Source organism: Cavia porcellus, unplaced genomic scaffold (assembly GCF_034190915.1).
Source record: "Cavia porcellus strain 051 isolate PalLab524CR breed Dunkin Hartley unplaced genomic scaffold, mCavPor4.1 scaffold_3, whole genome shotgun sequence".
Lineage (NCBI taxonomy): Eukaryota > Metazoa > Chordata > Mammalia > Rodentia > Caviidae > Cavia > Cavia porcellus.
Genome location: NW_026947486.1, coordinates 79,418,039 through 79,675,499, shown reverse-complemented (window position 1 = coordinate 79,675,499; position 257,461 = coordinate 79,418,039). Strand labels below are relative to the sequence as shown.

Sequence of the window (257,461 nt, the reverse complement as noted above, 5' to 3'; positions counted from 1 at the left end):
TTCTACGATGTCTTCATCATTATTCCTTTATACTAAGTAGTTATATCTGCTATGGAAAGTCCTCCCATATTATCCTTCAAAATGTATTACTTTTGGGCATTTTTCTCTTGGATTTGAATTTTTAAAAAAATACCTATGCCAATTTTGATTGGACTTGAAGGAGCTTTTTAAGTCAATAGAGAAGAAATTGGTATCTTTATTGTACTAACTCTTTCCACCATGAAACATTATATACTTGTTTGTTTGTTTTTCTGTTTTGGTAGTGTTAGGGATGGAATCCAAAGCCTTACATGTCAGCCAAGTGCTCTATCATTGAGTTACAACCCTAGGCCTGTATTTCTTTTAATTTTCACCATGAAGGATTAAAACATCTTTCATTATTTACTAGCTTTTGTCTTGTTTTGAGTGTGATTTGTGTGTATGTGTCTGTGAATTCAACCCAAAAGGCATTGAACTATATCCCTAGCCTCATTTTCAAATTTTGAGACAGGATCTTGCTAAATTACCCAGGCTATTCTTCATTCAGTGCAGGGGTTACAGGTGTGTGCCACCACACCCGGCTACCCTGTTGATTTTCCACACTGACTTTTGTTTCTACTAATCTGTCCGAATTTTCTGTGTTCTAATAGCTTATGTATTATCTCGCATTTTGTAAATACAAAATCACATCATTTGCTAGTAACAATGGTTATGTTTCTTCCTTTTCAATTCTTATATGTCTTTTGTTTTTTACTGCATTAACTAGGACCTCTAGAGCAATGCTCAACAGTAGCAACAATTTCTAAATTAATGAAGATGTTTCTAAAGTATTGCTAATATTAAAGATTACATGTGGTGTAAGTTTTTGCTCGATTCTCTTTATCAACTTGATGTTCCTTTTTATTCTGTTTGTCATAATTTTTATGTGTGTGATGAATTTTATTAGGCAGTTTTATCCTGGATCTATTGATACAGTCACATTTATTTTCTCTTCAATCAATCAAATGATGATGTATACTAAATGATTTTCTAATGTTGAAATATTCTTACACCCTTGGCAGAATTTGTTTTTTCTATACAATATGAAGTTTCCACTTCTGTTTTTCCATCCCCACTGTCATAACTCTATCTGGTCCTTGCTGACTGCAGCAGACTGCAGTTTGCCAGCAGCTAAATCATCCCCATGACTGTTTTTATTGTCTTCCTGCTTTGAAATCCTCATAGGTTCTCCTTGTCTAGAAAACAAAGTGAAAGTATTTTTACCTGATTTCCAAAGGTCTTTCAAATCATTTAAATCATTTCCTCACAGCTTTTCCAACTGTATTTATTTTCTCATTATCCCCCCACAAACCCACCCATCCATTCTGCCATTCCTATTTCCACACCTATGCCTTGCCTCATAGCGAGCACAATTTTAAGCCATAGGAGATACTGTAGAATCTTTGTTTTTGTTTGTTTGTTTGTTTAATAGGTACTGGAGATTGAACTCACGACCGCCTGCTTGCAAGGCAGGTGCTTATGCCGCTGAGCTAAATCCCCAGCCCCGATACTGTTCAATCTTTAACCCTTTCAGTTTTCTAAAACCAAAGAGAATCATGGAAGTGTTTTAAGACGAATACTAGTATAATCCAATTTACTGTTTTTTGAAGATTATAATGGCTGTTTTGTAGCGAATGGCTTGTAGGAGACCAAGAAAGGAGGCAAGAAAATGAGTAAGGAGGCAATTACAGGAGCTCAGGAGAGAGACGGTGGTATCTAGGACTACAATGGGAGCAGTAAAGATGAAATTTATTTTTTTACTGAGAATAAAACTCAGGACCTCATGCTTGCCAGGCAGGTGTTGTGCTACTGAGCTGTATCCCTGTCCCCAAGATGAAATGTTTAGACAAGTTTGAGAGATAGATAGATGATAGATAGATAGACAACCCTTTATAAATAGGTATATATTTCATTTCAAATATGTATGTTCAGTTCATTTAGCTGAAAGGATGACAAGGTGAATAAATGGTCCTAAATTTTTTATCAAGGAAGAAAGGGATTTAAAGTAGAAACTTCAGCACAGTGATACAATATTTTCAAGCCTCTATGAATATTAAATAAAAATTATCCAATTAGCCAAATACATAAGCTATGATTACGATACTATATTTGGTGAATGTTTAAGTTTTTAAAAATTTATTACAGTCAGAGACATATTACCATTAGCATCCTTCAAAACACTCCTTCTTATTTTGAACACTTTTATCCCACATTCTCGACACTTTCTGAAGCAGCTCTGGTAGTCCTCTTTCCTCAGTGTCTTTATAGGGTATGATCAAAAGTACAATGAATGCTGCTACCAAGTGGCATCCAAAATAAAGAAAGGTTCATAAGAACATTATGGTGTACCCCATCCACCTTATTCATAGGATCTGGCACCATGTAATTTCTGACTCTTTCATAAAGTCAAAATGACCATGGAATATATGTATAGACAGCCATGACAGCACACTAAACATATTCACAAGAGAGCACTTCCAGAACTGCTTCTGAAAGTGGCAAGAATGATGGGTAAGTGTGTTGGAAGTGAGGGGGAGTATTTTGAGGGGAAAAAATAGCAATGTGCCTTTTAGAATAATAAAATTTAAGAATTCACCACATTTTTTTCTCACTGCCTATAGAGGTCATATATTAACCACTCTATACAGATATACTGTACAATATCCAATGACAGAAAATAAATTTCTCTTCTTATTAGACATATGAACCTCAACAATGACTGTGCCTTCTAATTGCATCTATTTCCACATTCCTCTGCTGAAATAAGGGGCTACAAAGAGGCTGGGAACCAAGTTCACTCTCATATAAAAGCAAGATCAAATAATCAAGGAGAAAAAAAGATAAAACAAAACAAAAACACACACAGCACCATGAAAGAGGGGGAAAAAGAGAAAAAAGAAAATAAAGTCCACTTTCAGGTTTCTCTTTGGTTTCACTAGTAGACAGTGTGTGGAGATGAAGTTCCAATCTGTGCAAAACTATTCCAGCAAACCAGCAATAGCTTTTTAGTGGGTTGGTAGATAATCTCATTAATGATAGACTTTCTAGCTAAGACTAGACTCATTGGGCCCACTGCCATCTGAGCATCTTCCTCAGGTCTGATCCCTGCTGGGAGCTACTAAATAAAGCTGGTAACAGTTCTGAGCTCTATGCGCAGCTGACCTGTCTCCAAGATGACTCCAGGTCAACTGGTCTCTCCCACAGGAGGACTAAGCCCTCCACACTTACCACCAGCCAAGGAAGTCCTCCAGGGTCACCATCAATGTTAATGTTCTCAATTCACTCAAAAGACACAGACTGTCAGAATGGATCAAAAGGCAAGATCCAACTATATGTTGCATACAAGAAATATTTAATTCAAAAAATTCATAGACTGAAAGTCAAGGGATGAAAAACAATACTTCATGTGACAGGAACCCACAAAAAAGGAAGGGTGGCTATTCCATTTGCAGACGAAATGAATTTCAAGCCAAGACTCATTAAGACAGATAAAGAAAATTTCCACATCCTCATAAAGGGAACGATCCAAGAGGAAGTGATAACAATCATATGCAACCAATATTAGTGTACCCAAATATATAGAACAAATAATAACAAGCATGAAAAAGCAAATAACCCTTAGTAAAATTGTACTGGGGCATTTTAGTATCCCCACTGTCCCAAAAGGACAGATCAACTAGACAAAAAATCAACAATGAAATATTAGAACTGAATCAAACTGTTGAACAAGTGGACTTAGTGGAATATTCCACCCCACAACAAAGGAATATACATTCTTCTCAGCTGCATATGGGATGTTCTCCAAAATAGACCATATATTGACTCACATAACATACTTAAATAACTGCAAAGGAATTGAAATTATCCCATGAATACTATCAGACCACAGTGCAGTGAAATTGGAAACAAGAACATAAGCACATGGAAATTAATTAGCACATGCCTGAACAACTAATGGGATGAAATTAAAGAAGAAATCAGACAGTTTTTATAGTTGAATAATAATATATACAATATATCAGAACTTATGAAACATAATGAAAGCAGTCCTAAGAGGGAAATTTATAGCAGTAAATACCTATATCAGAAAAATAGAACAAGCATGTATAAATAACTTAATGGTGACCCTCACGCTAGAAAAAGAAAAGCAGGCTAAGACAAAAGCTCATACCAGGTAGGAAATTATCAAGTTCAGAGCAAAAATAAACAAATTAGAGACTAAAAAACAATACAAAGAATCAATGAATTTGAGTTGGCTATTTGAAAGATTAAATAAAATCACCAATCCTTTAGCCAACTTTATCAAAAAAGGAAAGAAAAGACTCAAATTCAAGCAACTAGGATTTAAAAGGGTGAAATCACAATGGACTCTGCAGACATTAAGAAAATCATCTATATCTACTTGGAAAACTTGTATTCTAATAAAACAAAAAATATAGAAGAAATGGACAGACTCCTAGATATATATGAATTACCAAAGCTGAATCAAGAAGATATAAAACCCTGAACAATCCAGTATCAATCATTGAAATAAAAGATGTAACTCAAAATTTATCAACAAAGAAAAGCCCAGGCCTTGACAGATTCACTGCTTAATTCTACAAGAAATTTAGAGAAGACCTAATACAGCTACTTCTCAAACTCTTCAATGAAATTGAAAGGGAAGCAATACTCCCAAAATCATTCCTGGAAGCAAGAATTACTCTGATATCAAAACCGGAAAAGAACCAAACTAAGAAAGAAAATTATAAGCCAATATCCCTTGTGAATAGATGCAAAATTCTCGATAAGATACTGGCAATGAGAACGCAGCAAATCATCAAAAAGATTATACACCATTATGAAGTGGGATTCATCCCAGGGATGCAGAGAAGGTTCAACATACATAAATCAATAAATTTGATACATCATAATAACAATGCCAAGAACAAAAATCATATGATCATCTCAATAGATGTAGAAAAAACTTTTCACAAAGTCCATTCATTCATAATAAAAACCCTATCCAAAATTGGAATACATGGTCTTTATCTCAATCCAATAAAAGTCATCTATGACAAACCAACAGCCAACATCTACTAAATGGCCAAGAACTGAAAACTATCTTTCCAAAATCAGGAACAAAACAAGGATGTGCACTGTATCTACTCTTATTCAATATAGTCCTGGAAACTTTAGCCAGAGGAATTAGATAAAAGAAAGAAAGAACTAAAGATAGGAAAGGAAGAAGTTAAATTATCGTTATTGGCAGATAGCATAATATTCCACATAGAAGATCCCAAAAACTCCACTAAAAAACTAGTAGATTTAATAAGCAAACTGAGTAGCATAGCTGTATACAAATACAACTCTCAAAAATCAACAGCAGTCCTGTACATAAATACAAAATCTCATTTAGAGAGAAATCAGGGAAATAACACCTTTCACAATAGCATCCAAAAAATGAAATACATAGGAATCAATGTAACAAAGAATATAAAATACCTCTACATTGAAAACTACAGTACTCTGAAGAAGGAGACTGATGAGGATATTGGAAAATGGAAAGACATCCCTTGCTCTTGGGTAGGAAGAACTTATATACTGAAAATGGCCATACTTCCAAAATTGCTGTACAGATTCAGTGTTATCCCAATCAAAATTTCAATAGCATGTCTCACAGAATTAGAGAAAACAATCCTAAAATACATCTGGAACCAGAAGAGACCTAGAATAGCAAAAGCAATCTTGGGCAACAAAGGTAAGACAGGAGACATCACAATCCTTGATTTTTGAATATACTATAAAGCTACCGAAATCAAAACAACATGGTACTGGCAAAAAGCAGACCTGAAGATCAGTTGAACAGATTAGAAGATGCAAAAACAACTTGACACGATCAGCTACCTTATTTTTGACAAAGATGTCAAATATATTCACTGGAAGAAAGATAGCCTCTTTAATAAATGGTGCTGGAAAAACTTTCTCTGCACATGTCAAAGATTAAAATTGGGGGGCTGGGGATTTAGCTCAGCAGCATAAGTGCCTGCCTTGCAAGCAGGCAGTCGTGAGTTCGATCCCTGGTACCAATAAAAATGAAAAAGACAAAAAAAAGATTGAAATTGGACCCATATCTTTCAAAATGCACTAACCTAAATTCAGAATGGGTCAAAGATCTTAATATTAAGACAGAAACATTAAATCTTCTGGAAGATAGAATAGGAAAAGCTCTTGAAAACATTGGTGTAGGCAAAAACTATGAATAAAACACAACTACACAGGAACTATCACGAAGAATCAACAACTGGGATCTCATCTTATTAAAAAGCTTTTGCACAGCAAGGAAAATCACCAACAGAGTGAACAGACAACCCAAAAGTTGTGAAAAAAGGTTTGCCAGCTGTCATGGTTTATGTCAGTGGCCCCCAGGCCTCAGATGTTTGCATTATGCATTTGTGATAAGTTCATTGTCTAGAGCTTGTCACCTGGCTGCATAGAGCTGGAACAGGTTAGGCTGTTCTGTAGAGGAGATTCCGGTCAGTGCTCAGGAGACCAGAAGGCTGATAGAAAAAAGGCTGATGGTAAAGACCAGGCTTGGGAGGTTTCTGCTGGGAAGAAGGACTGAATTGGTTGTTGGACTCCCCATGATGTGTGTTATGGCTTGGCAGAAAGTTTGTCTGCATTTTGCTCATTCCCAGGGACTTTGCCTGAGACTGAGACTAAGGGCAAACTTGAGACCATACTCATAAGTGAAATAAATCAAACTTGCATGTGGAAACATCATATTGTCTTCTTAGGTTTAGAAACTGAAAGAAATAATATAAGTATGTATATGAACATATATATATAAGTAGGTATACAAACATATATCTATACATATATAGTTAAGATATATAGTTAAGATATAGTTATGCTAATGATTTCTCTGAGTTTATTGAAGAGAAAGTTTTGTGCTAGTATTGTTTGAACAATTAAATATAGTTATCTTGTACTCTGAGTAACTGATTTGAAGATAACAATATGCAATGTGTTAACCCTCATTACCCTCTAATTACTGTGTTTTGAAATTTTGGTTTTTTTCTCTTTAAAATATAAAAAGTATTTTCATGGATTGGTTGCTCAGATGTAAATATTTTATGTGTGATAGACATCCCTTTTAGTCCTAACTACTGATATCTATCAAGTTTCATATCATATTATATCAAATTTAGAAAACATTTTTCTCATCTGCACTGTACACATGCACAGATATGTAACCATAAAAATACTAAGAGAAAACTATAAGGTATATTTTCCCTGGTTGCTATTTGGATTTCCAATAGAGATATTTTAGAAGTTAGCTTCCAAATGGAGACTACTACAATACACTTAATGATGAGTAGATGTTTTTCTGAGGTTTTCTTTTTATTTTTCTTTTGTAGTACTGGAGATTGAACCCAGGAGCACTGTACCACTGAGCTGCAGCCCCTAGCCCTTTTCATTTTGTTTATTTTGAGACATGGTCTTATCTATAAGTTGGCCAGGCTGGCCTTTAACTCATGATTCTCCTGCCTCTCATCCTCCAAAGTGACTGAGATACAGGTATGTGCCACCACCCCAGCTTTGAGTTTATATATATATATATATATATATATATATATATATATATATATATTATTGTAAACCAGAAACAAAGAAGTTTTTCTCCCTCTCAGTTTCACTGAAGCTTAGTCATTATTTTGCCATTTTGTACTGAGTTGTGAATTCTAACTCCTGTCTGACTGAATAACTATTACTTATATTGCACAATGTGTGACCCACTTAACTAAATGCTTTACAATATTAAATTTAAATTTCAGCTGGGCACAGTGGCACTTGCCTGTGATCCCATGTACTCAAGAGGTTGATGCAGGAGGATCAAACTTTGAGAACTGCCGGGGTAATATAGGGAGACTCCGTGGCAAAACAAAAATTAAAAAGGGCTGGGAACATAGCTCAGTGGTAGAGCAGCACTCAGTTTGATCCTTTGTACTGAAAAACTTTAATTTTTATAGCAACTCTATGGAATGTGTACATTACTATGATAATTTTACAGATTAGTAAACTGAGTCATGGAAAGTCAGTATAATAAGGATCACAATCCAAAGTCTATCTCCAGAGTTATAAATAAAAACACTACACTGACTCAACTGAAAAAAATCAGTTAATATACAATGAATGTGACCTTTTAAAAAAGTTTGGGAAGCAGGGCTGAGTGGTACATGGCTACAGTCCCCGTTATTCAGGAGGCTGACGCAAGAGGATTTCTTGAGCCTAGGGGTTTGGGACGAGCCTGGACAACACAGTGAGACCTCATACTCCTGCTCATAAAAACTATTTGTGAAGATTCCAAAAGAGAAATAACGAAGAATATGAAGGCAAATTGGGACTTTACACTGAGCTGTGTTTCACATGACAGGGTGAGTGAATTTGGTGAACAAATTTTTCTCTGATTTAAACAATTGAAGCACAGAACAGCACAGCCTGAACATAGAGTAACACGACAGTGAGATTTATTGCTTCTATTTTGGGTCTTGGAAGGGAAAAGATATAGACAGCAAAGCTAATGGGCACAAGAGAAAATAAAGGCAACTCGACTGTTTTCAAGACTTGTAGAAATCATTACATGGGTTCTTTAGTGAAGAAAACCCTAAGCATTATGTGTGAGAAACTTAATGAAAAAGATACTGTATTTGACTTAGGTGTATGTGCTTCTCTAAATCCTGTTGTAAATTCTGTAGTGAATTTGTTTTATTGATGTTGAGGTACTGGGGACTGAACCCTGGGCCTTCAAACTGAGTTACATCTCCAACCTTCTTTTATTTTTTGTTTTATGAAATAGAGTTTCTGTATATTGCTAAGTTGTCCACAGTGGGCTGGAACTGCCTCAGCCTCCCCAAAGGTTGGTATTAGCTCCTGCTCCTGTACTGACTCTTTCTAAATAGAGAAATGATTATTGATAATACTGTGTTATACTAAAGTATAAAGTATTTATTTTAGAGAGATATACAACTTGTGGGGGAAACCTTTCCCTCCACCACTTGTCATCTAGCTTGAGGCAGACCATGTGGCACAAGGGATAGAATCCTACTATGTGCTTCACCATAATGGCTATATGGTTCTTAAAGGTGAAGAGAGGGCTTTTGAAGGTCTTCACTTATAAATCTAAATACATAAAGTGATAATCCTATTATCTGTGTCCATTGGTTTTAAATCACAATGGACACAGATCTGCTAATAAAATGAATTGGAAGGGCTCAATGCTGTTAGGTAATGGGACGATAAACATTTTGAAAAAGAAACTCAGCAGATCTTATTAGAATAACTGGTTAACTGCTTAGAGAAAGGTATATTTAATTGTTATCCTACTCCAGATACATTAAAATATAAGAAAAAATAAAATAATACAAAACTAGAAGAAAATATATTATCCTTTTGCCTAGTCTATTACTTACCTTCTAGATTTCAATCTTTTTATTTACAAAGGTTTTTTTTTAAACAAGAGATTTTATAAGATCAAATCTTCTGCTTTTTCCCACACTTAGAACAGTTTTATTATTTTCTTCTAGTTCTTTGTCCAATTCTTTCTTTGAAGCAAAAAGAACCTGGAATACTTTTGATTGGTGAGTCATTTCTAAAGAAACTCCCCTATACCATTTCTGTTAGTGTTACCAGGTTTAACAAATAAGAATACAGGCCACCAGGTTATGATTGAATTTTAGACAAACAAAAATTTTTTGGTCTGCCACAAATCTTTGGGCTATATTGAAAAGTCATTCCTTGTTTATCTGAAACTGAAATTTAATCAGGAGTCCTAGACTTTTTTTTTGTATTTTCTGCTTTTTTTGTTTCTATTTGGTGGTTAAGATGGAACCGGTAGTCATGCATAATGAGCTATCCCTTCAGCCCCAACCATCCTGTATTTTATTTGGAAACCTTACTTTCCGTACTTGTGGAAACTGCAAGTTTATACAGCTCTTCTAAGATTTTTCTTTTCCTTTCTTTTTTCCCTCTAAGATTTTCAATGTCCTTTTGCTGTTAGCTTGCAAGCACATGGCCTAGGTTTTGCTTTCAGGCTTCTTAGTCAAGCTGATGATTAATCCAGACACTGCACGGAGCTTCTATTTGTGCGGTTCCAGATGAGGAATCTAGGGGTCTAGAGGGTATTTTAAATAGCAAGGCTCAAGGCCACCAAATGCACAAGTCTAGGGAGTGTCATTTACATCAATTTTGATGTTTCCATTAGATTCAGCCTGTGACCTGGTTTGAGGCATCATTTCTGGCAGTTTAGCCTTGATTAGCCCTCTGATTAATTCTGTGAAAGACTCAACATCCTGCAATAAACAGCTTCTGTACTCAGTCTCCCACAGTCAGATTCTGTTGCTTGTGACTAAGAACTCTGACAGACGCACAAGAGCTTTAAGAAGGCTGTGTACAGTGGTTCACACTTATAATCCCAGTTACTTGAGAGGCTGGGGCAGAAGGTTCACAAATTCCAGGCTAGATTGGCAATTTATCAGGAGCCACTCTCAGAATAAAAAATTGAAATTAAAATTGGCTGGGAATGTATCTCAGTATTAGATCACCCCTGGCCTCAATCTCCAGCATTGCCAAAAATGAAGCCTTAAAAATGTACAATTTTGGGGCTGGGGATTTAGCTCAGCGCCATAAGCACCTGCCTTGCAAGCAGGCGGTCGTGAGTTCGATCCCTGGTACCAATAAAAAATGAAAAAGACAAAAAAAAAGTTAAAAAGATGTACAATTTTTTGATTCCCTATTCTAGGACATTTACCTAACTGTGCACACTATGTGAATAAAATTTTGTATACAAAAATGTTCATTCAAGTTTTTGTTTTGAAAACTGAGAAATGTAAATAATTTAAACTTTTAACATTAAGAAAACAGTTGAGTAATTTTGGTGCATCTAGATATTGGGATTCTATGTAGTCATAATCATGATAGTAATACTTAGAACATGGGAAAATGCTATTATATTAAGTGAAAAAATCAAGATGAAAACTTATATAAGTGCTAAAATCTCTATTATGTTAAAAATGTGGAAGAATATATGCCAAAACAGGATTGCTTTCAGTCATCAGCTTATTTTTTCCTGGTCTTCCAATTTGGAACTCAATGGAGAAGAATTACTTTTATAGTCATAGAAAAGCCCCTTCTCTAATCCCATTGGATGATCTATTCCCCCATCAGTTTTGCCCCGTGCAAAACAGATGATTCCTGTAGAAGTGGACATTCAAGAGACACGGTAGTGTGGATGGCACAACTGTGCATGTGGGACCACTCCGCCTCCATTCCCTGAATTTGGACAACACAGCAGGGCCAACCCTCCATTGTTCTAAGGAAAGACAAAAATAAGAATAACAAAGTCTCAGGAAATTCCTAAAGCTACAGGCCAAGGTACATGCATGTTAAATATAGTGGTATGACCTACAATGGCCTTTCCTCACTGGAAATGCATTAAAAATTCATACATATGGGCTGCATATCATGCATGTAATTATAACACATTGAAAATAGGAAAGGCTTTGCGCAGTAGATACAATTGAGATGACTCAGCATCCTGTCAGTCATTTTGTCAATCATATCCTGAGAGATGCACTGAGAGGCACCCTAGGTGCAGGGCTTAGTTTTTCAAGTCCAAAAGCTTAACTTACCTCTACTCTTTTTCTCACTGCCACCCCATCCCACTTCTTTCTGTGTGGTACTTTTTGTTTCTGCTGGCAGGAAATCACTGTCTCTGAGCTTATCTTCCTGTTAACTTCAATAAATGGAGCTGTTTTTTCATTACCTTTGAGAGCAGCCTTCAGTGCTTTGTCTCACACAAGAACCTAGAAACCAGCTGCAGGGACTCCTATCCTCCATGGTAAGAATAATGTTTTCTTTTCTTTTTTTATTTTAAAGAGGGTAAAATTAAACACAACAAAACAGAACATAAGAAAGCAATGTAAGAGGCATAAATTTCAAAGCAAGACAACCAAAGATCTTCACTATCTATCATATTGTCTCTTGTTTTCTTCTAAAGAGTTGTCCATATCTTCATATTCAGAGCACTCATACAAAACAACATAGTACAGAACTGATCTGAACAAGATGAGGAAGGTGTTTTAGGTCTTCAAGATCAGACAATAAGGAAGTCAACAATGGCTGTCATAGTGTCTCTCATTCTCTTCAAAATAGCTGTCCATTCCTTCATGTATGTTGAAATTAAACAAAAAAAAACAGGCTAAAATCATTCTGAGCAAAGAATAATAGTATTGCTGGATTTCACATCATGATGCTATGGAATCAGCACTGGGCACTGTAATGTTTCTTTAAAGTAGTTTTATTTCACCATGTGTTATTTAATCAGTTCTCGTAAACTGTTTATAGGTTCTACGTATGCATGAGTCTCTACATGTATTTCTATCCTTTCTGTATCAGAGGGAAAAACAAAAGAAAGCAATACAAAACAAACAAAACACATTCCTATAAAAACATGAAAAAAAGTGATATAAAACCACAGTACAAGGTGATCTACAATGGTTACTGTTGTCTCTTGTTATCGTCAATAGAACCGTGTATATCATCAGACATAGTATAATTGAATAAAGCAGTACATAACAATATTAATAAAAGCAAAACATTATAGACAGTGTAAAACTACAAAAGCAGGTAATAATCAAACCAGAGTGGGTATCCTAGTGAATCTTGTCATTTTCAGTGTAGTTACCTATAGTCTCAGACTTGACACTATCAATCATAACAGATTTGAATAAAATCCATCAATACAAAATAGCAGTCTAACAAACCATATTAAAATAAGATCAGTCATGAAAAGTTATACAGGCTTCAGATTAATTTAATAGAAAATTAATGATGATTACTATACTATATCCTGCTGTTTTCGGCATAGCTGTCTGTGCCCTCAAATCTAGTAGTCAAATCTAGGTAGACAAATTGGAACAGAATATAATCCATCTAAACAGAGTGGTGTGAGTAATGTGGATTTTAAATCCTGATACACTATTAACAATATCCTCTGCCTTCTTTTTTAAGACTATTCCTCCCCTTTCGCTCCCACAGGATGCACTGTGCATTTTGGGTCCCACCAACTCACTCAGTCTTTAGATTGGGGGGACAACCTGCTATTTACTTAAGTGGTTCCGAACCTTCTCACTCCTGGACTTGATCTCTAGTTGTATTCCTTTACCTACAAAAGCCTCAAGGTTTTCCTTTGTTATAGCTGAGTAGTTCTCTACTGCACGTAAGTAACCTATTTGCAGGAGCTGGTTGAGTTGCCCCTGTTTCTCTCTGGTTCCTTGTCACACATATTTGATTTTTGATCCATAAACCCTTTTTCAGGTTAATTATATTTCCTATATAGACCATCTTGGTGGACCTTACCTCCTGATCTACTCTGCCTGTGTTTCTTTCTTTTTTTTTTTTTTTTTTTTTTTAGTGAATCAAGACCATCTATGTTAGACATTATAGCCAACGTTCTCTGTCTCATTTCTGCTATGCTATTTTTCTGCCATTAGTTGTTTACTTTGCTCCTTCATTCCACTGTCTGCCCTGTTCTTTGAGGCCTCTCTGCCACTGTTCCTGAAATTCGGGTATTTTTTTCTCTCTCTTGAATGTGCTTCAGTATTCTCTGTAGGGTTGAATTGGTGATCACGAATTCCCCCAGTTCCCTTTTGTCATGGAAGCATCTTGTTTCTCCATCAATTTCTAGAGACAGTTTTTCAGGGTACATTAATCTGGATTGGAGGTTATTTTCTTTCAGGGCTTGGAATACTTCACTCCAAGCTCTTCTTGATTTGGTGGTCTGTGTTGAGAAGTCTGCTGTGATTTTGATAGGTTTTCCTTTATAGGTGATCTGTTTCTTTTCTCTGACAGCATTTAATATTACGTTCTTGTATATCAAATTTCTGGGATCTTGATTATTATATGTCTGGGTGTAGCTCTGTTTTGGATGTAGGTGGCTGGAGTTCTGTATGCCTCGTACATCTGAATAAAATTTCCTTTTCCTATGCTTGGGAAGTTTTCCTTAATTATTTCTGTGAATAGCCTTTCTATTTACTTTATTTTTACCTCTGCTTCTTCACTCACATTTTTTATTAAGTTATAGATCCTCTTGCTGTCTTTTAGCCTTTATATTGTTACTGCCTGTTTCCTTATTTTTGAGAGATCTTTCCTTTCATGATTATACATTGCAAACCTGTCTTCAAGTTTTGATGGTCTATCCTTAGTTTCTTTCAAGCAATTTTGCCAGCTTTCAATGGCATTTTTAATTTCCTGGTAATCTCTTTGAATCTTCTTCATGTTTTCTAGGTTTTCTTTAAATTCTTCATCGAATGTTTCTCTCCTTTTTGTGTTCTTCCATTCTTCCATATGTGTCTTCTTGAGAGGTGCTTAGCATTTCTTTTATTAATCTTCTTATATCTTGCCTTACTTGAATATTTCAGTTTTGAGCTCATCTATGAGGTTGTGAAGATATCTCTTTATGTCTCTTGATGCTATGTCTGATACTGCATGTTTACTGCCCTCAATTTCTTCTGTATTTACTTCTCCTAGATCAATAGTCACAAGGTTGGGGCCTGGGGGATTTTTCTTATTTCTGGTTCTTGTCATGTTTTTGGTTTCTTCCTTACAGGTGTATAGTGGAGGTCCCAGCTCCTTTCCTTGTTGGCTATGGTTCTTCTGAAGCACGCTGACTAGGGATTTCTGCCCCCAATTTGCTGTTGGTTATTGAGATGCAAACAAGGGCAGCATATGCTTACTTCTCCCCTCCAGGACAGTCAACCTGCTGGGGCCTTCACCACATTAGTGTGTGCCATGCATACGGGATTGGTTTGGGATGACTTATTGGTTCCCTGCCAGAGGCGTGACCCAGGCCAAGCAGTTCCCATCAATCTGCTCTGGGTAACGAATAACCGACTGAAGTCACTGCCTCCTAGTTCAGGCCTGTCCTGCTGGATTCCAACATGTCATCCAGTTGGTCGCCCCTTTCCCTTGGGAGGGTCTTATTCCAAGCACTCACCACAGGTTAGTGCAGGTCCCTTGCCAACTCCATTCCCCATTGGGTTGCCGACCCCTGACTTCAGCACAACCACATCTCCAATGAGTTGTGGCAGTGCAAGTTCAGCCACTCTGATGAGTCACAGTGGCGCCAAGAATAAAGTTTTAGAATAATATCACAAAATAGATCAGGGAGGCAGAAATGCTTCAAACCCCCTTAAGGAAATATCACTACTATTTTTAAGGGGCTTTTAATGGGGTCTTTGTTGTTGTTGTCATCAGTACCAGGAATCAAACTCAGGGCCATCTGGCATTGTTTTTGGAAATACCTCTGGTGTAAGGTGCTAAAGTCTACCTATGCTAGTCTAAATTCAGTAATTTAGTTAAAAGCTTCAACACAATGATTAAAAGTTCTGACTTTTTCAGGATAGGATGGGAAAGAGGGTATCTTAGACAAAGTCTTGTCACTGAAACAAAATACCTGACACTCCAAATTAAGGAAGGAAAGGTTTATTTAGTTCACAGTTTGTGAAAGTTTCAGTCCATAATCAGCTGGCTCTAAGTGTGGCATGGTGAGGGGCAATATTTTAAAATGGCAGAAGACTGCAAAAGCAGCAAGAGCAGAATGGGTGAGGAGCAAGTCTCTTTTCCTCCCTTATATTGTGTGCAGGGTAGTCCCTCTCTCACTGGGTGTAGCACTTGCACCATTTCAATGTCCTCCTCTTGAACACGATGAGGATGTTTACAAAATGAGGACCCTGGGCCCCTGCTGAGTCACTTAAATTTCTAAACTTCTCAAGTTGACATAATGCATCAACCATTACAGAGGGTCATATGTAAGCAACATGATGCTTCTTCTGGAGTGTCTATTTTGTTAATGGATATATTTTGTTTTGTTTGAGACAGTGTCTCACTATGTAGCCCAGGCTAGCCTCCAACTTGCAGTACTCCTCTAAGATTACAGTATAGGTATGTACCACCATGCCTAGCAGATGGTGAATAATTCTAAATTGTATTTATATTAAAACAAATTTGGAGCTGGGGCTGGGGATTTAGTTCAGCGGCACAAGCGCCTGCCTTGCAAGCAGGCAGTCGTGAGTTCGATCCCTGGTACCGATAAAAAGGAAAAAGACAAAAAAAAAAAAAAACAAATTTGGGGTGATGGGGTTGTAGTTCAGTAGGGTGGTTGCCTAGGATGTGGAAGGTTCTGAGTTTGATTCTCAGCAACACATACACATACACATACACATACACATACACATACACATACACATACACATACACCAAAACTGGATATAATACGTTGCAGAAAGCAAATTTTGTGTGGATTTTTAAAAATAAAAGCTGCGACTCTGATGAAATTTAATGCTTGTAGCGTTCATGTGTCTGTATTTTGGGAGACTACTGTCAAAAACATGGGACATACAGGAGAGTGTATTTCTGCTTCTCCGCTGGTAGGCATTCAATTTCTCCCTATATCTCAGTTAGGCTCTTCATAGATATCTCATTTAAGTGCTCATGGAACCCCTGGGGGTTTAACTGAGAATTTCTATTTTATTTAAAAATTGAAAATTTCTTCTATATGAGTAGATTAATGGGCAGTAATGGTTTATTTTTCCTCTCAGAGTTCATGCAAGTAGTTTTCTCTTTTCCCTGCTTTATTTATGTCCTGGAGTTGTGTAATTCTGGGTAACATGTTTCCATTCAGTTTTACTTGATGATGCCAGAAACCAAGTGTCATCGGAGAATTGTTTCTTATCAAGGCTTCCGAGATACCATCTGTGATTGCAGAGTCAGACCTCAATTCCTGCCTGTAGGTCTCTCTTGCAAAATTTCTTAAAATGTTTGTCCATTTGTAGTATTCTTTTCTAAACCGTAACAGTAACCTCTGTTCTCCAAAATGATTGCAGAGCATTTCTGAACACAACTGTGAAACACTCTCTGGTTCCAGGAAGAGATAAATGATGTAATAGTCTAATGGAAACAGAGATTCATAGTCCATCCTTTATTTCAACTAACTTATTAAGTGGCCACTGTCTTAGATGTTGGGAATCCAGTTACGTGTGAAACATGACACTATCCTGGCCCATAAGGAGCTCTTATTGAGTACAAGAGATGGGTTTTAACCACAAATACGTGAATAACTGCGATTGGGTTTACATATATAGGCCTTCACAGTCATCTCAGCTCTGCTCTGGTCTATGGACTAGAACTTTAAATTATATATTTATTCTCATCTTGTCCTTTCTATAGTAGAATTTTACACATGCAACTCAGTACATCCCACTCAGTAAAACAAGTGGACTATGTTTCCCCATTCCACCATCTTTGGGTTTGAGCATATGATCTATTTTAATCAATGGGAATGTGGGCCAAAGTGATAGTGTATCAGTTCTAAGCTGTGGCTCTAGGGGGCATCATGTGTTTTTGCCTCTTTATTGTATGTCTGCCATCTACTAAAGAAAAGCATGTCACAAGTCCTGGATTGAGAGATACATGGAGCAAACATGAAACTGAGCCTAAGAAGCCTCAGTGAGCCTAGTAGACCTGCAGGCAACACACAAAGCCAGGAGGAAGAAATTAAATGTTTGTTATATATATGACATTTGAAGGATAGTTTGTTACTGGAGCACAAACTGATAGTTCATCTATTAAAATATTTCCTGAATTGCCGCTGTAAACCCCACACTTGATTAGACACGAATTAAACAACAAAAACACATACTATTCTCATGGAAATCATACACTACCTCTTAATTTTGGGGCGTGACCTTTGTATCATTGCTTTTTATTTCCACCTTCAAGTAGGGTCCCTACAGTGTGCTCAGAACATGTTTGTAATCTCAGCATTGTTTAGTCTGGTCCTCAGTTCCCACATTCCAACAAGTGCCCTCCCAGTTTTAGCCTCTGAAACAGGTGTTACTGTTGGGCTCCTGAAACAGGTGTTACTGTCATATTTTCACTCTCAGTGGCGTGGAAAAATCTGTCTTTTCTTGGGGAGAGGAGAGAAGTGTTTCCTTGCCAGGATACAATAGTCAGAAAAGATTGAAAATTGCCTATATTGTAAAACTCTAAATTCACTTATTAAAAACATTCCTAGTAGCTTAGTGCCTTTAAATTATTTCATAGATGCAAATAGAACATGTCATATGGCCTAGACATTTTCAGTGTGAAAGTTCAATCCAATTACAAGTCTGCAAAGTCGAGGCCTTTCCACTTTTGATGTATGTGGAGAAAAAAAAGGTTCATTGCTCCCAAAACTTTGACGGGGACACAGAACTGATACAGTATCTGTTTGGCTCCTAATCATTCAGAAGTTGCAGCAGAAAATACCAGAAGTGCTATATAAATTATTTCACATATTCATCCAACATTCACATGGCATAAATATTCATTTAAAACATTGCTGAGTGGCCACCGTCACCTAGGGAATAGCCAGATACTGGCCTTTTCCCATGGATTGTGGAGAAAGAGAGCAAGAAATCAACAAGAAGCAAGCCCTCCCTGTGAACATGGGCCACTGCCACCAGGAGACAGCCAATCCCCAGCTCCCTCCAGCACGTGGACTGGGAAAGAAGAAGCACCAATTACCCCCCCCCCCACACACACACATACCTCCACCCTGCCCTAAGCAACCTGCTGATCCAGAGAAAAACAGGTTGCCACGATAGCTATTTAGATAAAATGCAATTTGATGCTTGTGGTGTTTGGCATTTCACTGACTTTGCAGGTCTAGGGCAGTGGTCTGATCATTTAGTCAGAGGATCACAGTACACAGTGCAGTTTCTAGGAGGGATCTCCTTCTAAAGGTGATGGCCATTATTAATTCGGTATGGTCTTGTTTTGAAGTCCTGTATCATTTTCATTGTTGCTGGGTTGGATTTTATTCTGTTTTGTTTGATTTTGTAATATCCAAAGGATGGGCAGCTATTTCAAAGTTAGTAAGCTATATTATGATAGCCATTTTGGATTTACTATTGTCTTGTTTTAAAGTCTTTTCTTGCATTCATTGTTTTGTTTTTGTTGATTCTACTCTGTTGTTTTGTTTGATTTGTACTATGTCTGAAGATATTTACATCTATTCTGAAGACAACAAGAGGCATTATGGTAACCACTGTTGATTTCATATTGTTTTGAAGTCCTGTGTCACTTACACTGGTTTGTTTTGATTGGACTTGTTCTGTCTTTTTTTTTCACTTGTTTTTATTCTCTTTAAAATAAAAAAAAATTGCTGAATACCTACTATATTAGAGAGTATTCCAGATTTCTGGGATACAACATTAAACAAAACAGAGAAAGAGTTCTACTCTCATAAGGAAAGACAGAGAAGAACATGTTGAAATGCTAAATAAATGCATGAAATAATATTGTAAAATACTAAAAATTCTATGTAAAAAGAAAAAAGTATGACCAACCACTATTACATTAAAAAGTATGATGAGGCACTATCATCATTTTTGGAAATTGGGTATTGGCATCAGATCTAGGTTTAAATCTCAACTCTACTACTGAATGCCTAGGTCACCTGGGGCAAATTAGTTAACTTTTCATTTTTTGTTTGTTTATTTATTTGACTTTTCAGAGTCTTCATTTTCTTATCTATAAAACAGGAGAAAATCTCCTCTAGAGAGTTGTGATACCTTGGATAACACTGGTAGTAACTGCTCAATGATTGATAACTACCTCTGTAATGAAGTTATATTTGTTGCTTGTGGTCTTAGGGACACAAGAGATTGTACCAGGATTTCCAACCACTTCCTTTTTGAAAATTTTAAACATTAAAATTTAGAAATAATTTCAAAATTGCAGGAAAGTTGATGTAAGAAGAATGATACAGCAGCACCATGTTCTCCTTGCCCAGATTCACCTATCATTACCATTAGCGCTCCTCTCTCTGTCTCTATGTCTCTGTCTCTGTCTCTGTCTCTTTCTCTTTCTCTCTGTATACATATTCATATTTTTTCTGAACCATTTGGGAGTTAAATTATTTATAACCTCTAAATACTTTAGTGTGTATTTTACTGGAAGGATATGCTTTTATGTAACCACAGTAGTTATCAACTTCAATTTAATATTGATACAATAACTTTATCTAACTTCCATATTCCAATTTTGTCTATTGACCCATGAATGACCTTTATACCATTCCTGTTTTTTGGGATCCAATCTAGGATCAAGTAAGCATGTAACTGCCATGTCACTTCAATCTTTTTAAATATGGAAACATTTCTGCTGACTTTGTCTTTTATGGCATTTACAGTTCCCACCTCCCTTTTTTTCACTAGAATGGACTTTATTTGGAGTTTCTTCATGACTAAATTCAGGTAATGCATTCTCAGTTGGAATACTACATGGTTATTCTGGGTCTCCCTCAGGGTTTCATACTGAGAAACAACTTTTCTCACCGGCAGTGTTCATTTTGATGATTTGGTCATGCTGATGTCCAATTTCCTCACTGAATTGTTATTCTTTTTGCTGTGCAATTAACAGACAATATGTGGGTTAATACTTTAAGATCACACAAATATCTTATTCCTAATTGAAATCAATTGATGTTTCTTAGTGGGATCGATATTTACTATGATGGGTGAAAAATGCTGCTTTTCCAATGCTAGCACTTTCATAGGACTCATTAATTCTAGAGTTTGTTGTAAACAAAATCCTTCCTGACAGAATTTTATTTACTTAGCTATTTAGTTATGTGCTTATCACTGGCATGGACTAAGGCTTTCTATTTTTCAACATTTTCAATTTTGTTTTGTTTTGTTTTTGAGACAGAGTCTTACTATATAGTTCAGGCTTGTCTTGAACTCACTATGGAGGCTCAGACTGGCCTTGAACATGTGGCAATCCTCCTGCCTCGGCCTCCTAAGTGCTTGTATTACATGTGTGCGCCACCACACCCAACTAATATTTTATAATCATCATCATCATCATCATTATTTTCGTTCTCAGTTTGTCCCAGATTAGATCTATGCTTCTTCAAGGTGATTCCTGTCTTTGTAACATATCAGGACATTTGTATACCCATGCACTTCCTTAATTTCTGCATACCAATGTGTTTCATGCTCAAGGTATGCCTTCCTAATCTAGTCCTGGGCTCAGCCATTTCTGTAAGAACTCTGCTGCAACAAGATCTTTTGACTCACCTTGCTGCTGTTTCTATTACATCACAACTAGGTCAGTCATGTAAACACTAAAGCTATATTTGCTAGATTTATATGGAAAGATACATCTCTGGGAGCACAGGATACTTTCTGGAGAGTAACTGAAACAAAGTTAACTAGATAGGTAAAAGTTTCTATGGCAAACAAATGAGAATCAATGAGTAGTTCTGATCACAATCTCTATTTGGAAAGGAAAGAGGTGGGCTTGAAGATTGACTTAGCAAAGATTGGGTTTATTTTCTGGGGACAGGGCAGTTTAGACAAGGAAAGTATATATTTAGTTTCTTTATATTGATTAAAAAATCATATATAATTCCTCTCACATAATTTCTATATTACAGGACAGCAATAGCTGAGACAAAAACAACAGAAATTTCAATTTTACTTTGTCCAGGTAACATTGGTTTCTTTTTATTTTTCAATTGTATGTGTTTATAATTTTTAAATATAAGAAGTAAAATAAAAGTTATCTTAGTTTCTGGGCATTCTTATTCTCAGTTATTCTATTAACACCTGAAAATGTTAAATTTGCTTATTTAGTTTTGTTTTTTTTGGTACCGGGGATCGAACTCACAACCTTGTGCTTGTCAGGCAGGCACTTATGCCACTGAGCTAAATCCCCAGCCCTAGATTTCCTTATTAACATATATTTTTTTGGCTAAAATTTATTTTCAAAAAGTTCAATTCACAAGTTCATTTTTGCCACTTACAGTCTTAACAGTAGCTTAAACATTTGTATGTTCTAGCAGCAACAAAAACTTATTTTTGATTTTATAAGAAAATACATGCCAATTAATAGCCCATAGCACTCATCTAACCTATATTTGTACAGCAAAGCATATTTAATTATATACTCCTTGTTGGTCCAATGCTAGTGTCATGATTTATGTTGGTGGCCCCCAGGCCTCATGCACTTCTAATTGGTTCATTGTTTAGCACTTGGATTGGGGGGGTGAGTGCTACACTGGTTCTAGGGGTGGAGCCAGGATGTGATGTAATGGCAGGAAGAAGGAATGTCTTACTCTCTTGCGGGTTTCTGCCTTGCTGTTTGCAGCCACCATGAACTGCAGCCCTGCCATGCCAGCCTGCCTTGGAGCCAACTGAGTGTGGACTGAAACCTCCAAAAACTGTAAGAAAAACCTTTCCTTTCCCAACTTTGGGCTTCAGGTATTTTGTCTCAGCAATGAGTAAAAAGTAACTGTAGCTAGTTTTGTTGGCACAGATCTACTGTTATTATCAAAGCAAGTAGACCTATAAGCATGTATGACCCCCAAATTGATATTCTCAGATCTGATTCTTCTCCAAGTACAGTCCAAACTGACTTAAACAGACCACTTGAGTACCTTGGGACAATTTAAACTGGTTTTTTGCTCTCTTTTGACCAGGCAAGCAATCTTGTGCTTGGCTAGACAAATTATTAGGTGAAGACCTTTCTGTCTGGTGAATCGGATGAGGTCTGTGATTGTTAAGTTGATGTCCAGGGATGATTAACAGCAGGACTTTCTAAATCTCAGTGAAATGCAAGTAAGGGGTTGTCACATTCTAGAAATTGAATAAACATATCTTATGTGGAGCACTAGGACTACTGAACAGAAGTGAAAGAGGCAGGTTCTAATTCAAGGTGGAGACTGACTTGTCAGGCACTGGAGCCCCTCAATATACACCTGCTAGGCAGCCCATGAGGAGGGCAAGCTGAGAGTGGTGACTATACGTTGGGAGTGGCAGCTGTCACTGATGTCCTTTCTCAGGCTTAATGTTAAGACAGAAGATCTCTGAAATCTTCTCCAACTTGATCATAACCTCTAATTGGGAAAGAAAAAGGTGGGCTTGATGATTTCCTCATCCTAAGAGATGCATCATGTCTTGACTGGTGTCCGAGCCTGCCACACCTGTGGCATCAGTTTCTTCCACTGATTTACTTTGATTTTTTTTTTTTTTGCCAGAACTGACTGCAAAAAAAATAAATAAGTAATGCAAGAAATTGATTTGAGCCTCATCTCCTTTCCCGGGCCACCCTCTAGTGGAAGTGAATTGAAATTATACAATGGTCCACAAACATTGAGCTGAATAAAAGGGCAAAAGATGGCTAAATGAGTTTGGAGGTGAGGGAATCACAGAGCTGGAAGGCATTGAAAAATCTTTGTGTCCAAAGAACTTCGTTTTCAGGAATGAAATGGGCAGTCAGTAGTTATTCCAAAATAATGCGACCACTCCATTCTAACCATCTTTAAAGTTGTGAAAAATGAACAAAAGTTTTTGTGTAGAGAAATGGAAGTTGAGGGAGATGGTCTTCATCCAAGTGACAATTCTGTGATGTCAAGTGACTTTTTAGCCAGTTCTGAATATAAGATGAGGTTATAAAGAGGTATGACATCTTAAGGTCTACAATAGATAAGCCCTCTAGTTGTAAATATAGAAATATTCTAAGTAGCATGCACCAATCCAAATAAAAATCTTAAAGTGCCTTTTATTTGGCGATGCTCCTGGGTGGATCTTGATGTTTTAAATCAGTAACAATGACCTTCTAAATGATATGCTGCTCTATTGCTAGTATACGAATGTGTTAAATAACTGATTGGTTTTCTTACTGATCTGCAATTAAGTTTAGCAATACCATGTTGCTTAATGAGGTTTTTATTTCATGATAGCAACAACAGCTTCCAGCTGTGCCTTACTCCATCCTTTTATGTTCATTATTTCATATTTTTATTTTAATTTTGAGACAAGGTCTCTCTAGGTTATCCAGACTGGCCCCAAATTCGAAATTCTCTTGTCTCAGTCTCCTGAGTACATAACTTTAAGTGGAATCTAACCACAATACCAAATTTTTTCTTCTTTTTTAATAACAACATTATTATTATTATTATTTGGCACTGGGGATTGAACTCATGACCTTGTGCTTGCCAGGCAGGAGCTTATGCTGCTGAGCTAAATCCCTAGCAAATAACAGCATTATTATGACATTCCATTAACCACTAGACTTACACCATAACAATTCAGTAGTTACCACCATTCCTTTCAAGCATGGGGACAAATTCTTCTTTTAATAGTCTTTCCTTTCTCTTTGAATTTACAGGGTTATTCTTTTCCCACACATTTTTACCCTAATAAAATATGTTTTTATTCTTGAAAGTGTTTATATTAATCATCCTGTTGTACTTCTTTGAAGCAATTTACAGTAATGTATGTGAAACTTCAAATGATTTTTAATTTCCCACGGCAGTAATGCTCTAAATTTTTCTCCTGAATTGAATTAGCTTTCAAATGTTATCATTACACACTCAACACAAATGTTTATAATTGTAGTCAATAATGATTAAGTATGAAAATTACATTTTTATTGGAAATCCATTTCTAAATGAAGTACATAGGACTTTTGTCAGGGTCTATGGCAGGCTTCTAATGAGGGTCAAGGGGTGCCTATTTGGTTCTATGTGGTCACTCAGGTCACATAGTAATAGCTCCTCTTTGCATTCTTACTGGTCAACCCTTTGCTAACCAGTTCCGTCTTCTGCCTTTCCCACACCTTTCTCCTACCTTACTTGGCAGATGATATTTCTGCAAATTATCATGTTGTATGGCTTTCAAGAATGGAAAGGAAGCAAGCAGCTCCCCTCCCTAGTAAGCAGCTGTGGTGTGGCAGACTGCGGCCCTTCCAGGGGGAGAACCACCAGTATCTCCTGAGAACTGCACCATGTTGGAACTTAGGAAGTGGGAAACCAAGCAAGCAGCTCCCCTCCCTGGTAAGCAACTGCACTGTGGCAGACTATGGCCCCTTCAGGGGCAGAACCACCATTGCCTTCTGAGATCCACACCATGTTGGAATTTAGGATGCTGGGAAACCAAGCAAGCAGCCTGCCTCCTTGCTAAGCAATAATGAACCTACTGGTGCACGGCCTAGAGTCAAACATCCCACTTCCCCTACCCCCCTTTCCTTGTCCCCCCATTAGCAAATGGAAACCACAAATCTGAGCATCACTTGGGAGGTTGACCATAGCAAATAAGGGGGATTTCCTTCTACCATCTCTTTGAAGGCAAATATTGTTATTACTGTTTTGCTTTATTCTGATTAATGGTACTGCTCTACTCAATATTCTGTTTTGATAAGTTCTATAATGCTCTGTATTTCATTTATTTTGATATACGTGACTGAAAGAACAACTATTGTAAAGATAACAAAATATACTGTGATACCTATTACTGTTATCTGGTAACCTGCTGTGAAGTTCTGTACCAATTTCACTACATGGTCTCAGTTGGCTTTATTCTGTCTTGTTCTGTTGTATTTTACTACTTTCAAAATAAAAAAAAAAGAATGGAAACAAGCAGTGATGTGCTAGTGCTGGCCGGTGGGAACTGTTAAAATTCGCAAGTCCGTGGGCATAGTGGCACACTCCTATAATCCCAACTACTCAGTAGACAGCAGCAAAAGGAATGCAAATTCAAGGCCAGTCTGAGTGATTTAATGAGAACTTGTCTCAAGACAAAAAATAGAAAGGACAGTGATGTAGCTCCAATCCCCAGTACCACCTCCCACCAAGGTAAGCCATTGCAAACCTATAATCTCAGCATTATAGGAGGCTGAGGCAGGAGGATAACAAATCTGAGACCAGCCTGGGCACATTAGTGAGAACCTGTTTAAAAAAATAAAAAAAGGCTGGAGATGTTTCCTCATCATTGGAAACAAAAAGTACCATAGCAGTGTGCTACTCCATACTAGGTTGGGTGATGTCATATTTTACACTGAACTTGGCTACTGTGGGAACATTTACCCTGACAAGTGCTATAAAACAGAAATATGCCCCCCTTTTTTGAGAGCTGTATTATACATTTACCAGCACACCAATGCCTGGTTGTAGGCTATGGGTAATCCATGACCTCACTTGCCTGTCTCTTGGCATTTGCCCATGTAAATTAACTTCTTGTACTCCTATTCCCAATTCAGAAATTCTTAAAATTGAGAGTGTAAAACAATCCCCTAGAAAGTCATTGAAAACTATTCCTGCCTGCTTCCCTCAGAGACTGAGATTCAGTGAGAATCAGAAATCTGCAGTTTTAACAAATTCCCTTGAACTTTTTGAAAAAATAGAAGTACACAGACCACCATTTCAGAAATTCCCATCAGAGCGAAAGGAAAGAACCTAAAAAAAGGAAAAACAAAATGTCCTTCTCTTAACACTAATGCATGTGAGTGAAAGGCTTTCATAGAACTGTTTATATTTATAGGCTTAAAATAAATCCTTCCCCTAATGGAGATGCATGAAAGCTTGGCTAACAGAACCCAGTCTCTAATAGTTCATTCTTTTGATTCAGTGAATTGCTCATGTCTAAGCAAAAATCGAGTCAGTGAAGCCACCCATCCTTTCTAATTTGTCTTCAGTGATTCCAACATTTTTCATATTGTCCTGACTCTGCTGTAGCAGACTCAATTTAGATTGAGCACATGTTGAGCACCTCATCTTTCTGAGGCCTTCTGATGTTCATATATACATTTTATGGGTGAAATTGGTCTTTGATCTGTAAAAGTCAACAATGTAGTGGAACGATTATCTTTAGTATCTATTTGAGATTGATTCTTTTTTTTTTTTTTTTTTTTGTCATTTTTTTTTATCGGTACCAGGGATCAAACTCACGACCTCACACTTGTAAGGCAGGCACTTATGCCGCTGAGCTAAATCCCCAGCCCTTGAGCTTGATTCTTAATGGTTTCTAAGCCACTTTCCATTCCCACTGCTACCTGTATCTGTCCCAGCTGTTGCTGCTTCTGTTACTGTCCACTCTCATTGCCTCGGGACATTATGGTTTACTCCTGATTCTTTTGCCATACACAGACTTTTATTATGACCAAAACTATGCCTTCCTTTTCGGCTTCATCCAAAACTTACCTTGGAGACAACTGATCTGATTCAGACTTCTGACTTTCCAAAGCTGTGTTCGATTTTAATTGTATTCCTGCTTTTCCTTTATTTTTGGCGGCACTAGAGATTGAACCTGGGACCTCATACATGGTAAGCAAGCACTCCCATTGAGCTACATTCCCAGATTAATAATTATTTTTTTGTTTGTTTTTAATAGCGTTGTACTAAGTTTCCTAGGCTGGTCTCGGATTTCTGGTCTTTCGGCCTCAGTCTTCTAAGTGGCTTGGGTTACAGATGTACACCACCATGCTTGTCTTTGGGCATACTATGGCTTGTGTCTAGATGTCCTCCCAAAACTTCATGAAATCATAGATGGGACTTTCTTAAAGGTGGCTGAATCTAAGTGTGTGATGCCGGGATTGAAGGTTTGTGATTACTGAATCAACCCACTGATTTAGTAAAGTGTTGATTTGGTATTCCCTAATCCCAGCAGCTGAGATAGAGTATAAAAGGGGCAGAAAGGAGCTATAAAGGCCCAAACTGGGTTGGTGGTGCAAGCCTATAATCCCAACACTTGGGAGGCTGAGGCAGGAAGATCGTTACAAATTCAAGACCAGCCTGGACTACAAAGTGAGTTCAAGGCCGGCCTGAATTGGATAGTGTGACCCTGTCTCAAAAAGACAAAACAAACAAACCAAAAAGAATCAAGAAGCAATGAAGCCGCATTGCTTGCTTTGCTATCTTTTGCCCACCATGAACTGTTTCTCCTCTGTGATGCCAATCTCCATCCACTCTGCCTTGGAGCTCACTGATTATAGACTGAAACCTCTGCAAACTGTGAGCTGAATAAATCTTTCCTCCTTTAGCTTTGGGTGGCAAGTATTTTTTCCCAACAAGTAAAAAGGGGCTGGGAATTTAAGCTCAGTGGTGTAAGCGCCTGCCTGACAAACACAAGGTCATGAGTTTGATCCCTGGTACCAAAAAAAAAGTTAACTAAGACAGGGCATAATTTTAATAGTTGAGTCTTACTTACGTTCAACAGGCTCATAAGACTGGTTCAGGTATGGTAAACACTGCTTTAGTAAACATTATTTTGTAAATAGGTTAGTTTCGTAGCTCACTAAAATTTAACATTTGAAATCTGGTTGTTCAGCAGATAAAATGAATTCATTTCTGTGTTCAAATCTATTTCTATTTGATTTTGATACTAACAGAAACAAAGCACAAACAGTGGCTGCAATGCTCCTCTCCTTGTTCCTACCTTCAACTGAAGGTGAAGAGTCTTAGGCATATTGTTCTTCTGCCAGGTTTCAATTGAGATTTGGTCTTCCTATCCAGGTAATGAACACTGCACTGTATACTGCAACATTTTACCTTATTTATTTTTTCCTATTATTTTCTTATTAGTTTAATTCTTTATTAGTACATGAGAGAAGTACACAACAACTATACTGATTGCGGAGAGTTGGTACATGTGCATGATGCATGGTAATTCCTTTTATGCTCTCCGTAAATACTTTGGTCCCCTTTTCATTTGTGAAAAATCTATCTTCCTTTTTTCTTTTATCTATCTTTTATTTTTCTCTTTAAATTACTTATACTTTAAGTTTCTCATATAAGAGAAACCATACAATACTTAAATTTGTCTCTAGTTTGTTTCATTTAAATTATGGTCTCAAGGTGCATTCATTTTCTTACCAATGATTCAAATTTATGCTTTTTTATAGTAAAATAGTACTCCATTACATACACATACTATATTTTCTTTATCCATTCATCTTTGAAGATTTAGCTATTATGAACTGTGTTGCTATAAACATGGACATACATGTATAATTGTAACATGATATCTTTACCACTTACCCAAAAACACATAGAAGTGGTAAGAAACAGTAGGATATTCAAACATATAAGAACTCACAGGATTGGCTTATAATGGTCACTCAGAATCAGATGTAGAAGAGTGTGGAGGGTGTATCTGCACAATGGAGATCCAAAGATTCCAGTTGAAGGTCTGGAGCTCATCACAATTCCCTGTGTGAGAGTTCGTACTAGGAAGCCAATGAATCTGCAAAGGAGGGCTGAGAGTCTGTGCTGGAAGCCAAAGAGTCTGCAGTAGAAGCCAGGAGCTATTTAGCTTAGCGGCACAAGCAAGCGCAAGGTCCTGAGTTTGATCCCTAGTACCAAAACAACAACAACAACAACAAACAAAGTGAAGGTGAAGTCTGGAGTTCCTCCAAAGAATCAGAAGCAGATATGTCCTTCTTCATTTCCCCTTTCTATCATCCAGGTGGATTTTCCGTACCTTAGGGCATGAAATTGCTGAGCCAACTTAGTTGAGCTTCTCTTACTCAAACTGACACATCAAGAGCCTGGCATGGTTGCACAGACCTGAAATACCATCACTTGGGAGGCTGAGGAAGGGGTATCATTGCAAATTCAAGATCAGCCGGACCATATAACATAGCATATGCTATGCATAGCATATGCTGCATAGCAAAACCCTGTCTCAAAAAAAATAATCGACACTTCAATCAACCATCACAGCTGAGTCAAATGGAATTTCTAATTTCAATTTATTGATGAATCTCCATACTGGTTTCTATTGTGGCTGTAAGTAATTTACATTCTTATCAACAATGCAGAAGAGTTCCTTTGTCCCCATAGCCTTGCCAGCATTTGTTATTATTTGAGTTTTTGAAATTTGCCCTTCTTTCTGGAGTAAGATGGAATCTCAGCATTTTAATTTGTATTTGTCTAGTGAGTAGAAACACTGAACTTTTTTTTTTTCATGTATTCACTGACCATTTGTACTTCTTCTTCTGAGACATGTCTGTTCATTTCAGTTGCCCATTTTTGGTTCTGTCTTATTTGAAGGGAGTCTATTTTTTTTAATTTTGTGTATATTCTAGATATTAGTCCTCTGTCTGACATGAAGCTGGCAACTTTTTTCCCTTCTGCAAGCTGTCTCTTCACTCTTTTGGTTATTTCCTTTGTTGTGCAGAAGTCTTTTAATTTGACAAAATCCCATTGGTTGATTATTGATGTTATTTCTTGTGCAGTTGGGGATCTATTCAGAAAGTCTTGCCTACACCTATGACTTCCAGCGTTTTATCTATTTTATCTTCTAATAGGTTATGACCTCATAATGTTTATTTATTTCACTTCCAACAAGCTAAGTGTTTTTGTTTTAATATTTAGACCTTTAAACCATTTTGATTTTAGTGTGGTACATGCTGAGAGATATGGGTATTCTAAATGTTTATAGTCACTTTTCTCAGCAACATTTACTAAAAAGGGTATCTTTCCACCAGAGGATATTTCTGTCCCCTTTGTCAAAGATCTGAATGTGGCTGAATGTGTCTGGGGTCATTTCTGCTTCTTTCTCTTTGTTCCAGTGATCCATATACTTGTTTTTGTGCCAGTGCCCTGCTGTTTTTTTTTTTTTTATCATTGTAGCTTTGTAATAGAGCTTGAAGTCCAGGATTGCTATGCCTTCTGTTTTGCTCTTTATTATTCTTCACTGTTTTTTGGAATTCAGAATCTTTTCCAGTTCCTTATGAGTTTGGGAATTGTTCTCTTTAGTTCTGTGAGGAATCTGATTGGTATTTTTATTGAGATTACATTAGATCTATGTAACAGTTTTGGAAATATGGACATTTTGACAGTGCTGGCTTTGCCTATTTAGGAACAGAGAATCTTTGCAGTTTCTAATATCCTCTTCCATTTCCTTCTTCACAGTACTGTAGTTTTCATTGTCATGGTAAAAGATCTTGGTTAATTAACCTTGGTTAGGTTAATTCTTATTTGATTTTTCTTAATAATTTTGTGAATGGCATTGTTTTCTATTTTGGGGGGAGTTAATTAGTGGTGTACAGGGATGCTGTTGATTTTTGTGTGTTTTTTTTGTATCTTGTTAAATTGCTTAATTTGATTATTAATTCTAGAAATCTCTTGGTGGAATTTTTGGGTCTTTGTCTAAAGGATCATGCCATCTTCAGATAATGACAATCTGACATTTTCCTTTCTTACATGTATTCCTTCTGGTTTTTTCGCTTGGCTGATAGCTCTGGCTAATGCTTTGAGTGCTATATTGAAGAGGAGTGGTGACTGTAGATATCCTTGTCCTGTACTTGATATTAGAGGGAAAGCTTTCAGCTTCTTTCCATTTAATGTGATGTTGGCTGCTGGTTTGTCATAAATGGCTTTTATCAGATTCAGATAAAGTCCTGGTATTCCTGCTTTCTTCGAGTATTTTATCAAGAATGGATATTGCATTTTGCCAAAAGCCTTTTATATATCTCTTGATATCATCATGTAGTTTTTGTCCTTGCTTTTGCTTATAGAGTACATTTATTAATTTTCACATGTTGAACCATCCTTGTGTCCCTCAAATAAGACCTACTTCATCATGATAAATAATCTTTTTGATGATTTATTGCATTTGATTTGACAATATCTTGTTGAGGATTTTTGTGTCTATGTTTGTTAAAAAATGGCATGTAGTTTTCTCTTTTTGTTGGGTCCTTGCCTGGTTTTGAAATCAAAATGATGCTGGCTTACAGGGATGAGCTTGGAAGTACTTCTTCCTTTTCAATTTCATCAAAGAGTTTGAGAAGTATTGGCATTATATCCTGCCTGAAGGTACTGCAGATTTCAGCACTGAATTCATCAGGTCCTGGGCTTTTGTTAGTTGGTAGGCTTTTTTTTTTTATTATTGGCTCAATTTTATTGCCTAATACTAGATTGTTCAGAGTTTTTATGTTTTCTTGGTTGTTTGTTAATTCACATATATCTAGGAATCTGCTCATTTTTTCAAGATTTTTAATTTGTTGGAGTATAATTTTTCATAATAATTACTAATGACATGCATTTCAACGATGTCCATTGTGATTTCACTTTTCATTTATAATTGCATTGATGTGGGTCTCTTCTTTCCTTCTTTTAGTAAGTTTGTCCAAGGGATTTTCCACTTTAGTTTTTTGAAGAACCATCTTTGAAATCATTGATTCTTCATATTTTTTTAGTCTCATTAATTTCGATTCTAATCTTTGATATTTTCTTCTTATACTAGGTATGGGTTTGGACTGTTTTTCCAGTATCTCGTAGTGCACTGTTATGTTATTTATTTTAGCTTGGTCTATTTTTCTAGTATCATGTTTCATCAAAATAAGTGCTAAAAATAAACTTCGCTTGTAAGTAATATCTAATGAACATTATGGTGATGTCCAGTGTCATGTAGAAGATTATACCTCACTATTTTCTTACTTGTTGCCTACTCTATAGTGCCAAGGAAGGCGAGGGTAGGCTGATTTGAGTTGGCATTTTTGATCTCTAGCTAGGTCTTATTTTCAGAGAAACATGGAATGAGCATTCAGAACAGCAAGCTTCCCTATTAGGACTGATTTCTTTGTGTCTTATAGGTTCTGATATGGTACAGTGGCATTATAATTTGAATGTAAGTATTGTTTAATTTCTTCTGGAACTTATCAAATATTCAGGAGTATGTTGTTTAACATCAGTGTGATTATAAATTTTCTCTGGTGCTTTTGTTTGTTTTCTAGTTTCACTGCATTATGGTTTGATATACATGGGATTCTTTAGGTTCTTTGATACTTATTTAAGCAGGCTTTACAGACTTGTATGTGTTCTATCTTGGAGAAAGCTCTATGTGCTCCTCAAAGAACATACATTCTGTTATAGTAAAACAAAACACCTTGTAGACATCTGTAAAGTCCATTTATTCAAAGATGTGATTTAGGTATGATATTTCGTGATTTTTCACTTAGTTGATTTACTTGCTGAAGTGTGGTACTGAGAGTTTTGTGTTTATTTGATCCTTACTTCCAGTAATGTCTGTTTTATGCAGTTAGCTACACTGATACTCACCACATATATATTTACAGTCATTATCTTCCTGTCAAGTTGTTTCCTTTACTAATAGATAGTGACTAACTTTGCCTTTTCTGTTCAGTTTTAGCTTGAAATCTACTTTGAGAATTAATTGCAAGTCCTCTTTGCTTTCAGGTTCCTTATACATTTAATAATTTTTCTATATTTTGATATTTAGTTTATGCATTTCTTTTTGAATCTAGATAAGTAGCTTGAATGCTTCAGTCCATTTGTTTCTGGTTTTTGATCTTGTCTGCTAATTTGTGTCTTTTCACTGGGGAGTTGAGGCACTCTACATTTAGAGTTATACTGAAAGGTATTAACTCGTTCTTTTCATTGTGTTCTTATTCCGTTGTTGACTCCTGTATTTTTCACTTTTTGTTTAACACATGCTTGCTGGTTTGAACTACCGGTGGTGCATGCATGACTGTCCCATTGAACCATGGGTAGCTAGTTAGCTGACATCAGCTGACTGGATTCATGAATGTTAACTGGTCACCTTGCTTGAAATCCTCATTCTGTCTGAGTTTTTGGCCTTGTTGTCACTGTTTAGGATCTTCTTGAGTATTTTTTGGAGTGCTCATTTGAAGTTCATGAATCTTTTGAAGTGTTTTTTTGTTGTAGAATGGCCTTATTCCTCCATTAAATTTTCCTTTTTTAAAATTTAAAACAATTTAGACTGAAAAAGATGGTTTCATGTACTCATGAACTCATGTACTCATTTAAAATATAAAGATGGTGCTCCAGGAAAAGAACAAATCACTGTCTCCTGAGATCCAGCCATGTTGGAACTTGGGGGGCTGAGCAAGAAAGCAACACAGGCTCCTTCCTGGCAAGGTGGCCGCAGCCATGCAAGCGAGCCGCGGGAGGCACCGGGGGAAAAACAAGTCAGTGTTTCCAGGAGCCTACTGGCGCAGGGGCTGAGAATCAAACCTTCCATTCTCTGCTCCCCCTCCCCCCACCGTTTAGCAACTGGATAGTGTTGAGAATAGCCGGAGTTGTTAGCAACTAAGGAACATAAAGCAACTAAATGCTTGTATTGTTGGGTTGATTATGCTGACCTGGGGCCAGAAGTCTGAGCATCTCTCCAGAGGATGACCATATGCAATATAGCATATGTTGGGATTTGCATCTATCTTCTCTTTGAAGGAAAATATTGATTTCACTGTTTTGCTTTGGTTGTATTAATTGTTTTGCTCTAGTCAATATTCTGTTTTAATAGGTTTTATAATGTTCAGATTTTGATTTAATTTTGCTATACCTGATTGAATGGGCAATTATTGTGAAGATAACAAGATATCCTATGGTACCTATTACTGTTATCCCGGGATCCTGCTCTGAAGTTCTGTACAAATTTCACTGCATTGTCTCAATTGGCTTTGTTCTGTCTTATTTGTTGTAGTTTACTACCTTCAAAATTTAAAAAAAAAATTAAAAATTTATTTTGAAATTGATCGGAGACCTTTATTCTGGTCCTCATCATTTGCAACCTATGCAGAACAATTTCCTCATCTCTGCCCCAAGCAGCAGCAGCTGCTGCATCCAGGTGTAAAGGACAAGACAAATACAAGTGGAGGATCTTGTGGAGAAAAGCTATCAGATGAGATCTCTGCTTATCCTAGCTCAGGTGTATATATGTGCAGAGACTCTGTTCTTCAAAACTGAGTCCTGCAGAAAGGGGTGAGCTGAAAGGTGCAGAGAAGACTCATAAAACGACCCAGCTCAGCAATCAATCTGAAGGACTTTCCAGAAAAGTAACTTCATCCAGTTCGATGGCATCATCCAAATCTATCCCCTGGAGAGTTTTTTTCCTTCCTTGGTGAACACTGCAGCAGGCATCTTTTGCAATGATCTCCACACATAGTCAACTTGTGTCAGAACAAATATGAATTCCTGTCCCCTGAACATCAGGTTGGAGTTTGCCTTCACCAACCCCTTCACTCACATCAGAGGGAGCCTCTAGAGATGAACCCCGGGCTAAAAACGAGTTTAGGATTGTGGGGCCACTGTGTTTTCTCTGGGTTGCTCCTCCTCCCAAAATGTCTAGCTTCCAGTTGCCACCACCACCATCCCTGCCCTAAGTGTGCTGTGTAAAGCCACCAACTCAATTTCTCTATCAATCTTGAGATAGTACTCCAAAATATAATCGTCTGGGTTGGAAGTTATATTAAGAATTGAAACACTTCACTCCAAGCTTTCCTAACTTTTAAATTTTGTGTTGAAATATGCTGCAATCCTAATGGGTTTAACTTTACAAGTTATTTTTCTTTCTCTGACAGATTTTAAGATTCTGTCTTTTGTGTTGGTCTTCTGGGATTTTGACTATGATGTGTTGTGGCTGCTTCTTTTTTCATTGTAGTTATCTGGCATTCTATAAGCCCCATTATCTGTTTAGTGAGTTTGTTCCCCATACTTTGAAAAATTTCTGCTATTGTGATAACTCGGACCCTGGTATATAATCCAAGGAAGTAAGAAATTAAAATTTGGGAAGCAAAGGCTTTATTAGGTAAAATCCAGGCCTGGTGACGAGTCTCCTGGAGCCAATTTGGAGACTGCGCACCTCACAGCTAAAAGTCAGGACTTTTTATCTTGTAAATCCACAAACAGCTGCTGGTCACACAATGTAAGGAGAGGGATGGGGGTGTGACGCACTACAAAGCAGAAACGGCAATTGCAATTCTCCCTGCATACTAGCAAGTTTAGATAAGAAGAAATCTTGTTTTTCTTAGCAAAGAATAGAAAAGTCTAACAGCAATTAACAACCTTAGTTACCTTACTTTAGCACCACAGCTGTTCTATTTGTAGAGGGCAACAATGGTTAACATATCAATTAGGTAAGATTTTATAATTCTTTACAGAGGAGAGCATTGATTAACATATCAATCCTTTACTCAGAGGAAAAGGAAAACACACATTTACAGTAAGGCCAAGTTACAGGTATTGCTATGATACAAAGGAAGCTATTTTTGTGAAGAATGTACAATCTAATACAATCTAATGTAATTAACACAATTTGTGACGGGCTACTGGGAAGGGAAGACCTGGGTTGTCAGGAGTATTACCTCAGGCCTTTAGGAAGTTAAAACTTAACCTAGTTAGATCTGAAGGGAGAAGGGGAGGGGAAGCAGCAGGTGGCTTATACAGAACAGACCTTACTGCAAGATAGTTAGGGGGCCTTAGGTTATAACACTATAATTTCTGAAAACAGATTATTTTATTCCATGTGTACTGTCCTCTAATTTTTAACTTCAGTTAACCTTTGGTTAGTATTCTTAGCATCATGTAGTAGCTGTTGGATGAATTTATCTTGCTCTCATCATTTTAAGGCTTCTCTGTCTACATTACCACATATTTACATTTTTTCATTGACTTTTGAAACTCTGTCTTCATGTTGGTCATTTCTGAAGCTTATAAATTCAATAGAATTATTTATCTCAGGAATTTTGGTTGGGCACCTTTTCATGGGGTCTATTTCTTTGGTAAATTTATCATTTGTGTTTTGAATATTTTGGTCAGCTCTCCCAATATTTTTTCTCCCATAAAACAATTGGTCTGTTACTTTGATAGTTTCTGTATTTTAGGTTATGAACACCTTGAACTTGCTGAGTTTTTATTTGTTTTTTTTTATACCTCCTTTTTAATCATTTCATGCAGCTCAGCTACCTGGTAGTTTTTTTTTTTTTTCCTTCTCCATCTGTGCCCTTGGACCTACTTTTAGAGAATTGAGAGTCTTTCATGGTATTTTATTGCTTTGTGTTTTCACATTCATCTGTGTGTGCACGTGTATATGCATGTGCTGAGGGTTGAGGTAAAATAGAGTAAAGAAAGTTTGTTGTTGATATGAATATGTCTCTAGTCAGGTTCTGTTTTCCAGTGATGTATTCTTGGCTGTATTTGTCAAGAGGTATTGTTTACCACTTCAACCTATAAGTAGACTGGACTGTGTCACTGTGTTGCAAGAAGATAATTTTTTTGGTGTAAGTGTGAACAGGTCAGACCATTCATCAATCACAAACGTTAAAACTTATTTTGGTAGTTTCATCCTTTTGTAAGTATCCCTTACAGACTATTTTTGTGGTTTCTCTAGAATGTGGAAGGTGGAGGGAAGGAGAGAGGAAGGGGAAAAGGAAAGGGGCTAGTGAGTAGGAAGACTGGAAGGTAAAACAATTGCCAGTAGGTGAAGAATTGACTGGAGGCTAGACTCTAACTATAAAGGGCTAGTGTTGAGGGAGCCCAGGAGGCATGCAGATGAGTGGGAGTATACTTAAGGATTGAGCGGGGCTATAAGACTGCTGGAATTTGTAATATATTTGTAGGTAGTTTTGTTTCGATCCTCTAAACCCAGTTTTGTTAAGGATTACTTTGTCATCCCTTGAATGGTACTGTTCAATTTTTAGCATTGGTTAATTCTTATTCTCTAATGCACTTATATAGGTTCCTGTTATCTTTATGCCTTGAGGGGGTAGAGAGGAGCAGGGAGAAGGCAAAGAGGTAAGATAATGAGGAAAGGAGAAGAAAAAAAGAATAGGAAGTGAGAAGAGTAAAAATAGAAGAAATGAAGTACTATATGATAGCCAGAGTATATCAATAAATAAATAAGAACCAGAAGAAAAGAAAAAAAAGCAAGCAAGCAAACTAAGAAATAAGACGACCAAAATCACACAAAGAAGCAAGGAAAAAATAACTATATAAACCAAAATAAAAACAAAACCTTTCACACAGTTGTTATAGTATTAACCCAGAGTGTTCGTGCAGCTCCCTCTACATTAGAGTCACTGCCTGATTGTGAATAGCCAAGCAGTTTTCCCCTGTGGGCCAGATGATTGCCTTATGCTGCAATATTTTAAATGCTGAGTACCACCTAGAGAAGACAATGTCTACAGATCCACCTGATAAGCAGATTTGGAGGGGAAAATATCACAAAGAAGAATTCTTAGTATACTTCTCTTGGGGTATGGTCACTTGTAATTACAAATTTCAGCTAAATGGGAGGCTGGGATGGGAGTATTGCAAGTTCAAGGCTGGCCTGGGTAACTTAGCAAGACTCTATCATAAAATTAAAAATATATTAGAAATATAAAAATATATTAGAACTCAGTCAGTGATTGTATCATTCTGGTGCCACTGCTGATGATCGTAATTTATACTGTCAGTAGGAATATAAAGAACTGAATGAGGAAGTAAGTAAATCCCCAAATACACTGCCTTAGAAAGACTGTTGACAGGTACAAGATCATTAGAGTCAGAATGAATCTTCATCCAAATGCCTTACTTTATTAGACATTCAGAGAACTACTGACCTTTCCTGAGTGCTATAAGGTGTCAGATGCACAACTACAAACCCTGCAACCAATTCCTATGTAAAAGCTTCATATAATCTATGATAATGCTTATCCTAAAGGGTTCAGCTTATGCTTCCATTTTAAAAAGATCTACCTTCTTAAGTAAACTGTTAGAAATTCTAATAAGATATATGCCTCTACTTCTTGTTATTCATAGTAATAAAGACAGGCATGCCCTGAATGTTAAGCAGATTTGCTTAAATTGTGCCCACGCAATAAAACCTTTATGCGCCATGAATACATATGAAAAAGGCACTTGACATGCAGCATGATTATTATTCCTGTCATATTGCATAATTATGTAGGCACTCAAAATATAAATGCCTAAAATGAAGATAAATATACTAAAATATTATCACTGGTTATCTCTGAGTTGTGGTAATATAGGTAATTATTTATAATTTTTGTTATCTACCAAGTTTTCTTGTTGCTGAAAATTAAATTGCTGGTAGAAATACAAAATGGCACAGGTGCTGTAAAAAACAGCCCGGTAGTTCCTCAGAAGGCTAGGCATGTAAGCTGGATACAGTGACACACACCTCTAATTCTAGCTAAATGGGAGGCTGGGATGGGAGTATTGCAAGTTCAAGGCTGGCCTGGGTAACTTAGCAAGACTCTATCATAAAATTAAAAATATATTTTAAATAAAGGTCTGGGGATGTAGCTCAGTGACAGAATGCTCTTTTCCTAGGATGGAAAAAATGCAATCCAACAATTCTACTCCTAGCTGTATATTAAAGAGAAATAAAAACAAATGTTCAAACCAAGAAGTGTACACAAATGTTCAGAACATCATTATTCATAATAGCCGAAGACTGGAAACAACTCATATGTCCACCAACCGATGACTATAACCGTAAACTAATGAATTGGTAAACAAAGTGTACAATGGATTGTTGCTTAGAAATAAAATAGAATTAAGTACTGATTCATGGTACAACATGAGCAAACCTTGATTATGTGCCAAATGAAAAAGCCAGTTACAAAGGAATACATGTTTTATGATTCCATTTATACAGTGTTCACAATAGGTAAATTTCTATAGAGACAAAAAGTAATATGTTGTTTCATGTGAATTCTCTGTATGTGAAGATATGGTCAACTATTTGGTAGAAAACAGACAATACGATAGATAGTGAAGATCTCTGATTGTCTTGCTTTGAATTTATGTCTCTTACATTGATTGCTTTCTTATGTTTTGTTCTGTTCTGTTCTGTTCAATGTTACTCTCTTTAAAAAAATAATATTCATTTGATGAGTAAAGTGTTTCTCTTGGAATAATGAAAACTTTAAGCTTGGTGGTGTTAGCTGCACAAGTCTGAGTATTAAAACCACTGAGTCGTTACACTTTACAGGGGTGAATTTTGTGTTACATAAAATGCATTTCAATAATGATAAGGAAAAGAATCCCAAAGTTATACAGTGTATATAAAGGAATGAATTTAGATCTTAGGGATTTATTTTAGTATCTGGATGTGTTTAAAGTTATGTGCTTATTCAACTTATTAGTTCTGACATTCTAAGCTAGCAATACATCCCATCTTTGAGCTTGTCTGGTTTACATGCAAAATACATATGATCTTAAACCCAAGGCTTATGAAAACAATCATGGGCTAGTAGGTGTTACATCCAATTTCCTGTTTCCCATTCTTATTATGGTTTTATCACTGTAAAACTGTATTTTAACGCTGAGTGCAGTGGCATGTGCTTTGTAAACCTATCTACTACTAAGAGGCTGAAGACAGAGGACAGTTTGAGCCCAGGAATTCAGGGCCCTATAGTGCGTAACATAGTCACATTGTTTCTTCCAAATATTTAAAATATAATAACTTTTGGGAATAGTGTTATAGACTGAATTGTGTTCCTTCAAAATTCATGTGTTGAGCCCAAACCCCTAGTACCTCTGACTGTGATTATCTCTGGTGGCAGGGCCTTCAAAAAGGTGACTAAATTAAAATGAGGTCATGAGAATTGGCTCTAATTCAATCTATCTGATGTCCTTATCAAAAGGGAAGGTAAGCTATATATAGAATACTGGGAGGTCATGTACACAGAAGAATAACTACTTAAAAGATGAAGCCATGTACAAGTAAGGAGCAAAGCCTCAGAATTAAAAGAATACCTTTTCAGGAACTTTCAGCCTCCAGAAGTGTAAGAAAAGTAATTTCTGTTGGGTAAAACACTTAAGTCTGTGAGATTTTGTTATGGCAGCTATCAAAACTAATATAGCAGAGTTAGGGAGTCTGTAGCATCTATAAAAGTCCTCAGCATGAATATCAGTGACCAATGCACTGAAATTTTATTGCCCATTACAGTAGGGTGACCTCCAATATCTTTTCATCAGAAGGAAAAACCAAGTTATTCATAACTCAATTAGAGGACAGATTTCATATATTCTAATGAAGTACTGATTCTTCAAGATTGCACTAAATTTTGTGAATTCTTAATATTTCTTTTTGATAATTTAGAACACGGTTTGTGTATAAGGATGAAAGAATTCTTGCATGCTGAATTGGAGAACTGGATTTCTATCTTTTTTCAAAGGATGGTTTATTTGGGGAAAACGATGGAAAAGAAAGAGGATAGACAGCTACTGTGAGGCAGTAGGGGACTTCAGAGCTGAAAGTCCTTGAATTTCTATTTAATGTGACTTTTATTCATTCTTTCATCCATCCACCCATCTATCCATACACATACACATCTAATTTAGTAAATAGTGTGGCACAGAGAGGTAACAAACTCAGAGATCCCTTTAATCATGTAAGTATATAGTCTGGACAATGTCTGTTTTTCCTATGTGATTCCTTCAATAACTTGACAGAGTAGTAATTAATGTTTGCTCAATGAGTACAACCTCAGTGTTTCTGGATTCACTGATTCATTTTCTCTGTCTCTAACTCTCTATTTCTGTCCCTGTTTCTCTCTCTCCCTCCCTGTCAACATCTCTGGTCTCTTCTGTGCTCTGTCCTATCTCCTGTCTCTGTCTCTGTCTCTCTGTATCTCTTTCTCTCTGTCTCCAGGTACTCCAGGTGGATCCTGAAGATACTATGCAGTCCAAGCTGATCTTGAACTCACGATTCTCCTACCTCAAACTGCTAAGTTTTGTGACTACAGGCATGTGCCAGTATACACAGCAAGGGTAATTTCTTGATGGAGCTATGGGTTAGCAATTTTGAAAGTGCTGAGTATGTTATGTTAGTATTAAATGAGTAAATGGATGGTAAGTGTCAGAAGCCCAATTTTTGACTGTCAGAGAATAAGGTATAGATAAACAAGGGGAGGCACTAGAATAATCTACATGTTAATAAGTTAGAGACATCAGCAAGAACTCATATTTAATAAAAATGACCAGAAATATTCATAGATATGTGTATATCCACAGATTAATACACACACATCTCCTTGCCATGTATGCTGAGAGAAGCTAAGAGAATCAAAACTTCAGTAGCAACATGTATGCCTGCCATCCTCAGCTTAGGATATAATACCACTCTTTAAATAGAAGGAACCATGGTTTCTTGAATAAGTAGATGCCTCCAGATCTGGGGTATGGAATATGCAAAATGAGCCTGGAATGTTGACACATGGCAAAGAAGTGCTTTAGCAAAAGAAGAAAAAAGAAACAAAGAAAGAAGAAAGAAGGGGCTGGGGGTTTAGCTCAGCGGCATAAGCACCTGCCTTGCAAGCAGGCGGTCGTGAGTTCGATCCCCGGTACCGATAAAAATAAAAAAGACAAAAAAAAAAAAAAAAAAAAAAAAAAAAGAAGAAAGAAGGCATATCAAAAGGACAAAAAAACCAACCTGAAAGAGCTCCCAATAGACAAAGCTGGAGCATGTTGAATAACAACAACTACAACTACAACAAAAATGCGGTATTGTTACTTGAAGTATAAAATAAATATTCATACATCCATGCTAACACAGATTAATGATCAAATGAATAAAAAAGGAAGGGAGCTGTCTCCTGTACAAAACAATTTCAAAAAAGTTATATAGATAGTTGCCTCTCAAAGAGATGGGGCTTAATTCCTCCCTATCATTTTGGTTTGTGTTATTCTTAGTGATTTACCTCTGCCACAGCTTGGATCTGGCAGAGGTATGTCCCCCAAAGTTCATGGTGCTCTTGTGAGGTGGTAGAATGTTTTAAGAGTTTGGGCCTAGTGGAAGGAAGTTAGTCACTGATGGTGTGCTGTTAAGAAGATATTGGGACTGCAGATCATTCCGTTTCCTGTTTGCTCCCTCACCATAAGGTGAGTGGCTTTCCTCCATCACATGATTCTATCATAACGTGTTCTCTCACTACAGACCCAAAGTAATGAACCAACAAATCATGCCCTATATTTGTCAGCTTTCGTGTTTCTGAGACACAATACAAGGTACTCACAGCTGAAAGGAAAAGAAGTTCAGTTCACTCATGGTTTTAGGGAATTCAGTTCATGGTTAGTTGGGTCCAACATAGAAACATTGTGGCAGAAGAATGTGATGGAGTAAAGCTGTTTAGTTCATGGCAGCTAGGCAGCAGAACAGAAAACTAGTGGCAGAGAGGGAAGGGGTAAGGGTGCACAAGGCCATACTTCCACGATCCAACCAGATACACCCAGAATTGTGCCCTACCAGTCTGTTAGATGTTTCTTAATCCATTCAAATTGATGTAATAAGATTACCAGTCAAAAACTGGCACCTTCAAAACAGTGAGCCAAAATAACTCTTCTAAATTGATTACTGTGATAGCTGTGGTGTCGATTTGAATAAGACATGCCGTGTGGATTGACATGCTTTGTGGCTGAATGTCTCTGGATGATTTGACTTACTGAAGAGGGAAGACCCACCCTGGGTGTTGGTGGCACCAACAAATAGGCTTGTAACCTTGGTGGAATACAAAAGGAAAGTAAAAGGAAATCTCACTTCTGCTTCTTTGGAGGAACTCCAGTCTTTGTCATCACCTTTGGATATCTGTCTCCAGGCTTCCTGCACAGACTCTTCAGCCTTCCAGTGCAGACCTTTGGCTTCCTGTCTTGGATTCACACAAGACTCTGTGATGAGGTACAGGCCTTCTAACTTTTGGTTGAATCCTCTGACTTTGTAGTGCACAGACAGGCCTTGTAGCCTACTTAGAGAAACCGACTTGATGCAGATTTTGCTACCAGAAGTGGCTCTAGAGAAACAGAATTGTAAGGATGTATTTCTTTAATAGCTTTAGTGGTGCCTGGAGTTGGCTCCCTAACTTAATGAGACCTAAAATTGCCATAGTCTCTCATTCTGATAATGTACAGTGTACTGATAGTATGCTGTCTGAACTGTTTAAATAAGCAATATACCTCTATTTATCTTAATTCACCAGTTTTGAGATGCAAAAACTTAGTGACACTATATACACTACTTCTGAATATTTTTGGCAGAGTGCAAGATATAATGATGCAGGTTGGTTGCTCTTAGCGTCTCTGGATAAAGTGGTAAGAATAATTCATGAGCATCAGGTATGCATTGTTTTTTTTTTAATTTTTGGTACAGGAGGAGGTCGAACAAATGATCGTGTGCTTGCACTGCAGGCGTTTATGCTGCTGAGCTAAATCCCTGACCCCTAGGTATGCATTAAAAAACAACCTAGTCTCCTAAGAATGAAGACAAATTAATAAAGGAAACTAAAGAACTCAAAGATCCAAATTTCTAGCTCTAGGCACACATGAAGAATCAAAATTTCTAAAGTCCTGAAAGACTCTTCTCCCTTTTAGCTGCAGGGCTGAAATTGAAGAAACCCCAACACAAGCCCTCATAATTTAATAGGCCCAAATACAGCATAAGTTTAATAGTCTCACAGGCTATCTGACGTGAAAGTGAGGGTGTAGATCAGAAAAGTGTGATACTGTAAATTGAGATACAAATATTTGGGAGGATCCTGATGAGGCTGGGGATACTGAGCTCCTAAATTCGAATGAGATTATTCCACCAGAGAAAGAGATTTCTCTACCCTCAGTGGCAGAGGCATCCCACGTTGGTCTCTCTTCCTATTGCTGAGAAAATGAATCCGTGCTTCCTGAGGTAAGTAACCAAGTCTGATAATGCTGACACTCCTTAGGATCTACCACTCACTTTTGGCCGTAGGCCTATAACCAGGTTTAAACTTCAGAAGGCTCCTAAAGGTGAGGTATACAGTGTGACCCTTGAAGAGGTCTATTGTACTCCCAAAGAACTTGAGTTTTCTCTATAAGCAGAAGTCCAAGGAACACATATGGAGAATGAATTTTAAGGTTGTGGGAAAACGATGGCAAATACATCTGGATCAGGTTGAGTTTCTCAATATGTAGACATTCTGAATTTAATGTTGCAGCTCAAAGAGTTTGACAAAAGTGTTAACAATTTGTTTGCTTGTTAACATAAGTATGGATCAAAGATGGCCCACTGAATGATTTAGAGAAGCCTGAGACTCCTTAGTTCATTGTTGATAAAGGGAATCAAAGGCTCAGGGAAATGGGAATTGCTTGAGTGAATTTGTCATGCTAAACATAATCCTCCACCTGGAATGACCCCACAAATGTACCTTCACTAATACCTGAAGAAATAAGATTCATGTGGTGAGCATCAACATCGCTGAAGAGCCCGTCATTGATCTTCTCTGTATGCTAGAGCTTATAGTGAGGACTGAAGTTACTCAACTGGGAAACTTAGGGGGAATGGGTTCAACTGAATTCTGGAGTGGCAGCGGTTCAGTGGCAACACTGAACGGCTGAAGACAAGGTGCAGGTACTTACTGTAATGGACAACAGAAGCACAGTAATGACCGGAAAGGTCTGATATGTGTAGACTTACAGCGTTGGAAGATTAGTCAAGGTGTTCCCAAAAGGAAAATAGGAAGCCTACTAAATTTTTACTAGATTGATATAATTTGGAAAAATTTAAGAGCAAATGAACAGAAATCTGCCTCAAATAGTAACAGTCATGGCCCCTCAATTAATTTCCAGATTTGAGTCATTTATAGGCCCAGATTTGAGCCAGTTTATAGTTTGGTCCCCTTGAGAAAGGACCTGCTGCACCACTAAAAATTTATATGATCAATCTTTCCTCTGTTCTTCATAAAAAGGATCTAAAGTCATTTACTAGGGTTACTACACTGAGGAAGGGGAAATGATCAATACTTCAGGGAATACTGGACACTGGTTCTGAACTAATGCTGATTCCAGAAGACCCAAAACATCATTGTGGTCTTCCAATAAGAGTAGGACCCTATTGAGATCAGGTGACCAATGGAATTTTAGCAAACGTCCAACTCACAGTGGGTCTAGTAGGTCTCTGAAACCATCCTATAGTTAATTTTCCAGTTGCAGAATGCATAGTGGGATATATACTTAGTAGCTGGCAGAATCCTCACATTGGTTCTTTAATCTGTAATGTGAGGGCTATTAAGGTTGGAAACGCCAAATGGAAGCCATTTAAAGTTGTCTCTACCTGGGAAAATAGTAAACTAAGAACAGTATCACATCCCTAGAGAGATTTCAGGCCTTAGTGCTACTATCAAAGACTTGAAAGATGCAGGGGTGGTGGTTCCCACATCCATGTCTCCGTTTAATTCTATTTAACCTTTTCAGAAGATAGGTGGGTCTTAGACAATGATGGTATAGTACTGTAAACTCAGTCAAGTAGTGATTCCCATTGAAGCTGCTGTACCAAATGTAGTTTCCCTGTTTGAGCAGCCTAACATTTCCTGGTACCCGGAGCTGTTGATTTCACAAATGCCCTCTCCATACCTATCTATAAGGCTCCCCAGAAACAATCTGCTTTCAGCTGGCAAGGTTGGAAGTACACTTTCATTGTCCAACCTCAGGGTTATATTAATTTTACAGCCCTATGTCACAACTTATTTTGCAGGGACCTTGATTGTCTGTCCCACAATGTATCACATTGGCTATTACACTGATGATATTGTGCTGATTTGGACCAAGTGTGGCAGAGGATGGGAAATAAATCTAACTAAAATTCAAGATCCAACTACCTCAGTAAATTTCTAGGAGTCCAGTGTTGTGGTACATGCAGGGATAGCCCTTTTAAGGTAAAGGATAAATTGTTACATCTGGCTCCCCCTGCAGCCAACAAAAGAGGCACAATGTGGAGTTGGAGGCAACACACTTCTGACTTTGGTGTTGCTAGTAGTGGAAACCTACGGCATGTGTGAGGCTGTTTGTATCAACAAAAGTTCTAAAAGGTTCACCATCACTGCTCTAGGCCATTTACTGAGTAACTTGAAAAGTTACTTGTTTTGAGTGGGTCTCAGAACTAGAGAAGGCTCTGCAACAGGTGCAGGATGCTGTGCAGGCTGCTCTGCCAATGGGGTTCTATGACCCAGGAGATCCAATGGTACTTAAGCTGTCACTGACAGATACCAAAGCTGTTTGGAGCCTCTGGCAGGCTCCCATCGGAGAAGTGTAGTGCAGGCCTTTGGGATTTTTTGAGCACTTCTACCATCATCTGCAGACAACTACCCTCACTTTGAAAAGCAGCTCCTCGCCGGCTACTGGTCCTTGGTGGAAACTGAATAGTTGACCATGGGACACTAGGTCACCATGTGTCCATAGCTGCCTATTATGAGCTGGTCATAATCTAATCCACCAAGTCATGAAGTTGGATATAAACAGCAACATTCCACCCTTAAATGGAAGTGATGAGCAGATCCAGAGGGCACATGTAAGTTATATGATGAAGTGCAAATGTCCAGGTTCTTATTTCTGCTACATTGCGTTCTGTCTCCCAGGACGTGCCTATGGCCTCATGGCATGTACCATGTAATCAGTTGAAAGAGGAAGAGAAGGAAAGAACCTGGTTTAAGCAATGGTTCTGCACATTATGAAGGCACCACCTGAAAGTGGACAGCGGCAGCACTATAGCCCCTTTCCAGGGCACCCTTGAAGAACAGTGAAATCTCCACAGTGGGTAGAACTTCAGGCAGTGCACCTGGTTGTATATCTTTCCTGGAAGAAAAACTGGCCAGATGTATGACTATATTCTTGGCTGTCGCCAATGGTTTGGCTGGTCAGGCACTTGGAAGGAACATGACTGGAAAATTGGTGACAAGGATATTTAGGTAAGATGTGGTTAGAGCACCCCCATATCAGTGATGGATATAAAGATATTTGTGTCCCATGTAAATGCTCACAAAAAGTTGACCTTAGCAGAAGAGAACTTTGGTAATCAAGTGGACAGAATGACTCATTTTATGGATAAGTCAACCTTTTTTTCTAGCCACTACTGTCATTGCCCGATGAGCTCATGAACAAAGTGGCCATGGTGGCAAGGAAAGAGCTTACATGCGGGGCCTCAGCAACATGAACTTCAACTTACCAAGGCTGACCTGGCCACAGCCACTGCTGTATGCCCAGTATGCTAGCAGCAGAGATGAATGCTGAGTTCCCCGTGTCACCATTTTCTGGGGTGATGAGTCTGTGATCTGGTGTGGGGTTGTGGAAAAGTCAGTGCTTCATCCTTACTGGCATAGATACTTATTTCTGGGCATGAATTTGCTTTCTCTGCATGTAATTTCTTCTGCCAAAACTTCCATGGACTTATAGAATGCTTTTCCCATTGTTATGGTGTACCAAAAGGCATTGCCTCTGACCAAGAAATATATTTCACTGCCAAAAAAGTAAGGCAGTGGGCTCATGCTCATAAATTCACTGGTTTTACCATGTTCTCACCACCTAGAAGTGGCTGGATTGAGGGAAAGGTGGAATGGTCTTTTGAAGACACAATTACAGTGCCAGCTAGGTGGCAATAGTTTGTAAGGCTGGGGCAAGGCTCTTCAAAAGGCTGTATATGCTTTGTTTATTTTTTGGTACTGGGTATCGAACTCAGGACCTCATGTTTGCTAGTCAGGCACTTAGGCTGCTGAGCTAAATCCCTGACCCAATACTATATATGCTTTGAGCCAGCATCCACTACATGGTACTATGTTCCCCATAGCTGGAAGTCACAGGGCCAGGGAGTAAGGCGTGGAAGTGCGAATAGTACCACTCGCCATGGCCCCTAGTGATACACTAGCAAGATTTCTCCACCCTGTTCCTATGTATTTTATGTTCTTCTGGCCTAGAAGTCCTGGTTGCAGAGGGAGGAAAGCTTACATGTACCAGAAAGCAAAATTCAGAAGCTAAGACTTCCTTGATTATTTGAGCGCCTCATGTCTTTTGAGTAAACAAGATAAAAAGTTACCATGTTAGCAAGTGTGATTGATCCAGACTATCATGGGGAAATTGGAGTGTTACTCTACAATTGAGGAAAGGAAGAGTACACTGTGCTTGACACAAAGATCCCTCAGGGTGCTTCCTAGTACTACCATGTTATTACAGTAGTAAAATCAAAGGAAAAGTACAACAACGCAATCCAGGCAGAATGACAAATAGTCCCAAACCTTCTAGAATAAAGGTATGGATCATCTTGCCAAGAAAAGAACCAAGACCTGCTAAGGTGCTTGTTGAAGACCAAGGGAATACTGAAAGGGTAGCAGAAAGTAACTATTAGTATCAGCTATGACCACACGACCGGTTAAGAAATGAGGATTGTAATTGTAAGTGTTCTATACTTTTGTTAATGTACTTGTGCATACATACAAATATGTTAAATGGGCATTTTTTCCTTTATAATTTTGATATACTTAATATTGGTTCTTAAGCATTGTTAAAACTATATAATGCTTAATTCATGAAATGTTATGACTAAACATCACCAAAGGAAACACTCTGTACCTTATACTCTGGGGAGGGACTTAGTATACTTCCATATGTACACAGGATAGCTGTACCACGTTAAGTGTAATTATGAACTTGCTATGGTTTCTGAAAACTAAGTATGGTTTAAGGAAATATGTCTGGTCATGAAGCTGACAGGGGATGGACTGTGATAGTTGTGGTTTGACCAAATTAAGATACACCTAGGGGGTTGGTTTAACACAGTTTTGATGTGCCTGGATGACTGACTGAAGAGAGAAGACCCATCCTGGGTATGGGTGACACCAAAGAGAGTCTTATAGACTTGACAGAATAAAAAGGGAAAGAAGTCTTGTTTGTGTTTCTTTGGAGAAGCTCCAGTCTTTGCCATTACCTTTGGGCTTGGCATCAGTGTCTAAGTTTCCAGTGTAGTCATCAGCAATGCAGCACTTCAGCTTCCTGATACGGATGAACAGGACTCTGCAGTGAGCTGCAGGCCTTTGACTTGGGACTGGATCCCCCGGCTCCAGTACACAGATGGCTATTGTTAGCCTACCTTGTAAACTGTTTTATATATCATTTATGTATTACATTCCCCTTTACTTGGTACAATTACCACAGGTGCTTGTTATAGGGATAGAAAGTTGACCACTGTAACTTCCAAAAAGTTGAGTATAGAATGGGAGGAAAAAAAGTAACTTTTATAGTGAGAACTCCTGACATGCACTACCACAGCCAGGTGATAAATCAGGTTGGTAGGATGTACCCTTGATATGGCCTAATAAACAGTTCACCTCAGTAGTATTCCTCCCCAAAAGTCAATATCCCTGGTTGGATTATGAGAAAAATATTAGACAAACCTAAATTGAGGGATGTTCAACAAAATACTTGGTCAAAATACTCTTCAAAACTGTCAGTGTCATCAAAAGAATGGAAAGTCTGAGACTCTGAGAGTGCTCAGAGGGGGAGCCTAAGGATACAATAAGACCAAATATAATGCATCCTGGATGGAATCTTGGAACAGAAAAAAGCCATGAGGCAAAACACTAGTAAAATCCAAAGAGAATGTGGAGTTTGGATAATCACAGCATATTAGTATTGATTTCTTAATTGTGATGAGAAGTGCAGCATAGTAATGTAAGATGTTAGCAAGGGAGGAGAAATGAGTGTGGGGATACAATAAATTTTTGCAAAAATTAAAAACTATTCTCTAAAAATTAAAAATTTGAAAATTAACAGCTCTGTATCTTCTCTATTTTCTGCAATGATGCAGATTGAACTCAGTGTTTCATACATGCTAGGCAAACACTTCTATGAGAACTCCATATTTTCAAGTTTTCAGTAAATCAAGTGATTCCAAAATAAAAAGTAAACAATGTACTGCAAGGAGATGAATATACATACAAAAGTGATCAGCTTGGACCACTTGATATAACTTACGTGAGAGCACTGGATTTATTTGGGACTCTTTGGTGCGTCTCTTCCCTAACATTACACACTGGCCTTGTTCAATCAATATGAATGCATCTCCCTAGAAAGCTTGGGTTCTGCAGGACAGTGATGACAAACTTTTTAGAAACTTAGTGCCTAAACTGCCACCCAAAACCTACTTATTGCAAAGTGCCAAAACTGCAATTAAACCTGAACACTGAGGTTTTAGTAAAACAAACAAAAACAACTGTTATGTGATGCTCAGCCACTGGGGTGACTTGGCTCATGTGCTAACAGAGAGGGCTCTGCATGTCCATTATGGCACATGTGGCATAGGCTTGCGACCACTGCCCTAGAAATGAGATGACCCAAATCTAGAGGACAAAACAAAAAGGGCCTAACTTCAGAATTAAGGGAAGAAGAGAGTTAGGAGAACAGAACCTTTTAATCAAATAGTTACAGCTAAGATTTTTTAGGAAAGAAGGCAATGATTTTCAGGTGGAGGGGGAGCGTCAGAGACCAAGCAAAATGTTGACATGATGGGTACTCCTTTCTCTCTGCCTTACCTATGGCTTACTCATAAACTTTTACCCATATAATCCTTGCTGCTTATAATATTACAGAAACAAAGACTGACCAAAGAACCAAGGGATTACCATGATTTAATTACATAGGGAGACTATACAGGGACGGGTAGGAAGGATATATCTAGAGCCACAGTCACAAGGTACTTTGTAAAGTTCTTCATTTGTGTCTGTGACCATCTTCTCAATCGGACTGTGAACTCTTCAGGTACAGGAATAATGCCTTATTCTCTACGCCCAGCAGTGTTCTGTACATAGAAGACACTCAAAGTCCATGTTTAATGAATAAGGCAGAAAGCTAGGAACCTGTGCAATGGGAAGGGTTTTCTTTTAAAAGCTATGAAGAATTTAAACCCATACGTGTCTTCACTTTTTGTCCCTATCATAAAGGCAATTAGAAATATTTTTGATAATTTAATTTTTCACTCCAATTGACAGATGTGTAACTGACTCTTGCAACTATACAACTGGAAAGAGAGTTTGAGGGATGGATATATTACTGATAAACACATTTCAGAGAATGAAAAGCCACTGCCCAGCTGTCTAACATGAGGACCAGTGAAAAATTGAATGCTAGGGCTGGGGACATAGCTCAGTGGCATAAGTGCCTGCCTGGCAAGCATGAGGTTGTGAGTTTGATCCCTAGTACTGGAAAAAAAAAAAAGAAAAAGAAAAATGGCATGCAAAAAATTATGTCATTAATATTTTCATTTCTATTAAGGCAAAAAAGACAGTATGACTCTTCAAAGAGCACTGAATGAAAGGCTAAATCATTCACCTAACAGCAGTTCTTGCTTTTCAGAGAAAGTCCATGATTATGTTTTCACCAAAGAAAAATTATGAAAATGGGAATATAATTGCTTTTTTCAGAGGCCAGGTTTATTTATCTTAGTGCATTGTTACTTTAAATTTATAAGATTATGCTTGACCTGTTTTTTAAACTACTGAAATGTTCTCTTTTATAAGGTGATAGACTGTGATAATTTTTAAATTGTCTTGAGTATACACACATACACACACACACACTTAATCCCTAAAATTCTCAGTGTCCACAAAAATCCTGGGTCTAAAAAATGTTTCCATATGTTACCTTTATTTTTCTGGTCTAGGAAGGTAGTCAGGGATTTGAGAAAGGCAATGAAAAATGTACATTTGTTGGGTATACCTTCTTGCTGGCCACTAAGCTTTATGTATACTTGATTCTTAGCAAACTTTACAATTTGAGTTAGATATCCCATATTACACATAAGGAAACAGAAGTTAACACAAGAAAAATAACTTGCTTAAATACTATAGACAGCTAAGTGAGGTAGAGGTATTACAGGTGGTCAGACAGGGGTTGTTCCTCAAGAGAGTCAGTGCAGAAGATGAAAACACATTACAAATGTGGCTGGAAGAGCATCTGTTTCAGGCCAGGTCTCAAGATAAGGATGGAATGACCAGGCCTACATGCTTCCCCAAAAGATAAGCAATAAATTAAAAGATTGTATTATAATTATTACCTAGTCTGATAAAGTCTAGATAGAATCAGTCACCCAGGTGAGTGACCTGCACCTGTAGATCCATACCTTCCATAAAAGGTCCTTGTTCATTCTATATACATTTGCTACATGACTTGTTCCCCACTGGATCAAGATTACCTAAGCACTGTACTTGTAATCATATTGGTCTATCATAATTTTGACCCATGTTTACCCACCTTGTGATTTTACTCTATAAAACTTCCTCTATAAAGCAGGGTTCGTGAAAATATACTTTTGGGTCCCCTCCTGTCTCCACTGTTCCTTAGAATTCATTCTTTGATTTTGGGGAACATGTACTTGGTGTATCTGACATCTAGTAGGTTCAGAGTTACATTAGTTTTCCTATATCACAAGGAATGTGCTCGTGGAGGGAACCAAATCCAAGATCATGGTGATTTTAGAACATGTGCTTTTTTCCTATAATATCATACATCACCTACAGACATTCCTAACACTCATTTTAGGGAGGAATAATACTCTATTGTTCTTTTTATCAGTCTCGATGCTATCTTTATAAACTGACTTTCTGATTGTAATTTTTTAGTGTACTTATATAGTGATAGCAAGTGTATTATCCTTTTTAGGCTTATATCCCAGCTATTCTTGTTCAAATAGCCATATAACACCTAAAAGAATGTTCATATGGCAACATCCTGATTTCCCGCAGTTAAAGCAACCAGCACTATGGGAGGCTACAAGTGATGAGGCAAATGTCAGAGAAAGCCAGGCTGCTTCAGAGAGCTAAGGACGTTAAGTTCAAACAAGTACACTGCATCCATCACATTACTGTCCAGAACTTGAGACTAAAGAATCTGTGACTGGTTAGAAACCCAATGGCATAAAAATTCAGTATATCAGATAGAGTATATGAGAGTGAGGTAAAGTAAGCAAAAAGATTACAAGGGAGAGAGCAGATGATGAGGAAGGGAAAGGGAGGGGAGAGGAAGACAGTATAGCACTGGGAAGAGGGAAAAGGCAGTCTAGGGGAAAAGCAAGGGATGTAATATACACTCAATAAGGAAGCTCAGCACACTCGGACACTAACTAAATTAACAAGGATATATATGACCATGGCTCCCCAGCTTTTCTCACTTACATACTGAAAATAAATGCAGTAAAAGATGTATGAGCATATAGCTGAACTCTTAGCAGTATTCATCCTAGAATTTAACATTAAAATATTTTTAAAAGCTTGTAGCTAATACATTATAATTTAGGGGTCTAAAATTTGGTCTTCTGTTTATAAAAATCAAATTATTAAAGCAAGAGGTTGGGGCTGCGGATTTAGCTCAGTGGCCTATGCGCTTGCCTGGCAAGCATGAGGTTGTGAGTTCGATCCTTGATACCACAACAACAACAACAACAAAAACAAAATCCAAGAGGCTGCTTTGATGAAGTCATCTAAAAATAAGTCACATTTAACAAGTATTGGCGACCAACTTTTAATAATACATATTTAATTTTCAGAAACATATGCTAACCATCAACAACATGATCAGGGTTCCATTGTCCCAGATGTTATTATTTCATTGGTACATTGTATTGATATTTACAAAGGCTTTGAAATTCAACAACACAAAACAAAACAGCTTAATCTTTTAAAAACTACAATGTTTTAAAAAATGTAAACAGTTCAAGTCTTTACAATATTGTAAAAAAGAAGACTCACTCCTTAATGTGGCTTATTTTTTAAGTGAGCAAAGCCTGGTGCTCATGGATAAAGAATGAAAAGAATACTTTACATAGAAACATTGTGCTCCAGTGTGGCAAAGAAAAAAATTATATACACATACAAAGAAAAGAATCTGAAGTCCACAATTTAGACCACAAAAAAATTTTGTCCCCAAATTGAGAAATTTATAAAAACCATTTACACATGGTTATTGACCTAATGAAAACCTATATAACATTTTCAAAACTATAACTCAAGTCGAAAGATACCACTTTTTCTTAAAAATGAAATTTTGTGCAAAAGAAACTGTTAAAGCTAAAAACAAGACTATCCCCCAATAAGAGGCCAAAAGAGCCACTGGAATAATTTAACTTGTTAGATTTAGTGCATGTAACCAAAAGGCACACACATATGATTAATATATTAATATCTTTTCATGCAAAAACCTGTGCATGTTCATAATTATATAACAAAAACACAAATATAACAAAACAAAGCCTGATGCTTGACAATGTTAATCTAGCCATATTTCTTTCTAGTCTATCAGTCCAGGTTTTCCTAGATTGTTACATTGCCTCTCAAAAAATATATTATATTTGAACAGCTTTCAATAAAAAATAAAAAGAGAATGTTAGGCAGAAACACTATAATATTTTTTTAGTTGATACATATAGAAACTTACTGATAGGCTTATTTTAAATGTCATTTCAAATTAAGATACATTTTTCCTTTTGTTAATAAACACTTTAATTGCTCCAGTGAAGTCAGCAGAGAGAAGAACTTCCATGTTATCTGTCTTCACAATACCTTAAAAGCACAGGAAAACAGATTTCAGTTGATTTTAAAGGCATATTACACAGAAGATTTTCACTGTATGCAGTCTTTCCATCTCTCAGTACCCTGCCTCTTCTCTGAGGCTCACTTCTACTTACCTTTAAAGTTTCCTGGAGCCTGGATTTACTTCCAGTTAGCATAGGCCTGTAAGTTTAATGCTTCCATTTCATGCAAAGGGGCTACGGTGTTTTTCAGTTGCAGGAACAGAAAGCTGCCAGAATGGGGTCAACTGGGCAAATCTGTTGCTAGTAGGGGTCTCTAACCAAGTAGGCAGTAAAACTTATTGTACAGTTGACTTACTGAAACTGCCATGATATGAAGCATACACATTTGCTCTGTGAATGCTGACAGCCCCTTTTGCCTGATTTATCATTCTGTACTGAGGATATATAACGGTGGTGACGAGCCTATTTCTTATATTTGTCATTTCTGTAAAAGTATTTTACATCCAAATTCCTTGTTAACTAATTTTATCTTACATAGGTAAAAGGAGATATTAAAAAACTGATTATAAGGAAAAGAATAATCTGCATTTTAACTTGAAAGTTGTGAACAAGAGGTGTCAGACAGAATGGTTTTTCCGCTTAGGTTAAAAATATATTCTAGGGCTGGAGATTTAGCTCAGCGGCATAAGCACCTGCCTTGCAAGCAGGCAGTTGTGAGTTCGATCCCTGGTACCGATAAAAAGGAAAAAGACAAAATATATATATATATATATATATATATATATATATATATATTCTAAGCCTTTGAACATTTCTTACTGCCCTCTTGACATATCCCAAAGTCATGCTGTGCAGCAATAGCAATAATAAAGGATTAAGGCGTATGAGAAAAGCTAGAGAAGAAAATAAATCTCATACATATATGCTTTCTAAGACTCAATGATAACAATGTCTATTAACATACCCAGACATTTTGCTAGGCACTTCACATATGTTATCTTAAATTCTCATCACAACCATATAAACCAGGTTATCACTACCATTTTAGACATGAGGAAAACTGAGGCCTAAACTGCCAAATACAGAGAAACGAAGAGAAGGGCATTTGGATACCTTTTATGGTCTCATACCATGGATATTTAAGTTTATTCTTAGATTACACCTAGAGAGGTACAAAGTAATAAAAATTTGAACATAACTCATTAAACTTGTGTCTCTTCAAAAGCGATCAAGTGAATTAAAAGAAGATTGTCACAGTGGTACATTTTTGAGATGGTTTCTAAAAGTATTATATAAATCACTTTTTCTCAAATTGCTTTAAAAACTAAGATTTCCTGAAAAATGTGTTGAGAAACTGTAGAGTTTAAAAAGACATAATCAGATGAAAAGTAAAAGAAAAAACCCTCAAATTACTTAACTTAGAAGAGAGAAAGTAGATTTATTTCTGAGAAAAAAACAAAAAAACTGCATTATTTCCAAATAGGCATTTAGTAAGTTTAATAATTCTGACTTGGTTTAATTTTAAATCTTGAAACTGAAAGAAATATTAGGGGGCTGGGGATGTCATTCATCTGCCTAGCAGTGAGTCCTTGGGTTTGATTCCCACTGCTGAAAGAAAAGAAAAGAAAAGAAAAGAAAAGAGAAGAGAAGAGAAGAGAAGAGAAGAGAAGAGAAGAGAAGAGGGCTAAAGTTCATCTTTGTTATCAAAAATTTCCTCCACAGAAGGGAATAGCATGTGGAGTAGAGAGTACAAATCATACTATAAAGGAAGTTACTTGAGATCAGCTCTTCAGCATTCACACATATAATTTTAGAAGGATCCTTTGCATACCCTAATGATTGCTGTGGCTTTATGGCTCTCTAAAGATCTGGATGTAGCCTGCAGAATGAAAAAAACCCATTTAATAAATTATTCTGATATTTATTTTTTGGCAATGGCGACTGGGCCTCAAGCATGATAGGCAAGCACTCTACCAGTGAACTAAATCCCCAGCCCCTTTTTATTTTGAGAGTCTCACTAAATTGCCCCAGACAGTTTCAAACTGTTGATTCTCCTGCATCAGCTTCCCTAGTAGCTGGGATTACAGGCATATATCATCACGCTTGGCTTCTATAGCTAACTTTTATAATACAAACTATTTTTACTAGTCTAAATTTGCTGGTCTTACCATACCCTTACTGAGTAGTAGGGACCATTTTATACAATTGTTGGCACTCACTAATGCTACTTGTTGATAGTTTTTTTACTTCCTAATCTGAGCATTTTATATAACTGGAATTCTAGTCATTCTTAAATCATATTCCACAAATGGCAAGAAATTATAGGCTAAAAAGTAGCTATCTTGAGAAGCTGAAAAATATGTAGCAAGTGGAAAAGAATTTTCCCTTCCTTTGAATTACTTCATTTATTCAACAAATGCTTATTAAGCATCTATTATATGCAGAGAAGCACAAAAGAACGAGGCAACAAAAATTAATCAGACATATAAACCCTGGAAATTACAGTATAATTGAAGGAAAAGATAATAAAACCATTTTTGTATTTCTAATATTGTTATCATTTAAATATGGAATGTTCCCCCAAAGACTCATGTATTGAAGACTTAATCTTCAATGCAGAAATGCTCAGAGGTGGGGGCTGGAGATTTAGCTCAGCGGCATAAGTGCTTTCTTGTCAAGTGCGAGGTCATGAGTTCAAAAAAACAACACAAAACAAAACAAAAAAACCAAAGAAATGGACCTAGAGAGGCAGTTGGATCATAAGGGTATTAGCTGAATGGGATGTTAGGGGGTGAGGCCCAGTTGGAGGAAGTAGGTAACCATGGGCACACCTTGAAAGATAGATTTGGTCCCCTGTCTCTTCCTCTCTGATGTGGTACCTTTGCTTCTTGGCTATCAGGAGCGAGCAGCCTTCCTCAGCCATGCACTTCTACCATGTTTCTACATAACCACAGGTCTAAAAACAATGGAGCCAGCTGACTATGGACTGAAACCTCTGAAACCCGTAGCCAAATAAACCTTTGCTGCTATAAATTTCTCAGGTATTGGTCATGGAGAGAGAAATCACACACACACACACACACACACACACACACACACACACACGTATCTTGTTCGTTTTTCTCTAAAGAGAATGCTTGCTTATAAAAAATTATGAACTTTAAATAAAAATTTTCATTAATTACTAGGTAAATTTAACCACTTAGCAGTCTAATTATTTAAACAAATAATGATGAACAAAAATTGCATCTGTAATTAATTTTATAAGGTAATACAAAAAATAAAAAAAAGCAATTTTATCAAATTTATTCAAAGCAAGAATTGACTGGTTAAAATGACTTGCACAAGTGATCCTTGGGATAAACTGTTAGGTAGTCTAAAGAAATAAAACTTGTAAGAAATATGTTATTGAAATGTTCAGAAATGGATCTATAAACAAAGGACATTTTTTACACTCATAAAAATCTCATTATATTCAGTACCAGGTCAGTGATAGTATTAAATGCTGACCAGATTAAACACAGGAAAAATAAAGTATTGGTACCTACCAGTGGATGTGGTTTCCAAAACTTCAGCATCTTCACCTTTTTCACTTCCTTCTGCTTTTTCAGACTGCGCATCCAAAGATAACATCAAACTTGGGTTTGGAGCAAAGATGGCTGATGTAACAACTGCATTATGTGCTGGGGAAAAATTTACTTCAGAATAACTGACAAAGTTGATACTCAACATCAAAGTAAAAATGTGCAAAATATCCTTTAAAATTACCACACAAGTATGTTATATGCCAAATATTCACAAAAATTACACAAGTACCTAAGAACAATTTAAAACCCAAACATATTTCTTGAAAAATATCACATAACAGGTTCTAAGATTCACTGACATTTCAAATTTTACACCATGGTAAATTCTTTCTTGGTACAGAAAAATCAAACAAGTATAGCTAAATACAAAGTAAATTCAGTTAGAATTGCCAAACGTCCTCTATGTAATGCCTACCCAAGTTTATTCTAGTATATCACTAGCTTATTCACTTATAAGATATACATAAGTAGTGATTTACTTACCTTTAATACCTTCCCAGAAGTCATTACGATCTCTCCTGACTGAAGTAAACTTGCTTAGATCATGGTAAGTACTCCAAATATAAACATATTTGTCTTCTGAACCACTAACGAGGTAAGTAAAATCATGGCTAAATTTGAGGAAGAAAGGTCAAAAAAATTTTAAATTAATGTTTCCTTCTATGAGTGCTTCCTAATTAGAAATGCTTAAAATAATACCCGAGGTCTGGGGTGGGTGGGTGGGTGTGTGTGTGTGTGTGTGTGTGTGTGGTGCTGGTGCGGATACTTTGTATGTATTTTAGGGTTTGAACCCAGTGTTATTATGCATGCTAGGGAAGCACTGAAGGAGTGAACTACCCCCCAGGCCAAGTATTTGTATTTTCAAAGCTCTGACAAGTGTGATGCTAGTTAAAACACACTGAAACAAACAATGACTTAAAGGATGAGAGAAGCAGTATATTATTACTGATTGAATTACAGGGTAATTACTGGGTAATTCAAGAAGAAAAGAACTGATGAGAAAAAGAGCTGAAAGAAGACTAGAAAGAGGGTATGTAGGCAATATTATTTCAGGAAAGCCTACAGATCCTAAATTAAGAGTTCAAATAATAATGATAAATAAAGGCATGAAGACAGGGCATTTTACTTTAGGGTAATAAAATGTTTTCTTAGTTTTTGTACCTAAAAGGATCAAGACAAATCGAAAAGGGATAAACCTAGTCTTAAAAGCTTACATGAAAGTACAAAAGCAAAGTTCTGGAGCTGACAAGGTTCTAATCCTGATTGTGCAACTAACTGTGACTTTAGGCCAATCACTTAATTTTCTAGGTTTTAGTTTCTTTATCCACAGAATAGAGGCCATTCTAATATTTATCTACCATTTAGGAAGACAAGGTAAGTACTGCATGACAGCGAATAACAGTTATAAAAGTATAAAAAACTGAAAATCCCTATATAAACCTAAGACACAGTTCTATGGAGGGGAAAATATTTTGATCTCTTTTAAGAATTTCAACGTCAGTTTACCTGAAACTTGCTTTGATCTGGCTGCTGCTATTGACATAACCCTTATACTTCATAGACAATGATAAATCTCTCAGATCATATAGTCTGATTCTAGAGTCATTTGAGGTTACCAGTATCTAAAAATAAAAGAAAAGTTAAAACAGTATCTCTTAATATAAAAAGTGTTACACATATATAAAAGGCAGTATATACCATAGGAAAATGAATACATTCTTTGTCTATATACTAAAAGTAATTTTCAAGAATCTATAGAGTACTGCAGGGCATGGTGGCACATAATTGTAATTCCAGCATGGGAAGGCTAAAGCAGGAGGATCACTTCAAGTTTGAGGCCAGGCTGGGGCTCCATAGTGAGTTGAAGGCCAGTGAGATCCTACCTCAAAAAACCCCAAATCTGTAGAGTTTGGATGCAAATGCTTTTGAATATTATAGTACCTTATTTTCTCCAGGTAAAGGTTCGATGCCAGTAATTTTTCTTCCCACCTTGTTGCGCCCTCTAGTAGACCGGACATGTATTTGTGTATGATATTTCAAATGCTAAATGAAATCATAAATTAAAAACATCAGAATTAGAAGAAACCTCAAAAAAATTTAACATTCAGATATGGCAGTTAATGTCCAAAAGGATAAAAAACTTGTCCAAAACTGCAAGTGTTTTATTAAGTATTCAATTATACAATTAACAAAGGATAATCATTTACCTCTGTATCATAGAAAATACATCTGCCATCATAGGTCCCAATTACTGCATATTTGCCATTCTGACAGAAATTTGCAGCTGTGATTAATTTTGTCTGACCATCTACTTCATTCCACAAAGCCACTTTTTTGTCAGGTATATTCCACAGGCGGAGCTTTCCATCCAATGACCCACTGAGAAAGTATCTGTCATCCTAAAAAGGTGGCAGAGAAAGATTTTATTTTACTACATTAAGAAAAAAACAGCAATCAAAACACTAAGTCTGTAAGAAATAATATTTTAAAATGTAAATTTCATTTACAAAGTATACTTTCTTTATTCCTCACCTCCTCCTTCTTTTTCTCTTATTGGGAACTGAACCCAGGGCTGCACAAATTCTAGGCAAGTGCTCTACCACTGAGTCATATACCCAAACCAAAATTATTATTTAAGCAATTGTTTTATACATTAAAACCAGTAGCAACAATTCAAAATTTCAGTGTTTGTAGAAAGAAATAACATTCTAATTGCTTTATTACATTCTTAAACTGCTTTTCCCAAGATACAGATGTTAACAGAAAATGTGCCAGTTTATATCTAATGGAAGAAGGTTCTGTAAGTGAACAAGTATGAGATATTCTGGGTTGTGAACAAGAGTCTCAGCTAATCTGTATTCTAAATATCCAAAAGGGGAATGATGTAGGTAGTATTTTCCAATTTATTTCATCATAAAACCTGCATTTGTGGGGGAGTGGGAGGGTATAAGCAAGTAGGAACATCTAACAGGGCTAGCACATTCAAGGACTGTGCTTTTGGGAAATACTATCCTATGCTACACTCTCTTTTGAGATACACATAATGCTGGGATAAAACAATATTTATTTTGCCCATTTGTGAAGTAAATTGGAATGACATTTTAAGTGGCTCTCAACTATGAGGTTAATATTTTTTTTTCCAGAGAAACTAAGTTCTTTCATCTTTCTTTTAGCGTAACAAGAAGTATATAAACAATTACTTACTCTTGGATGGAAGGCTATGGCAGTGACAAAATCTATATGTTGAAAACAGCAAAGGCATTCTCTTCTGGAAATGTGCCATAATCTGACTGTTTTGTCCATTGAAGAAGAAAGCAGAAAGTAGTTCTATGGGGAAAATAGTATTGATTATTGTCACATGATAAACTACTTATGTAATAAAAGTGAACTTTCAGTTTCATGTAACTTCAGTAGTGCTATTGTTATGTGCAGCATCAGAAGCACAGATTATTCAATTCCCTTGAAACATCTCATTTTTCTCAGTTTAATGCCACATTCTATCAAGGCTAAGACTTTTTTACTTTACCTATTCTGAAATTAGTATTAATCTTATGATTAATGTCCAACATATCTACCAGAGGGGGCTGGAGATTTAGCTCAGTGGTATAAGCGCCTGCTTTGTAAGCAGGCAGTCATGAGTTCGATCCCCAGTACCGCTAAAAAAAAAGGAAAAAGGCAAAAAAAGATATAAAAAGATATCTACCAGGTACAAGCAGGGCAGTAAGATCTATTCATTTGATTGCCATTTCAGTTCAGTTATTTTTCACATGGATAACACTGGTAAATTTTAACTCATGAGGATGCTAATTGTCATAACGTCTTCAATAATGTCTAAACACAACATGGAAAAAGTTATTGTGCCCGTGTAAAACTCAAGGCAAAAAAAATAGAGAATACAAATTGTCAATTCTCTCAGAACAGATTGTAGAACTTTCAAAGCTAAAAAAGGTAGTATAATACAGTTAGGCACAGTGATGGTACCATCACCATGGAAACAATCTACTTAAGTGAGAGAACTACAGGTTATGCTAAGTGAGAAAACTAATGGGACCCTAGTATTCTTCAGTATGCTTTTAGGTGCTAAACAAATCAAGGTAATAATGACATCAAGTACATACAATTTACAAAACATTGTTCTTAGCACTATGCATCAACTCTAAGGTAAATATGTTATTATCCTCTTTGAAAAATGAGAACAGCAAGCCACAGAGAGGTTAAATAACTTACCCTAAGATTACACAGTTTGTCAGTGGCAGAGCTAGGATTTGAACTCAGGTGTTCTGGCTTTAGATCCAGGCTCTAGCCACTATACTGTTTTGTAGAGTACTTAAATAGAATATGTCATATGTCATTAAAAGCACCAAGATGCTTTGTCATTTGCTGAAAGCAATTAACAATATTTATTCTTTGACTGTAAAAACTAACTGAAAATACTGATTTGGACGTATACTGAGATGTATATGCCATTTTGGGTATTGTAAAAAGTAATGTTTTATATAATATACCTGTTTTTGAAATACCTTACTGTACTTTAGAGTTAAAAAGTGGGTGGAGGGTGTAGCTCAGTGGTAAAGTACCTGGGAAAATGTGTGAGGCCCTGAATTTGATTTTCAGCACCATACACACACGCATACAAAAAGAATATGAAAGATTTACAACCTTTGAAACATATAATAGCAGTTACTTTTACTTTCAAGATCCAGTCAACTCCAGAAAAACTTTGCATTATACTTTCCTGTTGATTAATAACAACTATATAGAAATTAATCCAGTGGCTCACTATTCATTAAAACTGGATTTATTCAGGCCAGGCACAGTGGTACATGCCTATAATCCCAGCACTTGGCAGGCAGGCTGAGGAAGATCACAGTGAGTTTAAGGTTAGCCTAAACTATACAGCAAGACCTTGTTTCAAAACAAACAATAAACAAATGGCTTTATTCAGGGATGGATGTGTAGCTTAGTAGCAGAGCGTATTTTTAATATGTACAAGGCCCTGAGTTTAGTCTCTAGGACCAAAATAATACCCATTCCCCCAAAAAATAAAACTGGTTTTATTCAGATCTAGCTTTAAGCATTTCAAAAAGAGGTGACGATATCTTTAAAATATTAAGCTGCTTGCAACATGTTAATATTTATTATATTATGGCAGGAAATGTCTGTTAAATATTTATTGACTAAATGAAATTAAATTTCTTTCACTAAGCATACTGATCTTATTAGGAGTCAAGAAATTAGATACAGCTAGGATATAGCTCAGTGGAATGGTGCCTGCCTAGCAAGCAAATGCAAGGTCTTGAGTTTGAATCCTCCTATCAAAAAAAGGTATAAAACAAAAACAAAAAGAAATTAGATCCAAATCGAAGTTCATGATCTTAGACAGGTCACAAGCCCTGTATCCTCATGGTAACAAAAAAAAAAAAAAAAAAAAAAAAGGAAAAAGCCAAAAGTGTCTATGCATGGGCTATTACTCTAATAATTAACAAGAAATTTTTTAACACTATAGATTAAACCCATGGCCTTTGAACCGAGCTTGCCTTCAGTCATTTTTTTTTGAGACAGGGTCTTGCTAATTGCTCAGGCTGGATTTAAACTTACTATCCTACGTTAGTCTCCCAGAGTGCTCAGGTTACAGGCACACATCACCACCACACCTGAGTAACAAGTTAATCTTTATTACTTGGCATAAAATAAGCCTTCAACAACCAGAAAATCCACTGTACACACTGACTGTGATAAGATACTGGAAGTAAAGTAGGATCTTAAAACTTTGACAGTTGAAAGAAGTAGTGTAACTAATTTAAGCATTGTGATGTTCCTACCCTTCAGAATCTTTTAGAATCCTGCATAGGTAACAGTTAAGCAAAAATGCAAGTTTATAAGGACATAAGATAGGTGACACTGAAAATCAGTGAAACAGGTCAATATTTGTTTTGGTTGTCAGGGAAGGCATTAAGAAGCAGATAGGATACAAGAAAAACATTAAAGGCGGAATATATTTTGGTTAAGTGAAGAAAGAGAAAGGCACTCTACAGGTGAGGCTAGAGCAGTAGAAATTTGTTCCTTTTCTCCAGCTGAGAGTGTAGGGCGGGAGGGGCTGGGGATATGAAGATAATCCCTTAGGGATCATTCTTGTATAGAGTAGAGTTCCACTCAAACAAATCACCCTACCAGCAGTTCTCCAACTCTTTATGGCGGATTGTTTTTATTTTTTGCTTCCTGTAAGTCACTGAGAAGGACTATTAAAAATACAGAAAACAATTACTAGAAAAAATGAAAATAAAAAGCATATAAAATATAAGGCCTATTTTTAGTATTACAAAAGTAGATTCCCTGGTTTGAAAAGATTAGATTCAATAGGCATCAAATTACTTGAAAAACTTCTTCAACAACTTCTAAATAGTTTACTCTGGGTTTCTGTATTATTTCTGCACAGACTGGTATTGGTATTATCAACAACCAGAAAGATTCAGTTTATAAAACATAGCTAGCCCTTAAAAACACATGAGAAGTATTGTGATTGAGACAAGTATGTATCTGGATTGCTATGAAATCTTATGTCTGCTGCCTCCTAAGAGATTTGGAAAGAATGTCAGAAATAAAATCTATAAGAACTGTAAAAACTTTTGAATGTGTCCAACATTGTTATTTTTGTAATCCTGCTTGTATGTGGTCATTAGCTTTTGTGAAAGCAATGTTCCCAAGCCAAAGGTTTGAATCTCAAATCATTTACTCCTTAGCTTGTATGTCTTTAGGCACGCATATTCCTTGACTTGCCCAAACTTTCCTTTTTAAAAGAAATTCTCGATAAGGAAACAATGATCTTGTACGTTTGGAGGGTACAAATACAGAGTACATGTATAATACTTAAGTTTTGTGTCTTCAGTGTCTAAAATGCTATCTGGTACATTAATAGGTAATATTATGCACTTAAAGTCCAATTATTTAAATATAGTATGTTCAAAAATTGAGTATTTTTCGTTAATAAGATAACAGGAAATAAAAAATGACAATTTTGTCAAATGTATTTAATACAAGAATAAACTGGTTGAAATCACACCCTGCCTGAGCAATGCTCAGGATAGTCATTACAAAAGCTGCCCAGTAACTCAGATGAACTGTTAAGTGCTTAATTGAGTAACTGAACATTTACTGTGTTCTGAGTGCTTTGTGTTTACTTGCTCAGTTAATCTTCCCCTATACTTTGTGAGGAAGCTGTTTTTTAGATATGGCTTGGTGGAGTTAAGTAACTTGCCCAAGGTCACATAACTATAAAAGGCAAACTAGGTAGGTTACGAATTCTGGGAGTCTGGCTCCAGAGTTCATGTTCTCAGGTAGGTAGCAAATTGATTAGTGCATAAGTTTTGAGTAAGGGAAAAGTACCTGATATATAGGACAGTTCTCAGTACAATTTCTTCCATGAAGGAAAAAAAGGGAGTGGTCAGTGAGAGAGAAAGGAAACAAAGTACAAACAAGATTAATAGTATTAAGCAATAAAATGTTAGAGAAAGGCTAAAGAAAATAATTTCAAAGAATATATATAGATATTCTAGTTAAGGCAGTACTAATAATGAATAATTTTATGTAATGATTTGTCTAGGTTATAGAACCCAGCTATTAAATCAAATGCTGATTTGATTCAACTCTTGCTATTTCCAGCCTACAGGCTTGTTCCATAACTGTACGAGCTAAATCCTTAAAATAAACCTTCTTAGAGTAGAAGAGTGTTCCCTAGGAAGGGTACAGGAATAGGAGTATAGAGGGAAGTTGTATAATAGGTATTAAAGTGCTGCTAGATAGGAGAAATAAGTTCTAAGTGCTCTGCCATATAGTAGGGTATCTATAATTCACAATAATTTGTTAAATATTTTATAAAGAACCAGAAAAGGGGGGCATGAAGGTACTCAACACAAAGAAATGGTAATTATTTAAGGTGATGGAAATGCTAATTATGCTGATTTTATCATCAGATTGTATACATGGTTTGAAATATCACATTGTACAGGAACTGATCAAAAAATACAGTGCTTAAAGTGGGGGAATATTTTGAGAGGAATTAATGACAATTTGTTTTTCTTACAAAAAATTAAACTAAAAACCATTCATTGATTTTTGATCATATTTTATACTTCATAAATAAAAATTACAATTATTATGCAATTAAAATTTTAAAATATTAAAAAAACTTTCTCTGTATACATATAAAATAAAGTTGTTTTTCTGGAGAATCCTGACTGATATTGCAAATTAATTTCTTCCAGTTAGTGTCACATTTCAGACAAACACACGGTTTGTTTTTAACAAAGAAAAATGAGTGCAGGTTTCCAATTATTTGCTTTTTCTTATTCCAGGTGAATATGATTATCAGATTAAAGACCTATCAAACTTCCATCTTCTGACAACTTATGGGCACAAGGCAGGGAAAAAGTACAAAAGACAGAATTAGGATTGTTTTGACAGTAGACTACCATGTTAAGGGGAAGCTTGCTTTCGACAGTGAAAGACAGAAAGAGATTATGGTTATGAAAAGGATCCAGAACATCTAAACAGGTACAACAGGCACAGCAGTTCATAAGTGGAGCGACTGAAAGATGAAGTCTAGCTTTGCCAATGTATAGCTGTGACTTTCCAGTACACATTGGGCTAGAAGAGGTTCTCCTGATGCAGTTAAAATATCTGAGCACAACTTAAATCCCTGACATCATTTGCTAAACTTAGTTCCTTTTTCTCAATTCAAGACTTTTAAATACTTCTGTTATTTTTCCCTTCAAATTCTTAATGTATTTTAGATTCTGACTGCTGGCAAAATTTAATACAAAGAAAGTGTAGGGTATCACTCAAGGATTCCAAAAAGTATTTCATGCTTCAAATGTTGTCTATAAAATTTAAAACATCTCCTTGAGCTTTCATAAAACTGTTGAAATATTCAATGGTAAGATAGCCTCTATACTTGTGAAATAATTTTCTCTAGGGAAAAAAGTCGCAAAATGAATTGTTAAATGAAAATTGATAATTTCATGAGTTTAGCAGACAAGCCTCAAGGCAGACTTGATTAGATAATTTAGACTCCCTTTTCCCTTGTAGCTCAAGTCATATTTATTTTCTAAGGATAGTTACTTTTCATAATTATTGCTTATAAAAAAGCAAAAGGCAAGAAATACATGGACAGATCTACATAGAAGCCATTAATATAAACATTTACTTATTAGCCTAAACAATGATCTGTCTTTTTTTTATTTAAAGGAAAAAAAAACAAAACAGTATAAGGATACAAGTAATACAGAATTACCCCCCCCAAAAAAAAACCAAAACGGTAAGAAATCACTAGTTAATAGATTACATATTGTCGTCTTAAAAATAGTTTTTCAAGTTACAGGATTAAAGCATACAAAGTGGACATTCAAATAGTGAGACTGCAAACAGTTGTGTTCAGTGATCCAACAAAAACTCAGTAATATGGTCATCTAATGATCTGTCTTTTAAAACTTAACTTGATAACTCTACAAAGGATATATGGACATCCAAACACTTGACAGCATAATAATCATATGGAGACAGTTGTTTTTGTCAAGTCATAGCCATATAGAATGCACAAGTCAAGTAAGAATTTCTTACTTTAGACCATGAAAGATCAAGGAGATCAGCAGTGTGTCCTTTATACTTGCAAAATGGCCGTTGTCGAAAGGGTGCATTTTTGTCATCTGGGTCTTCCTCAGTTCCACCACATACCTATTTAGACAAAGACATAAACTGTAAAACTGAAGTGCAAAACTAGCAAAATAAGTTTCACACTATTCCCATCCCAGCTTACCACTCCACCTGTTCTCTCATCAACTGGTACGATGCCTAATTGAAGTCTTAAGCTCTTAAAAGGAAACCACCCTTTACAATGATCAACTGTCTACGACCTCTTTTTCACCTCCCTAACCTCCCAGACAAAGATCATTCCTGAAGGGATACATCCTACTATCACGATCTTTTCCCTCCCTAACAGAGTTCCTAGTTTATCCTTTTCTGAGTAACTGTTCCTTCAGGATGGGTGCCCCAGGGATGAATCATGATTAACCTAAAATAATTTAGATTATCTCCTTCCCTTTCCCAGTGGTTGAGGCCCAGGAATACGTGAATAATTTTTATCAATTAGATACAAGGCAAAGTTTATACTGGGTAGGGAGCACAAGGGGAGGTTTCAAGAGATTTCCTCACTCTTAAAAAGCGGCTGAACGACCTTCCTTTACGATGCCTCTGAAAGATGCTGCCTGCATGTAACACCACCCAAGACTGTAGCAGCTACTGAATCATAGGGCCAGGAGGGTGAAAATCTCAAGGGAACAAAACCAGAGTAAAAGCAGGAACACCATAGGACAGTTTCCTTGGTGACGCTATTAAAGTGCTAAATTAACCAACCCTGGAACTACTACCTTATCTCTAGACTTGCTTCTTCTTTGTTTAAGCCCTTTTCAGTTGAGTTTCTGTTATTTGAAATCAAAACCATCCCTACAGAGTTATATAGAAAATAATGTCATACATGTGTGCCGCACATTTGGTTGTAACTTGCCAATTAGTCATTATCTGGATGGTTTCTAGCCTGTCTTTGAAATACGTAGTAATGTTATGAAGATGAAATTAGAGAAAAACTAGGGCTCTTAGAGGTTAGAATAATATATTAAAGGACACCTAGTCATTTCTAATAGATACAAAGAAGTAATATTCTAATAGATATAAAGATATAAAATAGATATAAAGAAGTAATATAAATCCTGTCCAGATTTATCTCTCAGCTATTTCAGAGGATGTAACATGAGCAAAAATACAAAGCATTATTTAAACTTTGCATATTTAGGGAAGAGTGGATAAGATGATGAGGTAAGAGAAAAAAGGATAATGGAGATATACAAGACCACTTGTACTAAGATACGTACTTTGGAAACATAAAGAGCCTCCAATTTGTGGATTAAAAATTCAGGTATTCTACTTTCTCAATTATTAAGTTTATTGGTACAATTTAGATATACACAATGATCACTTTTATCATAAAGAATTTGTACCTGTATGATATATCTTGATTCTTTTTTCCCATTTCCTCACCTTTTCAACACTTCTCCTCTTTTACAAAGCTTTGTTTCCATTTTCTCCTTGTTTTCCTTTTTTTCTTTTCCCTTCTTTCCTTTCTCCCTTCCCCTCCCTAGTTCCCCTTTCCTTTTTTGTTGGTACTCAGAATTTAACTTGGGACCTAGTGTTTGCCAGGCAGGTGTTGTGCCACTCAGCTAAATCCCTGGCTCTTCCCTTTATTTTTGAAGAATTGCTTCTTATTTCACAATTTCTATTATACATTTTGTTTCTTATTTACATTTTCAGTTTCTCACAACAGAGACAAAATGTGATATTTACACATGTGTCTGATTTACTTGATGTAAGAGTACGGTCTTAACCTAGACTAGCAGAAGCAATCCTGGACAACAAAGACAAGACAGGAGGCATCACAATCTCTAACCTGACATTATACTATAAAGCTACTGTGATAAAAACAGCATGGTAAATGGGTAAAAAGCAGACCCGAAGATCAATGGAACAGATTAAACGATGCAGAGACAACTGCAGACACAGTAAGTCACCTTATCTTTGACAAAGATACCAAACACATTCACTGGAAGAAAAATAGCCTCTTTAATAAATGGTGCTGGAAAAATTGGCTCTACATATGCTAAAGATTAAAATTTGACCCATATCTTTCACCATGCACTAAGCTAAAATTTAAATGGATCAAAGATCCTAATATTAAAACAGAAATATTAAATCTGCTGGAAGTTAGCATAGACAAAACTCCTAAAGACATTGGTGCAGGCAAAGACTTTATGAACAAAATCCCAAATGCACAGGAACTATTACAAAGAATCAACAACTGGGATCTCACTCTATTGAAAAGCTTTTGTATGGCAAGCAAGAGAAACCACTATCAGACTGAAGAGACAACCCACAACATAGGAGAAAATATTTGCCAGTTATACCTCAGACAAAGAATTACTATTAAGAACATATAAAAAACTAAAAAGTATCAGTCCTCCCAGATTTAAGATCCAACCCGAAAATGGGCACTGAGATGAACATACACATCTCAGATAAGAAACAAAAACAGCAAAAAAAATGTGAAAAAAATGTTCAACATCACTGGTCATTAGAGGGATACAAAATTAAAACAACACTGAGATTCCACCTCACCCTAAGAAGAAAGGTTATTATCAAGAAATCAACCAATAACAAATACTGGAGGAGCTGTGGGGAAAAAGTATCCTTTTCCACTGTTGATGGAAGTATAGACTGGTGCACTATGGAAATCAATGTGGAGATTTCTGGAAAACTAAGACTATAGGTTCCATTTGATCCAGCTATTCCTCTTCTTGTTATCTTCACAAAAGATTTAAAAATATTGTACCATAGCACTATATGTGCACCCACGTTTACAGAAGCACAATTTGTAACAGCTAAATCTTGGATACAGACTAAATGCCCATTAGCTAAGAAATGGATAAAAAAGATATAGTATTTTTACATAATAGAGTACTACTCAGCCATAAAGAAGGATAAACTGAGGACATTTATAGGTAAATGGATGCAATTTGAGACCATATGGATATAAGTGAAATACATAAAACACACATGTGTAAACATCATACTGTCTCACTATTGTGAGCTGAAAAAAAACAACATATGTGTGTGTTACATATTTTTATATATGTATATAAAAATAAGTAAAGTAATTATACTACTGATTTCTGAGTTCACTGAAGAGAAAGATTTGTGCTGGTATTTCTGGACAAGTGAATGCAGATGTCTTGTGCTCTAAGCGAATTATTTGGGGATAACAACACACAACGTATGTACCACTGTTGCCCACTGACTGATGTATTTTGAAATTTTTAATTTTTCTTTTTGAAATAAAAAGGATTTGAAAAAAAATTACACACAGAGTATGCTATCAAGGTTCATCCATTTAGATATAAATGTCTCAATTTTATCCTTCTTTATGGCAATAGTACTCCACTGTATAAAAAATTACTTCTTTTTTAGCCATTCAATGGTTGATGGGCTCTAGGCTATTTCCAAGATTTAGCTATTACAAACTATGCTGTCAGAAACATGGGTGCTCATATATCACTGTGGCAGGTTGCTTTTAGGTCCTTTGGAAAGATACCAACAAGAATAGTGGGTAAAATGGGACTTTGAGGAATCTCCACACTGAGTTCCATAGTGGTTGTACCACTCTACACTCCCATCGACAGCGGAAAAGGATTCCTTTCTCTCCACAGTCCTGCCAGCATTTGTGATTAGTTGATTTCTTTATAACAGTCATTTGACTTATTTTTCATTGTTTTGTTGCAACAAAACATGTGATGCTCAAAATTAGGGAAGGAAAGTTTTATTTTTTATAGTTTTTTGGGGGGTTAGTCTATATTTAGTTGGCTCTAAGGCAGCGTGGCTGGCAGGGCAGCCCTTTATGGATGCTGCAAACAGCAAAAGTGAAAGCAAAAGCAAGCGACCTACCCTCTTCCTGCCACTATACTGGCTCTAGCCCTGGGTGGGTGAAACACTCACATCATCAATCTAGAGCACTAGACAATGAACCAATCACAAATGCTAGATTTAGTTGCCTCCATGACTGAATGAGGCTTTGGAGGGGACATTTAAATAAACCACAATATTCCACCCCTGGCCCCCCAAAGACTCATGTGTGTTTTATATAAAAGACATTTAGTCCATTCCTAAGAGTTGTCACAGACTTAATAATTTTAGCATTGATGAAAAGTATTCAGTCTCAAGTCTCTTTTGAGATCTATGGCAAGTGCTTAAATGTAATCCCCTGTATAAATGAAGCAAGGTTAAATATTTTTAAAATGCAAAGGCACAAGATAAACATTACTATTTTAAAAGTTTTAAATGGGAATACCAAGGATTAGAATCAAAACAAGTCTAAAATCTAGCAGGGCAAAAATTAAGTCTTGGGAGTTTTATGCTTAGCATCTGAAGCAGTCTGGCTGTGAGCTCTAAAAGGTTTGGGTGATTTTATCCCTAAGGTGTTTTTAAGAATTTTAACACCTGCAGCTTTTTCTGCTTGGTTTTGGAGGCTTTTTTTGGATGAATTTTGTTTTTGACTTTTTAAGCTTTACCCTTACATCTTTATACATTTCCCTTTCAGGGACACACTGCTTGGCCTCCTAGGCCTTTTGTAATCGGCTTGGAAGCTGTCTCACCCTCAACTTGTGTATTTTTTGCACCTAAAACCAGTGCCATGTAGATGCCACTGAGGTCTACTGTCAGCTGGAGCAGTAGTCGCTTATTTTTTTTTTTTTTTTTTTTTTTTTTGGCTGTAGAGGTCAAGTGTCTGGACTGCTGAGCTCTTTGAACCTGACTGAGGAAAACCTTTGTTACTACCATTGTGGAACCTGGTGTGGTCGCTGCCATTTTGAACCTCTTGTGGGCACTGTTACCACTCTGGAATGTGGTGCACTGCGGCTTTTTTTTGAGCAAAGTATTTCACTTCTGGTGGTTTCAGGCTGTAAAAGGTGAAGAACTTTTGCTTTCTGGGATGGCCCCAGGCTATCTTTTTTATTTTTTTGGTTTTTTTTTTCCAGCAATTGAGGCTTTGCCTCTATCTTTATAGTCTATAGCTTTACTGGAGTTTCTCTTTGTTTTTTTTGGGGGGGGGGGCAAACTCACAATGTTTTAAATTATCTTGTTGATCTCCTTGCTCTTGATTTGCAACATAAATCTGGCTAAAGGCCTCCAACAACAACCATGCCACCAACTCACGATTCTACTGCCTTAAATTTTTTTGCCAGATTAATCAGTCTATTGCTTTTAATCTCAGTCTCAGGCAAAGTCTCTAGACATGAACAAAATGTAGATGAACTTTTTGCCATGCCATAATACACACTGTGTGGGGTCCACAACCAATGTGATCCTTCTTCCCAGCACAAACCTCTCAAGCCTGGTCTTTATTGGCAGGCTTTTTATCGGCCTTTTGGTCTTTTGAGCTCTGACTAGAATCTCCTCTAAGAACAGCCTAAGCTGCTTTAATTCTATGTATTTAGGTGACATCTTCAAACCTTTTTAAACTCTGTCCATAAGCCATTTTTAAAGGTTCTTGAACCACGTGGTCAGGTGTAGTCACAGCAAGGACCCCACTCTCAGTACCAAATTGTCTTAATTATTTTTTATTTTTTTTTTGTGACAAAATATGTGATGCCCAAAGTTTGGGAAGTAAAGGTTTACTTTTTATAGTTTTGGAGGGTTTTAGTCTATATTTAGTTGGCTACAAGGCAGCACAGGGTGGCAAGGCAGCTCTTTTATGGCTACTGCAAAAGTTACAGCAAAAGAGAAAGGCCTGCCTTCTTCCCTGCTGTTACACTGGCTCCACCCCTGGGCAGGTGAAACACTCACACCATCAATCTTTGAGCACTAGACAAACAAACCAGTCACAAATGCTAGATTTAGTCACCTACATATCTAAATGAGGCTTTAAAAAGACATTTAAATAAACCACAACACCCTTCTTTCTGGAGATGGAATCTTAGCATTATTTTAATTTGCATCTCTGAAATGACCAGTGAACATTGAGTATTTTTCCATATATTTAATTGCTATTTGTATTTCTGCCTCTGAGAAGTGTCTACTGATTTTAGATGCCCATTTTTACATTGGGTCTTCAAATTTGGGAGAGTCTGATTGTTTTCAGTTCTTTATATGTTCTAGATATTAACCCTTTGCGGAACAACTGGCTACGTTTTTTCCCACTCTGTAGATTGTTTTTTCACACTGCTGCTGATTTCTTTTGTTGTACAAATCTTTATAATAAGATGAGATCCCAGTTGTTTATTCTTTATAGTGTTTCCTGTACAATCCAGGCTTTGTTCATGAAGTCTTCCCCTACACCTATGTCTTTAAAACTTCTATCTATTCTTTCTTCCAGCACATTTAGTGTTTCTGCTTTAATACTTAGATACTTGATCCTTTTGATTTTAGCTCAGTGCATGGTGACAGAGAGGGAAAGCAATCAAACAGAGGGGAAAACAAGGAATCACTGGAAGGAAAATAATATGATAAGGACACCAAGCTAATATGTAACAGTTGTAACTATCTAGGTAAATGGTCTCAGTTCACCAATCAAAAGTATAGATTGGTAGAACAGATCAAGAAACAATATTCAACAATATGCTGGGTTAAAGAAACAGATTTAGCACAAAAAGAAATTCACAGACAAAGTCAAAGGATGGAAAACAACATTACCGTGCAACAGGATAAAAGCAAATGAACTTCAAGCTAAGACTGATTAAAAGAGATGAAGGTCATTACATATTTGTTAAAAGAAATTTCCAATAAGAGATAAAAATCATACATATATATGCACCAAAAACAGGTATACCCAAATGTATAAAACAAATATTAATGGACATGAAAAATCAAGTAAGCACTAATGCAATTTTAATGGGGGACCTCAATACCCCACTGTCACAAATATGTAGATCAACTAGACAAAAAAATTATCAAAGTAGTATCACAACTGAACCAAACCTCTGAACAAATGGACTTAATAGATGCCTACGCTGTTCTACTCTATAACATCAGAATACACATTCTTCTCAGTTACGCATGGGACAGTCTCCAAAACAGAGTACATACTAGCCCACAGAACATACTTAAGTAACTGCAAAGGAAATGAAATCATCCCATACATATTATGACCACAGTGCAAAAAAATTGGAAGTCAATGGCAAAATAAATCACAAAAACTCCATAAGCACATGGAAATTAGTAACAACCAATTGAACAACTAATGGGTCATTGATGAAATTAAAGAAGAAATTACACAGCATCTATAGCTAAATGAAAATGCTAATACAAAAACTTATGGGACCCAAAGAAAGCAGTACTAAGAGGGAAATTTAAAGCAGTGAATTCTCATATAAGGAAAATAGAATGAGCTTAAATGAACCTAATGTTGAAACACAAACTTCTAGAAAAAGAACAAGTCCCATCCGATAGAGGATACAAAGATTAGAGCAAAAATTAATGTAACTCAGATTAATAAAAAAAAATCAATGAATTTAAGAGTTAGTTCTTTGAAAGATTAAATAAAAGGAATTTGAGCCAAAGGAAAGAAAAGACTCAAATTCATGTAATTAGGAGTGAAAAAGGAGAAACCACAATGGATCCTTTAGAAATTCACAAGATAATCAATATCTCCTTTGAGAACTTTTAATAAGATAAAAACCAGAAAAGAAATGGACAAATTCCTAGATACCTATGAATTACCAAAGTTGAATCAAGATACCAAAATTCCAAATAACCCAATATCATTCAATGAAGTGAAAAAATGTAACTAAAAACCTACCAACAAAGTAAAGCCAAGACCCTGATGGATTCAATTCTGAATTGTACAAGAAATTTAGAGAAGACCTAGTCCTGCCATTTCTCAGACTCTTTATTGAAATTGAAAGGAAAGCAATGTTCTGAAATTCATTCTTGAAGCAAGCATTACTCTAATATCAAAACCGGAGAAGAATCCAACCAAAAGCGAGAACTACAGGCCAATCTCTCTAATGAACATCAACACAAAAATCCTCAGTAAGGTGCTAGCAAACAGAATGCAGCAAATCATCAAGATCATTCACCATGACCAAGTAGGATTTATCCCAGGGATGCAGGTGTGGTTCAACATAGGCAAATCAAGAAATGCAACACACCATATCAATAGAGCCAAAGACAAAAATCATATGATCATCTCAATTGCTGAAAAAAAGCATTTGACAAAGTCCAATACCCACTCATGATTTAAAAAAAAAAACCTACAGAAAAAAAGAATATATGGTCTTTAACTCAATCTGATAAAAGCTATCTATAACAAACCATCAGCCAATATCATACTAAATAGTCAAAAAATGAAACCTTTCACTCTAAAATCAGGACCAAGACAAGCAGTACACTGCCGCCATTTCTATTCAACATAGTTCTGGAAACATTAGCCAGAGCAATTAGACAACAGAGAACAATAAAAAGAATAAAGATAGGAAAGGAAGAAGTTAAATTATCATTATTTGTAGATGACATGATACTCTATATAGAAGATTCCAAAAACTTCACCAAAAGACTTCTAGATTTAATAATCAAATTCAGTTGTGTAGCTGGATACAAGTCAATACTCAAAAATAAATAGCTTTCTGGGTCATGAATAACCAACTTGCTAAGACAGAAATTAGGAAACCATGCCTTTTATAATAGCACCAAAACAATTGCTTGCTTTTAATTAATTTCTTAGAATATTTCCTCTAGTAGTGATCCCAGCCTTCTTCTTTTCCCTTATTCATTTTTTCCTGTACTTTTTAAAAAATATTTTAAAAAGATTTTATTATAATTTTAATTTTAGGCTCACAGAGTCCACTTCTGATTTCTGTCTTTTAGGACTGTTTGGAAAATAAAGTTGTGTTATTTCAAACCACCAAAAAAAATTTCATTACAAAATAACATAATCAGCATAGACAGTTCGGGAAGTATAGAAATTAGAAAAACAAGATCTAAAATCACCCATAATCTAAATTTTGGCCACCTTTAGTCTTTCATATTTAAAGCATAATTGGAATCAAATTGAATGCACGATTTTCTATCTTCCTTTTTATTGTACTATGAGCATTTTCTACATTTTATATTTTGAAAATATTTACTGCCCTCATAATATGGACAACCCATAATTTAATCATTTTCCTCTTGTTGGTCACCTTAGATGATTCTATTTTTTTTGCTAATATAAATACCAATTAAATGAATGTCTGGGAATATGAATCTTTTTCCTGAATTGAGTGTTTCCTTATTGTCATATATTGTTATTAGATCACAAAGTTTAAACTTGAAACTTGTAAGTTAACATTAAATAATTTTCCTTACATTGTTGGGAATATCACATTATGTCCTTATAATAAATTATTAAAGGTAGAATTATTAAGTAAAATGATTCATGGAATTTACCACTGTGGCATCATGCTGATACTCAAAATGTTTGACATTTTTGAGTATTTCATGCTTCACAGTTTCAGATTAGGGATGGCCAACCTGTTTGTTGACTACCTAAAAATGTCACCTTAAAGTTGGACTGGTCTGTGAAACTGTAAGATTTTTGATAGTTACTAGATTTACTTTATACAAGATACTATTTTGGTGATTTGGGATATCAAAATGAGTAACAGACTTATCCTCTTGTGGCCTACTGTCAGTATACAAACCAGAATGATCCTTTGAAAATGCCTGATTATATCATTCTCTGTTTAAAAGCCCTTTATCATAGCAAATGCCAAGTCCTTGCAATGGGCTATGTATTTTAATTTCTCTATCTATACCTCTGTGACTTCATCACCACCCCTTAACTGGCTCCCGTTTTCCAGGTCTTGCCACTATTATCTGAACACACCACAACTGCCTAGAGCAAATGGTCTCATCCATATGATTACTTTCCTACTTTCTTTTGATTTTGTACAAATGATAACCACTTGCCCACCCTATTTAACTACTTTTCTTGTTCACCATATTTTACTTTATGTTTTATTTTCCTTCATAAAACTTATTACTCCCTGATACACACACATGTAAAAGAATGAAACTGGTCTCATTTTATGCTAGTCACAAAAGTCAACTTGAAATGGATTAAAGACTTATATCTAAGGCTAACACTATAGAAACTGAAAAACAGCAAGTAAAGAACCCCTATTTGACAGTGGGCTTAACAATGATTTTAATTTTTTTTGTCTTTTTCCTTTTTATCGGTACTGGGGATCGAACTCACAACTGCCTGCTTGCAAGGCAGGCACTTATGCCGCTGAGCTAAATCCCTAGCCCTTAACAATTTCTTAGGATACCAAAAGCAAAGGCAACAAGAGCCAAAGTAGACAAATGCAATTATAATAGCAGTCCTCCCTTATTTTTGATTCTGCTTTTTGAAGTTTCAATTATCCACAGTTAACTGTGGCTCAAAATATTAATACTTGTTTTGATTCTTTCAAAAGTAATTTATACTATAGTATATTGTGAAAATTGTTGTGTTATATTGTTTTATTACTGCTAATTTCTTACTGTGTCTCATTTATAAATTAAAATTTATCATAGGTAAGGACATATAGGAAAAAACACCACAAATATAGTCTGGTAACAGTCATGGTTTCAGGCATCCACTGGGTGTTTCTGAATACATACTCCATTGATAAAGGCCTACTGTACATCAAATTAAAAATAAAAGCTTTCTGCACAAGAGGTAAACCACTAGAAAGGGAACTACAGGAGGGAGAAAATATTTATTAACTAATTATCTGATAAAGGTTAATACCGAAAATATATAAAGAAGTCTTACAACTGAGTAACAAAAAATCAAACCAGTGCCAACCAAATAACTCAGTTAAAACTGGACAAAGGAATCGAACATTTTCTAAACACATACAAATGGTCAACAGGTCCATGAAAAGGCACTCACTCAACATCATAAATCACCAAGGAGATATGATTTGTAAAAACCATAACGATTTATCTCCTCATACCTATTAGGATAGCTATTATAAGAAAGTGCTGGAAAGAATGTAGAGAAAAAATAATGCTTGCACACTGTTCCTGTGAATGTAAATTGGCACAGTCAGTCTAGAAAGCAATGTGGAGGTTCCTCAAAACATTAAAACTAGAGCATCCATAAGACCCAATAATTGCTGTTCGCCTGGGGGCCAGGCTCCTCCAGCTCCCTTTTGATGGGGTAAGACCAGCTGAGGCAGGGAACCCCGCCCTAGGTCACCGAACTGTTTTCTCTGCCTGGGGCCCAGGATTCAGCTTCCTGTCGAAATCAGTGAGTAAGGAGGGAGCAGGGACCTCTGTCCCAGCCTGGCTGACCTCTCTACCTCACTTGGAACAAAACTTGAAGCGCAAAAATATAGGAAAATGACAAAACGAAAGACCAAAATGCAGTCTCAAACATCCAGCCCATCTCAAGAAAGCCTAGGAGCCATGTGTATGGAAGAAAATATATGCCACATACCTGAAATACCTGAAATAATAGTAACTGAAATAAAGAAGCAACTCTGGGAAGCCTTAATGGAAATCAAACTAGAAATAATCTCTCAGGTAAAAGAAGAAATGATAAAAGAAATGAAGGAGATGCTGAACATATCTAAAGAAGACACAGTTAAAAAACTTGAGGAGATAAACAAAAAGATAGAATCCCTGGATGAAAAATTTAAGAAACAAACAGAATATATAGAGCAGATGCAAAGAGATATACAGGAAATCAAAAACTCCATCGAAAGTTGTAAAAACGGCCTCAATGAATGTGAAGATAGAATTTCAGACCTTGAAGACAAGATTGCAGCCAGTGAACAGGAAAGATCTTTTAAAAATAACAAGAAATCAGGAAATAACAATTGAACACCTGCAAGATGACGCAAAAAGGAACAACATAAGGTTAATAGGGATAAATGAAAAACAAGGGAACAACATAAAGGATGTCAAGAGGATATTTAGAGAAGTAATAGCTGAAAATTTCCCAAACATGAGACTGGAAACCGATATCAAGATCAGTGAATCATATAGAACTCCAAACAGCCATATCCAAAATAAAACTACACCCAGACACATAGTAATGGCCATCCCAGAAATCGAACAAAAGAATAGAATATTAAAAGAGAAAAGACAGATCACCTATAAAGGAAAACCTATCAGAATCACAGCAGACTTCTCAGCACAAACAATAAAGTGAAGTATTTCAGATCCTAAAGGAAAATGATTTCCAACCCAGGCTGCTGTATCCTGCAAAACTGTCCTTCAAAATGGATGGAGAAATAACATACTTCCATGAAAAAGAACAGCTGAAAAACTACATGATTACCAAGCCAACCCTGCAAAGAATACTGAAAGATAGCCTAGATGCATCTAGGAAAAAACCACTAAACAAAGCAGACAATTAAACAGAACCGAAAGACAAAGATGCAACAGCAGAAAGATAACATGTCAACAATAAACCAACATATAACAGTTATAACCATTAATGTAAATGGTCTCAATACACCAATTAAAAGAAACAGACTAGCAGAATGGATCAAGAAACAAAATCCAACCATATGCTGTCTACAAGAAACCCATCTAACCCAAAAGGATACCCACAGACTGAAAGTCAAAGGATGGAAAACAATATTTCATGCAACAGGAACCCCCCAAAAAAGCGGGGGTGGCTATTCTGCTTGCAGACAATGTGAACTTCAAGCCAATAATGATCAGAAGGGACAAAGAAGGTCACTACATACTGGTTAGGGGAAAACTCCAAGAGGAAGAGATAACTATCTTAAATATATATGCACCAAATTCCAGAGCACCCAGTTATATAAAACAAGTACTAACAGAAATGAAAAACCAAGTTAACAGTGACACAATTCTAACAGGAGATTTTAACACACCATCGACACCAATGGACAGATCAACCAGACAGAAAATCAGCAAAGAAATAAAAGAATTGAATCACACCTGTGAACAAATGGACTTAATAGACATATACAGAGTATTCCACTCAACAACAACAGAATACACATTCTTCTCAGTAGTACATGGGTCATTTTCTAAAAGAGACCATATGATAATTCACAAAACATATCTAAATAAATGCAAAAGGGTTGAAATCATCCCTTGCATGCTATCGAAACATAGCGCTATGAAATTAGAAATTAATGATAAAAGATACTACAAAATTCCCACAAACACATGGAAACTGAATAACACGCTCTTGAGTAATCAGTGGGTCACAGAGGAAATCAAAGAAGAAATTAAACACTACCTACAAGAAAATGAAAACACAAATACAACTTACCGGAATCTGTGGGATGCAATGAAAGCTGTCCTCAGAGGAAAATTTATAGCACTGAGTTCACACATCAGGAAAACAGAATGAATACAAATAAATAACCTGATGTTACACCTCAAACATCTAGAAAAAGAAGAGCAAGTCAAGCCCAAAGCCAAAAGAAGAGAAGAAATTATAAAAATCAGAGCAGAAATCAATGCAATAGAGACTAAAAAAACAATCCAAAAAATCAATGAATCAAAGAGTTGGTTCTTTGAAAGAATAAATAAAATTGATAAGCCCTTAGTCAACCTTATTAAAAAAAGGGAAGAAAAAGCTCAAATTCATGCAATAAGGAATGAAAGAGGAGAAATCACTACAGACCCTATAGAAATACAGAAAATCATCAACACCTATTTCGAAAACCTCTACTCTCAAAGGTTTGATAACACAGAGGAAATGGACAGATTCCTAGAAGCATACGAAGTACCAAAGCTAGGTCATGAAGATGTAAAACTACTGAATAACCCAATTTGTATTAATGAAATCGAAAACATAATTAAATCCTTACCTACAAAGAAGAGTCCAGGCCCAGACGGATTCACTGCAGAATTCTACAAGAAATACAAAGAAGACCTAATGCCAACCCTCCTCAAACTCTTCAATGAAACTGAAAGTGAAGCAATCCTTCCTAAGTCATTCCTGGAAGCAAATATTACTCTAGTACCAAAACCTGAGAAAGACCCAACTAAAAAAGAGAACTACAAACCAATATCCCTAATGAACACAGACGCAAAAATCCTCAATAAAATATTGGCAAATAGGATGCAGCAAATCATCAAGAAGATCATACACCATGACCAAGTGGGATTCATCCCAGGCATGCAGGGATGGTTCAATATACGTAAATCAATAAATGTAATACACCATATCAATAGAGCCCAAAGTAAGAACCACATGATCATTTCTGTAGATGCAGAAAAAGCTTTTGATAAGGTCCAACATTCATTCATGATAAGAACCCTGCAGAAAATTGGAATAGATGGTCTTTACCTCAATATAATAAAGGCCATCTATGACAAACCAACAGCCAATATCATACTAAATGGCCAAAAATTGAAGGCCTTTACTTTAAAATCAGGCACAAGACAAGGATGTTCCTTATCACCACTCCTATTTAATATAGTACTGGAAATACTAGCCAGAGCAATTAGACAAGAGAGAGAAATAAAAGGCATAAAGATGGGGAAAGAAGAAGTTAAGCTATCATTATTTGCAGATGACATGATACTCTATATAAAAGATCCCCAAAACTCCATTGAAAGACTGCTAGACATAATAAATAAATTTAGTAATGTAGCTGGCTATAAAATCAATACTCAAAAATCAATAGCATTCCTATACACTAACAACAAAGTCACAGAAAGAGAAATAAGGGAAGCCACACCCTTCACACTAGCAACCAAAAAAAATGAAATATCTAGGAATTACTCTCACTAAAGTAGCGAAAGACCTTTACAGGGAAAATTATATTACACTGAAAAATGAAATTGAAGATGATCTCAGAAAATGGAAAAACATCCCTTGCTCATGGATAGGGAGAATAAATATTGTGAAAATGGCCATTCTCCAAAAACTATTATACAGATTCAATGCAATCCCGATAAAAATACCATCAACATACCTCATAGAACTCAAGAAATCACTCCTAAAATTCATCTGGAGTGAGAAGAGACCTAGAATAGCAAGGACAGTTCTAAGCAGCAAAGGCAAGGCAGGAGGTATCACAATCCCTGACTTGAAACTATATTACAAAGCAACCATAGTAAAATCAACATGGTACTGGAACCAAAACAGAGCTCAAGATCAGTGGAATAGATTAGAAGATACAACCACAACTGCAAACACACTCAACCACGTTATCTTTGATAAAGGGGCCAAACAGGTTCACTGGGAGTACGACAGTCTATTTAATAAATGGTGCTGGAAAAACTAGCTCTCCATATGTCGAAAACTAAAACTAGACCCATGCCTATCACCATGCACTAAAATAAAATCTAAATGGGTCAAACATCTAAATATTAAAACAGAAACACTAAATCTATTGGTAGACAAATTGGGTAAAAACCTTGAAGATGTAGAGAATTCATGAACAGGACTCAAACCACAAGGGGAAATACTTCCCAGAATCAATAACTGTGATCACCTCTTATTAAAAAGTTTCTGCCCGTCAAAAGAAGTCTCCAGTGTGGTGAGAAGAAAACCCACAAACTAGGAAAAAATCTTAGTGAACTGCCCCTCAGACAAAGGACTTCTGTCTAAAACATATAAAGAATTAAAAAAAAAAATCAGACCCCCAAAATTCAAAGACCCAATCCAAAAATGGGCTTCTGAGATGAATAGACACTTCTCAGATGAAGAAATACAAATGGCAAATAAATATATGAAAAAATGTTCATCATCATTGGTCATTAGAGAAATGCAAATCAAAACCACACTGAGATTCCATCTCACTCCTGAAAGAATGGCCAGGATCAAGAAAACAACAACCACAAATGCTGGAGAGGCTGTGGAGAAAAAGGAACTCTTCTGCACTGTTGGTGGAAGTGTAGACTAGTACAACCATTGTGGAGGTTAGCCTGGAGATTTCTCAGAAAACTAGGACTGGAAGCCCCATATGACCCAGCTATACCACTTCTAGGCATATTACCAGAAGAACTGAAAGCATCATACCACAGTGATATATGTGCACCCATGTTTATAGCAGCACAATTTGTAATAGCCAGATCTTGGAAACAACCTAAGTGTCCATCAACTGAAGAATGGATAAAAACGTTGTGTTATTTTTATATAATGGATTACTACTCAGCTATAAAGAATGACCGCATTGAGACATTTATAAATAAATGGACGCAGCTTGAGACCATACTCATAAGTGAAATAAATCAAACTCACATGTATAAATACTGAATAGTTTCCCTAGTATAAGAAATGATAAGAATACACAGAAGTATGTGGTAATCATGATTCCCAATCATATTGGTTTGAAGCCATATGTTTTCACTCATTAACCGCAATGGTTTTAACCTGGGTTGTTCGATTTAGTATCTATGATAGCACGAATAGCTATTTTGAAGAAAGCAACACAACATAAAAGCTAGTGCTGATTTAATATCGTCTTGTTTTGAAGTCCCATCAAGCTGTAGTACATCTGTTTCCACTGGTTTTAACATGTTGTACCTTACTATATTTTACTATATGCTATAGTATAAACAAAACTCTTTATAGGGAAAGAGATAATATAGAAACCATTATTTGTTTTCTATTAGCAGGTTCTAAATACCCTGTAATTCTTGCATTCTCTTGAAAGTCTTCACCCTGTCTAGATACGCTTGATTTTATAGCACGCGAAGTTACACTCAAATAATTAGAGGAAAGAGGCACTACGGTGACTACTATTATGTTAGATTATCTGGCGGTGAAACACAATGATGCTTGAATTTCTCAGTTCTGCCCTGCGTTGTTTTATTACAATGTCCTCTCTTATCTGTGTCTTCCCCCTATTTTTAAATTAATCTATTTTCTCTCATTTTTTTAATTAAGGGAAAACTAAATTTTTAAAGAATAACAGGACATATTATAGTAACTTTTTTGTTGTCCTATTAACCTGACTTGAACCCCAGTATTGCTCTCCCGATGTTGTTCTGTCTGATTATTATATATTCTATTTTGTTTGATAGTATCAAGTTTGAGGGTATAGGCAATCACTTTGAAGGCAATAAGATATACTATGATGCCCAATATGGATTGACTATCATCCTTTTAAGTCCGTATGGTCCTCAGTTTAGATTTTGTTGGTTTTGTTCCGTATTGTTTTGATCAATTCTATTATACCTGATGATATAGACAACTCAATTTAAAAATAGCAAGAGGCACAATGGTAACCACTTTTGATCACCTGGTATTCTATTTTTGCATCACATGCTATGCCCACCCTTCTGTTTTAACTGACTCTGTTTTGCTTAGTCACATTTGTTTTTATTCTCTTCAAAAAAGTAATAAGAACCGTGAGAGTAATAAAACCCTAAAAGTCTAATTGTTACTGTAAAAAAGAGAGGAAAGTAAGGTGGACTAAGGGATATAACCACAGATATGTTCGAGAGTGTAGGATGGAAAACCATATAACTGAGCCCTTGTTGGATCATTGAACGGAACTGTCTCCAATTTCACTGTATGAATGTTCACTTTATATTCTTTAATTTAGTGATATGGACAACTGTTTCTGGGAAGATAATGTGTAGCCTGTTAACTGGTGATTTCGTACTGTATATATTTTTCTAGAAATACTGTATTATTTGTACCCTTTTACTGCATTGTTTATGTCCTTTCTTTTTTTTTTTCTTCTCTCTTTAAATAAAAAAAGACCCAATAATCTACTTCCTTCTATGTAATATATACTAAGGAACTTAAGCCAGGATCTCAAAGATCTATCTGTATTCTCATGTGCACTGCAACATTATTCACAGCAGCCGAGACATGCAAGTAATCTGAACGTCCAAAGAGCGATGAGTGAATGGATCAAGAATGTATGCTAACTGAAAGTTACACAAAGAAAGACAAATACTAATATTACTTATATATAGTGAATATAGTCAACTTATAGAAGCAGAGTGGGATAATAGTTGCCGGGGTCAGAAGGGGAAATTAGACAATATTAATCAAAGAGTACAATTTCAATTATATAAAATGCCAAATTCCTAGAAATCTATTGTACAGTATAACAACTAATAATAATAATAATGTACTACATTCTTAAAATGAACTAGAGTGTTGGTCTTAAACAAAGAATAGGAGGAAATTTTTTAAGTTGATTGACAGGTTTATGGTGCAGATTTTGGTGATGGGTTCTTGGCTTTATTTTTTATCTCTTAATTCATCAAATTGTATGTATTAAATGTGTAAGAGTTTTTATATATCAATTATGTTTAATAAAGAAGTTTAAAAATTATCTTCTAATATATTACAAAACTTACTTATTTTGCTTATCTTCTTCCACTAGGATGTAATCTTTGTAACAACGAATAGTCTCATTTGTTCATTTATTAAATCTGTAATTTCTACAACAGTAATTAGCACATGCTAGGCACACAATAAATATTTTTGGACTGAATGAAGACAAAGTTCCAAATCTTAAGATGTCAACTAATAAAGTATAATAGTTAAGAGTGTATGTCCTAGAGAGAGAATAGAGCTGAGTTCTAATTCTTACGTTCTATGTAACAATGGGATAGAACTGGTGAGTTATTTGGTATTTCTAGACTCATTATATACCCCAGGCTGGTCTTCAACTTGCAGAGATCCTCCTTATTCAGCCTCCCAAGTGCTGGGCTGGAAGCACCACTATGCCCAGCTACAATGGGTACATTTATATATTCTACTTTATATGGATGATGAGAAAACAAAACTATTTCAAAAGAGAAAAGAATAGCACCGCAAGGAAAAAACCAAATGTACATCAGGAAAATAAACTCTGCTGTACTTACATTGGGCCTCACCTTACCTAGGTTAAAAGATAATTCCACATACCAAACTTCAATGCCATATGAAATACACACCACTTAATTGTTGCCAAATAGAATAACAGAAGTGAAAAAATTCCAAATGATCTTTTTCCCCAAACCAGATATAAGCTATTCAACTATTACAGAAAACAATCATAGTATACTAGAGGATTACTCATTATTGTGTCAAAGAAATATGACAGTCCTCATTTGAAGGGCTCTGTATTCATTCAAAATTGTAGTTATTTTGGATTTTTGAAGTAGATGGAAATACTCATCTGTAAGTAGGACTGTTAAAATAAGCATAATAGTAGTACAGACAGATTAATATCAATCAATGCCTGGAAATTGGTAAATTAAACTAATAAAAAAGCAAATTTTCATTTAAAGCAAAGCAGCTAAAGTTTTCACCACTGCATTGGTCAGTGAAGGCTTCATGAAGGAGGTGGGCCATAAATGAAAAGGAAGACTGAAGGCATCTAGACATGGGCAACATTATAAGGGAACAGAAACAGGGATGTTACACTGATTGTAGGCATACATCAATCACTATGGGGTTACATTTCAAGGGTACTAAATATGTTCAACACAATTTTATTTGCTTTAAATAAGCCCAGAGCTTAGCTATGAAGACAAACTGACAAGTAAGATGTGGTAAATAATATTAATATAAAGTATGTATGATACACTCTCAGAAAAAAAATGAAGAAAAATTTTGCTGTATTCAGGGAAAACAATACTAGAAAGTAAGATATTTGAGTTGAATGTTGAAGAATGAGTGGGACCTTGCTCTGAGAACAGAACAGAAGCCAGGTGTGGGAGCGGAGGTCTGTAATCTTAGTCTCTAGGAGACTGGTGCAGGAGAATCACTGTGAGTTTAAGGTCAGTTTGGGCTAACATAGAGATAACCTATCTCAAAACAAAACAAAACAAAACAATCACAATAAGAGTAACAATACGAGAGAGAGACAGAGACGACATTGTGGGCAAAGCAAACATCATGTACAGTGTTTAGGATATAAACCTATTATCTAAAAGGCAAGTAGGACACAGAGACACTAGGCAATTAGAATAAAGTTTAATAGGTAAAATAAGGCATTAATAGCTGGACCTTACTCTGAAGGTGATAAAGAACTATGAGAATATTTTAAACCATAAAATTGGTATGTACTATCATTTTTTAAATATCTAATATAGATCTTAGGGAGGGGATTTGTTTCATTTAAGTTTATATTCTTGTGTGGTATCTTAAGAAATACTGTCAATTACCTAGCAACCTTTAAATAGGAAAACTATTTAGTTATCAATTGCAGATATTCCTTGTTTAATAACTTACCTGATTAACAACTGTTTGGACTTAGGACTGAGAGGCACTTACGACTCATATATATATATACATATATATATATATATATATGTCGTATATATATGTACAATTTTATACATCTTATTACCTTGTTTATAGAGCCTTAATGCTTTTATGTACAGTATACCTTATTTATATAGTACTGTAGTTTTATGTTGCTATACAATGCAGTACGGCATGTAAGAGTTACACAAATAGAAGCAAAGTCATCAAGTTGGAGTTTCCTTTAACTATTTCTCTGTTCTGAATATTGTAAATGTACATAGTATACACAATTCCTAATTTAGCATACAAGTCAATTAATAACCTAGTTACAGGAAAGGAATTCCGTGGTTAAATAAGAAATGCCTGTATAATAGACAAAACTTATTTCTAATGACTATATATAGTTAATTTAATAAAGTACCTTCATGCAACTGTAATTTCTACAAAACAGAAAAGTACTTTATGGTAAACAAATCATTGTATTTCACAATAGTAACCATAAAATAATGAACATACCCCTGTATCTGTATCAGATTTTGATGAACTTAGACTTTCCTGAGAAGGTGATGGAGACACGCGTCCTAAAAATAGCATAACAGTTGTAAAAAAGCATATTGTGTACATATACTCATGCATGAAAAATATTCAGAAATCACACAGTAACTCCTAATTGTCAGAGAACATAATATTATGGAAAATGCCTGTTCTAAACAAGTATAATCCTGTAAGCACCAAAGTATTTGTTTGCATCTTTTGTGTGTGTTTGTGATGCTAGGGATTGATTCTGAAGCCTCATGCATGCTAGGTAAGCATTCTGCCATTGAGATACACTCCTAAACCCATTTTTAAATAACATTTTTATAAAACAGATTAATCACTTCACTAAGTAATCAAAATACTGCTAAACTCTCAGTATTCATAATGAACACATTCGCATTCACAGTAACAAGCGGCAAGAACAATCAAGGGGCAAAAAAAGGGTCTGGGCAGTGTTAGGTCTCAAGAGCCACTAAAATAGTTTTGCTGTCCTGACAGGGCAATAAAAGAAGTAAAACATAGCTAAAACCAAACAACTCATTGTATAGTAAACACAGTTTAACTTTTTGTCAAATTCATTGTTTTCAATTATGTGTTACAACATAATACAGAAGTAAATTCATAGTATGCAATACATTAGCCATTGTTAATTATTACCTTGTTTTGAAATTCTGTATCATTTTTACTATTTTTCTCTCTTTAAAATTAAAAAAAAGAGGGCCTAGCTTGCCAATTAAGTGAATCTCTCAAGACTTCTGTGTTCTGCAAACTAGTGTTCTGTACTCTATATTGTCACCTTGGCTACCTGTATTCTCCTTTCTACAAATTCCTTAAAATGTGCTTCCAGCTTTAGGTGATTGGGAGGAGAAGAGTTAGTGGAGAAAATTTATTACACATCAAATAACAACAAAGAAAAGAATCTCATAAACGTGAAGCTCCAATTTATACCAATTGCTTTCCTGATAACATCAAACATAAATATTCTTTCAGAAGAATAATCAGTGTTTGCATACATACTGTTCTGAGGTTTTTCTTTTCTATTTAACATTTTTTCATATATCCCTTAGTTATTTTGACAATTTGCCTTTGCTTTGCAAGGCTGTTTCCTTAATCATTCTTTACCCATTGTGTTGTATATATTATCATTCTTTTTCTAGTTTAACTATATCTTTCACTTTAGCCTGAACAGAAATAAAGATTACCAAAGAAAACTAAATGACTTTGTTTTTAGTGGTTGATGAAATAAATTACACACTACACTTGAAAAACAATAGATCAAAAGCTTTGTGGTAGTACTTCACATTGAGTTTAGAGGTTTTCTGCTATTTACTTCTGTCTTTCTACTTTTGGCTATTATGCTTAGTAGTGTTTACTGCAAGGGACTGTCAGGTAAGGAGGGTTTTTAGGGTGAATATCTCTTATCACAGTTTGGAGTTTCTTGGGTTTAGAATATATGGTACTGATTTTACATCCTTATCTAAGAATCACACACTTAAAATTCTTTAGAAATTTAAATTTTTTTGAGTATCATACTGATATTCCACAAATTTCAGATTACAAAGCATTCCAGATTTTGGATTAAGGCTGCTTAACCTGTGTTATACTTAAATGTAAAAATTCCAGATTTCACTAGATTTTTAAATAAATCAAAAATACCTTCAGTATTGTATTTCATTCGCATATTGTTGAAGTAATCAAAAGCATTTTTTAAAGCCCATATTCTCACTACATTGTCTTGTCCAGCTGAGGCTAGCAACCGGCCACAGTGAGAAAATTTCATGGTCCAAACAGCTCCCTATAAAAACAAAAGAAAGTTAAAAGGTATTACTCTGAAAAGTTTAGAGTCATTAAGCCAAAATTTTAAATTATGTTAAATAATTCACATTATTGGTACTGCTTTATGGCCAGAAGCTCAATGGCATTGTACTACTACAGAATAAGATAATTACAGTTTACTCTAATTCAAATTAGCAAGTTTAAGACCTTAAATCACGGCCACACATTGATGAATATGAAAATTCCAAGGTAGCTAGAAAGCATAATCTGAGAAGCACAGTATTAGTGTAAGATTTCAGTCTCCTAGTTGAACATGAAGGTAGAAGAGACAGAACACAGCATGACACTAAAAATCCTAACCAGTGCTGGGAAATAATAGGGGCCATCTTCTCCGTGACCTTCATGGCACCAGGCACTCAGAACTAAGTATCAGAATGGTGTGGTCTTATCTCACTTTTCTCCCTAGAAACAAGACTCGGCAGGATATGGCTAGAATCTCTAAATACTGAAACAATGGGGACGTGTGTGTTGGGAGGCAGATTAAAGAATAAATTCTACTGTGACACACATTCAGGTGTATCAAAAAGATTAGCCAATTTAGAAACAATAGCTCATTTATTACACTAATGTTCAACTCACAAAATTCAAGTACAGCAATAAAATGTCATTCAGAGGCTACTACAATGAGATTTTATATAAACAGGATACAATGAAGGAGTCTCACACAGAATAAGAAAATTCATCAAGTTCTATAATGAAAGTACTATAATCATGTATGTAGATTATAAGCACCAAAATTCAAATTCTAAAATTGGCTGCCATCTAATGTTTATGACTGCTTCCTTATTAAACCAACTTTTAGACTTAAAATTTGGCCAGATCCATAATCAAGCAGACAGAATCATGATCCACTTCTGAGTTTTCCTGCTACTTTCTTTCCCCATGTTCCTACATTTTCAGAGGACAACTGTGCACTGTCATCTACATGTTGGTACATTTGAATTCTGACAGAGAGCACAAACTTCTACTTATCTTCTTGCTTTAGCTGTCTTACTGTAAAAATATATTGGAGTTCTGAAATATTTGTTTAAATTATTAAAATATAATACAGAACATGTTAAAAATTTTTCAAAGTGACAGACCACCCTAAAAATTAACTGTCTTAGGCTTTGGTAACTGTATAGTTTTCTTAATGACACAGGCCTAAAATTTAAGGGTATCTTACTTCTTGAAAAATAGCTCAGAGATTTATTCTACATTATTACTGTTATGACTGAGATCTGTTCCCCAAAACTCTTCTGCACGCAGAGGTGGGGTTTTTGGAAGGTCACTGCATCATAGGAGGGCCAGACTCATCAGTGCCTTGATTAATTCACTGATGCTTTCCTAACTGACTTGCTGTTAGGAGGTGGAGCCTAGTTAGAGCTGGGTCAATAGGGGAGTGAGCTGTATGTCCCTCTCTGGCTCCTCCTTTGTCTCTCTGCTTCCTAGCCAGCAAGGGTTGAACAGCTGTCATATGCCATGCTTTTTAACCATGCTTATTCTATTTTACAGACAAATGACCAGGAATTATAGCCAGGAGCCTCTCTTCCTTTAAGTTGTGGATGTCGGGCATTTAGTCCTAGTGATTCTGGAATTTATATGTTCATTATATCATATTAATATAAATGTATACTTCTTGAGTCAAAAGTAGAGATCAGTTTTATAGATGCCAACATATTTTTCTCAAGAAAAAAATCTGAAACCTAAAACATTACTTACCATATGTTCCCCACTAAGATCTTGCACCACTTTGATTTGATCAAAATCATAAGGCCCTTTAAAACCATGTGCTGCTTTGAATTTAACTGGTCTTGTATAGGGCATTCCTTCATCATCACTTGATGAAGGATCATCTTGATCAGTATGAAACACTGAAGAGTAAGCAACAGAAATTATTATCAGCTAATATAGATACAGCTACTCTCACATTTTCATATACTTATCAAGAAAATTCATTCAACAGAGAAACAAAATTTTGTCTATTACTATATATCATATCAAAAGCCCAGAGTCTTGTGCCAGATTAACTTGGTTCAAATCAACTCCTGTTATTTATTATCTGTGTGACCATAGGCAAGTTATTCAATTTTGCTATGCCTGTTTTCTCATCTACAAAATGGAAGTAAGGATGGTACTTACCACAAAGAGATTTTATAGGATTGAATGAATACAGGTAAAAATGCTTAGAATAGTGTCCGAGACAGAAAAAATAATACATAAGTGCTCATTAAATTAAAAAATCAGTACAATAATGACAAAGGAACAGGGAAATAAGATCTATGCAAACTTACAAAATTTATCTAATTTTGAAAATATTTATAAAAACTGAAATAGGACAGGGATATAGCCCAGCAACACAGTTCCTGGATGGCAAGTGTGAAGTCCTGAATTCAATTCCCAGTACACACACACACACAAAATAAAAACTAAAATCACAAAACTAATTTATAACTGATTATTAAACAATCAATCCTTGTTGGCTGTCACAATGAAAAAATATGTACAAATTCATATTTAAAACATATAAATTCATTTTTGTACTCACAAAATTAAGCAAATTATGATTTCCTAAAACACTTAAGATATTAGCTATAAAAGCATAGGCCAATAAAACAGAATGTTCCATATTTTTTATTTCATTTACCTTCATCTCTTACACTTTTAACCTTATTTATAGCACGTTCACCATATTCCTCAGCAAGGTGCTTTGCTCTCTTCACTGATTTTCCAAGGAACTTCTTTAATTGAGTCCTTAATAAAATATTTAAAAATAATATTAACTAATTGTTAAAGCTTAATAATTCACATATAAACTAAATATTAAAAGATGTGGTCAATATGTAACAGCTAAACTATAAAATCAACCCAAATGCCCAACAACAGAGGAATGGATAAAAAAAGATGTACTTTTTTATACAATGGACTACTACTCAGCCATAAGGAAGGATACACCTGAGGCTTTTATAGGTAAATAGATGCAACTTCAGATGATCATCTTAAGTGAAATAACTCAGAGTCACATGTGTAAACATCCTATTGTCTCCTTGGTGTGAGAAACTGAAACAGTAAATAAAGTCCAAAATGTACAATAGATATTGTGAAATAGGAAGAAAGTGTTCAAAAGGAAAAAGGAACTAAGATGCGGGTAAGGGTAAAGGAAAGAAGGGAAAAGGAAAAAAATACAAGATAGTTGTGCTATTAGTTTCTTAGTTCACTGAAAAGAAAGGTTTGTGTTAATTATTGTCGGTAGAATTTTTAATGCCAATATCTTGCACTCTAATAATACTTTAAAGATAAAACTACTCAACAGATTAATTACTGTTATTCTCCTATTCTGGTATGAAATTTTGTTTTGCTTTATTCCCACAAAGTAATAAAAAAAGATGTGACTGGTAAAGTACATTGTTTAGGAATAACCTTTGTATTGCTTCACGGCTTTTTGGCTAAGATAAAGTGTAGGAATAACTTTTGTTTTATAAAAATAACAGGTGCTTGAATCACTTAGTCCCTTGTCCTATGAATTAAATATATTCTAGTTAATTTGATAAAAAATATAGGCAGTTTCTACGGATTTGCATGATATATTCTAGAATTCTATATTCTTTCAATGCTGAATATTATACTAACAGATTGGTAGGAGAAAGACAGGGGAAAGATGGTTTAAAGTTTAGAAACCTAAGCTCCATGTCTAGCTAATCTGATTTGGAAAGGATGGGGTGAGGTAGTGAATATGTGGTGAAAACCAGTTTGAGAATACTGCTTTAGAAAGTAGTTCTTAAAAAGACTTTTATCTCTCAATAAAAATATTATGCTTTTAAAAAAACAGATTTTATCAATAAACAATAAGGTAAAAAAGATTTACTTTGAGGTTTGGAGTTTTTTCCTTTTAAATTTTGATATTTGCTTTTTTTCCCTTTATTTTGCTGTTTTATCTTCTTTTTGTTTGTTTTTTCATCTAATTCTTTTTATTTTCTTTTACTGCTTACCAGGATCCTTTATCTCACTTTTCCCTCCTAGTCTTTTACTTATTTTTCAAATTTTACTTCTTTTATTATCTCATTGCCCATTCTCTCTGTCTTAATAGTATGACCATTAAGCTTTATCAATCTTTAAATAGTTAACTCTCTAATATTATTGTTGCATTCTTTCTACTGTTAGTGGAGGTATAATTCTTATATTTAGTAGTCACTATTTGTGCTGTCTTTAAATTAAAATCACAGATTTCTTTACTATATTAAGAGTGATATATTATTGGTTCTTATGGTATGTCAACATCCAGTCTGTCTTTGACTCTATTATTGTTGCTATTACCAGGGGATATAGTTACTGCTATTAATTGGCTTTCTCTGTGTTCCAATGCCTGCACAGTCTTTGTGTCATTAACAATACTGTGGTCCATTTCCGCAGAACTGAGTGCTGGGCCAATTATACAGTACCCTCCCCTCCCAAATTAATGGAGGGGTCTGAAACTTGAGACAGAGGCAAAGGCATGTAATTAGCCATACCTAAACCGTGTCACTGAAAATCAGACACTAAATAAATAGATCTTCATACTAGCAACAAAGCCTTTCCAATCTAATGGATCCCCAGACCTCAGTGCATGTGCACCCATAAACATATGCATACATGCATTTATATGCACACCCCTCCAAAAGATGAGAGAGTAACAAAAGGTAACAAAATGCCTCAGACAAAAACTCCAATTCCAGTGAAGCTGATCCATGGGGCAAAGGGGATGAAATCAAAAGTAGCATAGCTAAATTACTTGAGGTAAGAGAAAAGTCTTACCAAGAAGGTACTCAGGGAGCTCAGCAAAGATATAATCAGACAGACAATAGATTTAAAAACAAAACAGTGAGTTTATAGAAGACACTACTAGAACTAAGGTAGCTGAGCTCAATAAAATGGTATAAAACATGAATGGCCAGTTTAGCAAGAAACTGGAGTCCATAAAAAGATATCAAACACAAATCCAGGAGATGAAAAACTCCATTTATTTAAAGTACTCTATGGACAACAGAAATGACATATGTGAGGGCAGAGCATCAGCAGTTGAAGAAGACAGGACTGATGCCAGTGGCCATATACTTAGAAATACTTTAAAACCAATGAGAGAACATGAAAAAATGGAACCAGCTGTTGTTGAATGATGCAAAGATAAACAATTAAACATGAATTACAATTAGTAAAAAATATGAAGACGGAAAATATCGCATAAAAACCTGTTTACAGAAATAACAGCAGAAAACTTTCTGCATATGGTGAAAGGATTTAACACAAAGGTAAGTGACACATATAGAACCCCAAATAGCCATAACCAGAAAAAAGCTTATGTTATGTACACATGCCAACTCATGATGAATGTAATAATTATGTACTGTAAACATGTACTAATAAAACTAAAACTTACAAAAGAAGAGGCATTTACTTATAAATATAATGCTTTGTTAGCTTAAAATGTCCTTTGCACCTTCTCTTTCAGTTTGGGTATTTTCACAATGTAACCCAAGTTGCACCTTCAAGCTTCCATTCATAGTATTTGTTTACTGATTTTTTTCAATGATGTTCACTTCAAATTTTCATATTTGAAGATTGTAAGAAACCAAGCACAGTAAATGATATTTAAAACCCAAACAATTTACAAGTCAGGTGTAAATTTCTATCAGTTAATGAGATCTCAAGATGCTATAGGCAATAGTTTTAAAAACTTGCTGAGCTATTTATATGTATACATGATGCTCACTGCTATAGTGGTTAGAATAGGTAAGATGTAGGAAAAAATGTCCTTAGAAGATCAGATAAAGAAGTATGGAATTTAATACAATGAATGAGACAACTCTGTTATTCAAATGCTTTAAACTTTTAGTAGCCTCAGGGCCTCTGCACATGTGGTTATTTATAACTAGAACACTCCTCCCCTGGTTAATTCCTATTCACTTTTTAGGTTTCAGATCAAATACTGCTCTCTCAAAAAGACTAGATTTCTTGTTGTATATGCCAACATCCCAGTTTTCTTTTCATAGTAATCACTATAAATGTACCTAGATTCATCTGCATAATTACATGCTTAGAATCTATATATTTTCCATTTACCTGGAAGCTCTCTGAGGGCAGAGACTGGAATTGTCTTCTTAAATGTTACATAACCAGCACCTAACACCCATGTCTGTCACACAGAAAGATTCCAATATATTTACCACTGGTGCTGATATGAAGATTTGTCCAAAGTATAAGTACCATATGGTTTCTCATAAAAGTATAGATAAATTAAACATCAAAATAAAATGTGGGCAATAGGAAATAGACGAGACTTTTTTTTTGCAAATGGGAAGGGTAACCAAGAGATGCAGGGAAGGGAATGTAAAAATAATTAAGATATGTTATGTACATGTACCAACTCTCCACAGTGAATGTAATCATTGTACTAATAAAAATTTACAAAAAAAGAAACAGAGTAACTCCAGTTTTGTGTGTCAAAAAAAAGACTTCTAAGGATAATATGTCAACCTATTACATGATTATTTCTAGGAGTGAGAGTATAAGAAACTTACAAATTCTATTTTATACATTTGTGCTATTTTGATTATCAAAAAGATTATAAAACAACCATTTCTAAACCCAACATAAGGTCTCTATTACCTGTAACTCTAAAGATTGATTTTTTTATTTTACAAGCCAAGAAAAGATTTTTTATCAATTTATATGACATTATTTCTCAAACACATACTTGCATGCCTTGTTCAATGGGAGTTAATGCTTGGTCAGTTTCTTTCCTTGATGTACAGGGTCATAGTTACCACATTTTTTTCTTCTTTAACATATGCAGGGCCTTGCAAGCAGTTTGTAATTGGGCCATATTATTAGTTTCGCCTCAGTTGTTGAGGCCCATAGACAGGATCCAGGGAAGTCAGAAACCTGGGCCAATCTTTTCTATCAGCTGATTCATCATTTTACCTCAGCTGTCAGTGCCAATATGACTATGTTCTCTGTTTATCATGGCATGATAAAGTGCTGCTGTACAGTGAGTTGTGTGACATGAGTCCTTTTACCATTTTTTGGGGGGGAAAGAGGGTACCAGTGTGTCCTGGTTTGTGTCTGTGGCTCCCAGGCCTCATGAGTTTGCACTGTGCATTTGTGATGCTTCATTGTCCAGCGTTTAGGTTGATGGTGTCAGGGCTCCACCCACATACAGGTGGAGCCAGGATGTGATGTAATGGCAGGAAGAAGCTGTGCCTTGCTCTTTTGCTGGTTTTTCCTTGCTGTTTGCAGCTGCCATGAACTGTGGCCCTGCCATGCCCGCCTGCCTTGGAACCAACTGAGTGTGGACTAAAACCTCCAAAAACTGTAAGAAATAAACCTTTCCTTTCCCAACTTAGGCTTCAGGTATTTTGTCTCAGCAATGATTAAAAAGTAACTAAGACACAGGTATTGAATTTACAACCTTGTGTTTGCCAGGTAGCCACTTACGTGGCTAAGCTAAACCCCCAGGCCCTTTTTATCATTTTTTTGACTGACATCTTGCAATAAGAATGTGACTTGATAGTCTTGTGTCAACTTACATGCTTACAGTTTGGTGCTTCTATTTTACTGTGATCTCAGATACTAAATAGCCAGATTTTTTTTTAAAAGTACAAAGCAAGGATAATGGATGAATAAACCTAAGGCACTTTTCTCTTAGAAAAATGTGCTTAGTAAACTGAATATATCACTGCTCTCCTGGATGCTTATCTGTCTCCTAAACAGTTCCTAATCGTCAGGTTCCTGATAGCTGCCAGTAGTAGAGGGCCAAATTTCAGATATCTGAGGTGTTAGCACATACCTGCATTGTGGGAACATCATTTCTAAAAATTCTCAGTGCTTCCTTTGATACACACTAGGAAAATACGTCAGACTGAAGTACAGAATTCAATCTAGGACTTCAGATTGAATTACTGGCAATTTAGTGACCTGTGTGTATTAAATACAATTTACATGCCTATCACTGTGTTAGACATTTGTGGGAGAAATAGAATGACAATAAGATAAAAACCCTTTTGCAACATAAAGTTTAGTTGTTTAACATGTACTTTTTTGCCTTTTAGATAAGACAATAGTTTAATAATGATAAAGGAAAAAGTAAGTTATATGAACTATATGTATTACATAAGTATATGAAATATAAGTATTACAGAAATTGAGAAAGGAAAATTTGCTATGAATTAGAGTAGTCAGGGAGAATCACACATAGTTGAGTTTAGAAAGACAAATAAGATTTGCAGGGATGAAGAGGAAAAGGAAAGACAAGTTTAACGACAATCATTTTCCTTAGTAATACTTCTGACATCTAACACCATAAAATACAGGCATGATGTAAAACATGTTGGTTATTTACCACCTGTCAGATGCTTTAAAACTGGTTGGCTGCTAATACTACCAGTTAGACAGGAATGGTAGTGGTGAACAGACATATAAGCTAGATAGAGCATAGATTTAAAACAGTAAGGCAGTCTTCATATTTTTCTAGTAAATGCTTGAAATGAAAAGTAATGTTGTTGGGTATGGTGGTGCACACCTGTGATCCCAGCACCCGGAAGGCTGAGGCAGGAAGATCCCTGCAAGTTGGAGGCCACCCTGGACTACACAGAGTGTTCAAGGCCAGCTTGAAATATACAGCAAGATCTTATCTTAAAAGAAAAGAAGAGAAAAGAAAATGCTGTAGAGAAACTCACGTTTTCTGTTTTAATCTTCCACCATCAGTATCTGTTGGCTGAGTCTGTAATTTGTCCTCATCATCTGACTGTGCTGCATCATTACTACAAGGAGGGGTAGTTGTTTTAAAAGAAAACATTTCTCTTTTATACTTTTCAAAAATCTCTTTACACTTACTAATCTACCAATCAGAGTAAGAATAAACTATATAAATAATCTTTACATGTTTTTAGCTTAAATGATGGTTCTGAGAATTCAATGGCTTTAAAGAATAAAGAATCAACTTTAAGAAAGTCAACACAAAAAATTTAAATGAATGCAATTTAGTAACGTATGAAAAACCTATCACAAACAAGGCTTCTTGCTGGGGAAAATGTGCTGCACAGAAATGTTAAAAAATAACTAGCAAACATCTTCTTCCCTACTCACCACATACATCATGCATTATATTTAATAAAGCAGCTCTTATTTTTCTAGAAATTTCTCCTTGAATCTACCTACATTTTATAGTAAGAGTCAATCACTTTACTCTAAAGTTATTTTCTGGCCTTATGAAACCAGTTCAAGAACTTATAAAACCAAGGTTTCGGAAGATTAGGTGTTTGCCCCACATGGCTTTTTAGCTGCAATATGTTTTTATATACTCGGTAGTATAATATAAATCATTTTAAAAAGAAAACTAAATAGTGTTTAGGATTTATACTATTTTCTCCAGGTAACTGCATTGTTGTAAGAGAGAGTAAAATTAAAGAAATTGTACATTAACTATTTTAATTCCAAATCCAAATTAGGGATTGCCATAGCTCATAAAAAGAATCTTCACTACTTGAAAATACTATAAATGGTAACAACATTGAGTCATACCTTACATATTCCTTTGTCCTTCTCATGATGTGTAGAGTAAGAGGATTAATACCTGTCGGCAGTTTCTCTTCAGCAAGACTTAAAGGTATTTCTTCTCCAGTATCCAGGTTCTTAATCATTACACTGGCTAAAATTTCCTGAGGTAAAAATAATACCAATGTAATTATTGTTTTGAGTCTACAAGGTCCTCAAAAATTTAAGGATTTTCTAGACACTGTAAATTCAATATTGCACACAATAATTTTTAACATTTTTACTGATATAATTCGCATACCACAAAAATGTACTAAATGAATATAATTCAATGGCTTTTAAGATATTCAGAGTTGTGCAACCCGTACCACTAAATTAGAATATCTGCATCATCCCAAAAGGAAACTACCTATTCATTAGCATTCACAATTCATTTCCTTTTCCTGGCCCCAGGCAGTTATTTTATTTTATTTTAATTTATTGGCATGAAATACTATATTTATGATTGTGCAAAAGTTTTAAGTTAAATCCTCTTAACATAATCATGTATATTTATGTACAAAACATACATAAATTTTACTTTAAAACATATAGAAGAAGTCACACTAATCATAATACAGAACTTGCTTTGTTAAAAATCTATAGTACAGGGGGCTGGGGATTTAGCTCAGCAGCGTAAGCACCTGCCTTGCAAGCAGGCAGTCGTGAGTTCAATCCCTGGTACCAATAAAAAGGAAAAAGACAAAAAAAATCTATAGTACACATTCAAGTAAAGGTAAAGTTCCAATGCCAACTATACTGGGGACAAAAATTAAACATTTACAATAATTAATTTAATTAAAAGTGCTATTTTTAATACCTATAAAGATAAAACTCATTCTAGTGCTTCTGTTTCCATTCAAACATCTATATATTTCTTTATTGACAGTCAGATGCTTCTATGTAAAAATATATATCCAAAGCTTTTTTTTTTTTTTTAATAGACTTAGCATTTTAGCTCTCTGGGTTAGTCCAAACACTCAGGCCATTCTTAAATTATCAGAGATGACTCATTTTATGACACACCCTGTTTAGACTCAGATGAAACAAATTTGATGAATATGTTAGTGAAAAAGTTCCCATCCACACATCTAAGGTAATTTATCCTTTTCTACATGGGAATCTGTGTAGGTCAAAGAGTATCCACTGTAGCAACCTTCCTATGATCCAGGCCTGGACACCATACTCCATGTCTGACTGGTACATTTTCTTCCGAACTGATTTGGTTTCATTTCTTCAGGAGTTTTATCCAGCACATTGATTGAACTATGTTCCAATACACAGGAATGTGTCTGGGAAGAGTCTAGAGTAGGTGAAGTAGGCAGAGACTTTGTCATTTTAGATGTGCAAACTGGAGACCCATGGGAGGCTTTGTTTTGTTTTTTGCCATGGCCTTGAATGCACTACAAGACTGTCTTGATCAGAACTTCCTGGGAAGGCAATGAAAAGTTTCACATTTTCTGAAATCTGATGGTCGAAAGTGGTCACACTTAAAAATTGTTGCTTTAACCAACTGGTTCATTCTTCTTCAAATGCCTTTCTTCCACACCTAGGCAAATAGCCACTTTTATAAAACTTTGTCTTTGTTTCTCAAAAGTTTTTGCTCTTTACAAAGGGACCATTCTTCTCTAAGGCATTCCTTTTCTTCCAACAGTCTCATAATAGTGAAGTGGTATCATCATCATATGCAGCAGCAAGCTGCTGAAGAAGTTGCTGTTTTGTTTTAGTCATTTCTTTACATTGTTGAATTTCTAACTCCAGTGTCTCAGTTTCTTGTTCATGATCTTCTCGTGACATTACATTTTCATTGTTAAAACCTTCTAAGTCAATGTACCTTTGAAATTCTGTTGTCAAGCTTTTCTATGTGGCTTTCCAAAATTCTCCATTGGTTTCTGATGCTGTTTGTAAGTTGCTCTCTCAGTTAGGAATGGTCCTACATACTCTCTATTCAGTTTCTCTTGCATCTTCTTCAACATCACAGATAACAGTTTCAGTATTCTCATCTTCTCTTTCTTTAGGTTTCTTCTTTTGGGGAGAAACAAGAGAAGTCATTTCCTTTTTTATTCGCTGAAGAACTTTCAGCATTTTACACTACGATTTGTTTCTGACAGTATTCATAATCATTCAAAATAATTTCATACATTTCATGTTTGTTCCTGGTTTCTGTTTCACCAGTCCTCCAAGAGCCCCTTTTTCCATCAGTTCTGTCCAAACAGTTTAGAACATCCATGGCTATTTTTTATCCTTTTTGTTCATAACTGTAGAAGACCATATGGATGCCAGGATTCCAATAATGTTTCCATGGGATTACAAATATAAACTTCCCAGATTGCGATGAGAACAAAAAAGGGCTTCAATATTTACTGTAGAAGACCATATGGATGGCTCTCCTTGAATAATTACCTCCACTTTAAACCTGGTCCTATCTCTATGTACTGATATGTACAGAGCTGGCTAAGCTATTTCTTTTTCTCTTTTAATAGGCTTTAAGCCATGTAAATAAGGCTAGTTGAGATTCTGATGTATATGTAACCTTTGAAGCCAAGTGACAGCACTGTTTCCTTGGCTTTTAGTGTCTCCCTCTAAATGGCTGAGCACTGCAAGATGACAAAGCCATTGCTCTAGGAATATTGACTGAATTCCAGCCTCAAGATAAGAAGCTGTGACTTCTCAGGGCAAAAAAAAATGTCTGCCCACCAAAATTAAAGCACCAGCCACCTAAACTAAATGCTACCTCAATTGTGTTATGCAGATTAGTCTTTGTGTATATCCTCTCTGCATACTGCAGAGGTACTTCCTGGGCTTTGAGGTAGTTCAGCTCTCTATAGTCATTCTCACCTTCTCTCATTCTCTAGCCACTCTCTTCTTCACAAATTAATAATATCTGGGTTAGGCTCTGGGTCAAAGCCTTTGTTCTGTGAACCCTCCTCTGGACTGAACTCAGGATCCCTTGGCTGCCCTTACCTGTAAATATGTCTTAATTCTTGCCATGTGTTGCACTGGAGGTGACAAACGGAAATTAATTTGCTATGACTCCAATGTTTCCATGGGATTACAAATATAAACTTCCTGGACCGTGAGAAGAACAAAAAAAGGGCCTCAATACTTGGCACCCAACATGGCCTCCATAAAAACAAGCTGATGTAGATGTACATTTAGCTTATTACAGTCACAGCCTTTTCTTTTCATATCATGATTATACTGAGTAGCTTGACTTGCAATGATATTTTACAATTTTTGTATGTCATCCTCATTTTTCAGTAGCTAATGCAAATTTCTATTCTTGCATTATAACTGTCTCTCTCCTGAAGCCCAATCATTTCCCTCCTACAGGTTTCCAGTTGTTCCTTAAGTTTTGCATAGCAGCTCTGCAGATGGTCCATATCATTTCCCAGTTTCAGATTTTGTTTCCACATTTTTCTGAGCTAGAAGGTTCTTCTGCTTTAAAACAGCAACTATATTTAATTCTCTCATTGCTTCTCTACTTTTGGGTTTTTCATACAATGAAGAAAACCCAAAAGTAGTCAATTCTTGACAAAGCAATGAAAGACACTGTTTAATATTCTCTTCTCTGTAGAAGGCACTGAAAATGCTGTGTACATTTTTTGATAAAGATATTTAAGAACATAGCATTCGCTGTGAGTATAAACTTGATGTAGACATCTGTCTTACTTTTTACGGTCGCTGAGACAAAATACCTGATATCAAAAGTTGGGAAAGGAAAGGTTTATTTCTTACAGTTTTTGGAGGTTTCACTCCATACTCAGTTGGCTCCAAGGCAGGCTGGCATGGCGGGGCCGCAGTTCATGGCAGCTGCAAACAGCAAGGCAGAAACCGGCAAGAAAGCAAGACACACCTTCTTCCTGCCAGTACATTGTATACCGGCTCCACCCCTAGCTGGGTATAGCACTGACACCATCAATCCAAGCACTTAGACAATGAATCAATCACAAATGCATAATGCAAACGCATGAGAGCTGGGGGCCACCCACATAAACCAAGACATTGACATCTTTGTTTCTATAGTATATTTCTGGATCTGTAACAGTTATCCAATCTCCCTTGGCAATTTCCAGAGTGGGTGGAACTCGTTCAGCACTGAGACATACAGCTAGAGGTGATTACTATTCTATGTAGGCATTTCCCTTACTGCTTGGAAGCTAAGTTTTTGCTTGAGGCTCCCTCAGCTCTAATCCTATAACCCAGCAGATGGTGACTCCTTCCCCAGGCAACTATTAATCTACTTTCAGTTGATGGGTTTGCCCTTTTCAGGCACTTCACATAAATTTAACCATACAATATGCAGACTTTTGTGTCTGGATTCTTTCACTTAGCATGCTGTCTTCAAGGTTCAGGCATTGTGTAGTGCATCAATACTTCATTTCTTTTAACTGATGAATAGATGTATTATCCATGCAGAATTGGGTTGTTTCCACTTTGTGCAATGACAAACAATAGTGGTATGAATATCTGTACATTTTTGTGTGCATGTTTTTATTTTTCTTTGGGATAAGCATAAGAATGGAGTTACTGGTTAAGGGTAACATTATGCATAATAATTCAAGGAACTGTCAAAATGCTTTTCAAAGTGCAGTAATTCTTAAATATGTTTTTTTTTTTTTTACAGATACTTTGCTTTAAAACTTTATTTGGAGGAAATTGGCAAATCCATGCACATTTATTCCAGTATATGACTGCATGAAAGGGTAAGTTTAAGTCAGAGTTCCAAAATGCAACATACAGAAGAATCAAAAATCAAGATAATCTTCAATTTTCTTCCTTCCTTCCTTATACCAGGGATCGAACTCATGACCTTGTAATCTTCTTTGTTTAATCTGATTTTTTGACCTAGTAGTAATTTATTACATATTTCAAAATAACTAAGAGTCAAAAGGTTCTTAACATAAAAATGATAAATGGCAATTACCCTGATTTGATCATTATACATTGGATACAGGAATTAAATCATTATACTGTACCCCATACATATAAATAAATACTAAATGTTAATTATAAAGAAACTACTGAGTTGTTATAAACTACATAACACAAAATTTACCATTTCAATCATTTTTAACTATATACATCAGGGTCATTAATTATATTCATATTGCTGTGCAATCACCATCTATCTCCAGAACTTTATCATTTTTCATACATTATAATTGTTTATGTTTTTAAGAAAAATAACAAAAAATCTCAAATTCTACCTCATCAGTGAGTTCTCTCCCAGAGTTGGATCTAGGTCTCTGAGGGCCCATCACTTCACCTGCTACTGTCTGTCCATCAGGTGCTTTTCCATTTTCCTGAAAGTATAATTTTATAAACAGAAAGTAGAGTTCATTTCTATAAATTTGTATTGCTCATTTATCATACAGAAAGAATTACATAATTAAACCATGGAGGCTACTTTAAAAACTTAAATGGAACATTCTGTCTCAGTCCTTCCTTGTTCCTAGCATACTGAAAAATATCAGGTACCAAAACGACTGCTGCCCATCAACGAATGCCTTAGTAGTGTTAAAAACAAATAAATGCTTCATTTGAACCTGGCCAAAATCCAGCTCTTTACTAAGATTGCTGCTGATTCAAGCTGTGCATAGATATCTCCAAGACAGGAGTTGGAAACTTTTTTTTTTGTAAAAAAATAGTATATTTTAAACTTTTTGGTTCATATACATATAGTTTCTGTTGCATATTCTTCTACTTAAAAAAAGAATCCTTTAAAAATGCAAAGAGCATTTCTATCCTAAAAAACATAGAAGACTTTTGTGAAAGAGCAGAGGACCAAAGGATAGAGGATGAGGGAAGAAGGAAGAAGGGAAATTAAGATGTATTGTGGAAATATACCAACTCATGATGAATGTAATCATTCTGTGCTGCAAATATGTATTAAATAAAAAAATTCCAAAAAATATAAAAACCACATTTAGCTTAGAAAAACCAGTTGCTGCTGATTTCTACTCTAAGATTTTCTAACACAACTCTATTGTTGTATCTCTCAGTTGGCTACCCTGTCTCACCTCAGCTACTGAGATAGCTGAGTCCTAGAAGTGACCTTGAGTACTAGAATTTGGCTGTTGTGCTATCCATAGTATCTGTCTTTTTTATACACTAAAGTCTAGTAAATAAAATGGTTTTCTTTTTATGATTAGAAAAGGAAATTATAAAAAGTCCTCTATTTTGATCAATATGTTAGGTAAATTTAGAGTGACTCAGTTGGTGTTTATTACTATCAATATTATAAACAGCAATATCTGTCAGTTTTTGAATACCTGTTACCTTTCACATTCTTGATATACTTTACCTCATTTTATCTTTGAAAAAAAACCTTCAAGGATGGTATTTTTCTTATTTTATAAACAGAGCAACAGACTTAGAAAGCTAAATAGCTTGCTAGGTTCACTCAGCTAGTTACTAGCAGAGCTACACAAGGGAAGGGGGTCCAGATTTGGGACAAAAACTTAAGTGGCTTACAGAACAAAGAAGGTTCAATAACCAACAAATCAGGTAGTTGTACAAAGTATGATAAAGTCTGTATTAAATTAACACTAGTTTACCAACCTGAGCAGTAACTATTTTATCACCACTGGTAGCACTTGCCAAATCAAGAGAAGGCTGAGAATCTCTGACTGTACTCTCTGAAGCCACATTAGTAGTCAGGAGAGACTCAGATGGAATACTCTCTTTTGGTACTGCAACGATAAGAATAGTACAAACAACAATTAGTATTTCTATCAGGTCTTATATATACCTTAAAGGTGCTTTAACCTTATCTGTTTGAGTCTTACAACAAGCTTGTGAAGAAAGTAGCTTTATTACTCTTTCTTCTATATAGGGATATCATAGTTCAAATGACTTATTTAACTTCCTCAGGAATACACAGCCCTAGCCAAAAGTAGTGCTATAGTTCTAACACTGTGGAGGGTAAGGTGGGAGAAATGCTTGAACCTAGGAATTCAAGACAGCCTGAGCAACACAGTGAGACCATGCCTCTTTAACAAGATCAGAAAGAAAAAGACTACTCAGGCTCATACATTCAGAGATTCAGGATTTGAATTCAGACCTTAACTCTCCAAATCCCATGTCCTTTTTACCATGCCATACTAGTTTCTCAGATGGTAACAGACTTCAAATGGTGGAGTCTGCGGAAATGTTTAGTAATAATATAACGTCACCAATATAAAAATTTTCACCTTTTGTCTATTCCTAAAGAACTAATTTTTATAACCTGGACACCTAGTGTGGTTCTACATAGCATAAACTGAAACAAGAGTACAAAGTTAAACAGTTTCAATTACCAAATCTTCTCACCAAAATATTTACATCTCAATACTTGCCATCTGTATCAGGCGTTTTAAGAGCCTCAAACTCCAATTCGCTTTTCTTTTTTCTTGGTGGTGGAGCAGGTCGGGATGGAGGTGGAGGTCGAGGAGGTGGGAAATTAGCTGGAGGGGGTGGGCGGGCTGGAACAGGCTTCTTTGTACTAGCTACTATATCAGGTTCTGAATTGAGGTGTCTCGGGGGTTTGGCGGGAGCCATCTCATCCATAGCAGCACAATCTTTAGTAGGTAAAGAGTCTGAGGATGCAGGATCCAGAGCATCATTTTGTTTGACTTCCACAGCTTCCTTGTTCAATATTTCTGTTTCTGTTTCAGGCACATCAAGCTGTGCAGCTGAACTTACTTCAGTTAACTTAGTGGTTTCATCTACTGACTTCTCACAGGTATCATCAGAAGGAAAATATTCTTTTGATTCTGATTCAGTTTCCTCAAATGAACTCTCACTCTCTGCCTTTTTGGAATCTTCCTGTAGTACTTGATCTATGGCTAAAAGTCCAGGTATATTGCTAAGATTGGTATCAGCCACAACAGGACTGGCAATAGCCTGATCAGAAAGTTCTTTTCCTTTGGAATCCAAAGAGTCATCTTCAAGCTGTAGTACTTTCTGACTCTCCTCAATAATAGTTTCAATTATCTAATGAAAGGTTAAAAAGTATTTTTAAAAAATAAAGATATTTACAAGAATGTAGTAATAGCTAAATATTTCATAGTACTTCGTTGTGTGCTAGGCAATGTTCTTCATACAAGATATTTTAATCTTTACAACAATCTTATGAAATTAAACATGTACAGTTATCACTTTACAAATGACGAAAATAAGACATAGAAGGACTGAGAGCTTTGTACAAGGATACAGAGCTGATAAGTGATGAAACTCGTATAAATCCAGGGAACTGGGTTCTTGACATTATATGAGAGAATCCGTGTTACTACATAGTCACAAAAGTTTAATCCTTTAAAATAATGTTTACACCTAAGTTTATATTAATATTTGTATGTCATAGGTCATTTAACGTTATGTCAAATTAGCTGCAATAACTGACTGTTGGTTTGAGTGTAGTTAACAAAACCATGAGAACCCAAATACATGCAGGCAAGAATTCCACTTGTTCAGGTCTGAACTCAAGCCTATATTAGAAAAAGGCAGTAGATGTAGGAAGCTTAAAATTCTAAAAATGGATCACATCTAATATTCCACTATTCAGACTGATGGCAGGTCTATAAGAAGTTTCAACATTTATCCCACCCAGCCTTGTCCCTTTCCTCTAATTTATCCATAGCTTAAAAATACAATGTCTTCCAACACCATTTAAAAGAAAACATTTTCTACTAGTTTTGTGATTACTACCAAATGAAATCCCCCAACCCACTTATCCCTTCATCATGTCCAACTACAAATGGATAACTTTTGTTTTCTCACCTTGGTTCTATCAAGTTAACATAGTACAATGCATCACGGAAGCACCCTGATCTAGCTTACCACAACTTCATGCTAACCTAAACTGGTGCTCAGTAATATTCATTCTTGATTTTTCAGCATATTCCATATATTAGATTTTCTCAGTCTTCAAATTTTTAATTCTAGATCTTAACTCACTTTTAACAGAGCAATATTATCTAAAGCGCAACTCATTTGTCCATTACTGAACGATGAGGACCTTGGTGATAACAGAAATCAGATTACTACAGGTTTATGAATGAACAAGAAGTCAGGCATTTCTGTAATCCCAACTACTCAGGAAGTTGAGGGAGGGAAATTGAAAGTTGAAGGTCAGCCTGGAAAACTTAGTGATATCCTTTTTAAAAATAAAGTAAGAAAACCTTGGGATGTATTTCAGTCAAGAGCATTTGCCTAGCATTGTTCAAAGCCCTGCATTTAATCCCTGGTATCACAAAAAGAAAAAACAAAAGCAAGAATGAATAAAACTGAAGGTTTAGAAACAGGGTTTTGAAAAGGACTGGCACTAACAGCATTCACCAAGCCCTAGGTTTGAGCCCTAGCACAAAAAGAGGGATAAACAAGTAAGTTTTAAATGGAATAGGTTGCAAAAATGTGACCCAGCATTTTTATAAACTGAAAGGAACATAGAGCAAAGTGCTGAAAGAAGGTCTAATGTATATTATGCCTAGTATACACATTCTCACGTAATCATCACACAAAATAAATAGAGTATCTACTTTCCTTCTACAAAAGTAGGAACCTGAGGCAAAAGAATTAAGAGTTTGTTCAATGTCTCACAGCTAGTAAGATACAACACCAAAACGTTTATCAAGGTCTTTCTTAAAAACCAGTGTTCTTTTTATAATACCATGCTACTTTGGACAGAAAAAAAACCCCAAAATACTAAATTCTCAGCAACAGTTAACATGAAAAAGTGATAAAAGTTGCAAACATGTTTGCAGGAAAAGTGAGAGATGATGCAAAGGAATGGATTCAGAATTTTAGCCTCATATATTTATATGTAAGAGGAAAAAGGATCATCTGCTGTTAAGTGAGGGGGATGCAAGAGGGCAAAGCAAGCACAGGTAAGTATAAAGGTATGAAGTAATCCCTGTATATAATGTAAAAAGCCAATGCCATGATAGGGTTTTAAGTGAAAATGTTTTCCCTAATCACCTACCTCAGAACAATCTCTCTCTTCTCTAATCAGCTATCATTACTATTAGTTATAGGATGAACAGTAACATATAGAAAGAATACATGGGCTAGCTCTGAACATGCATTCTCTCTACATAAGAAAATTAGGTTCAGGAAAAGAAAATGCCTGTTTTCAGATTTTTTGTATGGCCTCATGATTATCTACTTATAGTGCTTGGTCCTGTCATTTTTCCTGGTTTTAGGAGATAATAAAAAGTAAAAGACCAAGAGAACAGTGAGAACCAAGACCAACATTGAAATAATCATGCTAAGTTATTGTTTGCTTCAAAAAGCTCTCTGCTTTCTTAGTGGTTATAAACTAAAACCCACATACTTCAATATGACATAAAGTATTCCCAGGCATAACTAGATTTATTCTCAAACACTCTGCACATTTCCTCTCTCCATGCCTTTAGTAAGATCTTTACTCCCTCATTTCTGCCTGCTTAAATCCATTCATCAAGACCAGGTTTAGATGCTATTTTCTCCATGAAGTCTTCCCCATTCCTACTTCCAAGTAGAGAATAAATTTCCCTTCAACTTCTTATAGCTTGTAACTTTCTGTGAATACTTACTACATTTACTTATATGCTTACCAAACTTTTACTATTAAAATGTAAGCTACTTGAGAACAGGGTCCTAGTCCACAGTCCTATTTTATTTTATTTGATGGTGGTAACGGCACTAAGGATTAGATTCAGGGCCTTTGCACAAAGCTAGGCCCTCAGCCCTTTTTAAAATCCTGTTTATTTTGAGACAAGGTCTCAATCCTTATAGTCTTCACCATTAACGCTAACTATAGTGGAAAAATAAGATAATTAGTTCCTACAATCAAAAATGCCTGGATATACTGTAACACATTTGTTTGACTGAAGCTGATACACCAGATGAAAACTGAGTATTAAAATGGTATAGCTGGAAACAGGACAAGATAAACTATAAAACTGTCTACCATACAATCAGGTTAGAAAAGAATGTGAATGGGTGACAACCAGAAGGTAGTCCTGAAAAACCAAGAGAGTTGTTTTAATTGTGAAAAAATTCTTGTTTAATGGCACCATTACTGTTATATATGCTGGCTTATATATGGTAGCACACTAAGCTACCATTTCTTCCAACAGTGAAAACTTTCTTTGAAAGGAAAAAGTATGACCAACATTAAATTTCTAAATTATGGAAAGTGGTGTATTTTGCACTATACTCCTCGCAAGACTTCTGAAGATATCTGGAGCCATTTTTGCCTGTTATGATGTGGTGGGAGGGTGCTACTACTAGTACCCTGGCAGGTAGGAAAATGCTACAATGAACACAAAAGTTCTCCCTTCCCCGCACAAGAATGAATTATCCTGGCTAGCATGTCAAAAGTGCTGCTGTAAAGAAAAACTGGGGTAGACAATGTGTCATTTTGGTAGGTTTCAGGAGCTCATCGGCTAGAAGAAAACCTCAGGTGGAGAAAACATTGAAAAACTTTTATAAATGAATGAATATATAAATACTGGCTCACTCCTGGAGTTTTAGCTTGATACTGAGACTTGCCCATTTTCAACATATTTATCTTGCACTACCTTTTCTAGTAAAATAATCTCTGCTGCTTCACAGCACCGACTTTTTAAAATGGCATCAAAGATACTATTACAATAAGGACTTCTTGGAATCACTGACTCGTGAGTACTTCAGGATTTGTTATACTGAACTTTTCAATACCTACTAATTCCTACGAGCAACTAAGAGTAGCTATGAATTGTTCTATGAAAATTAAACCATAAGTCAAATTTTTAACAATACTGTTTCAAGGATGTTACTTAAGAGTATGAAAATAATGTAAAAAAAAGTCTGATATGCCTTCAATCACAAATTCAACTGATGCCAGAAATATTCACTGAAGATTCACCATGTACAAGGTACTACAGTATAAGAATACAGAAAAAAAAATCTGCAGGGCTGGAGATTTAGCTCAGCGGCATAAGCGCCAGCCTTGCAAGCGGGCAGTCATGAGTTCAATCCCCGGTACCGATAAAAAAAAAAAAAAAAAAAAAAGAAAGAAAAAAAATCTGCTTTAAATATAACATGTAAAGGTGATATCTGCTATAAACTAAAATTGACTTTAAATATTTCAAACCTTTTTAGATACATCTTGTTTCAATTCTTGTACAGGGGACTCATTTCCAACTTTGTATGCAGTGTTCTCTGTTTCCTGTTTAAAAAAAGAGAAAAAAAATAGAAAATAAATGTTAACATTTTTTTCTTTAAAGAGTATGCCTGAGAAAATATGGCATTAGTAAACCAAAGAACCATAAAGAACTTATACCGTTATACAGTGATGCCCAGAGGTTTTATGTCAATGGGGACAATATGATTTACATATGAAATTAACAATCAGCAATTTGTATTTTTCTACTGCAATAGGATATGTATCCTTAAACTTAAAAATTTGCCCAAGATTTTTAACATTAAAAATTGTAATGAAAGATAAAAACTTCTAAGAATTTTTATAGCTGAAAAGAACAAAAGATTTAGGGAAGCGGCTGTATCAGAAATATTTCCCCAAAAGTATTGCTCTATAAATACGTAAATTCAAAAACATGTAACACAGAGAAACAGATTGTTTTCTAAAAGTCATTTTACATGCTGTAGATGAAAGAAATCAAAATTTAACCAGATGTGAAACCACTAAAATAGTTACAGACGAAAAGTTTAAACTCACCAAAAATACATATATATCTACGTATACATTTATATACACATACGTACATATATATATATATTTGGGAAGTTAGGGTTGAAATTGATACTGCAGTTCTATAGGGAAAATAAGGGCAAAACAAGACAATTATATATTTGTAAATGTAACAAAGTATTTGTTTCTATCTTCAGTTATGTTTATATTTGTAGAAGTACAATTGTTATGTACATGTACCAACTTCAATAAATATAATCATTTACTGCAAAGGTGTACTAATAAAGATATTAAAAAGTATTGCAATTTGAATGTGACTCGTAGTGCTGAGAAAAAGTTTAGTATTTTTGGCATGTATCACAGAGCTTGTTAGAGGAAAGTCACTGTAACCACACTGTTGAGGACCATTCTATATAATTTTAGTGGAAAAATCATTCCATAATTAAATTGTGACTAGGGCTTGTCCCAGGCTTAGTATCTTGCCTGGGAGCTGGATATGGTATGAGGAAACATAATTCGCAGTGCCTTCAGGCACTGTTGAGGCTTCAAAGGTGCCAAGATGTTGTGATGCCCGTAGGTATGATTATTATCAACCCAGGACACCCTGGTTTCTTGAGAACCCAACAGTAATAAAGTTTCCCCTTTGGGAAAGGACAAACTCTTTATTAACTAGACATCTATCCCCACTGTTCTTATCAACATAAAGATCCTCATTTGCATTAGACCACCACCACTCTTAGACTTACCCCATAATCCCCTCACATTTTCCTCCATCAATAGATGCCTAGGTTCTGGCTCCCAGTAGCCTTTTGTTCCCTGTAAACAACTGGTCATCCCAGACTCCAGGTGCATTTTCATATTATCTCTTGCTCTTTCTTTTTGCTGAGCACCATAACACCTCATAGGAGGAAAGGCTTCCATTGTAGGGGTCCCTGATGTCGTATTTTACAGATAAATGACAACACATATAAGGATGTATGTAAGTATTAAGGTAACATTTACATAAATAAGTATCAGGAGATGATCACAATAGGCACTTGATAAAATTGGTCAGATTTAATGTGCCAGTGAAATTTCTAAAGGACTTTGAATATCTTCAACATAAAAAATTGTTTCATTAATTCCTCTCCAGCATTTGGGGAATTCTACTGATTTTTTTACAGATTCTTCTAGAGGAAAAAATGTTTCATTGAATCCTAAGGATTAGGTAAATTCCAAACTCTAGCATAGCTCATGAGGACCAAACATGACAAAGGCCTTTGGATAGATGGGTATTAGAGAGCCTACGTCTTTGACATTTCTAGGCGTCTCACCTGCCTCACCTATCAAGTTATATTCTGGTTAACTAGAAGTTTCTTTTGCCATTAGGGTAATCGCCCAACTATTATTTTATAAGAAAAGTCTGGACCATCTTGAAATAACCTTATTCACTTCCCTATTTCACTAGAATGTAAGCTCCAAGAAAACAGCGATCTTATTTGTTATGTCCACCATTATTTACCCAGTGCCTGGGAATAAGTAATTATTTGCTGAATGAATGCTGAACAATCCATATTCTTTATTTTTCCAGTTAGTACGTATCTCTTATATGTATATATTATTTGATTTCTGGTAAGAAAATCTAATTAAAACTAATTAGTAAAATAACCTGAAAGTTAATTATCAGTAAGAACAGTTAATGTATATTAGAGAAACACTTTCAACCATCCTACAAATGAAGAAGTTTAATCTTACTATCCTCCAATAACAGTATCTGGAAAAATCCGCATTTTACAATACAATTCCAAGGATATTTTCACTAAATTAAGCTACACAGAAATACACATTAATAATTCGTGGAACTGAATTTAATTTGTTTTAATTAAGTATTTACAAAGATGACAGATTAATATATTTATGCCAACCAAAAATCTATTTTATTTGGTTAAAATAAAATTCTCTCTTGAACGTTGAACTTTTAAAAGATGGTAACTTTTACAAGACAAACTCCTGTTAATACACAAATTTTCACAGATGATATGATACCTGCCAGAGGACCTGATCTCCACAGAAGTTATTTGAAGATTTCACTGAGATATAGTATAAAGACAGAGATATTTATATTGATTTCACTATAATTTTCTCCCATGACATAGAGTTCAGGTCCTTCTAATACTTCACTCTGGCTCTGGGGATAAGGCAATGTAAGCCAAGCATGTTTCTGTGGACAACCAACATTAACTTATTAAACTTGAGACAGTCTTCATTTTTCACCACTTTCTGGATGTGGGCTGTCCTATTACTAATTTCTAGTTTCTCCCCATCAAGTCATTTCTGTAATCTCTACCTATCACATTATCAGAAACATGCTTCCTTAAAAGATACAAGTGGTTATATATAATTTTTGGTATTTCACATCACAGTCATGTCTCACCTCTATTGATAGATGCTTGTACCTTCCTCGAGGTATTTGATTATATTTAAGACTTTTAATTTTAATAAGCATGACCAACAAAGTTTTCGAAAATTTGTTTTCACAAAGAATTTCTATAAACTTGATCTATACTCACAAATATCTTCATGGCTACTAAAATTTAATCTAAAAGCATTAATTATCAAAAAAATCAGATTGTGGTGGCACACGCCTGTAGTCACAGTTTATGGGAGGTTGTGGCAGGAGGATTGCTGTGAGTTCAAGAGCAGCCTGGGCTACAAAATGAATTTAAGGCCAGCCTAAACTGCATAGTGAAACCCTATCACAAAAAGACCAAAAAAAATCATGTCCCTTCTAACTTTTAATAGTGACAGAGAAAGAAACTGAACAATGACTGAAGCAACACTTTATATTTTTATTTTTTGTTTTTTGAGACAGGGTCTTGCAATGTTGTTCAGGGTGGCCTTGAACTCACTATGTAGCCCAGGTTGGCCTCAAACTTAGGCTATCCTCTTGCTTCAGCCTCCCAGGTGTTGGCAATACAGGTTGAGCCCAGATTGAAGTGACACTAAAAAAAAACAAAACTGAAGCTCTTTCTGGCTGAAACACTTAAAAAAGTGAAACAAATCTTAAATGCTATTGTATTCCTCCATCAATTCCTTTCAAAGCTATTCCCTTCATCAGGGTTTGACATCTTGACACTTTAACTTTCTCTTAACAGCTTTAAGCTTTTTTTCTTCAAATTTTCTTTTACCCTTCCATCAGTTTTCTTAATTCCCCAGGAAAATCCTTGTTTATAGGCCATGTGCACTGACACTTGCCTGTAATCCTAAGTAGTCAGGAGGCTGAGGCAGGAGGATCACAAGTTGGAGGCCAGCCAGGGCAACTTAGCAAGACCCTGTTTAAAAATTTAAAAGGGCTGCAGTTGTAGCTCAGCCATAGAGCTACTAATTGCCTAGCATGTGTGAGGCTCTGGGATCAATGCTTAGCACCACAAAACAAACAAACAACTGTCTTCAAATAGCCTGCTTCAAAATTTTAAAGGCTCGAGTTCTTAACCTAGCATCCAAGGCTCATCACAATCTGGTCCCAATTAATTTTTCAAACATTCTACAATAAAAACTTTTAAATTGGTCATACTAGTAATTTAATACTCCCAATAAGTATTATGCCTTTGGACATGAATTAGCTCACACAATTTCCTAATACACAGTGCTTTGCCAATTGTTCTCTATCTATTCATGCAAGCCTCTCTCAATTTGCAAAATCCAGCACAAGTTCTATCTGCTCCCTAAAACTTTTATCTGCTGTTCCAGGTAACAGTACTTTCTTGACTGTTCTATTTTTCCCTTTCCCTCCAATCTTCTTGTAGTACTTTGCATGTATTCTACAAACAAGACCTCAAACATTGCCTCTTTGTCTGTTAAGACAAAAAAAAAAAAAAAACCACCAAAAATCAAGACTATCTCAAACCTTTCTTTGTACTGATTAAGATATTAACAGATTTTTAGACATAATATATACTCAAAAGCCTCAGTATCTTTATGATAGAATACTACTTAGCAATGAAAGGAACAAACCATCGATAGATGCAACAACTTTGATGGATCTCAATTCTCTCAATTCATCTCAAAAGATATACTATGATTTCATTTATAGAACACTTAAAATAACAAAATTACAGAGATGGAAAACAGATTTAGGGATGATGGGGAGAGGTGGCTGGTGCAAAAGGAGAGCATAAGGGAAATCTTCGTGGTGATAACAGTTCTGTGTTTTGGTTTCAGACACACACGTGACAAACTGACATAGAACTATACACTCACATTGTACTGGTATCAAATTCCTTGTTTTGATACTGTACTATATATAATCAGTGGGGAAACTGGATAAAGGATACATAGGGCCTCTCTGTACTATCTTTGTAGCTTCCTGTGAATACATAATTATTTCAAAATAAAGGAACAATATTCAACCTCATATTTACTTACTAAATATGCACACTTGCTATCTAATTTTATTCAAGTTAAGGACAATCTATAATTACTGGGATAAAGAAGATATTCCAAATCTATTTGTAATCTAAAAATATCTTACACTTAAATGGCTTTTAAAACCTACAAGTACAAACAGTAATTGCCTCTGGATATGGAGATTGAGAGTAGGGTATGAGAAATGGGAGGAAAAGCTACATTTTCAACTATATACATGCATTTTTCCCTGAACAAATTTTAGAATACATATTACTTCTAAAATTTACTTTTCATTAAGTGCTGAATTTCTATAAAATATATGAAACAAAGAATTACGATTTAATCTTTCTTAAGTACTCAATTTAAGTAAAAGGATATTACCACTAGATATCAAGTCTCTTGTATGTGGTTCTCCATTCCCATTACAATCATTCCTCCTCAGAAATAACTGATAAACCTGGATTTTGTGTTGATCCTTCCTTGCCATTCTTTGCAGGTTTATCATGCTTAGATCTCTAAATGATATGTCTCTAAACAATATATTCTTTAATTAGGAATGCTTTTGAACTCAATGCATAAGGAATCATAGTGTGTATGTTTTTGTGAACTGCCTCCCTGTGCTGAAATTCATGCATGTTATTTCTTTCTACTTCTGTATAATATTCCATATAATTTTATAACAATTTATCAGAGACTAGTATCCAATGCATGTAAAAGAAATATTAGAACTGAAAAAATAGAGCATGTTTGAGATCATATATAAACAAAAACATGCATATACAATACATACTCTATTTGATGTACAGCGGTACCTCAGTTCTTGTTGATTGGTTATAGCAGGTGGAACTGTTTTGGCTGCAAAAGGTAGCGAGTCAAAAGGCAGTCAACACCAGTAAGTCCTAGCTTGCACACCAAGTACCAGCAAATGATGAGAACCAGGACAAAATTTTCACATCAAAATGTGTTGAGTACTAAATTTGACAAGTTTTAAAGCAGTCAAGTACCCACATATGACTGTAAACAGTTCTGTTCAGTAAAAGTCTGGTAATTAAAATGTCTCTTTCTCAGGTGCTTGGGTATAGTTCAGTGGTACAGTGCTTGCCAAACATGGGCTCCATTGTCAGCACCGAAAAGGAAAAAAAAAAAAAAAAAAAAAAAAACAACTCTCAGTGGCATAATGTCTCAATACCAAACTCTTCTGCTTAGATATATGGTTGGGATTCATTTTTATATATAGCCAGAGATACCAATACATGTGCCCACAAGAAGTATGCAAGTATTTTGGTTGCTCTGTATTTTTGTTATGCTAGTATTACATTTTGAGCTCACACATCCATATACGTAGATACACTGCATGTGTTCCTTTATTCAAAAAATTATAAATCATAAAAAGTTGTAAAAATATAAAAATGCTTATAGTCCCTTACTTACAGCATAATATTAAGTTAGGTCGTTCTAGAATATGTAATTATACCCAGGAGGATATAATGACAATATTATTTAACAAAAAGTAAGCTAAAACAGGCAATAAAACAATGAGTTCCATGAGAAAAAAAGTAAAAATGTACAAGATTTCTAAATGTCTTTGAGAAAGCAAAGTTTACCTTGACTGATGAAAATCCAACTTTTTCTGGAGACCTGTTAGGAAACATAAACAAGGCGTTAAATAAAGATGATAAGAAAGGAACTATTTCTACACACTATTAAACACAAGCCTGCATCTAAAAATATGTATGTATTTTGAGATTTAAATGTCTTGGTTGTATATAGAAAATACAAAAAACAAGAAAGACAAGAAAATTAAAGTGATTCATATATAATTTCACTACCCAGAGATCTGAGTAACTTTTGTGTGTGTACATACAGCACACACACACACATATATATATATATATATATATATATATATATTTCGTAGAGTTCGCTGAAAAATATATATACAGTTCAGCAGTTCACCATATTAAGAAATGTCTGGAAGCTAATGGTCACCACTGTGAGTACCTCTTGTAACTGTATAGGCCAAAAGTCACTTGCATTAATCTCATGACATCTGTATAAATTTACTATTAAAATATTAAACAAGTTTTTCTTTTCCTGATGTATACATTTTTTGCTGGACTCTCAATACTCTCTATCTATCTATATCTTCTTGTAAATAAAACTTTGCACAACTCCATGAATAAATTTCTCTAGCAGAAGTACAGGCCAAAAGTAAATAAACTTTAGAATTTTAAGACACTTTTAAGTTGCCACCTAAAACAGTTCTATCAGCTTCTACTACCACTGTTCTATGAATGCATGTTTAGTACTTCTGCCCAAAATGACTGTTACTTTAAAATATTTATTAGTTTGGCAGTAAAAAATATACCTTGCTACTGTTTCAACTTATACTTCTTTGATTTGATAGTGTAACTGAAATTTTTCATATTCATTAATGTTTACATTACTTTTAAAGACTCATTTTTGTTCTCTCAGTTTTTCTATTGAGCAAAATTCTATTCTTAAAACACAGACTACTTTAGATACAGTAATTTTAAAAACTAACTTTTTAGCAATTACTTTTACCCCTTCTTTCCTTTTTTTTCCCCAAATAGGAGCAGTCTGATAACTGCTTCAATGCACAAAACAGAATGACATCTTACAGCTATTACACTTCGGAGTTACACAATAAGAAACAGTTCTAAATAACTGATATGTCAGTCCTAAGTTTTTATGTTTATGATTATATGTAACTTCAGATTGAAAAACACCTTCAAGATGACACAGTAACATAGCCTCTTTTTACAGAAAAAGAAAAAGGTCCCAAAAGATTCAGTGACTTTTACTCTAAGTCACATTTAGGAGGAAGAACCAAGAGAAGCAGAGGCCTACTACCATGTTTGTTATATGACAAGCTGGGAGATGACATTTGGTACAGCAATCCTCAACTCGTAATTCAAAACAGTTGGATAAAAAAGTACTTTTGCATTACAGAAAATCAATGCTTTTGTTGAACATTTATATAATCTATAGAATGTACCAGGACTAGAGATAAGAAGATGAATTAGATGACTCTAGTTTGAAAACTTTTTAAGGCTTATATAAAAAACAATTAACAAAAAAAACACAATTTAACAAAAAAGGGTTGAGGGTATAGCTCAGTGGTACTGAGGTTGCCTACCACACACAAGGTCCTAGAATTGATGCCCAGCAGTGCAAAAACAATAAGCAAAAACCAAAAACTTGCTGTCATAAAAGTGACTGTTTAACCTTAATGTCTGGTCAATACAAGTGTGCATGAGCAAAGGTCAATTTCCAGAAATAAAAATGAGTGTACACCAAGTATTTAGTTTCCTTGACAACCATATACTGCTGTATAATAAAATCTTGTATATTAAGAGCTGATTGGGACTGAGGTTATTTTAATTTTAAATAATCCTTAGCAAATGGTTGTCGAAAGCAATACAAGCACAATCAAATCAACAAAATAAAACAAAACCAAAAAACTTTGAAGGGGCTCAAATTGCTATGTGAGCAAATGCTGAATGCCAATGGAAGGGGAGGTCTACCTTCAACATAGGTATAAAGGTAAGAAGATGAGGTAAGAAAATCTGTCTCCCCATGACCATTATACCTTGAGAAATATGGTCAGATGTTTTAGCTGCCTGCCTGGAAAAAAGGCCACGTTTATCTTTTGTATTTATCTTCTTTAAAACTTAGCACTTCTGGCTGTTGAATCACTGAATCAAACTTATTGGTCAATTATTGGCACACATGGAGATATTCCAGATTAGTGAAAATAGGCTTTTGAGCAGATGAACCTTGCTAAAACACTGTTTCTACCATTTATTTTAGGTGTGAATAAATAATTTGATCATTCAGTTTCTGTACACTTCTGTTGTGTCCTCTGAAAAAAGGGGTAAAATCACGTAAGCAAGCCGTAGTTTCTCTCTTTTTTAAAAAAAAATTTTATTTAAGAGGAAAAAGAGAAAAAACAAAACAAAACAAAGCGGTGTAAGGGTACAGAACTACAAAAAAAAAAAAAAAAAAAACAGTAAGAAATCACCAGTTAATAGATTACACATTATCATCTTAGAGATAGTTGCTCAAGTCACAGTATCAAAGCATATGAAGTGGACATTCAAACAGTGAGACTGCAAACAGTTGTGTTCAATGATTCAACAAAGACTTAGTAATATGCTGATCTATCTTACACACCTAAAGACAATTGCAGTTGTGTCCTTTACAGCACTTCCTTTACCTCTCTGTTTTACAATAACATTTACACATTTTGGGTTTTATTACCTCCACAGTTCTTACTATATTTTGGAAGAGTATAAAACCAAATGTGACAAAACAAAGCAGTCAGTCAAAACAAAGGATAGACATAGTACATGATGTAAAACAGAGTACAAGGTTATCAACAATGGTTATCAACGATGTCTCGTTTCCTTAAAAAGAATTGTCTATCTCATTAGATATTATAAAGTTGAACAAAACAGTAGAGAACAAGACCAATAAAACTTAAGCATTGTAAACATTACAGGACTTCCAAAGGAGACAATAGTCAAACCAGAATGGGCATCATAGTGAATCTTATTGCCTTCAAAGTAGTTGCCTATACCCTCAAACTTGATACTATCGTACAAAACAGAACAGAGTCTAATCAGTCAAAACAAGATAGTGGGAGTATTACAGGATTTCAAATCAAGTTAATAGACCTCTGACTCGCTCCAAATTTCTCAAAGGTACTTTGGTAGTCTGTCAGAAGTAGAGAGCCTAAGCTAAGCCCAATTTCTGGAACATAGAAAAGTACCCTACAGCTTTGTTATGCTCCAGGCCATTTTACAATACAACATGAGGTTAAAAAGTCAGACAATTTTATCTAGTGATTACAATACGATTCTGCTTGCACAGGATGATATTATTAAACAAAAACTGTTAAAATAAAATGTTCATGTTTGAAGCACATTTTAAATATAAAGTTGTTAAGTTCTTGTTTTACTTCAAACCAATATAGTTTCTAATATATTAAGCCAACTGTCTTTTACCAGAGTAGTCTGTAAGACTATATTTTTTTCTGAGAATTTTTCAATGCATTTATAGAACATAAGCACTGAAAAAAAGCATATTTATACTTTATAAAGTTGGCTAAAATTATCTGTATCACATGTCAAGATGAAAAAAGAATAATGCATTTCATCATAAGGAGCAGTACATTTTTATATAATGCCTCTACTTGAAGCTTTCCTGGAGTGTTCTTGTAAACAATAAGGCAATGGTCACCATATATTAAGCAGTACTAAAGACTATGTTAATATGTTTTAACTTCTTTGGTCCTTAAAACCCTCTCATCAGGTTATTATGTTGCTCTCCTCTACTTTATAGAACAAAAATCTACTTGGGACATTGGGTATCTTTAAATCAAATATTTTTGATGCATTTAAATTTCTGATTAACAAAGCTTGCTTTAAACAATAAATATGTTTTTTACAAATGAATAAAATAATTTCCTTGCTCATCTTCAATGCTCATCAAATCACAAAAAGAAAACCAAATCAAGCAAATTTCAACATGTATTAATTATAAATAAATCTTTTTTTTTCGTTTTTTGGTGGTACCGGGGATCGAACTCATAACCTCATGCCTGCCAAGCAGGTGTTTAGGTCACTGAGCTAAATTCCCAGCCCCTGTAAATAAATCCTTTAACATAAAAAAAAAATAACTTGAAAAAGTCTGAGGGTTTAAGGTAGGAGAATCTCAAGTTTGAGCCCAACTTGTTAACTCTGCTAGACCCTGTCTCAAAATAAAAAATATAAAAAGCCTAGAGCTGTAGCTCAGTATGAAGGTCCTGGGTTCAATTCACAATACTGCTAATAAAAAACCAATATTGACAATATTGGAGGAGGATTCCCTCTTTTCTACATCTTCCCATAAATACAACAGCAGTTTCTTGTATTTATGGGAAATGTGATGTTTTGATACACACACACACACACACACACACACACACACACACACACACATATATATGCATCATAGAATGATTAAACAGATACAGTATGTAATAGAACTTAAAAATTTATTTCTCCTCTGTAACTTAAACTTTACAAACTTGGACCAAATAATCCCTCCTTCTCTAGCTAAACACCATTTGACTTTCTACATCTCTGATTGATTTTAAAATCCAACATAAGTGATATGATTAATAGCTAAATCTTGGAAGCAGCCTCTATGCCCATCAACAGATGAATAAAGAAAATGTAGTATTTACACAATATAGAGTACTACTCTGCCACAAAGGATAAACATGAGTCATTTGTAGGAAAACGGATGTACCTTGAGACCTTAAATGAAATAAATCAGACACAAAAGCTTAAACAAGTCATGTTTTATCTTTTATGAGAAAAGCAAAATATAAATGAAGGGCCAAATAAGGACAGATGACAGGAAATATGGAGATGTTTTGAAAATGGGAAAGGGACCAAGAAACAAATGGAAGGGTTAGAAGAGGAAGGGAATGAGATTTTAAAAAATTGTATTGTGTTATGTACATATACCAACTCCCCACAAGGAATGTGATAATGTACTGATAGTGTAGTAATAAAAAATAAAAATTAAAAAGATATGATATTATGAAGTATTTATTATGTAACAATGTCTTCTGATTTTATCCATGTTGTGACAGAATTTTCTTTTTATATCAGAATACTATATTGTGCATGAAAATAATTTTCTTTACTCATTCTTTGATGAATATTTAGCTTGATTCAATATCTTGGGCTACTGTAACATGAGAATTCAGCTATCTCTTAGAAATAATGATTTTGATTCATTTGAGTATATAACCTATAGTGAAATTACTTACAGTAGTTTTATTTTTAGGCTTCTAAGGAACTTCTATATTGTTTTCAATAATAGGTATACTAATTTATCTTCCCACCAACAATTTAGGAGGGTTTCCTCTTCCCTATATCTTCAACAACACTTCCCCCCTTTTATCTTCTGATAACAGCCAATCTATAATGGGTATGTTGTGATAACTCATTGTGATTTCAATTTACATTGTTTTTATGATTAGTGTGGTTGCCCTTTTTTTCCTGTATACATTAGTCTTCTAATTGTAGGTCTTCTTTCAGAAATGTCTCCTTAAACCCTTTCTACATTTTTTCATTAGGTTATTTATTTTCTTGCTCCTAAGTTATTTGAGTTCCTGATACATTATAGATATTATTGCCCCCGTTATATGGGTTTACAAATATTTTCTACCAATTTATAGGTGTTTCTTCACTGACACTGCCTTTGCTGCTCAAAAGCTTTTCAAATTAACACAGTATTAATTGTCTTTTGTTCTTTATGGGGGTCAAAACAAATCACTGTCCAAACCAATGTAGAAACACAGTAAATGTTTTAATTTTACAATACAGTTTCTAAAAATTGAAGACAATATCACTGGAGCTATTAAATTTAAACATGAAAAGCAAGTAATTTCTGCTTCTACTTTGAATCTACTTTAAATAAGTATTAGTATTCCACTAAAAATAAACTCCATGTTAAACAGATCAAATACTAAAAGTAGGTGTGACCACCTAGCTTTTGAATATAAAGGCAATTTTCAGTACCTTGCAGGAGTATTTTAGTTCATTAGATGTTGGTTTTATTTTAGTTAATAATTCTTTTTGAGATAAGGATTTGCTATGTACTTCAGACTGGTCTTGAATTAATGTAGCCCAGGCTGGCCTTGAACTAGTAGCAATCCTGTCTCAGCCTTGCTAATGCTGAGATTATAGGTTTGCACATCACTATGCCTGCCTATATACTGTTTTTAAGACAGTTATTTTCACACACTAGCCACCGTTCACTTTATACTAACAAAGCTCATAATTAAATATAAAATAATGTGTAACAGATGCTGCGTTCTCTAGTTCCTACCCACTGATTATTTTAATGAGTTTTCCTTTTACAACTAGGGTACTGGGGTTCAGTATCAATATATTTTCCCTAGTTTTAAAATGTTACATGCTTTAAAAATGTTGCTGTGGTGATTTTTCAGGATGGTACAGGGATTGCTTTTCTTTTATAAATTCTGATACCATTATAAAATGTAACATTTTTTCCAGTACTGGAGTTTGAACCCAGGGCTTTTCCACTGAGCTACAACTCCAACTCTTTGAAATTTTCAAACAGGGTCTTATTAAGATGGTAAATTGCCCAGGCTGGCCTGGAACTTGCTGCTTCAGTCTCCCAGGGTGCTTGACAATATCCGGCTTAACAATTTTAGTCTACATTCAGATTTCCCAGGTTGTCTTATTTTTTTAAAGTTAGTTCATTTCAATCAAATGAGGTTCATACATTATAATCCATTTATATCTCTTTCAATTAGCAAGTTATCCTTCAATCTTTTATTTCCTGTAACTTGTATGTTCAAGAAACTATGTTATTCATCCTGTAGAATTTCTCTTGGTCTGGGGCTGGGGATTTAGCTCAGCGGCATAAGCGCCTGCCTTGTAAGCAGGCAGTCGTGAGTTCGATCCCTGGTACCGATAAAAAGGAAAAAGACAAAAAAAAAAAAAAAAAAGAATTTCTCTTGGTCTGAATTTGGTGATTTCATGTGCATGATGACATGTCATAAAGAGTATTTTAAAGACAAACATACTGGAGAGATTGAAGGAATAGCATCGGCATATATCTAAGAAAAATTGGAAAAACCCTATAAGGAAAATTTCAGAAAGGCTGGTCCTCAGACTGTACTAAGATTTCAACATATTTCAGAGACAAAGATTTTCTTCAATTTATACTAGAACAAGAACAACAAAAGGAAATTGTAGGACTGCATGTGAGTAAGTACACAGTATTAAAGTCTAACAGGCTACTTCAATCAGTTTCTCCATGAATAGCCAGAAAGGGAAGAACATATTATAGAATTAGGAAACTAAATCCCAAAGCAATCAAGGAGATAAAAGTACCTTATTACTATAAGTAAGCTCAGTTCTACTGCCCCAGATGAATTATTTCTCAGTGTACAACAGAGCTCAACCCCTATCTAAAACCTTTGAAGAATTAGCAAGAATGGTGTATCCTATATAGAAAACACTCTAATAGTCGACATGGGAAAGCAAGTAGTTGCCAAAAACTATAGACAAATCATTTCATGTCAATCCCAAACAAATTTCTTAAGCACAGTTAAATGGCTTCAGAGCCCTAGGCAAAGGAAGAGAGACTCACTGAGAGTCATCGAGCATTCACAGAAACTTATCATGGGAGATTAATCTAATTTTCTTTTTTGATAGTTACTGGCCTAGAATGAAGCACTAAATTTCCTATCTTACTTAATCCTCTTACTAGTATCTTGGATAAGACACCAATGGTATGCCTACCACATCTGTAGATGACAAAATTGGAATAGACAGATAACCTACTGGCTAACAGAATTCAAAAATAGTTCATCTGACTAGAACAATAGATCAAATCTTAACCAAATACACGGTAGCAGGGACAAAGATAAAATGCATGATGGGTGTGAAAGTCATAGCCTTACAGCAAGCCATATGAAAACATTAAGGCACTTTTGTTGATGGCTTGATGAATAGTAGAAAAGAAGTAACTATTCTTAGGCTGATTTAATGTGTTATGTCCTGAGCAAAGAAACTGGTAAATTGTATACAACTTTTCACTTCTAAGAGCACACTTAACAGTACTGTTTTATTTGGGGTACCGCATTTTAAAAGAAACAATGATGAAATAGAACATACTGAAAAGAGAAAAACCAATTTGGTGAATGTTCTAAAAACTGACTGGAATAGTGCAAAGAACTAAGGATGGCTAACCAAATAATGAAGAAAATTAGCTATCTTCAAAAGCTAAGGACATCATATATCAGAACTACGACAAAGAGTAGAAATTACAAGGTGGCAGACTTTTGTTCAACCTAATGACCTTAAGTAATACCTGTAGGTCAGAAACAGAAATGAGCTATTTCCCTCATATAGTATTCAAACAGAAACTGAATTATAATCCTAATGGGACATTACAAAACTTTGGAGCAATTAACCTCTATGATTTCTTGTTTCTATTTATAAAGTCATAATCTCTCTAAACCTCAGTTTTTATACCTGTAAAATGAAAGAGTCAGAATTAGATTATTTGAATCCTTAAATTACTTCATTTACTCAACAACCCAGCCTTTGCCCACAAAGCAATTACAGTTTGGTAAGAGAGGCAAACACACTGTAATGATTTATATCTAGATTTACCCTCAAAGCCTCAGGTGAGGTTGGAGGAGGTGATTGGATCATGGGTATATAACACTCATCAATAGATTAGTCCCTAGAGGAATTACAGCTCAGTAATATGTTAGGAGGTGGGACACTGTGGGTATGGGCTTCAAGGGTAGGTCTGCCTTCCTTTTGCCCTCATTCTCTGCTCTCCACTTTGGAATGAACAACCCTCCTCTGGCATATTCTTCTGCCATGATGTCTTACCCTGGAGACACAGGTTTGTGGACTCAAATCTCTACAACCAAGAGCCAAAATAATAAATGTTTCCTCCCTTAAACTGTGGGTATAGGGTATTGCAGAAGCAAAAAAGACATACATGAAAACATAATTTCAATACTATATAACTATAACGAAAGACACAGCATATTATATCCTGGAAACACAAAGGAGGGCTACATGTGGGAAAAAGGGATATATTTGGAAAGGCTTCCTGGAATAGCCTTTACAGCTATTTGTACAATAGAAAATATAAAAGGCTGTAGAGAACTAGAAGTACTTCAGAACACTAAGTAAATGCACACAAACATTTATTTCAGGTTAATGCCTGAACTGGTACTTACTAAAGATGAAGTTTTCTACTTACTGAGTTACTGTAGACTGTCCAAAGACAGGTACGCACTGAGTAAAAATGGGGATGAATCTGTCAAAAGGTATGGCTAGACAATTTGTTTCCTTATGTAAACATCACAGAATATACTTAGATAAGGTAAAGTGGCTAAGATGACACCAGGCAAGACTCAGTCTTATCACTGTATATGCAATCTGTTACTGGCCAAAAATGCAGCACATGACTATATTTTACATAGGGGGATTTGGAAATTCATTTTAAAAAAAATTAATAAAGGAGATTTCTGGGAAGATGGTGCAGTGATGAATAGCTGAGTAACAACCTGAGATATGGTGTCCAGATGCCAGAATATAGCATTGCAAAAAAGAGGAGGAGGAGGGATGCCAAAGATTAAAATTGGGCCCATATCTTTCATCATGCACTAAACTAAATTCAGAATGGATTGAAGATATAAATATTAAAAAGAAACATTACATCTGCTGGAATATAGAATAGACAAAACAAAACTCTTGAAGACACAGGTATAGGAAAAGATCATGAACAAAATCTTGATCACATAGGAAATATTACAAAGAATCAACAACTGGGCTCTCACCTTATTAAAACATTTTTTCACAGCAAAAGAAACCACCAATAGAGTGAAGAGACAACCCCCAGTGTGGCAAAATATCTTTGCTAGCTGTTCCTCAGACAAAGGACCAATAACTAGAATATATAAAGAATTTTAGAAAAAACCAGACTCCCTCCAAATTTTAGGACCCAACCAAAAACAGGAATCTGAAATGAATAGACATTTCTCAGATAACAAAGTACAAACAGCAAGTAAATATACATGAAAAAATGTTCCACATCACTGCTCATTCCGGAGATGCAAATTAAAACACTGAGATTTCATCTCACTTCAGAACAAATGGCTATTATCAAGAAATCAACCAACAATAAATTCTGGCTCAGTTGCAGCAAAAAGGAACTCTTTGCATTGTTGGTGTAGACTGGTCCATCAACCATAGATGTGAGTGTGGACATTTCTAAAAAAACTAAAAGTAAAGATTCCATTTGACCCAGTATCTTCCTGAAAGAATTTAAAGCATCATATCACAGCACTATATGCATACTCATGTATAGAGCAGCACATTTTGTAATAGCTAAGTCATTGAAACAGTCCAAGTGCTCATTAACCTATGAACGGATAAAGAAAACATGGTTTTTCTAAACACAATGGAATAGTACTCTGCAATAAAGAAGAGTAAGTTGAAGAATTTCTAGCTAAATGGTTATAGCTTGAGATCATACTATTAAGGGCAATAAATTGGATATGAGTTTAATGCTAGGTCAATTTTCTAGTGAGAAAGCAAAAGTATAAATAAGGACCAAAATATGTAATAGATACTAAGAAATGGAAGAAAATGTTCAAATGGGGAGGGAAACAAGGGAGCTAGGAGAGGGAAAGGAAAGGATAATAAAAAAAAGTAGAAGAAAAACAATGCAAACAAAGCTTTTGTAAATAAGGAGGGTAAGAGGGGTTAAGGGAGGAGAGGGGAATAAGAAAAAAGCAAGATATATCATGTATGAGTACACATTCTCTATGATGAATGTTATCATTATGTGTATCTAAAATATACCAATAAAATTTTAAACAATTAATAAGGCTGGGGATATAGCTCAGTGTTGCAGAACCTGCCTAGTGTGAGGTCCTAAGTATGATTCCCAGTATCCTTCCCCCCAAAAAATTAATAAAGGAGAGCAGAACTCTTGTGACTTTTGTTCTGTCCTAGGAATCCTAAAATTTATACCTAGGTCATTTGATTTAATAAAATCTTTATGTATATTATTTTTTTCTTTTCCTTTAACTCAATACATACCTACATATACATACACACATATACTTTTGTCTGTAAAAAATTTATTGGACATAGCCATGCTCACTTACTGATGTATTGTCTATGTCTGCTTTGCATTATAAAGGTAGAGTTGTACAGTTGCCACAAGAATTATGTTGACTTGACATGTATTTAAACCATTAATTTTCCAGGTAAAGAGCTAGGCATGGTGGCATACTCCTATAGTTCCAACAGTGTAGGAAGCTGAGCCAGGAAGGTCTTGGATTTGAGGCCAGCATGGGCAACTTATTGACTTAGTGAGACCCTATTTCAAAATAAAAAAGGGATAGGGATGTAGCTCAGTGTGCAGGCTCTGGGTCCAATCCCTAGTACTGGGGAAAAAAATTCATGTTAGCAAAAACTGAAGCTTTACCACTATAGAAACTGAATAATACAAATGAAAATTTCATACACTGAGTTTACTTTCAATGTAATACAATACACAGATACTCTAAAATCCATTGCTCTGCTGAGAAAATAGTGAATGCCTCTTGACTTTATGGATTTTAGATTTATTTTGGAAAGCAGATACAATGAAATTTTACATATATAAACTAATTTTCTTGTTGCATACTATGTTTTAATTCGACTTCTAAATTGTTACACTATATTTGATATATATAAGACCACATATAGCTTTAGCATCTTAAGCCAAAAATCAAACATGTTCCAAAATTAAAACCTTTTTAGGTTTTATTTTTATTAGTACATGTTTGCAGTACATAATGGTTATTAGTCATCATTGATGCATGCACATGATATATCTAAATTCTGCTTTGAGTGCTCACAGAATTACATATGTGGAAATTCCACACCTGACCTCATGTGATAGGGAGCAAGGTACAGTCATACTAAAAATATTACATAAAATTACCTTCAAGCTATGTGTATAAGCTGGACATGGTGGTACACGCCTGTAATTCCAGCACTTGGGAGGCTGAGGCAGGCAGGAGGACTGCTGTGAGCTCAAGGCCAGCATAGGCTACATAGCGAGTTCAAGGCCAATCTAAACAACATAGCGAGATCTTGTCTTAAAAAAACAAAAAACAAAAAAGCTATGTGTGTAAGATATCAGTATATTAAGAAATGATTTTTGGAGGGTTTAGGTTTGAGTCTCACTAATCTGTCCTATTATGTACATGTAAATATTTCAAACTCTGAAAAAAACTGAAAATTGAACCACTTTTGGTTCCAACTATTCTAGAAGTTTTAAGCATTCCAAAAGCTGAAAAAAAATGTGAAATCTAAAGTACTTCTGGTTCCAAGTATTCTGGATATGGGATATTCAATCTCTACATGTAATTATGAAGAATAATAAATGAGTAAAACAAATTCCTACGACTCTCCATTCTACCAGAGAATTAGAACAGCAGCAATCACATGCAACTAGTTGTATGCTCCATTTCTTTTGCCTCTAACTCCCAAGAGGTTATCATTATCTAGAATTTGTCTACTGTTCTCTTATATTTTCATTTTCTAAAAAAGTTTTGTCAAACATACACATAAAGCTGGGTGTGGTGGCACATGCTTGTAATCCTAGCATCAGGAGCGCTGAGGCAAGATCATAGTGGGTACAAGGCCAGCCTGGGATACATAGTGAGTTCAAAGTTAGCCTGAATTACACAGTGAGATCCTGTCTCAGAAAATTAAAAAAAAAACAACAAAACAAAACATCTACATGTATATATATCCTACACAATATATTAAGCTTTGCTATTTTTAAGCTTTGTTTTCACTGATGTACTTTCACAGAATATGTTAAACACTAAAATGAACTGTACTCCACTAAAAAAAACTTAGTATTCCTGTTAGACTAAAGTCAACTCAAAAAAGAATATGTTATGTTGTACATTTGTTGTACTTATATCGCAAAACTGTACCCATGTCCATTTCTTCTGTTTCTCCCCACTTTAGGTTGCTAGATTTGGAAATAAAGTATATCCAGTTAATTCCAATTTCAGATAGAAGGATAAATGTATTTGTAGTATGTGTATCTGAAATTGGAATTTTAGTTGAGTGTCTTATACTTTATATAGCAACTCCACCTCATTCCCATGTTAATTAGGTGGACAATTATGAGATGTGACTGAAAATATGGAAAATGTTTAAATTTTAAAAACTATCACAATAAAAGACATCATGCCAGTAATCCTCCTCAAAATACTGGCCCTAGTTTTGAACACACTTATCCTATTGTTCTTGCAACTATCTGAAACAGTTCCGGAAGTCCTTTCATGGGGGTGTCTTTACTTGCACTGTCATTGCTGTCATGATGTCCTGAAATGATTAAAACTATCTACTTTCCATGGTTATTTTGACTTTGGGGAAGGGTCAGAGAAGTCACATGGTACCAGATCTAGTGACTAAGGTAGATGAGGATACCATGTAATATTTTTGCCAACCCATATTTCTGTTGGATGGCCTTCGCAGTGGCATTTACCACATTTTTTATCCTGCTTTGTAAAGATATTCATTAAAAAGGACATCTAAAACTGCTTCTGAACGTGCAAGAATGATGTGATTAATGTGCTTAAAGCAAAACAAGTATTCTGAGGGAGATTAATGGCAATGCCTTTTACTATAATAAATTTTAAAATATCATATAGTTCTACCACACTTTGTAAACTATGATATGCTGATGTGATAAAAAGACATAGTGGGAGAACTACATAGCCAATGTCATTATATAAATATTCATCTAAATGATTAAGGTTTTACTTAATGAGGAAAAGTTTGCATATGTGTTCTTTCAGTCAAACATCCTCCAGAAGGTACATTCACAGTGCATATCCCCAAATGTAAATACTATATACACATGGTATTACATAAATTACCAAAAAGCACTCAGTGAAGCATGGGAAGATACATTACCCACTCCCCAAAATGTCAAGATGGCTACTGTAACAAACTGACACAAATCTTTAAACTTGTAAAAACTAACTTAGAGCCATTATTTATATAGGTATTTATCTGAAATTGTCAATGTTCAAAATGAAGTTAACCTATATATGTCAAATAAACATCAACAGCCAAATTTCTAAATAAATATCAATTAAAATTATGCGGTTCATTATAAAGGTTTCAATTATTACATAGAAAAAGTTTCTATGTAGGTTATGTAATTAGGACATTCTCCTCAGCTTATACTAGAAATATTTCAGACACATTATTACTGTGCTGATGAGCCTTATGCAATATGAAGTGGAATTTGCTTCTCAATTCTATCAACTCATAATCTCAGTATCTTCCCACAACTTGAAGCACTTATAGCTCCTAGATTTGCATAGCAATCAATATCTGTGTGTACCAAGATCCTATATATATTTGATTCCTCAAATAGAAACCAGATGCACTGCCTTGGTAGACATACCGTAAAACTTGTCTTTTGAAATGAGCTGTTGACATGACAGACCATAAGAATTCAAATTGGGCTTTCAAAGCTTTAATGAGTGGTTTCTCTGTAGGCAATTATTGAATAATTTCTAATTTTAAACTCATCTTTCTCATTCATGCTTTAGGGTAATCAGGACTTAAAATGATGGTGGAATGCTTAAGTCTACTTTTTAAAAAGATCGTTGAATTTCTATGTTTTAAAAGAACCAGAGATCATAAGCCATCCTACTTCCAGTTTCTCACCCATTAGTTACAGGTAGATCAGCTGTTTTCTGGGACTGGAATTATCTGAAAACAAATATAATTTGTAAGCCTGCTGCAAACTGAGAAATCAAGTGTTCAGTCTAAACCTACATTTGTGTTTCATATTCAACTAAACAACTAGGACCTCAAGAATCACCTCTTACAGTATAAAAATGAAAAATAAGGGCAATGTCATCTTTAATATCCTCATTTCCAAACTTTTCATTGCACTCAATGAAAAGAATAAACCAAAACAATTGGGCAGCACACAGAAAAATAGACCAACAAGGTCTTTTCTGTCCATAAGAGAACTCACTTCAAATGGTAGCTGGCTCTCGAGAAGCGTTCAGTCACGTTACAAAAGTCCTGGCAGACTCCTAAAGAGGTAAAAAGGAGCAATGCAATGGAAGGAAGAAGTATGGAGTGAGTCAGCTGGAATAACACTGGTTGTTGCTTTTTTCTTTCAGGAAGATGACTGTCAGTGTCTAACAAGGAATTACCCTATTGCTTGATTTTGTTCTTCTTTCAACCTTGCCATAAGGAAAATAAAAATGTAAGATGAGCGTAAGCAGTATGACAAGCATCCCAAATAAGCAGAACAAAGAATTCTAAGGTCCTTGAAGTGAACAGGGTATAAGCAGACATAGGGCCTTAGCCCATCATTCAAGCAAGCAGCTAATGAAATGCTTTTAAATTCTAAAGTCCAAGAAGCTGAAACAGTAAGAACTGAGCGCAAACTTAGACCAGAACTAAAGGGTTAAGCCTAAAAGGGAGCCAAAGTATTTCTGGCGTTCAGATTTATTTTTCCCACTGAGGCCAGACAGGGAAAAAAAGCAGCAGCAAAGAAAGCAACAGAAGCAGCCAAAACAATGTCAGGTTGAACAACAAAACCGAAAACATTTCAATTTTGGAGAACAAGATATTATTTTGTCTTTTAAGTCTTTATCAGAGTGCATAGTTTTAAAAATTTTGGTATGTGTTATTGTACACTGGAATTGAAGTATATATATACTCATGGAACATTTTACTAGATACTATGGTAAGCATGGAAATCCTTCAGAGAAGTTGAACAGTCAAGAAGCATATCACCCTAGTAATACTATTCCTAAAAATAACTCAACTGAAGAAATGGCAACCAAGAGAAAATGGGCTGCTGACCTTTCAAACCCAAACATTTGTGATAGTATGCCCATTTGTGTAGTCACATATTAAATTGGTTAGTACCAAAAATGACAATCCCAAAGAAATCTGTTAAGTCTAGAAATGGCAGAAAAGTGCTACATGATCATAAATCAGTCTTTTTTTCCTAGTACATTCTAAAATGTCATGTTTAAGGCAATAGAAAACAGTAATTACTTAAATTTCTCTGGACACAACCTAATACTGGTTTATTAAACAAGATTAACAGAGTACAGTTGAAATAATCACTTAAATTGGAATTAACTGACTCCTAAAGATATGAATTACTACTTCTATTACCGTTTGAATGACCATTTTAAGTTTTAAATATTATGAAGACCTAGAAGTAAAATATAAATAAAAATAACTAACAATTATTTTCTCAATGATATGAATAGAAATAGATACAGTAAGAAAGTTTGGCACATTGGTTCCATTTTTTGACAGCAGAACTTACAGAAATATGTGTAAAATTTTTAGTGAAATCGAAAAAAACTCTGTGCTGAAATACAAATCTCTTTACATGAGGTAAGTCATAACTTAAAAGTGAAGCCTTAAGCTATTTTATCTTATATAAAATGAAAACCTGATTTTTCAAAACTTTTATAGTCCTCTTACTAAAAGAAAAGCTTGATGTGTTATTGACAAAATAACAACAAAATAACAAACCTTTTCCTTGGCTTTCTCAAGAATTCTAAGACAGGAACATTCTATTCTGCACATTTACAACCCTTTAATAAATAGCTACATTAAAACAATAATCCCAGTGTAAAATGGCAGTATCAGTGTCCCACTTTATCAAGTTAGTTAGAATGTCATATCTATTAAGGATTAATGTCTAGTAAAACTAGGACAGAAACAAATAATTAAATTTATTCCTGCCTGGAGAAGTCAACACCTAATGCAAGCATGCTAAATCATTTTGTAACTTACTTTTTAAAAAAGTAAACAACATACTGAGCTGAGGGCATATTACAAAAGCTTTATCAGGTTAGTATGTTAAAATGATCTTGCAAGTTATTTGGACCATTCAACTGAGTATTAACCTTAACAAGTAAATGCCAATAAATTCTAAATACAAAGTACATGCCTAGGAGGCTGAGACAGGAAAACCACAAGTTGAAATATGAAATAAAAAATGTTGGAATGTAGCTCAGTGTAAAGGCCCTAGATTCAATTCTCAGTACTGAACTGAAAAAAAAATAAGGGTCTTAAAGCACAGGTCACAATAGCTTTTTATTAACAATTCAAAATGATCAATTCTATTGTCAATAAATTATTGAGACTTCAACATACTTGGTTTTTCTTCTTCTGAGTTGATTATTCATCAGCAAAGATGGGAAAAGAAACAAAATTTAACCAAGCTCTTTGTTTTGGTTTCTTAACTACAGAAAATCTACTTTTATTATCTCTGATAAAATTTTTGAGAGAAAAGGAATGCGCAGCTTTTAATTATTCATGTTCTTCGTCAATATGACATTAATAGAAAACCAAACATTTCACCAAGATTCACTATTAAGCCCTTTATTTTAAAAACTCAATTTTTATGCTGTAGGTATCTGAATTTCTATTTCTGCATGCTGTTTTAAAATATCTTTCAAAGACTAAATACTCTAGGAAAATTTTAAGTTATCTACAATACTTACCTATACACAACATCATGAACTGGGCATGATGGTGCAAATCTGTAATCTCAGCACTCAGGAGGCTGAGGCAAGAGGGTTGTTGAGAATTTGTGACTAGTCTGGGTTACAAAGTGAGTTCATGGACAACCTGAACTGCATAGTGAGACCCTGTCTCAAAAAGACAAAAAAAAAATTGTACAGGCCAAGTTTGTCTTTTTTATTATAAAGATTAGTCAACCTTACTTGTATATTAAATAGTATTATTCATGTACACTGAGCTACATTCCAATTCATGATGTTGTGTATAGGTAAGTATTCTAGATAACTTAAAATTTTCCTAGAGTATTTAGTCTTTGAAAGATATTTTAAAACAGCATGCAGAAGTAGAAATTCAGATACCTACAGCATAATAATTTTTGTTATTAGGAATACATTTTTCTCATTAATTTGATGGCCAATGGTTTGATTAGGTGAAAAATGTTAATACCTACCATATCCATTCACTGTGACTGCTAGAAAATAAAGGCAGAAAGGGAAAAAGAGAAACATTATGTTTCCAGCTATGGCCAAAAATATGAATCAGATTTCTATAGAGGAGGAAAAAAATATAGCACTTAGCCCAACTAAACTGACAAGAAGTTATAAATCAATTATAGAAAAAAGAAATCTGGGCATAGTCTGGAGGGTGGCAACAGAGATTGAACCTAGGGGCTCATTTATGCTACAAGAGTGCTCTACCACTAAACTACATCCATAGCCCTTTTTAAGCTTTATTTTCAAACAAGGTCTCACTACATTGCTCAAATCAGTCTGCAATGATCCTCTTGCTTCAGCTTCCCAAATAGCTGGGATGATAAGAAAATGTCGACTGGGATAGCGACAGTTCTTTTGGCTTTGTGAGACATGGTCTTGCTATGTAGTTCAGGCTGACCTCAAACTCACTATGTAGCCTAGGTTGGTCTCAAACTTCTGGAGATTCACCTGTCTCAGCCTCCCAGGTACTGGGGATTATGTGTGTGCTGCCTTGCTGGGCAGCAAGGATAGAGACATTTTGTTGAAGTCCTATGGTCCAAATCAGCAGTGGCTCATCCCTAAGGGGTTTACCCTCAGAACAAAGAACATGCAGCACCTTTAAAAGTCAGTAATAGTGTCTGCGTCAAAACTTTAAAAAAGAGCATTAAAAACTCTGCCTTTTAAACTTGCTTTTAAACAGTTAATCATGCATACCCAAATAATAGAGTTAGCCTTGCTCTAATAATCACAGGTAAAGTACACATCACAAAATGCTTATAGTTAATAAAAGGAAAGGGTAGCTAGTGTTTTACATTTCCATTCAAAACCATTTGTCTAATACCACAATTTAGTGAAGCTGTTACTTCCTGATGCTTGCACAATGTCTTATGCCCAACGTACCCATGCTGACTGCCAATTTAACAACTTTGATAGGTACACCACCTGTGTCACAGAATTCCAACACAATCAGAAGCAATGATTGTAATAAGAACTTTGGAAACAATGTCCAACATTATTTGGGATTATGGTAAGTTTTTATCATATTTTGCATGTGAAACATGTAAGACAATGTAGTATTTCTTTCATATTTTGATAACGTTTGTCCCTCCCTCAAAAAAGTTGGTAACAAGGAATTTATGAGTACAGGAAACCTGGCAACAACTCTCAAGCCATCGCTGATAATACCTGATATTTAGAGTACAGAATGTTCCCAAGTTACAAAGGTCCCACAAATTCAAACCACTGTCCTTGCCTCAGCTATCTCCCTCCTCCTCCATCCTATTCAGATGCTTATGTGGCAGGAATTTGGGAGGTGCAAATGAGTGGCAACTTGAGAGAACTAAATTCAAAGGTAAAAGATAAATTGTGCAACATTAACAGAACAGAGCCTGTCTATTCATCAAACTGATCCCTACCTAAAAATGTTGCTGCTACACATTAATTGTGGACATCTTCCCATGCTAGAAAAGTAAGGCAAAGGCTAAAGTAAAAGCCAATAGCCAAGAGCTGTCACCAGGGACATAATAGGGACAGTAAATTTCACTTAAAGGAAAAAGAACTGATCTCAGTCATTTACCTTAAGTAGATCAATGGAGATAAAATATCCATTGCAAAATACTGACAACCCTACTTGCTTGCTTTCATCAAGGTACTAATTTTATCAAACTACTTAATTCACTCTGCTCACCTATCTTTCACTAATCTGAGACACCAACCAATTCCATTTATCAATGTACATATACAATCTAAGTAACTATTCCTTTACTCTTATTCAGAATCCCCACCCTTTATATTTCATTAATCAGTGCTCCTTCTCAGCTGTAAGGGACAAGAAGTTGTTATATTAGGAAACCTTAGTATTGCTGATATTGGCTAAGCTGGGAAGGAGAAAGGAATGGAATTTGGTTTGGTGTAAATATTAAAACCACTACCATTTCAGTGTAACATGTGTACATAAGCATATTTTAAAATACAGGTGTTCAGCCAGGTGTGGTGCTGTACATCTGTAATTCTAGCACTCAGAAGTCTGAGGCTGAGTTCAAGGCCAGTCTGAGTTATATACAGTGAGTTCAAATTCAGCCTGGATTATGTAGGGAGATCGTGTCTTAAAAAAAAAAAACTACAAAGCAGTTTTTAAAAAAAAAACTGTCAAATTATTAGAAGTATTGCTAATAGCCAAAAAGGTGATTCCCACAGTATCTTAAATAAAGATGCTGAGCGATGGATTTAAAAGAAGACTATCACTGGTAAGTCCATCCACGGCTATTTTTCACAGTTCAAAAGCAATGCCAGAGAAAACAATCCTACTCCTTACATTATGACCAGGCTGCCACGTTTGGATAAAGTAAGTTTGTAAGTTTGAATATAGTACAACATATTATTTATTGATTTTAAAGAATCTTTGATCTGTTGTCTATAAGAATGCCCAGGGTTTAATGAGTTGTGTACTAGAATAATCTATAGTATAGAGAAATCTTTTAAGTCTTCCATTGCAGATATCCAAAACTCTTGATTCCCAGTACCAAAAATAAAATCTTGCGAACTTCTACTCCTTGATTTAAAAAAGTACAAAATAAAACAACAGTAAATATGCTAAACCTCTTTTTAAAATTTTAAGGAGTAGGGCTTTGTGGAGAAAGTAGGTATATTACATAATTAAAGTTCTCATTGGGGGCATTATCAAAATTTAACTATGTTTTGGGTAGGATATATTACTCTTAAAATAATTAAAATTACCATTTAAATAAAAATCCAAGCCAGGAAGATGTAAGTCAATCATTTCATTGCCGAATGTCTAAACTGACAAGCTTACTACAATAATTTTCTAATTCATAAAGACAAATACCTTTTTAAAAAATACACATAATACCTTAAAACTAATATTTTATTTAATAAACATGAGAACTGGTTGCATTTCTATACAGGAACAATGAATTGTCTGAAAAAGAAATAAAGAAAACAATCTCAAGAAAGCTACAAAAAAAAAAACCCCTAAAAATAAATTTAGTCAGCCAAATATGGTGGCACATGCCCATAATCCCGGCACTCAGGAGGCTGAGACAGGACAATTGCTGTGAATTAGAGGTCAGTGTGGGCTACATAGTGAGTTCGAGGCCAGCCTGAACTACACAGTGAAACCTTGTCTCAAAAAGACAAAAAAATGTAATCAAAAGCTCTCTACAACAAAAATTATAAAACACTGATGATGAAAGAAACTGAAGAAGACACTGTAAACACAGCTGGTATTCATGGACTGGAAGAAATCAGTATTGTTAAAATGTCTATACTACTAAAGTAATCTACAAATTCAATGTAATTGCTATCAAAATATCAATGACATTCTTACAGAACTTTAAAAAAAGAGAATTAGTATAACTAAATATGGCCTGAACATGTTTTTATTAAATTCTGTATGTTTAAAATGTTGGGAGACAAATTTTTTTGTGGACTCGAAAGCAACTGAGCTTGACAGAATGCTGAAGTATAAAATGTTAGACAGCTGCAGCTAGTAATAAAATGCTAAGACCTGAAGTGCTTTAGCAGAATCTGATTATATGCTAATCCTAGTGCCTAAGAGAAGGCAAAAGAGCTAGAATAACTGACAGACTGCTTGCTATAGTAACTAAGATAAATGTGTATACTTACTGGGGAAAACTCTGGAGTTGCCATCAGGTACGAGGCCCACTTTAGGTCTGAGGTGCTTTTCCCTCAATTTTGAAACATGAGGTCACACCAACACAAAGAAAGACTGCTCAATTTAAAATAAAACAATAGATACAGTTCCACTCTGAAGAGTAAAGAAGGCACCAAATTAGAGGTTTAATCAGCTAGCTGAATAATATTCAAAAGCAAGAAGGGAACACACCTTGTTTAAGTTTGTAGAAATGAGCTTAGCTCTGGAAAGAAAAAAGAAATTCAGGTTGATTATCAAGTATCAGTAGGGCATCATAAATTACCTATAATTTTTATTGTTTGAACTATTTCTTACAGGTTATTATTTCTTACAAAAAGGCTATTTAATTCATTGTGTATAGATATATCTAAAATAATACTCAATGGTGGGATTTGTGTTTTTCCCTCTCTGTTATTGAGGCCCCAGGAAGCAGTCTCATAACCTGGATGATACACTCACTGCTGGGCTTATCTTTACCTTTGCTACCTCTATCACCACAATCTCCATGATCTCCACCTCACATTCCCTTCCTTTACCACCACCGCTGTAACCCCACGAAGTAACTACGGAAATTGCAGCCAGGGTATGAGAAAACAAAAACTCCTTCAAGAGACCACCTGGCAAATTCACTTGACTTTGTTTAAGTCATTACAGTGAACTGAAAAGAATACAGACACCAAAAAACAGCCTGTAATTCCAACACTCTGGGAAGCCCAGAAAGGAAGGCAAACACATCCAAAACCAACCTAGGTAACTGAGCAACTTACACTCTGCTTCAAAATAAAAAAAGTCATTATTGTCCTTTTTTTTTGGTACCATGTTACTGTCTGTTCCATAACACCACTAATGAACTTTTCATGCTAAAACTGCCTAGATTTTTATTTATATCTTTAAAAATCAAATTTTATCTACCTTATTTTTGAAGAATAACATTTTCAACTTCCTGGAATTTGTACAGATTCAAATTGAGGCCCCAAATAACCTTATTGCTACCAAATGTGTTACCTCCACAAGTTATCAACTGACAGTTGGGGGTCATTATATTTAGAACTTAAATTTACTAACTAATATGTAAAAAGTTTTTCCACACTTTAATGTGATGTCACATGAGTATAAGACAGCACTTACAAACATTGCTAACAGTCCATAAAGCCAACAGTAAACGAATATAATGTATAATTAAATGCCAACTCAGAAACAGTCATTTTATTTTATTTTAATTTTAGGGAGACAGAGTATTGCTATATAGTTCAGACTGGCCTTGAACTTGCTTATAGCCCAGACTGGCCTCCAGCTAACTGGAATCTACTGTCCTGGTTTAGCCTCCTGAGTGCTAGGATTACAGACATATATCACTAGGGCTAGCTCAAGAAGAAATTTTAAAGGAAGCTTCACTAAATTAATTCACATTATATAAATATTACAAGTGACTTAGGGAGGGAGAAGGAAAAGGGGATAAAAGCAATAACTGAAAAAAGAAAACACTGGAGATAGTACTTTTGCAAATAGGAAAGTGACTAAGAGATTGAAGGAACAGACAGAGAGGGGAGGAGTAGGGGACAAGAAAAGAAATAAGATGTTTATGTACATATACCAACTGCTAAGGACAAATGTAATCATGTACTGCAAGCATGTATTAATAAAGGTAAAAATTACGAAGAAAAAATAAAACTTGAATATTTTAATTCAAGAGATTTTTTATGCTTATATAAAGAGAACCTAAGTTATAAACAAAGTCAGCTATATAGCTTTTTATTTTCTAGACTGTAATTCTTCCAAACACTTATCTCAGTTCCAATGACTTAATCAGAATTTTGCCTTCACTCCAATCTAAATGTGGTAGATTCCAGCTAACTCTAACTAGAATCCTAAAACTAAAATAAAATAATATAACCACTATTATCAGATAAGCTATTCTGCCACTGTTTTTCATTCTGACTTGGAGAAAATTAGCAAGCAGTGGTTATTTTTCTAGACACTCAATATTCTCTGTTGGGTAAACCATAAAGAACCTGTCATATTGGATAAAAGCAGACCACCTTAAAATGGTATATGCCAGAAACCTATAGTATGAAATTCCAGAATTATTCTCCCTCTTTCCACAGATAATGGCAGCATCATATTAATGAAGAATAAAGAGACTTGGGTTCCAGTCCCTAGTCTATTACTAATAAGCTGTGTGTACTTCCTCTCACTAAGCCCCAGTTTCATTTTCAAAGGGAGTTAAACAGGAGGGCTGGCTAAAAGATCTCAAATCCCTTCCTATTCAACAAATGTATGATTTTACCCTTCTTGCAGGTCTCAGAAATATTTTGGCTGCCACTAAAACGAAAATATTAAATTTATTTTTATAACATGTTCTCAGTACCAGCCTGCAGAATATGTATGTATAATCCACAGAGTAAGAAGGGACATTAACTCATGTATGATTTTACCCAGTAAATGGGTCTTGAGCCATGTACCAAAGCCATCAAGTTTCTTCAATTAAAAGGTTAAAATACACACACACACACACACACACACACACACACTCCAACGGGAAAAAAATCACAGGTTTTTCAGGAACAAAAACTTATCAATAAAAGCACATTATTAAATCTCAATACAATGACAGACATGTAGAATTGGAAGGGTTCTGAAAATAGTCTCAAGTAAAAGATGAGGAAATAAAATGACTCATGGTCCAAGACTGTTTCCTACTATAACACAGTTTCTCCTCTTTTTCCTGCTGTATTGGCCATGATGGGAGAAAGAATGCAGATTACAAATGACCTGAGATCTAGTCCTACTTCTGCCTTTCATTTGCTGAGGCACCAGGAATAAGTCACTCTCCCTCTCTGCGCTTCAGTTTTAACATTCCATAGAAAGAGTAACTAGATATGCCCTCTATAATAATTATAATAAAGCATATGAAATAATTATAATAAAATTATAATATTCTATAATTTATAAAATTTTTATCTGACAAAACAAAAATATGAATTCCTAAAAGAGAAAGAATACCTGGCTAAGAGAACTTAAAAAGTTCAGGCTGCTGTTTTCAAATAAATGTATTAGTTCAATTTACAATCTACTGGGGGAGGATATCTCACAATCTCTCCATATAACATGGGGTAGCTATGATGTACTAGAAAAAAATGTCAACTAGGAATCTGAAGAGCTGATTTCAAATCCCATCTCTTCTCCTAAAACAATTCACTTAATTTCTCTGTGCCTAAGTTTCTTCATATGTAAAATTGGAGATAAGAATAAGGAAACTGGACCTAAAGTATTGATCAAAATAAAACTTTATAATATGGTATAAATTACAAACCTGAGCAAGATGGAATGATTGATCACTAGAAAAGTAGGCTGTAATGGACTCGAAACTCTTTCCATAAAAACTGAGCTGTTTTTTAACTTATTAAAATTGCTTTCAAAGAGTGGATTAATGCAGAAGATAACACTGAAGGGCAATGTTAGAAATGAAACAACTTCAGGAAATGAATTATTGTATGTGAATTTTGCTGATTAACAAAACATAGGAGATTGCCTCTCATCTGCCTACTCAGTTTACTACAATTTGGTCAAATGGTCTGAGCATTTGCTGACAGTCAACAGCAAAAAACATTTCTTAAAGTGTCCAAATTCCATCCATCATTCTTAAGAGTTTGTACAGCATTCCACTCTAGTTCATGACAAGGGACAGAAGACATTTGTGATGACCAAATACTGGCTGATGCCATCTGATTCCACAAATCAGGATTTCTTAATGTATTTCTAGGTTGTTAGCTGCCAATCCAAGTTTGTTCACAGTGCCTTAAGCAAATGAAAAAAATCTATCATAAAAGAGAGCAGAAAATGTAAATGATGTCACCTCATTTCTGTCCTCTTAACATGCTGGTTCTTCTCAGATGCACTTTTGCAGATGAGCCAATATTCTTCTAAATCCTCTCACACATGTGGACATGAAATCCAGACAGACACTATATAGTTTTATCCACAGAGCTCTCAATATGTCATATTTGGACAGGCTGGAGATAAAATTAGGAAGCTGGATCCTAAGGGACCTTCTTTTCCTTTTAAACTTTTCACGGAGTAGTACCAAAATATTAAAGTGCATGAGAAGCTATATTATCTCAGGGGGAAGTGACTATCAGTTCTATCAGAATGACTCATCCAGTTCAGATAAGTAAAATGGTCCAAATTCTGCATATGTCCTCCCAAAGTAAGCACTACATAAAGTCAATAAATTTGCTCATGACAAGAAAGGAATGAATATTCCACTGTATTCCCTCAGTCAGGTATTGGATTAAACAGTTCACACAGGTCCTAAGAGAACTGTCATTTGAGGTTAAACTTATTTTATTCTATGAAAAAGAACCATTTACACATAACTATAAATTGCTAACAATCATGCTATTTCCTTTCTCATTTCCAGTACTCATATAAAGTACTTGAGTAGTCAGTCTTATAACCTAAATTGACAGTATTATTTTTAAAGGAAAACCACACACCAAAAATTTTAATTTCAAGGGAACCCAACATATTCAAAAATCCAAACATTAACAGTTAACTTCTCTCAGATACTGAACTTTGGAGATTCAGTGCCATCTCAACATTGGTTAATACCACCCAAAAAAATCTCACAACGGTGATATGAGGTGAGTGGAAACACATTTGTGCCATTTATTAGCATATACTTCTGATTTTATTCCTGTAATTTCTGAGACATTGTTGTGTATAATGTATATTAGGTTTTAGAACAAATTCTAGAATGTACTGATAACTTCATTTGCATCAAACGGTATTTCTCCGGCGGTGCAAGCTACTGAACTCCAAGAACCACATTAGCGATTTACACTAACATACAAATTTTACCATTTCTCAAGTTCTTACAAGCAGGAAAATCATTTTGCTGTCTCTAGTTCTACACACTTATGAAGAGTTTGCCAAAATCGCTTTAAACGCTATCTCAACTTTCGGAAGTGGAGCAGTGCTAAGTAGAACTTGTGGTTAAGTGAACCATTCCAATTACTGTACTTTCAGAATCACCCATATTAATCACCACTAAAACATCTTGCCGAATTTGATGAAGGACACAAAGCTGGAGCTTTCCTTCCATGCACCAAATTACTCAGCAATTGCTTTACTTCTGTAGTCGGTTGTGTACAGTACATTAACATACTTTTACCCTTTTAGACCACATCATTCTTAATGGTAAGGACCTTGTCTTCGATTTCCTTTGCCTTTCGGTAAGGTGCTATTTTAGTAAAACAGCTGATCTAGAGTATAACAGCTAAAAGACTTCCTTCAGTAAATATCCAACCTTTCCCCCGCTCCTTTTCTGTGCAAAGAAAAGTGGACGGCAAATAAGAGTTCTAACCACCTCCGAAACAAATAGGTAAGTTAGCAGTGAAAGGAAGAGGAGGAGGAGGAGGGAAAAAAAAAAAAAAAAAAAACGGGGAAGTGTAAATTTTCCCGGCCGCTAATTTAATCTATGGTCCCCGGGGCCAAAACAGATGTTTGAAAGGTAAACTCGGAACCCCAAGAATCCAAGTCTCTGATTCTCCGGCACGTTAAACTGTCCCAGTGAAGAAGTCAGGAAAAGGGGACCCAAGACAGTCCCTAGGGCCATTCACTAGGGAAAGGGGAGGGTGATTCTTGAGGTGGGCGCTTCGTCCTCCTCCAATGCACCCAGCCCTAAAGGAGCCCCAGGTCTGGGTTCCGAAGTGCTACAGTGAGGCTAGAGAAACCAGCGGTGGCAGTCACAGCAGGACTTGGGAGAGAAGGGAAAGGGGCAGGAAAAGGCACTGGACTGGAATGCCTGGCTTCTGGGCTATAGCTCAGCTACTTACCCTAACGGGTAGCCGACCCCTAGGTGCACATCTTCAGGGGCATCATAGAATTCCTCAGTGTCGCTTTCCGACGCCATTTATAGGACACACCCGCGGTGTGGGGGCCGGCGCCGCCTGGAGGAAGGGTGACTCTCCGGTCTCCTCTTCGTCGTCCTCCACCCCAGCGAGACTGTGGGAAGGTAGGTCCCAGGCGAAGCTGAAGAGGGAATAGTGGGGAGCTGGTTAGGGACAGGGGACTGCCCTGAGGAGAGGGGTCGAGGGGATAGAGCGGCCGCCCAAAGAGGAGGCAGTGGGTCCAGGGACTGTTGCTGCCGCCGCTCCCACCGATAGGTGTATAAGGAGCGTGAGAGAAGAGGCCGTGGCTCTTAGTGGGGGAGGGCATGAGTACCAGCGACAGCGGCTCCAATTGCTCCTGCAGCAGCGATTACAGCAGCTGGGAGAGCGACTTGCCCGCAAAATACCGACGCGCACCTACCCTCGCGAGACTTGGCGGGGAGGGGGCGTTAGAGCGTAGGCGGGGCGAAGATGTGGCGGGGGCGGTCCCAGAACCGCAGCGTTCTGATTACTTATGCTCCAGAAGCCTATCAAAATGGCGCAAGCGCGTTGAGGGTATTCGGCGAAGCCGGAAGTAGCGGAGAAGGGATAGGGTGAGCCTCTTGAAGGGAGGAGTTTAGGAGCTACGTAGGACAAGTTTGAAGACTGGTTGTGCGCTCTCCAAGCATAGGTAGGGTCTGAAGTAAGTTTTTTTCTGTACTGACCCTTTTTAACTCTACATTTACAAACAGAAGTCTTTTAAGCGGAATGATTTTAGAGTCTGCTTTTTTTCCTTGTAAGGAAATGCTGTCCGGAAAAGTTAGTGTGGGCATTTTGGTTCATACAGTACTTTCTTTGTTTTATCCGAGCCTGGAAAAACCCACCCCAGTTGAATTGGAGGTCTACCCTTCTAGCATTGCAAGAATAACCTGCTGTACTCACAAGATCTCTAGTTGAGATCCTTGGATATAATTTGGAAAACCAGAGAGTGGGGTCCGTGTGAAATACACGTAAAGTGTGCCAGTTCCATAAAGTAATGATGGATTTATTGATGGAGCTGAGCCAGCATAAGGCCTCCAGTTACCTTTTCTCTATTCTACCTACCGTTGGCCATACTTAAAGAGTCTTGAGAAACTTTTACATATTGCCCAAAATGTGTGTTAGCCAGATATTTTATGTTGACAGATAATCAATGCAACGCTGAGATAATAACTAACTTCTGATCCTTGCCCGATATCCAAAATAGATGGTATTTCTTAAATGACCAGTGTTTTTGAGCATTTTTTATATATTTGCTTAACAGCTACTAAATATATGAAAAAAAGTTCAACAGCACTGGTCACTCAAGAAATACACATTAAAATAACACTGAGGATTGCATCTCACTTCAGAACGAATAGCTATCATCAAGAAATCAATATTAAATACTGGTGAGGATGCAGAGAAACAGGAGACCTTCTCCTTGATGGGAGTATAAACTGGTGCAATCACTATGAAAATCACTATGGAGATTCCTCAAAAAAACAAAAAACAAAAAACAAAAAAACTAGAGGTTCCATTTGACCCAGTTGTTCCCCTTTTAGGTATCTGCCCAAAAGAATTAAAAGCATCACCACAGTGGTATATGCATATGTATGTTTGTAACAGCACAATTTATAGTAGCTAAATTTTGGAAACAAACCATGTGCCTATCAAAAGATGAATGGACAAAGAAAATGTATTTATGTACAATGTAGTACTATGCTAGCTATATCCATTTTTGTATAAATGATTCAAATTTATCCTAAGAATAAATACTTCAAGACCATAATCTCCCTCCCCCCTCCACCAGCGGTTGAATTCATGACCTTGTGCTTGCCAGGCAGGCTTGTGCCACTAAGCTAAATCCTTAGCCCTAAGACCGTAATATTAAGTGAAGTAAATTAGGCACACTAGTTTAAATATTGTGTTGTTTCTCTTGTGCGAGAAACCTAAAGGGTAAATAAGGAGCATAATGGAGGGTAGATTAGAAAAAGAATAGAAGGAAAAATGGAAGTAAAGCTTTCATAAATGAGGAGAGGAAAAAGGATTCAAGGAAGGGAAATGGGACAAAAATTAAGATAATTCCCTATGATGAATGTGATCAATGTGTGACAAATGTGAACTAATAAAAATAAAGCTAAATAAATATGCACATAAAAGAATAAGAAAATAGGTACTTTTTATTTTTTATTGTAGATGATTGCGATACATAATAATTACATTCATTGTGGGAAATTATTACTTCCCACAATGTATCTAAATTCCCATGTATCTAAATTCTTTTTACATTCTCTTTTCCTCTGTAGTCTTTCTTAATGGGTCACTGACCATCAAAGCAATACTCTTTCAATATGACTGTGAGGCATATTTATTTTTCTCCCTCTGAATTTCTACTAGGCTCATTAAGCTGTTTGTACAGCCTCAACTACAGTAAACTCAAGATGGCCACAGGAGAGATGGGACTGGTGCCAGAGGCATAGCCTCAGAGAGACTAGAATGAGATGCTGGAGATCTTCTCAGTAACCTGGATAAGGTCTGATGTGGTCTGTTGGAGTCGCGTAAATTCAAATACCATGTACTGTATATTCTCTGACACCCCAAGGCATTAAGAAGAAAATAGTATAATCAAATGCGTTCATAGGTCAACCTGATTGTCAACCTCATTTAAAAACAGAAACTTAGTCTGCTATGGTGGTGCACACCTGTAATCCCAATGCTTGTGAGGGTGAAGCAGGAAGATCACGAATTCGAGACCAACCTGGTCAATATAGTGAGACCCTACCTCAAAAACAAAACGAAACAACCTTTGGCTTTAGAGCATTTTGGAGTTCAAAAGTAGTGCAATAAGGGCTTCATAGATTTTGAAGAATATAACTGTTCTGATATTTTGAGAATATAACTGTTTTCAAAAGCTAATAATCATGAGGTTTTATAAATTTTAAGAACATTTGTTACATCTTCACAAAAAGGGGTAAGTTGTGAGGTGATTACAGATGTTAATTAACTTGATAAAATCTTTCTACAATGAATACATAGATTAACACATGACATCATGCCCCTAAAATATAGTCAATTATGAGTTGTTGATTAAGTTAGTAAATGCATGGTAATTAATTTCCTACGTATAAAAATTAATTGCAGAGCCAAGAATGTTGGTGCATGCCTGTAATCCCAGCGTTTGGGAGGCTAAGGCAGGAGGATCACTGCTGAGAGTTTGTGGTCATCCTGGACCACATAGCAAGAGCCTGAAAAATAAGGTATCACTGCTGTGTGTGGTGTGACGTGTGCCTGGAATCCCAGCACTCACAAGGCTGAGGCAGGAGGATCCCTGTGAGTTGGAGGCCAGCCTAGGATACATAATGAGTTCAAGGCCCCCCTGAACTATGTAGTACGATCCTGTCTCAAAAAAATAATGTATCTCAGCATGCTTTTTTACTCATTAAGGAAAACAGACTTATTTCTTTATGGATTGTTGAATATATAAAAAGTTATATTTGTAGGATGCTATAACGTCATCTAAAATATATAACTACCCTCAATTTATTTTTTCCTAATTATTTAATGATACATTTGTATTTTCCTTAAAAGCAGGGTTTGTTGTTTTATTTTTGTTTTTTGTTTTGGTGGTGGTAGTACTGGAAATAGGACCCAGGGTCTTCGCACCAAGCTACATTCTCAGACCTTTTTTATTTTTTTGTTTTGAGACAAGGTCTTGGTAAGTCACTGATTTACCCAGACTAGTCTTGAATTTATGATCTACCTACGTCACTCTCCTAGAGTTTGGGGATTACAGGCATAAAAGTAGTTCCTGAGCTGGGTTTAGTGGTGTATGTCTGTAATCCTAGGTACTTGTGAGTCTGAGGCAGGAAGATCTGGAGTTCAAGGCCATTTTGGACAATATAGGGAGATTCTGCCTCAAGAAAAAAAAAAAGAATTCCAAAGAGTAAACCATAAAAGATATATTTTTTTCTATAGAGATACTAACCCCTTTGCATATGAAACCAAATTTTTTTAAAGTGTCACATACAGCAACAACTCTTTTACTTCCATGAATATGTACTACAGTATTTGTCATCATGCACTATTATAGGTGCCAACTATAATTAAAAGATGAAAAACTCAACTTAATTCTTATCTTCTAAGAGCTCACAATCTAGCAGTAGAAAAAAATATGGAATCCTACCTCGAAGTTTTGTTTCAATATACATTACCATTTCTCTTGGACCTTTTAAGGTTAGCTAAACATTATACTTAGGGAAAGTCAAAAGGAGCCAGGTGCCTTGGTACATGCTTGTAATCCCACCTGCCCACAACAAGTTTGGGTCTAGTTAGGGCAACTTAGTAAGACTCTGTCTCAAATAAAATAATAAAAAGGCTTAAACATAGCTTATTATGAGGCCTTGGGAGATTTCACAGTACATAAAACAAAGCAAGTAAACAAAAAGTCAAAGTGGAATAGAAGTGATAAGCTAATAAATATTCAAAGTTATTTGAATTGTCTGAAATATTTTATTAGTTGTATGAAAAAATTAATTGCCAGTAATCCCAAAGCATAATATGCATTCTATTCAGCATTTTTAGAGATGTCAGAATGTTTTTTTTACCTGTAACATCTGTTCTTGAGTTGTAAAGCATCAGGTCTTAGATGTAATCTGATCAAAAGTTTTGAAGCTTTTCTTTGTATTAGAAATGTAACTCTTTAGTCAAATTAATTAATTAGTAATTTCATGCAAAAGTTCATATATAAAAATAAAATGTGTCTATTTGAAGTGGTGATACCATACTTCAGATCTCTGCTTGCTTGGTCTTCCCTGTGAATCCAGGATAGCCCTAAGTTTTTATAAAACAAATAACAAAAGAAATGGAAAACTATTGCTGTAGAGCAAGAGGGTAGCAAATTATGGCCCACACTATTTTTATTAATAATTTTATTGGAATATAACCAGCCTGTTTGTCTGTTTGTTTGTAGGCTGTTTTCATGCATAGTTGAGTTGCGAGAACATACTATGTGGCCAGCAAAGACCAAAATACGTACTGTCAGCCTCTTATAGAACATTTTTGCTAATTCTTAATCCATAAGACACTATTTTCTAGAGTGTCCCAGAACTCAGAATTTTCTCAAATTAGATGAGTATTTGAATTAGTTTTACAACAGGATTATATGATGCTACAGAATCATACATATATACAAAAATACTGTTAAAAATTTTCTTCACTTGTTTCATTCCCAATACTATAAAAGGTATGTAAGTCTAAGGCTAAAGTGGGTTCAAAAAAATTTTACAGGGGGCTGGGGATTTAGCTCAGCGGCATAAGCACCTGCCTTGCAAGCAGGCAGTCATGAGTTCGCTCTCCGGTACCGATAAAAAGGAAAAAGACAAAATAAATTTTATATATAGCTAGTTTTCTTATCTATGTAGCAAAAACTCTATTCTCCAAAGGTAGAAGTCACAGACAATAGCAGAGCTTCTCCACGTGTGCTTGCTTTCTTGTCTTGACAAGAATAGTACAAGCTGTCTATATCCTTAAGGCCAGTTTTTTCCAAACCCTAGGGCTATCAGTCAGAACATCAGTGATCAAAGTAGTTATAATACATGTAGCCCTTTGTGACAAATAAGCAAAAGTACTTACTTAGAGAAAGAAATTATGGACACAGGTGATTTAAGATATAATATGACATGAAAAGATTTAATGTTGCAATTTCTGGGAGTATTTTTGGATTTTTGAAGGCTTAGAAACCGTGAAAAAAATATTCTGAAGCTGCCAGTATTTTTCAGGGCCAAAATAACATTTAAAGTCATCAACCCCCAATTATCTGTTTCAAAGGTCAGATCTGAGCTTGGCTGTACAAGTTTGTACCTTCAGCACTGAGGTAGGAGGATCACCATGAACCTGAGGCCAGCCTGGACTGCAAAATAAGTTCAAGGCCAGTCTGAACTAGATAGTTGCTATCTCAATACCCACCCCCCGCATCAAAGTTCAGTTGTGTTATAGGTTATAATAGTAAATACTGTACTGTATTCAAAAATTGCTTCTATTTGATTTTGGAATCTTTATGTTTTTCAACCAGTCTACCTTCTCAATGATGTTTAGTATTGTGAATGTTAAAATGAGTTTTTACATCTTTGAGTATGTAAAAACTGAAAGTAGAGAGTGTAAAAATATGTTAAGAGATACAGAGAAGCCAGCCTGTGGTTTAAAATATGTTATTACTGAGTAATGGAATATATGTAGCCATGCACTACTGTTCAAGACTCTGGGAGAAAGCTAACCAGAAAAAAGGAATCTGTTAGTTTGCATGATCAAAGACCATTGTAATTACTATACTGGAAAATAATTTATACATAAAGTTTGCTTATACACAATTTCATCAGCTAGAAACATTAGGTGAAAGCAGAAAACTACACTTAACTGACTCAAGCCATGTAGGATTATACAAAATACAAATAATCATGCCTCATATTTGTCATCTATCTCAGTTTATTGTGTTTTAAGTCCTGACTGTCCACTAGCATTAGGTACAACTTTCAGTCTGATTCCAGATAACCCTCTCACCACTGTTTCATAACTCACAAGCTGCAACCCTTTGCATATCCACTTCCACAAGTAAACTTCAGGTCTTTTTCAAAATAGTGTGCCATATTAATTATGTTACTTACATATTTTCTAACCATTTAGCATGTGTAAAACTATGCCACCATTTTATTAGGTTCATATCTTTTTGTGTATCATGTAGTTCACTGAATTTTCCCCCCATAAACCTTGTGGTTTTTATTGAATAATTTTGCACAGTGGAGTGATTTTGAGGAAAGTATGTATCATCTTTCAGAGAACAGACCATAGTACAGATGAAGTACTTTTAGACATGGCTGCATTCAGGGGCAAAGGTATGTCAACACTCTGTTTCTGTCTTTTTTTAAAAAAATCTCTATGTGGTTTGCCTAAAATTTTCTTATTTCAGATAGCTTTCTTGTAGTTAGTAAAGATGGCTGCAAGCAACTTCAGTTTATGATATATGTTTCAACTCATAGAGATTTTGGTCCATGATTGGTTGGCTCCAAGGCAGTGCAGCATGCAGTGCAGTGTAGAGGAGAAACAGTTCATGATATGGCAGGCAGGAAGCATGGCTGGATAAAGGGAGAAGGCATATATACTGTTCTACAGTGACCCACCTCTTCCCCCAGGCTTCACCTTCCAATATCACATACAGCTGTAAACTCATTAGTGTGCAATACAGTATCACACATCTGAGATCAATCATCACACACCTATGATCATGTATCACACATCCATGATCAAGTCACCTTCCTAAAACCCCACCTACAAGTACATGCCAGCATAAATAGGTGGAGAAGGAGAAGAAGGACATTGTTGCTTGTTGCATTGTTGTGTTGAGGCATTGTGGCATTGTGAATTCTCCTACGATGAGATCGGACGCATTCAGGGTGGTATGGCCATAGTGTGGGTTCTCCTATGAGTTGCTGTTTGAGCAGTTAGATTCTCTTAGAGAAGCTGTGGTCTTCACATCGAGCATTGCTTCCTGGCTCCATAGGGGAAAACGAGTGCCTCTTGGTCTGCAGGATGAACTCGTCACACTGGCCTCCTGGCATGTACTCAGCTGTGCTTGTGGTCGGAGGAACTCGGGGCCTCCGTGTCGCTGAGGATGGCTGTGATGCTTTACAGGACAGCCCTGGTCTTTTGGTGAGTGTGACTTTGCAGCTCCGGCATAGAACCCTCATCCCACCAGCACAGCTCCTTCACCCTGCTGGCATAGACTTTCTGGCTTCCACCACTGACCTTTGGGCCTTGCAGGCATGGATTCGTAAAAGAGACTGGCGTGAGTCCTTCTTGTGGGCTCTGAACCTCTAGTTGGACTCGTGGGAGGCATTGTCATGAGCTCTTGGTTTTTATCTGGACTCATGTGGGACATTGCTGTGGGATTTAGGCCCTTGATTAAATATTCTGTGTCTTTGGTTTTGCAGATAGTTTTCCTGCGGTTACTTGTGTTAACTCCTGGTGACCATTACAAAAATAATATTATAAACCCCATGTCCTGATTCTAATTGTTCTCTGCACAACCCCTAACTACAACATCAAGTCTGAGTCAGTTAATTCCCTGCCACACAGCAGTCAGGGAGAGATTATCATGATTATTTTCTTTGCTAAGACTGCATGAGGTATTCATTGAGTATTTTTTCCAAGGAAAGGAGTCATACAGGAACAACATACTTACTATAAGTTATGAAGAAATACGTTCCTAACTTCATTGGCATCACAAGAACTTATTGTGTGTTAAATAAAAACATGTTATGGAATGTTGTATATATAATAATCTTATTGGTGTAAAATCATGAATCAATCTGTGTATGTATGAATCAATCTGTATATGTATAGTTATATGTATAGAGAATTCTGGGAGAATATGCACAAAGGGTTGATGGTGACTGACTTTGCTGATTTAAAAAACACAAAATATTTGTGGCTTATTTGTGTAATGACTGGATTTTCTTTTTTAATTTTTTTAAGAGAAAAAAGGACACAGAAAAGAAAAACAAAAAGCAAGAGACAAATAACAACAAACCCAAAACTATAACAGTATAACTATACCAGTAAACTATAACAGTTTTCAAAATAAGATGACAGGAGTTTAACAATGGTACTATTGCATATTGTTACCTTCAAAAGTGTTGTTTACGTTACCAGATACAGACATGTAAAATTGATCTAATCATACGAGTATTAACTGTTCTTTCCAAGAACTAATAGAATTAATAGTATAATCATCTCAGATACCTTATGTGTGTGTATATATATATATACACACACACATATAAACAAATGTATGCCTTAGATTTTTCTACAGTATGTGTTATTTTCTGATGAGGAAAATTTTAAAATATATAACCTGTCATTTATAAGGTAGAATTACATAAACACTAATACCTCAGATTTGTTTCCAGTATAACACCTGCCTATATTTCCTATACCTCTTAGAGTACTATACTGTAATTTCTGAAACAGTTCAATGAATTTTACTAAGAAACTAAACTCAGAAAAAATTACGCACAAGCAAATCTTGTAATGTAACTAGTATAGCAGTAACATCATATTTTCTGCAGGGCAGGCCTAACTCATGCAGAGAATAAGTAATAGTTCTAGAGAACAACGAAATGATGGACCGATGTGAAGCTTCTAAAAGCAAGAGATGAACTTCTAATAATATAGACAAAGTGTAATTTTACTTTGTAAAACAATAAGTATATAAAAAAGGTAAAAATATATGAACTTTATGCTTCAAAAAAATCACTCATGATCATAAACTGTAGAATACTTTTTTTGTAGCTCTCTATCCAGCATATGGCATTTTTGTATTTTTAATTGCTGAAATTTAATGACAAGCATTTATGCAGAAATAGCAGTCAGAGCCTGATACAGATAGACATACACATTCAGCAGCAACAACTAGAATTGTATGGCACTATAGACTGTTTATGTCATTAGAATTCATATTTGGAAATCTAATCCCCAATGTGATAATATTTGAAGATGGAAGAAACTTGAAAGGTTACTAGGACAAGTCTCATATCTCAGGCCTGAATTCCTTCTACAAATGCTTTGCTACATGGTTGTTCAAGGACATGAAACTTACTATTTACCTAATCTTCGGATAACCTCAAATGTGAAATTTTTAAAAATTTTATTTAGCCCAAGTCTGCATTTCTATAACTTCTGTCAACTGGTTGTAGTTTCTGATTACTAAGTTCATACAAAATCTTTCATCCATTTAAAGATAGTTGTCCTAGTCTGTTCTGTCCTTCCATAACCAAATACCTAAGACTAGGTACTCTGTAAAGAGCAGAGATTTATTACAGTTTTAGAGACTGCAAGTCTGAGATTGAGGGTTCCACATTTGATAGGGACTTCATGTTGAGAGGGAAGAAGAGTATGATGGAAAAAAGAAGGGATCAAACATACTTTGATTATAAACCACTCTCCTAATAACTAATCCAGTGCATGATAATAACATTAATCTGTTTCTGAGGATAGCACCTACACGAAACCACATCCATGATTATCAGTTTTCTTTATGTTTTTTATGTTGGGCAGATACACTGATATGTTTACACTGAATGGGATCAAGGACAGGCTTAAATGAGAATTTAAACCACAAAGTTAAGGTATTATGCTAAATATGTATTAACATGTGTGTATATTAAATGTATCCAGCACATATATAGAGTACTTGCTTAGTGATATGTTCTTTGTATCTAATGTAAATATATTATGCTAGAATATTCCTTGAAACTTTCCTAGACAGTTTCATCTGTTATCTCATTCAGTGGTAAATAGTATTGTCATTAAATTAGTGCTTCCTAGGTGCCAAACAATATATTAAGTACTTCATATGTATTATTTCACTTAATTCATATACTATTAGAGGATGATATCGTTACTGTCAACATTGTATAAGTAAGAAGAATTAAGTAGCTTACCCAAGTTTTCACAACTAGTATTTAGTAGCCTGGATTTGAGCCCAAATCAGTCTGAATCCAGAGCCTGAGCTCTTAAGAACTTTAGGATAGGAAAGATCATGTTACTGTCGTTACTTTATAACACTGAAACCTGAGATGGAGTTGTGATATACCTAAGTTAACACTTTGATTTTATTTAATCCTTTCTTTAATTTGCTGTAGATTTATTACCCTATAGCAAATGAGCCATGTTAATGAATAAAATATTGTATCTTAAATAATATTGTAAGTAAGAATTAAAACATGTTTCATATTTTTGCTTTTTTTTCCCTTTTTTGTGACATGCTTTATTTATATTGGTACATCTCACTGTTGTAGGTAGAATTCTAAAATGGCTATCAAGATTCTCACCTCCTGGAATGCATATCTTCTCGGTTATTCATCCAACACTAATCTAGACACCTCTGTGAAGAGATTTTACAGATATAATTGAAATCTCAAATCAGTTGACTTTAAGATTAGGGAGATTATACAAATGGATCTGACTTAATAAAAGGAGCTCTTTGAAAGCAGTTTTCTCTGGCTAGTGGAAAAGAAAAATGTACTCTGGCTGGCTTGGAACAAAGCAAACATCTATGCTATGAGTTGCATATGGTGCTACATGATATGTATTGTGGATAGTCTCAATGAGCTAATAGTGGCTCATGGCCATCAAGGAAATAAGGGCCTTAGTCCTGTGACTGCAGGGAACTAAATTCATTCAATAGTCTAGAGGATGACTTTAAACTCTGGTTGAGGATACAGTTTGATGTGCATCTTGATTTCGGCCTTATGAGACCCTGAGCAGAGAACCCAGCCACAATATACCCAGACTTCTGACTTGCTGTTAAAAGTGAGTTTAAAAAGTGCCATTGTTTTAAACCATCAACCTTGTAGTGATTTGTTATGATTCAATAGAAAACATATACCGGGATACATATTCCTATCCTCCTTACCTCCTCATTAAAAAAACACCAACAGATGTAGGTCATGATAAACAAATGAACTACATCGACAGAGGCTATAGACTTCCTGGAGAAACCCTTGTGTGTGCTTGTGATTAAATGTAACACTGGAGTATAAGGTGTAATGTGACACACAGGAAAATAGTATTCAGAAAAAAGTAACATGCATTTAAAATATGAAAGAAGTGTCTAGTTTCATATACAATGCACTCTCACTTGCAAAATATTGTCCAGAAGTCCAGCAATCTTGCTACCCATATGATGTTAGGGACTGAATGATTTTCCTTTTTAATAAAGTTTTCCATTAAGTGAACATGTCCCTTTGGAACATAAGTTTAATTTTAGTGTTAATTCTTTTTTAATTCCAAGTAAATTTTTAAAGCTTTATTAATGTATAATTGACAAACATTGAATATAATTATGACAATTTGGTAGCGGTATGTTGTAAAATATAACTTAAGCTATTAATAAGTTCATCACCTCACATATTTATCAGTTTTGTTTTGGTAGGAACTCTCAAAATCTACTTTCTAAATAATTTTCAAGTATGCAATACATTATTCTTCGTTATACTTACCATGCTGTGCAATACATCACCAGAACTTATTCCTCCTACCTGCCTGAAATTTTGTTCCCTTTCACCAACATCTTCTCATTTCCCAGCTGGCTACTACTCTCAGCCCCTAAAAACCACAATTCCATTATGCTTCTATGAATTTGATGTTTTTAGGTTCCATACTTCTGTGACGCAGTGTCTTTCAGTGTTTGGTGTATTTTACTCAGCATAATGTCCTCCACATTGATTTATATTGTTGCAAATGATAGAATATCCTTACTTTTTAAAATGCTGAATAATGTTCCCGAATGTTAATCTTACTACTGACTTTCCAGCATCATTATCTGGTTTCACTATAGTTGCCTGAATTTTCATTTATTTCTTCAACTGAATTCAGAACAGATTAAGGGCTCACTATATGCTGGATGCTATGATTTATATCTAGATATACCCCCAAATCTCATGTACTTGTAGGTGGGGACTTTTGGAGCTGGCTGGATCTAGGGTGTGTGATACTGGGGTTTAGGATATGTGGTACTAAATTAGTCCACTGATTAGATTACCATAGTTCAGGGTGTGGAATCCCCACCCTCCCCACCCTGGGTGTGGGCAGTACCAATCAATAGTCTTATAGCCTGGATAGGATATAAAAGGAAAGAAGAAGGCAGGCTTGCTGCTGCTGCTGCTGCTTGCTGCTTCACTATCTCATGCCTGCTTGCCATGGACTACTTCTCCACTGTCATGTACCTCTGCTATACCACCCTACACTGGAGATAGCAAATTATGCACTAAAACCTCTACAAAATGTGAGCTGAAATAAACCTTCCCTCCTTTAATTTTTGGTGTCTAATATTTTATCCCAGCAATGAAAAAGTAACTAAGACACTGGGTATTGTATATGTATTGGGTTAATGGCAGTGTGGTCTAGTCCTTCTTAATTCAGTATGTAACCCTGTCGTCTGCCCTATTATCCAGACTTTTGATTTGCATTCTGGCTTGTATTTTCAGTATCCTGTTCTTATAATCTGACACATATGACCCAGATCATCTGGGGATGAGATTCCCTTTAATAATTTTCTAGTCCCCCAAAATAAGTCCCTTACATTTTATGGATTTTTTTTTTTCGCCTGTGTCATACCACCATAGCATAAGAAACTTGGAATCCAGGTCATGTCTCATATCAGCCCTGGGAAAGACTAGACCAGATTGATCTCCAAAGATGCACATTGTAAATCTAAATGTCATTCAAGAGATCTAGGAATAAAAGCAAGAAGTGATTAGTAATACTCTGAACTAATACTACCACAGGAGTAACGATCGGGGTGAAAGTAAAGCATGTTTATGTAATTATGAACTGGGTAGTGAGAAAAATGGAAAAATCTGTGTTATGGTTTATATCTAGATGTCTTAAAACCTCATGTGATGGATTTGATATTGGAAGGTGAGTGGATTGTTCAGTCATTGTATCAGAATGCTGTTAGTCACCCCCCGACAAGCGGGACCTAGTTCGAAGAGGTGTGTTTTTGTGAACATGACCTAGAAGATTATATCTCCCTTTCCAGAATCTCCTATCAAACTCAGTTAACAGCATTCCAGGGACAGGGCTTCTCTAGCCAACTTCTCTGAACCTTTCCAAACTCCTATCCTGAACCACTTCTAAAACCTGAACAATATGATTGGGCAGCATCTTAGGAATGACACTAATTGTTTGGTACCAAAATCTATATTAGTCACTTTCTCTTTGTTGGGATAAAATACCAGACAAAATTTAAAGGAGGACAAGTTTATCTTTATTTGTAGAACATATTAGAAGGAAATAAACATTAACATAAAAATAAGTTAAATCTTGACACTTAGTGCAATTGCATGGTGCTCCTAATAAGTACACACTAAAGTAAGCATTGGATATCCCAGATCAGGTAGCACTGGGATAATGTCAATTTAGACACATAGACACAATGTCTAGAATCTGGAAGGAAAATGTATATGGGGCCAATTCCTTAAGAGGATCTGGAGATTGATATGAAAACCACCATAGAGCCTTAGAATTTATTTTACTAAAATACAGTATATGAGGTAAATAAGCAGACTGTGTGTTTTGTGTGTGAGTGTGTACATATAACTGAGTAGGTATATAGCTCTTATCGTTAGAGTTCAATTTCAGTTATTCTCAACCAATAATTTTGCTGTCATCATACAGTCACAAAATAAAGAACTAACAGTATAAAGAACACATAGTGTTGCTATAGGTGATTGTCTTCTGACTATGGTCAAGATACTGATGCCTAAAGTGAAAATATTATATAAACAATACCTTTAACTGTAGTGTTTTTCAAACCATACACTCACTTGAGACTCACCCCAGGTCTGTTGAATTCTGATATTTTGGGACATCCTCCGAATCAGTATTTTAGAAACTTTACTCAAAGTGACTGTGACAGTGACACAGATGCTCATTAGATATTACTTTAAATAAAGTTTGAGGGAGTATCATACTGATATATATCTCCATACATTATTTTAAAAAGACAAAGTCTTTCTATGTTGCACAGGCTTACCCTGAGCTCTCTTGGGCTCAATAAATCCTCCTGCCTCAGCATCCCAAGTAGCTAGACTACAGGCATGAAGTACCATGCTCAGCTCTGTATTATATATTTTTTGGTGCTAGTAATCAAATTCAGGACCTTGTACTTGCCAGGCAGGCACTTACACCACTTAGCTATATCCTCAGCTTTGTATTATATTTTTATATTATAAGGATTTACCATTAAAGCACCAGCAATAAACACTCAAATCTGTGAAGAAATACCTTCTTCCAAGTGATTGAAATTGGATAGGGGAAGTCTAAAAGTGGGGTATTACACTTGTAAAAACCTTTCATATTCTTATGGGGAATGTATAAAAAAGATGTTGTATTTTTATACAATGGAGTACTACTCAGCTATAAAGAAAGATTGTATCCTGGCTTTTATAGGTAAATGGATGCGAGTTGAGTCCATACTCATAAGTGACATAAATCAAATTCACATGTGTAAGTATCATATTGTCCCTCTAGTGTAAGAAACTGAAAGAACAAATAAGATCACAAATCTACAATAAATATTGTGCAAGGGTAAGAAACTGCTCACAGGGGAAAAGTAACTGGGATAAAGGAGGAAAGAAGGAATGGAAAAGAAAAAAGACATAAATTTGTATATATGCATAAGATAGCTAAGATAGTAATATTCTATTCTTGAAAAAGAACAATTAATACTCATGATTAGATCAATTTTGCATGTGTATATCTGGTAAGCTGAGCAACCCTTTTGAAGATAACAATATATAATATAACAACCGTTGTTAAATTTCTATCATGTTGTTTTGAAAGCTTATATTGTTACTGTTTTGGGCTTGTTGTTTGTTTCTTTTGCTTTTTTTTTCTTTTCTGTGTCTTTTTTCTCTTAAAAAAGTGTTACTTATTTTAAAATTCTTGATGGCAGTTAGTGGTAGTGAGAGTTGTTTTGAAGGTGTGTATTGCTAAATCCTGAAAGGGAAGAATCATTAAACTGGAAAGACAAAAAGGAATACATCCTAACATGGCATATGGTTCATATCTTAGGGTAGACTTGTAAAAAGCAACTCTCAAATTCAAGAATGTTTTTTTTGCAAAATAAGAAGAGACAAAAGTAGAAGAAGGAGAGGAGGAAGAGGCGGAGGAGGAGACAAGACATGTAGGATGACTAGTGTCCAGGGCAGGAAAAAGGTTTTGACACCTGGGTGCAGAATTATGATGCTGGTTATAAAGTATGGGAGCTAAGGGGAGAGCCTAGGGAGAGATAATAGAAAAAACTGCAGGCTATTTTGGATGATATAATCCTGGAGGCCGGGGAACTAGGAACAGGGTGGGATCAGGGCGTCCGGTACCAGAAGGGAGGAGGAGATAGAGATAAAAAGGACATTTTGAGAACAGCCAGAGGGAAGCTAGCCAATGGGTAATGAGAGGTAGTAAGGAAGCTTGTGCTGTTTCTTTCCAAAGCCAAAAAAATGTATCTGTTGAAGGCCAAATAATAAAGAAATTTGCCCATTGAGAAACCAAAAACCGTAGAAGTAGGAAAGACTGATTTGAAAAGCTGAGACTTCAAGTTCAAGGTCTAGGGACTCTTGTCACTCCTCTGCATTAAAGGCATATGAACAGTAAGCCCTGGAATGACCTACTTAGTAGACTCATCTGTGCAGAGTTGCGCACTAATGTACTTGCCATTATTACAAAAATAAGTAACTTTCTTCCAAGTTTCCCTTTCAGTGCTAGTGCTTTCAGTTTGTTGTGTTTTGAAATAGACTGAGGGAGGCAGTTGTTACGGAAAAGAAATGAGCCACCAGAGGATGATCAGGTTCATTTCATTTCATTGCAACTTCAATGGAGCCTTCTATAGGAGAACAAGGTGCTCATCCTTTACATCCTGAAAATAGGAAGACTTTTTTTTGCCATTTTTATTTGGAAGCAATCCTCTTTAGACAGGTGCTGAGGCAACATCTATCTTTCTTGTGTTTATATCTTTTGACCATGTTCTTTCATTAATTTTTATTTTTGTTAGTATGACTGAAGTATATAATGATTACATTCATCATGGGATGTTGGCACATGTATGTAACACATTTTAATTTCTTTACTTCTCTTTGTTTATCTCTTATTCCTCCCTCCCTCACTCCATCTCTTGCTCTCCTTCTCATTTGCAAAATATCTATCTCCCTGTTTCCTATTACCTATTTTTAAAAAATTGGTTCTTTAATTTATTCATACTTTGAGTTTCTCATATAGAGAAACCATGTGATAATAAAGTTTTAGTTTTTGTTTTTACAAAAAGGCTGTTGATGTGTACATTGCTTACTTTTGAATTCTTATTTTATGTATCATTTTGATCAATTTTGGTACACAAATGCAGCCTCATGCCATTATTAAAATGGCAGGTACATCTGATTTCTACCATTTACTTCTGTGCTTACAAATGAAATCTCCAGGACTGACCTAAGCACATCACTCAGTGAAGGTGTGCCAAAGAAATGCCATCTGGCATCCATAACCCAGTGTTACGCAGATGGCAATGTAGAAGTATTCTCTGTCATCTTTCTATGGAGTGACCTTATGTAATGAATAAATCAATAATTTAGAAGCCCTGTCTAATGGAGATTCTCACATTCAGAAATGGGGACTGAGAGCAAGATTTTTAAGACATGTGCTCTATGTCCACACTCTGCTGTAGCTGCTGTAACATGTCTTTCAGCTGTTTTCCTTTGCCTGCGGAAGGGCTCAGGATACATGGATGTTTTGCTTGATTTCTTTGATGTCCTAAAATTCCTGTAGCTCTTATTTTACTTCAATCTGTTCATTATAAATTTATACAGGCCTTTCTGCTTGCTCTTTTTTACTGTCTTCACTGCATTAATAGTTTTATTCCACAACTCTTAAACTGTTATTTGGCAGGTTCATTTCTACATTTATCAAATCCAAAAGAATTAGCCACTGTAAACTGTTTCTCAGCTGCTTTCAGAATCCTTTAGTCCACTGGAACTTGTGAAGATTGCCCTTCCTTTAAAGATTTTTATGATATTTAGATTTACTGCAGAGAATCTGAACACCTTGCTGTCGGTACAGACTAGCATCATGTTGCGGCCAGGTTAGATGGGCCCAGGGGTAACACTGCCTCATGCACATGCAGACCTGTCTCCTGATTGCGCTTTTTATCTTTTTCATTTTCTTTTTCTTTTTCTTGCCCTTTCATTCTTCTTTCCTTCTTTCTTTCTTTTTCTTGTTTTCTTTCTTCTTCTTGTCTCTTCCCCCTCCTCTCGTCTCCCTTTTTCCTTATCTCCTCCTTCCCCCTGCCTCTCTCACTTAAATTCTTTCTGTCTCTCTCTCTCTGTCTCTGTCTGTCTGTCTGTCTGTCTCTCAATTTTTTGAGGCTGGGTATTGCTATGTAGTCCAGGCTGAGCTCATTTGTAGCTCAGGCTGACCTCTAATTTGTAATCCTCCTGCCTCAGACTCCTGAGTGTTACAATTACAACTGAGCCCTCCTTTTGAATTTTGTCTTTCTTGATCTGACCTCATATGCATCCAGGCAATTTTCTGGCTGCTAGCATATGACCCCATTAAACATTTAGATACTTGCCTTTTTATTTTGTAAAGAAGTAATGGTCCTAGCCAAAAAAAAAAAAAAAAAAAAATACACTATTTGTGTCTAGGTCAATGAAGTGAATGGAGTTGACAGGATACTCTTGACAAAGTAGGCAGGTTAGAAGAATATATACCCAAGACCCAACTCGGGTTAGATTTTCTTATATGTCTCCATGTCCAGAGTCCACTAAACTGTGGTGAGATATTCTTACCTAGGATAAATGCTCATGGTTTTTGGTATCTTCTTTGTAGTGGAATGACAACAGCAGATGTGCTCTGTCTCTATGGTCTAATAATTATCTCTCTTATAATTCCAGAAATATCTTCAAGTTTTTTGAGCTGGGCTGGCTGAGCTGTCCGGAGGACCTTTTAGCTAAGCAGCTGTTGATAAGAATGTGATGGTGTAATGAAGCCATCTAGAGAAGCTGCTCCGAGGATAAATTGTTCTTGGTCCTAGGATTGAGTTCTATCTAAAAAAGAAAGTTTTGGGTGGCTTCACTGCACTCTGAGACTACTACCAGATCCTGGAATGTTGCCACAGATCTATAGTAAATTTATCCTCAGGAAACACAACTAACAAAAATTATAAATAGCTTCTGGAGACATTTATGAATTTGCCTATAATGGGTTCATAATGAATTATTAATGAAAAAAAAATATATATATATCTGAGCAGAGTCAGGTTGATGTCAGTGAGAACAACCATGATCTTTTACATTATTGGTGACAATATTTGGTCTAAATCAGCATGACAATTCTTATATTCTTAGAAGATAATGTTACAATATATTTTTATACAAAAGATATATAGTTTATATGACAAAAATATTAGTGGAGAAATGTATGTTTTGTTCACACATTCATTCATTTATTTTCAAGCAGTACTAGGATTGCATAATTGAGTAAGACACAATTTTTCCTGTTAAAAATATTAAAGTCTAGAATGGAGGGCAGATATTCTGAAAAATGGCTGGAACACAATGTAATGTTCAAGATAATATGATAATAGTGGTTCTGAAATTTGGGCATATATTAGAGTCATCGGGAGAGGTTTTTAAAATATCAAGTTTCAGACCACTGTGACTAGTTTTTCCTTGAAAGAAAGAAAAATCCCTTAGCTGAATCTTGAATTCTGCCTGGTTTACCAGATTAAGAAGAGAAATAACATGATTGGCTGAGGAAACAACACTTAGGAAACTGCAAGTTTGGAGAATATAGGTCTTACTGTACAAGAGAGGCAAAGATGTGTTTGGAGAAGTAAGTAGGAGCCACATCTTAGGGAGCTGTAGAGAGACACTTGTACTTTATGTATTTGTTATGAAGTCACTGAAGGGTTTTAAGCAGTAGGTGAGTGTGAGCAGGTGCTTTGGCTATAGGAGCTCACCCTGGTGGCAATGTTAAGGAAGAAGTGGATAACAAAGCTACTTTAGAGAGACCATTAACAGATGAATACAATCATTTACATGAGAAGTCTTGTAGATCTGGATTTAGGGCTGTAGCAGTGGGGGTAAAAGTGAAGAAACAGATGTGAGAAATATTTGGAGAGTAAATGCAACTTGGAGCATGAAAGGAAGGGCATGTCAGAAAATGTGCACAGGACTATGAAGCTGCTCATTTGGGTGCCTGGGAGAATAAAAATATCATAACCAGAAACAGAATTCACAAAGGGAAGTCAGGTTGTGGAGGCATGTGTTTCATTTTAATATGTGAATAAATGCAAGGTAGAATCCTGGGTTAAATCCTTGAAAGAAATCAGTAGGATGCTCTTGAGTATACAATCTGGAGATTTGAAAAGTAGACAGGGCTGAAGATAGAAAGTTTGGATTTATATTCATCAATGTGATATCTGGATTTTCTTACAGTTTGAAAATATTCTCCCTTTTTTCCTCTTTTGTCTACCTTACCTGACAGTCCTTTAGTGACAAAAATCACAGACTATATTTTTTAAAAATGCTTCAACTCAGTTGATGTGATCATTAACCACGTATCAGGATCCTGGGTTTGATCAAAATATTTAATATTTCAGTATCAGTGGGTGGTGGAATAAATATGAACTGAGGGTCCAGTTCGAGCCTAAATTTGTTGTTAACCATAATTTAACAGGAGATGCAGGAGAGTCAAGAAGGGTGATGGATGTAAGCTCAGCAGCCCAGCACCTGCCTGGCAAATGCAAAGTCCTGAGTTCAATTGCCAGTTTAAAAAAAAAGTCAAGAAAACTTGAAATTGACTTACCAGTAATCTATTTATATGAAAAGCAAGGACTTCCATCCCCATAAAATAATTTTTTCTACAGCAGTGGTTGTCAGTCTTGGGACTTTAAATAATTCCAGTGCCTAGCAATTGAAATGAATAGGTGTTTCTTAGAAGTACAAAGATCTAGGAAATACATGAAAAAAATGTTCAGGATCTTTGGCTATTAGACAAATGCAAATCAAAATTATACTGACCCAGCACTCAGGAGGTAGAGGCAGGAGGATTGCAGTGAGTTCGTGGCCAGCATGGGCTACATAGTGAGACTCTGCCTCAGACAAACAAATAAACACCCACTGAAATTCCATCTTACTCCAGGAAAAACAGCTATTGTCATTGATAAAAATAACAAATGCTAGGAAAATTGTGGGGGAAAAAGAATGCTTCTACACTGTTGGTGAGTTGGTAAACTAGTAGGAATATTATGGAAAGCACTGTGGAGATTCCTCAAAAAACTAAAAGTAGAAATTCCATTTAACCCAGTTGTGCTTCTGGGTATTGTCCTGAAAAAGTTAAAATGATGCATGCATACATACATGCATGTGCAATTCACAATAGCTAAATTATGGGAGCAGCCTATTTTTGCATCAACAGTTGAATGGATAAAGAAAATGTATTTATACACACTGGAGTACTATTCAGCTATAACAAAGGAGAAATTTGAGTCATTTATCAGAAAATGATGGATTTTGAGACTATAGTACTAAATGAAATAAATTAGACATGGTTAAATATTGAATGATTTTTCTACCCTGAGTGAATCAAAATATAAATAATTTAAATATCAAAATAAAAGACACATGATAGGAAACAAGGAGTAAGGATGATCCAGATGAGATAAGAATATGATGAATGTAATTATATGAACCACAAGAAAATACTCATTTAAAAAGTTATGCCAATTTATGCCAAGGATACATGTCATCGATTAATCAGATCTTCTGAGAGTGAAAACTAGCCAAGCATTAATATTTATAAACTATCCACAGGTAATTCTTTATGCACCCAAGTTTAGGAATTCTTGCTGTAGAGTATGAGAGCCTAGAGAGGTTTAGGTATGAGTCAAGGATACTGGACAGCATGGCAGGGAAAGAGTGGTGCTAGGGGCAGCATGTGTCTATCAAACAAATGGCCCCTAGGTCGAGTCAGACCTGAGGCCAGACTCAAATTGCTGTATTTTATGGTTTGTGTGTAGGTGTCCCCAAAAGCTTTATGTACTCATAGCTGGCTGGATCTATAATACTGAGACAAGTGTGTGTGGTACTGAATTAGTCCACTGATTGGAATTAGCATAGTTCTGGTTGTGGCTGAATGGATTTACTGAAAACAGGAGCCCTATCCTGGGTGTCGGTGGCACCACCCAAAAGCCTTGTAGCCTGGATGGGATAAAAGAGAAAGGCAGACTGCTTGCTGCTCACTGCTTGCCTTACCATGGATTATTTCTCCTTTACCATGCCCTGTGCCATGCTGCCATGCCTTGGAGCCAGTTGACTATGGACTGAAACTTCTATAAACTATGAGCCAAAATAAATCTTTCTTCCTTGAATTTTGGTTGTCAGGTACTTTGTTTCAGCAGTGAGAAGAGTAACCAAGACATTACACCTGAGGCTTAGGTCTGAGAAATTACAATGAAACTGAAAGCTGAAATCATAGTGTCCTCTATAAACTCAGTAGGATAGTAAGAGAACAAGAGGTCAACAAGTTTGACATTGACAATAATACTGATAGCATTAGTGATAGTGACCCCTTCAGGCACCAAAGTTTTATTGAGAGCCTGTGCTTTGTGCCATACCCTAGGCTAGGTGCTGTGGATACAGTAACAAACCAGGTAGACTATGTCTTTTCTCTCTTGAATCATGGATATCAGTGGGTGGAGGTGGTCAAAACTACATCAAACAGTGCTGAGAGCTGTAGAAATCTTTAAACAGAGTGATATAATGGAGACTGGCAGGTGCCTATTTGGATTCAGAGAAGTCACTTTGAAGAAGTAGCATTTAAAGTATGAATGATTATATGAATTCCTGTGAAAAAATAATAGGTGAAGCAATAGCAAATAAAATGGCCCCAAATCAGAAGCAAGCATAGCATGTCTGACAGAGAAGAGGATGCCAGTGTGGACTGATCAGGCTGAATGGGGACAGAGTGGCACAAGATGAAGTTCTAGAGGTAGTCAGGAGCCATATGAGCCTAGCAAACCATGATAAGGAGTTCAAACTTTATGATGGAGAATTACTGAATGGTTTTGAGGAGGAAATTAATACAACCTAATTTCTATTTTACATGATCATGTTACTGTTGGGAAAATGGATTGGATAGCTGCAATAATGAAAATGGGGAGACCAATTGATAGAGCATTTGTACAAATAATAGCAAAAGTAAGGTAAATAGTGAACTTGGGAGGAATTTATACACTTAAGATGCATTTTGAAGGTCAAGTCTACAGATCTTTTGGAGTTTAAGGAAAGATGTACTGAGATGATGGCAATGGTGGCAACCATAAGGCAGTGGCACTGTTGAGGGCATTAGCTTTCTTCGCAGTGATACCTTCAGTATCTTTGATAAACGGCATCAGCTTCTTCTGCTCAGACATTATTCCATGCAGTCTTCCTGGGCATTGTTGACATACTAGCCACTCTTAATGATGATAGGAACAGGAAACATCATCAGTACTGGAGGAAGATGGTAGACACCAAAGCATATTCATTTTTAGAGCACATGTGAGATAGCCTCTGACTACTTATTTCCAGAAATATTAAAAACTAACAAGAGTTATTTATAACTTCTGCAAAACAGATGGAAGAAGAGTCAGAGATACTTAATTTTGTAATTGTGATTCCATATTACCCATAGGCTCTTTGACAAATGTAAACTGGATTACTCATTAAAGAGTCTAATCAAACCTATATTAAACTGAATAATATAAAATAACTTTTTAAGTAAAAATTCCTCCTGCTATGGAAACATTAACATTATTATATTAAAATGATGTAAGAAATTTTCAGATACATACTCATAAAGATTCAAATAACATAAAAGTTAGATGCTATAATTATTAATGTGCCAGTCATATTCCTCCTAAGAGGAAATGATAGTGAAATTTAGTGAGTTTCCTTCAAGATATTTTTTGTTTTTATGTATTGTTTATGTGCATATATTGTTGTTCCATGAAATAATTCTATAACTATGAATCTACATATCACTTCAGAAAATATAATAAGCCAGAGGCTCAGTTCTTCCTTCTTTCTTTCTACTTTTCCAGCTAGACTTCCCCTGATGTGAATTCGGCCATTATTATCAGAGGAGCTTGTTGGTGAGAGTGGCTGCGGTTCACTTTGGGGGAGCTCTGCTCCTTACATTGAATATCGCTTCCCGGCTCTGGAGGGGAAGATGTGTGCTTTTTATTCTTCAGGAGAAGCTTGTCAGGCTGGCTTTCTGGCATGTACTCAACTGTTCTCATTGTCAGAGGAGCTCGAGACCTCCTTGTTGCTGAGGATGGCTATAGTACTTTTTAGGGCAGCCCTGGTCTTTATCCTTATTTTGAGCGTGACTTTTCTGCTCTGGTGTAGAACCCTCAATCTCCTGGCACAGCTCCTTCACCCCACTGGCATAGACTTTCTAGCTTCCACTGCCGACCTTGGGCCTTCCCAGCGCAGATCTGTAAAAGACTGGCATGGGTACTTGTCGTGGGCTCTAGACCTCCAGTTGGACTTGTGAGAGGCATGGTCACGGGCTCTAGGTCTTCAGCTGGACTCATGCAGGACATTGCTGTGGGATACAGACTTTGACTGAAACTTGTGGATCTTTAGTGTTGTGAACAGATTTCTTGCACTTTCTTGTATTTAACTCGGGGTGACTATCATAAAATAATACTGTAAAATCTGTGTCCTGATTGTAATTGTTCTCCTCACAACCCCGGACTACAACAGTGAGATAAAGAAAACTCAAACTACTGAAGAGCAAAGCTGCATATGCAGTACAAAGTGGCTTATTCTTATGACTTTGTCCTCTGCCTTTTATAATACAGACATAGTTGACTTTCTACTTGAGACAACAGAAAACAGGCTATAAAGCTTGAAACTAAAATGTCCTAAAACTAAACCTCAGAGCATTTTGGTAAGCTTTTAATAATCATCTGTAGAGCATTTTAAGAAAATTACTAACATGGAGGCTGAGGCAGGAGGATCACAAGTTCAAGCCCAGCCTTGGCAACTTAGTGAGACACAGTCTCAAAAATAAAAATAGAATAGAAATGGCTGAAAGTGTAGCCCAGTGTAACAGCTTTGGGTTTAATCCTCACTACTACAGAATAAAGGGCTGGAGAGATAGCTCAGTGCCAGGGGCCTGCATTCAATCCCTAGTAGTGAAAAACAAAAATACTAATTGGCAGCCACCCTCTCAAAACAGTTCCAAGGAAAGGCTCTGAAAATATCCACTTTCTCAGACCTTCAAATTACATCACATTAGAGTCATGTCTTTTGCTACCCATGTGCAAGCTTTGGGTGGTTAAAATATTGCAGACTGCATTTTTGTTAATAGTTTTCTCTCAATGTAGGTTCTTCATGCTGACATTTCCAGTGCTGGGAAGTACAAAAACTATTAACCATCATTCTTTGTATTACCAAGGTGGCCCTCTTTCTCCATCTTACTCTTAAGAATGAATAAAAGCTTGTGGTGTTCAGATGATAAACCATTTCAGGTGATAAACCACAGCGTGAAGCCACCCGATATTCACCTAGACCATACACACTTTTTACCATACATATCCTATTCCAGATACTGCCTTGACAAAGCACATCCAGTCCTGTGTAAGGAGTATGGCTCAGTCTGTCTTGGGTCTACAAACATGGCTCATCTCCCACTGGCAAGCTGTATAAAGATTTCTGTTTCTATTTTTGGAGCCCATCTTTTTTTCCAAATGGCATATCTGTTACAGTGATATTCACAGAGCCAGTCCTCAGTGAAAGATTTCAGCTACCCCACTGAACAGCATCAATGGGCAAGCCCCAAACAGGATTTTCCTTCTTTAACTTGGCTCTTGGTTAATAAAGATGAGATGTTATTAGGTGCTCTTTTTATACCTAGTGGACTATTTTCACCAATGATATGGTAAGAGGCTATTTAGTCACTCCGTCTATTGGTATTTCCCCTGTTCCACACATAGTATTAGTATCAGAGGTGCACAGAGCCTAGCATCCCATGAATGAGAGTTAATCAAAGAGTTGTGGGTCTAAATTGTGTAATATTTTTATGGTGGAGGCTCTCCTCAGTCAGTGTAATGCCTACAACCATTTCATTATTATGGCTCTTCAAGAAAGCCTCCACATCAAAGTTGGTCATGTCAGCCTTCTGCTTGAAATGATCATGAACATCACCCTCAAAGTTTCTTGCAGCCTCATTTGAGGTAAATCAGTGTTACTTTCCTGCCCTGCTACATGTAACTGTAAACTTTACCACCCGAGGCTCAGTTTCTTCCCTTGAATGATTATCAGTCTCATCCTTGGAATGCTGATATTGGTGGCTAGATTTTCCCAATAGTCTAAGATACAGGAATTTAAAGCATTCTTGGTAAATCCTCTAATGTCTTTCTTGTCTAATTTGTCTCCTTGTCCATGACAAGTTTCCTCTTTATTCAAATTCTGGTTCATCTTTTTGTGCTTTGCTCTCCCCTCTTTGAAACAGGTGTTAATTTCCTATACTTTTAAATAATCTGACCATAGGAGTTTCCAACCAAATCTTCAAAATTTTGAAGCTTCTTCCTTCTTTCTTTTCAAATGAAAAATTTTAAACTCTTCAATCACAAATAACTTATCAACTGATCTCAGAAACGAATCTGCGCCAGACTGCCGACTGAAATTTCAAAGTGTATATTGCCCTGATCTTTGCTAATTTTGCATGATAACTCCAATTTCTCTCTGATTTCATCTGCAACCGTTTGCTCAAAGCCAGTGGAGACAGTGGTTTCAACAGTGATGTGGAGATGCTCAGACTCGATTTTGGTCCTACTCTTTTCTTTACTGGTAAAGATCTCTGGTTCTCATAGAGATTAACATCCAGGAGTTGGTTAGTAGCCTGCTGAATGTCAGAAACTTTGGCAATGTTTTCAAGATCCCTAAAAAAGTTCCCTTCAGGCTCTAGTACCTCATGATCCCTGAGTTTGTCATTTGGGTTTAAATCTTAAGTCAACCTTCATTTTCTCTTTACTTTTCTCCTCCCTTGTACTATCATTCAGAAATGTTTCTTAATTTGTTCTCTGTCTCATTGTCCTAACACATCACCTCTTATTGTTATCATTCTTCTTATTGTTATCCCCTTCAACCTAATTTGACAAACTATGATTTAGGATTTTTATGTCTTAGGCACAATATATAGAGATATAAATAGGAATAATCAAAGTTACTGCTCTTGAAGAGTTTACAAGTAATGGGTGAAGTTTCTTAAATTAAACTACACTGTCATGTATTGGACACTACTAGACCTATATACACAATCAAATAATGGTAATTGAAGAAAGGAAGAAATTCTGGTTTTGCTCAGTCAAACAAATGTTGAACACTGTAGGACAAGTATGGTGGGTAAAGAGGGAGAGAAAGGCATTTTTTTTTTTATCGGTACCGGGGATTGAACTCATGACCACCTGCTTACAACGCAGGCGCTTATGCTGCTGAGCTAAATCCCTGGCCCCTAGGCATTTCTTTTTTAAAGTTTATATTTATTGGTACATATTTGCAATACATAATGATTATATTCATTGTAAGGAGTTGGTATATGTATATAAAACATTTTAATTCTTTTTACATACTCTTCTCTCCCTCCCCTTTCTTCATCTCTTGGTTCCCTTCTGTTTTGCCAAATATCTATCTCCCTGATTCTTATTATCATTTATTTTGCTCTTTAATTTATTTAGATTTTGGGCTCACATATAAGAGAAACCATGGGATATTGAAGCTTGTTTGATTGATTTCACATACCATTATGATTCCAAGGTGCATATATTTTCCTACAAAGAATTCATGCTTATCCTTTGTCATAGCACAATAATACTCCACTGGGTATAAATACCCCCATTTTCTTTACCTATTTATCTGCTAATGGACATATGAGATAGGAGGTATAGAGCTATAAATGCAGGTATGTATATGCATCACTGTAATATGAGTTCTTTAACACTTTCAGGAAGATATCTAGCATGGGGACAAGTTGGAGCAAATAGAATTTCTTATTTTAGTTTTTTGAAGGATATCCATACTGATTTCCATAGTGGTTTACTAGCTTACATTTCCACCAAAAATGGAGAGTGACTGTTTTTTCTTGAAGCTTAAATCACATTTTTTATTTGATTTCTTGATGATAGTCAGTCTTTCTGTAGAAAGTGGAATCTCAATGTTTTTTTAATTTGCAGTTTTCTAGTGGCTAGATATGTTGAACATTTTTCCATGTATTTACAAGTTATTTGTACTTCTTCTGAGAAGTGTCTATTGATTTCAATTGCTTGTTTTTAAATTGAAATTTTATTTTGTGTAATCCAATATTTTTTCAGTTCTTTATATATTTTAGATATTGGTTCTCTGTCTGAGGAATAGCCAGCATTCCCATTTTGTGGAGTATCTCCTCACTCGTGTTTTCAATTCCGTGGACATCTTTAATTTGATATGGTCCCATTTGTTGATACTTGATGTTATTTCTTGTGCAATTGGGATTCTGTTCAAAACATCTTTGTCATGCATGTTGAAGTTTGTTAAAGGCTTTTTCTGGCTGGGCATTGTGGTGCACACCTGTAATTCCAGTGCTCAGGAGGCTGAGGAAGGAGGATCATCCCAAGTTCAAGGCCAGCCTGGGTTACATGGTGAGTTCAAGGCACATTGAACTACACAGAAAGACCCTGTCTTTTACAAAAATGCTTTTTCCAAGCCTGTTGAGATTGTATGATTTCTTGTCCTTGCTTTATATGATATATTATAATTATTTATTGCATATGTTAAAGCATTTATGGATTCTTTAGATGAAGCCTACTTGATCATGATGTATATAATCTTTCCAATGATTTGTTGCATTTTGTTTGCCAGAATATTGTTGATGATTTTTGTATTTATGTCCTTTAAAGTGATTAGTGTATAGTTTTCTTTTTTGGTTGAGTCCTTGTCTGGTTTTAGAATCCAGGTAATGCTGTTTTCTAGGGATTAGTTTTGTCTACTCCTTCTCTTTCAATTTCATTAAGAAGTATGAGGATTATTGGCATTAGATCTTTCTTAAACTTCTTGCACAATTCAGTAATGTATCTGTTGAGTCCTGTGGTTCTTTTAATCAGTATGTTTTTTATTACCGCCTTAATTTTGTTACTTGTCATTGTATTGTTCAGAGCTTTTAAATATTCTTGTTTCAGTTTTTGTAATTCATATGTATTTAGGAATCTATTTCTTCTGGATTTTTAAATTCATTGGAGTAGAATTTTTTCAAAAACAGGTACAATAATTTTCTAAATTTTGTCATTTTCCATTGTGATTCCATCTTTTTTGTTTCTACTTGCATTGATATGGACCAGAAACAGCATGAATGTGTATCTTACACATTTATTCATCAAGCATTTTATTCTGTGTCAAGCATTGTTCTGGGCATGAGGCTTTAAGAAGCTCTTAGTTTTTTGGAGACACTGACATATAAACAGATAAACACCATATTATGTAGAAATCAAATTAATCTTTATAGTATAGTCAGTTCACTCAGTGAGGATGTGCTTTTGGATAAGTCCAGTATTAGGTATAGAAGCTGTAGATACACAATGTTAAACAGGCTTAGCCAAATTTGACAAGTTTCTCACTTGTGTTGATGGTGTGTTTGTACCAGTTTTCTTTTTCTTCCCTCAAAGACCTCTTCATTGTTGGATAAAGAAGTGTTAGTTTAGCCATCAAATACAGGGTATACTTCTTTTCTTTTTTAATTAGTCAATAAGCATTTATTATATCCTACATATTATAAGACATTAGAGAATATACAGAGAGATGAGACAGAGCCTCTCCTTTTAGAGATATCAATGAAATGAAATGAACACAAAAAATACAGTTATAGTGTAATGAACGAAACATTGTGATAGAACTTTACATTGTATTATGGGAGGATGTATGAAAGATACTTAACCCAAGTTTAAGTATAAGGTACCACAGATGATCTCTGAGAGGTGATACATAAACTGTTAAAAAATATACAGAAATAGACAAATGAAGAGGTAGGCATAACTGAGGCATTCTTACAGAGAAGAGTACTGGAAGAGACAAAGAAGAGAACTGGCATGGTACAAGCTAAATACCATAAAAGATTCCAATCCTAGAGGATGAAATACAAAGCAGAGCATAGTAAGGAATTATATTAGAAAAGTAAGGGAAGGCTGGGTCATGACTGGTATTGTGTGCCATGTTATAAAATTTTGGGTGGAGGGAGGGCAAGTGGTGGGGATGTAAAAAGAATAAAGATGTATGATATAAATGTAACAGCTCCCTATGATGAATGTAATTGTTATATACTGCAAACATTTATTAATCAAAAATAAAAATTTAAAAAATGAAGTTTCAAATTGATGATGACCAGAGATGCTGAGCATTTTTGCATGAATTTATTGGCCACTTGTAATTCTTATTCTGAGAAATGTCTGTTCCTTTCAGATACCCTTTTTTTAAAAAAATGGTTCTTTTATTTGAAGTGGGGGGGCTAGTATTTTGGAGTTCTTTATATATCCTAGATATTAGTTCGCCATCTGAGGAATAGCTAAAAAACTTTTCCTATTCTGTAGTTTTCCTCTTCACTCTTTTGGTTGTTTCCTTTGCTGTGCAAAAGCCTTTTAATTTGATGTGATCCCATTTATTGATTCTTGATCTTGTACAATTTGTGTTCTGTTCAAAAAGCCCTCACCTGTGCCTATGACTTCATGCCTATTTTATTTTATCTTCCAGAAGATCTTCTCTTTTAATATTTATATCTGTGGAAAGACTTTGTTGCTAATATGAAGATCCCTTTAGTTAGTCGGCTTTTCAGTTACGCACTTGCTGTGGCTAAGTATAGTCTTTTCCTTCTGTCTCAAGATCTAACTACCTCTGCTAATTTGCTAGGGAAGGATGTAGTGTAATTGGCTCAGAATCCAGGTTTCCAGGAATGGACTTCAGTATTGCTAATATCATGAATGTAATCCAGATAGTTATACAGAGAAAACCTTTTAATAACAACAACTATGTGAACCTGGCATTACTGAGTATATCCGCACCAATAATATCAGTCAAGACAAAGTAGGTATTGACACACCATAATAACCAATGATGTACCACCCTTAACCTTAGAAAAGAAATCTATAATTGTAGTAAAAACACTAAGACAAATGAAGTACTGATGTATAGCAAATATCAACTGTATGTGATAACCATATCACTACCAGTGATAGGAAAGAATTCAGCAGTCATGTCAAACCAAAGCTTGATAAAGTTTCATGGATATACTATTAAACATATAGAGGGTTCAAAATAGGAGAATGATAAAAAGAAAAAATATTGAAAAACTAAACAGTAGGAAATCAGGGGAAAAGTGAAACAAGCGATCTTATTAAGGAGTAGAAGGAATAGTTGTAGAATTAAAGGTAAAAGGAAGACCAAAAGGGAATAGAAGATAAAAGAAAAAAAAACAAGAAAAAAGTAATATGTAAAATATAGAAAAAATTAAGCAAGAAAAGAAAAAATGAAAAAAAAGGAAAAAAAGGCAAAGAGAAATCCCCTAAACTCCAGTAAACCCATGAAGAAAGAAGAAAGATACAGAAAAAAGATAATGAGTCCAAAGGCAAAAAAATTCTCTGTATTTTTGGATGGTTTCCTTCCAGGATTTGCAGTTTTAGAGTCCAGCATGCCAGTTTTCTCTGCCTAATTTTAATGGCCTATGTGTTTTTGAGGGGTGCCTCTTATTCCAGAAGTCCCTTTGTTTACTCTAGGTTGTGGCAGTATCCTTGCCAAAACATGTCTTTGCTCACTTTGTTGGATAAAGAAAGCAATCAGGCCTCAGAACTGTGCTGGATATAGGCAGTGGGGGAAGGGTTTAAGTTCTTAATTCTGGCAGACCTTTCAGACCTAGTCATTTCTAAGTGTAACTCAACAGAGCCTGGATTCTCACTGTAGGGAGTTCAGCTCTTATCTTTCCCAGCCTGAGTCTAAAGTTCTCAGGGGATCTCTTTCTAGCCTATTCCTTGTTTGCAGCTGTCTCCCATACTTGTGTCTCACCCAGTTACTGCAGGTGAGCAACACTGGGAGCCTCGAAGTGAAATTGAAATGGTGCCTGATTAAACACTCTCTGCCGCTATAGCAGGTACCCATGCTGGAATTTGTCTCAAGCTGTTCCTTGCCATTTGGAAGGAGGCACTTTAGAGCAAAATCTTGTGCTGTTTTTGCAGCTCAGAACGGCTTGGAGCTCCATCACCATTTGACCTTGGACCTTCAATTCCTGGGCAATTTCATTGCTTATGGGCAGCTAGATTTCCTTCTCCATGTGAGCCACAATCTGGGGAGATAATCCATATCTTTCATTCTTTTCTCTGCATTGTTGACAAACTTTCCCGCTTTTGTGCAGCTTCTAATTTTCTTATCAGTTCCTTCTTGATTTTTGATGACCTACTTCTCTTTTTTTATTCACTAAGTTGTTATTGCCCAGAGTCTGGATTGTGGCTCTCAGAGAAGCTAAATATTGTTTCTATTCACCACTTTTCCTTTTTCTCCTTTGCTTGTTTGGTTTCACTGCATTTTCTTTATTGCTCAAATGCCACAGATTCTTAGTCTTCTTGTTTCTGTTCTGTTTTTTTTTTTTTTCTTGACTTCCAAATTTCAGTTTCTTTCATCTCAAGTACCTACATCCAAGTGGCCCACGGCCAAGTAGGCATAAGGACAGATGAGTTTAAAACTTGTAACTAAAGTTAGAGGACTTGGGGATTTACTAGTTAGGCGTCCCTCTGCTCATGAAAGCAGCAGGTGTGCTGAGCAGCCATCTGTGGAAGAGTCTGTTGTGTACAGCCTTTGGCCTGTGAGGTAAAATTCCAAAGGAAAGCTATTTATTTAATTTTGATCAAAACCAGTTTCCTTTAAAAGTAGACATGAGAAAGGTAATATATTTCTAAAGAAATATGTTACTAAATAGTTCTTTGCATAGAATTAAAGCTTGGTTTTAGTAATTTAGAAGCACTTTGGGATAGGATAAAGGCAGAAGTAACAGGGATTTCAGACTTTAGCATGGTGTGTCTGCAACCAAGGACTAGATAAAAGCATTTTTCCTCCTTCCTGTCTTCCTCTAAGTATTCCTCCTTGTTTTGGAAGGCATTTGTTAATATTTAATGAGCATCCTGTGTGACATCAAGGCACAAAGAAGTGTCTTCCCCTTTAACATTCTAAATATTTTCCTTGCGTTTCTGCTGAAGAATTTGGTCTTCATGATTACACACTTCTTCAGGAACTTGCCCTCTCTTGAAACTTTGCATAGTAGAACCATTTCTATTATACCATATTGATGATGAGAACAGTCTTAATTTTGGCAGCATTTACTTGTGTCTGGTAACTGAGCAGTGTCCATGATTTATCAGTGTTGATATTTGGGCACAAGCTCTGGTTCCTCTTTAACTGATGTCTCATACAAGCTTTCCTCATGTCACATGGCTAATATTAACTGAAGTTAATCTTGTGGTGAAGCATGCCACAGTTTGCTAAGGTGGATGGAGCTCGGGGCTCATGTGGCTCTGAATTTTTCCAATGTATTGCAGTCTGGGAGGCATGTCACAACCAAGATAAAATAGAAAGAATTCCTTATTTTTGAGAAGGCTTGTTAGGGTTGTTAGGGTAGAAAACTAGGGGAATTCCAGTAACTGGTCAATGTCCTTAATAGTGCAGGGGGTTTCCACTCCAAGATAGTCAGTACTTTGTCCAACACAGTAATGTACCAGACAAAGTGAAATTGCCTTTTTCATTTTCTAAAATAATTATCTCTGGGTCCACTCAGGATGATACTGCGACAGTTGAAGCTGAGGAAGTTCCTCAAGACAAATGAAACTCTGATAAGAAGAATATAAGGAATCTTACTTATTGGTGTTTGGAAAATGATCAGAGTGAGTGACACAGGGCAGACAGCGTTATCAGATGTTTTACCTCTCCAAGATATATGTGAAAGGGCCCCTTGTTTTTGCCACTCACTTAAATATAGGTAACTGTGGGCCTAGAAGATTGAATTCTGGTTAGATCTACATTTATTAAAGTTTATGTATTGTCAGAAATAATAGAAGTTTGTGTTGGTCATAGTAACTACATTGACTCGATAGTATTTTGGAAAATTAAAAGCAATATATTTTTCTTTTTTACAAAGTGTATAGACTATTAGGACAGCTTGTCATTTGGAAAAAAGTCTTACTTTTTTTGAGAGGAGGATACAAGGTCTTACTATGTAGCCTTGAACTCAGTTATGTAGCCCAGGCTGACCTCAAACTCATGTCTTAGCCTCCCAAGTACTGAGGTTACAGATGTTTGCCACCATACCTGGATAATTTGCACTAAAAGAAAAATTCAAATATATTAAATACTCAAAATGAAAACTTTAAAACATCCAAGTACAACATAACATGTACATATATATTTACATAAGTATGTAGACCTTTCTATGCAAGAACACAAATCAGAGGACAGAAAAAGAAAAAAGATAAGTTTCAAAACTTTGAAATTTTAAAAAGCAAGGAGTATCAGATAAAATAAAGTCATATGGCAAACGTGTTAATAATCTCACAACAGATAGAACTCTCATAAACCACTAAGAAAAATATTGAGGCCAGTAGAATAACGGGGAAATATAATAAACAGGAAATCCACAAAAGAATAAATGAAACTATCAAGAGACGTCAACTTTACCGCTACTCAAAGTGATATACTTTAAAAGATTGAGATAAGATTTTGCACAAGAGATTGATCATGTTTAGCATTTACTGTTAAAGGACTATAGGAAAGCATAATTTCATACTTGTATAGAGATTTAAATTGGTGCTGTATTTTATGGAGAATCTGATAATATATATTAAGTCTCTCGAGTGTACAAGACATGGATAATAGTTTTGAACTAGTTTGCAATGTATTTCACCCTTTGCTATTATGATAACTTATTATCAAGTTCCCAGTTAATAGTGTGAGAATGCCACTGTGAGAAGGAAAGAACATTTTGCTTGTCTATTGTTATGGTTTATATCTAGTTGTTTCCCCAAATTCTCATGTGCTCATAGAGAGGGCTTCTGAAAGGTGATTGACTTATGAGGGCATAATAGCTAAATGCGATGTTAAGAGGTGAGACCTGGTTAGAAATGGCATGACTTGGTGGGGTACATCCCTTTTCCTGGTTCCTCCCTTTTCTTTCTGCTTCCTGGACTTTAAAAGGTAAACAGCTTTACCTCCACTATGCCTCTCTGCCATGCTGTTCTGCCTTGGAGCAGGCTGACTATAAATTAAACTGTGAGCCCAAAGAAACCTCTTATTCCTTAAATCATAGGTGCTGGGTATTGTATCTCACTAACTAGGAAAATGACTAAGACATTCATATAGGAAAAGGAAGTAAAGGCCCATATGGTTCTGAGAGGAGACTTCACAGAAAGGAAAAGCAAGTGATTCCAAGTAAGTTTGGGAGATTCCTAGGGCACTAGAGCTGGTCTTTTGAATTCCCAAGTGCAAGCTAGGAGAATGGCAGGCTCCTCTAGAGAAGTACCACATACAGCATGATGCCACCCAGATAAGAAGCTAAAAGCAGTGTGAAATTTTATTGAGTTGCAAGTGGGAAAAATATCCCTAGTTTTTCCCCAAACTAAGATTGGCATAGTTGGAGCGTATAGAAAGCATTAGAAAGCTACTGGGACATGGATCCACCTACTTTCCAAATGATAGCGGGATGGGCAGATACAAAGCAGAGGCTGTGGGTGACCAATTTCTGAAGGTAAGTTTTGGGGCAGGAGTCATGCCTGTGTGTATACTCATATCAATAAGCAATGATGAGGGTGTCACATGATAGAACCAAAAAATGTAAATCATCAGTATCAGAGACTGGACGAGGTGCAGACTCCAGCCCCAGCCTCCATAGACTTCAGAAAATGCCCAGATAAAACATAGAAGGAAAGACCAGAAGAGAACTAAAGGATAGCCAGTGGCCAGAGTGTCCCCTCCATTGCTATAATAACATCTTGGGAAGGAGAAACATAAAACTTGAGAACCAGAACATTTACTCAGAGGATATTATTTCAAATAGAAAGTATTGTTTAAACTTGAGTAGTCAAAAGCATCTTTCTCAGGTTTCAGTCTGAATGCCTACATATATGTCTATAAATAATATATGCTATCATACAGAAAGGTAAGGGATTCATGATAAACTTCAGATAGGAGCAAATAAAGAAACTATACATAGCTGTACAGTATGATTATCAAATGTAAATGTCATGTACATAAACTTTAATCCAGTCATCATACTTCTAGCAATTGATTCTAAAGAAATAACTGGACAAGGGTCCAGGATATGTACACTGATTGATTTAAAGAAAAATTTTCAAGGTAAATTTTTGTCAACTGAGCTCTGAATCAGATCAAGTTTCCATTATAGCATTTTTAAGAATTGAAAAACTGGAAATAACCTAAAAGTTTATCATTTGAGGAGTGGTTACTTTATAATAAATGCTTTATAATTGTTAACAAGAATAAGAGAACTAGGTATAGTTGTACACATCTGTAGTCCCAGATACTTGAACCTAGGAATTTGAGGCCAGCCTGAGCACCATAGTGATAACCACATATCAGAAAACAAGATAAAGATATGTAAGACCTAGTGTCAGGTTGGGGAATATTAAGTGGAAGATGGTCTTTTTTTTCTTTGTTTTTTTATTGTATTTAGGGAGAAAAAGAGAAAAAAAGCAGAAAAAGGGTACAAGTTATACAGAATTTCAGAAAAAAAAAATAAACAGTAGGAAATCACCAGTTACTGGATTACATATTGTCATCTTAGAAATATTTGTTCAAGTTCCAAAATTAAAGCATACAAAGTGGACATCCAAACAGTGAGACTGCAAACAGTTCTGTTCAATGATCCAACAAAACTCAGTAATATCATTGTCTATCTTATACACTTAAATATACATGCAGTTATATCATTTAGAGCACTTTATTTTCCTCTCTTTTGTACAATGACTATTACACATTTTGGGTTTTATTACTCCCACGGTTCTTATTACTTTTTTTGGAAGAGAGTAAAACCAAATGTGACATAACAGAACAGAGTCGGTCAAATCAAAAGGGTGGACATAATAGATAATGTAAAAACATAATACAAGGTGATCAACAATGGTTACAATAATGCCTCCCGCTATCTCAAATAGAATTACCTATATCATCAGTTATAATAAAATTGAACAAAACAGTAAAGAACCAAACTAACAAAACCAAAACATGCGAAACATTACAGGTCTTCAAAAGTAGATAATAGTCAACCAGAATGGGTGTCATAATGAATCCCACTATCTTCACAGCTGTTGCCTAAACTTTCGAACCTGGTACTATCAAGCAAAACAGAGTAGAGGAACGTCAGTCAAAACAAGATGGTGAGAGCAATACAGGGCTTCAAATCAAGTTAACAGAAAATTAAAGTGGGTTACTATAATATATCCTGTTATTTTTAAAATTTATTTTCCCTTAATTAAAAGGATAAAAGTAAAAAAGTAAATAATAAAATGGAGATTGAGATAAAAGAGGGCATAACAAAAAAACAGCGCAGATCAAAACATAATCATTTAAGCAAAATAGTATTTCACTACAAGATAATCCCAACATAAAAGTAGTTACCATATTGTCTCTTTCCTTGAAATCTTTGAGTATAACTTCGTATACTGTAGCATCAAATATATCAAAACAATGTAAAACCATTCAAGAGAATGACAGTATTACAGGGTATTTAGAATCAACTAACAGAAAATGAACAATGGTTTCTGTATAATCTCCTTGTCTATAAAAGTTTTTGTTTATACTATCACATATAATAAAATCCAATAAGATACAACATGTTAAGACCTATGGAGACAGAAGAACAAATTTGTGTAAAAGCGTATGTAATTCTATATTTACATGAAAATATATCTATGTTCTATAGAAAAATAAAAAATTATGATTTCATTTTGCTGAAATATGTGTATATAACTTATGTTTCATATATATTATATATACATACATAGAAAGAAGTTTCAAAGTTCCTGCACCAAATTGTTAGTAATTATCTGTGGGTGGTGGGTGGTGGGATTAGGTAGAATTCTCACATTTCTGCATTGCCTAATGTCTTTCTCAAATGACTTAACATTATTTTAATTTACTTACAAAAATAAAATAATATGTATATTTAGTGACATTGAGATATCTGCAATATGTTAGCCTATTGAATAAGATTACTAAAAGCTGTGTGGTTTATTATAATCTGTTTTTACATAAATTAGTGTGTGTATATATACATAGAATAAATGCCAAAATAGTAAAAGTGATTATCTTTGGGTCTTGGGATTAATACCTATTTTTATGTACTTTATTTTATTTAACCTTATTTTCTTATTTCTAATAAAGATATTTTGTGAAATTAAGGGCAGAAAAAGAGCACAAAGTAGTTCCTCCTGTCTAGCAGATGACTAGTTTGAGATAGTTATTGAGGTATTTTAGGTGCCAGGTTGAGGTGTCTTTGGTTTCAGGGAAAATGTGATGGTTATGTAGTATTGGCTACATAACAATCTGAACCCAGTGCATTAAAGAAAATATTTTTCAAAAACAAGAAAAATTGATATCAAAGGCACTAAAATATAAAAGCTTTTTCCTTTGTCGGACATCTCTTTTCTGCTTATGTGCACAATCTACTATCCCTCTTGGATATCACATAAAATAGCAAGAGTTTAAAGATAAAATTATTAAGAATTTCAAGATGATGAAAGCATCAAATCTGGGGCTGCGGACTTAGCTCAGCAGCATAAGCACCTGTCTTGCAAGCATGTGGTCATAAGTTCGATCCCCGGTACCGATTAAAAAAAAAAAAAAAAAAAAAAAAAAAAAAAAAAAAAAAAAAAACAGAAAGCATCAAATCAAACCGAGGCTTTTCTGAGTTAGGAGTTAGGTGAGATCTGTGTGACTACACAAGTTTATTTCCTTAAAGCTAGTCTTGTGGTCACAAAGAGAGGAAGCCCCGTTCTAGATATTGCCTGGGACATTCAGAAAACTACCAGTGGCAGAATAATTTAGAATACTATGCCTAGTTGACATTCAAAGTTGGACTTCTCTGGTCCTGACTCTGTTATGCAAAGCTGACACTTTAAATATGGATTTGAATCAGTTTTACCTATTCTGACTTCCATTAATTATTAGGACAGGTGTTTGGTAATTGTAGATCACTGATCCAACTAATTGACCCTTAATTTGTGGGCTATTTGGTTTCATAATAGTGACTGTGTTTTGGACAAACGAAATAACCTATCACCAATATTGACTGATAGTTTTAGCCAAGTCTATCAACTTTTACCTCTTCCCTTTGGAGGTACTGTAGTTCCTAAAGACTTTAGTCTTAAGCATAATACTGTTCTAAAACTATTTCTACCTTCTAACATAGCGAGTTTTAGAATATGCCATTGCAGTGCCTGACAGGAAGGACTGGAAATTATCCAAAACTAAGCAGCTTACCTGGTCTACATGTCTGGTTCATTAAGATAAATGCAATCTTGAATAGGGGTGGGAGGACTAATTACGGGAGCTTGTGGGTTGAAGGCTGTTAGGGTAAAGATTCTGGGGAAAGAATAGGAATAGGAGATTTAGAGGGTTGAAGAATCAGAAGGAAGTTTTGGAGCAAGGGAAGTCGATTGAAAAGGAATGCTGTGAAGAGATTTCAGAGGTCTAGTGAAATGTGTTGCTAGGTTTGGTGGCACATGCCTATAATCCCAACACTCTATGCGGAAGAAGAAGGATGATCATGAGTTCAAGTCCAGACTGGGCAACTTAACAATTTAGTGAGATCATGTCTCAAAAAATGATTGGGTTATAGCTCAGTATGAAGGTCCTGGGTCTGGATTCAATCTCCAGTACAACACATATGCATGCACACACACACGTGTATGGATACATATGGTAAGAAACATGATCGTATATAATCAAATTTAGCATTATAACCTTTATAATTCTATTATTATTATTATTATTTGCTGAGAATCAGACTCAAGGCCTCATGCATGTCAGGTGATTTCTCTCCCATTGAACTAAATTCCCAGGCCATCTTAATCACTTTTAGGTGTACAATTCAGGAGTAAGTACATGCACAATATTGTGAAACAGCTCTGCAGAGCACTTTTCATCGTCAGAAAACTGAAACTGTATTTATTAAGCAACAACTCCCAATTTCTTCTTGCTCTTGGCACCTGATAACAGCCATCCAACTTTCCATTTCTATGAATTTGACTACTGTGTTGTGATTTAAATCTAAAATATCCCTGAAAAGACTCATGAGGTAAGTCCTGGTCAGAAATGGAGGGTCACTTAGGGCCTAAGCTGGAAATTTTTGTTACTGGCTCCTCTCTTCCTACTGTGCTTCCTGGGTTCCATGAGAGCCAGCTAATTTCCTTTACCATGCAGTTTCTGTAATGGAGCCGGCCAACCATGGACTGAACACATTGAAACTATACACCAAAATCACTTTACTCAGTTTATTTATTATTTATTTATTCTTTTTTTAATTTTAAAACAAAACAAAAAAAGGATAAAAATGATACAGAATTTCAAAAAAATAGGAAATTGACACTAGTTAGTATATTGCATATTGTTATCTTCAAGGTAGTTGTTCAGATTACAAGATTTAGGCATAAAAATGATCAAACAATCAGACAATGAAAACACAAACAGTTCTTTTTGATGAACTAACAGAGATTAGTAGTATAGTTATCTATCTTGTGTGTGTGTGTATTTCCCTTCCTTTTCTCTGTTCTATTCTAGTTGTTCTTTCCTTTTGAGCACTTTCTTTCCCTTTCATTTTCACAATATCTATGGTACAGTTTGGATCTTACTTTTTTATTTACACTAGGGAGACAATACAATATTTGCGCATACAAGTCTGCTGTATTTCACTTATGAGTATGGTCTCTAGTTGCATCCATTTACCTATAAAGGCCTCAAGTTTATCCTTTTTGATAGCTGAATAATATTGCATTGTATAAAAATACTACATCTTTTTTATCCATTCCATGGTTGACGGGCATTTGGGTTGCTTCCAAGATTTAGTTATTACAAATTGTGCTGCTATAAACATGAGTGCACATATATCACTGTGTCATGATATTTTCAGCTCTTCTGGAAAAATACCCAGAAGGGGAATAGCTGGATTGAATGAGACCTCCATTTCTAGTTTTTTGAGGAATATCCACACTGATTTCCACAGTGGTTTTATCAGTCTACACTCCCACCAACAGTGCAGAAGAGTTCCTTTCCCCACCACCCTGCCAATATTTGTTATTGGTTTATTTACTTGATGACAGCCATTTTTTCTGGAGTGAGATGGAATCTTGGTGTTATTTTAATTTCCATTTCTCAAATGACAAATGATACTGAACATTTCTTCAAATATTTGTTTACCGTTTGTACTTCTTTATCTGAGAAGTGCATGTTCATCTCAGATGCCCATTTTTGGATTGGGTCTTTGAATTGGCGGGGGGCTGATGTTTTTCAATTCTTTGTATGTCCTAGATATAAGTCATTTGTCTGAGGCATACTTGACTAAACTTTTTCCCATTCTTTTAGTTTTCTTTTCACTCTGTTAGTGATTTATTTTGATGTGAAAAAATTTTTTAATAAGATGAGATCCCAGTTGTTAATTATATGAAGTACTTCTGTGCCGTTTGCATTCTGTTTGTGAATTCTTGGCCTATTCCTATGTCTTCAACATTTTTACCTACCTTATCTTCCAGTAGATTTAGTATTTCTGTTTTAATATTTAGGTCCTTGATCCATTTTGACTTTAGTTTTAGTGCATGGTGATAGAAATGAAGCTAGCTTTGGTCTTTGGCATGTGGGAAGACCATTTTTCCAGCACTATTTATTAAGGAGGCTATCTTTCTTCCAGTGAATTTGTTGTCCCCTTTGTCAAAGATAAGGTAGCTGAGTGTCCTTGTAGTTGTGTTTGTGTCTTCTAATCTGTTCCACTGATCCTCTTGTCTGTTTTTTTTTCCAGGACCATGATGATTTTATCACAGTAGCTTTGTAATACAATTTCAAGTCAGGTTGTGTGATGCTCCCTAAGTAAGATCCTGACTTTGTTGCCCAGGATTGCCTTTGCTATTCTAGGGCTCTTCTGTTTCCAAATGAATTTTAGAACTGTTTTCTCTGTGAGTTATGCTAGTGGTATTTTGATTAGAATTGTATTAAACTTGTATAACTGTTTTGGGAGTATGGCCATTTTCACAGTGTTGGTTATTCATATCCAAGAGGAAGGGATATCTTTCCATTTTATGATATCCTCTTCAATCTCCTTTTAAAGACTACTATAGCTTTCAATATGTAGATGTTTTACATCACTTGTTAGATTACATCCTAAGTATTTCATTTTTTGGATGCTATTGTGAAAGGTATTATTTCCATGATTTTTCTCAGTGAATTTGTTATTTGTGTACAAGAATGCTATTATTGATTTTTAAATGTTGAGTTTGTATCCAGCTACACTGATGAACTTGCTTATTACCTCTAGTAGTCTTTTGGTGGAGTTTTTGCGGTCTTTTATAGAGTACCATGTTATCTGCAACTAGTGGTAATTTAACTTCTTCCTTTCCTATCTTTATTCCTTTCATTTGTTCCTCTTGTGTAATTGCTCTGGCTAATGTTTCCAGAAGTTTATTGAATAGGACTGATGATAGTGGGCATCCTTTATCTTGTTCCTGATTTTAGAGTGAAAGTTTTCAGTTTTTGTCCATTTAGTATGATGTTGGCTGTTGGTCTGTCATAATGGTCTTTATCAGGTTGAGGTAGAGATTAGTTTTTCTGGTTTCTTTTTTTTTTTTTAAATCATGAATGAGTGTTGGATTTTGTCTGGATCTATTGAGACAATAATGTGATTTTTGTCTTTGGCTCTGTTGATGTGGTGTATTACATTTATTGATTTGCCTACATTGAATCATTTTTGCATTCCTGGGAAAAATTCCACTTGGTCATGATGTATAATCTTCTTGATGATTTGCTGCATTGTTTGCTAGTATTTTGTTGAGAATTTTTGCATCTATTTTCATTAGGGAGATTGCCTTGTAGTTTTCCATTCTGGTGGGATCTTTCTCTAGTTTAGGTGTCAGATAAATACTTGCCTCCAAGAATGAGTTAGGTGCTTCCCTTTCAATTTCAATAAAGAGTTTGAAGACTGTTGGTGTTAAATCTTCTCTAAATTCTTGTAGAATTTAGTTGTGAATCCAGCAGGGCCTGGGCATTTCTTTGTTTGTAAGTATTTAATTATGTTTTCAATTTCAGTAAGTTATATAGGGTTATTCAAAATTTTTGTATCTTCTTGATCTAGCTTTGGTGAGTCAAACATTTCTAGAAATCTATCCATTTTGTCTGTGTTTTCCAGCCTATGTGGTAAAGATTTTCAAAGTAAGTATTGATGATCTTTTGAATTTCTACAGGATCTGTAGTAAATTCACCCTTTTCATTCCTTATTGCATGAATTTGAGGTTTTCTTTCTTTTTCTTGATGAGGTTGGCTAGGCGTTTGTCTATTTTGTTTATTCTTTCAAAGAACCAACTCTTTGATTCATTAATTCTTTGTATTGTTTTCTTCGTGTCATTTGCGTTATTTATCCTCTGGTCTTTATAATTTCCTCTCTTCTATGAGCTTTGGGCTTGACTTCTTCTTCCTTTACTAGAAGCTTGAGGGTTCAGCATTAGGTTGTTTTAAGCACATTTTTTGAAATTTTTGGTTCAGTTCTAATTTTTCATTTTTGATTTTTTTTGTCTAGTTGATCTTTTTGTGACTGGAGTCTTGAAATACCCCAATGCAATTTGATTAGTACTTATTTGATTTTTCAAGCTCATTAATATTTGTTTTGTATAGTTGAGTGCAGTGGTATTTTACAATTATATTTATAATTTTTTATCTATTCCTCTTGGAATGTTCCCTTTACAATGGTGTAGTGGACTTAATCTCTCTTAGTCAGTCTTGGCTTAAAATGTACTTTGTCTGCAAATACAGTAGCTCCCTTTGTTTTTCTTGGTCCCTGATGTGTGGAGTACTGTTTTCCATTTTTTGAATTTCAGTCTATGAATTAATTTTTGAATTAAATGTGTTTCTTATATGCAACACATTGTCAGATGTTTCTTCTTCATCAGTCCTACCAGTCTGTGTAGGTTTTGATTGAGGTATTGAGACCATTAACAATGATGATTATAGTTAGTGTGTATTGATTTATCCTTGTTATGTTATTTGCCTTTTGTTGGCTCCCCATTTTATACTCCCTCTGTTTAATTGCATGCTTTGTTTGGTGAATTCCTTCTGTTGGGGTTAATGGAGTTGTAGTACTTGCTATCTCTTTCTAGCATGCCCTTCAAAACGTTTTACAGTCCTGGTTTGGTAGTAATAAATTTCTTCAGATGTTCTTTGTCATGGAAGTATCTTATTTTACCATCAGTTTTGAAAGATAGTTTTGTGGGTTACATTAATCTGGGTTGAAGGTTGCTTTCCTTTAGAACTTGAAATACTTTATTCCAAGATCTCCTTGAGGGTTTGTGCTAAGAAGTCAGCTGTGTTTCTGATGGGCTTTCCTTCATGGGAGATTTGTTTCTTTTCCCTTACAGTTTTTAAGATTCCATTCTTGTGTTGAGTTTCTGCGATCTTGACTATGATATGCCCGGCTATAAAGTTTTTTTGATTATTGCTAGCTGGAGTTCTACATGCCTCATTTACTTGTATGTCAATTTTTTTTCTGCCAGGGAAGTTTTCTGCTATGACATCTGTGAAAAGATTTTTAATGTCATTTGTACTATCTTTTGCTTTTTTCTTTTTGACTCCAATCCATCTTAAATTGTTTTTCTTTGTCTCACCTAGCAGCTACTGGATTGATTTCTCATGGTCCCTTGCTATTTTTGAGAAATCTTTCTTTTTCTGGTCACTAACTGCAAGCTTGCCTTCTATATCTGAGATCCTTCCACACATTGGCCTAGTCTGTGAATACTTTCAATAGAATTTTTATTCTCATGGATATCTGCATGAATCTGCGTTACACATTCCATTTCTTTCCTATGCTGAACATTAATGGCTTCCATGATTTTCTTAAAATCCTCTATTTGTTGTGTGTATCTGCTCTAGAGTCACTAATCATGTTTTTCATTGTGCACAACATCTCTGCAGTTATCTGAGACATTGTTTCTGATTTGATTTTTTTCCAGAGCCTCATTCAATTGCTTTGTCATTACTGCTTCAGAGGAGGCAAGGTGGGTGGCTTTGTATTCGCCTCATTTCATTTCTCCCTGGATTTGCCTTTGGCGAACTAGATGTCTGGGTTTGCATCTTGTTTAAGTGTCTTCTCGTTTTCTTTTTTTAGTTTAATTCCTGAGGTGATGCTTGTAATTGCCTGTGGTAGGTTGCTTTTTTGCTAGTATTTAGAACTCTTAGAAAATGACTGCTTTCTCTGAATTATCCTCCAAGTATAGGTAATTTTTGGGTTTTGAGTCTGTTGTAAGTCTACCTCTTCAATTTGTTGGAGATTAGAAGATGCTGTTTATTTTGTTTAGTCCTTGGTAGTGTAGCATTGTGCTACACTATTTTCTGTGATCCTTAGTCAGTCTGAGTCTTGGAATACCAGGAAGAACAGCTGTTAGAACAATTATGTCACTTTTGGCTATAATCATACCAATACAATCAAATACAGCTTGGAAAATGACAAACTAAACTAACCATTAATTAACACTTTTAACCATATGAACTAGATTTGTGGTTATATAACAAAATCTAAAACATACCAGAAAATTAAATGCAGTATATAAGTCCTTAATGTGTCAATTTTTGCCTCAGGCGTTAAAATATAAAATGAGTTAAGGAGAAGATAGAGAGGAGAAAGAGAAGGAAGTGATTAGAAAAAAAAAAGTTTGGTGGACAAAGTGGGATCATGCAGAATTTCAGAAACTAGTGCAAAAGACTGAAGAGAAAGAGAGAAGGAAGAGATAAAAAAAAAACCAAAAACAAATCACAACCACAAGAGACCAGAAACCACATTCACACTCATATAAAAATAAGATTGAACAGTGAAGGAGAAAAAAATTAAACAAAAATTTAAGAAAAACAGAGAGAGAGAGAGAGAGAGAGAGAGAGAGAGAGAGAGAGAGAGAGAGAGAGGAAAGAAAAGGCCACTTCTAGGGTTGTCTCTGCTTTGAGTGGCAGACAACCTGTACAGAGTCCTGATCTGTGCCACTCTACCCCAGCCGAGGTAGAAGTACGTTTTGGTGGAGCACTGGATAATCTCAGCAAGCCTGCAATTTCTCAGACCAGGCACATTTGGCTCATCACCTTCTGAATACCTTCTGTGGGTATGAGCCCTGTTGGGTCACCATACTGAACCAGTCATGGTCCTGAATTCTGTTCTCAACCAGCTCATCTCCAACATGGCTCCAGGCCAACTGCTCAATTGTGCAGGAAGACTTAGCCCTTTGCACTCACTACCAACCAGTACGGTGTTTCATGTCTGCTGTTCTCCACATTCCTTGTTCCCCTCCCCTGCTGCATTTCTCTATGGAGGCCTCCATGTTCCCCAGCCACTACCATGTGTCTGCAGGTTCAGTCCACTCCTGTTGTGCAGTGAGTCCTGTCTCAGGGAGAAGGCATCACTGGCTACCTCCTTCTTCACTGAAATTTATCTCTTCACTCTTTTAGTGGGCTTCAATTCACACTTTGGATTCTTCTTAGGTATGGGGACCCACTGCCCTCTTTCTGGTCTTCCTCTTTTTGCTATATTCCAGTGTCTGGACAGTGACTCCCCAAGAGGCTCTTTTTGTGGTGCTTAACCATTCCACCATCTTAGCTCCTTTCCTTGGAAAGGAGTTTTTAATTTTAGTTCATAATTTTTTGATTAAAAACCAAGAACAGACACATCAGCCTAAGCCTATAAAGGGGTAGAATAAGTAGTATTACTGTTTTCCACCTTGATTAATCACATTAAGACAAATGTACTAAGTGAAGGCACACTTTTAGATACATTTTCTTGGTGGATTACACATTTTTCTTGGTATATGCTTGCAATACATACTGATTCCATTCAATTTTGAGTTTGATAAATATCCATATCGTATCTTCCTCATTTTTACTCCCATTACTCCTTTCTCTCCTTCCTTCCTTTCCCAGATTCCTTTTCCATCTCTACAGAGTCTATCTCCCTGTTTCTTAACATGTCTCTTTTATTTTATCTTAAAAATTATTTACATTTTGAACCTCTTACACTTTAGAGAAGCCATGTGATAGTTAATGTTTTGTGACCAATTTATTTCACTTAATATTGTGATCTCAGGTTTCATCCATTTTCCTACAGATGACTCAAATTTATCCTTCTTTATGGCTAAGTGGTACTCCATTGTTTTATTTATACCCCATTTTCTTTATCCATTCACCCTAGACATATATAGACTATTTCCATGAGCAAGCCATTGAAATTGTACTGCTATTGTGGGTATGCATATATTGCATGTATATGTATGTATGGTGACTTTAGCTCTTTTGGGAAGATACTTATGAGACATACAGCAGGGTTAAATGGAATTTTTATTTTAAGGACTCTCCATACTGAGTTCCAAAGTGGTAATATATTTTACATGGTCAGGCATTGTCACAGCAATGACCCCAATTTTCTGGTACTGAAAACTGTCTTAGTTATTTTCCTCATTGCTGAAGCACAATACCAGATACTCACAACTCTTAAATGACGAGAGGTTTATTTTGGTTCATGATTTTAGAGGATTCCATATAGAATTGGCTGGCTCCAAGGCAGGAAGTGCATGGTAGAGTAAAGATGTTCATAGTACTGTGGCCAAGAATCAAAAGAAAGAACGAGCCAAGACAATATGCACTCTTCATATCACGCACCTACTGATCCATCTCTGACCAGGCCCTGCCTCCTAAGAGAAGGTCAGCTATGCTTGATGCAGTCACCTTCCCAAAGGTTTGTCTTTGAATGCATGAGAGTTTTAGAGTCTAGAGCTATACCATGACTCCTCCTCATCTGTCCTTTTTGCTCAAGTTTGCTTTGGCTATTTTTTGTGGGTCCAAATAAATTTTTAGGATTCATATTTTTAGCTTTCTTTCAGATCATTGGTGTTTTGAAAATAATGTATTGATTCTATGCATTGCTTTGTGTAGTATTGACATTTGAACAATATTGATTCTTTCTAATCCATAAACCTGGATACCTTTCCATTTTTTGTTTCTGAAATTCTTGTACTTATTCTTCCTCTAGGGTTGTATTGATTTTTTTCTTTATTCATAAAGAGTATTTTCATTAGATATAGTATTCTGGGTTGACAGTTTATTTCAGTATGTGACATATCACAACACTTCCTTTTGGTGTGCGTGATTTACATGGGAAAAACATTGTCATTAAAATTATACTTCCTCTTGTTTTGAAGCCCCATCAAACTGTTGTTCTTCTGTCTCCATTGCTTTTATCATGTTGTATCTTATTGGATTTTATTATATGTGATAGTATAAACAAAAATTTTTATAGGCAAAGAGATAATATAGAAACCATCGTTTGTTTTTTGTTAGCCGGTTCTAAATACCTTCTAATACTTTCATCCTCTTGAATGGTTTCACACTGTCTTGATAAGTTTGATGCTATAGTATACGAAGTTATACTCAAATATTTCAAGGAAAGAGACACTAGGGTAACTACTATTAAGTAGGGTTATCTTGTGGTGAAACACTATGTTGCTTAAATTGTTCTGTTCTGACCTGTATTACTACGTTGTTGTGTCCTCTTTTATCCCAATCTCCCCCCTTTTTAAAAATTTATTTATTTTTATTATTATTTTTTTAATTAAGGGAAAAAATTTTAAATTAGCAGGATATATTATAGTAACATTTTTGATTTCCTATTAACTCAATTTGAAGCCCTGTATTGCTCTCACCATCTTGTTTTGACTGACTTTATTCTGTTCTGTTTGATATTATCAATTTTGAGGGTATAGGCAACTACTTTGAAGGCAATAAGATTCACTATGATGCCCATTCTGGTTTGACTATTGTCTCCTTTGGAAGTCCTGTAATGTTTACAATGCTTAAGTTTTATTGGTCTTGTTCTCTACTGTTTTGTTCAACTTTATAATATCTAATGAGATAGACAATTCTTTTTAAGGAAACGAGACATCGTTGATAACCATTGTTGATAACCTTGTACTCTGTTTTACATCATGTACTATGTCTATCCTTTGTTTTGACTGACTGCTTTGTTTTGTCACATTTGGTTTTATACTCTTCCAAAATATAGTAAGAACTGTGGAAGTAATAAAACCCAAAATGTGTAAATGTTATTGTAAAACAGAGAGGAAAAGAAAGTGCTGTAAAGGACACAACTGCAATTGTCTTTAGGTGTGTAAGATAGATGAGCATATTACTAAGTCTTTGTTGAATCATTGAGCACAACTGTTTGCAGTCTCACTGCTAGAATGTCCACTTTGTATGCTTAATTTTGTAACTTGATCAACTATTTCTAAGATGACAATACGTAATCTATTAACTAGTGATTTCTTACTGTTTATGTTTTGAAATTCTGTATTACTTGTACCCTTTTACTGTTTTGTTTTGTTTTTCTTTAAATAAAAATATACTGAAATTGAACTCAAGAAACCAGTCCAGTATATATTTTTTATCTCCATGTATTTTTTGTTTCCTTTTCTTTAAATAAAAAAATAAAAAAATTAAAAAAAATATACTTCCTATGTGGATAAAGTATTGTTTCTTCCTTACTATTTTCAAGATTTTTTTCTTTACTATCAGTTTTCAAAAGTTTGGCTATGCTCTGACTTGGTGTGGAATCTTGAATTTATCCTGTTTGATGCTATTCATTTCTTAACTCTGTAGGCCAAATTTGAGAAGTTTTGAGTCTGGATCTGATTTAAACATTACTTATTTGAGTACATTTTAGTCCTAAAGTCTTTCTCCTCTGTTTCTGGAATTATAGTGACATAATACTATATACATTTTTGTTATAGTCCCAGAAAGCTCTATTCCATTCCCCCACCAAATGCTCTCTTTTTCTTATTTATATGGAATAATTTTTCATTGTTTTATCTTTCAGTTTGCTGATATTTTAACTTTGTTCGTCTCCATTCTGCTATTTGCCCATTTATAGATTTTTCTTTTATTATTCTCTTTTTCAGTTCCAATTTTCTATTTGAATTTTCTTTGTATTTTCTGTTTTTCTGCTAAGGCATTCTATTTTTTCAAGTGTGTTCATAATTCATTTCAAGTGTGTTCATAATTGCTGATGGGAACAATTATAAATAATGACGGCTTTAATTTTCTGTTCTTAATTCAGCTTAAGAGCTTTTCAGTTCTTGTTATAAGGAATGACTTTTTAAAAACTGCATCTTGCTATGTAGTGCAGTCTGGCCTTGAACTCACTATAAAGTCCAGGTTGGCCTTGAGTTCTAGCAACTCTCCTGCCTCAGCCTCCCAAGTGCACAGATTACAGGCTTGTGCCACCATGCTTGGCAAGATATGATTTTGGATTGAAACCTGGGGATTTTGAGTATTAGGTTATTGGTTTCTGGGTCTTATTTAACCCTTTTCTTTCAAGTGGCTTCCTCTGCTGCCACTGTGGCAAGGGAAGAAGGGTACTGCCTTATTACTGCCAGGTGAGTTGTAAGAGTTGAAATTTCCCACTTGTCCTCTGTTGTTGAGGGGGTTGCTTCTTGTCATTGTTGGATGGAGCGGGGGTTCTGTCTTCGTGGCTGCTCACCACATGGTCCCTAATGATGCCCAGTGTGGGTAGGTTTATTACCACTAAGCAGTTAAAAACCTGATTCTCCACCACGCTTCCTCTGATACCATCCCAGGAAGGACAACCAGGGCAGCTTTATTATTTCTAGCTCCCATTGTGGTCTCTACTCCTACTACTGGCACAGAGGGGCTGTCATTATCATCCACCAGCAAAGAAAACCTTGGTTTCCTAGTCAGTCTTCTCTGATGCCACCTTGGAGGAGATATTGAGACACCTTGTTACAGACTGGAGAGAGGATAGATGCTTAGGTTCCCCCTTCACAGGAATGGGGACAGGGTTAGTTTCTTCTGTAGTGCTTGGTTACATAAATTACTGGTTAAAACTTTTCTGTATTGTTAAGTTGCCCCTTTTTTTAGGCCTTGCATAGGGAAAGCAGTCTTTTGTTAGGTTTTTTTAATGTTTCTAGACTGCCAGCTTCTTCAACTCCAAATATTAAATATATTAGGCAAAAAGAATACTTAGGGAAACTTACATCATGCCATTTCTTGAGTCTTAAAATCCTAGGTTCTCTGCCTTCTTTTTGTCATTTGTTGTTTGTTATATATATAATAGCCAGGGGTTTTAGTTCTATTTGTTGGGACAAATAGAAAAAACACACATATATATCCATCTTCTTAGACACAGACTATTGTGTTATTAATTCATGTTCTCAGTATATAGCAATTTCATTAATAATGGACAGTTCTAATGCATTTCATTGTTTTTTATATCCCCTTCCCCACTTCTCCCTGCACCTCTTGGTTTCCTCATTTGCAAAATATGTATTTCCCTGTTTCCTTTTATCTATCATTTATTTAATCTTTATCTATACTCTTAAGTTTCTCATGTAAGAGAAAGCATATGATATTTCAGTGTATATTTGAATTATTTCACTTAACATTATGGTTTCAAGATGCATCTATTTCCCTACGAAAGACTCAAATTTATCCTTCTTTATTATTTTTTTAACACTCATTCTGGATATGGATATCCTTCTTTATAGCAGAGTAGTATTCCACTGTTCATAAATACGACATTTTCTTTATTCTTTATTCATTCATGTGTCGATGGGCATACACACCTCTTCCAAAATTTTACTATAATAAATTGTGCTGCTATAACTATTGGTATTCATGTATCACTGTAATATTATGTATTTAATTCTTCCAGAAAGATACCTAGTAAGGTAATAGCTGAGCCAAGTGGAATTTCTAAGTTTAGCTTGAGGGACCCCCATACTGATTTCCATAGTGGTTGTAGTAGGTTACATTTCTACCAACAATATACAAGGGTTTCTTTTCCCCAGTAGCTTGATCAGAGTTTGTTGTTTCATTTCTTGATGATAATAGCCATTCTTTCTGGAATAAGATGAAATCTCAGTGTTGTTTTAATTTGCATTTTTCTTTTTTTTGGGTACAAGAGATTGAACTCACAACCTTGCATTTATCAGGCAAGTGCTTGAGCCACTGAGCTAAAACCTTGGCCCTGCATTTTTCTAATGGCTAGAGATGTTGAACATTTTTCCATGTATTTATTAATCATTTGTACTTCTTCTGAGAAGTGCCAATCCATTTCATTTGCCCCTTTTAAAATTGGGTCTTTTATTTTGGGGGTTAATTTTTTGACTTTTTTATATTTTAGATATTAGTATCTGTCCAAAGTGTAGTTGGCAATTTTTTCCCATTCTGTAGGTTGTCTCGTAACTCTGTTGATTGTTTCCTTTGCTGTGGAGAAATTTTATAATTTTATATAATCCCATTTGTTGAGTCTTGATATTATTTCTTGTGTAATTGGGATTCTGTTCAAAACATCTTTACATATACTTATCAGACTGCATTTATTTTTAATCTGACCTGAAAATCTCTATTTTGAACTTACTTTACATTTAATGTATTCACAGATATATTGGGCTTATTTTCACTATCATATTATATGATATTTGTTCTACTTCCCACCACCTTTCTTAATTTCTCTTTTCTGTTTCCTTTGGCTCGATCAAATATGTTTTACTTGAGTTTTTAAACATTTTGTTATTTTGTCATTTTTGCTACATTTTCAGCATGCATATAGACTATACAAAATCTCTATTAATAAGAGACATACCTGTTCTGAAATAAACAAGAACTTTAGGATGCTTTAACTCCACACAATCTAATCCCATTTTCTTGTTACTGTTGTCCTGTATTGTAACTCCTCTTTATCCAATTATACATCATTATTATTTTTTACTACAGCCAATGCTTGTGTGACTTGCACTACATATCTTTTAAATTTCATGCAAGCGATTTCTTCTTGAACTGCAGTCCTTCCTTTTGGTTTCATTTTCTTTCTTTCTCAAGTATATTCATTAGACTTTCCTTTAATGATGATGTTAATGAATTTTAATTTTTATTGAAAATATTTTCACTTGGCCGTGTTCTTGCCAGTTTTGCTAGTTGCACAATTCCAAATTGATAGGTATTTTTTCTCTCACCACTCTGAGGATATTATTATACTGTTGTCAGTTTTTTGTTGTTGTTGCTGTTGAGATACCTGCTCTCAATTTAATCATTTTTCCCATTTAGATAATCTTGCTCGTGTCTCGGGCTACTTTCAAGTATTTTGTTTGTTTTGATATTTAACAGCAATGGGTTTATGTGTGGAATTACTTTTTGTAAAAAGCCTGTGTAGGAATTTTGTTTTATGAATTTCAGAATTTATAACTTTTATAAATTCTAAAATTTTTTTTGCTAACATCTCTTTAAATAACATCCTGCATCTGTAAAAATACTCAGAGCTATTGAATCATTAACACTCACTACTCTTACTCTCATCTTGTTCACTTTTTGATTTTTGGAGATTTCCTCTTTTTTTCTAGCTGAGTTGTGTTGCATCAAAAAGATTAAAAATAAACCTACAAAGTTTGCACTTATTTTATAACAGAAGACTTTTCAGGACATCTAGTCATTCGTATTCCTGGAAATAGAAGTTCAAAGGTATTTCCATCCCTCCATTTGTCTCTGAGTTTGTACGTATGACATTACTGTAAATAACATCAAAGTGTTAAGTTTAAGATAGCATTATAAGAGTTACAGTTTTGGGAATATTAGGCTGGAACCTCTTATTCCATAACAAGAGCCCATGGCTTTGAGGGCTGGAGACAGGTAGTAAGAAGTGAGATGAGCAAAGTTTGCTTTCCCTTCAAGTTCTCAATTTCTCTTACTTCTGTCCTGTGTTTTAAAAGTCATACATACTTCTTTAAGTTTTTTTAGCCTTAATTTTTTTATCTTTCCAATGAGGATAGAATGGCTTAATTTTATAGGGCTGTTACAGAATTAAGTGTGATGACATGTGTAAAATGATTGATTTAGTGCCTGGCATAAAAAAGAAGTTGATAGAATGTTAGTTGCTTCCTTTCTTTTTAGTAATGTCATTTTCTCTTGTCTCTCTTTGTCAGCCAGGACTTAGACAGTAGACTGCATTGGCTGGAGGAGATATAAGGTAATGTTAAGAAAGGAAAGAGTGGGTGAAGAACAAGTAGACTAGGAGAGCCCCAGTGATATAGGAAAAAGGGGAATTGATTTCTATAGAAATGGGGCTGACATTCGTATATAATTTGGGGATACTAGATTGAATATTACCTCTCTTTGCTTCATCTGAAATAAACTGGTTATTCTGTTTATTAGCAATATTTCAATTATATAATTTCAGTTAATACATGAGTCTTAGAAAAATGGCTATCAAAGAGAAAAAAGGAATGAGAAACAAGAGAGTCTATAACTAAATCTATAACTAAATCATAGTTAAGAGAAAATAGGATGTGCTTTCCACTGCTTAGAACAAATGGAGTGTAAATTTGATGACATAAAAATGTTTCTGGCATTTAGATAACTGGAAAAAATATGCTTTTGGCAGACTAACATATAATCTGAAAGTTATTTTCTTTGGTTTAAATCAAAAGTCCCATATCTGCCCATAGTAGGCAGTACTAACGAATACAAAATATATATGTATGTAGTAAGTTATATGCTGTAGTATTAACACATAATACAAAGAATTCCGAGTACAATTTCAATTTCAATTTTTAACTTATGAATTTCTGAGTGGTAGAGTTAGATCTTTACAGTAATTCATATAGGCTTGTTTCATGGTTTTATTTTAACTGTATATTACTGTTTCTAATTCAAATGTCAGAGTCAGATTAAAAACCCAGAAAGGGTTCAAATTATGGACTTCTGCTGTTTTGCACTTGCCTTATTTACCAATTGCAATAAAGCATGAATTAGAGGTTGGCTCTTTTTTGGAAGACTATCACAAATACTAGAAATAAGAATAATTATTATCATTCCTATATCAAGAGAAACAGTATAAAAGTAGTAACTGTTTTGGGGCATGGAAGGTAGATTTTTTTATTTTAGGGCAAGAGTGAAAAATAGGTAACTGGTCCATAGTTTAGGAGAAATGTAGGACTGCTTTTGTAATAATCAGTCTAGTGTTATTCAAGAGAGACTTTGAAAGACGATTTAAAGAAGAGAGACCATTTTGACAAATTAAAGAAAATAAAACCCTTGACTTGTGTGTAGTTCAGAGAAGATAAGGCTGGAGCTTCCATATATCTGTATCATCTATACCTATATAAGCTATATCTATATAACTCATGAAAGAATCAGAATCCCTATATATAGCTTTCTTGATTACAAAACAATAACCATAAATATCTCAATTATGTGTATTAACACATTTAGTAGGAATCATATATAGAATGCAATAGAATGATGATTATTGTTAGTTGTGTGAGAATTTTAATAATGTATGCAAAAGAGAATTGAATCTTAAGAACATTCGCTTAAGTGCTCCTAAGAGGTATACTTTCAGGCTTTTACTGAGATACCCCCCAGTGAAACTTCAGGAAAACAGTTGCATATTTGCATTTTAAATATCCTGAAGGTCAGGAAAACCTTGCCTTTTCCACTCATCAGCCCTTCTCTGTAGCCAGGCATTTTACTTATCAAAGACATCAAAGGTACGATATGGGGGATAGGGTTTAACTATAATTCATTTATATAGAGAATATTTATAGAGCTTAACCTCATTATTTAGATGGCCTTCATTTGGCAGTGATGGATTAGACAGACTGAGACATCAATAAATTTATTTATTTATTTATTAAGATATAAAGGGCAACCTCATTTTTTTCTGTTTCATCATAAACAGAAACGTTAAGTCCTTTTCTTCCACTGGTATAGTTTTTAAGTTCAGGACCTGAAATTAGACAGCCTGACTTCATATTATGTTCTACCAATTATTAGGTGTTTGATCATGCTCAAATTATTTAGCTTCTCTTATGTTCTACCAATTATTAGGTGTTTGATCATGCTCAAATTATTTAGCTTCTCTCTGCATGTTTCTTCTATATAATGTGGATACAATGCTTCCTATTTCTTAGGGTTGTTGTCAGCTTTAAGTATGATAATACATGCAAAACACTTCAAAGAATTTCTGTTATATAGTGTATGGCTGATAAAAGTTAGCTATTATTACTCTATTTTGGAATGATAAATGCCAGCCAGAAGTTGACATCTACAGTCAGCATTTTTTCAATCTCAACACTCTTTTCTTAGAAACACTTTTATTAGTACATGTTTGTAGTACATAATATTTCCATTTATCTTGGAGTGTAGGTACATATGTACTTAGTATATTTCAGCTCTTTTTATTCCTCTTTCTCTCCCTGCCCTTGCTCCTCCTTTCATCTCTGGATCCCTTTCACATTTGCAAAAGGTATCTTTCTATTTCCTATTTTTATCTTTTATTTTTTTCAAAAACATTTCTACTTTGGGTTTCTCATATAATATAATGTATGTGATATTTAAACCTGTTTATCTCATTTATTTCACTTAGCATTATGGTCTCAAGATGTATCCATTTTCCCACTAGTGACTCAAATTTCTTCTTCTTCAATGGCAGAGAAGTACTCCTTTATGTACAAATACTATTTTATTTTTCTTTCTTTCTTAGTTCATTTTTTTGCAATGCTAGGGCCTTATACACATTATGCCAGCACTGTACTCCTGAGTTACACTGACAACCTTAAACAATATTTTGATACAGTAATATACCTTACTGAATGGAGCATCATCATTTGACCATTAGGTTTGGAACAATAGAGTGACAATGCAATTTACTAATTTTTGAACATTAACCAACTGCCAGCCAACTGCATATCTGAACAGACTTACTTTATACATTCTCTTCTATTGAATAAAATTCTTTAGCAAATCATATACATTTTATTTGTTAAGGTGTTCTGAAAAGGAGATGGTAAATCTAAAACAGGGAAAATGGTACAAAATGGTATGAAATGGTTAGAAATGGTATGAACTAAGCTTTCATAATAGAATAATATGTGAGGTAATATTAGCTAAGTAATCCTATTGCCAGCATCTCTGATGTTATTCTACGTACAGCATTTGTTTTTAGTCATTCTTTTCTGACTGACGTTTTGAGTAAAAGATGCTATTCACTATTTCAGTATTAATCATGTTTTCCCCTCTAAAACATGTCATTAAAAGATTTGTTGCATCTTTAAGCATAATTTTAAAAATAGCCAGCAAATAAAATTATTTCCAGGGCAATGTGGCTTCAATTTGGTACAGTAAATTAAAAAAGTTAATTTTTCTGTGGTGTATTCTTCTACAGTAAACTTTTGAGAAATGCAGTAATTGTGTTGTTAGGGTTAGCTATGTAAATGTCCAATGCCACAGTGTGTGATTCCAGAGAAAACCAGAAAATATGTTCTTAGCCAACACTGACTATAGCCTGTGTGTTGTAGCTAGAAATAGAACAAGGGGTCACAAAGCACTTCTTTGCTAATTCTGTGTAGCAGGCATTTAGCTCCCTTCCTCCATGGTAAGAGACCTTTGTCCTTTTGCCAGCTGTTGTGTTCAGTTGTCTGGTTTATTTTGGGTTGGCAGTGGGTTGATTCCAGGAGGAGAAATCAGCTGTATAGCTTTACCTTTTAAAATGTCTTGTACAAATATGTTTTGAACATTTTTTTGGGGGGAAAATCATAGTCAGTCTGAAACAGTTTGTGTTTGAGTTCTGGGGAATTAAATAGCTTGTAAAATTTAGAAGCTTGCAGAATGTAGTAAAGAAACCAGTCATTTACTAATTTTAAATACCTGCTGCGAAAAAATGTTTTGAAGTAGCTTAGAAAACAAGGAAACGCTGTGGGTACTTTGTAGCAAAATATTTGGATCACCAGATATCCTGTGGGTAAGCAGGTAGAGATGGTGCAATCAGTTGAACTGGTGGCTCATTACCCAAAGATATGGAGTGATGTAATACTGGAGGCCCTCTACTCTCAGTATCAGGGACCTGCTTAAACCCTGTTGTATGTTAAATATTTTCGTTAACAACTTGCATGAAACACAGAAAACTTTCTTGTTGGATTTAAGCAGGCCATGAAGATGAATGCATTAAATCCAGAACCATGATATAAAAAGAACTTGGCTGATTGATCTTATGAGCTTTAATGATAAAATCTAACAAGGACATATGATAAGGTCAATACTTAGGAATGAGGACATACTGTTGATTGGCTGAGTAATTGTTTGTACTTGTATGCTACTGGTCTCTTTACTGCCTGTGTGACCTTGGAAAGTTACTTAATCCTGTTTATTCCTCAGTTTTCTCTTTTACAAATATATGCTTATGGTAAGAAAAAAATCCAATAGTGGAACAGTGGAAAGGGACATAAAATAAAAAGCAAGTCTCTCAGGCCTCTACTTTCCAGTCCCTTTCTCCAGATAGTGTGTGTGTGTGTGTGTGTGTGTGTGTGTGTGTGTTCTTCCAGTGATAACAGATAGTGTAGGCTATACATTAAGCATATGGGCTTATCAAACTTCTTTCTAAAAATATATATCATGTACATTATTTTCATTCTACTATATGTTTCTTTTGTGTAGTATAGAGGTTAAAATAATAGAGCTTAGAGTCATATTACCTGGATTTAAATCTCAACTTTGCCATTTATATGAAACTGGGAAAATTACTTAACATCTTTCTGACAGAGCTGATTTAATCATTAAGTACAGTAAGCAAAGTGCTTCGGACCTGTTGTATGCTTTTAGGAGCTTGTAAAAATTTTACTATTAGGAACCCATAAAATATTGTAATTTTTTAATCAGGAGAAAAATTAATACTAAAATAATTAAGACATATGTTTAATGTATAAGGAATCTAACCTAGATTATATTTGTCTTAGCATAGCAAAAAAAAGTTGTAAAATATTTTTAATTTTTTTTTTAAGGAATAAAGGTCTCACCAAGGTGAAGGTGACCAAGACATGTAAATCATAATGTAACCAGTGTGCCTTGGTTTTATCATCTGTGAAGTAGAGATTATAACAGTGCCTACTTCATTGGGTTATTGTAAAACATATTTGAGTTAATATTTGGAAAGTTGATAGTACCCAGCATACATTAATATCTGTATGTTTACTAAATAAATACCAGTTTAAACAGAGACAAACTGTGGACATAATAAGAAATTTAAGCACTACCAAAAGGCCTGCAATGTAAATCTCTTTCCCATCACAGATTCCTTGTCTGTCTCTCAGTTTCCTTCTTCAGAATAGCCACTGGTAGCAGTTTTCAGGTATCCTCTAGAGGTTGATTGTATAAATATATCATCTTCTGTTTAATTAAGCAGAAAGCTTAATGGGCATTCTGTTTTTTTAACTCTTGCTATTTCAAACAATGCTCTAATAAAGCTCCCTACACATTTGTCATTCACAAATGTGGAGTGTAAGAGCAGGGAAAAAAAATCTCTGAAACATGATTGCTAGGTCAGTTTAAAATTTTCATATACATTGATAAATTAATCTCCATGTTGGTAATACCAGTTTAAATGCCCATCAGAAATGTAGGAAAGTGCCTGTTTTCACACATGCGCATAGAAAGTGTTATCAAACTTTTGGGTCCTTGACATTCTTGTAGGTGAAAATGGAATCTTATTGTAAATATGGTTTTCTTTCATTACTAGTTAGCCTGAATGATTTTTACATTCTAAAAATTACTTCCTTTTTTCCTCACCTATAAACTACATGTCCATATCCTTGACCTATTTTTTCTGTTGCTCTTTATTTTTAAGTTGTTAGAGCTCTTTATATGTTAATAAATTTAGTGCACTTTCTGTGGTATTACTTGCCAATATTGGATCTTTTCCCTTTTAACTTTAAAGTGTTTTTTTACTTTGTTCCACACAAGCCTCGTAAGTTTTTGTGAACTTAAATATTTCAGTTTTTTTTAGGCTTCTGGTTTTTTGTGTCCTTTGGAAAGGCCTTTCCCACTTTGGAGTTTTTAAAAAACCCTTTCATATTATTTTTTATGACTTTTAAAACTGTTTCAATCATTAATTCACATAAGCTAAGGATTTTTTTCCCCTGTAGACAATATTAAGTTTCAATGTAATCAAATATATCAAAACATTTTAAAAATTGTCCTTGCATTTTCTGTCATATTGTAATGGAACTTCCTCATCCTAAAGTCATAAACATATTTAATTTTTCTAATGCATTTTAGGTTCTTTAAAATACTTTAATCCCAACTGGAATTTACTTTGATGCAAGGAATGTAGTGGGTATCCAGCCTGTATCTAGCCAGCTGTCACTGTATCATTTGCTTAATACAACCTTTCCCCTCAGTGGTTTCATATGCAGCTTTTATTCCAATACTAAAGTCCTATACATATTTGACTCTATTTCTGAACTGTGTGTTCATGCATCAACATCAAACTCCTTTAAATACCATACTAATAAACAAATATAGTTATCTTTACTTTGTTGAATATTTTAAATCAGCAGTAGATATTGAATTTTGTCAAATACCTTCTCAACATCTGTGATCAAATAGTTTCTCAATACCTATTTTTCTTTCTTGATATATTAACATAGTGAGATATGTTAATGGATTTCCTAACATAAAAATAAGTTTGCCTTCCAGAAGTAAACCCAACTGGTCACTGTGTGTTACTATTTACTTGGGCTTTCTAATTCTGTTTGTTGATAATTTGTTTTGCACTGAACTCATAAGTGAGATGGAGCTTTACCTTTCTTACAACCCTGAAGAAGATAAGTTGGTTCTCCTCTGTGCTATAAAGCAGGTAAAGTAACTTTGGACAGTTATTCAGCACTTAAATATTTTGTAGAGTTGTAGAGTTGCTCTGAAACTTTTGGGCCTTTTTCATTTTGAAGAGTGCACTTGGACAATAATTTTCAGTATCATAGATAGTAATTTTTTGTGGTATGAAGTATTGAACCTTCGGGCTAACACATATTAGGCAAAGGCTCAACTAGTGAGCTACAACCTCAGCCCTTTAAAAGTTCTTATTTTAAAACAAATTCTCACTGAGTTACACAGGTTGGCCTTGAACTTGTGATCCTCCCATCCTAACCTCCCAAATACCTGTGATTATTGCCAGGCTATAGTAATTATTTTTGAATTTTCAATCTGTTCTTGAATTAATTTTTGTGATTCAAGTAATGTGAAAGTAATGTATTTTGTCAAGGTTTTCAAATGCATTTCTATAAAGTTGAGCAAATTATTGTACAATATTTTTTTTTATTTTATACATCTGTGTTCTTAAGGAATGATTGAAATATATGGTGAAATTTTAAATTAAATATTATAATAAAACCCACATTTCCAAAAAATGAGATAAATGTGTTCAAAATGAGGAAGTGTAATTTTAGGGGAATTAACAGCAATATGTCTTTTACTGTAATATTTTTTTTTTTATTTAGAGAAAAAAGCAAAACAGAAAAAAGATAAAAATAATACAGAATTTAAAAAATAACAGTATGAATCACTAGTTGATACATTACATATTATCTTAGAAGTAGTTGTTCAAGTTACAAAATCAAAGCATAAAATGTAGACAGACAAACAATGATAGTACAAACTATTCTGTTTGATAAACTAACAAAACTTAGTAGTATGGTTATCTGTCTTGTACACTTAAACATACATACAGTTATATCATTTAGAGAACTTTGTTTCCCTTTCATTGTTGTAATATCTATTACACATTTTGGATCTTATTACTATTTCAGTTTTTTAACTTCTATGCTATTACTTTTATATTGTTACTTTTATACTAGAGAGATAATACAATATTTACAAATGTGAGTCTGATTTATTTCACTAATGAGGATAGTCTCAAGTTGACTCCATTTACCTATACAAGCCTCAAGATCATCTTTTTTATAGCTGAGTAATATTCCATTGTATAAAAATACCACATCTTTTTCATTGATTCTGTGGTTGATGGGCATTTTGGTTGTTTACAAGATTTAGCTATTATAAATTGTGCTGCTATAAACATGGATGCACATGTATTGCGTGACATGACCTTTTCAGTCTTTCTAGGAAAATATCCAAGAGGGGAACAGCTGGATTGAATGAGACCTCCAATCCTAGTTTTTAAAGGAATCCCCATATTGATTTCCAAAGTGACTTCACCAGTCTACACTCCCACCAACAGTGGAGAAGTATTCCTTTGTTCCTACAACCTTGCCAACATTTGTTATCAGTTGATTACCTGATGGCAGCCATTCTTTCCAGAGTGAGATGAAATCTCAGTGCTGTTTTAATTTTCATTCTTTAATGACCAGTGATAGTGAACATTTCTTCATGTGTTTATTTACTATTTGTATATGTTCATCTGATAAATGTGTGTTCATCTCAGATACCCATTTAGGAGAGGGTTTTTAATTTGGAGGGGCTTGATGTTTTTCAGTTCTTTGTATGTTATGGATGTAACTCCTTTGTGTGAGGGACTGTTGGCTAAAATTCTTTCCCATTTCATGGGTATTCTTTTCACTCAAAGTCAACACTCAAAACTCAGTAGCATTGCTGTACACAACAAAAAACTCACTGAGAAAGAAATTATGGAAATATTGCCTTTCACAATAGCATCTAAAAAATTGAAATACTTAGGAATCAATCTAACCAAGAATGTAAAAGACCTGTATGCTGAAAATTACACTACTCTAAAAAAAGGAAATTGAAGAGAATATTAGAAAATGGAAGGATATTCCTTGCTCTTGGTTAGGAAGAACTGACCTTGTGAAAATGACCATAGTCCCAAAACTGTTATACAGATTTAATGCAATCCCAATCAAAATACCATTAATAAACCTTACAGATCTAGAGAAAGTATTCCTAAAATTCATTTGGAAACAGAAGAAACCTAGAATAGCAAATGCAATTCTGGGCAACAAAGGCAAGGCAGGAGGCTTCTCAATTCCTGACTTGAAATTATTCTACCAAGCTACAGTGATAAAATCAGCATGGTACTGGAAAATAAATAGACCCAAGGATCAATAGAACAGATTAGAAGACACAAACAGTAGTACAAAGACACTCAGTCACTTGATATTTGACAAAGGGGCTAAACACATCCATTGGAAGAAGGATAGTCTCTTTAATAAATGGTGTTGGAAAAATTGGATTTCCACATTTTGAAGACTGAAACTAGACCCGTGTCTATCACCATGCACTAAACTAAAGTCAAAATAGATCAAATATCTAAATATTAAAACAGAAACCTTAAATCTACTGGAAGACAAAGTAGGTAGAAATCTTGGAGACAGAAGAGTAGGCAATGAATTCATGAACAAAATGCAAATCACATGGAAAGTACTTTGAAGAATCAACAACTGGGATCTCATCTTATTAAAAAGTTTTTGTACTGTAATAATTTTAAAAATTAAATTCAGTGTATTTTGTCACATTCTTTCTTTCTTTTTCTTTTCTTTTTCGTTTTTTTTTTTTTTTTTTTTTTGTACTAGGGATCGAACTCATGACCGCACACTTGGTAGGCAGGCGTTTATATGGTGGCGCTTTATGTGGAACTAAATCCCCAGCCCTGATTCAGCGCATTTTTATGATGACTCCTACTGATCAAATGTTTATAGAAGTTTCTGTCGAATGAAAGCAATATGGAGTATCTTTATCTATCTTAGTCATTAGGGCACAACAACTTCTGGCTCTTCCTCAAGTCAAAATTATCATGTAAATCTTTTGAACTGACTCAGGATATTTAAGTAGCTAGTGTAACTAAATATACTCACAAATGAGGACTTTAAGAACTGCTTGAAAAAAATGGCAATTAGAGGGGACTTCTGGGAAAGTGGCAGAGCAGTAAGCAGCAACATATCAACCTTTCCAAGATTCAGAATCCAGACACTGGAAAATAACAACTTTGGGGAGTAAAGAAGGATGGAAGTGGATCCATAGAACCCAGCAAAGATTGAAAGGAAAAATTAGAGCCCACAGAGAAATTAAAGAGACAGACAACAATGCATAGAAAGTAAGAGGCAATATGAACTTTCTCCCCAGATCCTGTCTTGTGATGAGAAAAAGGAAGATGGAATCCACAGAGACACAATGAAAGTGAACAACCCCAGAGATCTTCAAGAAGAAATGTACCAGTGTAATGGAACAGTGGCTTACCTGCCTTACAACAGCTGGCAAGTGACTCCAGTTCAAGCTTCTACCATATCCCCTGGAGAGGGTACCTGGTCAGATGCCACTTTCGGGAGGAGCTAACTGAAACTGGGAATCAGGACAGCCACGTGTTGGCTTTATCTTGGAGTACCAGTGCTAAACTCACACAGTCATTGGGTGAGGGCCAACAATAAGAGACATTCATGGTCAGGGAGCCAAGGTTAGATTATCCACCTAAAGAGCTATAAGGTAAACAACTCAGGCCCTGCCCTTATGACCAGAGGCCATGTTCAACCTGAATTTTTGTGGGATTTGAAAGTCCCAGAACTGGCATCATGCTCCAATCCTACAGCTGGCTTTTTGAGATTATCCAGCACAGATCTGGGCTCTGACTACCTCATCTTCCAGCCAGAGCAGAGTCATACCTCCAATTGGGCACTGCCACAAAGCTTTAGACTTCACAAGATAATCACAAGCTTGAAATCACAGAGAATTCTTCCTCTTCTCCTTCTCCTTCTCCTCCTCCTCTTCCTCCTCCTCCTCCTCCTTCTTCTCCTCCTCCTCCTCCTCCTTCTCCTTCTCCTTCTCCTTCTCCTTCTCCTTCTCCTTCTCCTTCTCCTTCTTCTTCTTCTTCTTCTTCTTCTTCTTCTTCTTCTTCTTCTTCTTCTTCTTCTTCTTCTTCTTCCTCCTCCTCCTCCTCCTCCTCCTCCTCCTCCTCCTCCTCCTTCTTCTCCTTTTCTTTGTCTTGGTCCTTTTGAAATTTTTGTTCATTTGTTTTTGATTGCTTGTTTTTGTAATTTTGTGTATTTGAAGATTGTTTTCAGTTTTTCTGTGTTCTTGTTTTTGTTTTCTCCTTTTTTCCTTCCTCCTTGTCTTCTTTACCAGTTTCCTGATGTTTCAGTAATCTTTTGTCCTTCAGCCTTGGTTCTAATTTCCGTTTGTTCTCTCATTTCATTATTTTTTTCTCTTTAAAATTTTCTCTCATTAGCACAAAATCACTGTATTGAGTGAATATTTATTGTATATAATTTTCTGATTTGTCTTAGGTTTTGTTATAAAACTATAAGTGTTGTACCTAGGGTTAAACATAAATTATAGTTATCATAAATTATTATCATAGTTTGTCATTTTTCAGTCTATTTTTGATGCTATTAGTATTACTGATTGTCCTACTTCAGCAAGGATGACATAGTTGATGTGACCAATTGATCTTCCTTGTACCCCAGTACCTAGATTGTCTGGGGGTTGTAACAAATACTAGAGGCCAGTACCAAAGAACTGAGTGCTAAGCCAAACAGGCAAAACTTTTCACCTCTAATAGACAGAAGAGGCAAGATCCTGAGACAGACTCAATTGCCAAAAGCGAGCTGTAGCTAGAAGATACCTGAAAAGTAGTCATTTCCTTAAGAAGTCTCAATACTAGTAATAAAGCTACCTACCATAAGCAATTGACATGTCTCAATAGAGAAAACAAACAAAAAATAAACAAAAAAGAAAATGAAAAAACATGGAAACAACATGCGACATACCCAGCTTGCCTAAGACATGTCAAAGGGTTATCTAGGTGGAAGGAAACAAAAACCACCCAGCTGAACTTTCTGAAATATTAGTAGCAGAAATAAAACAGATGAATAAGTCTCTTGACAAAAATCAAAACAGAAATAACTGCGCAGATAATTAAAGAGTTGATGACCATAATGTAAGAAATGATTAGTGAATCTAGAGTATATGCAGATAAAAAATAGAGGAGCTAAAAGAGAGGGGACATGCATACCCAGCATAGAAATAAATGGGTGTCATAAAACAGATTCAAACAGATATGCAATGGATTAAAAATTCCATTAAAAGTACATGTAGCAGAATCAACCAATATAAAGATAGAATATTAGATCTTGAAGATAGGGTTTTGATAGTGATCATCTAATGAAAGAATTCTTGAAATTAGTGAGAGACCATGAGAATAGAATTCAACAGCTACTAAATGATGCAAATAAAAATAACATAAGATTAATTGGAATCAATGAAATATCAGAAGATAGCACAAAGGACATTAAAACTTGCTCATAGAAATAATAATAGAGGATGTGGGGATTAAGCTCAGTGGCATAAACACCTGCTTGGCCAGTGCAAGGGCGTGAGTTCAATCCCCAGTACCAAAAATAATAATAGTAATAATAACAATAATAATAGAAAAACTTTCCAAGCATGGGAAAAATTGGCATACAAAGAGAGTGAAGATATATCCTAAGGAATGGGAAAAAATTTACCAGCTATTATGCAGATAGAGGAGTAGCATCTAGAATATACAAAGAACTTTAAAAAAAATCAGACCTTCAAATTAATCACCCGTCCCAAAACTGGAAATATGAAGTGAATAGACATCTGTAAGATCAAGAAGTACAAACAACAAATAAGTATATAAAAAACGTTCAAAAATCACTGGCCATTCATGAAATACAAATTAAAATGACACTGAAATTCCATTTTACTCTAGAAAAATGGCTATTCTGAAGAAATCAGCCAAAAACAAGTGCTGGTGAGGTTGTAACTTTTCTGTTGTCGATAGTAGTATAAATTGATACAACCACTATGGAAATCAGTATGAAGTTCCCTCAAAAATCCAAAACTAAGAGTTCTGTTTGACCTAGCTGTTTCCTTTGTGGGTATGTTATCCTTAGACCTTTTACTTCTTAAAAGAGTTAAAATCATCATGCCACAATGATATAGGCATACCCATGTTTATAGAAGCACAATTTATAAAAACTAAATCTCAGAAACAGGCCATATGCCAACCAACAGAGAAATAGATGAATATAGTGTGGAAGTTATATGGAATGAAATACTACTCTACCATAAAGAAGAGTAAACTTAAGTCATTTGTAAGTAAATGGATTCCTAGAAGGTGAAAAGCTCTGTCAAAGATTATGAGCATTTAGAATTTTAATAAATGCTGCCTACTTTCACAGAAGTTTTAAACTTGTTGACAGACCCTGCAGAAAGAAGAGCATTTGACACATACTACTTTTTCCTTCAGATGATGTAAAGAAATCTTTGGAGGTTCAGAGTGGACACTATTCTGCTTTGTTTTTTTATTTTATTTGTTCTGTCTTTTTGAAAGGTTCATTTTGGATAATTTTTATATTCATTTTCTGAAAATTTATATAAAATGATATTTTATGGTCATTAAGCTTCTAAATAACTTTTAATATGAAATATACTACCTATGTTGAAAAACCTGTGTTTGACATTGTATAATGTAATGAAAATATTGTCTAAACCCCAAATTTGATCTTCTCTACTAACAACTAACATATGACTTATTCCTATCTTAGCAGTAGGATTATGAGTTATGATTATGGAAATTCTTTTCTATTAAAATAATGATGTTTATAATGTTTATATTTTATAAAACTTATTCATAATGATATTTCCAGGTAATATGATATCTGTTATGTACAATATAATTTCAGTTCAAATGTATTCACTTAACACAAAGGTCACATTTTGGAACCATGTTTTGCCTTTTGAAATTGGCCCTCTTCATTCAACATGTAAGTTATTGTATATTCATTCATGATCTGTGCTATATTTGTACTTGTGCATGCACAATAGTTTTATTAAATATAAATAAAACTGCAACCCAATGTACAATAAGTGATACTTGACACTGACATGAGACATAGGCAAAGGACTATTTCAGTCTATCTGTGCATTTTGTTTTCTTCTTTTCCTGTTACCGTGCCAGCAATCTGTCAGTTTCGTTGTCACTGTAAACTCCCTGGATTAGCCTCTACTTCAAACCAACAAAGCCAATATTATCTAATTACAGCCTAAGAATGACCTAATCTTCAAGACCAGCTGCTATAGAAGAGCACAGGCATCCCTTTAATCAAAATTATATAGATACCATTTGACTTTCTCCATTATGACAAAGGAAATACTCAGCAGGAATGTATGAAAGTATCTGCACTTTGTATTGATTTGTTAATGACTCCTTCCAGCATTTTGATATAGTGGAGCGTAACACAACATTCAGATGTGCCTTTTGCTAATACTTTTTCCCAGAAGGTTGTGGCTAATCTTTGCATTCTCTCTCTCTCTCTTTTTTTGTCTTTTTCATTTTTATCGGTACCAGGGATTGAACTCAGGACTGCCTGCTTGCAAGGCAGGCGTTTATGCTGCTGAGCTAAATCTCCAGCCTCAATCTTTGCATTCTCTTGACAGTATCATTTTCAGGGTGTAAGTCTTTAATGTTAATGAACTACAGCTTATTAGTTATTTGTTTCATGCCTTTTGGCTTCAATATCTTATCTAATAAGTCACTGCCATACCCAAGATCATCCAGATTTCTATGATATTTTCTAGTTTTATAGTTTTTATAATTGGGTCAATGATCACTTTTGAATTAAATTTTGTGAAGTGTATGATGAATGCTTAGATCCTCTTTTTTAACTCAGGCAGATTTCTGGCTGGTCCAGCATTACTTATTGAAAAAAAGTATCTGTTTCCCTGTATTAAATTTGTTCCTTTGTCAAAGATGTCCTGAATTTTTTTGAAAAATTGAGATTGAATCCAGAGAGCACTGAATTACACCCCAGTTTTCTATTTATTTATTTTTGAATCACAGCCTCACTAAGGTGTCCAGGCTGGCTTCAAGCTTGTAATCCACCTGCCTCAGCCTCCCAAGTAGTTAGAATTACAGGCATGCACCACCACACCCAGATTCATTTGACTATTTTTACCTGCATTTATTTCTGGGATCTCTGTCCTGTTTTATTGATATATTTGTTCTGCCAGTACCACACTGTCTTGCTTACCACAGCTTTGTGATAAGGCTTGAAGTTGAGTAGGATCAGTTCTGCAATTTTGCTCTTTCTTTTTGATATTAAGTTAGCTGTTCTGGGTCTTTTTTATTCCCATTAGAAGTTTTTCTAGAGGTTTAATGGGCATTGCTTTGAATCTATAGATCAAATTGGGAAGAAGTGACATATTGACAATCTTAAGTCTTCCTATCTATGAATATGGAGTATTAGTACACTTATTTAGTTTTTAAATACCTGTAATCAGTTTTCCTCATATAAATCTTGTGCATATTTTGTTAGATTTATAACTATTTCATTTTTGGTACTACTATAGTTTTGTGTTTTAAATTTGAAACTCTACATGTACACTGCTGCTATCTAGGAAAGTGATTGACTTTTATACATTAGCCTTGTATCCTACAACCTTGTTATAATAGGTTATTAGTTTCAGAAAGGTTTTTCTTTTCTCATGGACTTTCTATATAGACAATTATGTCATCTATGAATAAATATAGTTTTATTTTTTCCTTTCCTATATATACATTGTTTATTTCTTTTTCACGTTTTATTGCAATAGCTAGGACTTCTAGATTAAGGGTGAAAAGGACTGAGGAGAGAAGTCATTGCCTTGTTCTTTATCTAAGTAGGATAAATGTACATGTGACTAACATTGAAGAAATCTCAGAAAATTGTTAGTAAAAGGTACATTGCAACTCAATGTTCAGAGATATGTCTTCCCTTGCATTTAGGAAAAATACATTAAAATAGTTGACACTGTGGGCAGGAGAATGCTATGTGTCCTGGGCTGTGCCAAGGCCACCTGAGAGCCCAGTCACTACTAATCTAGTCACTGGCCAGATGGGCACTGTGAGAGGTGGGCATGGACAGTAGCGGCATGCATGGGGTCTATCCCAGGGCCTTGTAATTCTAGGTTATGACATTTTTCTCTTATCACAGTTGAGGAGACAGTGCTACATGCCATCCTGGGTACAGTGCTGATAACAACTTTCAAATGCATTTTCCACTGTTGCTTTTGTCAAAGTCTAGAAGAGTCACACAGCTCTTCCAGTCCCAGCCCTGATCTGAGTAAGGAGTATGCAGAAGACATGGTAAAAATGACTTAATTCAAAACTTTCCAAGCTTATCTGCTGAACTGTTACAGAATATGGCAGCCAGGATTGAGCCTGCATCCAGGCGCTTGCATTTTCACTGGACTGCAGGTGGTCACACACATCTGTGAGGACTGTAAGACCACAATGAAGTGAAAATATGAACATGCTTTTGAGAGCAGTGAGGAATAGAAGGAAGGAAAATTTATTAATGAGCTTGCTCACATGATCAAATAATTAGGAGTAAGGAGGAAATGCTCCATTCTCTTTTGAATACTGTTTTATGAAACAGACTGTGGATGTAAGAGAGACAAAGAGCTTCCTGGATTTCAGTATATCTTTAACTTTGATCCCGCAGGCTAGATGCGCTGCAATATTCCAATGTGTAATACTCGACGGATTCTCTGGGCCATCTCTGTAGGTAACAGGTCTCCCTTCTGTGTCTCCTTCACGTATATGGTTGTCACTTACAGTTTTCAGTGTTCTTTTTCTAATTCCTCAAGTTCAGGAGAACAAAATAACCAATTCATGACTTATGAGTCAAGGTAATGCCTTCTTTTAACCTATGCTTTCAATATAGTGTGGCTTTTAAAATCAGTAGCAAACCGTGTTCCTCAGACTACAGAGACAGGCCTTCCCCAACAGCAATTATCGTCTCTCTTTTTTTAAGGGGAAAGTGTTGCAGCTATTTTCCCCTAATTCTTGAAACTATACATTGGTTATTCCTCCTGCAGTTGCACTGTTAAGATGTAGTAACTATTTAAGAATCTTCCAGAAACAGTCAACAAATTTATGTAACCTGGGCACTGTTTTTTAAGTCTGTTCAAAACAGAAAACACTACTGTTACATTTTAGATAAGCTAAAAAATAAAGAATTATGTTAAAAAAATTACTCATGCATTAGCGTGTACAGAAAGATCATGTGTCATGCTTTGGATTTGAATTGCTATTTGATTTTCAAATAAGTTAAATTATTTTATGACTGCCCGTTACTTAGTATAAAACAATAAAATACTAAATTTTCCTAATTCTTTATTTTAAATGGTGTTTGATTATAATCTTGTGCTGTTGGATTGAGCATAATCTTGCTCTGTTTTGAACTGTAGCAATCAAGGAAAATATGCTAGCTTATTTTATTTTTTAAAAGTGGGATTGAAAATTTGATCTATATCTAAATAACGTTATTAAACTGAATCTCAGATTAACTTGATGTCAATTATGTTAACATCTCTGAAATTTTTAGATACCAGGTACAATATATGCATTATAGTTGAGATAAAAATGTTTCAATAATTTTATTAAAGTTTGTCTCATGAGTTTAAGACATTTTATTTGTGAATTATGGCCATTTTCTTAATTATAATTATCCTCAGTATATTTAGTTTATTAAATCAACTTACTAATTATGAGTAAAATACAAGTTCATAATCTTTTCCTATGAGATTGTCTACCACTATTCTTTCCATTCTTGTATTTTATATCTTGATTACAGTAGCTATGGGCCACTGACAGTAATGATATCAGTTATGTAGGGCCTAATGCATAAAATATATTTCTTTATATGAGTGAATAAAACTGGAGTTGTTTGGCCAGAGATTACTATGAATATTGTCACATTGGGGTTTTTTTTTGAGATATAGAGATACAACTAATTAATTTCCCCCTTCCAAGGCTATGAAAGCTATATCAACCATGAGAGAGGTTAGCTTTATATCCTGTAATACAATTCTAAACTGAGAGTCTAATGATAAGTAATTTGCAAAGTAAGACATGGACAATCTAGGAGACAGTCATCATTTCTATTTGCCATCATCTATCCCCAGTTTAGTGCTCAAATGAAGGAAACACTTTTGATATGTATGCTGAAGCGGCAAAAGAATTGTCTTTAAAAATTTAAGCCATCTAAAGGATGATCTGCAGTGATATCAGTTTCATTTGCTAGTTATTGTGATGTTCTCAGCTGGCTCCCAATATGGCCATCTGTTCTCTGTTGCTGGAGGAAGGTCCCTCGTTTAGATTCCTTGGTGGATTTGATAAGGGATTAAGTTTGAAGAGATGAGGCAGGTGTGGTTGACTGTAGGCTGATTACCTCATTCTTGAATGTCTGAAATTAGTTTCTCTGTTCCCAGTCTTCCTTCTTAGTCAGTCTTCACTATAACTACTGTTACTACTCACAAGACTCTGAAACATGGCTTCTCTTTTCATTCTCTTGCCTTTCTGCTGTAAAGCTTCATAGGTTTTTATGAGCTTAAGTCCATCGTTCTCAACTGATACTTGGAGTCTTTCTTCCATTTGTTTTTGAGTCTCAACCCTTGGACAAAGGCAATTTAAGTCATCACATTCTTGGAACAAGAACCAGAGTTCTGAGAAGAAATGGCCAAAATCAGGACTTGAGATTCAGCTACCTGTATCTAGTTCTGGGGCATAATTTGGAGACAGACTATTTTAAGTCTGTGTATGGAAGATATAAGTAATATAGAGTGGAGTGGGAGGTGTGTATTTGGCTGAGGAATTCAGAATTTAGTCTTACTGAATCCATGGCTTTCTATGTCCCCAGCTCACTTTTATTTTAAGACTGGGTCTTGCTAATTTGCTGAGTTACCCAGGCTGGGCTCGAATATGTGCTCCTTCTGCCTCACTTTATAGAGTGCTGAGATTACAGGTGTGTGCCACCATGCCCATAGGACTTATCTTTGAACAAAGAGTGTACTAAGGGTTATTTGCTATGAATTTTACATAGTGCTTAGTATCTATTGGTGGGAATTAGACAGCTTGTTAAAGGAGCTACAGTTGGAAGTTCACTACTCTTCTTCATCTTTATCTCCTCCCCAACTGCACATTCTCCTGCTGTGTGCTGGGAAGTGTAGGGAGTGTGCCCCTCTGGACTGTAACTCTACCCTGGCCCAGATACTGGACTTGACTTTAGTGGTGCCAGGATGCCAAGACTTTTGTATGGACAATTCTGGTAAAATATAAATAAAATATAAGTGGGTTGAGAATAAATGTTATCTGTAGATAGATTTTATGGGCAAGATTGGGAGCTGGAGGTGGTAGGGATGATGTATTAGATTTCAATGTGGTGAGTTTAAAGCACCTGAGGGAAATGTCCACCAAACTGTTGGAAATATAGTTTGAGAATGAGTGCTAAGGAAGAGGTCAGGCTAGAGAGATAAATTTGGAAATTATCAGCAGATGGTACTACTTGAAATTCAAGAAGGTGTGTGGAGTTAGAGGAGAAGGGGACTCAGGAAAGAACTTCAACACTTAAGGACTAGATAGTATCTTAGAAAAAACTCAGAGAGGACATTGGGAGGAGCAGAAAACAATGGTCTTATGATAACCGAAGTGAGAAAGAAATCCAATTAGAATGGAGGAGTTTGCAGGACCAAATGTCACTGAGAAAACTAGATATAGACAGAAATGTGTCTATTGGATATGGCACATGGAGATCAGTGTGGCTTCAACAAAGATTTCAGTCAAGTGATGGTATCTGCTCATATTGTTTGGAGATGAAAAAGTAGTAATGCTAAGTCTGTGTCACTCATTTAAGGTTTTTTTTTCTGAGAAAGAAAGAGAAAAGTAAGTATATGAAGTCAGCACAAGATGAAGGACATTGTTTTAGACAGGATCTCACTGTACACAGACCAATCTTGAACTTGCTATGTAGCTCAGGCTGGGCTTGAACTCATGCTTTTCCTATCTCAGTCTCCTGAATTCTGGAATTACAAGTTTTTAATGCTACACATAGCTCAAAGGTAAATATTTTAAGGAAAGAAAAAAATCTATGCAGATATATAGGTAGAGAAGAGATCAGAAAAGTGGGAGAAGTTGAGGGCAAAAGGTCATGGAGAGGTGAAAAGGATTGAAACAGAATATAGTAAAGACTGGGAAAGGTAGGTTGTGTGGAAGGCAGTAGATGTTGGCATTGAATAAGAGGAGAATTTTTTTCTCTGATCAAAAGAAGGATGAATTACAGTTTCAAGAGAGTATGCAGAGTGAAAGGACTTTCACAGTATATATCAATCACTGCTGACTAGATCATCCTGTCCTTGTTTCAGGGGCTAGCTTTGTATGTTTTATATTGCTATAAGAGAATGCCTGAGATTAGATACTTTGTAAGGAAAATGGGTTTGTTTGGGCCACAGTTCTGGAACCAGAAAGTTCAAGATTGAGCAGCCAGAACTGGAAAGGGCCTCATGCTTCATCAAAGCATGATGGATGGTGGGCATACATGTGAGAGTAGCTAGCAAAACAGAAAAGAGGAAGGGCAAAGGAGTGATTCTGCTTTATAACAACCAACTCACAAGAGAAGTAATCCATCCCTACAAGACCCAAGTCATCCCCTCAAGTGGGACATTACTTCCTTCCAAGAGTGATGCTTCATGATCTGATTATCTCCCACGAAGCATCTCTCAAAGGTTCAACCACATGTTAGTACTGTTACACTGGGGACCAAGCTTCCAGAAAGTGAGCTCTTGGGGAAAAATCATATACAAACCATTGTAGAGGCTTTGGCTATCGCTTAAGCCATAGGCCCTTCTCTGAGTGGACTCTGATCAAGATAGGCAGGAGGGGCTGGGGATTTAGCTCAGCGGCATAATCGCCTGCCTTGCAAGCAGGCAGTCGTGAGTTCGATCCCCGGTACCGATAAAAACGAAAAAGACAAAAAAAAAAAAAAAAAAAAAAAAAAAAGATAGGCAGGTGCCATGAGCACTGCATCCCCAAGCTGTTTCCTCCACTGTTGACATTGAGACGCAAGACACCTTAGCATTTCCTGGGGCAATCATGTACAGTGTAGCCTAGAAAAATGCAGGAGAGTTAATACCACTCAGTAGCACAAAGTTTTGATCAATAAAAGACAGGAGCTGACTGTTATATTCTCTTTCCATAATCATCAACTGATCTGAAATGCAAGATATGTTTATCATCTCTCTGAAATGGTCCTACAAGTTCAAGTTTAATTCTATACACTTTCATATGGACTCTGTCATTCCATCATCTTCTCCTTTTCCCCTGTCTCCTCCTCCCCTGAGATTGTATACTCTAATAATATACTAGGTTAAACCACATGGCTTCTGCATGTCAAAACCTGTGAACTTTGGCACTTTCACAAAATAATAACTCACAGGTCTTTGCTGTGTCTTGTGGGAAACCCAGGGTAAGGAAGTGTAGTGGTCTTACTGAAGGAAGAAAATCTGGTGAATCAGACGTCTTATTAATAGTTATTAGGCAGCTGTTGGGCCTCAGGCACTCTTTTTTTTTAAACATATGTAGTATTACCAGTAAAGAAGTTTGGTCATTTTACTAATGAGGTAACAGTGAAATAAAAAGAAGTTAAAAACTTGCTGGGGACCCACAGATAGTAAACAAAAGAACTCGATTTCAAACCCAGGTTTGTGCGCTTTTCAAGCCTGTGATATTTTTATAGCACCATGTCATCTTACCTAAAATGCGTAAGAAAGGTGTTAAACAAAGACCTTTTAAAAAAGATTCACTAGAAGTAATGAGGACCTAGCTGAGTCTTAAAATCACTTTTATTGTGACTCAAATTCATACAATAGTATAGTTTTCTCCAACTGGGTCCAACCATTTGGCTATATGATTAGAGAAATCTGCTAGGTGAATTGAGTTAGCAGTGAGATACATGTTTGGCAGTTAAAGAGGTACAACAGAAAGAAAAGGAACAAGGGGGTTGAGCAGACTAGCAAGTTATTCATGTGTGCCAGGCATCACAGTGCTAGAAGGTTGAAGCAGGATTACTGCGAGGCGAGCCTGGGCTACAGTGAGTTCAATGCCAGCCCAAACTACGCAGTGAGACCCTGTCTTGAAAAGACTGTTCAATAGATAAAAAAGTGACTGATGCTCAAATGGAGTAGAAGGACAGTGAACCCCCAGGTAGAGACTAACTGGGAGTAAATGGAGGGAGTTCAAAATACGTTCATATATATGTACATATATCTGTACCTCACACAGAGAAGCCTACTGCACAAGTATGCAATACTAATGATTTTTAGTGTATCAAGTAAAAATGATCCAGTCATTGTATTGCCACAATAATTGTAATTTTTTATCCAGTAGTAAGTACAGTAACCAAGTGGAAGTTCTTGTTTACTCTTACATTTGTTCATTTTGCCATTTTCAGCATATTGTGGAAGATTTACTGCCTGTTGGAAGAGGTAGTCTGCAACATAGATTCCCAAAATTGGATTCAAGGAGTATATTAGAAGTTTCTTTAGTGCACTTCAAATCATGACCATAGGGTGGAGATCTTCCCTTATTTTAGAATCTCAAGTAGTTCAAAATTGAAATTTTAAAAGATTTGAACAGATGGAGGGAGAGCCCTTACATTGATTGGTGTCTTGTCATACTAAAAGTCATCTTATTTTTATTTATTATTTTTTTAAAAAGGATACAAGTGCAAAGTTCCAACCTTAAAGATCTTGAAATAGATACTTGCTTCAGAAAAATTGAAACATCTATTTGAAGATTTTCAATTCAAATCAGAAACATCAGATTTTAAAAAATCACACATCTAAAAATGATTGAGTGATAAATAATACTACATATGAACGTCTGATTTATTGGTGTATGCGTATACGCTCCCCCCACACACAAATATCTCAGTTTCTCTCTGGAAACCACTTAGAGGCCTCAACTGGATGTCTGAGTCTGCTTACTCTCTGAGGAGGATTGGGGAGGTACAAATCAATACTTGAAGTTATTTACTTACATATCCCAGATGTATGACTTAGGTGACTAACATGGCTATAGGCCTTAAATGTTGATGGGCACCGTGGTCCTTCTTACTCATCTTGTAGTCAGCAGATAGTGAGCAGGAGAATTTCAAATATTCTCACTGTGTTCTTCATTCTGTGCTTATGGTGTAAAATTTAATTTCAGGACTTATCAGAGTTTGGTACAACTAGAATGGGTGAGTTTCCTCAGAACTTAATGAAGGAATTTTTAGCTAAGGCAGAAGAGGGCACCATCTGGATGGTGGGATTATAGATAACTATTGTCATTTTGTATCATTCTCTGTTGGTTGATCTGTATTTCTGTGTCACTCTTTGTTCTCTCTCTCTCTCTCTCTCTCTCTCTCTCTCTCTCTCTCTCTCAGTTTTGCAGTGAGCATATAGTACCCTTGTATTTTAAATAAAAATAACTCTACCTCTATTTTGGAAACATAAAATAAGCAAAGCAAAAACCTGTATAAGACCCAAAACTCATGCAATGGAGGGGAGCTCAAGGCATCATCAAAACTGAATGGGGCCAGGTATGGATATTGATACTGGGCTGTGGAGCCAAGGGTAGGAATACTATGTGGTGAAGGCAAGCATAAATGATTGGCTTGAGAATAAACTTGATTATGATATGTAATACTGAGCAATTTTTTAGAGAATTGAATCCATCACCCTCAGAGTGAGCAAAGACAGGTTTTACAACAAGTGCCTGAGTAAAAGCCCTAGTGGACTCTGTTCCTCATAATCACTGAGTTTGGTACAACAACTTAAAGTTCCCTGCTTGGGGTTATTGAGATGGATCAGGTAGGGTGAGTGATAGGCAGGGTGTTGATGGGCCAGACATAGGGCTCTTTCTTTTCCTGAAGTTCTGGGAAGGCAGTTCCTAAAGGTAACATTCCAGATTTGTAGCTTTATCACTGTTATTCTGAGATTCTCCACATCCTGGCATTCAGTGGTGAGTTATCTATAATATATTACAGCTAAGAATGCTGCATAGTATTCTAGAGGGGCTTTCTGGTTGGTGGTTCATGAAGAGAAATCAGTTCAGTTGGGGAGAGCCTGGGAATATTCATTTGCTAAGTCTTTACCTACCCAGCAAACCCAATGTAAGCCTGGTGTTTATAACACCTATGCTTGTAGGAGAAAGTCTAGAAGTTAGAAGGCATCCCTTAGTTTTGGGGAGCAGGTATTTAGTGTTTGTGTGTGGGAGGACAAGCACAGGTAAGTGGGTACGTTAACAGCTATACTAGAAACTTTGCTGTAGTCAGTTTTCTCTTGAACAAGGCTGCTTGGTGGTATCTCTTTTTTCTTCTTTATGGTGCATTAGCCTCAGCAGTGCTTATGAAAAGCATGGAAAACATGAGAGACAGAAAGGGAGGGAGTGAAGGAAAGATATGTACATATATAGAGAGAGCGCATGAGCAAGCCAGAAGAAACAATGGATATCTGGGTTAGCAGGCCAAGATTAAAATTTTAATTACGAATGAAGCACCACCATAATGTATGGTATTAAGACAATCATGAAAAGTGGATTATAAATTTAGGAATCTAAGAAGACTCCTGAAGGAAACAATAAATTTGTGGGTAACCAATTAGATGACCAGGAGTCTAAGGAACAGAAACTACCAAATAATGGTTTTTAAATCTGTCTTTGGTTTTAAAGTTTTCCTCAGCATACAACATACTTTGTTTACATAGCTGGATCTTTACAGCTCTGTTGTATTAGCCAATTGCGTAACTTGTTTGTTTTCCTAACTTTGCAAAAAATAAGAGTGTCATCAGATAAAAGTTGACAGTGATGGTACAGTAGATGCATAGTTTTGTTCTTGTAACCACTGAAACATGCCTCTGTATATCCATTGGAAAAGAAAGATGTCAGGGTTTTGGCTTGCTTTTCTGTTTATAGATGAGAAATATCACGTCTTTGTGTAACTGACTTAATTTTGAAACAGTTTTTGGCCACTTTGTTTCTCTGACCCATTTTTCCCCTTTTTCTGTCACTTGGCTTCTATAAAATAAGAAACTGGGAGCCAGGAACTGGAGGCCTCATGATGACTGTGTCACTGATTTGGTATGTGATCTTGGCCAAGATGCTTAACAGATGAGGAACAGAAAGGTTACAAGCGGTTCCTCAGGACTTTAAATACTGACCTGTCTCATTAAGATACTGTTTAAGTCAGTAGTTTTTTATTTTTTTAAATTCAAAACCAAAAAGAAGTAACCAAAACAAAAAAAGACCCTTTTTCCACTCTGTCCCTTTGTTAGTCCTATTGTTTTTCCTTCTCGTGTCTGCTAATCAAGTCCAGAATAGAGAAGATTCATTTTGAAGATTGTTCTCATACATTTTGGGCTGTGTTCTTGGAAACGTGGCAGCGTATTTCAAATATACTTTTGGGAGGTTGACTTGTGCAAATGGGGAATTCTATCTGAGAAACAAAGACATCTCTTTTGAATACAGTAATCATATCTGGCTCACATAGATCAGGATTGGGTACATTGAGAGTCAAGTTCTGGACTCAATCTCATTCCCGCCTCTGGCTTAGTCACTTTTGGAGTGTCACATAAAGGAATGATAGCCAGGCTGATTGGGAGGAAACAGCTTGCTTGCTAGAAGGTCCAGAAAAGGATTTGGTGCTTGAATCCATCCATGAGCTATGACCATAAGTAGCAATTTATTCCTGATCTTATCAATGGAATGATTGTTACTTATTTGGATCTTACATAGCTTATATGACTATAATGTGTAGTAGATTAAAATATTAAAAACACTAATTTATTTGAACACCTTAGAAATATAATTTTAAGGCATAATATAGTAAAATAGGATTTTTATGTTATAACACTTGTTTGAGGTTCTGATGGTATAGATTGTGATTCCTGCTAATGAAGTCTATAATAGCAGGACCCAAATAGTTCTTTTCTTCTGACAATTTAAATGAGTAGTTACAACCAGTTCTACTAGTGGGACCATTTTAGTGTAGTATCTTCTTTTTTGCTCCAACTAGGGACACTATTTTGAAAGTGCTATTTAATCTACATAGATCTGTTCTGGAGTATGCTATGATTAGGTACAGATGCAAGTAATACTGAAACTTTTCTCAGATACCTAGGCTGGAAAACTTGTCATCCTTGACGCCTCCTCTTTGCCTTACTCTCCCTTCAAGTCTTAACAATTTTACTATACTTCCTAATATCTAATATATATTTTTACTTGTTTAGTAAGAAAAACTGGATTTTTATCTGAGCATACTGTTATTCAGCTAACAGCCACTATTTCTCAGCTTTCCTTGCATGTGTCTATGTGACCAAGTTCTGATTCATGTGATAAAATTGGGCATATGATATGTTAGTTTTAGGACATCTCCTTAAGTAGGTAGAGGTCTCACATTTCTTTTTTCTTCTGAAATGTGGATGTAATGGCTGGAATACCAGCATTTATATTGGACCAAGAAAACATCAAAGTTTACACCTAGAAGGAGTATGAATCTCTGAAGTTTTATTTCATGACACTGTTGTTTCATTCCCAAATTCTCTCTTTGGAATTCTGTAGTATTAATCTACCTTTATTTTGTGGCAATGCCCACAGAAGAATTAATTTTGAGGGGGAAGAGGAATTTGATTTGGGGCATATGATAATGAAGCACTGGCAGACCAATCAGAGAGATGTAGAATATTGAGATCTATGGAGTGATGGTACATCTGAATTAAAATGGCCAACTTTCTCTGCTTCTGTTCTGCTATCCAGAGTTATTAAAATCCAGAAGAAATAGAGTTAGCTCCATAGAGCTCACCGTGGGAAATGTTAGCCTACACTAGAGGGCCAATAGTCTTCTTACTGACCTCTCCACGTCCAGTCTTTGCCCTTGAAACTCTTTTGTACACTGTTCCCAAAGTAATCTTTTCTTTTCTTTTGAGACAGGATCTTGCTATGTATTTCAGACTGGCCTTGAACTCACTGAATAGTCCAGGCTGACCCTAAACTTGTAGTAATCCTCCTGCCTCAGCCTCCTTAGTACTGAACTGACAGTCATATGCCACAAGCCTGGCCTCAGGAAAACATTTTTTTTTGTGTGTGTAGGGAATTTGAGACAGGGTCTCACTATACAGTTCAGGCTGGCCTTGGGCTTGCTGTGTAGCCTTGGCCTCAAACTCACAGAAATCCTTCTGCTTCAGGCCCCAAGTGCTGGTATTACAGGAGTGCATCACCACTCCCGGCCACAAGGTAATTTCTTAAATATCATTTTGATCTGTGCCTACCAGGGTAGGGTTTGACTTTCTTATGTTGAGATTTAAGGGCATTCACAATGTGGTCTGAATGTATTTTCCCAAGTTTTTTTTTTTTTTTTTTTTTTTTTTTTTCATTATGTGTTCATATACCCAATACTTTAGTCAGGTTGATGTAGCCTCTCTGTTCTATTTGTGTGTCACGTTTTCTTCTTTTATGCTTTTGTTCATGTTCAGGATCAACATCAGTCCACATGAACTCTTGATTTAAATAAAAAAGGTGTCTCTTCAAAATACCTTATTTCGGTCAGAAAAAAAATCATTGTACTGATTGCTAGAAAATGGCATTCTCTTGCCATCTACTATAATTTTTGTAATAAAATATGTAAATTGCTCATGTCTGAAATGACAAAAAGTTAACTTAAAAAGTTAGAAAAAAATTCAAGTAATGAAGATGTCAACAATATGAACACTGTCCCCTAGATGGGGCACTTTTTTGTAGCACTGAAGTACCATGAGTAGGGTCCTCTTATGCTGCTCCCTTCACCCTTGCCTTCCTCCTAATCACTGTCTTCAAATATTCAAGAGCTACTTGAATGACATTTTCATAAACCTTTTCTTGAGTATTCAAGGTGAAAATAAATCTCTTACTCTGAAACCAAGTTTATAATTTATCTGAATCTCTACCAGATTATCACTGAAGAGTATTGTGTTGCATATGCTGCCTCTCTGCTATTCTAAATGCTCTTTGAAGGCAGGATGAATTTACAATTTACTTTTGTGGTTTTACAATACCTGGATAGTATTATACTTAGAGTTACCATGTGTCATGCTTGCCCAGGATAATCAGGGTTTATACTTATTTCTCTGACATAATTATTTCTTTAAATTTTATTTAAGGAGAAAAAGAAAAAAAAAAAGCAGAGAAAGGGTACAAGTTATACAGATTTACAGAAAAAAATAAACAGTAGGAAATCACTAGTTAATGGATTACATATTGTCATCTTAGAAATAATTGTTCAAGTTACAAAATTAAAGCTTATAAGGTGGACATTCCAACAGTGAGACTGCAAACAGTTCTGTTCAATGATCCAACAAAACTCAGTGATATCATTATCTATCGTATACACTTAAAGATACATGCAGTTATATCATTTAGAGCACTTTCTTTTCCTCTCTTTTGTTCAATGACTATTACACATTTTGGGTTTTGTTGCTCCCACAGTTCTTACTACTTTTTTGGAAGGGAGTAGAACCACATGTGACATAACAGAACAGAGTCAGTCAAATCAAAAGGGTGGACATAATAGATAATGTAAAAGCATAATACAAGGTGATCAATAATGGTTACCATAATGCCTCCTGCTATCTCTAATAGAATTGCCCATATCATCAGTTATAATAAAATTGAACAAAACAGTAAAGAACAAAACCGACAAAACCAAATTCCCACAGTTAGAATGTCAAATTGTATCGTCACTTTGCTTGTATTATATGTGCTCAGTAAATATTTGATGCAAGGATTTGTGAGTGAATGAAGATTGAGTAGATGTCTACATAGAGAAATCAGTTGAATATCTGGAATTGCCACCTAAGACAATTGTCAAAAAGATCAAGTTGAACTCATGGCAACAAAATTTATTAATTTTCAAAAGAAAAGGTATTTTCATCAAATGCAAGAGGATAGAAAAGGTGAGGGCCAAGGACAAGACCGATAGAGAAAGAATGCCTACAGTTCTTGGATAGAAGAAAAAGAGCCAACAAAGGAGACAGATCAGAAGCAGTCAAGGAGGTAGGAGGAAAATCAGGGTAGTTGTATGCAAGCCAGGGAGAGATTTCTTTCTTTCTTTTTTTACGGGTACATGTCAGCAGTACATAATGTTTATATTTCTGGTTTGGAGTTGGCACATGTACACAACACATCTTAATCCCTTCTTTCATCCCCCTTCTCTCTGCTCTCCTCCATTCCTCTTCCTTCCATCTCTTGACCCCTTTCTCATTTGAATTTGAGAAAGATTTGTATCCCCACTTCCTATTATCTTTTATTTTGCTCTGTATAATTTGGGTTTTTCATATGAGAGAACTAATGCAATATTTAAGCTTGCGTGTCTGATTTATTTCACTTACCACTATGAGACTTTTGAGATGGATGAAGTGGTCAGTAGTGCAGCAAGGTCAGCCAAGGCGGATTTTAAGAAAAAGTTATTGAATCTGCCAATTATGAGGTCATGGCTAACTTTCAAGACAGTTTGAACAGGGGTCATAAACTGAAGGATCGATGCTAGGTTGCAAGGATTTAAAGAGTGAACTAGTCTGAAGAAAAGAGTCAGTGAGAAGTTTGGTTTGTGAAAGGAAGGTGAGAAATTTGATGGTAACTTGGATCTAGGCCAGGGGAACCCTGAGTATAAAGTAGGCCACAAAGAAGGAATCTCTAAAAATAGTTGACAAAGCATTTTTTTCTTTGGAATGAAGAGGGGATGGGATCAAGTATCCAAGTAGAGGACATGGTCTTGGCAAGGACAAAGAGACACATGGCATTTTTTAGAAGAAGGGTTGTGGTAGAGTACAGAGAAAAGCACCATGTATTATACATTTTGAAGAAAGGGAAATGAGGGAGCCTATGTGGCCACAATCCTCGCAGTGAAGTAGGTGGTGAGGTCATCGGTGAGAAGAGGTACACACGGGGTAGAACTGAAGTCTTGCGAGCAGTGGGAACATTTTGGATTTAGAGCAACTGTTGTAAGAAATTCCTGAGGGAGTCAACAAGAGGCCTGCCAAACTGTGGTGCAAGCCCAGATGAAATTTAACTTCCCATACTGAGTTGAGATAGTTATTTCCACAGAATCCATAGAAAATGTATTTCGCAAGCTTATCATCAAAATATGGGGTTTTTTTTTCCTCCACCAGGAAAAAAAAATAAAGGAAAGCATTCAGGCTGTTTACAACGTGGCAGAGGCCTATGAACATAAAGTTTCTCAAAAGACTGCTGTTTGCTCAGTCATCCAGGAGCCTTATATGAGCCCTAGTGAGAAGGAATGCTTCATTTAGGTTGCTTGTGGGAGGTTAAGAACATAAACCTAAAGCCAAGGACCTTCTGTTTTCAGAGCTACTCAGAGACAAACCTTGAGCTGCTATGCATAGCTCATAGCAAAGGCAAACACTGACATTTCTGTAAGACAGTGTAAAGTTGCAAATAGCCTCTGTGATAAAACCTGATTTAACCAGGCAAAACCTTTAAGCTTACAAACAGCCCGTTAAATCCGGTAAAGACCAAATGTCAGGTGTTGCCCTTTAAAGCCCAAGCAAATGACCACAGTCCCAGTGGCTTAAAATGAGAAAAGTTAAACATCTCTGATACACAGGTGATCTTTCCAAATATCGTTTAATCATATATTCATACTTATTATAGTGTTTTTTAAGGAGGATAACATTTGGAGACAACTGTTTGGCGAAAGAGTTAGGCATTATTTTTTTTCTTGGAAACAGAGTTTTCTTTCTTTGTTTCAGTGGGGAATCAGGGTGGCATGGATCCAACAGTGCAGCTGCCCGAGTACATAAACAAGTGACTCCAATTCTTTTTAATCCACTTTTAGCAAAGTGCAGTATCCACACATATGCATTTGATTAGGGATACTTTCATGTGCTGTGTTGCCAGATTCTTATAATGGTACATGTCTAAGAGGTAAGCAGTAATACAGATAGAATATAAGTTTTAAGGAATACATGCATAAAACACCAAAAACAATTTCACTTGGATGTCTCTAACTACTTACAGTTTCCACTTTTGTTTACTCACTGAAAGTATTATTTATTAAGCACCGCCTGTGTTAAATTATGGGTATTAATTTCCTTTAGAAATAATTAGCTTGTTTATGCACTAATTTCTTTAACCTTATTCTTGTGCCATGTCAGGGGCATTGTAGAGAGAGGAAAAAAATATATCATTTGGGAGTAGTCTTTCTCAGTCTCAACCTCAAATAGGGATATAAATGGCTCATTTCAACTGGAAGGTGTTTCCTTCATTAACTCTGTCATGTAATTCTAATTAGCATTTGGCAGGAAATGACATAGGATATCATCCTAGGAATCACCTGTCTCTCCTAGAGTCCAGAAAACCTATTTGCTTCAATAATAGGAATTACTATTATTGTCACCAAGCATTTATTAAGTGCAATTACTTTATCATGGCTGGCACTAAATACTCTTTATGTGTTATTTAACTTGCTCTTTTTAATAGCCCTGAGATAGAGTTAGGAAGATTTGTTAAAAATTAGACACTTGAGGACCAGAGAGTTTTAAATGATATTCTGTAACATCACACATTCAGAAAGTAAGCAGATGATTTGGGATTTGAATTTGGGTTTTCTGGTAGCTATTCTTTGTCTAGTATTCTCAGTGGTCTACTGGAGGAACATATTTTAAAGTTTTGGTTTTCTTAAACTGGAAGTATCCTAAAGGTCTCTCTTTCTACTCTATGAAAGGTTATTGAGTAAGTGTATAATTTCCCTACAATGAATACTTCTGCTTGTACCTAGCTCTCATTTTGCATGTCTATTAATTTTCTGACAATCTTGCTTTTCCTTAGCTATTAATTTTCCATTTCTTAGCTCCCAGAGAGGCATAAAGGAGAAGTTTATATTCTAAAAATACTAAAACAGTTTACACAAATGGCTGCTAGACTTCAAGAAGAGTTCTAATTTAACCAGCTAGTAATTATAGATTTAGCTATGCCCTGAGCCCAGTCATCGCCACAGAAATATAAATTCCTACCATGTAAGCCTGATTGAAGATAATTAGAAGAGAGCACAGGCAGCAAGTCTGCACCCTGGGAGGAGAATTATGGCTACTTTCCACCATACACTACCCAGAAAAAGTATAAACTGACATACTTCAGGCCAGACTTACAAGAGCCTCAGTTTTTTTTTTTTTTTTTTTTTTTGGTTGCTGTCTCCTTCTACCTTACTTTTAAAATTTTAGTTCTGCCATTAACTACGTAGTGTAGAGTAATATTGCTGAGTGGTAGGGCAAGGCAAGAAGGAGTATATGACAAATTTCCCAGCATACTGAGTGCCTCCAGCCCACTCTGCATAGTTTAACCCCCCGGCCATAATTTGAGACAAAAGATGTATGTACATGATTGTTCATTCAGTGCTCCTGCTCAGTGGCATTTGCCCATACAGGCTATTAAGTTTTCAGATATCCATAGCCATTTTATAGTGCTGCATTCTAATAGTTTCTCACTTGAATGTGGATCAAATTGCAGTCCTGTCCACGGAAAGAAAACTTTGCTGAAGGCATGCATTTTAATACCAATGCCATGAGTTCTCTCTAGGCCTACATGTGACTGGCATACATAGACCAACAACTGTGAAATGAAGAATAACAAACCAGCACGGTTTTAGAATCATATTACCTACAATTTATAGAAATTTTAAATAAATGGAGCCAAATCATAAACAAAGGGCAACTGTAGAAGATTCCCCATGGAAATAAATATTCATAATTCTGAAGCATATATTCCTTTGTCAAGCTATTGAGACATAGAGTGCAGGTAATCTTAAGTCACTTCCATCTGATTTTCATTCACCACTAATGGTTTGTTTTATTTTCCTCCAATGTAATATATGAGAAGAATAACCATATTTCAGAGCTATCACTCACTACTTACTGGGTGCTTCTTCATAATGACATAAAACCAGGCCAAATGAAAAGATTAAAAGGATCACTTCAAATCTAATAATCATAATCACTTTGAAACTGCGAAATGTCTGAGTTTGCATGCACACAAATACTGAGACAACACAAATACTGAAGCTAAGTATGTGCATCTTAATTACAGCTCTGTGTTCCCAATCAAAACAAACATTAGGCCAATTCCAATGTTCCTTCCTGTACAGATAATAGAGAATACAAACATATATGTTGAAAATAAATATGAGAGAAAAACACTTTGTTCTCTCATATTTATCACATATTTCATCAGTGGGTATGCCAGAATGAAGAATTGTTGTTTGATACATGTGCATCAATTATATTTCTTTTGCAAATCTGATGTTTGCTTAGAAAATCTCATCTAACTCCTATTTCTAGGCAAGACTGATATTAAATTTTTGGAAAGAGGCTATTTAAACTTTGAGTTTAAATAACATTTATAAAAATTCAGTTTCTAACATAATTTGTTTGCAATTTTCACATTTTATTCCCTTAATTATAGGCCTTTTCTTATTTCTATATGTTTAAATTTTTTATTATCAAAACAGTAAGATATGTACAAAAGGGTAGATATGGTGGTGGATGCCCATAATCCCAGCACTTGGGAGGCTGAGGCAGGAGGGTCAGCCTGAGTTTGAGGTCAGCCTGGGCTACATAGTGAGCTCAAGGCAAGCCTGACTTTCACAGCAAGACCCTGTCTCAAAACACACACACACACACACACACACACAGGAAAATTCCAAGAGAAATTGACACCTCTATGTATATTGCATCATTATTCACAATAACCAGAGAGTAGAAATGTCCTTTAGGGCTTGGGAGGCTAAGGGCTATTTTCATGAGTGTCATCCCTGGAGAAAGGAAAGCACATGGAGCCAACAGCAGCGACAGCAAGCAAGCATCTTTATGCTTCGGCTTGTATATCAAGGTTTATATTCCTGTGTACGGTCATAACCATGTAGCGCATGCGCAGCTGTCTATGCTGTCTTTTTGAGATGGAGTTTCTATATGCTGTTCAGGCTGGCCTTGAGTTCACTTTGTAGCCCAGGCTGGTCTTGAATTCACCACGATCCTCCGGCCTCAGCCTCCCGAGTGCTGGGATTACAGGCATGAGCCACCATGCCCATCTTAATTCATATTTTTATGAGTATCCCGCTGTGCACCTGTGTTCAACAGCAGGGTCATGTCCTCATGGATCATCAAATGCCCTGGCCTTTGAAGCAATTCAAAGTGGCTTCCCATATACTACCCCTTCAAAATTTGGAGGAATATCGCTTCTTGTAAGTGGCCCATACAGCGACCCCTACACATAGAAACCCCAATAGAAATAAAGGGAACAGCATAATGCCACTAAATCCATTGCCACCACAACACAACTTATGGCTACCCAGTGCCTGGTGGATCCCACAGATTCTCACCTTTGGGTGAATGGGTCCTGCTGTAAGGTGTGGATGGCAGGCACCTCTGCATCCATTTCTTATAAGGCTTTTTAATGCCTGCGTCTGGTGGTCAGGGATAAAATTGCAACATTCTATATGCAAGAGGGCACAAGTGCCACTTTGCACTGCAGTTAGCAAATCAAGGGCCATGCAGTTTTGCAAAACCATCTTTCTCATTTGGGAGATTTCACCCATGAGCAATATCAAAGTCTGGTGTATGAGATTAAGGGCCTGGCCCTTGTAATAGTGGATCTCACAGTGTCCTTAAAATCTGGAAATTCCCAGGTGTAGTGCCCTGTCCAGTGTGTGAGTAGGTATGGCTAGCCTGTGGCACCACAAAACTATAAGGCTTTCACAATGGGCCAATTGGTGGCACCATACTGGTGAGCTTATGGCCACCCCACCACTTGTTTTTGTAATTTATTAGAAATGTGTGGTTATATAGGTCAAGTGGTATTCACACCCCAGTGTGGTTCTCCCTCAATGTATTCACCTACTGAATACAAAGTGAGGCTACATCCAATAATGTTAGTTGGTTTCCTGTCAACTACCCCCCAGCCATTGTGTGTAACAGGCCACAGTGTCTGTGGTGTGGTTGTGGTTTACTGGATCAGCACTTCAATGGCCTAGCATCGCTGATCCCAAGCAGAGCTGGTCTAGTTTTGCTGCTAAAAGCCAGTCAATACAATTGAGCAGGGACACTAGCATCATTCTCCATGGGAGGCCCTTGGCTGTGTCAGTCAGGAGTTCAGTGCATACCCAATAATGCAATTGTTGGTGTACATGGGCAAACATATGTACCCAGAAGATGATGCTGTTAGTATGGCTCATCCTGGTCAGAAGGACAGTGCAGAAAGAGGAACCATTATAGGGAGATACCACCCATCAGGGAAGATGAAGGCCACATGTTCATCCTGTGATAGGACTATAGCTGCAATATCTTACTCCCAGGTTTAAAGTACCAAACTTGAGTTTCTGTTGCTACCAGGGGTAAAGGAGTTGGGGCGAGGTCCACTACTCCTAGAGGGATGGACCAAGTAGCCATGATGTCACTTCCTTTCAGAATGGTGGCTCCAATGTTGGGTCAAGAGCCCACTGAGACCCTTAGGGGCCGTGTTGAAGTCCAGGGATGTATTTCTATGGCATGTCTTAGTCTTTCCCCCCAGGGCTCTAAGAGGAACACCAATTCCCCTTCAAGGGAGTCTGTGGGATAATCCCAAGTTCATTGTTAGTGGAATCTTGGTCGCATAAGTTCCAACACACAAAAGATTAAGGCTGCATTTGTCACCTTAGGATCTTGCTCTGTGGGTTGAATATGCAGATATACTGGCTGTGCTTTCAAGAGGTGATGTTTACCTGTATCTCAGGGTTGGTCATTGAGTAATTAAACAACCTAAGGAAAGACTTGCACTCACATGGTGAACTTGGAGCAAAATTGGTTTTTAGGAGCCTGTTGTTCCTCACAATCACACCAGCAGCCTGTGGCTGGTAGGGCATATGGAAATACCATCTGACATCATTGTCTTTGGTCCATTATTGTACTGGGCCTCTGTGAAATGGGTTCCTTAGTCATATGCTATTCCTAGCAGCATCCTATGTGCAGCGATCAACCACTGTAGTGCTTTAATATGGGCTTGGTCAGCAGAGGGAACAGGATGAGCAAAGCCTACACGTGTGGCTGTGAGAGCATATCTATGTCCCTGTAAGAGAGTCAGAGGCCTGATATAATCCACCTGACATCCTTGTAGAGGATAAGGTGCTCATGCTAAGCTGTGTGGGTACCTTTCTCCTCCAGGAGGCCAAATGGGAGTGTTGTGGAAATGCCTTTACCACAGCTTTCAAAGTTCAGGTGCCATCACTGTGCTACTGCTTACATGGTGCAGGGTTCTATGTGTCATAGTTTCTAATGGAACCAAGGTACCACTGCAGAAGGTATCCCTTGGAGAGTGGCTACCCTTGTCAAGGCATCAGCTGAGTCATCACTGGTGAGAGGAGAGGCTTATGTCCTGAAACATGATATACTATATGACTAGTTGTTTGGCCATGGTCCCATAAATCTCACCATAAGTCACTGCCCAACAAGGGTTGGTGCCCTATCTGCCAATCCTGAGCTTCCCAAGCCAGTAATCAAAACATCAGCCTCTGAAACATGGCTCAACTGTCCATACAAACATATAGGAAGCCTTCTTTTTGTTTTATGAGTAGCGACATGGTCTGCAACTCTATCCATTGGCTTGGCCCACCTGTTCCAGTTTAAACCAGAGGATTTCCATACTGGGCTGGGCAGTGTCTGCCATTGTTCTGGTTTATGTCTGGATGTTCCATCAAAACCTCATGTGGTCATGGAGGCAGCCTTTTCAATGATGGCTGAATTTAGAGTTTGTGATTGGTTCATTGTCTAGTGCTAGGATTAGCAGTGTAAGTGCTGCACTTTACCTGGGGCAGGTAAATTGCACATAAGGGAAGGAAAGAGGGTTGATTCTCCCTTTTGCCCTTTTGCTGTTGTAGCTTTTGCTGTCCTTTGCTGCTTTGACATGTTGCTCCTATGTCTTGCCACTCTGTCTTTGAGCCAGATGATTATGGACTGAAACCTCCAAAAACAGTGAACTAAATAAACCTTTCCTTCCTTAATTTTGAGCACCAGGTATTTTGTCTGAGCAATCCTCTGTGAAGTTGTACCACAGATGGACTCATTGGCATACTAGGTGTCAGCTGGAGGTCCCTCTATCCCTCCTGCATAGAGGCTAGGTGTCATGACCAGTAGTTCATCATCCTGTACAGTTTCACGTGCCATATGTGCTACTGTTGCCAATTTGGCTGCCAGCACGTTAGTCAAAAAGGAGGCCTGCTATTGTAAGTAGTTCCCCAACATGTGAGGGTTGGGGCCTGGGTCACTGTATTTCTGGGACAGGATATCCATGCACAAACACAGGTATTTGATTTGTACTTCTACTGTCTGATGCCCTGTGATCCTTTCACAGGAATGCAGAGCAGCATATACTACTGCTAACTGTTTTTCAGTCAGGCAATACTGGCTTTGGCTCTTTTGCACAATTGAAACCAAAACCCAATTAACTGTTTCCTTTTACTTTGTCTTTGCCATAGACTCCAGCCAAACGCAACATCATCTACACTTACTATTAGAGTAAATGGCAGGGTAGAATCAGTGACTCAGAAGGCTTATACTTGTGTGACTGTCCTCTTTGATTCCTGGAAAGCAGATTCTGATGCATCTATACAGTACCATATCATGTCCTTTTGGGTCATCTGGTACAAAGGGAACCGCAGGGTATCTCAGTACACTATGAGTGTCTTCCAAAAGTGCAACAAGGCTATATATGCCCACAATCAACAAACTGTCATGGGTCTAGGGTATGCCTAGACTTTCTCAATAATGGCATTGGGAATTACTTTCATGTTATCTAACCGTAAGACCACCAAGAATTTTGACAGACAACCCAGGTTCCTGAACCTTGTCTTTGTTGATTGCCTACCCTGAGGCCAGCAAAGCTTCCTTCAGACTGTCTCCAGCAGCTTCCAAATATGCAAGGCAATCAGAGGTTAACATAGTATCATCAATATAATGGAATAGTGACACAGAGTGTGGATTGGTCCAGGTGATTAAGTTCTGGACTACCAGGTCATAACACAAAGTCAGGCTATACAAATAGCCTTGTGGTAACACTTGCCCTCCCAGGTGAAGGTAAATTGGTCTTGACTGTGAGGCAATATAGCAATAGAGAATAAGCCATTGGCTAAATCTACAAAGTAATGATATTAACCCAGCGTTAGGGTGAGACAGTCCATGAAGTCAGCAAAATTAGGCATCATTACATGTAACAGAAAGGTCATTTCATTAAATTCCCAGTAAGCTACAGTCATTCACCATGTCCCATTTGGCTTCAGTCTGAGCCATGTTGGGGAGCTGAAAGGGCATGTGTCAGGTGTATGACCGCTGACTCTTCCGGTTTATTTTATTTTATTTTAAAGAGAAAAAGCACAGAAAAGAAAAACAAAAAGCAAGAGACATACAAACAACAACTACAAGAACAACAAAAACCCTAAAAAATAACAAAATTTCAAAAATTTCAAAACAAGATGATAGGAATTTAACAATGGCTGTAATATTGCACATTGTTATCTTCAAAAGAGTTGCCTAGATTACCAGATATAGACATGCAAAATGGATCTACTCATATGAGTATTAACTATTCTATCAAAAACTAATAGAATTAGTAATATAATAGTCTTAGCTATTTTAAGTATATATATACAAATTTATATCTTTTCCCTTTTTGACTTCCTTCTTTTCTCTTCTCCCCTATTCCACTTATGGATTGTCCTATTGCTTCATGGCTCCCCAGGTAGCCGATGTTGCTTCATGCACACAGCCCATATAGCCTGTGGGACAGTTAGCAGTGCATGTTGTCGATGTCCTCAGACTATGGTTTTTACCATGTGAATCCTCAAGTGGAATTCTTCAGTCAGTATGTCCACCCCCAGAATATCTTCAGCAACCAGAGAACCTTACACATCGTAAGGGCACAGGATCAAGAACCCAATACTCAATGTCATCTGAGCTCTCCAGTCTGTGATGTCATGACTTTGTACCCTTCTAAGCATTCAGTAGGTCCTGTGAAGCAGTCTGGGTTGCATGCAGAGCTGACATCGATAACAGCAAGAATGCATCTTTATTCTCTGGCTCATATATACTGGCCATGATCAAGATTTACATTCTTATGTACTGCCATAGCCATGTAATGCATGTGTGGTTGTCTATGCTATGTCATGGTTATATAAGTGTATCCTGCTGTGCACCTGTATTAAACAGCAGCATCATGTCCTCATGGATCCTTAAATGCCTCGGACTTTGAAACAATCTGAAGTGGCTCTCCAAATTCACATTAACAGGTAAATACATAAAGAAATTGTGGTATGTGTAACTCAATGGAATATATACCATTCAGATTTCAAAAAGAGGAAAATCTTGTTTTATGCTGTAATATGGGGGAAACTTGAGGACTTTATGCTAAGTGGAATAAGCCAATGACAAAAGACAAATATTGTTTGATTCTACTTATATGAGGTATCTATAGCGGTTAAACTCATAGAAAAAGTAGGAGGGCTAAAAGTGGGGAGAAGTTTTACAGTGGGTGTAGAGTATAAAGTTTGCAAGATGAAAATGTTCTAGAATGTGGGAAGCCAGTTCAGGAGAATTGAAGATTCACTGACCTCTCCTGTGAGACCAAAGGTAAAAAGCAGCAATTTGTGTTCCTTTGGCAACATTCAGGGGTGATGGCATGTTGTTGGTTCTAGGGAAAAGTGAACACAGCTGAGATCTGGTTGTTTACCTGGGCATGTAATAATAGATAATAGGAGGCAGATGAAGCTTGTGTACTCTAATTGCTTGTGTAACTGTGTCTAAGTGAATAAAATCAAGATGAGACAGAAGCTTAGGGCTCTCTGCCCACTGGAGGCAAGAATGCCTGGCTGCACACATGCTAACCTAATTCTGTGTCTGTTTGTCTTTCACCACTTGCCCCTTGTTTGTTAGTCAGGAAACAAACTTAGCAGGACTAGGTCTCTACACTAGATACGTTATATAGTTATGAGAGTATACTTACTGCTGTTGAACCATGCACTTGATCAAGATGGTAAATTTCTTTTTGTTTCTTTTTTACTGTATATATTTAAGGTGTATTATATTTTGATATTCAAAAATACATGATGAAATAATTACTACAGTTAAAGAACTAATGTAATTCACCTACTTACTTTCTTTGTTAAGAGCATCTTACGCCTGCTACTCTTACTCTAGACTTATCCTCCATAACTGCAATTTTGTACTCTTTGGCCTACATACCTCCACCTCCCCCTTTTATTCTGTTACCTCTATGCCACTTGTGAGCACTGTTTTACTGTTTCTATACATCCCACTTCTTTTATCAGATTGAACCCAAGGTCTTGTACTAAGCAAGCACACTACCACTGTACCTCCAAGGGTATATTCTACTTTTTAAATAAATATCCAACATAAAAATGAGATCATGAAATGTTTTTTCTATGTCTGGTTTATTACATTTAGCGTAAGTTCTTCCACATTAATCTATGTTATCTCAAATGTCAGATCTCCTTCTTTTGAAAGACTGAATCATGTTGCAATGTGATATATACCACAATATCTTTATACACAAAGCAATTGATGGAAACTTACATTGTTTCCACATCTTTGACCACTGGGAATAATGCTGCAAAGAACATGGGAGTGTATCTTTGGCATCAATTTATATTCTCACTGTCATGGTTTAGATCTGGAAAAACCCCCTACCCCAAACTCTCATGTGCTCAGAGGTTGGACCTTTGGAAAGTGATTGGATTTTGGGGGTGCTATAGCTGACTTGCTTTAGGAGGTAGGAACTGGTTAGAGACAGGTCACTAGGATTATGGCCAGGAAGATTAAGTCTTCTTTCCTGGAGCCTACTTTATCTCTTCTTTTCCTAGACACTGTGACATAACCAGCTTTCCTCTGCAGTAGGCCATCCCATTATTTCCATATTTGAGCCTGCCAACCATGGACTGAAAACATGAGCCAAAGCAATCCTCTCCTCTTTTAAATTGCAGGTATTGGATATGGTGTCCCAGTAATGAGAAAGTGACTAGGGCAGATTTTGGTACCTGAGAAGTGGGGACATTTCTGTGATATTACCTGATCATATGGTTCAGAAGCCTTTGGGATTGGCTTGCAGGAAGAATTTGGAAAGCTTTGAAAAGTGCTGTAAGTCAAACTTGATGGGACATTCTGATTAGATCTCAGAAGACTAAATTGCTGATACCATAGAATTGGGGACAGTAAAGGCCAAGCACAGGAGGTTTCAGTTTAGAAGAATGACTCTACTGGCACTTGGGCAGGAGGCCATGTGTGTTTTCTCTGGCAGCAATTTTGTGGGAGACTGAGATTAAAGGTGGTGGACTAATTACCATAGTGGAGGAAATGTCAAGGCAGTCTAATATTCAGCCTGAAGAATGAGTTATGTTACCTTCTTTTAGTAAGGTTTACAGAGAGAATCAGGAACAAAAATCCAATTGAAAAGTTTGGAGTTTCTCCAGAAAGAAAGTACCTGCAAACTTCAGGAATAATCAGACATGATTACTGAAAAGATTACCATTTTAAAAGCCCATTATTTTTCATCAGATCAATAGAAAATTTGCCTTAAAAGCATCTCTGCAGAGAGACCCCACCCCACCCTTCTCTCCCTTAAGGATGTAAAAGGATCAAGATATTATCTATCATTTCTTTTGCTTTTATATAAGAGAAAACATACAATATTTTAGTTTGTGTTTCTGATTTCACATAACATTATGGTCTTAAGGTGCATCAATTTTCCTATAAATTACTCAAATTTATTCTTAATGGAAGAGTAGTACTCCATTTTGCATAAATGCTACATTTTATTTATGCATTTATATATTTGCAAATGAGTAAGGGATCTAAAGATGAAGGGAAAGGAGAGTGAATAGAGTAAAAAGAAAAATAAGATGTGCTATTGTAGCATAAAAGGCCCCCTCAGCCAGTATATTTCAGTTGCTGTTAGTTGCCCAGGTTAACAGCTCCTATTACTTCTGCTTTCTAGAAATAGAAGCTGGCCACTGTGATGCATATTGTAAGAATCAATCAAAGACAACCATGTACTCTCCCTCAGTACTTTACCTTTCAACTCCATAAAAACCAAGCATCTGGTGCATTGATTGGGAAGACTGACCATGCTGGCCTCTTTGGTCACCAGCTGTGGCTCTCACAGACAGAGCAAGACCTCTCTTGGTCCTGAAGGGAAGGTGCGCTCTTGAGAATTCTCAAGTCCCATCAGAGGCCTGGAGGAGGATTCTCAGCTTCCTGCTCAAATAGTTCATATCAGGCCCAAAAGAGAAAATGATGCAATCTGCCTGCTTGCTTGCTTGCTTGCCTGCTTGTCTATGTGTCTGTCCGTAAGACGCCTGGAGGCACTAATTTTAGTATGTGCCTGCTCAGTTAAAGAATAAGGAGAGATTGATCACCTCTCATTAGTTAGGCCCCCCCGGTGGTTTGGAGGCATTTATGCAAAATGGAGTACTACTCTGCCATAAAGAATAAATTTGAGTAATGTATAGGAAAATTGATGCACTTTTCCCTCCATCTTTAGATCCCTTACTCATTTGAAAACATATAAATGCATAAATAAAATGTGGCATTTATGCACTTTAACCTCTGAGTGCTTGCTGAATGAATGTGTGTGTGTTTATAACAGATGGTGAAAGCAATGGACTGTTCCATCTGTGCTCCACAGCCAGCAGTTGGACTTTCCTCTTCGAACTATGGCGCTTGATTGGCCCTTAACCTGTGGTTCCATGGACACATCTAATAAAGACAACACAGAAAACCTACCGTATAAGTACCGCACGCTAACCAATTGCGCCACCTATTGTCTGGTTTTGAAGGCCTATAATGCCTTCACTGTTCTGATTAGTTTAATACTATTTTGTTTTGTACGGATTTGTTGTGTGTGAAGAAATGGGCAACTATTTAGAAGAAAACAAGAGACATTATGGTAGCCAGTGATGACCTCCTGTTGTCTTGCTTTGAAATCTGTGTCATTTACATTGTTTTCTTCTGATTGGCTTCTTTCTGTTTTGTTGTGTTTAGTTTAGCTCTCTTTAAAATAAAATTTTAAAAAACCCAGAAAACCTACCAATGCTTCTCCATAGTTCAAATGGTCCCAGTGTTGCAAGAGGCAAGGTGGGTATCTTGATAGTGTCTCTGTCTGAGGGGTACCCATCACTGGTCTGTTGTGTCATCATTTGAGGGTACAGAACACACACACACACACACACATAGGGAGTCAAAATGGCAATTAATTAGTATGGAGTTAAAATAAAATTAAACTGTTGTTCCCTGCATCTGATGAAAAAAAAAGATATCTACTCTTCTGGAGAATTTCTCGCTGGCAGGTAAGTCACCCTTGTCCACCACCACAGTTGCTGATAACACTTATGGCTTCACTTAACTCCTCACTCCTGACTCATCTACTTTCCGCCAATTGAACTGGTTCTGGCTAGTCATTGCCTACATTCAGCCACAGAGGCCGCCCTCCAGAGCCTTCTACTTCCTGTCCTGGTCAGATGGTGTCATCTAATGCTCAACTGAGATAACTATCAGCAATTAATTCGGACTATCCTCAACACAGAAATGTTGCCACATTTTGACTGAAGAAAAACTGGACAGTCAGCCCTGATGAATGGGTTGTCATGGCTTTTCCCAAAGGTAGCCCCACTTAGAAGCTCAAAATACAGCAAAAAGAAACAAATCAACTCAGTCAAGTTCTCAAAGACATCAAAGAAGGATGGCAAAATGCTCATCATCCACTGTTACCCAGAAACCTAATAAAAGACATTCCTTTGACTCTGAGACCCCTGAAAATCTATAGCCTTCATTGCACATAAAGAACCTGAGGCCTGTAAGAAAATCCGGTCTGATAGATGACCATAATCGCTGGGTAAAGACTAATATGAAAGTTATAAGGGCTAAGGACACAAAAAAGTAAGTGCTCCTTCAAATTAAAAGATAAGGACTCTCAAAACCTTTCACATTCATACTGAGGACCAACCTGTGATTTTTCTAATAGACAATGGAACAGAACACTGTCTTCAAAAGTACTATCACTGGGACAACAGGGACTCTTGCTTCTCACCCCTTTTGCCAGGCACAGGCTTGCAGCCTGGCCAGTACTGAACCAGAACCTCCCAGGTATGCCCCATACCACTTCTGGGAAGAGACCTTCTCTAACCCTGCATCAACATGAGAGAGATAACCACAATCCTGAAATTCTGAAAACTCTTCTCCTAGAGGTATGGGCCAAAGACTCAGCCCTAGACCTGACCACAAACCATGCTCCCACAGTGACTGAACTCTGTGACCTGCTTTGACAATATACTATGTCTTGGGAAGCACACAGTTATCCAGTTACACTTCAACTGCCTAAAGTAGACTTTAATCACCTTGGAACACTCCTCTGTTCCTGGTAAAAATGTCCAGTTGAGATTACTTGCCAGTGCAAGATCTCTGTGATATCAATAACGCAATCATCACCTTGAATCCTGCAGTTCCCAACCTATATACCTTTCTTGGACTGCTACTTCCAGATGCCACCTGGTTTACATGTCTAGGTTTAGAAGATGGCTTTTTCTGCTTGTGGGTTGCTCCCATAAGAAGATCCCAAGACAAGATGAAAAGGCCAGCTCACTTGAACTCAATTGCCACAAAGGTTTAAAAGCTTTCTCACTATTTTGGAGAGGCTCTAGCAACACATTTTGCAACTCTAAGATAGCTTGTTTCTCTGTTCCTTTCAGTTCTGTTATGGTCCCCTGAGCAAACAGTACCCCATGCCATGGGAGACAACTAGAAATTCAACCACACATCCAGAGACTTCAGAATCATGAAATACACATAGACTGTCAAACTGGTGACTTCTGCCTGTAAAGCCAGTTCAGGATCTTCAGTATGTCAATGCTGCCACAGTTACCCTCCATCTTTCAGTATACCTTCCTGGATCTAAAGAATGCCTTCTTCTGCTTTCATTTGGCTCCTATCAGCCAGAACCTCTTTGTCTTTAAATGGGAATACCCCAGTTCTGGACTCAGAGTCAGCAGACCTGGACTCAACTTCCCAGAGGTTCAAAAACTTGTTTACCCTCCTTTAAGAAACCCCACAGCTGACCTTGCTAATGTGCCAGCAAAAGTATCACTGCACTTCTGATTAATGATCCAAGGTTCCTGCTGGAAAGAAGCAAAATCTGTGCTGCAATATCTGGAACAAAATGGTTACAAGGGATCTTGAGAGAAGACACAAATCTGCAAATGAATTGTGGCTACAAAGGTGGTTACTCAGACTGTGAGCCCCTGAGAGTACCCAGTGACCCACCAGTGCAAATACTTGGATTCAGTCACTAAGGACTGCCTCCCTCACTTTGCCTCTGTGACCCAATAACCACTGTCCTTCTTATCAAGAAAACTGCTGGTGGTGATAAGCCACTCAATCCTGCCACATAACTACCCACCAAGCTGGGCCCACCAGACCTTGACTGCCTGGCACTGACTAATGAGCTGTTCTGGAGTCAACTATACTTACAAATGAGCTATCTGACAGATCCTGAGTACACTCTGTTTATGGATGGAAGTAGCTTCGTTAGAAATGAAATTTGACAGGCTAGATATGCTGTGGTCACCTTGGACCAAGTTATTTTGGCCAAAGTTCTGCTACTGTTTCCTGCTCTCCCACAGGGATGGTCTGCACAGTGCACACATGTACACCCTATATTATCTGAAAATGAAAGAGTCTGTTGCTTCCTGCTGCTGTTTGGAAACTTATCTGCCAGTGATTTCAAACCTGTATAATACATCCAGTCCAAAGTCCTAAACCTCCTCTGGGGATTCAATTAACTGAAATATCACCCTTTAAAACCATTAAAGTCTTGTAAGGGCTACATATATCTATTGGTGCTTATATGCACCTACTGAGGTTGGTCAAGACAGTATAAGTTGAGGGGTCCTTCTTTGAGAAACCATCCCTAGATGTGGCTTACACTTGATTATTGACAGTGATAATGGGCCTGCGTTTATAGCAGAGATAATTCATAGCTAGCAGAAGTAGGTAACATATAGGCCACAAAGCTCTAAAAGAGTTAAAGAAATAAAAACATAACTCTACAGGAACAGCTTGTAACCAGCTCCATAAAATTTAGCTAAAAGACCAGCTATACATACTCTTGCACACACATATAACCCAGGTACATATTAACTACCTCTAGAGCTCTTAAAGGTTCAGAAGTCCAGTCTTAGACCCATCATTCCAGAGTTAAAAGAGCTTATCCACATGATTGCTGGAGAATTTGCCTGGACTAGACAGCTCCACTGAAGCTCACTCTGAAAAGATGGCACACTCAAAGTCCTGGTCTGGTTACTTTACATGCTGACCAGTCCATGCATGACTAAAGCCTGAGGACCCCGTTCACGGGATTGCTTTTATCTCAATGCATTATTCCTCTTGATTTTTGTACCTTTTCAGGAGGCTTACCCTAGTCTTTGCTTCAATTTACATATTTTTTTTCATATTATATTGTCCCCACTTACCCTGCTGTGGTTTTTGCTTTAGCTCTTTGGATGGATGCCCCAGGAGAATAGCCAAAATTTGTCAAGCATCCAAGACACATAGGACACATTCCAGGGTCAAACTGACTCCCTTGGCAGAGTAGTGTTACAGAACAGATGGGCCTAAATCCCTAAACACAACTTAGGGAGAAACTATAGTGAAGGAAAACTGCAATCTTGAGGAACTTGGCCAGGGCCCATCCTAAGACCACTAATAGCCCTGATGTTACTGTTGCTAGTTGGGGCTTGTCTCAGTAACATGGCCCAGTAAATATTTGCTGGGGAAACTAAAAGAGAGAGGATATGTAGCAGAAAATGCCCTCCGATCGAGTATACTTCAATTTCTGTTAGTTGCCCAGGTAGCAGTTTCTGTTACTGCTGTTTCTTAGGAACAACTAATATGATGCATAGCTGGTCACTATGATGCATATTGTAAGAACTAATCAAAGACAGCCAAGTATTCTACCTCTGTACTTTGCCTTTCAGCTGCATAAAAACTTCTTCCCTGAGTCTTTGAGGTCTGATTTTTCGCAATGATTCAGATTAGTGTTGATTAATGTAAAATAAATCTACCTCCAAATCATGGGTGACACTTTAGATGTTTCTGCTTGCCATAGCAATATGTGCATGTATCAACTCTCCATGATGAAGGTAATTACTATGAACTGCAAATATGTGCTAATAAAAAGGCATTAAAAAGAAAAAATATTTTCAAGAAGAGTAAAGGTAAATTCCTCTGGAAAGCTTTACTTTGAAAAACGGGCCCCAGGATGAGTTGCTCAAGAATGGCTTCCTAAGTAATTAGTTTCTTGGGATTTAGCTCACAGTTTTCAGCCATTCAGGCATGTGGAGGCCTTTGCAGTCATAATCCCAGGGGGCCTGAGTATTGTGCAAGTTGGTGGCAGACCATTTATCCACATGATTCTGGTTTTACTGGCATGCAGAACACAAGAGTTCTGGGATCAGGGAGGTTTTTTAAATCCAGATATAAGAAGAAATTCTGGAAGGTCAGAGAGTGTACAAAAGAAAGGGTAGTGTGTTAAGCTGTGACAGTAAAGCCACAAAGTGCAGTGGAGATCTCAGGAATTTTGAGGATCTAGGAGTATCAAATGTTTGAGTAATGCCATGACCAGTGAGCTAACACAACTCAAAAGGGAGGCTGTGAGACTTGCAACTGTAAATGCTGAAAGGGTGAGGCTGCCCAACTCACCACAACTTGTCCTGAGTACTTAAGCATGGAGCTACAAGATTTAATGTTTGCCCTGCTGAGTTTCATTCTTGCTTTGTTCCCATTCGTTTGTATCCCTCCCATTTTTCTTTTTTTAGAATGGGAATGTTTACTCAGTGCCACTGGATGTCAGAAGTGTTTAATTTTCTTTTTTTTTTTCCCAGGGACTCACAGCTAACAATTTATCTTAAGTCTCAGAGGAGAGTTTAGACTTGGACTGAAAATGTGAGCTAAAATACATCTCTTCTTTAAGTCATGGGTGCTGGGTATTATGTCCCAATATTAAGAAAATGACTAAGACACCCACCAACTAATTTTATGCTTTTTAAACTATAATTAAAATTTTAAAAATAAGTCAAGTAGACCTTTAATTCAATGTAACTAGTACCTATACAAGATAATGACTATTGAAAGAGTTCTGTGGCCCCAGGGCAGCACAAAGATCTACAGGCTGATCTCCAACCAACTCCAGAACTTTGTATTCCACACTATCAGGGACTTGGCCGAGATCACTAATCTCCCAAACGAGTGTATGGTGAAGGCTTAAATAAATGAGAAAAGTGGTATGATTTCAGGACATGGTTACCACATTGTGTTTGGATAATCCATTTCTTATGTCTCTTTCCACTTAAGATAGTTGCTCCTGCTATCTGTATTTCTGGCTGATGTAACCTGACTCTCTCCGAAGTCACTCCTCCTCCACCAGCCATGTTGTGCCTTCCACGTCCTTCCTTCTCAGTGGATCTTTCTTCAGCTTCTATGATGTGATTCCTCCACTAGTAAATGATGTTTAAGAAGAACTATTTCAGGAGAAACTCCCCAGGTTGATTTTCACTATAAGAGGGAAATATCTGCAGCTACAATTTCTATCTTGTTAACTGGAGTTGGAGCCCGGTATCTTCAGCTATGGCCTTATCTTGCCCTGTGAAGTGTCTCGTTGTTCTTGGATCAGCCATACCCCAGCCATGCTGCAGCCATGCTGCAGCCCTGCATGCATGTTGAATCTCCAGCTTCAGTGGCTTCCAACACCTCACCGTGGCTCAGCCACCACCAAATTGGAGCTGGCTCTGCATTGTTTGCCCTCTGCATGGGACAGCATAAGTGCCAACCAAACAACAGACTGGATCTTGGTCAAGGCAAAACTCTGGATCTTGGTCAAGGAAAAATTCTGGATTAGGAGATTAAACATAGCTTACTAGTGGAGGAATCACATCATAGAAGCTGAAGAAAGATCCACTGAGAAGGAAGGACGTGGAAGATACAACATGGCTGGTAGAGGAGGAGTGATTTCGGAGAGACTCAGGTTGCATCAGCCGGAAACACAGACAGCAGGAGCAACTATCTTAAATGGAAAGAGACATAAGAAATGGATTATCCAAACAGAATGTGGTAACCATGTCTGAGTTCTGATTTGAAGATTGTAACTCAAAGAACACCATTCAAAGACAACTATAGAATATTTCATAAGGAAGAAAATATTGCATTGGGACTGAAAGAATTAGCAGCGTTTGGAATGTTCAAGGAAACTTCAGGATACTTCTTTCAGAGGGGCCTTCCACAGTCAACTGCAGTCTAGCACCCACCACCACAATTATGGAATTAGAGCTGGCAGGGGCCCTACTGTAGGGAAGGGCTCAGTGTTTAACCCTGAGTCACACTCCACACTGTCAAGTTCCCAGAGCATATGAGGGAAGGAAAGCCATAGCAGTTGGATAGCAAGCTGGAGAGAGTCTGGCTGAAAGTCTGGTACTGGTGAGCATAGACCTAACACCTGAGGTCAGAGGCCAGGTTCAGCCTGAGTTACACAGGATTGGAAGGTCATATTGTTGCCTTGTCCTCGCTGTTTGTGAATGTCTGCATCCAGCACTATTCTGGGAGTGGACTGCCGCCTTAGACATCCAGTGTGAACAGAAACACATCTTGGCTTGAGCTCTACTCCTTATTCCTCATCAAAAGTTTTTTACTTTTGCATATTTTTCCATTGGTTTTGATTTAATCGGTGTCTAGTTCTCTTTGTCAACACAGCTCACTTGTAGCTTCTTCACCTCAAATCCCCAAAGCAATACTGCTACCATATTTCTTTGTTAACTTTCCAAATACATAAACTCTTCCTTCAAGGTTGTTTCTATCCTTCAGTCTCCCACAGTCATAAGTTCTCTAGTGTGAACCTTTGATTCTCCCCATCATGAGCCTTTGAGTTTCCCATATTTTATATAACCGATTATCCTCTGCACTAACAGGTGATGACAACCACATAGCTTTGCTCAATCACAAAGGAAACCTCTTTTCTGCCATATCTTTCTCTTGCTTCCACAAATATCCTCTGAAAATTCTCAGTACCAAACCTTCAATTAAACTAAAAGCACTCCAATAGAATTAGACCTCACATCAAACTTTTTATCACTATTCCTCCCCTCCAAGCCTCCTTCTTAGAGTCTTATACTCTTCATCCAACCACCTTCCATTCTTCTCCCTCCATCTCACATACCTCACTGCAGAACAGCTACAAATAATGAATATAGTGTTCATAAAGGATAGTCAAAGGGAAATTGTAACTGCAATAACTATCATATAAAAGTGCTGTGTAATTGAATCTGTTGATGTTACAGCCTGAAGTAACTCTTCAAGCAAAACATAGGCACAGAGTTCAAATCAATCAAAGTAAATAACAGAAGGAGTAAATGCTAGCACTGGACATGCAAAGCTAAATTTTATTCATGGGAAGGCAATATCTTACTAAAAAACCTCCATGTAATCCACAAACTTGCCTCAGTCTTCAAGTAGTCCCCCAAGGAGAGGGGAGAGGAATATATATATATATATATATATATATATATATATATATATTACACATAAAAGTATGGGGAATCAAGGCAGCAGAAGATCTGGAAAGTCTCTCAGTTCATCCAAGATAAAGCAAGGGGTCACAAAGGGAAAGGAAAGGAAATACAGTGATACTTAGCTTAATGTATCCAAGCTCGAATTTTGCAATACTTGAATTGCAAAGTTAAAAAAAAATTGCTTAGTGTTTATAACTTTGCTTGATGGTTAAACTGAAAACTCAACTTGAAAAAAAATATGTGCAGGCCTAGAGTGAATCATGTAGCATGTTTCACTACAGACAGAAAGGGGCGACACTTTAGTCTAAGTGCCACTTTTGCCCAGATAAATTTTTAGTGAGAAAAGTTGAAAAAAGAACAAAAGAAAAGGCCCCAGAAAGTGTACCATCAGCAGACATTGTTGAAGGAGACTCTTTTTCAAAGAATAACTTTTCTCTTCTCCAAATCCTCTCCATCTTCTATGCCAGGAAGCCTCCAAGTCAAGATAAAGTGCTTGTAAAAAAAAATTTTTTTTAGAATTTTATTTGCTGTATTGTGCTTTGGTATTTGGTATTTGTTGTGTTGAAATGTTTGAGAAGGTGTTTCCACAACCTAGGGCTGTTAACTTGGTGTTAAAGATCTGGAAAAATGAATTTATAAGTGTAATTTTTGAGTCTTGAACCAACTATTGGATTTTCCATTTTTTCCCTTGGGAAAATATGTTCAGTTCTTGAAATTTTTGGTATTCAAACGCAAATTTGGAATGAACTGAGTTTGACAACTGAAGTTTCACTGTACTAAGTAGTGAAACTCTATGAAAAGTTTATAGAAGGGGTAAAAAAAAGTTCAAAAAGGAAACGAACCAAAATTTCATAGCAATTTCATTCAAAATGCCCATAGTGCATTTCAGTGAAATAAACAAACAAACAAAACTGGATGAGATAAACAAAAATAGTTCAAAAATCGAATCCATGAAAATATGTCAGACAGAAATAACAAATACAATTCGAATTCATAAATTGCAGAAATGACCAATATAAAGACAGTGCCTTAAACTGAGGACAAAACAGTAAATTATGATAAAGTACTCAGAGAAGCCACAAATAAAGTAAGAGGACAAGATAGAATATCCAGCAGCTATTAGATGACGATAAGAAGTCCTATCTAAGGATAATTGGAGTTAGAGAAAAACTAGACAATAACATACATGTTTACTGAAATCATAGGATTTCCCAAATAAAAGAAGAGTTTAAAATACAGGTAAGCAACACTTACTAGAATGAAAAGTTCACCAAGTGTGGTGGGCTAAAAACAGATGGTCAATTTAAACACCACACTTAAGAATCAGCATGATACTGAGTGTAAATGGCCCACCTGAGGACTGTTACCAGCATAAAAAGGAGACTTGGAGAGGAAGATTAGCTTTGTGTGTTTTCCTAAGTGAGAGCTGTTGTTGTTTGGAGCTGTTGGTTCTTTTGGAGATGTTGGTTTTCCTGGAGGAGCTTGTCGTGCTGGCTTCCCTAATATGAACTGGGCTGCTATCATCAGGGGAATTCCAGACTTTGAGAATGGCTGCAGTTCATTTGTGAGAGAGCTCTGGTCCTTGCTTGAGCATCACTTCCTGACTCCAGAGGGAAAGAAGATGTGTGCTGTTTAATCTCCAGGAGAAGCTTGTCACACTGGCTTCCTGATATGAAATCAGCTGTTCTCATTGGCAGAGGAGCTCAGGACTTCATTGACACTGAGGATGACGGTGGTACTTTTCTGGGGAGCTCTGGTTTTTACTTTGATACTTGCTTTCTGGCTGCAGTGCAGAGCTCTTGGCCTACTGGCACAGATTCTTCACCTTGCCAAAATAGACTTTCTAGCTGCCACCACTGATCTTTGGGCCTTCCCAGTGCAGATCCATGAAAGAGATTTGCATGAGTTACTGTCGTGGGCTCTAAGCCTCCTGTTGGACTTGTGGCAGGCACTGTCATGGACTCCAGGTCTTCAGCTGAACCCATGCAAGATATTGCCATAGGATGCAGGGCCTCAGCTGGGTTCTCTAGGTCTTTAGTAGACAGATTTCCTGTATGTCGTATATTTGACTCTGGATGATTATCATAAATAATACTATGAATTATGTGTCCCACATTGTCTTGTTCTCCTTGCAACTCCTGACTGTAGCACCAAGATATATCCTTATTAAATTATTGGATGTTCGTAAAAAAAAAAAAAAAAAAAAACCCAAACAATTGTAAAAGCAGCCAGAGAAAAACAAAAAAGTCACCTATAAAAATATGTAAAATTTAGAATCACAACAAAGTTCTGTACACAAACCTAATAATTGGAGTGAAGTACTTTAAAATCTAAGAGAAAATAAATTCAAAGTCTAATGAACTTTTCCAGGAAACCTATTTTTCAAAATAGATGGAGAAATAAGGTATTTCCATGAAAAACACCAGCTCCAAAGATGTATGAATGCTAAACCAGCAGTTGAGAAAATACTTAAGAATATTCCCAATAGAAATAATAAAACTGACACAACCAAAACTGCAGAGTAATTTCAATGGATAAATAGCAACAAAAACGTAAGGAAAAGCAAAGCAAAGGATTCATCAACAAATAGAGAAGGCAATGATCATAAATAACACATCTAAGTAATATCTCTCAATGTTAAAGGCCTCAGCTCTCCAATTAAAATACACATATTGGCAGTCTGGATCATAAAATAGAATCCAACTGTTTGTTGAATTCAGTGAACTTATCTAATCAAAACAGATATTCATAGACTAAAACTTAAAGATTGGAAAACAATATTTTATGCACCAGGACTCTAAAACATGCAGGGATAAGATGATAATATCAGACATGGTAAGCTTCAAGCTAAACGATTAAAAGAGCTATAAAGCCACTACATACTAGTTAAGGAGTAATCCAAGAAGAAGAGATAATATTGTGATATGCATCATATACTGGAGCACCTATCTTAGTAAAACAAAAATTTCTGAAAGTAAACGATCCAATAAATACTACCACAATCATAGTAGGGAATTTTTATATCCCACTTTTACAAAGAGATAGATCAAATAAACAAAACAATTTAATAAGCTGAGTCAAACCTTTGAACATATGAATTTAATAGATATGTACAGAGTATTCCACCCATGTACAACTGTATATATATTCTTTTCAGCAGCACATGGCACTTTTTCCAAAATAGATCCAATACTAGTTCACAAAGCCTGATTAAGTAAATATAAAAAATTAAATTATGCCAATGCATTCTATCAGAATACCATCCAATGAAAATAGAAACCAATGACAGAAAGTATTTCAGAAAAGGCAAAAGGCTCCTGGAAAACCAGCAATATACTCCTAAACAACAAATGGGTCACAGAAGAAATCAAAGAAATTTAAAATAATCTGAAGGTTAATGACAATGACTGTACATTCACTGAAACCTCTGGGACAATGTGAAAGCAGCCCTGAGTGGAACATTGATCACAATCAATATTCACATTAGGAAAACTGAGAAACCTCAAATACATAACCTTATAAGAAATTGAAAGGTATTTGTGTTACTATAGCAATCTTCCCCAAACCAAAATTAAGAAGGGAAATTATAAAGAGGAGAGCACAATTCAATGAAATTGAGACTAAAAAGAAACCTATAATAAATCAAAGAGCTGGTTATTTGAAAGAATAAATAAAACAGATAAGCCCTTAGTTAGACTAACATCAATGCAATTAGAAATGAAGATATGAAATCACCCCAGCTACTGTCAAAATCTGAAGAAAATAACTACTTTGAAAAATTATATTTCAACAAATTATCAATTGTGAAGCAACAGAAAAATTCACAGACTCAAAGACATTATCAAAGCTAACTCAAGAAGTCATTAATATTTGAATAATGCAATAATAAACAGTGAATTTGAAAAATTCTTCCAACTAAAAAAAGCCAATGTCCTATTGAATTTACTGCTGAATTTTACAAAAATTTTAAGGATATTATATCACCAGTACTCCTCAAGCGTTTCAAAGAAATTGAAGGTGATGGAGAGCTTCCAAACTCATTTATGGAAGCCAGTATAACCTTAATCCTCAAACTGGATAAAGGCCCAACTTAAAAAATTTATAGGCCAGTCTTCTTAATGAACATATATGCAGAAGTCCTCAACAAGATATTAGAAAATAGAATGTAGCACATGATCACAAAGATTATGCACCATGATCAAGTATGTTTCATCCCAGGGAAGCAAAGATGGTTCAACATACATAAGTCAATAAATGAAATACATCACATAAAGAGAAGCAACGTAAAAAATATACAGCATATTGATAGATGCAATAAAAGGCTTTTGAAAAAATACAACACACATACATGATAAAACTCTGAAAACAGGTATAAAAGGACCATGCTTGAAAATGATAAAATCTATTTATGACAAACCAATATCCAGCATCACACTACCTGGGGAAAACTAAACGCATTTCTCTTAAATCAGAAACAAGACAAATATGTCTACTATCACCACTTCTATTCAACGTAGTACCTGAAGCATTAGCCAGAAAAATCAGGAAAGAAAGAAATAAAGTAAATAAAGAAATAAAAGGAATGTATTTATAGGAAAGGAAGAACTCAAACTATTATTATTTGCAGATGACATGATACTCTGCATAGAAGATCCAAAGAGCTACACCAAAAATCTCTTAGAATTAATAGCCAACTTCAGCAATGTAGCAGGATACAAGATCAACACAAATATCATTAGTATTTGTGTACACCAATAATGAAACTCAATGAGCAGGAAATTCTGAAAATAATGCCATTTGCAGTAGCTTCAAGAAAAACAAAATATCTAGGAATTAACATAGTCATGGAAGTAAAATCTTTCAACAAAGAAAACTATAGTACTCTGAAAAAGGAGATTGGATGGGGCATCAGAAATGGAAAGATATCCTTTGTTCCTGGATAAGCAGAATCAATATTGTTAAGTGACAGTACTTCCAAACTATTATCCAGATTCAGTACAGTGCAAACCAAAATACCTACTTAACAGAACTAGAGAAAACAAACCAAATACTTATATGGAATTAGAAGAGATCTGGATAATAATTCTGAGGAACAGGAGCAAACAGGAGGCTTTGAAACGCCTGACTTCAAGCTATTCTACAAAGTAACAGTAATAAACATGTCATGGTGCTGGAACAAAAATAAATACACAGATCAATGGAACAGAATATTGGATACAGAAACATTTGACACGTTCAATTATTTGATCTTTGACAGAGAGACAAAAAGTATGTTGGTAGAGAGAGTCTACTCCTCAAGTGGTGGTTTGAAACTGTTAACTGTTTGCAGAAGATTGAAATGGGGTCTTTATCTCACATTGTATACTAAATTAAAATCAAAATAGATCAGAGGTCTGAATATTAAAATAGAAACACTGAGCTTATTGAAAGATAAAATAGTTAAAACACTTGAAGACGTAAGAAAGGATTTTTCTGAACAGAAGCTCAATAATACAAGAAATAACAGCAAAAATCAACAAATGGGATTATATGAGGCTTAAAAGCTGCTGTACAGCAAAAGTGTCAGTGGAGTGATGAGGCAAGCCACAGAAGGGGAAAAGTTTTACCAATGACTACCCTAGAATACATGAAGAACTCAAAAAAATTAAGCCACCAAAAATTGAAGACCCTGTCAAGAGATAAGCGAGAGCAATAAGATAATTCATGGAGAAATACAAATGGTCAATAAATACACGGAAAAATGTTCAACATCTCTGGCCACTAGAGAAATGCAAATTAAAATAATACAAGTTTCATCTTTCTTCAGAAAGAATGGCAATCATTACCATTGTTGATAACCTTGTACTCTGTTTTTACATCATGTACTCTGTCTATCCTTGGTTTTGATAATGTGTAATATGTTAACTGGTGATTTCTGTTTTTTTTTTTTTTTTTGTAGTTCTGTATTACTTGTACCCTTACACTGCTTTGTTTTTTCTCTTTTTCCTTTTAAATAAAATTTAAAAAAATAAATCAAACAGTAACAAATGTTGGCCTGGCTGTAGTGAAAAATGAACCCTCCTTCAGTTTTGGTGAGCATATAAACCAGTACAATCAATCTGGAGATCTCTCCTAGAACTAGAATTAGAAATTCCATATAACCCAGCTAACCTTCTTCTGGGTATCTTTCCCAAAGACCTTGGGGCATTATACTCAAGTAATGCATGTATACCAATGTTTATAGTAGCACAACTTGTAGTATCTAAGTCCCAGAAGCATCCTGTATATCCATCAACAGATGACTAGATAAAAATATGGTATCATTATATAATGGAATACTATGTTATGAGAAATGACAAATTTGAGATATTTGTAGGAAAATAGATGCACCTGAAAAATATAATGTTGATTGAAATAAACCAGACAGCTGCACAAGTTTACTTATGGTATGTTATGTTTTATTTGAGTGAGGCAATCCACAAATATCGAGAATGACAAAGGGTTAGATAGAAGGAGACAAAAAGAGGGGGCTGAGTGGTTGCATGTACTGATTGCTATGATATTATGACTACTTCCACTATAGCCTTTTCTTTTCTTTCTTTCTTTTTCTTTCTTTCCTTCCTTCCTTTTTTCTTTCTTTCCTTCCTTCCTTCTCCCTCCCTCTTCCTTTCTTCCACCCCCCCCCACTGTTTGATTAACATATTTCCATTGCTAGCTGGCTCCCTACTCCCAGCCCCTGGAAACCACCATTATGATTTGATGGTTTTGATGTGTTT

The 257,461-nt window shown here is 35.9% G+C and overlaps 1 protein-coding gene and 4 pseudogenes across 2 annotated transcripts; 1 reads left to right on the top strand and 4 right to left on the bottom strand.

The window, feature by feature from the left end:
* Nucleotides 1-53,942: 53,942 nt before the first annotated feature.
* Nucleotides 53,943-147,042, bottom strand: Wdr44 (WD repeat domain 44). 2 transcript variants are annotated; one of them, XM_063246312.1, is made up of 21 exons: nt 146,919-147,042; nt 146,444-146,639; nt 118,881-118,914; nt 112,333-112,407; nt 107,573-108,209; nt 106,797-106,927; nt 105,443-105,538; nt 100,221-100,357; nt 99,377-99,460; nt 93,313-93,419; nt 92,388-92,539; nt 90,507-90,645; nt 88,830-88,894; nt 68,168-68,281; nt 61,757-61,879; nt 60,760-60,951; nt 60,494-60,595; nt 60,059-60,174; nt 59,036-59,163; nt 58,514-58,648; nt 53,943-54,993 (listed from the first exon to the last, which is right to left on the bottom strand). In XM_063246312.1, exons 2-21 carry the CDS (start codon nt 146,518-146,520, stop codon nt 54,899-54,901), a joined length of 2,739 nt encoding a protein of 912 aa, XP_063102382.1. In that variant the 5' UTR covers nt 146,521-146,639; nt 146,919-147,042; the 3' UTR covers nt 53,943-54,898. The 2 variants fall into 2 exon arrangements, with proteins under 2 accessions (XP_063102382.1, XP_063102383.1); XM_063246313.1 differs by having other exon boundaries at nt 146,832-146,934.
* Nucleotides 100,368-103,910, bottom strand: LOC134475485 (afadin- and alpha-actinin-binding protein-like; annotated as a pseudogene).
* Nucleotides 147,043-163,733: 16,691 nt separating the features above from the next.
* LOC111756131 (probable ribosome biogenesis protein RLP24) lies at nt 163,734-169,517 on the bottom strand (annotated as a pseudogene).
* Nucleotides 169,518-171,602: 2,085 nt separating this feature from the next.
* LOC100729443 (tRNA (guanine(6)-N2)-methyltransferase THUMP3-like) lies at nt 171,603-181,681 on the bottom strand (annotated as a pseudogene).
* Nucleotides 181,682-204,717: 23,036 nt separating this feature from the next.
* Nucleotides 204,718-223,378, top strand: LOC134475484 (protein yippee-like 1; annotated as a pseudogene).
* The last annotated feature ends 34,083 nt before the right edge of the window (nt 223,379-257,461 follow it).

Bases quoted from the DNA above. Each gene is read 5' to 3' on its own strand.
- Wdr44 (XM_063246312.1), bottom strand. From the start codon at position 146,520: ATGGCGTCGGAAAGCGACACTGAGGAATTCTATGATGCCCCTGAAGAT. The intron at 92,540-93,312 runs GTAAATGAAATA...CTTACTCTTCAG, and splicing joins TAAAAGTGTAAGAGATGAAG to TGTTTCATACTGATCAAGAT. The intron at 60,175-60,493 runs GTACTATAATAT...TTTTATTTTTAG, and splicing joins CTTTACCTGGAGAAAATAAG to ATACTGGTAACCTCAAATGA.